General features: G+C 34.0%; 2 protein-coding genes across 6 annotated transcripts; one reads left to right on the top strand and one right to left on the bottom strand.

Moving 5' to 3' along the window:
• Positions 1-92947: 92947 nt before the first annotated feature.
• Positions 92948-160101, bottom strand: LOC118190048 (guanine nucleotide exchange factor C9orf72 homolog). Of its 5 annotated transcripts, XR_015038735.1 has the most exons (9): positions 159360-160101; positions 149535-149633; positions 146085-146210; positions 120560-120676; positions 117917-118047; positions 117743-117800; positions 111420-111529; positions 99880-100091; positions 93070-93208 (listed from the first exon to the last, which is right to left on the bottom strand). XR_015038735.1 is itself a non-coding variant. In XM_085808389.1 (8 exons), the coding sequence occupies exons 1-8, from the start codon at positions 159837-159839 to the stop codon at positions 93079-93081; spliced, it is 1251 nt and encodes a 416-aa protein (XP_085664515.1). In that variant the 5' UTR covers positions 159840-160098; the 3' UTR covers positions 92948-93078. The 5 variants fall into 5 exon arrangements, 4 of the variants coding, with proteins under 4 accessions (XP_085664515.1, XP_085664517.1, XP_035216629.2 ...); XM_085808389.1 differs by lacking the exon at positions 99880-100091 and having other exon boundaries at positions 92948-93208; positions 159360-160098; XM_085808391.1 differs by lacking the exons at positions 99880-100091; positions 159360-160101 and adding an exon at positions 157870-158448 and having other exon boundaries at positions 92948-93208.
• A 579-nt stretch (positions 160102-160680) lies between these two features.
• On the top strand, positions 160681-220825 carry LOC118186311 (myeloid differentiation primary response protein MyD88-like). Its single transcript, XM_085807004.1, has 7 exons — positions 160681-160868; positions 200035-200380; positions 200477-200545; positions 204327-204404; positions 207030-207204; positions 214553-214644; positions 218489-220825. Exons 2-7 carry the CDS (start codon positions 200068-200070, stop codon positions 219067-219069), a joined length of 1308 nt encoding a protein of 435 aa, XP_085663130.1. The 5' UTR covers positions 160681-160868; positions 200035-200067; the 3' UTR covers positions 219070-220825.
• The last annotated feature ends 25234 nt before the right edge of the window (positions 220826-246059 follow it).

Below are 246059 nucleotides of genomic sequence, written 5' to 3'. Positions count from 1 at the left end.
ACCTTGTCCTGGATCTTTCCAAGGGTGGGATTCGGCTTTCCCGAATTGCTAATGATGGCAGCGTCATCAGCATAACACGCAATCATGGTGTTGCGATTGTCTTTAAATTTTGTGAAGTCATTTTCATAAATCAAATAGAGGAATGGCCCAAGGATGGAGACTTGGGAGACACTAGCACAGATTGGATGTGGAAAAGAGATGCAATCTCCTTGTCTCACTGGGAAAGACCTGTTGTGAAGAAATGATGCGCTGATTAGAACCAATTTCCAAGGAATGCCCATTTGTACGAGGTTGTGAATAAGTCTTTTATGCCAGACGCGACAAAACACTTTTGCCACGTCTGGCATAAAGATAATTGCAATAGATTTATTGTGTACTGCTGTTCCAACGAATTCTGAAATCTGTACTAATTGATGAGCAGTTGAAAGGCATCGCCGGAAACCACGCTGTTCATTTTCGATTTGTGCAGACAAAATATGGCTGTATTAATGGTCAATAATATAAAAAAATAAGCTATTTTACATCGTGAAATGATGAAATTTGGGGAAAGTATGACTCTGTTAAGCTCAAATGTTTCTAGATAAAATCACGACAATCTAAAGTTAATCTAATGTATTTAATGTTAATCGACAATCCAATGTTAATGTTAATCTAATTTAATCTAATGCTTGCTGTGATGAGTTCAAGGATCTTTCCCAGCGACGGCAGTAGTTTAATCAGCCGATAACCTGAGAGATCTCCAGGCGATTGTTTCCATGCTTCCAAGGCTGCGGGAAGTATGATTCTGCGAGACATGCGTTAAAGATACTGGTCAATTTACGGATGACACAGTGTGAGAGATTTTTCATATGTATGTTCATAATGCAGTTCCTTTCGGAGGTGATGTGATTAATTATATCCCATCTTCCCTAGGAGTGCCGCTCTGTCGCAGGTAAGCTACCTTTTACAGGAAATTGAAAGAGTTGCGCAGTGGTGAGTTTGGCTTGTTTGACTTACAAGGGTTATCTGCCTAAGAGAATAGATACTTTCCCTGAGGACCTTCCTAGGGAAACTGGGTCGAATCTACCTTACACATGAGAACAATAATGAAAATATTCATGCAACCAACCCGTTTGCCGAAATTTGAACCAGTGTCGAACTTTTAGCATAAAATTAGTTTCAATATTTTCATTATATTTTCTGAATAAAGGCAACAGCATCCTGTATCTGCTTGCCAACATTTCTGCCTGTATGCGTCATACTTTCCGCATCTTGTAAAATATATCTAACTTACTTAATATTAAATCTACCACCAATAAAATTGCATCTTGACTGTTTATCAGATTTTTGTTATTATTCTTTCAGTTTCATTTTGTACTTTTTCCCTTTCGCAGATGTCAGTAGTGAAGGATGCTAGAGGTAGTATGAAATCGAGAGTTCTACTCCAGAAGCCGACGCTCGGGCAGAGTGTTGAGCCGGTTGACTGATAAGTGAATAGCACGAGCATAGAAAGACAGGTTGATAGGATGGCATCGCAATTTGATAACAGATTATGCGCTAGAAAAATCTTTTAATCATTTTTCGACAGTAATTCCCTTAATGATTTTATTAATGAATTTTTAGGACTTCTGACCTTTATAACTTATATTTTTCTTAGTTTTCCAAATATTTTATCTCGTAATTTTTAATTCCCATTCATATTTGCAGCAACCGTCTTATGTGCTCTGATTTCCAACTTTAATTGCTCATTCGCATGACATTTAATCATTTTCCTTAGTTGTAGTCGTTATTTGAAATTTCTTTCGTACATTTCAACTTCTGTAATTTTCAACATAGTCTGAATTTTAACTTATTTCGTGTATTTTCCTATCATAAATATTCACACACATGTTTTATTTACTATATTATTTAATTTTATGTATAATGTTTTAGTTTCATTCACACATTTATCCTTTGTAATTTTAAAATAATCTAAATTTTAACTTATCTCTAATACTTTTCGATCCCAATTGTTCACATAAATGAATTTTATTCATTATATTTTAAAATTTTAAACGTAATTTCAAACTTTTTTTGGACATTCTAAATCTTTTTAGCTTCCTAGACTCCTAATTTTAAACCATTTATTATATTTTCCTCTCATAATACTATATAATTCTGTAAGAATTTTTGCCTTCTTTTCTATGTTTCACACTTTACAACCTTTTAAAATTGTTCAGTGTTTTTAAATTAAATAAAACATTGATTAATTCAAGCATTTGACATCACTAACTATAAATTACAATTCTTCACGTCATTAATTTAATCATCCTTACTTAGTCCAAATTTTATTGTTCTATTTGAATTTCTTGCTGTGCAGTTTTTATTCTGAAATAGTTCATGTAATCCTGTTCTTATTGATTCTAGCATTTTACTTTATTTTAAGCACTATTACTAATTCCATTCGCATTTGCAACCTTTATTATTTTCTACGCATTCAGATATTTCCTTATAATTTTTAATTTACATGTTATGTTTTCCGATCGTGTATCTCGTAGTAGGACTGAGTTTGACTTAATTTTATGCGCAATTTTCCTCCTATAGGGGGTACGAAAGGTATTGGCAGTTGCCTATAATTGAGCATTCTTAGCTAACAAAGGAAATGCTTGACAATTTTAGCTAGACATAACGAACAGAGAAGGCAATAAACGCAGTAATTTAATGAAATTTTCCTTTTAATATGCCTTTCACACAAAATATACAACAAAAGCATGAATTTGCATGTCAAACAAATATTGGCAAGATCATACAGCAAGATGTGGAAACAAAGTTTAATACTTTGTAATCATACCTTTTTGCATTTATAACAGCTTATAATCTATTTCTCATAGAAAAAAACCAAAGTCCTGGTTGTACTATCGGTAATTTTATGCCATTCTTGCAGGAGTACACGCTTAAGTTCATCTTTACACGAAATTTTGTATTTCCTGACTTCTAGATCCAATTTGTGCCATAAAGTTTAATTTGGATTTATGTCAGGCGATTGAGGCGGTGTCTAACTGACGAGGAGCGTTATAAAGTAACTACTCCTGAATGAGGTTCGCTATATTCTTAGGGTTATTGTCCTGTTGAAACAGAAACGATGTTCCTAAGCCAAGTTTTTGGGCACTGAATTTCATGTTATGACGCAATATGTCAATGACATACGTGCTGCCATAATACCATCAATGAAGCATAGGTTAGCAATTCCGTTTGCTGCCATACAGCCCCAAACTACAAAGCTCCCTTCAACATATTTCACAGTCGGTATTAAATGTTGTTTTTCCAGTTCGATGTTTGGCTTTCTCCACACGTATTGTCGTCCATCACTCCCGAAAATATTAAACTTCGATTCGTCGAACAAAATAACTATATTCCAAAACTCGCCTGATAAATTAACATGAGTTTTTTGTATTAGCTGAGAAATACTTGGCGACAGAGGAGAATCTTGTCTAATAGCGCATGCGCCACCAGAATTTGGCGCTGAAATATATTCTGTGGGAAACTTGATTTTTGTTGTACATTCGAAGTTGCGATTCATTATGTTACGCTGTAAAAAAGAAACCTAGCGCCAGAGTGTCGCTATGCAAAATAAATGTATTGAAAGTTAGAGTGTGTTATTTTCTGTAATCTGTGTGGTGTTTTTTTTTTTATTATGATATATAGCTATCGACGGGAAATAGAACAAGTCAATTCAATGAGATTTTGCAAAAACTAATCTCTTTCTCCTGTTTACTTCTGAAATGGAAGGTTTCTTTCTAGCTTACCTTCCATAATGACTTCATCCATGTAAAATATTCCGTATAGTCTGTAGAGTAAAAATTTTATAAGAATTATTAGCAAAATCGTTGGCTAACTAGGGTGCACATATTTTAAGGATTTTCTTAACCTCTTTGATAATGCCGCGTTTTCCCTTCCAGAAAATATTCGAGACCGCCCACTTCTAATCTTATTTTCTGTCGATTAACGAGACAGTTGAACTTTTTTACAACTCTTCAAACAATAAGTAAACTTACGTTTAGTTATATTCCTCTACACCGTAAAAAAAAAAAAAAAAAAAAAAAAAAAAAAAAAAAAAAAAAAAACCGGCCGAGCGGTAATGTCGCTGAACACTGGTAGTTCGGTCCGAGGTTCGAATCCCGCGAACGGGCTGGCTGCATGGGTGTTTTCGTGGTTTTCCCCATGTGTAACGTGTATACGAGCCAGTTTCCCTTAGAAAGTCCTCCACGAAAGGCATCCCTCCTCTTAGGCAGATAGCCCTAGTGTGCTTTGCCATAATTAAATACACCACACACCACACCACCACTACACTGTAAAAAATTTGGTTCGAGGTTTCACCAAATTATGGTACCAAAAAAGTTGCAACCAAAAGATGATAAAATGTTGTTCCATAATTTGGTGCTTTGAGTGAACCATTGTTTGGTCATATGTTGAACCATGAATTGGCATCCATGATTAAAGAATGTTTAACCGTGAAGTAGGAATACGTTGAACAATAAATTGGAGACATATTGAACCATGATTTAGAAATACCGTAGACAGTTAATTGTACCCATTTTTATTATAAGGCACAGGAAATTATTTCAGAGCACAGGCATAAAATTTCACATTAGCCATTTTCTACTGATTCTTCTGGTATTTTTTTATTCCATTATTGCTATGGAAATGCTTGTTAATAATTATTGTTATAAGTTATTAATTATTATAATAATAGGTTAGTAATTGTATAATAGAATATATATATATATATATATATTCTATTATACAATTAATAACCTATAGCAATTGACTGTTACTTTTTCCTATATGACAAACAGCATGCAAATTAAACTTTCAACAAAAGTTTAGGAATTTTTGTATTAGATTCATGTTTTATTGTTTTTAATTTTGAAAATATAAACAAGTTTTCAGAAGCAAAATCGCAGATTGCAATTGAATAACGGTTCCATTTTATTTAACGCATCAACACAATTTTTTAATATTTGGCATAAAATTGTTTTAATTCTTAAATCACATAAAAAATGTTCAACTTGTTTTCCATGGTAAATTGATTTGACTAAAGCCTATTTCCAGTAGGTAAGAAGAGAGGAAAGTCAATAATGTTTGTTAAATGTAACAATGTTTATTTTAGGATGTTTCTCTAGAATGACTTTCCAAAACTTTGCAGATTATGCTTAAGATCTTTCTTCAATGGAATTAACTCTTACTGCAGCATAATATAACATATATCGCAAATCAGTGCTGACGTCATTGTGTTGTATATACAATACCTCTGTGAATATATACAGTTCTTTTCAATAACAGACAATATATCGCCCTATTTTGTATAAATCCTTTTTTACTATCTGATATAGTTTTATATCAATAAAAAATTATCAATTTTATTATTACATTTTTTGTAGTAAGATTTAAATATGCGGATCTACTGCTCGTGCATGTTCACCTATTGATATCGATTCTGTCAGGAACTCTTGATTTTGCAATATTTAAATCCAAAAGAGAGAGAGAGGCATTTTCCCAACACAAAAATTAAATTACATATTGTTTCTAGTGTATAATTAATAGATATTTAGTTGATTAAAATTAGATACAAAAAATAAATTATTCTATGCATAATTTGTACTTTTATTCACATTCCATGGCTTTTATAAGCCGATTAAACTGCTGGATATTCTGACAAATATTACTTGGAAAATTCTTTTAGTCCAGACCTTAAGAACTTCATTTATAGTACAGGTTAAAATGTAGGTATGTTAAAATGCATTTTCATACCTATGACACAAAGTAAATTTTACAAGGATTCAAATGATATTTTTTATTTAAAAGCAGGTTTTATTTTCTTAGAGATTAAACGTATTTCTCGATAATATAAATGTTAAAATATAAGAAAATGAAAAACAATACTAAAAACATCATTGCAAAGCATTAAGGAAGAACATATTGAAATAATCAGAGACTGAAATAATGCACAGCTGTTACACAAGAATATTAATAACTCAAATATTTTATATTGATTGCTGCATATATATATATATATACATATAAACAAATATAATTATATATTATATTGCATAACTTAAATTTAATTTACCTACATAAAGCCATTCTGCATATCAACTGCTGATACATATTTTAGTAATTAATTTTCCTAATTAAGTATCACAACTGTAGCATTTAATATATTTCAGTTTTTGTAATTCAAAATAAATATATTACTCTTATTGCACATATATTAAAATGGAGATGAAAAATGCATTATGAAATGAAAACTTGATAAAAGAAGCTTGAAATTAAAAGTTTTGAATTTTGCACAGGAAATCTGTAAAAACATGAAAACAAAATATTCTACTTTAATGCCATCTTATGATGAAGGTTCATAACTTTACAAGGTATTTTACCACTGATTAAAAGAAATAATGTTGTAAAATTTAGTACAAGATATTTCTTTTGGATAGCTTATATTCATACTGTAGTAATAACATAGCAGTAACGCAACAGCCGAAGTAAAATCTTTTGAGACACAAAGTTTCATTTTCTGCAACTACACAGAAGTAAGAGGAAGAAGCAGTACGTCCAACTGAAAAAAAATTAGGTAAAACTGACTGTAACGTTTTTTCAGCATCAGCAGGAGTAGCATGAAAATGGGCGTTCTGCGGCAGGAGGAGCTGAGGAGCTGAGGGCGTGGTCAATGACGTCACACAGAGGGCGGGGCCAAAGGCAACGTCATCACACTAGGAGGCGTGGTCACGAGTGGAGTTGAGGTGTTGGTAGATTGCTGGTTGAGTTGTAGACCTCCTGCTTTTCATTTAAAGTTAGTTTTTTATATTGGCAACGGGAAATATTTTCTGCATCTTAATTTTGATGATATAGCGATGCTGCCCTCTATTAATGAAAAAGTGAATTATGTGTTTTAGAAATATATTTTTTAAGTCTGGTGTTAAAATTATTCAATGCGCGACTCTGAAAACAATGTAAAAGAAACAAATATAAAAAAAGACTTTCCTTTAATGAAACTACAAGATAATTTTTTTTATTACTCAATTTTATTCTGATACTTTTATTCTTTCTAGTTTTCCATGAAACTTTAACTTATTTCTCAGGTTTTCTGTTCATAATAACATATTCATTTACTGTCATATTTTTTTAATACTTAACGTTTCTAATTTGTAATATTTTATTTAATTTCAACATACTATTTTTTTTTCATACCTTTCATACCATTTCACCATACCCTGATTTTTAACTTGTATGTTATATTTCACAAACGTTCCCGCACATGCTGTTTATTTGTTACATTACTTAATTTTAGATGCAATTTAACACTTTTTTTAACGTTATAATGTTCAATATATTCTGAATTTTAACTTCATTTACTTTTTTTAAACCACTCTAGTATTCTATACACACTTTAACTTAGTGGTATGAAATTGTATTTAAAAAGAAACGTTTATTTTTCGTGATCTTAGTTCTTTTACTAAATTTTCTACAGAATTTCTAATTTCTTTCACGTGTTGAACAATATCTTCCTTACATTACCGAATATTTTTTTTAAAAAACTTAAGTCTAAAACTGTTAATTGCTTTTCTTACGTTCATGATTTCCCTTCTGTGTTCATATTTCTTAATTCTAGCTTAACTTATTTATTATAATGTTTTTATTTCTGTCTCATCACTCGTAATTCCAACATTTTATCCCTTTTTATTCATTTTAAGGATATGGATTGTTTTCATTTACTCCATATTCAAATATTTCCTTACAATTTTTATAATACTTGTTTTATTCCTAGATCATAATAGATCATCTACAGGTTTTACTCAGAAATTTCCATTCACAACTTTACAGTTTAATACCATTTATATCTAAATGTATTTCTTTCTCATATAGTTTTATGGTCTTCAAAGTTTCTAACATCATGTTTAGTTTTAAATCCCGATTACCTTTAAGTGTGTTGATAATTTTCATTTCTAATTTTACAACCACGTTCAGTGTTTCATCCACACATACCAAAATATTTCTTACATTTTCTGGTATTTAGTCTATGTCATATTTCAGTACTTCAAATGAATTTAAACTGCTCACACTATTATTTTTTCATGTTTTAGAGACACTAACTATACTAATTTTACTATTTTTCCTGCACTAATTGCATCTATGTCAGCACTCATGATAAACTAGCAATTGTTTTGCATCACATGCATAAAGAAATTCTTAAAACCAACTTTTTCAATATCGTACTCAAATTACTGTTTTCCAGATGGGAATTACCAGTATTCTTTGGCTTTACTCTGTTACATCTTTTTAAATTTTAACATCTTACTTTTAATTCTAACATACATCTTTTAAACAGTTTTTCTTTTAATGATAGCCTTACCTTATTTGTTCAAATTAATTCTTTCATTCACCTTCTTTACTACCTTTCAGTACCTTCATAATTCACTATGCAAACGCAATGTCTTTCACTGATATTCTGTTTAATAATACCACAAGTTTCCTTAATTGACAAAAAGCGAATTATTTCTCAGTTCAAAATAGAACTACTATATTTTTGCACAAACATTACCTTTATCCATTCAAGCCACCCCTTAACCTGTAACTGACGTAGCGATAGGAAAGGAGACTCTTATCACATGATCTTTCGACATTTGAGGTTTCTAGAACTTCTTTGACAAGTATATCAGTACCATCAGAAAATATACTTAATACTTTTACCCAGTTTAAAGGCAACATACTGTTATAAGAATGGTTTTAGTTAAATTTATAGCACAAATAAACGCATTTTGTGCTAAATAGGCATAAACATTTAGATTCAGAATATTTCTTTTTAATCCGATGTAAGACTTGAATTTCATTCATGATACGGATTGTCTCTTGATTTTCTTTTTGTTTACCTTACACTAATAGAAAATTTTTATTTTACAAGTTCAGCTTTTAATGAAATAGAAATAAAAACTACGATACACCTGCTGTTTTTAAGAAAAGGAACTTTGATATATTTCTGGAAATGTAAATGCTTTTAGAGTTTTCTTTCAATAACGTTGATTTTCATTACTTTACTAACTTCAATAATTCTCTTATTAGCTAATATGAATGAAAGATTGTCAAAAATGTGACACAGTATAATTCTTACGAACATACGTACCTTTACCAGCATACAGATATTACCGATTGAAATGAAGAAAGATACAGATATTTTACTCCAATCTACATTAAATTAAATTTAAACTTTCATACATTCCAAAGAATAAACGAAAACTCAATAGATATTGTCATGTTTGTATATATGAGATAAAAGTTTTATGAATGGTATTTAAAGTAATGCTTAGAACTTCATAAAAGCGAACATTCACTATGTTAATACACATATCATCAGTTATTTACATTAATCAATGTAATATTAATCATTACATGTACTATATGCATATATATTTAAAGTTTAATTGTCTTACAATTGAATAATTAACTATTGAGAGAAAGAGGTTCATATCTTACACTATTTAATTCACATGGAACAAATTTTCCATCAACCACATTGAACCACGTTTATTAAATTCGCCAAAGCTCTTTTATTTCTGCATTTTCACACTCACGACACATTTTAAATGTAACTATTGATTACCATTTCAAACACCGATATCATAACTCAGTGTAAAACTACATCATAACTCATTTTTTCCCTACTAACTACAATTTTATATATTCAAGAAGTACATCTAAGACATGATCATTTTCTATGTTCTAGCAAATCGATTCAATTGCGAACATACTATTAAGACTTGCGATTTTAGAAGACTTGCATGTATTAACGATGTCAACGTTTCTTCGTTTTTGTAAGATTCGTATCAAACCATGTCGCATTCGAATGTGGTGTAAGAGATCACTTTTTCTTTTAAACACTTGTAAACAATGGATGCAATTTATAAGAAGAGAAGTATCATGCTGTTTCAAAACATCAAAATGTCCGAACATTCAATACGATGTAAAGATTCATATTGTTTTAAATTCTTATGCTCACTAAATATTTTTTTATCACGATTTACTCTTAAAAGTAACTTTATAAGTTTTCATATCCTTTTTACATGAAAAGAACTTGTGATTATTCACTACAAAATTCTAAGACGAGAAGCTTCGCGACTTTTCAAACTACAAACTTAAATTTCTTAGGACATACACTACATCTGATGTTTCTTTCATGAGATTTCAAATATCTCTTCAGATTACTCGTATTCAAGAAACCTTACAAATATATCACATGAGTTCAGCGAATAATCGCTTCATAAACTCTTAAATTTTCAACACGAGTGAATCACTTGAAGCATATACTGCACTGTAAACATACAATACTTAAAAAAATTGTTATAAAAAATAAAAATACATTCATTTCACCAAGAAGCTTTTCTATTTAAATACATTTATTTATTTCCAAAGAACAAGTTTCTGTATTATACATAAAATATACTTAGAATTTTCTTTCATTAGTTAATATCAAATTAACAACAATATCCATTTACTGATATTTGATATACATGTTTGCTTTAAAATTAAAACTAAAATTTCAATATATTTCTATTAAAAAAAAACATAAGGAAAAAAAATACTCATAACATCAACCAAAGACAGAAATTTAAATAGAATAGCTGTACGTATATTAGTGCATTTTTAAAATCTTCATAACATTTCGATTCAAAAAACCTATTACAAAATAAATGAAACATTTTTTTCTGCCTTAAAGAATCTCTTATATTTTTAAAATTAATACATAAAAATATATCTTCCCCAATATATTTAATTCTATCCTCAACACTTATTATAATGCAATCATGTCTTGTTTGTGAAGGATGATTTACAATACAACCTTCGCATTTAAATAGTTTTTTAATCACTGAATTTAATTCAGTTTTGATAGAGTTTATGAGTTCTTTAAAAAGTTCATCATCATCACTTACCATATCCGAACAATTGTTTTTACATTTGATTTGCAACGGTAAAATAATTTCAAAAATACTTTTATATAAAGTATTAGATACATCAGGAATAATTTCTTTCATTTTTTTTAAAATATCACAGTTTACTTTTAGGTATGTAGGTTTTAGTTTAAAAGAATTTTCATCTTGTTTAAAAACTTGTTGAAAAATACACTCACCTTCTTTGTTGTAAACTACCAACTCATTATTGCAAATGATGCTGGCAGTCGTATAGACAAGATTAAATTCATATATTTTTGAGGAAAATTCTTGCCATGTTGCAGGAGTTAATAACAACACCGCGTGTAGTAGGGTATAATATTTTATTTTGTTCCACACATTCACGTAGATGAATGTTCATTCTGTTTTCAAACTGATTTATGGGCACAAAATATCCCCAACCAAGAGTCCACTGTGCAATCAACTTCGAACTTTCTTTTTTCTGTTTTCGATTATTCGGCATGAAGATATTTTCAGGAACAGACTTCATATAGTGGGCAAACCAGTCATCCTCTGGAAGTTCATCCTCATTATCTTCCAAGCGTCGTTTTTTAATTTTCGAAATTTTTATGTTTCGGAATGTGATACTAATTCTAGGATCTTTAACGTCAGGTTGAGAGGGTATTCCGTGCATCCAAAATTGATTCGTTCTGGGTTTCATTACAAGGAGAGTTCCATGAGTTAAGTCCACGCTTCGAGATGTGAAATTTCGCCTGGTAAATACCATTTGACGTTTTGCACCTAAACTGATGATAGGTATATCACTTTCAGGTTCGAGACAAGTTTCATTGTCTTTATGCGTTGAAATTTTCGCCACTCCGTCAGGATAATAGTTCAATAAAGCAAAATTATATTTTTTGCCAGTTATCGTTTCAACATAATCTTTTACATTTAGAAGAGTTTGAGTCCATGGTTCTGCACAAATGCTTGTTCCAGAGAATTCGTAACTAAGTCCTTCATCACCAAAACCGAGTACTTTTCTTCGTGGAACATACTGAGTCCCATTAATTTCAAAACTAATATTTTTAAAATCATAATTTGATAGTTCATCTAGCAAAATATCAGCTTCATTTCGTGAATAAAATTCTTCGTATAATTCCAAATTTAACTCTGTATCACATATATTCCTCATATTCGCTTCTGAATCTAACGACAATTCTGAATGATATAGAAATACGTAGCATTCTTAAATAGCAAAAATTATCTAAAACATACATTAACGAAATGATTTCATCAACACTTATCGTAATACATTCTTGTCATGTCTTGTTTGTGAAGCCAGTCTTTCCGGCGTCATATGTGTAAAAATAATCATGATAGGATAGTGGGAAAGAGTTATAGTGTTCTAATGTGGTTATTCTGAACCTCGATATTACATATATGCATAAGGAGAATCTTAAAAGCATCATCCACTTATCATGATAGAGTAATGGAAAATTTCTAAAACTCTGATAATCATACGCGAAAGAATGTATTATCTTAAGGTTGTTGTTGCTATTCCAAGTTTGACAGTACATACAGAAGTGAAGGAAGACCCTTGATAAGTGCTGCACGTTAGTTATAGTTATAATTGCAAAACTATACATTATGTTATGAACAATTTACTTGTCATAAGAAAATATGAGAATCTTTTTTCAGTGCTTTACTCGGAGCGATTTCTTACATATTAGCTACGAAAAATAAACTACTATAAACATACGTAGCTATGAATAAATTAAAAATATGTGTACATAAATCAATGCATAGATGCGAATAAATTTTAAAAATACATACATAAATCAAAACATAGTAATGAATATTCCAAAAATATACATACCTTGTAATTTTCAATTCCACGTACATTAGACCTTCTTCTTCCTCTTCTTCTTGATGCTTGGCTTCCCTTTGGCGCTTTATGCTCCAACTCAAAATAAAGTTATTTACAAGTTAAGCCACAAGGACGCATTCCCTCCAATTCAGGGGGGAACGTCGGTCCGAAAATCAAACCCGTACGCTAAAAGTGCGTAAGAATTCTTTAAGATGTATTTGATGACAAATTTTCCTAAAAAATAATATCTCCAAGGTTTCTTATTACAATGATTTAAAAGATCAGCTAAGAGGTCAATATTGCTGATTTTCATTTTCTTGAGCATAATGTCTCTGGCGCTATCGTACTTTGTGCAGTGAATAACTGCATGTTCAGTACTGTCAATCGTATAACATGAGTCACAAAATGGCGAATTCGCTCTACGATACCTGTACAACAGTTGAGTCGTGTCCAACATTTGCAATCTTATTTTACTGATTACAACTTCCATTTTCCTATCGATGTTTAAACCGTTACTCCACTCACAGTGAACATTTCAGTAGCTGAATCTGCGGCCGGTGTAAGAAGTCCGCCAGCTGTCGACTTGCTCTTTCTTAATAGTATTCTCGATGAACCTACACGCATCCTCTGCTGAAATATCCCCCAAGTTATTCATATTTCTTCTTTTCGCAACTTTATCCGCTCTTTCATTGAACCCTATACCCTTATGGCCAGGAACCCAGATGACTGTGAGGTGATGGAAAGACTTAATCCGCTCGAAGAGCTTAAGAATGAGAGAGTTGGATCTCCTATGAACACAGCTCAACGCGCTGACTACAGATTTGCTATCTGTAAGGACAGCAATCTTATCGTGAAGATTCAGTATCTCAAGGAGCTTACAAATGGCCCAAGCCTCAGCTGAAAAGATGGAGTTTCTATTGTCAATGCGCTGACTGACAATTGCCGCGGTACGATCTACAGCCGCAATGCCAACTCCTGTATCGGACTTGGAAGCGTCTGTAGCGTAGATTTTAAACCCTTGATTCACGTAATCATTAATAATGGAAAGGAAAAATTGCTGTATCTCCACATCCGAAAGATTTTATTCTAGAACTCATACTCATTAGTTTTGAAACAACACTTAACTTCTTCAGAAAAATCTAGTTCATTGTTAAAAGTAATGCACTTCCTGAAATCTAGATCGAGATTGCTTAGCTTATCTTTAACACACTGGCTAATGAGCTTACGTATTTTGCTCCACTTGTACTTGCATCTTTGCAAGCAATTTTTCAGATTTTCCGCAATGGGAGAGGCTGCTGACAGAGCGATATTCTTTATTAGGAACTTCATTGCGATGATGCATCTTCTTGTATCTAAGGCAAAGACCCCTGCTTCAACATATAACAACGGGAGAGGAGTGCTGATAGGCGCCCCTATAGCCAGTCTTAAAGCGTGATTATAAACTATTTCGAGCTTTTTCTTATTTTGTTGAGAGGTAGACAAAAGGAGACAGCTGCCATATTCTATTCTTCCTCTTATTGTAGCATTTGCAATATTAACGAGATCCACTTTTCTGGCACCCCACCTGGGGCTCGCGATAAATTTAAAAGCATTCAGCATTCTTTCCAGTTTCGGTACTATTTTATGAACATGGACGTTCCAGCTCAATTTACTATCAAACCACATGCCCAGAATTTTAATGTGATCTTCCGTAGGGATGCTAACACCATCAAGCTTCAATAGATTCTCTTCACTACTCCTTGTCCCGCCGAAAATAATCGATTTACTTTTCTCTGGGGAAATGCATAAGTTCCACTCTTTAGCCCATCTATGCACTTTGAACAGCGCACGCTGCAAATTACCGACTACCTTGGAGGGCGAGACATCTGCACTGTAGAGGAATATGTCGTCCGCATACACGTAGCAGTCGACATCAGCCGGGATAATTTCATAGATATCGTGCATGAAAATTGTGAAGAAAATAGGAGACAAAATGCAGCTCTGAGGGACTCCGCGGATAATTTCATAGCTTCTTGAAAGAACCCCTCTCCACTTTACTCTAATAGTTCTCTGGTTTAAGAAATTGGCAATCCACAGGATACTATTCCCTTTAACTCCGAATTGCATGATTTTATAGAGCAGGCCATCATGCCAAACTGAATCAAATGCAGCTTTGAGATCAAGAGCCACCAGTTGAACAACTTTCCTTTGCTTCCGGTAGTGCGGGATACTACTGAACAATTTATTAAGCAAGACCAGGCAACTTCTATTTGGAATAAAGCCGTAATGCATGTTTGAGATTCTTTTACTTTGTAATTTATTTTTAAGTAATCAATTGAGAATCATCCTTTCCATTACTTTGGCAATAATTTGCGTTAAGGAAATTGGTCTGTAGCTAGAAACCAGCGCACTGTCGCCCCCAGGTTTCAAAAATGAGACAACAATAGCTTCTTTCCAATTCTTAGGGATTAGACCCAAATTCCATGACTTGTTGCAGGCCTCAAGGAGTGCTTGCTTGCAATCATCAGTTAACTGTGATAGCATATCTTGTAAGGTCGTCTTGTCCCGGAGCTGAGTTTTTGAGGCTCCTGATAGCTTTATCGAGCTCAAAACCTGAGAAGGAGTTATTAATACAGCTACTCTCTTCGTCACTAAAATCCAGGGGAATGAACTTTTGAATAGTGAATCTTGAATAATACTTAGCAAATACTACACTTTGCTCTTCAGGTGACCAGGCGTGACCATTCTGGTACTTTAAGAAATTGTTAGAGAACTGGACCTGACTTTTGTTATTTTTAATATTTTTAACTATCCTAAATAAATTGCCATCCTTTCTGGTATGACTACAATTTTTTTTTCCAAGGGACTTACATGAGTGGGCTTCCCTGTATTAAAATGCAAAGGTTGTTGTTGTTACACCACTCCAAAAGCACTCGACCCCCTGCTGACAGCCTGCTTGACCCCCAAGCCGGGTTGTGACAGTTGTAGTCTCCTAAGATAATAAACTTGCCGGGCAACGTAGCCAGAACTTTATCCCACTCTTTCACGCTGAACTGGCCATTGGGAAGGTAGACATTGATCACTGAAATATCGGAACTATTTGCTCGGAAATCTACTCTCATAATTTCCCCTCCAGCTAAATCATAACTGCTATCTTGTACAAATAAGCTTGCCCATTGTTTCTTGATGGCAATCATTAGACCCCAGCCTTGGTAGGAGCTTAATCTATCTTTGCGAAAAATAACTTTATCGGGTAAGCAAAAATCGTCTAAATTAGAAAGCCAGGTCTCCTGAATAATTAACACGTCGCAGAAGAATTCTTTCCTGCTAATGATAAAGTTTCTTTTGTTGGAGATACTTCTTGCATTCCATGAACAAAACGTAGGTCCCATCGAACTAGATGAGAAAAAAAAAGCAAAGAGAGAAGGAGAGAAAAAAAAACTTATTTTATGAATAAAATCCCGGTTTCTAACCTTGGCCAGACTTTTTTGGTTTGCTCATGTCAAACTTGCTTTGAATGCAGGCTTCCCTTGTTATAGGTCCTGATTTAGAATGGGGCTTCTTGCCCTTACTTCTTACTACTTCTACTTGCATAATATGCTCATCCAAGTCCAGGTCACTGTCAGACTCAATAGCTCTTTCCCCAATATGCTTATCTCTAGTGCATTCTGATATCTAGCTCAACTTTGTATCGAGCTTGTTGAACATGCTTTCATATTTTTGATCCAATCCTGCTAAGATTTTTTCGAAGTAGTCAGCCTGCTGTTTTAACGCACTTTCAAAAGATCCTTGCAGCGCAGCTATTATTGGAGTCATGACTTTCAGGAAATCTTCCTTTGCAGACACCTGAGTTCCCGCCACCTTCGCTCAAGAATTTTTGTTTGCTACAGCCTACCTTGCTTCTACTACGGAAACATGATGGTCAGCACTATATATGAGAATATTGCCCTCTTCGATGTATTTGGGACAGTTCTTCGAGGATGCTTCATGTGAGTTACTGCACAGTGCGCACTTGATCTGCTCACTTTGGCACTGTGTCCTGGTGTGATTTTCGCTACATTTGCTGCATCTGACTAATCCTCTGCAGCTTTTAATCCCGTGACCAAACCTCAGATATTGAGGACATTGCCTTGGATTATCGTAGAACCTTGTGATCCTATGTCTTGTCAGCCATATTTTTACATATTCTGGCAAGTGGTGTCCTGCAATCGTAACGAGTACTCTTTCTGAAGGTTTCTTATTACTGTCTGAACTTTTCGCTAAAAATCTTCTTAAATTTAATACTTCAATCTCGTTATTATGATTCAACTCGTTAGCTAGCTCTGAGAGCTCGACTTCTACTGGAATGGCTGATAGAAGAAATTTGCTTGTCACTTCAGACATGGCAAGCATCGAGGAGACCTTTACATTATGCAATTCAGATATGTTTAAAACTTGCCATGCACATTCAGCCACCGAGGTATTTATTAGGAGCCTTCCATCTCTTATAATTTTTATGAAGTCAATATTTTTAACTAAAGCCACTTTGCTAGATATTTCATCTTTCAAAATTTTAGGATTGTTTACGTTAATATTCTTCTCTATACCTTTAAGAAAAACAGTGTAATTTCTTATTCCGCTTTCATGACAAATTTTTAATAAACGCTCTGACGATATGGGCGGTTTGTACTAACAGTTCAGGTCAGAGCTCCATTCCATCTTTCTTAATCACACTTGCGTCTGAGCGCAAAAAGAAAATGAAAAGGAAAATTCTCCTACCTGAATCTTCACTGAAAAAAACCAAACCAGGAGAACAAGACACTCTGTTTTTAGCTTTACTTAAAGTACAAATTAAACACCACAATACGGGAAGAAAACCCGCACTTTAACACGTAGCACTTCGCCGAAGTAAACAAACGCGAGTCGAAGAATTCACCACGCAGCTTCGCGTTCGCCTTTTCACCAACTCAGTATCTACATTCGACCACCACAAGCGTTTTTAAAAATGGTGGTAAAAATAGGCTGACGCGCTTGCGCTGAAATGGTTTGCATTGATTCGCTGTAACACGTTGCCAGAAAATGGTGAAAACTTGAACCGTTCTTGCAGTTTCACCATTTATCGGTGCTGTTAAAAAAACAAGTGAACCATGTTTTGGTTCATCCTCGAATGTTTAACCATTAAATGGTGCAACATTGTACTGAAATTTTTTACAGTGTAGCACGATAAGCTAAATCCTTATTTCTGAGCTGAATAATCATGTTTTTAACATTAACATCCAACTCCTTCGACTTCATTGTATCACTATATAAGCAAAATAACGTTTTAAAAGTTTTGAAGTAGCACTGCAGACTTTATACTAACAAAGTTTCTTATCAGTCAAAACACATGACCTCAACATAACAAAATTTGCATAGCAGTTAGAACTTTGCCAATACTTTTTCTACATGCAAATTTACGTTTTTGTTGTATATTTTGTGGAAATGACAAATGACCTGTCAAATCTTCTTATGGTTCATTCATTCAACGTATTGTAGACTGTGGCTTTATCGTTCAGATATGTAATACTTCAATAACAAGGGTTTGACCGGAATTATCTTACCCGCTCCTGTCCCTGTACTTGTGAGACACTGTTTTCTGAGTTCTTTGGTCGTAGGCTTCAGAGAAGCAGAATTTCGTTATCTTAACACGCTAATCCCGGCGCCGGTTCCTGGGGACCGGCAGTGAATTTTCCATGGAGGTAAGAAACTTCCTACCTCCATGGAATTTTCCGTGTGGCTGGCGTCGGTCCTTGGGGATCGGTACTGGAATTATCGTTTGGCTGGCGTCAGTCCCCAGCCAAACGGCTGAACGGAAAGGACAGCAAATTCGGCGCCGGGTTCAACGTGTTAAGGTTAACAGAATCAATTTTCTAGAGGCATTTAAATGCAACTTCTGTATCATATTTTTTAAGGCTTCCACATTCAGAATCTTCTTTGGGGGATAGACAAATTATGTTCAAAGAGAATTATTAAAAATAAAAGTTCATAAAAGCTTTTAAGCTTCTAAGCATTAACAGTACAGTAACAGCCTTTGAATAAAAAGGAGTGGCTAACTCTAGACTGACGAAAAAGCAAGGAAAGCATTGGTCGTGTTTGTAATCATGAAGTGGCAGATCGAACTAAGCAGACAAACGGTAATCATTCTGCTGGCTAGAAACGCAAATTTTGAAATTTGAATAAACCATTGGAAAAAAGCAATTATTTAAGTATGCTGCGCACTTAACTTTCAACACGTCGAAATGCCATGCGAAAATTCAAGCCTGAACGAAAATGATAAATTGCTAATAGATTTTTAACATTCTTGATAACTGAAGCCAGAAAAAGGTACATTTAAATTGGGAATTTCTCAAACCCCATTATACAATTCATTTAAACAGGAATTCTAATTAATGAAAAACTATTAGAAAATGCAACTATCTCAAAGGAAGTGGAAAAAAAGGCGGAAAATGGAGTGACTTTGAAATTGCTTTTCCATAATATTTTCAAGCTTATAAAGCTAAAAACTGTTCTATTTCTAGAGCATTTTCACTAATTCGCTAAATGCTAGGAGCGAATTTTTTATCAAATGGCGCATGGCTCACAAGTTGGAAAAAGTGAAATCCAACTTTTTTTCAGCAGAAACTGCATGGTGAAAAGCAGATGATCATGCTGATGGAAAGCGTTTAAGTGCATATAGTTTGTATGTGTGTGCTAGTGTTTTAGTGAAAATTACAAGTATTTTTCTGTATCTGTGCAATTCCGCAAAGTTTCGGAAACGTGATCACCTAGTAGTCCGTACGCTGAACGGTAAGGCCGCCGCCGCGCACTACGTGGTGTCCAGGTTAGTTTTAGTTTTTCTCCAAGATTGTGCTAAGTCCAAGTGTGTTGTGTTTATGCAAAATCTTCAAAATCCAGAAAATGGTGTTAATTTTTTTCATATTTTGTATACATATCATCGGTTTGACATGGGACAAGAACAACCAAGGCAGGCTTTTAATTATCTATTCTTTTCTGTATCTTTTGCTGTGTTATTTTGATTTCTTCATGAAGTTAAGTTGTTAATTTTTTTTTTACGGAAGTTCGAACTTTGGTCCTCTATTACTGTTGTTAACAACAACGACGGCTGAACTTTGACATTTTGAACTAAATTTTCCTTTATCCTGTGTTTGCATTTTAATACAATATTAATAGTTTATGCTTTTTACATGTGTTTAAGTTAAAATTATGTATCTCTCGTTACTATCAACTTAGTTTTTGTGTTTATTTTAAACATAAATTGCTTCAATTTGCTTTAATTATAATACAATGTAGATCCGATTCAATGCTTTGCTAATCCTATGATTTTGTTTTATTTCAACAGTCTAAATCGATTTATTTACTGTGTGTTTTGTATACGTTTTATTACTATATTAATATTAATTGTCCAAAAGATAAGTTACTCTGAAATTTCAAGGTAATTTGTGTTATAATTAGTGGTTCTGAGCATAATAAGCTTGATTACTTATCAAGCGACCTTGCTATATCGTATTTTACTGTGACTTACGCCTGCTAAGATACATACTACCTCCGTCGAGACCGTACGAAATGCTCTAGTAATAGTAAGAAGCCAGGCTCTCTGCAATGAATCTAATTTTTGTCTTAAACGAACCAATTCCCCCGCCCTGGAGCCCCATGCACCAATTCCGTAGGGGATCTTTGGGGTAATAACATTTTTATAAATTTCCATTAAAATTTTATATTTCATAGACATAGTTTCGGAATTGAAAGATCTACGGTAAAAATTTAGAATTTTTTTCCACATCTCGTTGGGTTTCCTTAAAATGTTCAATAAATGTGAGTTTACGATCAATTCTTATACCCAAATATTCGATGTAATTTTCAAATTTAATTCTTTTGCTATCAAATTTGATCTGTGGAGAACGCGTCTGTCTTCCACCTCTTGGGAAGAACAGCGCCTTTGTTTTTTCTGAATTAAATTGTATGCTCTGTGTAGAACTCCAATCCCTTAAGAGTCTTTCAAGCTCAGTGAATGAATATTCAATTTTTTCCAAAGAATCCCCATAAATTAAAGCCATAATATCGTCCGCATAGCAAACAATTTCAACATTCGGTATCTCTTTTTCAAGTAATTGATTTGCAATGAGACTCCAGAACAGAGGAGCGCTGCATGACCCCTGGGGACAGCCCTTAGAGGTATTATAAGTTAAATTCTTTGTATTGGCCTTATTTTGAAAAATAATTTTACGATTCCTCAAATAATCTTTTATCAATTCAAACAATGTAACGGAAATGTTCAGATCCTTGAGAATATTTAATAAGGACGACCATTTTATTGAATCACAATGGCCTAAATGATTCAGAAGTGGAAGGTGAACGGTGATTGTCGGAATGTGCTCCGAATCTGCAAACCCACGAAACAGGTAAACAGAGACAGACGGGTGTTGTCCAGAGAAATTTGTAGGAACTGCATCCAACTGATGACCCACATACTCCAGGTATCCAGGAGTGTTGTTTCGATGAATACCATACGTTAGATAGCCCATATGCTTGATTTCATCGTTGTATTGCCACCCATAAGCCTTCGATCATAAAATCCAAACGTGCTGTTCGCTTAATGTGGTGCAGAGCACGTAGACAGTAAACATCAGATCAGTGAAAACGTGTTCTCTGAAGCAACGAATCTAGATTCACTGTCTACCATTCGCATGGCAGAGTCTGGCTCTGGCGTCTGCCTGGAGAACGTCTTGTGCTAGAATGCATTGTGCCTAGAGTAAAGTTCGGGGGGGGCAGAAGTGGAATTCTGGTCTGTGTGTGTTTCTCCTTGGTATGGATTGGGACCCTTAGTCCAAATTTATGGCAAGTTCAACGCCTACTGCACTATTTTGGATGACAGTATGCTTCTTACGTTGTGGCAGTTTTACGATTTGGACACTTGTTACATTCAGGACTACAATGCCAGCTGTCATGTTGTGGGATTCACCATGTATTGGTATCCTGATAATGGGGTTAACCCAGTGGACTGACCTGCCCAGATCTAAACTTCATCGAGAAGCTGTCGGACGAAATGGATCTCCGAATTAAGTGCTGTAATAACCATCCTACACCGGTAAAGGAATTTACATGTCATCTCCAAGCCGAGTGGAATAAAATACCAATAGCCGCCATACAAGTAACTTGTGGAAAGCATGCGCCAGAGAGTTCAGGCTGTAATTGTCACTCGTAGAGGCTCTACCAGCTACTGAATATGAATAAATTTTGTTTTTTTTTTTACTATCACAGTGTCCAAATACATATTGGTAGATAGTGCGTTTGCCTATACATTAGACTTAACAGATTCTTGAGAGCTTTAAAATTACTATAGTGGGGAGGGGATCTGAAGTCACTTTATTTAGCCTTATTAGTATACGTCAAAACGTCATTAATCATTCAACATTTTGTAATACTTGAAGTGTATTCGATCATCATTTTAGACACATTTAATACTGATTCAAGTAACAGTAATTAACTTTCAACTAGAGTTTTTAAACGTTAAATGCATATTACATTGGGGAACAGCTATTTAGTTGTCATAGACATGCCACTTGTTTTTGACTAACTTTCGGCATCTAAATCCAAAAATAACCTCAGATTTTGCCTATTCACCTTTTTAAACTATATTTTACCCTCTCTCTGCCTCAAAAGTCATACAAAACATGCATATAAAGAAAGATAAAGGGAAAACTTACCAAATATACTGTTTACAAAGAATAGTTTTAATCATACAAAGGCTATATACAGGTATAGCTACTGCAAGCTAAATTTTGTTCATGCAAATAGTAAAGTTATTGTACTAAACGGTAAACATACATTCACGCTTGATGTTCCAACAATAGTCAGCCGTCATATGTACATCCCATCTATCTTGGTTTCATACCTCTATGACTTTCAAATCTTGGTAAAATCGCTCAGAGTGCTTATCACTGACTCCACCAAGATCTTTCGGAAAGTTATCAAAATGGCTATGTAAAAAAATGGGTTTTGATTCTCATGTTGCAACCAAGAATTTTGAAGGCTATCCAAAAGCTGCTGTACGATTTCGCTGCAATTCTGTGCTTGTGTATTTCCAAGAAGATCTTTGACAATGTTTTCGAATGCCAACCAAGCATTCGCTTGAAGCTCTGTCATTGTTCGGATGAAATATTCATCTTTAAGAAGCTGCCGAATCTGTGGACCATCAAACATACCAGCCTTTATCTTTTCAAAAGACAGTAGAAATAGGCTAGGGAATGCCGGCATGAGATACTTCAAACAGTCTCCTTCAGTTGGCAAAGATTTAACAAAGTGCTTCATCAGACCCAGTTTTATACGCAACAATGGAAATATAATTTTCTGTCTTTCTTCTGTCTTCTGTTCCACATGCATAAGAAACAGGGATACTTGATATATCCGCTAGCCAAGGAGGAACAGACCATTTTAAGGTCAACACAGATTATCCATTTTGGTGCACGTAATATTGCAACAAATCAATGACCCTTTTTGTGTCTTCATATTCTTCACACAAACAAACTGAATGGCCTATTGGGACTGCACTAAATAAATTTCCATTGTGGAGGAGGACACACTTGAAGCTCCGCTTTGAGCTATTGAGGAATAGTCGCTATTGAGTTGCGTTATAGGCTGAAATTCCCAACTGTTCCATTAAACCATGTACATTATGGCAATACACAAATTCATCATCATTTCGAAAGTGCTGCAGAAACGCACTTTCTCTTGATCGAAAGTAGGATAACTCAGCTTCTTTTCAAACAAGTTTTTCTCGTGCAATCTTCATGCCAACAGCTCAGAAGCTTTTTTGGGTAGTCCCAAATCTCGGGCGAATCATTAAAATCATGCTAATCAAATCCTTTACGAATGGATTCATGGTTCTATTTCAAAATCGTCGTCGTTGGGGTCAATTTGATACTCACCAGAATCGTATTCCTGTATTTAAAAAGAGGGTAATTCTTTGAAAACTAGCAGTGGGAGTTTAGCTGAGTCAGACACTGGGCGTATAGCTGATATTTGAGGTAGTAAAAGGATCCTTTACATTATTTCCTTGTCCTTATGGTACATATAAGACATTGTGATAATTTATAGATTGTCTTTTAGAGTTTTGGATTTAGTTTATGTCCCTTAAGAAGACCAAACTTTATAAATGTAAAGATGAAATTGGTGAATGTCCTATAAATGATGCTTGATATAAGCGATGTTCCCTGATTATTAGGGTTACAATATTAGTCAGATGATTTTCAGAAATATTAGAAACAGTTGCAAAGAATATGCCTGTAGCTAAATGTAACGTGTGAAAATCTTCAAATAAACGTGCAAGCGCTTATCGCTGTGTCTAAGATTAAACAGAACTTAAGACGGGTGTAAAAGACCCTTTTATTTAAACCAAGTAAGCTGAACAGAAGGCACATGTGGTGCTCACAAATCAGCCAGCAATTATGGCGTGAACGCAAAAACATAATTTAAAATTTAAAAGTAAATCTTAATATTTATTAGCCAAAGACTACGCAGAGATATCAAAAAGCCGAAGTTGGCTCTCAAGCTTATACCGACGTGACAGCACTGTTGGAAAGAATAAAGCAATGTAAAGATAAGAAAACTTACGTTAGAAATAACAGCCAGTAACGCGGCTTTCAGCAGGCAGAATACGCTCTGACTAAACATTTTCAAACCCTCACTTAAATACACAAGAGCTAATTCGCATTCTAGCAGGAAAACGTAAAGAGAGAAGTGCTAGTAAAGATTCGGAAAATACAATAACTGGTTCATTAACATAGGTAAATCTTACACATTTCATAAATGAGCTTTTGCATAACTATTGCAAACAATCCAATAGTAAAGACATTTTTCCCCCTTTTAAAATGTTGTGAAAATATCTATAAGTTTCTTATTGTATTTGCATTAAATTATTAAACTGGTTAAATTCCATTGCTGTTTTGAAGGATATTTTTTTCTTATCATTTAATCAAAATAGCCGCGGTAAAATGAGATCGCATCAAGCGGCTCTTCCTGTAGTTCTTTCTTGATGAGTTCATTTTTATGATTCTCTGTTAATTCATGCATATCTTCGTTATTAACTTCCTGTAACATGGTTTTGCCTAGAGACACAACATCATAGATAACAAAAAAGTTCGAAGCGTTAATGCGCTCAAAATCTGTGCCTGCAAAACTACTGTGGCCACAATTTTCCTCCAAGTCAAAATCATGGTCCTGGAGGTCACTTGCTCCCAAGCTGTGCTAATGAGACTTAAGTGACGAAAAACTTTAAAACATTGTTTCCAAATGACCCTGAGTATTAATTATGTGGTACAGGCTGCATTTAAACACATCTGAAAATCATGACTTGAGAGTTGGTAACTCGAGACACCGTTCGTCATATGGGGATTTTTTTTTTTTTTTTTTGGTTCAGGTAATTTGTTCGTGAACCGAATAGTTTGTGAAGGGGCTGTTCGTACACCAAGGTTCCCCTTTATATACTTTTAAAATTTTTTATTTTAATAGACTGCGAAACTGAAACTCCAGTGAACTAAAGATAAAAAATTTACGATTTATTTTTCATTAGAATGGATTTATTCATTACGGTTAAACACACGAATATTATCTGCTAAAGAGAGAGATATCTTCGTGGAGGACTTTGTAAAGGAAACTGGTTCGTTTATATTTTATACAGATTAATATTCCACACAACCAGTCACTTCAATCGCTAGACCTTAAACTCTACAGAAATTTTGTAATTTTGCGTTTTTTTAAATTAAAAAAAAAATCTGAACGCTTTCAAATTTTACATTACGCCCAAACGGACTTTTTTTAACGTTTTGTGTGTTACCTTTATTTATTAAATATCGTGTTCTTAGCACTTAAACCACAAAATTCAATTCAACAGCAATATCGCAAAATAATTTTAAAATGAGCATATCTTTAGAATTTCATATACAGTCTCGCGCGCTGGAGATAATTTTTTTTTTTTTATCCGTGCAGTGTTGCCATTGCTCGCTTTGAAATCGTTAAGTTTGTTAATCAAAAATTCGTTAAAGTATTACTAAATGTGAAATCGATAATAAAACAAATTCCTCGTTCCACATTTGGGCTTCCAGATGCCCATATTCGGTGGAGGATTACGTCATTAAAAATTTGGTGGCTCTAAGTACCGTTGTTTTATCACAATGCGAGAAACATACATATATTTATGCAGATTCTTCATTATTTAATTTCGAAAAGTCATTAGTTCGAAAAGTTATTTTCATTATAATTCGAAAAGTGAATAGGACATTTAAAGTTTTCGACGCAAAATGCCAAATCGAAATTAATAGCCATTCAGTACTGACGCCCCTTGGGTTAATTCAAGAAAGAAAATATAGTAAACTCTCTTTAAGACCATCACCTAGGGTTTCTAGATGGATTAGGTCTTCTGTCGAGGGAGTCATTTTAAAGCCTGGGGTTCAGTACTATTGTTTACAGGTGTTTATGGATATATTGGCCACTTTCAGAGAAGGTTGCCAATAGATAATTCACTGTGTATTATGAAAGGTCAATAAATAATTCAATTTAAAGCAATTTTTTAAAATAAACATGCCCGAGAAATTAAATAGCATTTACTAAAGTAAAATAAAATTGCCTAAATGAATACAGTTTATAAAATACAGTTAACCCCTTCAAAAGCCCATGGTTCTAGATGATTTTAGTTTTCCGTGAAGTTTGTTGTCTTAGACAGATAAGATACTGTACCAATGCTAACATATGTTTGTAACTATGTTCAGCATTTTAGAGGTGATAGTCTTTGAATGGTAATTCTATGTGCATTATAAAGGGTCAAACAACATTCAAAAATATTCAAATAAAATATGACCGAAAAAATTAAATAATATTTTCAAATACCCAAATTCAAAACCTAAATATAATGAACCCACTTTAAGGCGATTACCCACGAGTCCATGTCTTATAAGGTATTTTCTCCCTCATTTCCCAAGATTACTTCTTACAGATGTGAAAATAAAAGATTTGAAAACTTAATAATTGATTAAAATATAATTAGCCTTTTACAATCACTCAGCTTCCTCATAATGCCTTTCCTAATATTTTTCTCATAAAAATTACTAATGTGTCTTTATAAAAGAGATTAATAAAATAATGACTTCGTCAGCTACAGAGTCTTTAAGTTCCATTTAGTAGTATGTACACATTATTTTCTACTTATTTTTAGATCTGTTATGCTTAATTATTCTTACTTTCTTGCTTTTTCAGTAAAAATTTGCTAGATAATTTAAAAATAAATATGACATATAGAAGTACAAAATATTCCTCTTTCATCTTGCGTTCCCAGATCACTACGCGAAAATTCATTTAAAACTTTTTTAGGAAGAAACCTGCAAAGTTATCATTATGCGATGATTTGCAGGTACTTTAATTTTTATCACGATACTTTGTACTACGTTATTTTTAAACTGCAAAGTTTGTACCGCTTTGTTTTCTTATCAACAATCTTTTCTCCTTGCTTTCTTTTTCTCTCCCGATGTTTTGTGTGACGACGTATATCCCATGCCGTGTGTTCTCCGCGATGTTTTTGGTGAATATCCTGCAAAGTAGGAAATCTTTGTAATGATGCCCTATTAACAAAGATACCTACACTTTGATGCAGATCGGCCATTTTACGAAAAGCTAGAAACCTTCGTAAGGCTACTGACACCTTTAGGCCAGGGCACCGCTATGCAAATTCGATTTTCAGTTGAATTATCGATTAATTAATTAAACAGGGATTGAAAAAAGTGCATGGCACATTTATAGAAAATCATTTAACTTATATAATTCTAATACAGTTGTCTCCAGCCGACTGCTTCTTGAGTCGCATCCGGCTTCCAAAGCAATTTTAGGCGGCCCGCGAATACATTTCAATTATGCATTTGCTGCATAATTGAAACGCATTCGGGGTTGCAGAGATTTCCCAATTTTAAGTTATTTGAATTCCGAGTTTACATTATTTTTATTACCATTAAAAAGGAACATGGATAACGCACCAGAAAACCTTATATATTGAACAAATTAATTTAACTTATATATAAGACAGTGCGATATAAATCTTGCTTATATTCTCAGAAATACTTTAGAGGTAGTCAGTTGAGGGATTTCGCCATAAAAGATTTTATTATATATTCAATAATGATATATATATTCAGTAATGATATATATATTCAATAATGATATATATATTCAATAATGATATATATATTCAGTAATGATATATATATTCAATAATGATATATATATTCAATAATGATATATATATTCAATAATGATATATATATTCAATAATGATATATACAATAACGTAAATTCAATAATGATTTATATATTATATATTCAATATGATAATAGTCTCACTGACTTTCTGATATTCATGACGCACTTAGATTACAGATTTCATTATGAAATATACTTACTTACTTCAGTAATAATTAAAACATTTTATGTAAAATTAAGAAACTGTAGCTCTTAAGAAATTAAGAGTTTTGAGTTAACTTCTTGAGTTCTCAGCCTGGCAAGTTTAGACACATTTATTTACAACTTTATGTTTGAAATCTAGTAGCCGAAAGAAAATCAGATGGGGTATTTACACTGTTAGATAGAAAGTGTAAGGAACTGATGAATGAACAGAGTATTAAAGATCTTGTATAAAGCATTGTATTAAATTTATGATCTACATTCATTCTAGGTCAAAAGGAGAAAATAAAGAAAACAATTACATAAAGTATCTCAACAGTCTTGTGTTCACCATTTTGTGATTTCAATTTGAAATAAGAATTTTTCTTGAGAAAAATTAAGTTTTATGCGCATTACCCCATTAAATGGTTATGAAATTGGTGAAATATAAGCGCCCTTTCCGAAAAGCACAACCTACAATATTATTCTGACTTACAGCAGTTATCCCAAAACCGTCGTAAATTTTACGCGAGTACGGCAATTCCTAGTTAGTTACCCCCACTTTTATGCATATTCACCATGATTCATGAAGATACCCCCCCCCCATCTTTGTGCAAGTGTTTGAATCCCCTACTTTGTTTTAAGGTTCTAGCTAAATTAACTTGCTTTGCAGGCTAGATCTTTACTTGAACTGTGAAGCGACTATTCGCTAAGTTCAAAATGTATCATTGACAAGGGGCGAGAAGGGGGAAAAGACCCTTTTATTCAACTCAAGAAGGAATTTACATACGGCACTTCTAGTGCTTACAGTCTTAACCAATACTTTTGGCTGCAACTCAGAATAGAAATATAAAATTAAAGCGAAGTTAAATAATAAGACGGAACTGCACAGAGATATTAAACGAGAGACAGCTCATAGCCCTTCCACCGACGCACACAAACCGGCAATTACTATGCACGGCCGTAACATAGCAAGCTTAAATTAACGAAACAGAGTGGCCGAACGGCAGAATATGCTCTCTGTACTCAGACACGAGCTTAAATAGTATCTTTCTACCCTGCTTTGCATGACACGTGAAACTGAAATATCATTCTGGCAGGAAATGGAAATGAGGGAGGATAGCAAACCTAAGTAACTAAACAAAAACTGATTAGTTTAAAACTAAATGTTCCTTTGTAACTTAAATAATTAGCAAAGCAAATGAAGATCAGATTTTAATAACGGTGTCCCAAAACAAAATTTAGAACATAAATGCTCACAATATCAGCCACAATACGTTTTAATGCAACTAAAGAGAGCAATCAAATTTAAGTTAAACTTGTAACAGTAGTGAAAGACTACACTATTTAAATAATACTCGAAACTGGCTTAGTACTTCTACTGCAGTGTCAAAATGAAATTGTCGGCAGAAAAATAACGCAAAGCCGAATAATTACAACTATCAGAGCTGGTAGGAACTAAACGAAGCATGTATAGTCCTTCCAGGAACGTACTTTGTCATAAAACTTCCAAAACTTCAATTTAAATACTAGCTACCTCATTTGCATTCTGGTAAGGAAAACGGAAAGAAGTTGAAGTAAAGATCCAAATCATAATAACGGGTTAATTTAAATAATAACCGCCGTCCTGACGGTATAGTGGTTAGGGGAGCCAACTTCGATACCAAAGGTCCCGGGTTGGGATCCCAGAGTAGGCATGGCTGTAACTGTCCGTCCCTTCATATATAGCATATAGCACCACTGAGCAGGCTTCCGAAATAAGATTATCTAAAAGATTACCAGAGGCAAAGGTGGCCCACCTATCAGGTGTCCCTGTAATAAAGTGACTACCACCTCTGGCCTTATTAGCGGCTAAGCCGAAGTCGGCTGAGGGCCCGCCATTGGTTTAAAAAAATTAAATAATAATCCTATACTCTTATGAGAATTCCATTTTTCAAATTAGAAATTTAAAATAAACAGGGTCTTTCCCTTATGAAAGCTTCTATATTTTAGAAAATCGTCATTTTGCATTAATGTATGGGCATCTTTGTAACGAAACACCATTATGAATGTGCCCCACGAAAAATAGCTGAAATTATTTATTATTGTTTTATTATGCTCCAGTCTCTGCCATTTTTTCATTCGACGTATGACTAGTGTTATGAAGCCGCTCTGTTCCTCACAGCTTGTTTCCGTCGACATTTTTAATGATATGATACAAGCCTTTCTATTGCATGTGCCATGCATTCTACTGCGACGTTGGTAAGTGTTTCATGTGCTTGACACAAGATCGAGCAGTTTTTGCCCATGCATCTAAATCCCACGATCAAGTTCAACTTAAGCTGTGATTACTTTTGGAAAGTAGTTGTAAATAATGTTTTTCTCGATTAATACCATTAACAATTATTTCTTTTATTCTAACAAATATATTTTATTATGCTCCGGTAAATTTTTGCACAAATCTTACAAAATATTATAAATAAATATGCTTCAGTATATTACATAAGTACTGATATTTCCCAGATTAATTTAAGAATGTATTATTTTATTAAATAAATACTCGACCCGAAGAGAAAGGACAATTTTTTTTTAATTTTCACTGCTATAGAGCGGACTTCAGGGATGTGACAAAAGACGTTCACTTTGAGAATACCATACGCATCTCGATACCTACACTATTTTCGTGATGAATAACCATAATAATAGCTCATTTTATCATAAAAAATAGCTCATTTAGTAATAGTCATTTTATCACAGTAAATAGCTCATTTTATCTTAAAATGAAATAAGTAATCATATACATGAACTACTGATAGCACGCCTGAAAAGCGTTTGATGAAACCGTGTTTAATCACATTCAGGGACCCGTACGACCCGATTATAAGCTTTCAACACAACAGGTGGTTTTTTGGCCGTTAACAAAATGACGCCGAAGTTGAATGAGAAGTTCCTTTTCTTTTTTTTTCTTTCCTTATATATATATCTTTAATAAATTCAACTGCTCCCAGTCTATACAAATCAAACTGTAAACATATAATAATTAAATATCCGTACATAAACATCTAATAATAATCCTATAACACAGTTCAATAAGTATTAAAACAGTTATAGGTCAGTTACATTCTAGGGACCATATTCTAATGACTACAATGCAAAAACGTGTTGCCGACGCAGGGCAACGAATAGATGTAAATTAATTACGAGAGGCGTAAAAGTTAACATCAGGTATATAACAAAGAAGAGGCAAAAAGGTTTTAAGAGTATTATTTGGCATTCTTAGATAGTCGTAGGAATTGTGTTATTACTAAGAGAGTAAGGGATATTTAGATTATGGCAAAACATTCGAGAAGTTGTTTACTAGTAAATGGCTAGCTAAGGCAAAGCACATGAGGTGTACCAACCTAAGGGTAGGAATCTTTAAATGAAACTGGCTTTTATTTTGCTTACACGTTAAGTAAACCATGAAAACCCCCATGCAGCCAACTCGATCTCGACAATTTGAACTCGAGTCAAAGTACCAGTATTCAGCGGTTTCATCCACTCGACTTGTAGTAAAGAGTCCACTTGGCTTATAGTTCAAAATAAGCAAACTTCCATATCTTTTTCTCCCCCCCCCACAAGTAATATGTTTACGTCAATATCACAAATCACATGACTAACCATATTTAATTTGAAACAAATGTATCAACAAGAAGAATTAAATGAGTAACTTTGCTTTGACCTAGAACTTTTTTTAGCAACTGGCATTGAATATCCTATCTGTTTTGCGAACGCATCTGTTATTAAATTATGAGTTTTGCGCAATATCTATGAGCGCAAGCTGGTTGAAATTTATTTAATTCAAAGCAGTTACAAAATAAGATCATTTTTACTTCTGTCAGAGAGATAAGATTACTTTATTTATTGTTCGGGAAACTTCATTTTGCTTTTATTTCTCAAGCTCATATACTACGTCATGGCATCACAGATAAGATAATAAGTCAAGTGATATTTGACTAAAACTGCACATGCTCGAATCTGTTATCGATTTATTTTATGTAAATAATGTTAAGTGTAGTTTAGAGTAGTTAGTTTCATTAAATCGTACTTATCTGATCTTTTTTAAGGTTCACCACGAGGGTAGGATTAAAGGTAACATGTTTATTGCGGCTTTTAAATAATTAGGATAGTCGATTTCAGATCCAATAATTTATTGGATTTTGTTTAATAGGGACATTGGCTAATAGAACAGTAATTTATTCGGGAAAATAGCTGATGTTTATTGCTTATTGAAGTGCAGCATGCTCTTTAAGTGGGGCCTCAGCCAGAGCAGGAATACATCACTCATCCAGCATTTGCGTCATTTTCAGCGTCTTAAGAAATAAAATGTGAAAGTCATTAACTACTAGTAACTGAATTTGTATACAAAGTAAAAATGATGTTTTCATGGTTTCTTTTACTAAAACCTTTTAATCCGTTCTTCTCTCTTCTTCAGGAAGGAAAAATTCTGAAACTCTCATTTCTAAAGGGTGGATGGTTTCGGGAAGAGTAGTCTAAGGGAAATTGGCTTGCGTTTGCCGTTTGCTTTACCCATGGCGAAAAACACAAAAGTTCCATACAGCCAACCTATGCCTCCACCAAGTATCGAGCTTCAATTAAAACTTTCATTGTGCTACAGGTTTAATAGCTCGGCCGCATGCGATTCATAAAAGATAAGCAGTTTTCTCTTTAACTTTTAAAATATTGTATTCTCTGCTTGAAACAGCTGTATTAGCAAAAATTAACATTATAATCAGTTCTTACTGCCCATATTCAATACTACATAGCTCGGTCTTAGATTTATCAGGAGTTTCAACACGAAAAGTCCTTTTTTATTCGTGACAAAAGTCTTCCAACTTTGAACTCTCAATTTTTATGAATATATGAATATATATTAAAAACTGAGTGTTTGTTTTTAAGATTATTTTAAAAGGTAAGATTGAATAATACTTTGATTTAATTGTTAAAAAATTACTTATACAATATATTTTTTCAACTTGAAGGAGAGTATTATCTTTTCCTAGTAACAAATTTTTTATTTTGTAAAGCTGAATAAGTTTTTCAATCTAAGCTGCTTAAGACATAGATATTTTATGTCCTAATTAATTATTATGTAATAGTTGTTTATGAATATATATATATATATATGTCATAATTTAATGCATAGTCGTGATGGCTGAGTGGAAAGACGGACAGATTACGCCAACACAAATGAATTTTGAAGAAGTCCCAATCTTTATTTTCACGCATATAAAGTCATCTTAGTAGACATTTATCCAATCCTAGTGAATTACAAGAATTCTTTATATACACAGGTTGATGGAGGCCACCTCATTTTACACGGACAAGCAAAACAGCGGGAATATCTTAGCAGTGACGAAGCTAGGAAAAGAATGTCGTGATTTCTTGAAAGCGGTATTTAGTATACCGAAGTAACAAATACCTATCGTATATTGTTATATCTTACATAATATGTGAGATATAACAAAATACCATGGCTGCTTTAAAAATAATTGGCTATCTCAAAATTAACTATTCTACATTTGCTGCTCTCCCCGTAAATTCCTCTATTCTCCCAAATTCGAGATCTTTCCATGTTATATAACACCGCTTGAAAAAGGTAAGTAAAACTAAAATTAACCAATCATAACTTGTCTCTACAATTGCATCTACTTCGGTATAAATACCGCTGGAGAGTTAATTACGTCATTCCTTTTCCTAGCTCCGCCACTGCTAACTTATCCCCGCTGCTAAGCCCACTTGCCTAAAACGTAGTATTCCCCTATCTGTGTATATAAGAATTATTATAATTCATTGTGATTGAATGAATGTCTACTAAGATGCTTCATATGAGCGAGAAAATAAAAATTGGGACTTCTTCAAAATTAATTTATGTCGGCGTCATCTATTCGTCTCTCCACTCAGCCGTCACGACCACGCATTAAATTATCACGCATATTTATATGTAGTATTTCAGTTGCGTAGTTAGAGAGACAGATGCAGAAACCAGTAACTTCCAGACGAGGCCGTAATTAAACACAACTTTATTCCATGATAATTCACATCAGCTCACTTTTGGTAGACAAGGCCTTTATCCAGTTATAGTTAAATACAATACTTTCTATTTAGACTGGTTTTAAAAGTAAGACGTAGGCATCTTAGACTGAGAAGCAAAGCAGCGCGGAGATGTTAGCACTGTAGAAGCTAGGGAAAGGAATGACGTGGTTCTTTTGCAAAGAGTATTTATACTAGGTATAATGCATAAATACCGCTAATCTGTGACTGATTAATTTTAGGTTGTTATGTAACAGGGAAAGATCTCGAATTTGGGAGAATAGATGAATTTAGGAGGAGAACATAAAATCTAGAATAGTTAATTTTGTAGAATAGTTAATAGTAACCGATCGTTTCTTAGCAGCCATCATACGTTGTTATATCTTACATACACATATACGAATTCTAGAAATACATATCAATGAAAAATTTAACTGCTAATATTCTAATAGATAAACAGTTGGTTAAAAAAGTAAAACTTGACGACAGATCACTATTTGATGACATTCTAATTTTTCAAAATGCAGTTTTTTAAAGTTTGGAAAGTTGCTAAGCTGATCTATTCACGCTACAAAAATATAAAATAATAAATGAAGGGATAAAGAGCAGAAGATTGGCTCTCAATATGTAATAATGTAAAATAAAAGGAGGATAAAAATTGACAGAAATTTTATTCTTTGAAAAATTAGGCCAGAATGCAAGAAATTCTAGACTTCATCTATCTTATTGTAGAAAGGTACGTTATAGTGCAGCCATTTTAGCGCAATATAGATAGCATACGCTTTACATTATAATAAATACGCCGATTACAGTTGGAAGGAATAGCACAGGATAAGGACAGAAAAAATTATGAAGGTAGCAATTTGTTTTACACCAGCAGCAATTAGAAAGCTAAATAGAATCACAAGTTTCAGAAATGAAATTCCACTAGCGGCCAAGCCCCTAAACACTAGAGGTGAAGTGAAAAAGGCATTTTTTTAAAAAATTTATTATTTCCTGACCAAAGAAATGGTTCTATTCGATAAAAAATACACAGTAAAAAATTGCAGGTCAATAGCTGGTGATCTTCAGGTTCCACATAAGGTAAATAAAAAAAATTAATGTTAATGCTAATGAAAACATCAAACTATTTTTTAACAATATTTTTTTCACAACAGTTTTGTTTCCTCTCGTCATCTTCAGGTTCCACAAGAGAACCGAAGAAATTCATCTTGGTGTCGAACTTCATAAATTCGTTCCGATACTTGATTCGACTGCATATGAATCCCTCCCTGGCTCCTGCACCACTGGCAATGATGCTTCTGTCACCAGTCTCGCATGCCCCTCTACAACTTGAGAATGCAAAGGAGTTTTACTATTTCAAAATGAGACCTGCTTCTAATCAATCTTACGTCTTCATCGCTGAGGTTTCAGGATAGCCGGTAGTTTCAAGGGTTTCTCCGAGAGAATCATCTCAAAATACTCCTCTGCTTTGAAATTCAGTTTGGGAAGCATACACTGGTGTGCAAAAATTAAGGACGAGACGGTTTTTTCAATATAACTTTGTACAAAAGCTTTCCAAATCAACACATTTAATACCGTAAGAACCCCAATACGTAAGGACATGAGTAATGTAAGCAACACTTAATAAAAGAGAAATCAGAGGGATAAAAAGAAGCTTTATTGAAAAAGTCGCAATGCGACTGAAGTCGCAATGCGAAAGTCGCAATGCGACTGAAAAGTCGCAATGCGACTGAAGGCCAAAACATCCCTCTGATGGGTGTCCAGCAAGAAACATCCGGTCTTTAATAGGGGATATGACCTCCCCTGACTGCTAGGCAGGTTTCACAGCGTCTGCCCATGCTGAGAATGAGGGTATCAATGAGTTGTTGAGGCATTGCTGCCCATTCGTCTTGCAGCGCCAATCGAAGCTCCGGAATCGTTACTGGTGGTAAGGTACGAGCTGCCAAGCGTCTGCCTAGAAAATCCCATACATGCTCGATGGGATTGAGATCCGGAGATCGTGCCGGCCAATCCATACGTTCAATATCCTCACTCTCTAAGAGCTGTTCGGCAGCTACTGTGCGATGACATGGTGCATTGTCGTCCATGAAAAGGAACAGCGGACCTATAGCGCCTCTAAAAAGACGCACATATGGAAGAAGAATCTCGTTACAATAACGGGTCCCGTTGACTGAACCTGCGTCGAAGATGTGAAGGTCTGTACGACTACCAAGCATGATGCCTTCCCAAACGTGAACACCGCCACCTCCATCCCTGTCCCTTTCAATGACGTTCGAGGGATGATTGCGGCTTCCCCGCTCTCTCCAGATGAGTATGCGATGAGAATCGCTACTCAGACTGAATCTGCTCTCATCTGTCAAGAGTATTCGTCCCCATTCATTGTCTCTCCAATTCTGGTGTTCCCGGCACTACAGAGAACGCCTTTCCGATGGGCAGGCGTTAGAGGTACACACCGTACAAGGCGTCGTGCAAACAGACCAATACCGTGCAGTCTTCTGGCCACGGTAAAACGCGACATCGGTCGTCCAGTCGCCTGTGTCGTGTGTCTAGCGATTTTTCCCGCTGTCTGCCGCCTGTTTCTTCTGGCCTGTAAGGCAATATACCGGTCATCTGCGGGTGTGGACGACCACTACTAAACCCCCCGGATAGCTGTTCCTGTAGTTTGAAATTGTCTCCAAAGTCGTGAAACGATGCTGTGAGCAATTCCGGACTCTGCAGCCACACTTGTCACACTGCGGCCTTCCTCCAACTTCCCAATGAGTCGACCTCGGGTAAAAGCATCCAGATGTCGTCTAACAGATTGATTATTCGCCATTTCTCACTGAGGCAGCAACTCGGTGTGATTTTAACTGCTATACGGCGTGCAATCTCTTTGCCAGAAATACTGATCTTACACCGACAACATGCTTTATACTACTCAGACACTCCCCCATTACGTCTACCTGCATATCTGCGCATGTGCTACCGTACATCACCTTACTTAATCTCCTGATTGGTCTTTCTGTTCGCTCCGCCTTTTCGTTCAGCTGATATGCTAATTTTTCGACTTCGTCCTTAATTTTTGCACACCAGTGTAGATTGTCGTACCTTACCCTTCCTTCAGCTTTTCTTTCTTTCAGTATTCTTCTCAGGGCAAGTTCATGAATTATATGCTCATTCATCTTCCAGCATCGCCAACAAGAAGCTTTCCGAGTGTGCAAAATAAGATTAGTTTCTCTGAATAATTTCGTGAACGATTACATTAAAATTTTCTGGCAAGAATGAACGTTTCTCGATAATTCCGTGAACATGACGTGTTCCATGTGTTGCTCTCGGGATTTTCTTTATTTTAAACCAGGATAGCAGATAAACTTTTATAATCTATTCTACTAGTAGTTTCAAGCCGTCTGTTGGTTCGGCGGTTGATACATAAAAGCAAAGAATTCTGTTGTCTGTAGTAGGCCGTCTTCCCAGGACTCCTGTTTGCTAGGTCTGAAGGGCACTTCCCCGAGGATACTGCCACAGAAATGTCAAGGAGTTATTTTTGACCGGTACCGAGTTTTTTTTTTTTTTTTTCAATTTCGAATAAATCACCTGGAATAGGAATATAACCTGTCACGAGAAGGGTTTCACGCGTTTTCAGGGATTTTCTTATTTTTCTGGAAAACTGTTATGGCCCAGATGTATTTCCATTAATGTTTTGAAAAAGGGTGATGAAGAGACAATTCATTGGTGTGCAACAAGCTTACAAACCAGTTTATGACCAACAAAGATCCCAAGACGTCTAATTACGCAATTTTTCTTACCAGTGTTGACGTCCGTTCCATCACACCCAACAGCAAACAGTTTGAAAAGTTCAGTCTGTTTCTGTGTAACAATGTCGGTGATAATGTCGGTGTGTAATATCTACACTGAACCCAGAATCCGGAGTTACATGTCTTATATAAACAGAACCAGGTTCTGACAAGAGAACAATATGCTCTTCCTCACCTGTAGTGCTGCAAAAGAAATTCCCGTTCTTCTCATACACTATAGTTTTGCCCTTCCTCTCATCAAAGTAGATGCAACACAAAGACAGTATTATTGGTGTAACGGTTGATTGAAGCTGAGACCGTACCTTACGACATTCTATCCACAGCTTACTCCTGTCAATAACTTAAGCTAGATTATCTTTAGATACACTTCCCAAAGCATCTTACCTGAGGTAACTTAACTGAGGTATGGAACTTTCCTTCCAAATCCTTTAAGTGTCACAGGAAACAATTTCGGTAATGTTTGACTGACGGGTTTTTCTTGTTCCCTTTCCACAATAAATCATTTCTGACCCAAAGGAAACGCTTCATTACATCAGCATACGTGGATAAAACTGTGTCTTTAAGTTGTACTGGAGTTTCAAAAACATTACTAAAAGATACTCTTCTATTTGACGTCATATTAGTCCAACATAAATAAACAATGACTGATAAGGCAGGATTGACAAAACACACCGATCAAACAAATAATTACCAATAAAAAGTCGTTGAACGATCATGGAAGCCACGTAATTGCTTACTCCAAGCTAGAAACCATCTAGACATCTAATAGTATATTTTGACATTAAATTTTATATGGGAAGCAATTTCTTGCGCTAATAATGACGTTTTTGACAAAGCAATTCATAAAAAATACATAAAATCGTTAAAAAAGTCAGCACATGTTCGCTTGAGGTGTGGAACCTCAATATGTCAATACTTTGGGATAAAATTTGAACACAATTTGTTTTAGCCTATTTGGAACCATATAATGATTCAGGCAATATGAATTTTTTTTTAAAAAAATTTTACTCTCCACCCTACTGAACACGTGGAGTTCAACGTGTATTCAATCCCGCTAATGGACTACATGGAAGTTCTCATGTTTTACAACGTGAGGAGTAGGTAGAAAAGACCGGTTCTAAGCCACTTAGGATTTTGAGGATCACAGTAGCTTCTGAGGGAGCGGGGTTGCGTGGTTACGATACAAGAGCGAGATGAAAGAGAAGATGGCAGGATGGTATCACAATTTGATAAGAGCTTAAGCGATAGAAAATCTCATTTTTCGACTGTAATTTCCTTGAATATCTTAAATAATTTTTAGGACTTTAACCTTCATATTTAACCTCATATTTTTCTTCATGTTTTGAATAGCTTGCCCAGAAATTGTTAATTCCTGTTCAGAATTGTACCTTATTTAGCCTATAAGGTATTTCTTCCGCCTTATTAGCATGCCTTCGTGGTGCAGTGACCAGCACGCTCGGCGCATATTCGAGAGATCCGTGGTTCGAGTCCCGGCGAGGGCATTGCTCATATTTCATCTCTCCTGCTTAAAAAAAAAAAAAAAAAAAAAAAAAAAAAAATCGCTTACGTGACTTTTTATTTTAGCATTTTACTTAACTTTAGGGGTAAGTTTTAATTTCAGTTTTTAACCTATGCAACTTTCTGTATACTCTTAATTGTAACTTACTTCTTCTATTTTCTAACCGAAATCTTTTTTTTTTTTCATATGCATGGCCTTTATGTTTCATATGAAATTTTAAATGTAAGTTTTAGTTTCATTCACGCATTTCATCTTCTAAAATTCCCTGCATATCCACGTTTGTTTCATATATTTTCCTATCTTTAATAACTAATTTAGTTCACATTACTACTTTTTTTTTTTTTTTTTTTAGTTTTACACGAAATTTTATGTTTGTGTTGAATGTTTAACTTTTTTAATTTCTTACATATTCAGATATTTTTACGTTAAGCAATTAATTTATGCCTTTAATTGTTGGCTACTATTTCTATTCTTTTCATTTAATCGTCATAGCTTACATTTTATGGTTCTATTTTAATTTACTTATTACATTATTTTGATTCTGCCATTTCATATAATCTTAGTAACTGCTGTTGCTAATTCTATTACTTTATCTTTTTTCAATTTCTTTTGCATTTTTAACCTTTCCAATTAATAAATTCACGCCATATTCTAGATTTTTCTTATAATTATTCAAGTTATCACTGATTTTGTGCACAATTCTTTATTTAGACGATTTTATTTTACCTAATTTCATGCGCACATTTTTTCACACTTTTAACGGTTCGCTTTAATGTACTTATTCCTTTCTTAAGTCGCTTATTTATTACTTTAATATTTTCTAGCATAAGGTTTAATTCTGAGCCTCCATAATCTTTAAAAGAACCATATATACACTGGTGTGCAAAACTTAAGCAACAGGTGTTCTTTTTGACATAACTCCACGAGATATCATCTGAGAGACATGAAATTCAGAAATAAGAGACAGCATTTTGTATTTAAACGATGACGAAAGCATAATTGCGCAAAAATGAATACAATGCATACAGTATGGAATCAAACAAAAACAGGCTTTATTGAAGTCATAGTATCGTTACGCATGATTGTCTGTATAAGAGGAAGAACAACAAGCATATGTTCCTTAGTATGGGATATGCCCTCTCCTTACTGCAATGGTTGCTTCTCACCGTCTCCCCATACTCAGCACCAGATTGTTCAACAGATCTTGAGGTGAGAGTGCCCATTCCTCAATCAGCATCTGTTTCAGTTGTTGAGTGTTCACCGGAGGTGCCTCAAGGCGTCTTCTCAAAGCATCCCACACATGTTTTATGGAATTTAAATCAGGGGAGTACATCGGCCACTCCATTCGAGTGATATCTTCACTTTTCAGTAGCTTCTGAACAGCAGGAGTCCGGTGTGGCCGTGCATTGTCATCCATAAAAACGAAGTCTGCTCCAATTGCACCTCGGAACAGACGCACATAGGGAAGGATCACCTCCTGACAATAGCGATCTCCGGTTACAGAACTTCTGTCGAAAACGTGGAGCTCTGTTCGCCCGTTCAGCATAATGCCTCCTCAGACGAAATCTCCAGGACACCATAATGGTATCTTTCCGTGATTTTACGAAATTAAACCGTGTCCCGACCTCTTTCTAAATCAGTTGGTGTTGATAATCGCTTGGGGCAATGAAACGGCTCTCATCTATAAGGAGGACACGACTCCTTTGATGAGATGCCTAGTTTTTGTGCTCCTTGAACCACTCTAAACGGGGGCCTTGATGGCCAACTTTCAAAGGGATGCAGCGTTCAGGACGGCGGGCGAATAGGCCATCTTTATGAAGGTGTCTGGACACAGTAAAACACAACAATTGTCGCCGGTTGCTGTACACAGTTGCTGAGCTGTGGAGCTTGCTGACTGGTTTTGGGCTCTTTTCGCCTGTAGGACGATATATCGGTTATCTGCTGCAGTTGTTGTCCTACAGCGGCCACCTCCAACCTTTCTAATAGCTGTACCTATAGCTTAGAAGGCTTTCCAAGCCCGCGAAACGACACTTTTGTTGACTTCGAAATCTTCAGCCCCACTGGTCACACTGCGCCCCTCCTCCAGCTTTCCGATCTTCCACTCCGTGAAGTCATCCAGATGATTTCTTCTAGCCATATTTCACGAAAGATTTCACTTGTACTTGCAGCGAAGGTCTTTAATTGCGTCTTCGTCCTTCCTTCTATGGTAGTCTCGAGTGGAGCGCACGCGTTTTGCGTATGATCACGTAGCCTGTGATGTTTTGTTCCGGCCATTTGCATATGCATGACCTTTCTACTGAATTGCGTGTTCATTGTACCGATAGCAGGAACCCCTTTTCTGCAACTGCATGGTTATCTGGTTAAAATTTGCATTGTTGCATAAGTTTTGCACACCAGTGTATTTTGAATCTGATATTTTAGAAAGTATTCGCAAATACCCTGCAGATACTAATTTATCGTACACAATATACATGCAATACACGCCGCCAAACGAGAAGGCATTTGCTATTTATACAGATGGCTCAAAGACGGAGAAAGGCACAGGCTGCGCCTACTGTATACACCAAGAAGGAGAAGTGGTTAAAACTTGGGAAAGACGACTGGCAGACAAAAATACCGTCTTTCAGGCAGAGCTTCTTGCATTAAAAGCAGCCATCAATTTGGCAAAATATCAATTAGGATTAAAGGTCAACATATATAGCGACTCTGTCTCAAGTTTGGAGTCCATCCGAGGGCACGAGACAAGGAGTCCTTTGGTGCAAGATATTCAGAAAATTCTTCTAAGTATCCCACCAGATGACAGACCTATCCTGATCTGGGTTCCAGCTCATGTGGGTATTACTGGCAACGAAGCGGCGGGCCTGCTTGCGAAATCTGCTGCCAATGACTCCAGTAGATTGGAAAACGCAGTAAGTGTTCCGCAGTCGTATTAAAAAAAAAAAAAAAAAAAAAAAAAAAAAAAAAAAAAAAACGCACTTTCAATAGCCTTTTACAAGAATGGCAGAAAAGATAGGAAAGGGAAAGCACAGGGAGGAGAACCTACAAGTTCTTTCCGAAAGTCACGTGCTCAGTTAATACATACAGCGGAACACAAACTCAATTCTACACTGGCCATGGTCCCTTCCCACATTGTCTTAAGAGATTCGGCATACGAGCATCAGAATTGTGTGAATGTGGTGCGGTAGGTGATACAAATCACTTCCTCTTCAACTGCCCACATACCGATAAACTGCATTTAAAAATGCCAAGCAGTGAATACTGGCCGCAATGGGCGGAGAATACCTGCGGCAACAAGCAGACGAAAACTAAAATGGAGGAGGTAATCAGGATATGCTCAGCAAGGTACTAAGACTTTCTCCCCCTTCCTTGAGAATTGTATCTTCGCAGCATAATTTTAATAGCAATTCAAAATACTACAACAACAATAGTGAATATCAACACTAGAAAAATAGCTCACCCTGTAGAATAATAACAGGACTGTAAGAGCAAAACTATTGTAATATAAGCATATTACTATCCAGTTTGTATGTACTTGATAAAAATAATATTGTAAAGCAGTTTAAATGATATTGAAAATCCAGTCAATGTGTAAATGAATTACAAGTTTAATTTGATTATCTCAGTAAAAGTATTGTAAATATGAATTCATATAATGTTTAAATGTACACATAGCTGTCATGATTTTATGTATCTATCATATGTAACTTGTACAAGACAATGATTGTAATCAACATATCTATGCTTATACACAGGTTTTGTGTGCCCATGTAATATTTATATGTATATTTTTACACGGAGGAAATTTTTCCTTCTGCCAGGATGACTATTAACACTGTAAGACTTTTACAACAAAGTCAGATCAGTGGTTATCTCAGGTGGCGCTCAGTATTCGCAAATTTCAAATGTAATATTACGATTATAATTACTGTTTTGGCAATCCACATTATAAATTTTAACGTTACTTCTAATACCTGGGGATTCTTAATTTAACATTTCAGTTTAATCTTTCATTTGTAATGCCATCTTTACCACTATGTTAATTTTCATTTACTATTATTTTCTATCGTTAATTAATTGCGGACATAAAATACAACTTCATATGCAATTTTCTGAGAGGAACAATTTACTAACGCAAGCAATTACTTAGTCACAGCTACGAAGAAATTTCTAAAGATAATTTTTAGCTGCAGAACCACACATAAATTATCAGTGTTAAATGGTTTTACTCAGTCGATTTCTTTAAATTTTAAATTAACACTATACATTTAAGTCTGATATATGTATTGTTACGTTTAAATCTTTATTGAGAAATAACTCTACCAAACTAATTCATTACAGGACTCCAATGTCTTTCACTTACATTCACTCATACTTTCATCAATAGTCACTCATACTTTTATCAATTAAAAGGGTAAATATTTAGTTATGTTTCGGAATAGGATTTGCTTACTTCCTCAAATATTACATACTATGTCGAAGCCACTATGCCTTAATGTCGAAGCCATTAAGGCATACGTGATTTATGAATAAGGAATTTGTCACTCCTTTACTCGCTTGTAAATACGTTTCAGTATAGACTAGAAGAGAAACACGCTAATGTGACAATCAAAATCGTAAAAACAACCTTGTATTTAGCGTAAGTATATTGAAACGCTCAATCGATTTCGAGGGCAGCTAAAGGTCCCTCCTCATCAGGAGAAAGAAATACCTAGAAAGAAGAAAAATAAAGGGGAAGGAGTCTCAGAAACACGTGGTCCTTATCAGCACTGCTCGTGGTTATAACCGGATTTTTAATCAGAGTTACACCGGCCGCCTACTTTTACTGAGCCAGGCTATCTGATCAAAAGTAGGCGGCCAGTGTAACTCTGATTAAAAACTGGTTATAACCACGTGCAGTGGTGTTACATGTTTGATCAGATAGCCTGGCTCAGTAAAAGTGGGCGGCCAGTGTAACTCTGATTAAAAATCCGGTTATAACCACGTGCAGTGCTGATAAGGACCACGTGTTTCTGAGACTCCTTGCCCTTTATTTTTCTTCTTTCTGGGTATTTCTTTCTCCTGATGAGGAGGGACCTTTAGCTGCCCTCGAAATCCATTGAGTGTTTCAATATACTTACGCTAAATACAAGGTTGTTTTTACGATTTTGATTGACTTTTCAGTATATTTGGATTTTATTGCTTTTTTTCACAAATATTTAGGTTTTTATGCGCGAAACAGCGTTCTGCGGTAATTATGTTTAATCACACATCTTCAGAATATTCTTTTATTACTACATACATTTATCTGCCGAACTAAAGAAACGAACAGTAAGGAATCTGCTATCCCAATCAACGTTGCATTTTCAAGTTTACTGCATCCCAAATACAAGACACAAGAACCGGACCCCCCCCCTCCTGGGATCCTCAAAGGGCCTGCCTTATCGGGGAAATTATGCAGAAATTTCTTCTTAAAATTCCCATCATAGTATAGAGTCATGAAGTTATTTTAAGTAGGAAACACGAAAAATAAGCAGTGTCCTCGTCGGGACTCGAAAATGAACTTCTTGAATACGCGCCGTGTGCTACCGTTACACCACGAAGGCACGCAGAAAGGAGGGAGAAAATACTTTATAATAGCTAAATACCCATTTTCTCTTAAAAAGCCCTCAACGAAGACATCCCTCCCGTTAGGCAAATAGCTCTCGAGTATTTGGCTATAATCAAACAGACCAAACCATTCAAAAAATATCTCTGGATGATACCCCTTTAACGAGGAAAAAAAAAAAAAAAAAAATAGCACAAAACTCCGCTCTTATAACGTTCTTCTACTTTTTATTATTATAAATTGTAAGTTTATATTGCCTTCTTCGCATTTTTCGAGGACTTTAATTTAATTAATGATGCTCATTATTTACTAATTTCAAAAGGAAACCGTAAAGGAATGTCTAATTCATTCAGATTTTTCTATATTACATGCTCAGAATATTCATCTTAAGCGAAGATCTTGAACTTTCAGTTTACTCAAAAACATAATGGGTCTACTCATCTTAGCAGAAAAATTAGCTGCTAATATTCTCTATAAAATTTCTTGAAATCTGCAAAACCATATGTAGTCAATTTGTGTATTTTTGAATTTTCATTCACATTAATTTAGCGATTAATTTTTTTATATATTATGCACTTCTAAATAAGAAAAAGTATTTTAAGTTCTTTCTTGTGTGTGTGGGGGGGGGAGAACTACTGTATTTCCAATAATTTCGATATTTTTATCCTAAACGATTAATCAGCTTTCTAATGAAACTGCACTATGCACTTACTTGAACTCTATGAACTATAATTTGATTTGGTTAAAACATGATAGTTGATTGTACATTCTCAAAAGAACGCTATAAAATTAACCGCAGAATTCCTATAGCTATAACGAAAACAAAGAAATAAATATTTTAATTACTAAAGGCAATTTTTTCTCAAGATTCGCTTTCAAGAGTTTTTCCGGTATATTGCTACTTTTTAAAGCAAAAATTTTCAATAATTTAAACATTAAATTTTAAGCATAATCTCATTATTGAAACCTATTTTCATTTGAACTGACAGATTCATTGCGCGTATTTAGTGACAAATTTTATTTTAGCTTTATGATTTTATGTTTTACTGATTTTCTAATTAATTCCTGGAAAAAATCCATCGTTTTACATGTAACATTTCATTCGGAATATATAAAAGTCACCCTTACACATTATTTCCAATTTAAATCAATTAATGCCATATACAGATCTAGTAGTTCTAGTAGTATTTTTGAAGCTGAATCTTCCAGACACGTAATAAAATTGTTAAATAACAAATAGAGTTATTTAGTAAAAGTGTTTCCTTAAAATTTCCTAAAAGGAGTTATAGAAAATAAATAGGAAAATATCTGAAAATTCGATGCAGGGGCAGCAGTATATAGAAAGAGGTAATACATTCGATATGTTAAAAATGTTATTGATAAGGAACTTCCCCAAAACGATTTTTGAAAACATGACGGCATCGCAAGTATTCACAAATAAACTCTGTCAAAAACTGAAATTTTTTGTAACCAATCCTTTAACATAAACTGTTGGACTAACTGTGACAACAAGGCTGCCCTCTGGTGAGTAGCCAGAGAAGTACTTCAGTAAAAGCCAAGGCTCCAACTTGATAGGTTGTGCCAGAGTCTTAAAGTTACATGTAATGTCCGTGTGTAACTTAAAACCTGTTAATAAATATTTGTTACACTATACCGGACTCTTCTATGACCCTATCTAAAACGACCCCTTTACAAAGTGATTTATATTCGAAAACTTACTTATGATGGAAGGAAAGAAACGTTAAAGGAATAAAAATGCGGATACTCACATAAACTTTTCGAAATTAAATGTATACTTTCTAACTTGTTTGTAATTTTGTTAAGTCATTGTAATGAACATATGAGATACGAAATGCAATCGAAAGCGAAAATTAACAAACATTTCACTGTTTGTCAATGAATCAAATTTCATTGAGAATGAAAGAGTTTGGAAATAACCGAAAACTCTAAATATATATATGGAATATCATGACTATAATTTCTGAATGTGTTTGTTTCTACTGGTTCCTTACGAAAAAAGTATACGTATTGTAAGTTAAACTTTAATATGTGCTTTCCTTAAGCTTAACAAAACCGATGAATAGGATATGCCAACCTATGACATGTGAGGGAAAAACGTAACACGAAGAAGATGGGAGATGGATGATTAACTGAATTAATGAATTAATGGGTGATTAACTTGACACTGGTATGTCATCGGGTACTCGGCACCAACAATTCCATACTATACCTCATATAAATGCTGCCTGGGACATTCGACTAGGTCTTTCCGACTAGATCCAGTCTTTCTTAGATTCCTATAAGAAGTGCATTTTAATTTTGCTACCGAACTGCGAATTCATAAAAATCAACGAAAATGTAATTTATTACGTTATCCTGCTTATGGTATATTCCATTACCGTTCAAAAGTTGTTTGCTTTTGAGTTGTAATATTTCTGAATCTGAAGCTTCAAAAACGGAATAAGTCAGAATTATCAACTTGTACCTAAATGTAGAATACAGTCATTAAAACGGAAGATTTTAGAAAAAATGTGCTGCAGACAACAAAACAAACAAACAAAAAATGGTTAAATATACTTCATTATTTTTCATGCAAAGTTTTATCAAACTAGTTAAGGTTCTTATCCTCGACTTACCTCATTCAGAGTTAAAACATAAAAATAATCATTTCCTTGTTCATGTTTTTCATATTCAGATAACCCCCCCTTTTTTTTTAATCTGACATTTTTCTTATTCCATTTTATATTTCTCTTTTGTTGCTTAGCTTGGTAAGAAGTTTCTTCATGGATATTGCATAGTTCTCCTATTCATCTGGAGCTGTTCTAACAATTTACATTACAAACTAACGTAGGCAAAATCCCTAGCTATACAAGAATTATTTTTAATTCTTACCTAAGCTGAAACAAAGGATGTGGCTCATGTGTAACGAGAATACGGCAAGTTTGTCTTAGAATGTCCTCTACGAATGTGTGTTTTCTTAGTCATTCACACGCTTTGCCTTAATTATTAATTTTCACTGAGTTCCTATCTTTTCTTTAATATGTAAAATATTCTTGTTTAAATACCTGTATTTGTTTTTTTTTAACTGATTTTCAAGCATATGTACATTTTGATCAATCCGTTGGAAACGAGGGAAAACTCGCACCGAAGTAGTTCCAAGAATTCAAACTGTATCTCTTCTTCATCCATTTTTTTTTTTTTTTTTCTTCTTAAGAATACAGCCGGTTAAAAGATAAAATGTTCATACTTTGTAAAATAGGCTTTATTTATTTATTATTTGTGATGGTCATGATAAATTAAATGTCAAAGTATATGTTCGAAGAAATGTTTGGCTCAAGGTTTTAATTAAAATAATGCTTCTTTGAAAATGTGGTCTTTCTTAGATTAAATCATGCTAAAATGTGTTAAAATTTAAAGTAACCTACTGTGTAAGATCACTACACGGAGTTCACGTCATATTACTTATTAAGTATGTGTGTGATTATGGCAAAGCCTCGAGGGCTATCTGCCTAGGGGGAGGGATGCCTTCGTGGAGGACTTTGGAAGGGAAACTGGCTCGTAAACACGTTACACATGAGGAAAACCATGAAAACGCCCATGCAGCCGGCCCGTCCGCTGGATTTGAACCTCGGACCGAACTACCAGTGTTCAGCGACTTTACCGCTCGGCCGCTGGTGGGCCTTATTAAGTATGATATTTATGGATAATTTTAATTGCTGAGTAGGGTATCCATGATAATTAAAATGTGAAATGTTCTCAGAGAACTACAAGAATTCAATGTTAAATAAAGTAATGTCAGTTTGAGATGGAGTGTTAAATTAAAATGAATATATTAAATCTTTTAACTACTATCTTCTGAAAAGTCTGTAAGAATCTGTGTTAAATAAAATAATGTTAATTTGCGTGTCTTCTAGTTTAATTAGAATTAACCTGTTAAAAAGCTTTGAAGAGACTCATAAATAATAATGATGAGAATCAACCTTGTTAAAAAGCTTTGAGACTTATAAAAAATAATGATGACACTCGTTGAGAAAAATATTCCAACTTGAGAAATTTTTATATTCCAAGCTGGGGAAAGAAGACAAGTTTTCATTCTCTGGCTGAATATAATTTATGTATGTATTATAGACTTCATATTTAATTATAGTAAGTTACATTGTGAATGCTTTCTATAGTTAAAAATAATTTGATTTCCATATTAGGAAAGTCAAGAGTGTAAAAAGTTTGAATATAGTAGTGTTTATGAGGCTTTGAGTTTATGAGACTATAATTAAAAAGCTAATTAAATGGGGGATAAGCCTGATCATTGGCACAATTTGATTACTTCTTATTCACAAAATAATGTTAAGACACATTTCCAGTTTTACAGTTATGTCACTTTTCTTCTAGAATAGTGACATATTGGTATTGAAAGGGAAAAGTGAAAATCTTTTTATCATTAAAAGCATTATTAACGTTTATATAATATGTAATTTCTTTTGATAAATAATTTGAAGATTTCAAAAATTTAGTTTGATGTTTTGCATTCTTTCAAATTTGATAATAAGATCTGTCGCCCAGTTAGGGCATAATGATATGAGCCCATCACCTTCCAGTTAACTAGAATGAACTGTATATACTAGTCCAAAATTTAATGTTTTCTTTATTACCTGTGTATTCCTTATCCATACTACAGATGACGTCCACTGGCTGATAGCTCTCTTCTTTGGTCCCTGTTTTTGGGATACTGAGATACTAGATACTGTATGAAAGATTAGCTTAAAAATTTGAATTGACTGGTTTGTAAAAGGCAAAATGCTTGCGCTTCAGCCTCTCTATTTTGTCTTACAGCTTGCTTTCCAAACTTAAAATGCACTGAAAATCTCTTCTAAATTATTTTTCTAGTCTTACGCGGCCATTGTCGACATCAATTTCTGAGCTAATTTCTAACTCTAACGTTATAATCTCCCATATTTTTTAACTTGCATAAATTTTGTTGTTTTTTGCAAATACATTACATTCAAGTTTCTCTTCTATAACTCTAGTGCTATTTTATCACAAATAATTATGGTGAGTTTATTTTGAAGAATCACTAGTTTGTGACATAAGAAGTACTTGAAGTTATTAGCATTAACGTTGCTTACATTTAAAGAAGTAGTAAAAATACATTCAAACAAGTTCAGAACTATGAACTTCAAAACATATTTGAAAAAAGAATGTATAACTATAAATACGAGTGTTAAAGTCAATAATTACTGAAAATTAAATCCGTAATTTCGTCACTTTGTTTGAGTGTAGGTTCTCATTCCAAATTTTTAATCATGGAACAAGATGTTCCAAAATTTAGTTTTCGTAATCTGTCCTTTTCAGACATTCATTAATGTTCAGATCTGACAGCTGCACTGTTATGAGTACATCTGCATAATCAGAAATTTTAAAAATAGGGGAAGGATTGTCATTTCCTTGGATGAGATAGCGGAACCGTTATCGTTAACATGAGTCTTAATTTTAATCCAGTTATCAAACGACATTGCATCACCCAGCATTAATATTGAAAACAGATACTTTATCAGAAACCACATCGGAATTCAGATAAGCATTATGCATGGCGTCTCATATATTTAAATTTCCTACGTCTTCATTGAAGTTAGAAAAATGTTAGGTAAAAGTATTTTAAGGAAAATATGCAAGTATGATTCGAATGTTTACTTTGTAGGATTCTCCGCTGTGTACTTCTAAGTTACAGTTAAACGTGAAGAATCTTAAGAACTAGTAAGCGAATAATCGCTTGAGTTCGTGAGATAGAAAACAACAAGTTTGAAAGGTGAAATAACCCTTTATTATTCCAACTAAAGTTTAACAAAACTCCGTCTTGGAGTTGTACAATAAAGCCGACACTCGGGCTTCAACTTAAGAGACTAAGAAATAAACTAAACTAATCTTAACTAAAAAAAAAAAAAAAAAAAAAAAAAAAAAAAAAGATATACCCGAAGCTATCAAAGTTCTAACAGAGTTGGCCCCTTAACGCTAATTGATTGCGAAGCTATCAAGGGCTTAAAGTACGGCCGAGCGTAATAATAGCTTACGACAGAGTAGCCTAAAAAGGCGAACGCGTGCTAGCCAGAATATCTGGTATTATTCTCACTAAGACAGTAGAACTTCGCGGTTAAATACCGCTCTTCCTCATTAGCATTCAGACGAGATTCTAAAACTACGTTCTGGCCGGAAGTGGTAAGTTGAAATTAAGAAGCGATAGGAAAGGAACTTTAATTCAAAATTTAACTGTTAAAAAAGGACATAATCCTTACAACTTGATAATGTAAATTGCACATCTATCACGAAAATATTTCAAAGTAAGAAACAGCATTAAACGCTCTTACTTTTATCTTAAAATGCTTTAAAATGGAAATTCAAAATTGCAGTAATAATATAACAAAGAACCACTTTCTGTGGTTTCTGAAGAACTTTATACAGAACCTCTTTATCCACAGGTAAACTATTGCTAGCTATGGGCTTGGTTTATTTGATTATGGCAAAGCATGCGAGGTCTACCTGCATAAGAGGAGAGATGCCTTTACTCTTAGGGAAACTGGCTCGTGTTCACGTTACACATGAGAAAAACCAAGAAAATCAAACATGCGGACAGATTGTTCGTCTGGAAGCGACCCAGGTTAGAATTATCAGTGTTCAGCTACTTTACAGCTCGGCCGCAGGTGGGCCTACTAGGGTATAAAAACGATACCAACCTTGCAATTTCTTTGCAGACTGATCCACCCAGACCGCGCTCTAAATTTATGTGTAACCTATAGATTAGCGTAACTACCTTCGCACGGATTGATGATTTTTACGAAAGAAAAGTAATGATAATTTATAATAGTAAAACGTTACTAGGTCCAAACATATTTTACGTTTCAGTTAGGTATGGATTCCAAAAACTTAATCAATAAACACACTTACAAGTGGGTTTTTGTGTCTTTTGATCTAGCAGAAATTTCATAGCTATCATATCGGTTTAAGAACACGTTCAGTGCAACTTTTACTGATTGCGCCTTAAAATGCTGAACTTTGGGAGAATTTTGGTCCCAATTTCTTCCACTGTAGGCAAATTCCAGAAGCCCAAATTTTAAAACTGAGTTTAAGCTTCTTCTCTCTCCAAAACGATCTGGAACCTTCGACAGAAAACGTTCGGAACTGGACTACAGCTAAAAGAATACATTCGAAAATAGCGACGTTGCTTATTAAAACTTGAAAAAGTGTTACGCACCTAGTTTGTTGAAAAATTATTATGCACATAGCCTTCTAAGTTTGGTCCATCCTAAAAATTTGGCGACGATAGTTGCGTAGTAATACGTAGTAAGTATTGATTATTTAACCATGAAGACTGAAGACAGCTATTAAGTTATGAATTCCTGTGTAGAACTATTATACCGATTGACCACTGTTGAGCCTCTGTAGTTGCTATAAATTTATTTAGTAAACTGCTATAAATTTACCATTTCCTTCCAACTTCCTTACATATTTGTCAGTCAGTGCAATTTTTTAAATAAAATTATAGGAATATAGTTTTCCATTTACCAAGGGTTAAATAAAGATGGACCCAAACAGTTAAAATAAAATGACTATAAATCCATATGATGAGTGCAATACTCCTTGAATTTCTTTAGAAGTTCATTAGTGAACCCGACTTTCCAACCCAGTGGCGGGCATTAGCCGTTTATAGGCGTTGTCACTACTAAGGCCAGATGCGGTGGTCACTTTATAATGTAGTCACCTAATAAGTTGGTCACCTTTGCCTCCTATGAAGAGAGAGAGAAAATTTACATCCATGTCTTCTCCGAACGCCATTTTCAACATAATATTGAGGGACAAGTTTTTGCAATATATACAGATCATTGTCCTTCTGTTTCAAAGGATTGTATTGTATGGATTCGTGCTTGCATCGACTGTCAGAAGTCTAAAGTTGTTCGCCATACTCATAGTCCACTGCAGTCCAGCGGACGGTGAGTCTTCCAGATATGTTTCTCATCTTAGATCAACATACAAAGAAGATCGGGATGGAACCTGCTCGGAGATGATCTACGGGACTACTATTCGCTTTCCCGCAGAGATTTTGCAACTCATCCAAGTTTCTAATTCTGCTATCCTGATTTCCTTTATACAGAAATTGTGCGAGGCAATGAGACAGATGTCTCCAGTACCCACAATCAGATCATGTTAACAATAAGTATTTCTTGCATACAGCTTTACAGTCATACCTTCATGTATTTGTGAGACAGGATGCACTGAAACCATCATTGAGCCGTGTGTATGATGGCCCATGTAAACTAATAAAACGGTTTAATAAAAATTGTACACTTCTCATTAAATGAAAGGAATCTGTGATTTGCATCGATCCCCTGAAACCAGCATTTTATTATTTATTTATTTATTTATTTTTTTTGTTTTGTTTTGTTTCAGACACTCAAGCATTAGTGTCCATTCCTGAGCAGACTCTTACAATGAATCTATCGAGCACCACGGTTGAAATACCTATGCGGCCAACTAAACACCGCTAGCGAATACTACTTGTTCTGGTAGAAGTGTCAAGTTTAACCAACACCCTCTTAAACACCTGTTTAAGAAGGTGTTGGTCAGAGATACCTCGTGGTAAACTTAAGAGGGTGTTGGTTTACCACGAGGTATCTCTGACCCCTTGTGCCTCCAGGACGTGGAGGGGGGAAGTACTATGGCGGAAACCTTCGTTGCAGTGAGTGGCAAAGTTCATCTTTACTGCGCAATATGCATATATGCTCGCCACAGCGCGAGGATAAAAACTTGAACTTTTTGCCGAGATTTACACAGGAAGCAGCGAGGGAAGCGCAGAGGAAAGTTTCCGTCTCCTGCTTTATACTGTGTAAGTATTATTTTGAGTACTTTTTCTCCTTGAATGGTCAACTGCGAGCCCCCAGATAGGGGCAAATTATGGGCTGACCGTACGACTGATTATGATGAAATGGACTCTGATTATTCGACCACATCTGTTAAAGGCGCACAAAATTTTCGAAGGCAGAATTCGCAAAAAGGAATTGATAGGAACTCGGACGGTAACCATAAAATGTAGAAAAAAATTAAGAAGACAGCTCCTCCCGCCGAAAAGCAATCAGAATTAGCTCCTCAGGTTTATGAAAAATTCAAAAGTATTTTCCCGCATCTCTTAGCTCGATATCCAAAAAACAGACTTGCCCTCGAAGAACGTATGGAACAATGAAACGTATGGAACGGAAGTTATCGAAAGTATCCTCGAGAAAGTCTAGCAGAAAATATAAATGAAATATAAAATAGGGTTAAACACAGGCAGCTAAAGAAGGCTCCTCCCACGATTAACTAGCCTTAGCATATTACCGGGTCATGCAAAAGTTCGAGAAAGAAAAAGAAGCTTACGAAAATTCAATGGTCAGAAATAGCGAAGAGGAAAAGAAATTGCCGAAGCAACATCAAAATTGGCAACCCCCCATATTAAAACGTGCAGATCAGTGTGTCTTCCCCGCAAGCAGAAATCCCGCAGGAAAATCGATTTTCGACCCTAAATTCAGAAATGGAAGTCGTAGAACAGGATAATGAATTACAGAAGAATATCCGGCCCATAGTCCTCACGGACAATCCTAACTGGATGTCAATTGATATTATGTTAAAAGAAATTCGGATACTATTCCGTTTTCAGGACCGTAAAAAAATTGCAGCGAAAATATATGCGCAAAAGCGCCAAATCTAGCAAACGCGCACATTTAACAGCGCACCAAATCTAGCGTACGCGCTGATTTCAGATTGGGTAAGTTTATATAGTTCTATATGTCTTAAGACGCCATTGAAATACTAGCTTAATTTTTAAATCCTTTTCGATTTTAAAATCCTTTTTTGATATCCTATGGATTTAACAATTTGTGAATTGCCCATGACGAAAAGTCTGCAATAGAATTTTGGGTAAAGTGGCAGAATCACCCACTGCTTGACGCGTTTTTAAGAATTGCACATAGTCGGTATCCATGTACACATCGACCTATTTTCACTTTAAAAAAAAATCCCAGAATTGCACAAAAATAGCACTGCGTACACCCTTGACTTTATCTATGTACACATCGACCTATTTTCACTTAAAAAGTAAAAGAAAATGGACCAAAAATCCAATTGTTTTTATGCTTGTAAAAAGCGGCAAACAAATAAGTGGGCGATTCTGCACTTTACCGTGAATTTTTTCAAAGAAAAGTCATCATTCATTATAGAAAATTATGTATCTTAGATAGTTATTTACTATTATACTTCCTTTCTTGCATTAGGGTTGCCGCAATTATTTTTGGCAGCACTGGCATCAACAATAGTTTGGCGATTTTTTACGGCCCTCAAAACCGAATAGTACCGAAATTTGCAAAGAACACTTCGAAGCTGAGATGAAACTAGAGCGATATATCTTCGCACAAACTCAATTACTGATTTTAATAATACGATAGCTAACCTAAAAAAAGCAAAGATTAATTTTCACACGTTTCAGATAAATTACTCTCCCACCGTTAAATTCATTATGAAAAATTTGCCCAGCACAGTAAAATAACAAGCCATATTTGACGACTTAGAACGCAGAAAACATCCGATTAGTAAAGTCAAGCAATTTTCTAAGATATTCAAAAAATAATGCTATATATTTTTTCTGGAACTACATAGGAACGCAAACGGAGAAGCAATCCATAATCTAAATAACGTTTTTGGCTTTAACGTGATCATTAAAAAATACTCTCCGCGTAAACGACCAATAGAATATTATAATTGTCAGGAGTTTGGACATTCACAGGCCAACTGCTTTAAACCTGCAAGCTGCGTAAAATGCACTAAGAACCATAGGAGAAATACATGCCAACTTTTCAACCAAATGAGAAACCCAAGTGTATATTTTTCTCAGAATCTCACGTAAGCTCTTACCGTGTATGTAAAATTTATCAGCAGAGATTTAAAAGAATTAGCCAACCAGAAAACAAACCATCGCCACCTAAAATGAAGACTTCCCTAAATTTTCTACAGCAGAAACTTCTGAAAGTGTGCCCACCAGCGGCCGAGCGGTAAAGTCACTGAACACTGGTAGTTCGGTCCGAGGTTCGAATCCCGCGAACGGGCTGGCTGCATGGGCGTTTTCGTGGTTTTCCCCATGTGTAATGTGTATGCGAGCCAGTTTTCCTTAGAAAGTCCTCCACGAAGGCATCCCTCCCCTTAGGCAGATAGCCCTCGTCTGCTTTGCCATAACTCAACACACCAGCACCAACTTCTGAAAGTGTTAAATCTTTAAAAAATCATTCAGTGAAGCATTAAAGCAAAATAAATCTAAAGAAGAACAGGTTTCTGAAATTGAACAGATTATGCAAGTTTTTCAAAATCCGAAAGTCTTCAATTTAATTAATAATATTTCCATTTTAGCTCCACAGATAAGATATGCCAAAGATACTACAGAGAAACTCCGCATGGCCTTCAAGACTATCGAACTTATGCTGAGTTTTGCTCAAAATGCCTAAATTGCTTACCTTATGTGTCGATTCCCAGCCGAGCGGGTAATTTCAAGACTTACGACTCCTGAGTTCACGAGTTCGGGCTTAGACCGGCTCACCGTCCGATATTTTTGGCCGAGGCCAAAACTGGACGCTACCTGCTCTGGCTTTAATGCCAGTTTTTTTAATCTTTTTACTTATGTTTTTCCTTTTCAGAACAAAAATAGAGTGGTAAAGACTCTCGGGTAAGAGTGGTAAGGACATCACCTTTTTAAAATAAGCGAAGACCTAAGACCGAGATTTACTACTTACTTCTCACCTTATTTTGCTTGTTCTTTTTTTTTTTTTTTTTTTTTTTATTTTATTTTATTTTTTAAAGGTTAAATAAAGTTGGTTTTAACTGTTAGCGGAAGCTTCGTGATACTTAAGCCTTTCTGATGTAGTTTAATGGCGATAAAACATCGGCATAATATGTTAACTAAGAGACAATGCCATAATGGATGTACTCAAGCACATAAAACAGATTCATCCTGAAATTTGCTGCACTGATGGTATGGTACGTTTAATTACCTCAAAGCACTCGAAGGCTACCTGTGTTAGAAGAGGGATGCCTTCATCGAGGACTTTCTATGGGAAATTAGCTCGTATGTACGTTACACATGCGGAAAGCCAGAAAAACGCCCATGCAGCCAGCCCGTTCACCGGAAATCAAACCCCAGACTGAACTACCAGTGCTCATCGACTTTACCGCTCGGCCGCTGGTGGGCTTTACTGCACTGAAAGCGATTTTGACCCTTAAAAGCGTTTCTCATAAATGTCTATTCGCACGGAAGTGGAAATTTCTGCTGTATAAATTTCTCTCGGGCCAACTAAACGGCTCTTCAGTATACATTCTAGCTTAATATTCCTTACTTTCACAGTTTCACTTCCTCCTTTCTAACATGTAACGTATTTTTTGTTGAAATGGAAACAATTACTAAAGATTCAAACTCGTTGTGTTAGGAAAAGCAGCGGGTAATGGTTTTGGTAATTTTTGAAAAATTACTGCAGTAAGACAGTGGGATAAATGGGTTCAAAGAACTGCAGTTAAATGGCGTCGAAAGTTTTGTTTATTACTTTTGACTGATACCAAATAAAATTTCGTGAATTATTATCAGTTTCCTTTAAGTACTTAAATAATTACGCTTCGCCTAAGGAAACAGATGTTCAACAGCCTTTGATCAATATGAAAAAGATAAAAAGGTGGTTGATCTTTACAATATGGTAACTGGTAGTTTGGCGACATTTTGGAGGCGATAAAGGTTACTACCTGGGGCTTTGGTAATAATGTGAGCAGTACTCAGTTCCGATTACGCATTATTTTGTGTAGGGAAAATGAGAGATCATGGGATATGTCATGTGATATTAATGGACGAATTACGGTTCTTTAATCGGAAAAGGGGGGAATTTGGACAAGTATCTGTGGATGTATATTATTTTGTATTAAGCTTCATTGTGTGTTGTGTGAAGTAGGGTTGAATAATTTTGGGATTGTATGGCGCTGTCTAAAGTGAATTGTAGATGTGATAAAGAGAATTCTTTTTTATGAAATTCTATCAAATTCGGAAAAAAATCGTTCAGTAATTTTATTGAATCCATAATAAAAGTGTATCCACCATGTAAGGAAGATTCGGAAGAAGATTAGGTTAGTTAGACTTTGTTAAGAATGTGAGTAGTATTCAGTTCTGATTACGCATTATTTTGTGTGAGGGAAACGAGAGATCATGGGATATGTTATGTGATATTAATGGACGAATTACTGTTCTTTAATCGGGAAAAAATCTGGCAATTTTGTATTTGGCTTTATTCTGTGTTGTGTGAAATAGTGTTTGTGAATTTTTGGATCCCATGGCCGTAACTAAAGTGAATTCGAAATGGGTATTTAGTGGTATTGAAAAGGATAGTAATAAATGTTTTTTAAGGTTGTGCGAGAGAGAAATAAAGATGTTTTATTATGTTATTTATTTTACCTGGTATCTTGCTTTGAAAGATAAGTATGATTTTAAAGATTTTGAAACAGAAGTAAGAAAAGTGTATCCGCCACGTAATCAAGATTCTGAAGAAGATTAGGTAAGTTAGTATTTTTAATTATTTGAGGATATTATTTTTATGCATTGTTGTAAATGTAAGGTGGAAAGGAATTTGGTATTATTGGGAAAATTGTTATTAGCAATGATTTAGTTTAAAGTAATTAGGATTGTAAGGTAATTTTTATTAATTTAATGTATGTGCTTATTTATATTTTAAATAGTGTTTTTGAATTTAATTATATTTTAATGAAATGATAGTTATTTTGTGAATTTTATGTTTGTAGGAATTTGGTATACGTTTAAGTTGAAATAAACGTGCATGGAAATAATTTAAATATTTGATATTAAGTATTTGTAATGCTTGAGGTATGAATTCGTTGGTGACGTGTATAATGTAATAGATGATTTAGAGGTAAAAGTTTTTGGATATTCTATTTATTTTATATGTGGAAATGTTTATATTTGTAAAGGGTAAATACTTTTTCGCGATCCTGTAATTTCATATATGTTCTTTTTACCGGGTTTAAAGATGGAGAAAATTGTCATGTATTTTCGTGAAATTTTTTTAATTTATGAGAAAAAAGCAGTGTACATGGATATAGTGAAGAGTGTGCGCAATGCCATTTTTGTGCAATTCTGGGATGTTTTTTTAAGTAAAAATAAGTCGACGTGTACATGGTTTAGTGATATTTTAATGAAATGATAGTTATTTTGTGAATTTTATGCTTGTAGGAATTTGGTACACGTTTAAGTTGAAATAAACGTGCATGGAAATAATTTAAATATTTGATACTAAGTATTTGTAATGCTTGCGGTATGAATTCGTTGGTGACGTGTATAATGTAATAGATGATTTAGAGGTAAAAGTTTTGGATATTTTATTTATTTTATATGTGGAAATGTTCATATTTGTAAAGGGTAAATACTTTTTCGCGATCAGGTAATTTCATATATGTTCATTTTACCGGGTTTAAAGATTGAGAAAATTGTCATGTATTTTCGTGAAATTTTTGTAATTTATGAGAAAAAAGCAGTGTACATGGATATAGTGAAGAGTGTGCGCAATGCCATTTTTGTGCAATTCTGGGATGTTTTTTTAAGTAAAAATAAGTCGGCGTGTACATGGTTTATGTGTATGTGTTATTTTGAAAAATGCGTAAGGAGAATGGTATTGTGCAGTTTTTCCTAATTTTGCAGTGAATATTTGTCATGATTAAGCAGTTTTGTTTGATAAAATTTCTAGCATAAGTGTAATTCGGCTAGTAGATTGTTGGAAGAAGTGTTCAGGAGATAAAAAGAAAAGAAACATGTCTTTACTTCGTGAAGACAAAATGGCGGCGGGGAAAAAAAAAATAGAGGGTTGCTGTAGGAGAGTTGGTCGCCAAATTTTCGCCAAAAAATCGCCAAGTTACCATAATGTAAAGATCAACCAAAAAGGTTAAATTAGAAATAAAATTAATAAAATAAAACTAGTTGGAAATCGTACAACTTAGTTTAATTACATAATTATGGCAAAGTAATCGACGTAACCATACAGAAGGATAAGTTTTTCTTAGATCAATATTTTTGTGTTAAAAGAGGTGTTTCAGTTATGATAACAAAATGAAACAAATGAAAGCTATAGGATATGTGAATACTGCTGCACAGACTTAAATACGGGTATTCAAAACCAATGAAACGAATGAACCAGTCGCATTGCTCGCACCGAAAATGCTACTTTCACTTTTTATTCCTAGCAGTAATTATCCGAAATTAAAATTATTTTAAACTATGATTTGTATTAGAGAACACTTTTGTTTACATATGATTTTATGTAAATACGCAAATTAAGAAATAAAGTACTCACTAAAAATGAATGTTACGTTTAGCAAAAGAAACTCAATTTTTATGTGTATTTACACAGGTGTGTGAAGTCAGAAAAATCTGGAGATCGTAGCAACATGTGATCAAACAATCTTCTAATTGAAAACATAGGATTAAATGGGAATTTCCTGTTGCAATAAAATATTGGTGTCCCATACGCGTTTGGCTAACAGTTTCCCAACCAAAAACAAAATGACAAAGTGTATTGTTAAGAGGCCCAGGTATTGAGATACTTCTACTCAGTCACACTTCTGTTAAACTCTGCTATGCTAATAGTACATGAATATTTTAGTCTATTGATGCTAAAGGACTAAATGATGCTCTAGCATTTTAGTGACATTCCAGCACAGCATGCGAATATACAGAAAAATATAATGAATCTATCTACTAATGTGTTTTCAGGCAATTACATGGCTTATAGGAATTCATTACAAAATGAATTAAATAACGTATATCAAGCGAAGGTTTACGCTTAGGTTTGAGAGGTTGTAAGATATTTTCGTTCTTTGTTCTAATAATAAAATATATTGTTCAATTATAATGCTTCCTGTTTTAGAAAATACAGGAAAATAATTTAAATGTTATGATTTAAAAGCAAAGACAATTTTAAAATCGAATATTTTATTTAAAAATGTGAAAAAAAACTTGCATATAAAATTGGTGTTTCAATAATTTCGGCTATAGTGCACAGTGCATTTATTCTATAACTTATGTTTTTATAATGTTTATAACTTAAATAATACATTTAACAAATAATTGCAACCATACCTTTTTTTTTTAGTCATCCGAATTATTAAAAAATTCGCATACCAGCAGCCGAGAAGATAAAACAGATGAACACTGGTAGAGCAACTCGGTTTCGAATTTTGGAGGGCGGATTGGTCGTTTTCGTGGCTTTTCTCTTTCGTATTTACGTACCTAATACAAATACGAGGTCAGTTTCTCTTAGAAAATCCTTCGCAAAGGCATCCCAGCCGTAGGCAGATATCTTTCAAACAACTAATGATTAAACAAACAAAATATCACACTCTCAAAATATATTGGATAGATGACCAAACATATCTTAAAATTTAAGCAAAAATGTTAAGCAAGCAAGATAATAATCATGCAAATAGCTTCGATTTTTAAAATATAGCAATCATTAAAAAATGAGTAAAGCAGTTTAGCGATTATTTCAAAGAGCTATGTGATATATAGAACACAAGTAGAAATTTAAAACAGGTTGATTGTTGGCATTCATTCTAGGTTTGAAAACTAACAGCTAAGATCAAACAATGATGGGGGCAATTTCAATTGCTGTGACACCAAAAATAGTATTTTATTCAATTCTGAAATTATTACAATGTACTGTGAAAAGGGAAAAAAAAGAGTGCAATGTTAAGTAATAAATAATTTTTTTTCCAAATATTTTAAAAATGTGTTGCCAGTATTGAATCCCAGTTTTTTAAGATATTATATCTAAAAAAAACTATAAAGTTTCTATAGTAAAATGTTTAAGCGATATTGTTTTACTGCTTTACTTAGTCCTAAACCTCAATGAATCATACTTTTCGAATTTAAAATTTTCTACACAGTTATCATTTCTAGAGTTTAGTTCTATGTACGTGCAGTCGAACTCTTTTATAACGAACTTCAAAGGACCACAAGTTTGGTTCGCTTGTAGGGTTTATATTTATTTTAACTAACATTTATTTTAAGTTTAAGCTATCTTTCCTGTCAAGCCTTTACTTTCCCCTGGAATTGCCAATGACAGAGTATGTAAATTTTAGTAGAACGCGCAGAGTATTCAAATTTTCAGCAGAAGTAATTTTGAGTTAAATAGAAGGGAAACGAGTTTGTAAGTGTGCTTCTTGATTCACGAGCGTGAAGGTTGCTAGGTAGAAATTTAAGAACCGCGCGTTTCGGTCTGTGTGCCTACTCCGGCAGTTAGTTGAAACTTTCAACTTCTCAATCCGAAAGTTTGCTGAATCTCAGCTGTATCTTAGAACGCGGTTAAGATAGTTGCAATTATAGAGCTTCGTAGATAGTGACTTCATTAGTTATGCATTCTGTTATTTATTTTTAGTTGTACTTTTCTCTTTTTATTTAACCGCCGGGTCGGCGTAGTTTGTGAGCGTCAAGTGAACGCATCTGTAACTTCTAAAGTGGAATAAAAAGGGAGTTAAACCCTTCTTAAGAGTTTGGTAATTTCCAGTTCATAGCAGTCACTACTCCTGTTGCGGCAAGTTGGGGCCACGCAACACCACATTGGCGCCCGAACACTTTTCGAACTGAAATGGCCGAAAACTGGATGGAAGCTCCTGTACAAGTCCAACAACAAGAAATGGTGAACCAATTAGAAGGATTTGGATACCTGGTCCAGACGATGAGAGAATCAATCAAGCCAAACGTCAATTTCGACGGAAAAAATTCGGTGACGATATTCTTAGAAGGCCTAGAAAATCATTTCCAGCTATACTCTGTGCCTGAAACACAAAAAATCGCCATTGCCACGTCTGCACTAAGAGGACAGGCCTCACTATGGTGGAAGAATATAGGCAAATTTTTATTAGGGGGATTCGGAGGCCAAACATATACCTTTGAAAATTTCAAAAGATCATTATTAAAGGCCTTCTCCATGGTGAAAGACCGAGCAAAGCTAGAAGCCGAACTGTATAGTTTTTATCAACGCAATATAGAAGAGTTGACGGACTTTATTCTGCGAAAAATTAAGCTGACGGATATGCTGTATGGGAAAAACCCGACGCGGAGATTATTGAAATAATCTTACCAAGATTGCTACCTGCTGTTCAAGATTACTTCAAAATTCGAAACCCAAGCACCTTGCAGGAACTCTTCGAGTTGGCGGTCAAGTTCCAAAATCGCAGAATAACGGAAAAAGCTAGAGGGGCATCGTATTCTCAAGGTCTCCGAAGGCAATCCTCAAATGAACAGACCAGAAACACAAATCGCTCTTATGGGGGAAAGAGCTATCAAGCTAACTCATCGAAGCTCGAAGGTCCAGGCCCAAAAAGGAAATTTGAAAACAACCGTTGGCGTACCCAGAAGGCAGAAGTTGAAAGAAAAGCTTTAAACGAGTAGAGGGGCCTGTAAAAGCGAAGGTCCAGACCCCGGAAGTTTCGAAAAAACCCTCAAGAAGATACCTAAATACGGTCGTGGTAAAGAACTCACAATTACCGATTATACAAGTCCTGGTTGGCGATGTACCAGTAGAAGCCCTCATCGATACAGGGGCAGAAGGTAACTTTATGAATGATACATTTCTAAGAAGAATTTTAATAGGTTACGATTATTTAAAAATAAAAACACAGAAATCAAAGCAGCGCAAGGACAAACTTGTCAATGTATTGGGAAATTATCATTACAAATACAGGAAAAAATGAAAGCCTTAAAGTTTTAATTTTTGTGGTAAAAAATGTGCCAAGTCCACTTATTTTAGGCATGGAGTTTTTAAACTAACTAACTAAATTTCTACCTGCCTCGCCAACTTAATAGCATTAAAGGCACTGAAAAATCAGTCAGAAGTCCACCCTGAAGGTGGTAAGAACACTCCTGCTGGGCCCGGGGTCCCACACCTCCGAGACACCAACAAATTTATGGAACCCTCTGATGATCGCTCAACGATCATCGAGCCCACCGCTAAACACGAACCAGTCAAGACCACCGTCCCGGCTGGGCCGAGACCACGGTGGGGTGGGCGATGACAACTTAGCGTCGATGACCGGCCGTTAATTTGGGCTACCTGTTAGCACTACACGGGATGCCCCTCTCCTTAGGCTTTACATGGAATTCCAAGGACAGCAGTGACCAGACTCTCAATGGTCCAGTTTGCTATTTGGCGACCAATACCCTGGTGGAAAGAACTCACACCTCCCGGCCCATGAAGAGCAAGTATAAACTTACCCCATGGACCATCGGGAACCGCCAAGTTCATAAATTTTATACCCCCGTGGCCGAGACTGCCTAGGTACAGATCCTAGCCAGTACTGCGCAGAGTACTCTACGTCGACCCCCGGGGGGGGGAATGGAGTTTTTAAAGGCCACGAAGGCCAAACTGAATTTTTAGGAAAATTCAATTATGCTGGAAATAGATCGGAGGGTGGTGGAGCCAGTGGAACAACCGCAAGTCGACCTTAGCCATTTGAATGACCATGAAAGCCAAGCCATCCAGCAAGTGGTGAGTACTGGGTTGTGTGGGGCCCCATCAACATTCCAGAGAGCTATGGACATTGTTCTAAAGCCTGTCCTAGAAAAATCGACTTTAATCTATCTAGATGATATAATTATAACGAGTAGTACGTTGGAACAACACATTAATGATCTAGAAGAAGTTTTTAAATTATTAAAAGAGGCCGGTCTTACAATTAACGCCTCAAAATGCAAGTTCGCAACTAAAGAACTTAAATATCTCGGTTATAAAATTTCGCAAAAGGGTATAGAAACTCAGGATTCAAAACTAAAAGCCATCAAGAATTTCCCATCTCCCAACACCGCCAAGAAACTTTCTTCTTTCCTTGGGTTATGTTCTTATTATCAGTTGTTCATAAAAGATTTTGCGAACATTGTTGAACCGTTGTTACTAATTAAAAGAAAGAAAAGTAAATTTACGTGGACAGCAGAGGCAAATACTGCATTTGAAAGGTTAAAAGAAGCACTCATCAATGCCCCTGTTTTGAAATTCCCGGAAGGGGACGAAAACCTGGAAATTGCAGCAGATGCATCGGACTATGCCGTAGGTGCGGTTCTCATGCAAAATGGCCATCCTTTGGCATTTTTTAGTAAAACTTTAAACCCTACGTAAAGGAATTATACAGCTACAGAGAGAGAAACATTAGCCGTATTAATGGCTGTACACAAATTTCGAGTTTATTTCGGCAAAGCACCAGTAACACTCTTTTCGGATCATGCGGCTGTTGTTAGACTTTACTCGGGGAAAAATCTAACGCCCAGGTTAATAAGATGGGCTTTGAAACTTCAAGAGTATAACCTAGTAATTAAATATAAACCGGGTAAGAAAAACAATGTTGCTGACGCACTATCTCGTATAAAACTGGACGATGGAGGCAATGAACTCAAATGCGCTGTGTTGACTTCAAAAATTTTAGGTTTTAGAGAAACAATTATTGCTGAATTGAAAGCTGATCCTGAATTTGGAAGTATCTATGCGTATTTGAAAGATCCCGAAAGCTTTGAACACACAGATATCGATTCAATAAGAAGTAGAGCAGAAAACTATGAAATAATAGATAATTTATTATTTTATACGAAAACAACAAACGAAAGTTTCGAATATAAACCAGTCATCCCAGCCTCGCTTCGATTAAGCATTTTGAAGGAATTACACGACGCGAAAACAGCGGGTCATTTAGGGGTCAGAAAGACTTTAAAAAGGGTACGCGAGGCGGTATATTTCTCGCAATTATACAAAATAGTAACTGCGTATGTCAGGTCCTGCAATCAATGTCAGTTAATAAATGATATTAATTACAGCCCGGCCGGGTACTTAAATAGCATTCGCGCTACATTTCCGAATGAAATTTTAGGCATAGATCTTCTTGGTCCCTTCCCCCAGAGCGAGTTAAATAAAAATCGTTTTCTTTTAGTAATTGTAGATCATTTTTCAAAATGGACATTAATTGTTCCACTTAAACGCGCGTCAGCCAAAACAGTCGCGGATGCATTCTTACACAGATACATTTTAAAATACGGTGCACCGATAAAAGTCATTAGCGATAACGGTAAACAATTCGTTAGCCAAATATTTGAACACATTTGCACTGGACTTGGTATACTCCATATCAAAATGGTTCCGTATATACCACAGGCAAACATCGCAGAAAGAGTTAATAAAAATATTGTAAATATAATTCGAAGTTATGTTAGCACATATCACAAGCGCTGGGATGGCTACATAAATGAGTTAACTTATGGTTTAAGAACAGCAAATCACGATACTACTGGAAAAATTCCAGCAGAATTATTTTTAGGACGGAAGTTAATTACGCCATTAGATAAATTATTCTTTGTGCAACAAAGAGAGAAAGAATTCAAACAAAAAGATGTACAGAAACTCATTGACCAGGCGGTTAAAAGTTCGGACACGGCAAGAAATAGCCAGAAACTGTACTGTGATCGAAAACGCCGTGAAATTGATTTTAAAGTTGGGGATAAATTGTTAAAGCGGAAATTTTCTTTATCAAGTCCCCCAGACAATTTTACTGCAAAGTTGGCTCCAAAATTTGAAAGCCCCTATGTAATTCAGGAAATCAAGGGAGTCGTATTGTACCTTAAGAACGAGAGAGGGAAAAAATGTAAAGCAAGTCCCGACCATGGAAAAAAATATTATAATCAAAATGATTTTGAAATCCTTAAAAGTTTCTTGCAGGACTCAAGCGCAAAAGAAGTGGAAGGCCCAGAAGTAACGCCTCCCGCTCCACCACCCAAGAAGCAGAGAACAGAAGAGGAACCTAGCCCTTCTACAAGTCATGCTACGGTCCCGAAAAGAAGAAAGGAAAACGTTCAGACTCCAGCATTCAAGAAATACAAGAAATCAACGCCGCCTCGTAAAGAATCTTTGGTAAATAGGAAAAGACCAGTTACAACGTCCCGCAGTAGAAATTCTGCGTCGAGGAAACCACTTCCAGGGCCAGATAGTCAGGGGCAAACAAGGCCGCCGTTCACGAGAACAAAAAGACAGAAGGAGGAACGAAAAGACCACCACCAACAGAAGAAATTCAAGCACGAGTCCAGACCGGAGGCCGCCAAGACCAGCCATCCAGGGGCAAAACGGAAAAGACAGGAACCCGAAGACTACCACTCCAAGAGGCCGGTGTACAGAGGGCGAAAAAGAAAAATCACCATGGACGAAACTCGAAGAACCCAAAGGCGACGACTGACCTCTATGAATTCTATAACGTGGGATCAGTTCTGTCAGAAGAGGATGTCGGAGTTCCAATCATCGAAAACTCAAAGATAAGTTAAAATCTTCTATAAATTTTTCTTTTGTTCCAAAATGTTATGCGTAAATACGAATTTCTATGTTTTGACGGAAGTCAATTTGTCTCGGTTGAGACTTAGTTTTGTTTTACTTTATTTAGCTAAGGCAAAAGTATTATTTTCTTTAAGTATAAAATCTAAGAGCAAGCAGTTCCTGTTGGTCGAAAGACTAATTCTGTTATGTTAAAGCCAAAATTTGGCCGAAAGTAAAATAACTTCGTATTCTTGTATTAATGAGAAATTTAGTTTCGGTGCCGCCAGCTTGGCGAAGAATGCGTGAAGTAAAACTTTATTTTTATCTTATACTTATCTTTATTTTTATCTTTATCTTATTTTATGGTAAAGTGTAAAAATCATATGTATTAGAATCTTGTAAATATACGTAAATACTTGAAAGTTATGTAAAAGTAGAATTTAGTCTAGAAGCATAAAATTTTAGATGCTAAAAGTAAATACTCGAAAGAAATAAATTCAAATTTAAGTATTAAACTGTAGATAAAATCATGCTCTAGAGCGAAAGCCTGCATGTCTAAAAATGAATGAGGGGGAATTAGAATGAATGTGTTTTGTAGGGTTCTCCACCTACACTTGAATTTTAAGAATGTTAAACATAGCTCATCGAGTTTCAGTATGTCGATTAAGGTGTGTCTATTTGGTTGTTGGAATCATTGTGGTTAGAAGTGTTGGTAATACTAAAACACAAATATTCCCGTTTGACACCACACATGGTGGAGAACCAAGGTAAAGTTGATTTCATGTTTGACTACTTGAATGAATGTGAACTAAGCAGTTAATTAAGGAAAATAAAACGATCGGAAACGACAACTTTATCCAGTGTTAAGAAAGTGTAAATCATAATGTATTTAGAAGATACTGATACTTATTCCTTACAGATGCTGGAAGGAAGAGAAAAGATTGATTGCTGAAGACCAGGAAAGGTTCCTGTAAGAAGAGATAGTAAAATTATGTACCTACAGAAATTTATTCTAATTTTTGAGAAAACAGTTGTTTTATGTAAACGACGCTCTTGAATTTTAGTTCAGAATATGGAAACTTTTTCAACAGGTCGTTTCTAGGACCTGCTTCCAAGTTTACCAAATTCTGGCAGCGGCAAATGTAGGTTTTATATTTATTTTAACTAACATTTATTTTAAGCTATCTTTCCTGTCAAGCCTTTACTTTCCCCTGGAATTGCCAATGACAGAGTATGTAAATTTTAGTAGAACGCGCAGAGTATTCAAATTTTCAGCAGAAGTAATTTTGAGTTAAATAGAAGGGAAACGAGTTTGTAAGTGTGCTTCTTGATTCACGAGCGTGAAGGTTGCTAGGTAAAAATTTAAGAACCGCGCGTTTCGGCCTGTGTGCCTACTCCGGCAGTTAGTTGAAACTTTCAACTTCTCAATCCGAAAGTTTGCTGAATCTCAGCTGTATCTTAGAACGCGGTTAAGATAGTTGCAATTATAGAGCCTCGTAGATAGTGACTTCATTAATTATGCATCCTGTTATTTATTTTTAGTTGTACTTTTCTCTTTTTATTTAACCGCCGGGTCGGCGTAGTTTGTGAGCGTCAAGTGAACGCATCTGTAACTTCTAAAGTGGAATAAAAAGGGAGTTAAACCCTTCTTAAGAGTTTGTGTAATTTCCAGTTCATAGCAGTCACTACTCCTGTTGCGGGCAAGTTGGCGCCACGCAACACCACACGCTATACTCGATCAGATAAGAAAAATTGGTTATTTCACAAAAAGATGTAAAAATTAAATTAAAAAAAATATTATAACTAATAAAAGACTTATAAAAATAAAAATGTTATAAATAAAGAGAAACTGACGAACATTGTCACACCTACAAAGAGAAATGACTAATAAATCTAATTAAAAAATCATATAAAGATATAATTGAAACTATTATTACACGAAGTTATTAAATTTTTTCAAATATCTGACAAATTCATTGGGCTCTGTCTGAAGCACTTGTCTAAATACTGACAGATTGCGGCTCCTACCAAATGGTAAACCATCTGAGCAATGCTATTTCAACATTCCTATGGTGCCCCTTTCTTGACTTTTTCCTCGCACCAAAGTTCTTTTTTTTTTTTTTTTTTACATGAGCAGATATTGTAGAGTTCGGTTTCCTTCATATGGTATCAACATTAGATTTGGGTAAACTGTATTTCTGGCAGTTGTCGATTTGGTTGTATCTGTTTCTTTCGAAAAATTTTCAAGTTTTCTTCAATGCCGAAGCTTTACGTTTACAGCTCGCAACGAGGATGAATTTTTGACACAGAAACAGAGTGCAGAGTTTTCGTTAATACTTGCATGAATTCTGTAAAAAATATGAAAAATACAAAAAAAATGTTTCAATCGCAGATATCCATAAAGTTTATTATATCAGAATTTCATACTCTTGGAGATTCCCTAAAATAGCGTTGTAAAGAATTACTTAGTTTTAAACTAACCAGTTTTATTCAGTTACTTTATAGTGTTGCGAGGCCCCAACTTGTCAGCAACAGCGGTAGTGACTGCTATGAACTGTAAATTACACACACTCGTAAGAAGGTTTTAAATCCCGTTTTATTCCACTTTAGAAATAACAGCTGCGTTCACTTGACGCTCACAAACTACGCCGGCCCGGCGGTTTAACAAAACAGAAATGTGAAACTAAAAATAAATGACAGGATGAATAAATAACGAGATCACTACCTACGAGGCTTAAAATCGTAACTAACTTAACCGCGTTCTAAGATACAGCTGAGATTCAGCAAGCTTACTGATTAAGCAGTTGAAGATTCAACGAACTGCCGAAATAGGCACACAGGCCGAAACGCGCGGTTCTTAAATTTCTACCTAGCAACCTTCACGCTCGCGATTCAAGAAGCACACATACAATCTCGTTTCCCTTCTATTTAAACTCAACTTACTTCTGCTAAAATTTGAATAGACTGCGCGTTCTACTACAATTTACATACTCTGGCAATGGCAATTCTAGGGGAAAGTAAAGGCTTGACAGGAAAGATAGCTTAAACTTAAAATAAATGTTAGTTAAAATAAATATAAACCCTACAACTTATATTTTCTACTTCCCTCATTTCCATGTCCTGTCCATTCCATGTCATATTTCAGTTTCACGTGTTATGCAGAGTAGGGTAGTGATGTGGTGTATTTAATTGCGGCAAAGCACACTAGGGCTATCTGCCTAAGGTGAGGGATGCCTTCGTGGAGGACTTTCTATGGGAAACTGGCTCGTATACACGTTACACATGGGGAAAACCACGAAAACACCTATGCGGCCAGCCCGTTTGCGGGATTCGAACCTCGGACCGAATTACCAGTGTTCAGCGACTTTACAGCTCGGCCGCTGGAGAGCGCAGAGTAGGGTAGAAAGATATTGTTTAAGCTGATGTCTGAGTTACTTCAGGCAGAGCGTTCGGCTACGTTGTTTTGCTGATTTAAGCTTGCTATTTTACAACCGGATATATTAATTGCTGGTTTGTGCACGTCGGTGGTAGAGCTAAGAGGCAACTCGCGTTAATTATCTCTGTACAGCTTCCGCTGATCATTTAACTTAGTTTTAATTTTATAATTCTATTTTGAGTTTTGAGTTGAGCATCAGGAGTGCCGTCTGTAAATCCCTTCTCGAGTTGAATAAGAGGGTCTTTCCATCCTTCTTACATCTTATCATTGATACAGTTTGAACTTATTTATTTGCGAAGCAACTATTCGCTATCTAGCCAGCAAAGTAAGGTTAATTTAGCTAGAAGCTTACATTTGGGGCTTGAAACATTTACAAACCATGTCAGAAAACAGTGGAAAATTTACTTTAGTTCCTCCGAGGCTTCAAGTTCCATCGGAGCCAGTTAACCAAATGGAGATTTTTGCCTTCATAGTCGAAACAGTGCGGGCCGCTATGAAACCCGTTGCCACTTTTAACGAAACGAGTTCCGTTATATCGTTCATTTGAAACAGTTGGATTTGTATTTCATATTATATCCTTTCTGAAACTGTAAAAAGTTATGACTGCTACTGAAAATCTAGAATGAGGTACAAAGGCATACACAAAGCTCCTATTTCGTGAGCCAAAAAGCGGTTACCTACACCTGGGAATCATTTAAAAGTGCCTTAATAGAAGAATTTCGAGTGGTAAAAGACCGAGCTAAGTTGGAAGCTGAACTTTTCAGCAAGTATCACAATAAGGTCGAGGAGTTGATTGAATTTGTTTTAAGAAAAATTCAAACATTCAATATACAGGGTAGTTATAATTAAAGCTTTACTTTGAAATGGTCATAACAGGAAAACTACTGGACCAAATGTTATCAAACTTGGTAATCGTGTAAGGGAGCTCATGAGAATTTATTGTACGCGAAAAAAAGTTCAAAAACTCACCACCAGTAACGAAATGGCGCTGTATGCAATATTGTTAAACGAAATAAGTGTCGGAATCTAACTTAACGTTTAGTTACACGGGTTTAACATGTCGTATATCCTTAAGAAACATTGACCTAAACAAAATTACCATTTAAAGGCGTTAAAGGCAATAAAAGGCTAGTGCGCAGTGTAACGGAGAAATTCGTCCGTAAAAACCACAGATTAGCGATTAGAAAATGTGACAAGGCAAATCACTCGCAAAAGCATGCGCACTCTGGAAATCGTTTTCTTAGATGGCAATTTTAAGATTTTTGAAGCCTTAATTCGGCCCTAAGAAATAAAGATATCGGTTTAAAACGTTTTTAATCGTTTCTAAACCGAAACTATTTGTGGGGTGGGTAGGTAGGTAGGTAGGTAGGTGACGGGAGACGGGGACGCCTGGTGGCTACCAGAGATAAACAGGCATGTGTCCCTCGCGTTCCACTATCTAATGACAACAACTCCCTGGGGCCTCGAGAGACCACACCGGGAGTTTTTTAGAACACATAAAGACGTTTACATGGCTAAACAGGGGAGACTTATTGTCATTGCTTGACTAATTACATGCATGAGACTTGTGGGACGGATTTACAGGTGAGGGGCTCAGAACTAAATACTAAATATAGAAAACGCAGAAAAACCTAGAAATATACAGAAAACACACACACACACAAAATATGCACTTGATTAACACTGAAGACTTAAGACACATAAAACACACTTAAAAACACATATACCACATGTCAGGTACATATTTGGCCTCATTGACCACATATTTGGTACATTGTGTTGGGGGTGTTTACAGACGAGGGGCCTGATATGGGATTAACATGTGATTGCTAGGCATTGAAATGGACACGGAATGTCCTGACGAATGTATATTTGTGAAGCACATAAGTTGCTGAGTGTGTGAACACGCCGAGCGCAGTGACATGTTAACAGCACAGGGGGATGAGCATGTTGACTTCTGTTAGTGGCGGACGTTGTGGGATTATGCAGCGTCGTATATATCCTATATAGCTGCGAGCTGATCCATGACCTTACAGATTTTATTGATTGCAGGTTTGTTTTTAATCATGAATCATTGAAAGGCATCTGTAAGAGAAGTGGGATGCTTAATGTCGTTGTATGCTGTGAGTGGGGGGGGGCAAGAGTAAATGTAGTGATCTAATGATCCAAGTTGGCTGCATACGCAGGCATCTGTAGTGGAGATGTTGTGCCTATAACAATATGCTGGATAGGGGCCATGTCCCATTATGAACAGGGTGAGTTGGGGTATTGTTATGAGGCATGATAGGATGTAGGTCCGCCGTTCGGTGTCACATGCGTTCCATTCCTCTTGCCATTTTTTTGAGTAGGTCTTCTTTGAGGAGCTTATTTAGATGCGATGGTGGTGCACGGATACGGATTTGCTGGACTACGGAACTGGTCGAAGATTCTTTGGCCAGGGTGTCTGCTGCCTCGTTTCCATCGAGGCCAGCATACGCTCGACCCAGGTTGCTGGTGGTTGACGGAGAGTATCTTTTGGATTTCGGCGATAATTGGGGATATGTGGCTTAAGTTTTGAATTGCCAGGAGTTTCTGTCTGTGCAGATTTGCTGTTTGTACAGATACATGCTTGATGGTAACTGTTATTTAGTATATCGCTGGTGGCGTTGAGGATTGCCAAGGCTTCTGCCTGGAATACATAATTGAAGTGCCGCAGTGCTGCCTTCCAGCTGGTATGTTCATCATTTTGACGGTAGCAAATGTAGGCGCTTCCAACTCCGATTTCAAGCTTGGATCCATCGGTGTAATAGACATATGTAGCGTTGAGAATACTAGAAGGGCTATTGTTTTCTATGGTGATGCGGAAGTTTCTACCTTGGATGCCTGGGTGTGGGCGTTGAGTGGGACGATGGTTTTCATATAAGGTGGGACTGTGGGTTGTATTGTGGAAGATGGCTTCTTTGCGTAGTTGCAGGACTCTGGTTATTGTAGCTTCTTGCTCGGCTCTAAGGTATAGTGGTTGTATGCCTACAAGGATGATGGCTGTTTGGGGGGTTATGCAAAATCGCACTGGCTTTAATTGGCTTACGGCAACACTGTTTGCGTTAATAACCTAACACATTTGGCGGAACTGAAAGATGCGATACACCGACATGTCCGTAACACTCCTCCTGATATGCTAAGAGCTGCTGTTCAGAATGCAGTAATACGATTTAAATTGCTTTCGGAAAATGGCGGAGGCCACATTGAACCTGCTATGTAACACGTTTCAGAAACTAAAACGATCTGTTCACGTCTTATTGCATTTAACAATATTGCGTAGGCCCACCAGCGGCCGAGCGGTAAAGTCGCTGAACACTGGTAGTTCAGTTCGAGTTTCGAATCCCGTGAACGGGCTGGCTGCATGGGCGTTTTCGTGGTTTTCCCCATGTGTAACGTAGAGGCCGAGCGGTAAAGTCGCTGAACACTGGTAGTTCGGTCCGATGTTCGAATCCCGCGAACGGGCTGGCTGCATGGGTGTTTTCGTGGTTTTCCCCATGTGTAACGTGTATACGAGCCGGTTTCCCTTAGAAAGTCCTCCACGAAGGCATCCCTCCCCTTAGGCAGATAGCCCTAGAATGCTTTGCCATAATTAAATAAACCAAACCAAACAACATTGCGTACAGCCCCATTTTCTCCCTAATGGTGTGTTTTTTTTTTAACTTTTTCCCCCGCGGAAAATAAATTCCCATGACCTCCTTTACAGGATTACCAAGTTTGATAGCACTGGGTCCAGTAGTTTTCCTTTTATGACCATTTCAGTGTATAACTTTAATTATAACCATGCTGTATTATACGGCAGGACAGACGCCAAGGTGATAGAATTGATTGTACCCAGGCTGCTTCCCGCAATTTAGGACTTCTTCGAGGGGAGAAATCTTACCACGCTCGAAAACTTATTTTCAGTTAGCAGTAAACTTCGAAAGCCGGCGAGAGACGGAAAGTTATACGTACGGCGGGATATGGTCAGAGGCCGGCTGGACAGTTTTTCAGATCTCCACCCCAGCAAAGTTCACAGGTTACCCAGAATGTGTCAATATCGTTACCATCAAACGCATGCGACCGCAAGGAAACGGTAATAGAAATAGTGGTCAGAAAAGGAAATGTTTTGGTGATCACCAGAGTAAGCCGCAAGAGAAAAAAGGACCAGGGTCGGGGAAACAGAGTTTAAACTAATTCGGGGAGACCGATGGCAAGAGGATATGATTACTCCCTGCAAGAAAAGCCCTCTACAATTAAATTAGTTACAGTGGTCGTCAAGAATTTGGCTCTGCCAGAAATGCAAATTTGTTAAATAACCTGCCAGCTACGGCTTTGTTAGACACTGGGGTTCAGTGCACCTTTTTGTCAGAAAATTTTAAGAGATATCATATGTTTAAGGTGATAGGACAGAAAATCATCGACGCTCAGAGCAACTAATGCATATGCCTCGGGAAAGTGGGTTTGCATGTCCAAATTTCAGACGAAGAATAATGAGTTACTTTCTTCGAAGTAAAAAATTTGCTAGTGCTAGTAATGTTGGGGATTTCTTTTTACAAGCGGCGAGCGCAAGATTAAATTTTCTGGATGCCACACTGCAGGTATAGATGGACAACATATGAGAGGAGGAAATCCAAGCGTCTGAAATTCAACTCAGCTATTTGCCGAAAGAAGAGAAGGCTATACTCGAAGCGCTGGTAAGAAACGTTTCACTGCTATTCGATTCTAAGTCCGGCTACACCCAATTAGTGAACTACGAAATAGATACAGGAAAAGCTCCCGCTGTAAGAGCTAAGCCCTATAGATACAATAAAATTAAGGAGAAAATAATCGAAAAACACATTAAAGAATATGATAGAAAATAAAATTATAACTCCAGTCTATACACGAGTCTCGTAGTGTCATGCCGTAAGAACAAGAATCTCCCACCGTCGCACAATAAATCACGAACATTTGCCGTCAATTATCGTAAACTCAATAGCATTACTAAATATCCAATATACCCGCTGCCAGTAACAGAAGAAATCTTACGAAAAATTAAACCCACGAAGTATATGAACACCCTAGACTTTTAACTACCGGCTGTTTTCAAATCGGCATAAAGCCCGAGATCATCCAGAAAACTGTTTTTATCACAAAGTCAGGGGTATATGCCTTTTTAAGGATGCCATTAGGACTATCCAAGGCTCCGGCAACATTCCAAACGGCTATGGACATACTTTCAAGGCACGTTCCAGGAAAGAGTATATTCATTTGCTTGGACGATATAATTATTAGTAGCGAAACAATTGATGAACACAATGAACATTTAAATGAAGTATTTTCGCTGTTAAGCGAAGCTGACATGAAAATAAACGCCTCAAAGTGTAAGTTCGTCACTAAAGAACTTTATTACCTAGGGTATAAAATTACCACAAAAGGTATTGAAACGAAGAGTTCAAAAATAGTAGCCATTAAAAATTATCCACCACCAAACACTGGAAAGAAATTGTTATCGTTTCTTAATATAGGCGTTTATTATATGTTGTTTATAAAGAACTTCGCAAAAATAGCTGACCCCTTACCAATTTTGAAAAGAAAAAAAAAGTGACATTTACGTGAACTGCAGAAGCCAGACAATTGAAACAACTTAAACAAGCACTAATTCAGGCTCCGATATTGAAATTCCCCGAAATGAACTCGTAGAAAAATTAATTAAAACCACGAGTAAAAAGCCAGTTATCCCAGCTAGTTTATGACAACGTATTATTTGGCAAGAACTGCATGATTCGCTTATTTCAGACAATGTTGGCATAAGAAAACTAGTACAAAGAGTTTGTGAAGCGGTATATTTTCAACAGTTGCAGAAATCTCTGAGTGCGTATGTCAGGTCATGGCGTACGCAACAGCTAGTTAATTATATTAATTATAGCCCAGCCGGGTACTTAAATAGCATAAAGACAACTCGGGGATCAGAATGTGGAAATCGCTGTAGATGTTTCCGAGTAGTGTATGAAAAACTTGAATTGACTATATGCTATTTCTAAATGACACAGGAGTTATACATCGGTGTTTTTACATTTAATCATAAGAAGATAAAAACGTAATATTAGGCAAAGTTACATAAATAGCACAAACTGTTTAGTATACTCAATCAAATATTGGATTACGTAAATACGGTAGAGATGATATTTTGGAGATCGTTGGATTGGAAAGTTTGTATTTTTATGTAAGTAGATAAACATATCGGATTTTATTTTGCTAATATATTGGGAATCTGATTCCAAAGTTCATAAATAAATTGCATGGTCTCAGCTCAGTAAGTTAAGTGTTTTGAAGCATTGTGGCAATAGACATTGCTCTTTCCGCATTTTCATTTTCTGTCCTAAGGTGAGACTTGGCATAGGTCTAGTCCTAGAGCACTGAGATTTTGGTGCACTTTCATGATTTTTGGATATAGGTGGCGTTGAGATATCACTAGTCTTTTAAAGTTAAAATTTAGATTGGTTTCCGAATGTGTAGGTTACTTGTAAGAGGACAGAAGAATAATTAGTGGTCTTCATCTCCTTTTACTCCACAGGCTAAATTGTTGCTTAGCGAGGTTCCTTTTGAGAAAATAATTTGGATATCGGTAATGACCGGTCAGGTTAATAAATTAGGAGGGGCTTGGAGCTTCTGATTTCTGTGCCGATTTGGGGGAAGAACTGGTGAGTGTGCCAGTCTAAGGTAGCATTATTTCACTCTTCTTGAAATTCGTGGCTTAGGTGTTTGTTTATGATTTGTCGTAGTTGCGATTTCGGAAGCTTCATGTCGAGGAACTCAGGTTCTTGGGAAAGAGCTCCTGTTTTTGCCAGATTGTTGGTGGTATTGTTTTCAACGTTGCCACTCTACCCTTTGATCAAAGTTATGGTTATTTCAGTAATGAAATTTGATTAATCAGTGTTGAGATTTGTATTGAGATTTGATTTTCAGTACTAAGATTTGATTATTTCAGTATTGAGATTTGATTTTAGAGATTTTATTAATTTCATGGTTCATGTGAGAACGGTTGTCTGGATTTCGGATGGAGAGTATGGTTGCTTTGCTGCATGAGTTAATGGATATTTTGGAGAAATTGTTTATTGACGCTATGTTGATGGCAGCTTTTATTCCTGAGAGTTCCACTTGATGTATGCTATTGGAGCTGTTTAAGTACACTTTCAATTTTATTTCAGAGTCCAAATGCTGCTGCATTGGAAAGAATGCTACACATCCGACTTTACCTTTGATTTTTGATCTATCAGTGCAAGCTTCAATTTCTTTGTTTCTTGGGTCGATGTTCTTTTAGATTTCTATTTTGGTATGGGGATCGGCTGGATGTCTTTTGTATGAAGGACAGCGTTGTTCGTAATCATCTGCAGAGTACTTTTTATAAGATCTGTAAAATTTTTCTAAGTATATGGGCCGGAGGACATTCATAAAAAGTTAGATTTCATAATTTTTCCAAAATTGACTTCTTTAAATGTAAAAATGCCAAAATGTGAATCTTTGCATCATTTAAAAATCTATTGGAAGCACGTGTCTAAGACCAACGGTTACGAAAATAAAGGCCTATTAAGCACTTATATGAACAAGGTATATTTTGTAAGCATACACGTGCACTGCAAACAATTGTATCTCTTTCACTTGGACCAGGTCTCAGGACCTTGGATATAAGAAACCCCGTACGGCAGGCCCCTAGGGGATCCCAGGAAGGGGGTCCAAGTTCTTGCTCTCTGAGCTCTGTATCTCTTTTACTTATAGATGTACGAGTATCTTTAGCTCAGAGATGGCTCTAAGTGGTCCCATTAATCATCAAGATTTACTTATGTACATTTTGAAACTTTCATTAAATTTTGATGAAAATTAAATGGTAGGCAATTGAGAGTATGCCTGCTTTTTCTCTTAGTAAATAATACTTTAAGGTTCAGTTAGCAACTGCCTGCGAAGTTTAAAAAAGATTTCAGCATGGAACTTAAAAGCATGAAACTTAAAAGTTATAAATTACATAATATTTCAACACTTATTAACACCATATTTACAAACAAAATAAGTTATATCTAAAATATATGCACAAAGAAAAATAAAAATCTTTCTCTGAAATGTAGGGGTCTTTCACAGTCATCTATTACTCATCATAATGCAAGTGTCGCCATCTATCGCTCGAAATGTTTAGCATTAAAAGATGAGCATGGATGAACTAATGATAATCATTGAGCATGGATGAACTAATGATAATCATAAGCAACGACTAAAAATGATATGAATTATTAAGAAGATACTACAGTCACGTTTAGCGAAATTTTACCTTCTAAATTTAATTTTGCTTGAATTGTTAATTGTGAAAAATATATTTAGTTTAGCAATTTAAAACATAATGTTATACTAGGAAAGAAAATCGACTCCATTCCTCTGAAAATTAAGGCTTCATTTAAATGTAATAATTTGAAGCTTAGCAATATCGTAATGCAATACTTTTTCAAACCTTAATATTTAGAGACACTAATATAATCGAGTTTATCTCGAAAATCTGTTATTATGGAGAAAAATTCGCCTAAATTCTTTGTTCAGAGATGTTAGCTCAGAGATGGCTCTAAGTGGTCCCATTAATCATCAAAGTAGCATATGTATCCCACTAACGGACATATTTAAATTTATATCTAAAAATTACTAAATTTATATCTGCATCTTTTGGTTCATTTTTAGGTTCAGGCAGAGAAGCTGACATCTCGCATTCATTAGTATCTTTATTAATTCTCAAACTATATGAAACTAGCTTTCTTTTTAAATTTTACTTCATTTTTTAAGATATTTAATAAATTGTTTTTGTTTTCTGTCTACATATATATACCACGAGGTTTAAATAATCCGTCTAAAACCAGCGTTTTATGATCTTTTTTTTTATTATTTATTTATTTTTTATTTATTTATTATTATTATTATTATTATTTTTAGTATAAAATCTTTTCTTTCTTTATCAAATTTCGAATTAAAAGAATCATATATGTTCTTAATTTTATTAGCTTTCTGGATTTTTTTAATAAATTCTTTCTTATTTTTATCTAAATAGTTTGTTACATCTAAACTTAATAAATCTACTAAAATATATTGAAATTTACATGTGTTTTTTATATACTTAGTTAATAATTTAATTAAATCATCTTTCTAATAACCCCTAGATTGTTTAATATTGAGTTGTTTTAAAAATTTTTCGAAGTTCATTGACAGTCTTTAGTCTCAGTGTGTCTTCCATTTATTAGGAAAAATTTTTTGAAAGAAAATGTTTTTGGTGTTTGATAGGATAATTACTCTTCAAATGCCTTTACTATGGGCATAAGAATATTTTTTTACCCGTTCACAATCATATTTTGTATTATTAATTTTTGATTTAAAAATTTTACAGACACTTTAATATTCCAATTTAATAAATTAATATAAATATATTAATAAATATATTAATAAATTAATATAAATATATTAATTTATTAAATTGGAGTATAAAATTCATTAATGGTTTTTCAACATTACAGCAACACATTTTTACGATATCCATTTACCATGATTTAACTTAAGGACAACTAACATTTACTATTTAACTAACATTTACTATGATTTCTGATGTAAGAAAATTATTCTATAATTTTTCGTATCTATTTTTAATTATATTTTCTTTTTTGGCTAAAGTTTATATTTATTTTGTTTGGAATATTATAATAACCACAAACTGATTTATAAAAGTAAATAATTATATATTCTTTCATAAAGGATTAAGTCTATAAATTTTTAAAACCATATCATCTTCTTCTCGAATTAAAATAATAACGATAAATATTCTACTATTGTATCTCTGTTTCAAAAACATGTTTATATTAAAAATATAATAATATTAATCTTCTAAACTATCATAAATGATTGCGTTGTTTTCCTAATTATTTTATTATTAAATATTTTAACATCATCAGCTTTGCTGTCACACAAAAGGTCCTCAGCTTTAGAGTTAGAAATACAATTTGAATCTTGTATATCTTCAACATCTTTTAAAAAAAAACTGAATTCATTTATTAAGGCCAAAAGGTGAACCGTGCGGTTTCATAACTAAATTTTCGTTAAGTGAGCTAGGAAATTGTATAAAAGATTTAAGCACTTTCTTATGTGAATTACCTTTATTTCTTTCGGAAATATATTTCATTCAATAAAAACCACACTTTACAGCAGCAAGATGTTGTAAAAAGCATGCTTATATGCAACATAATATTTTTATTTGATAATTTAAGATATTTCCAAATATTATCAGGAATAAACTTTTTTTTTTTTTTTTTTTTTTTTAAGTTTTATTTTACCTAATTTATATTCACCAAAAGTATCAAAATACTCTGTATATTCATATTTAGGCTCGTTATAACAACAAACTACTGCATTTAATAATAAAGGCTTTTAACAAATACCTGTATTTAACCACATTGTTTTGATTTAAAAGCGAGAGCTTTGCTCTTAGATATCTGAGTATTACTTATTGTAACTCTTTTTTGCATTGTTAATTTGATTAATTTATGTTTTTGTTAAATTTAAATAATAATTTGAAGTTTTAGATTTGTAAATCTGTAATGTTACTTCCTCTTTTTTTATTATAAGCAAATCTTAACTTATTAATCTGTCCATCATTCAAACAAACTTTCTTTTTTATATAATTACTCATTTATTAAGAGTAAAAATTTATCATAATAATTTTTCATTTCTTCATTTGATATAAAACCGTTTTTATACAGTTACATTTGATATAACTCCGTTTATTTATTTAATAATACAACAATTTAGTTACGTAATTTCTTAGATTTACTTATTTTACATATTTTGTCACTTAATTTTTTTTAAATATCTAACTGATAGTCCGCACCGTATTTTTCTTTCGTTCTAAGACTATGTTCTAATTCATCTGTGTAATGTTTAAATTAATCGAATATATGTTTACTTAATTTTGAATGTGATTCATCATGTGATTTTACTTCCTCATTTTGTGATCTATATTTCGCCGATTCTCAGGATCTTACACATATTGCAGCTTTTTTTTTTATTTCCTTTTCTTTTTCAATTAAATAATTCATTGTTTCGAAACTTTCTTCAGTTAGTTCTTAGGTATTTTAAAGTTATTACTATTAAAACGATGTTTATCTATTAAACATTTATTAACTATCTAACTATTAAAACGAGTTTTATCAAAATCAAATGAATGAACTTTTTTCTTAGTTTGGGTACCTGTTGTAGTCCTTTGTTGAAATAATTTTTGTATTAAACTGCAACCTGAAGACAAGAAGAAACTGGAAGACCTGGTAAGATAGTTTATTGGTTTATTTTCTAATAAACCGGGCGTAACCCAAATAATGCAACATAAAATTGAGTCGCAAAATAACGGGCCCCGTAGAGCAAAGCCTTATCGGTAAGATAAAGTTAAAGAAGATGTAATTGAGCAACATATTGAAGAAATGCTAAAAAATAAAATAATTATTTCTATTAGCAGCCCTTGTATGTTCGTTCCCATTAGCCGTCCGGTAGTGTTATCAGGACTGGTGTTTCTCCTTACTTGCTTTGGAAACATTAACTGTCCTGATTCGGAACAGGGAGCTTACTGAAGCTATGTTCAATAAATTGTGAAGTAGACAATACACACAGGAAGGGTATACGAAACCCTTTATTTTTCTCTCTTTACAATTATTTCCGGAACTTCGGAATACAGAGACCAACCACTTGTGGTCTGAACGTAAGAATATAAAAAATATTAACTAAAACTCTAACTAAACTAACTTTGGATTAATAAACAAGTGCCTAACTCCAAGATTGGCCGTATATTAACAAAAAGCCGTGTGTAGTACAGAGAACTGCTAACACTACGATACGTTTAAAATTATCACGAGGATTAAACCTCTAGCCTTGAAGGCAACCAGCAATCGAGTAAAACTACTATGGCAAGCGGCCTGCTTCTAATAACTCCTTCCTCTCTCTTGCTTGGCAAAAAGCCACAACTTAAGTACTTGGCGTTAGCAAGACAAATTTGCATAAGTAAGTTAAAAGCTTTTAATTCTGGCCGGAAGTAGAAAATAAGAAGTGATAGTAAAGATTTAAAATAAAATAAACGTTAGTAAAACTTAGGATCCTTACAGTGTTATGCCGTAAAAAGAATGATTTGCCTAACACAAGCTTTAAAGCTTGGCAATTTGCTATTGACTATAGGAAGCCAAATAGTTTAATAGAAATGCCACTTTTATCCATTGTCTATAATTGAAGAAATCATAAGGAAAATAAAATCAACTAAATACTTGACCAGTTAGATCTCACTTCCGGGTATTTTCAAATATCTATGAAACCCAAAGCATGCTCGCTCCGAAAACCGAATTCATAACAAAATCAGTCACTTAAAGCCTTTTTGGGTGATGCAAAGCACCAGCGAATTTTTAGAGAGCCACGAATATAATATAATAAGAATATAATATTGAATATAATACAATCAAAAGCCGTTAATTCGGACACCCATAATCCGGACCTCAAAGCTAAAAACTTTCTGCACATGCGCCGCTTTGACGCATGCGCATAGGCGTTTAAGCGTGCGCGTAAGACCTTTACGACTGCGCATTTGCGTGTGCACAAGAGCAGAATACGTTTTCGCTGCGCGTTTAATGTATAACGGACGGTATATGCTAAAATTATCTAATTGTCTATTTCAGTTAATGTTGATGATTGCGTTGTTCCTTAATCTTCGAATTGGATCCGGCTTATTATTTTTTGCAGACTGTAAGAGCAATTTTATAAAAGTAAGCTTGAACTTTCGATTATGTCAAATAGAATTTCCGATGCTGGAGCTCCCAAAGGATCTACGAAAACGAAAGTATGTTTCGATGTCCATCAAACAAAAAGTGGAATTGCTCCAAAAAATGGATAAAGGCATATCCTTTGTTTATCTAACCGTTCCGAAATCTGTTTATCAATTCCACGCTGCTCTGCGCGGGGGGGGGAGGGGGAATGTGGCGGCGCGCAATGAACTGGAAGTTGATCTGTCAACACTATCGTTATCTTCAGGGCAGATGTTTTTATTTTATTCGGCTTATAATTCCTTATTAAACGTAGTATTTCATCTCGATGTACTTCGTCTTTGATATGATTTAAATCACATTCCTCGTCATTATAAATATCACGAATACAAATCAAATGGTTTTCTGGTTGCAATTTTCTAATTTCGGCTATGCATAATGTATGCTTTACGCATGCGCGCGTTGAAAGAAATGTTTAATAAAGTAAACAAATAAATATTAAGCTTTTTTTTTGTAAATTTTGATACCCTTTAGATCATAATTGCTCATTATTTTATAACTTACGGTTTCATATTTTTTAATTTTATAATTTCTGCATGCCATCTTACCAGATTTAAACTGATGATCTATAATCCGGAATCACCGAAGTCCCGACGAGTCCGGATGAAAGACTTTTGACTGTATATCTGAATATAATAAGACCTGTCCTCGAAAAATCTATTTTTATTGATCTAGACGATGTAAAAGTTACTAGTGAAAATATCAACGAATATATTAAAGATTTATATGACGTTTTTGAATTATTAAGAGAAGCAGGTTTAAAGAGAATGCACCCAAATGTAAAGTCACGGTGAAAGAGCTTAGATATCTAGGCTATAAAATTTCTCAAAATGGCATACAAACTGAACATTCTAAGATAATTGCAACAAACAACTACCCACTGCCAAACACAGACAAGAAATTAGCCTCATTTTTTGCCATGTGTTCTTACTATCGAATATTTATAAAGGACTTTGCACATATAGCCGAAGCGCTGTTAAAGTTGAAAAGAGAGAAAAGCAAGGTTTTCTTGGTCAGCTGAGCCTAATACAGCGTTTGAGAAGTTAAAAATTGCGTTAATGAAAACGCCAGTATTAAAATTTCCTGAAGGGCACAAAAATTTTCAAATAGCAGCTGATGCTTTAGATTATGCTAGAGGCGTTGTTTTGATGTGCCAGTGGTCAGGTGATGCTTATTTTAGTAAAAATATCATTCAGACACATCCTTATTACACGGCCACAGAGAGGGAAACATTGTCTGTTCTTTTACCGGCGCAGAAATTTAGAGTATATTTTGGCAAGGGACCGGTCACAATATATTCGGTTCATGCTGCTGTGTGTCGATTATACTCCGGATAAAACTTATCCCCAAGATTAATTACCCTGGCCTTAAAACTAGAAGAAAACAATTTAATAATTAAACATACGCAAGGAAAAGGAAAAGTTGTGGTGGCTATGCTCTATCACGAATACAATTACACGAAGAAGGCAATGAGATAAAATGTTCTATGTTAACGTCGAAAATCTTGGACACTTGTGAAACTATTATTGCCGAATTACAAACAGATCCAGAATTTAGTCATGCCTGTGCATATTTAAAAGACCCGGTGAATTTTCAACATCAGTGGCCATTACACACAGCGCAGCAAATTATGAGGTAATTGATAATCTCTTGTTTTATTCTAAAACAACAAATGAGAATAACGAATTAAGACTGATCATCACAGTTATTTTAAGTATCAGTATTTTGAAAGAATTGCCTGATGCACCTGATGCGGACCATCTCGGCATCAGAAAAATCGCGTAAAGAGTTCGTGAGGCGGTTTATTTCTGCAACTTCAAAACTTTCTTAAGGAATATGTTAGGTCCTGCCATACTTGCCAGTTAGTTAACGACGTAAATTATAGCCGATCGGATACCTAAATAGTACAAAAGCTACTTTCCCAAATAAATTAATAGGAATACAGTTGCTAAATCCATACCCACTTAGCTAGATTAATAAATACAGATACTTGCTCCTTATTGTGGATCAATTTTCGAAGTGGGCAGGAGTTGTTCCCTTTAAAGGAGCTTTAGCTAAAATCGTATCCGATTCTTTTCTAAATAAATATATCTTAAAATATGGTGCCCCACTTAGGGTTATATCAGACAATGGTTGCGACTTTATTAGCCAAATATGCGATTATCTATGTGCAGGGCTTGGCATGCACCATTTAAAGATGGTTCTTTATTGGAAACAATCATATATTGCACAGCGCGTGAAAAGGAATATAGTCAAAATTATTCGTAGCGAAGCAGATATCAGCGTCAACGAATTGGCCTTTGCCCTAAAAACAGCCAAACATGACACTACCGGATAAGCGCCAGCAGAATTATTTTTGGGGAGGAATAAAGGGCTGCCAAGGAACCACTTGGATAAATTGTTCTTCGTACAAAAACGGGAGACATAATTTAAACTTCCAGATATCCATAAACTGATCAATGAGGCAGTGGCAATTTTAGACATGGCAAGAGCAAGACAAAAGCTGTATTATGATAAAAGAAGGAAAGATGTTGACTTTAAAGTCGGGGACAATTTGCTAAAGATTAAACATTCGTTATCTAGCTCCCCTCAAGATAAGACTGAAAATTCTACCCAAAATTTCAAGGGCCATTCTTTATGCAAAGGATTTTTGGAACTGTTTTTTACTTAAAAAGAGATAACGGAGGGGAATATTACTGCTAATGTGGATCAGTTTAAAAAATATTACGACTGCGCTGATATGCCAGTCTTCCAAAATATTTTCCAGAAACACCAGCTCCAAGGACAAGAGATGGGCTTCCGCCTTCAAGAATAATAGTTACAAAAAAGAAAATAAAGAAGACCAGAGAGGACGAAACAGAAGTTAAAAGATGCAGGCATGAGGTCTGGTTTCATTTATGTGATTACGGCAAAGCCTCGAGAGCTATTTTCCTACGGGGAGATATGCCTCCGTGGAGGACGTTCTAAAGAAACTGGCTCGTATACATTATTTTTAAGTACGGAAACGCCCGGAACCGGAATTCGAACCGATTTCAAGCGTCGAGGAAGGAGGTCAAGGCACTGTACGGCAGCGCAAATTCCTCGCCAGTAACCGGCGTTCGAAGAAGAACCTCTCCAGCGCAAGAGACTGCTGCTGAAACAGAGGATTTCTCCGACTGACCAGGCCACCATTCCCGGGGTAAAGTAAGGAGCTTCGAAGGCCAGGTCCAACAGATACACAACAGCTCCAGACGTTGGTCAAAGCTAGAAAATGCTTTCTAGGGTAAACGAAGCGGCGTACAAGCGGAAGACCCCCCATGGAAATGGACGTCAATTTAGCAGGCCGCGTTGACGGCTGAAGGTCCAGCAGATTGCCAAATTCTTCTCCTGGAATGAGTTCCTCCAAAAGAGGATGTCTGATTTCAAACAAAAGGAAGATAAGTGAAACTTAGTCTATTTAAGTGTTCAGTTTTACGTAGACCTAAGTACGAAAGTTTGGTGAATAATTTTTTTCAGTAGAGGACAATTTTATTTTTGAATTGTACTTAGCAAGACGCTCTTTAATTAATTTATTTTGTAATTATTAAACATTTTAAGTTTAAAATAACAATGACATGTTATTTTTAGTCTGAGAGACTGTTTGTAGGAAACTTTGGCCTTTTTTTTTTTTTTTTTTTAATTAAGTGAAGCAACTTTGTTACTTTCTAAACTACAGAATTTTTTTCTTTTTTGAATATGTATGATTTCAGGAAATTCAAGTGAAGTAACTGTAAATACATAAAAAATTTTGTGAGGTATGTGTTGAAACTAAAAGTATTTTTTTTTTTTTTTGCAAGCTTGTAAAAGGGAAATAAATTCATATGTACGAAAGAGTTTAAGTCAAGTTAGATGTAAAATTTTAGTTAAATTAAAAGCTAATTTGAGAATGCATAAAATTTAAAGTTAGGCTCTCCAGCCAATACTAAGTTAATTTTTCACGCGAATTACAAACTCAGGGCTGAGAATTGAATATAGGGTGTATTTCTGAGGTGTTATTTGTCAAAATTCTAACATGTAGGCTATCGGTTAGGCGGTAGCATTAACACTTTTTACATGGAACACACGCTCTCCTTTCAGTACACCTAGTTGAAAAGCAGGGGAGAGATTTAAAATCTGTAAAGAACGTCTTACCCCATGTGATTTCAAGTGAAAACAAATTTATTTCTGTAAAACCTTTGAAAGCTAAGTGAATATGTTAAATCATGAGCTTTCTTCTAAACTGCTTTCCTTCCAGATATTGGCAAGAGACAAGATGAAAACATCTAAGAATTATTTCCACTTTGTGGTACATTGTGGCACCCATCTCAAGATCTATGAGAGTTTCCTGCACTTTATTCAGTATTGTTTTGTATTTTCGGACAATTGCTACTAAGATTATTAGTTTCTCCGACACGACAAACAACTCCTGTACAAACGCTGCTCAGTGCAAGTTGAAACTCTAGCGTCTATAGGGTATATCTATTTCACCTTCATCATTAATATTTATAAGAGACCATGAGGATTACAAGCCATTTGGCTCATCGTACTACATTAACATTACTCTAAAACATTACTTGTTAAAAGTCTGTGGGATTTGATGCTAAGTAACCAGTTATTGTGTTTTGAACCTTTACTTTAACTAACTTCTTTCCATATTCCTCACCAGAATGTACATTAGTTGCTGTGTATTTAAGCGGAGGTTTTGAATTTTTTATACACAGAGCTTCTGAGAGACTCGCATTGCGGTTACGTACTATCGCCAGCTCTGTGAAAGCTTATTCCGGTTTTAGCCAACGTAAAATATCCGTTTTTAATTACTTGAGCCAGCTTAAGTTTACTCTTTTGCGTGTAGTCTCAGATTACGTTATCTGCATTGAAATTAACTTCTTCCTATGTTATGTTAGATACCCACAATTAGTGGAGGTGCGTCTGTAGCACTAGTACTTTTTACTGTTCATTTAAAGAGCTAGATAAAAAGGCTATTTTAACCTTCTTACAGTTCGGTCCTTTCCTTCAAATTAAAGCGATAACTCGTTCTACAGTCTGGTAAAACGATCTGCTACGCATTAATATAAGCAAGCTAGACATAGCAAAACCCGAGATGAACAGATGCTATCTTCCAAGAATGCGCCTTAATATATAACAATCTTGTAACCCACAAATATATTAAGTTTGCTAATGTATGGCTGCAAATACTACGGGTGTGTGCACAGCTTTATAGCCCCGGTTCTGGAGGTTGTGGATGATGGTGGAATTTCACATTTTTGCACTTGTTGTTTTATTCACACACATGATTACCCCTGAATGCTTCGTAGTAATTTTCGCCGGGAAGCCAGCTAACTTATTTGTGAGTTAAGAGAAGAAAAAGAAGAAAATAGAAACACGGGAAAAGCATGAAAAAGGAATTAAAAAAATGGAATGATGAAAAAAAAAAAAGAGAGAGAGAGAGAGATCAACGCATCTTTTTTCCTTCCCGTAACTTTCTCTCATTTTCTTTAACCTTCTCCAAGTGGAAGATGCGGAATAAAAACGGGAAAAGATGTGACGTCGGAGAGAGGCAACAGAAGCGGAGAAAAAAGGAAGTGGAGATGACAGAAATTAACTGAGAAAAAAGTCAACCAAAGTAGAAGATAGAAGATGAAGGATGAGGATCTAAAATACAGTGCGAATAATTCTGACTTCTCTTCCTTTCTTATTTCACATCCCTTCCCACATCTTCTTTCCATTAATACTCACCTCTCTCTCCGTATTATTTTCTTTCCTCTTTCCCTGTCTTCTGTTGCAAGAAACAAGAGGTGAAATGAGAAAAAAACAACGGAAAGGAAATGACAGATTACGAGAGCACAGAAGAGTGAATAGGAGAGAAAAGATGCTGATAGTAGAAGGCAGAAGTCAGAAAAGATGAGGCGGTAAAGATGTAGGGTTTTATTTATTTTTTCTAATAGTTATTTTAATTAGTGAACCTCTCCTATTTTCTCGTGTTCCTCTCGCCAGGATGGAAAGATGGAAATGTGTTAGGGTAAACAAGAGTATTTATACTATAGGAGCGAAAAGTTTCGTCAGAGCGGAATTTCGTTATCGTGAGCGCATGCTGCCATTTTCTTCAGGCTGTTAACCTTAATATCGCTATGTATTCTTGCTGCCGAGTTATTATTCTGCCGGGATACGTTTTGAGTCAAGCTGTTGGTTTAAATTAAATTAAACTGTGTAGTCTCGCATTACTCTTTAAGTTTAAACATAGTTCTCTAGAATTGGACATAGTTCTCACCGCAAGTGGTCGGTCTCTAAATTATATTGTGTTCAATAAAAGTGTCTTTTACGCCCTTTCCCTGTTTCACTTCATCTTCAAACCTGTGCGAAAATTCGCAAGGATCAACACTTAAGTAGATCTAGTTACATTTTATGACAGCAAAAACGCCTAGATCTTAGAAATACGTTCTTCACTTCGACTTTCTCCTTTCAGCATATTTGTTTTCTTTATATAGTAGAAAAAAGAACGACGTGAGAACGAAATTTCGCGAACCTTATCTTTTTACCTACTTCTAAATCTATCTAATTTCTTAAAGTCTCTTCTCTCTTCTGCTTTTCAAATCATCTTTTCTCCTCTCATATTTTTTGCGCATGCTTTTTTTGTCTTCTCTTTCTTTCTTCCCCAAGGCTAAAAGAAAAGGAAGTGGGGAAGAGAATAAAATAGGTAGAAAATATGCAAACAGGAAAAGAGGTAAGAGAAGGCAAGAGAAAAAAAAAAAGTTGGAGACAAAGTATGGAAGAAAACAGACATCTGGGGTAAAGAGAAGGAAGACGAAATGCGGTGAGAAATAATAAGAGGACAATCATCTTTTCGTCTCTCACCTTGTTCTCTGTATTCTGTTCTCTTCTCTCTAAAATTTCCTCACTCGCTTTTCTGTTATTTCCTATGCGTCAATTTTCTATTTCCTTATTTTCTTCTTTCAATTTTCCCCTCTTCTTCTCATATTTTCTCTCTTCTTTTGAAAGAAGAAAAGAGAAGAGGAAAATAAGGGGAAAAACTGCGGAGACGAGGTAAAAAAAAAAAAAGAGAAAATATCGATATTTTACGAACAAGATGAAGATTTAAGACAAGATGAAAAAACACTTCTACGAAGAAAAGAAAAGAAAAACTAAGGGATCAAGAAGGCAGAAAAGGAGGCAGGGGAAGACAGAAAATAAGTGATGGGAGGAAGATGTTGACTGAAGACAGTTGCAATTCCCTTCACTTTGCTCCCCTTTAGCAAATTTTCCCCCTTCTCTACACTTATCTATCTTTTATCCCATGTTTCTCCTGCCCCGATGCAATCAAGAGAATAGATCTGCAAATAGATACTTACATAGGCGAATGTGTGTTCTTCTCTCCGAATATTTTCTTCCATAATTTTAGCAGGATCTTTTCCACTTCTTAACTTTTCTGTTTTCTCCACCCCTCCACTTAAAACAACTGGAAAACTCATTTTAACTGAAATGAGTCAATTCCGTGGTTTTGCTTATGCGATTCTATGTACGAATTTCGGAGATGCGGAAATCGGCCACTTTCACAATTTTGTTAAAAACCTATTCTTCTAACAACCACTAGATGCTTACCTTGTATTTACCCTTCTCTAAATTACAAATGACATCAGTTTTCCAAGCATTATTGGCAGTTTCTTTTTATTATTATTGCAAAAAATGTGTCACTTTAATTTTGGACAGGAATATATATATTCTCTCTATGAAAGCTTCCATGTACGTTTTTACCCCGGCTTTATTTTCTCAACCGTTCGTAGCAGACATACATCCAGTTAAAAAATGTTTCAAATGACGCAAATATTCATGCTTGGGCATTCCGAAATTTATATAATCAATTTCGTAAAAATTCTGAAATCTAACTTTTTATATATTCTTCTGATCTCTATACAGATAGTTAGAAAAATTTTATAATCCTTACAGCAAATAAAAAACGTGCGACTTCAATTCGAAATTGTGAAATTTCTGAGCAATTTGTCAAAATGTTTGAATTACAAATTGTAACCAACAAAAATGTCTTGCAGGAACCAAACTTGAGATTTCAGACAAAAAATAAATAAATATTTGAATTGTTTCCCTTTAAGATATTATTATAATTGTTTATGTATGTCCTGATAGATATTCACCAAGTGAAATTTAAAATTCACTTATAATATTTAGTTTGTTAATGAAGTTTTTCATTCTGTTAAAAAAAAAAAAAAATTCTGGCCTATAACTGTTTTCAGCCCATTCGGTCCGCATGCAATTTGAGTTTCGGACCACTGTTCTAGAAAATACTGGTAAGCTTAAACACACGGCTAACTCGTGCTGTTAACTACATAATATAAAATTGAATAAAATTTCTGTTTTAGTGAATTTTTATATGATTATTATATTATGATTCTTATGTAAAAACACTGCATGAGAACATTAATAAGGTACTGATTCAGAAGTCAAACAACAAAAATCAGCGTTAATTCACAAAATTTTCACAGGACTAGTTTCGATGGTTTTACCGAACCATCATCTTCAGCTGCAAAACCGCAAAATTTATTCGGCGTGTTATTGTGTCTTAATTAATAAGGTATTTTTAACGTTTAAAAACTTATAAATAGTTGTGAGAAAATGCTTTTGGCATGCAAATTGCAATAAAATTATAACATAAAGAATGCTACGCACTAGGAAATCACAAAAGTTTATCATTAAATAGCATTTACAGGGAAAAAAAGAAATCTCGAATCATTCCAATTTATTTATTAATCGACCTCAAGCTAAGTTTGAAATGATGACAAAAATCGCAGATTTTGAAATTAAATATGTCGCTCAATTTTTGCCGTAAAGAAGTTAAACGTTTTATACTTTATTCTTTTAAAATAAGTACATTTTTCCTAAATATAAAGACTACGAGAACGAATAAGACGAATAACGAAGTTAGATTTCGAAATTTTTAAAAACTCGATATTTTTTTATTTATTATTTTTTTTTTTAAATTTAAAAAATGCCCTAACTTGAATATTTGCATCATTTAAAACATTTTTGCAACTGGAGTTAAATGTCTATGACTAACGACTGCGAAAATTAAGGCGGGGTAAGAAATTTTGTGGATACGGTGTATAAACATATCAATGACTAATGAAACAACTTATAAATAATCAAAATTTATTTAAATCCAACAGCAATTTACCGAAAATTTAAACGGCCAACAGGTATATAAGGCAATTTTTTTAACATGAAATTGATTTCAGCAGATATTTTCATTACGAAGTAACAGCATTATAAAAGATAGGAACTTATTCCAGGTTTTATCTTTTCAGCATAGCCAAGAAGTACATGAAGATCTTCAAATGTACGCAAACCACACATTGTCATCAAATCACTTTTACTCAAAAGTTTTCCACATTCCCTAAATGACAGGAAAAATAAATAATTATGTAACGAATTCTCCAGTTTTATTCATAAATAAATTTTTAAGCTGTAATATTTAACGAACTATTTACATTTATACACTGTAAAGTTATTTGTTTCTTTTCATCAACCAGTTATTTTATGTTACGCATCTTTACTGTCAGTTCTCCCTTTCCCTTTTCCTGCAAAAATGTAAGTTTTAGCTCGCGCGTGTTTAAATGAGGTAGAAATAGATAGTAATTAAAGTTTCGGATCGCTTAGACACAGCGTGTTCCGCCTGCTGAAGGCCACGTTACTAGTTCAAATTCTCCGATAACACTGCGATAGCGTTGCTTTATTCTTGCCAATAGTACTTGTCACGCCGGTATAGGTTTGAGCCAACTTGCGTGCTATTTATTTTTGTGCAGCCCTTGGCTAATTTGGGACTTAGATTTATTTTAAATTTGCAATTCCTTATTTTTTAGTTACGCCATAAATGCTGACAGGTTTTGTAAGCACAAAAAGTGTCTTTTTAAAAGCACAAAAAGTCAATTATTTGAGTTCTGAATAAAAGGATCTTTTACACCCTTCTTACGCTTCTGTGCGATGAACTAGACATAGCGATAATTCGCCTACGTCTTCACAAGAGTCTTGAATAAATGGATGCTACCAAGAGAGTGAGACTCTATAGTGGCTTCCCAGCTTCAGAACCCTATCTCAAGAAAATCGTACGTTTTTAATCTGCTCCCCCCAATGTCGCAAGCCCACCTGCACCAGTTAGTCCCATGGAGGTATTTGGAATTATTATGAATACTTTGCAGGCAGATTTGAAACCTGCAGTGATTTTCGACAGGAAAGTCTCAGCACCTAATTTCCTTGAACAATTAAATTCGCATTTTGTACTGTATCCAATGCCAGAAGTGCAGAAATTTTCAATAGCAACTGTCGCTTTAAGAGGACAGGCTTCTAGTTGCCATAAATGCATTAAAAAATTTGTTTTGGGGTGAGTCAGGGAGTGACACCTCTAAATTTGAAATATTTAAAAGTGCTATCATCAAAAGTGTTCCCCATTGCGAAAGATACGACTAAGCTCGAGGCAGAACTGTTCAGTAAGTATCAGTTTAAAGCTGAAGAACTAGCTAATTTTATTTTGTGGAAAATCCAAATTTTTAATTTGTTGTATGACAAAAGACCTGACGAGGAGATAATACAAATTATTTTACCTAAGATGTTACCTCAAATACAAGATTTCTTTGAATTAAGATCCCAATGACACTTGAGAATCTATCTGAGCTCGCAGTCAAATTCGAAAGCAGGCGTGCAAGGAAAAGGACATCGAGAGGCGAAATGGGCAAAATTTTAGGCCTGCACCACAGCAAAGGCCACAGTTTTGCCAAAATAAGCATTTTGGAAACAGGCAAAAAATTTCAACCTCGAGTGGCGGCCGCTAAAATGAAAGGCAAAAGAGAAAACAGGGGCAAAGTATAAGAAAAATTTTAACTAAGCACGTGTATAGAGGATAAGAGGTAACAGTTACGCCGGAGGCAAGAAAATCCCTCTAAATTTCATTTAAATGCCGTATTTGCTTAAAATTTAGCATTCCCAATAGTGCAGGTATTGCTAAATAATATCCGTGCTGATGCATTGCTAGGCACTGGGGCTCCGTGTAGTTTTCTATAGTCTAACAGCTATAGACTGTTCGATATTGCCGGAGCAAAAGGTATTGCCGCTCAAGGCAAGCAGTGCACGTTCATAGGTAAAAGTGCACCGCACGTTCAGATTAAAAATGAACAGCAAAAGGTCGTATTCTTTGTTGTGAAAAGTTCAATAGCAATATCACAAAATAATTAAAAGAGCATATTTTCAGAATTTCCAATACACAGTCTCGCACGCTGGAGATAAAAATGTCCCCCCCCCCGTACAGTGTTCCCATTGCTCGCTTTGAAATCGTTGAGTTTGTTAATCAAAAATTCGCTAAAGCGTTACAAACTATAAAATCGATAATAAAACAAATTCCAAATTAGGGCTTCCAGACGCCCATATCCAGTGGAGGATTACGTTATTTAAAATTTGATGGCTCTAGGTACCTTTGGTTTATTATAATACATATATTTATGCAGATTCTTCATTATTTAATTTCTTTAAATATAACACAGGGCGATAACATTTCAATTCAACAGCATTATCACAAAATATTTAAAATCAGCATACCCATAGAATTTTCGATGCACAGATTCGCGCGCTGGAGATTAAAATTTTTATTTTTCGTACAGTGTTGCCATTGCTCGCTTTGAAATCTTTAAATTTGTTAATCAAAAATTCGTTAAAGTTTTGCAAAATTTGAAATAGATAATAAAACAATTCGAAATGCAAAATTCCGGCTTCCAAGTGGCCATCTTCGGTTGGAAGACTACGTTATTAAAAATTTGCCATGCAGACAGATCGTTCGCCGCTTGATAAAGTCCATAAGCGGCTATTGACCTTGAACAAAGCTCAGATCGCATAAATTTAAGAGTGTTAGAGGAAAAACTCAATTAGGATGTTGGGGTTTTAATTTTTTAATTTAATCGTTAAAAATACTTTGTCTCTTTGCGTACCACCTATTTTTCTCTTGCGTACCTCCAGTGGTACACATACCACCGGTTGAGAACCCTGGCTGAGGCTATATTCTCAGTTAACACCGTAACGCTAGCCATAATAAAAGTTATGGTCACATTTCTCATGTTGTTCCACTGAGGATGAGGCTACCGCCCAGGAGACTGCACAAAGTAAGTCAGTCATAAGGAAGAGTACTGTTCATCGCGTATAATATATAGCGCACATTCTGCTTATTTTTCGGAAGTAATGAATTTGAAATTTCAGCCGAATCCTTAGATGATGATACAGCGATGTAAAAGTACTGCTCTTGCTCGGTATAATATCATGTACCATTTCAAAAAATGATAGAGCAATAAAAAAAATCATGCCTTCTATCAAAGCACTGCATAAGCAGAGAGATTTTGGTCAGATGTTACTTGCCTTATTTGAGCAATAATGCTATGGGAAAACAGCAATCAGCTAGTTTTGTTGTACATTTTCAAAAAATGACGGCCAGTTTCTATTTGGCGCCCTTTTCTAAGTTATATTCCCCCCTCCAACTCTTTTATCTTCTAAAAGCATTTTGAATCGTAATACACCACGTGTACTGAATTTGTAGATACGGAGGCAGAACTGTGCATTGGATGCCAGTTTACACGATTCAGTTCCTTGGATGAATAAATCGATCAAATTTAGGTCATGTAAAGTTCTTTGCTTATCTAGACATATGTAGATAAATTAGATGCTTGCTGATATAGGTAAATTAGAACCATTAATTGGTTCTTTAACTTGCACATCGAAAAATATTTAATTTCTTGGATAAGTAACGCAGGTTTTATGAAGCCGAACTTTTGGCTTATACCTTCTCATTTCAAAAGCCATATCATTTATGCTCTTAAATGCAGAAAAAAGACAAGTGTGCTTTTTTTGGCGGGGAGATACTCTAAATAACGTACGCTAGCTGATTCAAAAGTTTTAAGACTGATTTTTCTCTTTCACAGCATACTGAAACACACGCTACAACATTTCATTCCTTAATTAACTTGAACACTACTATGACTGGACAGGTGATTTATCATTCTTTCTGTGAAAGTAACTGTAAATTCAGAAGTTTAAACAACTCTTTTATTTAAACTTTAACTTAATAGCTTGTTCTTACAATTTAAATCTCCGCAGCTTATAGGATTTCAGATAACATATAATGTGCATTTAAAATTCAAAGTAAAATTAATGATTGGAGATTCACAGTGAAGAAGCCTAACAACCGTTGGTTAAATTTTAACTAATGCGCGAGTGATTCTGCTAGCAAAGAATTCGGATAACGTAAATCTTAGAGTTGGAAGAGAGAGCAGAACTACGGTCAGCGTCGCTGCCAAAGCTCTCTGTCTAACTTTCAAGAACTTTGTTCTTGTATACGCATATCTTACTTAGATCCTGGTGTGAGACAGCAAAAAGCAGATTTAGATCATACAGCTCAAATAAAAAGATAATGGTTTAATTAACATAATATTCTAAAAGTAGAGTCCTTCTTACTTATTACACTTTTCATAATGCTTTATAAGCAATCTAAAACATCGAATAGAGTGTTTTTGTGACACCTTCTTTTGCAGTGTCCATGGGCCTTTTCCATTTCCTTATTTGAACACAGCCACTTTCAGCTGCCATCTCAGTGTTCAAAATGCTTAGAAATCCACTGGAGCTAAGTCCAGTTTATATGCTATATATTATACTACTACTCATCAGTTTCTAATATTACCGAAAATGCTTAAACATGCGGCCGAGCGTTGTCCTGAAGTATAAATTACTTCCCAGCAAATCCGATCTTTCCGATCCTTCGCAAACGAGTTTCAAGTGTTTCACTAAAAGTTACTGTTCACTGTCTGACCATGTGTAGGTAATGTTGGCATCCATATCAACAGCGGATAACTTAAGAAAATAGACTTTATCCATCAGTTGTGGGTTACGTTTTGAACGGCCTCAACTACTGAAATACTGAAGGGCGACTATGCAAGCTATGACATTTCAAGTGTTTTGTTACCGTTCTTCCCAAGTTTAATACAAAATTTAATCAAACCACTGCTGTATAGTCATAGAGACGTCTACTTCATCAGGCATGACAAACACACTGCGTACTTCCACTTGCTGTGATAAAATACTGAAGGATGTGGCTGTTCAACTTCAGATTTCAAACACGCCATGCAACATAGGCGTATGGTGGCCAAACCTCTATCAATTAGCCAAACCTCTATCATTAGCCAAACCTCTATCAATCCGATGTTTTGCAACGTAAATCATGCTACTCATACGGCAAAAATACTTGTATTTTCTTTCTCCATAATTCACTTTTACGAAGTCCTGTTCAATAATGTTACAATTAATGATGACCTACGTAGCACAAACTGTTCTGCGGTACTTCCAATGCTAGTGAAAAGTGGCACATGTCACTTTAGTGGACCAATGCTTGCGGCTTGGATGCTGTACTTCCATCATACCTATATCAACGGCACCAACCTAATATACTTTATCAACACGGTGTAGGTCATTTTCTGGAGGCCAATACTGCAGGAAGTCTTCTTGAAAATGACTGATATAACTTTTGCTCAATCTTTAAATGGTTGGAAATGACATCGTCATGTGCAAGTGTGCACAAAACACGAGAATTGAAGATCAACACATACATGAAGAACATCAGTTTCTTTTACTTTTAAAAATGTAACAAATGCAATATTCAGAGAAATCATATAAAGTCTTCGAGGTTTCGGGCACAAGCTGCAACACAATCCAATCCTGAGATCGACGGCGTATGGAATCATGGCCGTTTTGAAATTTACTCTCGGAAGGCCGCGGTAGCTACATAGATGGATGCGACAAATTTCTCCTCGCTGTACACAGATGTTCTTTTCCGGGGATCGACTGTGAGCAATCCCGGCGTTCTGGCTCAGTCAATATCCAGACACACTCGACTTCTGTCGGAAAATGAACAGTCTTTACAATGAGTAGAATCATCGTTTATATAGTATAATATATAGTTTATATGCTATATATTATACTACTACTCCATCAGTTTCTAATACGACCGAAATGCTTAAACATGCGACCGAGCGTTGTCCTGAAGTATAAATCACTTCCCAGAAAATCCGATCTTTCCGATCCTTCGCAAACGAGTTTCAAGGAATGTGTTCAGGCTTGGCAGGGATCATATGCTACTGTCTTGTCTGCCCCTTGGTTTGAGGACGTTACATGACTAGATTTATAAGGGCAGGTGGATTTGCAAGGGATTTGTCCGGGGCAAATTGGCTCAATCTAGTCAACATTGGGGGACAGATCCTTTGACTTGAGTTCTCTTTGTTGACGATTGTGATAAAGCGCTGTGTTTACCCAGACTGTGATTTTTTTGTCCCCCTGGGTTGATCGGGGGGGCGAGTTAACCTCCTTGGATCGCCTCCAAGACTTGCGGCGTCCCTTAAAGGGACATTCACACTGGAGTTTGTGCTAACGAAATCATTTCCATGTGTCAAGTAGCTCCGCTTTACATGAAGTGCAGATTTTTCAACTCGTTTCACTATGAGGGAAAACTTGTTTCTTAGCTGCATTGGCTTTGCTAAATATCTCCGTTAACCTAGATAAACTCCAGTGTGAACGGCCCTTTACATGCCACAGTACGCATTATTGACACATATTTGGAAGCATGTCCGGCTAGAAATCAGTAGGATTGGAGTTGAAATCCCGGCGAAGGCATCGTTGATTTCTCATGGTTCCCGTTCCTAGTAAATATAATGCTCGCTCGAGCTAAAATGTAGGGAAAATGGGCGCTCGAGCTCGAGTAAAGTGGGCGCTCGAGCTAAAATGTAGTGAACGGTAATTCGTCATCACGCTTTGGCATTTGGGTCCCCAGTTTCCTTGCCAATTCTTAAGTAGGTTGTAAGATGTTTTCTTTCTTTTCACAGCGTACTTCGTGGCATTATTGGAAGCACGTCCGGCTAACAATCGAGAGTTCCGGAGTTCGAATACCGAAGCCAGAACTCATTTTTCACATTCCCTGCTCCAATAAAATTCAGAAAAATTTTACACAATTTATTTGCCAGATTTCGGGAGTAATTTGATAGCATTTACTTAGTGATTTGCATCTGCTCTGGTGCGAAAGGATAATCATTGTAAGTCGTGCAGCTCCGTCGAATATTCTAAGTCCTCCTCGTAGTTCTCGTCTGCGTCATCTGAAATCTTCATATAGTTGCCTTCTGTGACTCAAGATTCTTGTTATATAAACAACGGCTTCGTCCAACCATTCAAACATAAGCGTGGGAAAGGACTGACCCACTGACCCGCTAACATATGAGAAGAATAATTTAGAATAAAAACAAAAATGCATCTAAAGAAAGCATGAAACAATTAAACAATAATTTTAGAAAGAGAATAATTAATAATGATTACCAATTAAGACTGTTAACATCTAAATAAATGATATAGTTGGAAGGTACCTTTGAATCGAAGTTAGGGAAGGTATTTTTTGTTCGCAGGCAGACGATGCGATATCATCGAGATGCTGCCGCTAATAGTCTGCTCAGTAAATAAATAGTGCTCCAGGTCCATGAATAGCTCCAGTCATATTCAAAGCAGCTTGATAAGCTAACTCGAAAGTAGTGTAAAAAAAGTTGGATCGAGTTGATAGAAGTTTAGACTCAAACGGCAGGAATTTTTAAAGGCACAGACTAAGATGAAAACGTCACAAACCACATATAACTCATGATAAGTATCGTGGTTGGTAAGACCAAAGGCTTTCCAAATGGTCTTGGCATGAGTATAGTCCTTGTCGTTAATGGGCTCTTCTGTTAGATTGGAATAAAATGCAGAAAGGTGAGGGTAGCTCAGAATCATCAAAACAAGAGAAATCAATACATTCATATGGATAAACACCTTTAAAAAGAAAGAAAGCTATCTAAGCATTAACACAATAAAACCACACTTTAATAAGTTTTAATAACTCTGATGAGTATTCATATGAGAAAAATAACTGTTCAGAAAATTTACCTTTTCTAAGTAGAAAATCTGTTTTTTTCTCATATATGGGCCCGCACGAGACCGATTTGATCCTTTTCCAAATTCGCAACAAACTTTTCTATGCTGCGCTGAGAAACATTCAACACTGTATTGAGACTATCAATACAGTGTTGAATCTATAAATTTTTCAAAATTATTTAAATTGTAAAATTTATTAAAATTATTAATTTTTCAAAATTACCAATTGGTATACAGGTCAAGGTCTTTCCTTTGATCTCACCGAAACTTTCCATCATCTAGTGCACATCGTACGTCCAAAGATCATGAAACAGCATAGGAATGTAGTAGTCATGCTTGAAGTTCAAACTGCAACTGTTATGAGCATTTAATCTTAGACAAAAGTCCAGAATTACCACTGTCAGCTTCTTAAGTCATAGTTTCAAAATATGCATGATGAATGCAGTAAGAATGATCGATTCTAAAAGCGGCTACTTTACAATGTTTCGGCATTGCCAAGTTACTTAAGATGCAGTGGCAAAAAGTTTGTGTCTCTACTCCATGACACATACGTTAAAAAAAAAAAAAAAAAAAAAAAAAAAAAAAAAAGACTACATCTATACATCTATTAACTGCTACTTTTTGGATAAGTCTGTGTCACCCCTGCTACTTGAGTTCAGAGGAATTTTTTTGCATGCTAATAAGAAAAATTAGTTACAGTTATTATTGACTGTAGAAAATAATTCAAATATTTACTTTATAACTTTTCAGGGAGTGTGCATAAATATGAAGAGTGGCTGCTTCTTACATAGCTTGATCTTCCGCAGCAAAGATTATTACCTCATTTGTCTTAAACAGCTTGGTTATAGCTTCTTCGTGAATGAGAGTAGCTAAGAAATGGTCGACAGCATCTCTTCTCTGGTAGGTAAACCAGAGGTTTATATAATTAATCAGTGAGTTCAATAATAGAATAATATTAGGCAGATGGCATATGCTTGGCAAGAGAAGTAGTTGAGGCTTCATTAAATTGCTTTCTAACTCTGTGTAGATGGCATAAGGGGCAGGGGACTAAATCTGAGGCTTGTCAAATTTTAGCCACTTGTTTTTATGTATGTGTGCTTCATAATCTTTTATACCAGCACTCTTTTTCTTAAAGTGATGTAATAAGTTATCACAATAAAATCTTGCATTTTTGTTTTGGTAAGCCCAGCAAGAAGTCTTGATATGTTCTTAATAAGGCAATAATGCCTCTTCTTGACATCAAAGATTGATATAGAAGTCACCAAAAAAAGAAAATTCTCTTTAATCGACAGTGAGTATGAAATCCACAAACTTGAGGAAAAACATGTACGCAAAGCAATGGTTAAAAAAAATGTAAAATAAATTAACATTTTGACTTTTGGTGAACTGAAGAAGCAAAATCTTCCAACTGGAGATACTGATGAATAGGCCATTAATTTTCTCGAACTTGTCAAACTGGTGAATGGGGGTGAGGAAAGACCATTGACCAAATGGGGACCATTCAAAATAAATACTTACATCAAATAACAAGTCTTGATTTACACAGGGAATGGTGAAACCAAGAGTGAAGCAAACAATGCAATAGCACGAGCAAAAATGATGCAATGAATATATTATGTAATTGCTTAATGAAGCTCCAGCAGGCGCTTTAACAAGATATATAAGTTAAACTTCTGACAACACATGTCTTGAGTGAAATAGCAGGTGAAACGTCCTAGAAAAGACAAGACAGGAATGGAGATTGAGGTACTTTGCCATGAAATGACACTGAGCCATTCAAGTAGACTACACCACATGACTACTCACACTGAATCAGAGGGAATTAATTTAGCGAACAGAAAACAATTACATTTCCTCCACTTCGAGTTAACTGCAAGACAGAAAGTGCTAACTTCAGTTTTTGGATAAATCATTTTGTCATCCTGCATTTTTCAGCAATTTCCACAAGATTTTGAAGAAAATTGCTGAGATGTATTTTAGAATTTCTTTCTGGTTCATCAGTTGCTGCCGCATTGTAACTCTCTGCGTGTACATGGGGTGACTATTTTTCTAGGATTCTTTCCTACACCTAGGAGCAGTACTGGCAGTTTTGTTTTGTTACTCTTAATTGGGGGCCCATCAGCGGCCGACCTGTAAAATAGCTGAACACGGTAGTTCGGTCCGAGGTTCGAATCCTGTGAACGGGCTGGCTGCATGGGCGCTTTTGTGGTTTTCCCCATATGTAACGTCTATACGAGCCAGTTTCCTTTAGAAAATCCTCCACGAAGGCATCCTTCTCCTTAGGCAGATAGCCCTTGAGGCTTTGCTGTAATCACATACACCTAGTCTTGATTAGGAATGATGACTTTATAAAGTATTTTCTGTATGTTTTGGGGTGAAACATACTCTGAAGGAAGCAACATGCCTTAATTTGCACTTTATACATGTTAGCTCTTATCTTTTGGGAGCTGCCAAGTACATATCAAGTGCCCTTATCCACACTTGCGATATCTGGGGTAGTTATTGCAACATCTGTAGCACATCACAGGTTTACCAGGTCGATTGTTAGTCGGTACCAGTCACATTTATCCAAAAGAGTCTTGATAAAATAGATGTTTCTCTCTGTATCCATTCTCTTGATGGAATGAAAACAACATTAAGTTTCTCTTCAGATTTTTTATTTGTCCCAGTAAATGAGAAATGAGCACGGGATGGCCATTGTTTCAAAGCTCAGTCAGTATTTCTTCTTCATTCCTGTCGACAAGTTTGGTACAATGCGAAAAACAAATGCTAAGACAGTTCAATAAAGACAGTCATGAATTGCAATCTGTATTAAAATAAGTATCAGTATTCAGAGCATATAAAGTTGCAAACTCACTTTTCAATCCTCAAATTTGCTGTGCTGTAACATTCAAACTGTGATCTTAGCTTTTGATTGCATGCGAAATATTCTTACCTCCCTCCTTCGCTACCTGTGCACTTCTTTTTTGAATCACAGTCAAGTACATCAATCAGTTATGTTAGAACATTGCTCTAAAATAGCAATCAGTGAAGTAATTATAATAAAACTAATTTATTAATCCCAAACTGTTATCTTTATTTTCATGTAGCATACACAGAAAACATGAAATATTTATTTATATCAAACAGGAAGTTTATTTGCTGAATTAGATTTTCCCCCCTCAGTGAGACTTCAGGGCCACTAAAATACACTTAATATCTGCATCATTTTTACTGGAGGAATAAACTTTGCTGAATGACAAGGAAACCATTTGATAGGATTAGAGCTGAAATTTAAAAGCTTAGATTTCAAGGACCTATTTAATATGACAGATTCTGTAAGACACCTAGCCATTAATCTGCATGGTTTTTGTTAGATTTTTTATAAAGAATTTTAAAATACCAAATTTTACTTTTAAAAATCATTTGCATACCCTTGATTACCACCAACCCACAGGTCCTTAGAACATAGTTTATGAATTTCTGGTTTATAGTGCTTTCCTTCTTTTTTCTTGCATATATATAATATTCTTTACCTACTTCAGTAGAATATTACAATGTACAATACAGATTTTATTTCTTCGATTTTCAAGGAAAGTTCATTTGATTTCATGAGTATTCCCCTCTGTTACAAAATTAAGCACTGCTCTAACTTAGATGTGAACTTAATTCTATTAAAGGACATACCAGAAAAAACAGCATACACTTAGAACAACGAATAAAAGCAAAGAAAAATGTTGCTGTATATTCCAACAGTAACAAGTTTTAAAATCTCACATTTAGTGGTATGATTTTTCAAAGGAGGATTCAAATTTGAATTTTGAGAAACAGCAATATTAACAATTAGCAAGTTATTAATGTTTGTCTTAGTTTACTAGCAAAATCATAAATTGTAAGCACAGATATAAATGTCCTATACACATATTTTTTAGTCTTACTATAAAATATCATTTTGAGATTTAATAAAATTACGACATGTAATCTTAGACAAAAGTCCAGAATGACCCCAATCGCCTTCCGTAATCATAGTTTCAAAATCATGTTGCATGCGTACGGGTTCATTATGAACTGAATGCAGAAGTCCGATGAAAAGTGAATAAAATATATTATTATCACAACAAATAAAACAAAATACTTAAAGTTCCTCAGATATTCGTACAATATCCCAAAATCTCATAGTAATTATCTTTTAAACTACTAAAAACTTTCAACAGAACTTAATTTAAAACAGAGCAAGGTCTTCTTGACAGGGCGTCGGCGTTTCCGTGTGAGGATAATTTCCGATGACGGATAGTGATGTCATGTTCCTGGAGTCTCTGTATCCACCTGGCTATTTGACCCTGAGGATTCTTGAAATTTAAAAGCCAGGCCAATGATGTGCGGAGCAGGAATTTTCTGCCGTATAGATAATGATGGAAATTTTCTATGGTTTTGACTATGGCGAGCAACTTTTTTTCTGGTGACACAGTAACTCCTCTTCGGTTTAGGACAGGCACTTGCTCCAATAAGCCACTACACGTTCTTGGCCGTCTATTTCTTGGGACAAAAACAGCACCGACACTTTCATTGCTCGCATCACGTGTCAAGAATAAATGGTCTGTCGAGTTGAGGATACGACAGGATTGAAGCAGATGTTAAAGCTTCCTTTAAGTTGCTAAATGCATCCTCGCTTCTTTTGTCCACAAGAATTTTTGCTTGCTCTCTGTTAGCTTTTTAAGGGTCTTGCGATGGAAGAAGTCTTCCATGAATCTCCTATAGTACGTGCAAAGCCCTAGGAAGCTTCTCAGCTGATGGACATTTTTGGGACGTTTCCAGGATTTAACAGCTGACACCTTTTCAGGATCCGTGCATACACCTTCTGCAGAGATGATATAAGTAAGTCACTTCCTGTCGGAATAATTTGCATTTAGCGGGACTCAACTTTAAATTAACTTCTCTTAGTTTCTGAAGCAACTTTCTAAGATTTTCTAGATGTTCTTCAAAAGTCTTTCTGACGATGATAATATCATCCAAGTATATCAGACAGGGCTCGTAGGAAAGACCTTTCAAAACAGCCTCCATTAGGCGTTCGAATGTAGCTGGCGCACTGCAGAGTCCAAACGGCATCACATAGAACTGCCGAAGTCCTTGTCCCGTAGTAAATGCCATCTTTTCTTGGTCATCAGGATGTATTTCTATCTGCCAATACCCACTCTTTAAATCATGTGTTGAGAACAACTTGCTTCCAGAAAGATTGTCCAGAATGCCTTCAGTTCTAGGAAGAGGGTAACTGTCTTTCTTCGTAAGCTCATTCAACCGGCGATAGTCAATGCAAAATCTTGTTGAGCCGTCTTTCTTTCTGACGAGCACGATGGGAGATGCCTATGGACTTGCTGAAGGCTCGATGACATCGCCTTCTTCTATATCCTTTAAACGTGTTCGTACCTCTTCCTGTTTAGCAATCGGTAGATGTCTTGGGTGTTGCTTGATTGGTGGATGATCGCCGGTATCGATTCTATGTTGCGTCAAACTGGTTCGACCCACGTCAGAAGGTGAGCGGGAGAAAACATGTTAAAGATCTTTAATGACATGATCGGCAGCATTCCTATCTCCATCGTTTAATTGCGTATTCTGCAATAATTCCGATCTAATGCTCTCTGAAGACACGGATTCTGGGATGTTATTCTTTCTTTCAACTGTTACGGAGAAAAAATAAATATTATTAAAATTACTTTAAAACTTTTAACTTCTTTACTTCTCCTTCTAGTGTCGCGACATAAAAGAAAATCAAAACAAACAAACTACTACTCTGATAATAATAAAACTTTTCCTACTCTTTAAATCAAAAGGAAAATATCCTCCTTGGTGTTTTGGTAGAATCAAAGATTATTTATCAAAGCCAAAATGTTCAATGTACTTCCGCAAGACAATCATTAACACGCTATCTCTCTCTAAGATAAAACGATATCAGCTCTCCAACCTGAAAACACATAAATTTCAATGCAACTCTAGAGATAGCCCTAAAACACTTTACATTTAAATTACAACACAGAACTCTTCAAAACACCAGAGAAAGATAAGTCTCACTCTAAAGAAGTCTAATCACCAGTTAAAATTAATTAACTAAGTCGATCGCATAAAATTAGTTTTTGTACTACCACACATAAAACACATAAAATTAATTTTTCTACTACCACAATAAGATTTACCCAGTTTCGAAAATAACTAAATCAACAAACACATTTATTAAATATTCCAAACATAATTTTAGATAGCTGGCCAGACTACCCCTATAAAAGATAATCTACAAATTTTCTCATAATTTCTCATTTGATCGCTTATCTCTAATTACGAGTATGAATACTACAAATCAATAATTAATAATTTAGAATATGGAACAATTTATCCTCTGACATTTAGTAATCAATTAAATTACTTGATATAATAGTGAAATTGCAATAACTTAATTGAAAAATTTCTTTTCAGAAATATTTATTTTAAGGCATATTGAAATTAAATAAACATGAACATTAAACATTAAAAAAAAAAAAAAATCACTCCCTCTATATGGACAAAACACTAGTAGAAAAAACATCTAAATGAGAGGAAACAAAAATTCACTCATGGAATCCGCGTACACAAGTCTCACGGACCCGGGGAGATGCCCGGATCTAGTCACAAATCATCGAAACAATGTACAAAATTTCATCGTTGTCAGGAAAACCGATACTGAAGTCTGTTCAAGGTACAACGAGAATTTTTTCATTAGTTCCAGCGCTATACTCTGTCTAGTAGCATTTTAACTCTAAAATCAGCCTTCCCTTTCATTTCGAAGTTTCTCTGAAGATAACCGCAGGAGATGGACAACAGACCACGGCAGAATTTAGGAGACGACGACAACGGCAAACATAAGGGAATAACGACTACTCTCTTTCCATATTTTCCAAAGTAATCTGGAACTTTAGCGCGAGCAATTCGAACTCAATTCTTCCCTAAGGGGGGAAAAATGCCAGCGACAAATTTTTCAAACAAAATCTGCCGGTCAGGTATAACACTAGACCTATTACCCAGATCTTCCATCATAATCGCCCACGTCTGTCAAGAAGGGAGTCCGCCATGCGTTCGGACGGGTGTCCGTAGCCCAAAACCATGGGGAAGCCTTAACTTTAACCGCGAACGGCGGCTGCCCCCTCCGCTTCCCTTCAGAAGAGTAGGTAAGGACTCGCTCAAAAAAAAAATCTCACAAAATCTGCTCCTGCCTCTCGTGCAACAGCTTAAGAAGCCTTGGTTGACGCTCAAAATGTAATGCCTCTAATTCCCTATCGGCTCAAACATCACTAAAATTAAAAATTAGCCAATTTTAAACAAAACTGGAATCCTCTGTAGCCAACTAGAACAAGAGCAATAAACCAATAAACATTCTAAGAAAATCAGTCCTCTCTTTTAAAATGACAAACCCTCGTTGCCGCGCAACCACAGGAATATTTTCAATCGTAATTCAGTTAAACTTGCGACACCAGTAAGTAATAACCATATCACACAGTTCTCTTCTTCAGAAAGGTCAAAAATACTTTCTCGCCTCCTAACCCAAAACACGTGGTCACCCCCCCCGAAAGAAAAGCAGGGGAAATTGCAGCTGACCGCAAAGTTACCGCTTTGTGAGAACGGAAGTAAAAAAAAAAAGTCCCACTCTTTAGCTGCATAGCCTTTAGCTCTTCAGCTAAACTTAAAAGAGCTTTGCCGTAAGCGAACGAAAAAGTTTACTATATATTAAACGTTAACTCTTAAATAAGAACATTACAAATACCTTATTCACTAAGAATCCCTCTTCACAGTAAAATAATACATAACAATTTCATAACACAACGCTGGTTACTGGAGTACATGCTGCAATCACTTCACCTTTCTTAATAACTCTCGCCTTCCCAGTTACACTGGCAATTCTCACCGGGATAACGATTCTCGAGAAGTCGACGAATGCTGAGGCTACTAGTACTCCTTTCGGGCTATTACAGTTGTTGGAATATTCTATGATGCCGTAGAGAAAATTTCTGTTTTTGGCTATGGATCCAGGAAGTAAAATTTTTGTTCTTGTCGGTATTGTGATATTTATTGTCTTGTGCTATGATTTTATGGAGAGATTTAACTCCTTAATCATTAATTCCAAATAACTCTATGTCCTCAGAGGCAAAATGCAATTCGTTATTTTTAAAGTCCAAGGAAAAATTGTATTTTCTTCCGAGTATGCAAGGATCAGTAATATCTGCCGCATATGCTATGTGATGGAAAGCGGCACTTCCAAACGTGATGTTAACGTCCGTCGAACTTCTCACCGGGCACAGTCTGGAGGGTGACGCAGGGCGGCGTCCTGATAAGTTTGCTTCCCAATTGTGTTGAGCTAAATTTTTCGGATGATGATAGCGTTGACTCCTGTATCTATCGCCATATGGTCATAATGCAAGGAACTCCATTAATATGTCCTATTATAAAAAGTCCATTACTGCCGCCTCTCACTGCAGAAATCTGATACGCTTTACACTGGGGCTTTTCATTATTTGGAAACCTCCGCCCCGAGAGATGGTCACTAATTAGTTTCCTGCTGCTTCCTAGGAGCGATCTTAACATCCGTAACCTGGAGTATTCTGCAGTTCCGCCATATGTGTCCTTCAGCTCCACAGTTCCAACACTTTAAAGTCGGTTTCTTGTCACTAATATTCCGTTTCAAGGCACTGAGTTGTCGGATTAAATGATCTAGACGGGCAGCCATTTAGTCCCCTGGCTTTTGAACTTGAGCAGCTTTGACTAGTGGCGGTCTTTATGAGTTGCTTGCTGTGCAGCCTCGAATTTCATGGCGTACACTAGAGCGCTTTTCAAATCTTTAACATCCGCCATTCATAGAGCTTTCTGTATTTCAGGATCCCGGATGCGTTCGATCAAGTATTGCAGGGACAGGATTTCCCTTGTTTCTGTCGGGCAATCCAAAAGGCGAGATGAGACAGCCTTTGAACATCTGTGGCGAGTTTCTGGAGTGTTTCCGTGGGCTTTTGTTGGCGGGATTTTAATTAAAGCCTACTGCAGTCTTTCAAACATTTCTCTCCAAACCGCAGCTCCAATGCGCCGCTTCGAAATCTAGCCTTTCGTTTTCGGGAAGAGCCTGAAGGATATCTGCTGCGTCTGCTCTCAAAAAAGCGGCGAGATGACAGGCCTTAGCTTGGGAATCCCATCCATTCGCATCCGCCACTACAGAAAATTGTGTCTTATACACTTTCCAGGAAGTCTTTCCATCATACGTGGATAACTTCAGGGAGGGACGACGAGCTGGCATGGAAATAATTTAAATCCATCAGAATTGCTTCCTCCTGTCACTATGCACTTCTTTAAAGTGTGAACTTCTTTAGCGACGGCAGCAGAAACCCTATCATCAGATTATTGTTCCACGCCAGAAACTCTCTCTTCTATTTGTTCTTTCACAGAAGAAACTATGTAATCGATTTGTTGTTCTACGGCAGAAACTCTCTCTCTTCTATTTGTTCCTTGACAGAAGAAACTTTCTCTTCAATTTGTCCAAATTTATTTTCAACCGCGTCTATTCTGCCTTCCATAGCCTCAAATTTATTTTCTATTATGCAGGTAATTTCTCTTTTCATCTCTTGTTGCCCAGCTTTTATCTTTGCCTGATAAGCTTTCATCTTACTTTAACAGAACTTTCATCTCTTCTTTAAATGCAGCAAAGGCTGCCATAAATTGCCTTAATTGTTCTTCCATCGCTCTTGTAATTGGCATTCAAAACCCCAATCCTGACACCAGAAATTGTTACGCGCGTATGGGTTCGTTTAAATTGAATGCAGAAATCCGATGAAAAGAGAATAAAATTTATTATTATCACAACAAATAAAACAAAATGCTTAAAGTTCCTCAGATAGTCGTACAATATCCCAAAATCTCACAGTAGTTATCTTTTAAACTACTAAAAACGTTCAACAGAACTTAATTTAAAACAAAGAAACGTAGAGAAAGCTAATCCGATTTCACCGCGAATTCGCTATAGTAAACAACAGCAGTTTTCTAAACAAACTCATACAATAACTCCTGAATTGAGAGGTTTTCCTCCTTTTATAAGCTTTTTAAATCACGCACTAGCATATTCTGGTATTTTCTCGATTTTTCCCGAAAAGCAAAAGCGTACAACTAGGAGATATCTATTTATTAAATGTGCGTGCTCCTCTATTTTTAATTTTTCTAGAATAGCTTTCTCTTCATGATGAACACAGTAAGAATGGTCGATTCTAAAAGCGACTACTTCACAATGTTTTGACATTGCCAAGTTACCGAAGATGCAATTGCAAAACGTTTGTGTCTCTACTCCATGACACAGACATAAAAAACTGACTACATCTATTAACTGAAACTTTCTGGATAAGTCTGTGGCACTACTGCCACATCACAAGCTACTTGAGTTCATAATAATTTTGCATGCTAATATTTCTTATATCTGGAATGTAGAATCCAGCTAAAGGAAATATCAGCATACCAATAATTTTATATAACAAGGTGGTTATTTGAGTGACTGACTTCACATTATCATTAACAACGAAAACAGACTTCATTATTATACAACTCCATTTAGAATATGGTCACAGTCTCTATGTAATATTTTAGCAACTAGCATATATAATTACCTGAAATGATAAACAATTTTCACCAAGGAAGTAGCCTTCATCATTAAACTTCTAGTAAAACCCTGTATTAGGCTTGTACAATCTCCTTGATATTTTTCAAATGACAGTATCTGCGCACAAACACACAAAAAGAGGGAAAAAATTACATTAACTATACATTGTAGACTATTTAAAATAATTTAAATATACATCAGTTTAGTTATAAATGTAATATATATATAACTGAAAATTTTAATAGGACAGAAAATATCCACAGTTAAGGCCCGTCCACACGACTACGCTGGAAACGTAGCTGACGAACGCCCTTTTACGTTACCAGCGAAAAAGCGTCCAAACGAGTACGCTTGCGAAGAGTGCATTTAACCAATCACATTATTTTGTGCAAAAATCACGTGGCGCTTTAATATAGCATCAACGGAGCTGTATCTTGTTACTTCGCTGTGCTTATATACGTTTGCGGCAAGTTTCCCGAATCAAATGATTTTTTGATAGCTGAAACTTTACTTCATTAAGCAGAGGCAAAACCGCGAAAAAATGACTAGAATGGTTCCGAAAGATTTATTTAGAGCCACCTGTTTCAAGAGATTTTTTTTTTTTCTTTACTGCCTCGTTTGCGAAATGAATATCTAGAATTATTAAATTCCTACTATTAGCTCACACTCTCCGTATATTTTGTTCAAATTTTCAGTCGTTAATAAAATACTTTTTTTTCATCCACTGAAGTTCAATTACAATTTTTTAAACTTGTAGTAGATGACACTTGATATTAATACAACTTTTTCACGTATTAAAATTTTTAATTTAAAAAAATTCTGTTTGTATTTTTAATTTTTTTTGTATTTTTTTAATTTTTGTTTGTGGACCTAAGTAGGAATTGACTTTTTTTTATATTACTTGTTTTTTAATTACTTCACGATTAATATCGACCAGTTTGACAGACTTGCAGATTCTATATTGTATGAAAATTAGGATTTATAAAATTGGTTTGGAATACAGTATATAAAAGAGAATTAAATTACTTAATTCTCTTTATATACACCATCCAACATATAATAAAACCAGCTTCATATTTTTTAAACTCCCCCTCCCTTAGTCTTTTGTTTTTCTTTTTATTTATTCTTGAATTTAGAATGAGGTTCAAACTTTGGATAGTTTATGAGAAATTATGTGCATGATAAAATATGCAATAAAGTAAAAATAAAGAGATAATTTATAGATGATATATGATAAAGAGATGCAGATATATTATTACATAAGGGTTTCTATTTGCAATGCACATTTTTAAACTAAAAACAATAATAATAATGAATAAAATAAGAAATGAAAACAATAATAATAATAATAGTAAAATAAGAATATAATGATTCATGATTAAATATAAGAAACACGTTTCAAAATGAGAAAAGCTAACTGAATTATATATTGCCCACGGGTGAGGTTCGAACTCGCCACCTTTCCATTTGCAAAGGAGCGCGTTGAACACTCAGCTATCTGTGATAGCAGTGCTTGTGAAAAATAGTGTAACAAGTAGAAGTCACTGCAAAGGTAATTTAATTAAACTTCAATAAATGATTCCTGTATGACACAAGTTGTAACTTTCCTCCAAAACTTCGTAATTGTATTTTATTAAATACTCTTTCACAGTCAACTACTTTATTTTACAAGTTGTTATATTGCTGAAGTTAGGTTTGGTGTATTTAATATTGGGATATTTATAGAGCATTTTATTTCACATGATATACCAATATTTATAATAATTAAGGAGAATTTTGTAAGGCAGAAACTTTGATTTCGTAGAAACTGTAATTTATTTAGGTTCCTATTACTTAAAGTGTTATAAACAGGTGAAGCATATGATTATACTGATCGGATCATTGCTTTATAAATATACAGTTTTCCCCTTTAATAAGAATTTGAAATTTATACCAATATATATGGTTTGAGAAATCTGAAGATGGCGTGAACAATGCTGATTATTTTATAGCTGTATACAGTTATGATATTTCTAAGCAAAAACTCATCTCTGTGTGGTTCTGACGTCATATTGAAAGGAGTAAGCAAAAAGGTTTTCTGATTATGACACGTGATAAGAACTCGGTTGGCTACTGGCTGTTCGTTCACCTTACGGACATAAAAGCTGAACAGGAGCGAACTCAGTTTTACGTCTTCTGCGGCACGCGAATTTACGCCGACGTCAAAACAGTTGCGTCAACTACATCACGAGCGTACCCGTGTGGACGGGCCTTTGAGTGTAATGTAGCATAATCAATGAGGTAAAAATATCAGATTAGCTTGCAAAGCATTTCTTTAAAACTAGCAAATTCCAGCCAATGCACTGACACATTGCACATTAATGTTAAGGGCAGAAAACGTTTAATTAACTTCTTTATGAGGAAATTTACTGCAAGATAATTGATAAAAAAATACTGATATCTGATTCAAAGCAGCATGTTCTGTTCATTTTCACCATCAGAAACAAACACTCCACTGACAGTGAAAAAGCATTCATCTGTTATTACATACTCCACAGAGAAAATATTCCAATATAGTTATATATTTACGTTTCAGAAACAATAAAATTTAAACTCTAGCCATAAGCTAAACTGAAACTCTTCATTAAAATACGTAACCTGGAAGCGAGGGGGGGATCTGAAAGGTTTCAGATTTTAAATTACATCCAAAGGGTTTTTTTTAAACGTTTTCTGTGTTATCTTTATTTATTAAATATCATGTTCTTTGCACTTAAACCATAAAATTCAGTTCAAAAGCAATGTTCGCAAAATAATTTTAAAATTAGCATATCTTTAGAATTTATGATACACAGTTCCGCGAGCTGGAGATAAAAAGTTCCCACCCCTCCCGCAGAGTGTTGCCATTGCTTGCTTTTAAATCGTTGAGTTTGTTAATCAAAAATTCGTTAAAGTTTTACAAAATATGAAATCGATAATAAAAAAAATTCCAAATTTCAAAACTGGGCTTTCAGATGTCAATATTCGCAGTAGGATTACATCATTCACAATTGGACGGCTGTAGGTAGCGTTGTTTTATCACAATGCAAGAAACATACATACATTTATGCAGATTCTTCATTATTTAATTTCTTCAAATATAATACAGGGCGATAGTATTTGGTAGCAACGATTTGAAAAGTGATACGCTGTTTATAGGGTTCCGACGCAAAAATCGCAAAATGAAAACAATAGTCCTTCAGGGACAAAGCCCCTGTGGACTAAAAAAAAAAATTACGTACGAAATTAAATTCGCTAACTAAATCAATGTTTCAATATATTCTAAGATTGTAATAGACCATTTATATGGATTTTATTTTAGTAAAAAACATAGTAATGTTATCAACAAATGATGAAAGTAACGCAGGCAAAAGATGATCAGATGTTTTCAATTCAAATGAGAGACAGTAACAGTTAAAGGAAAGGGAGAGATGAGAATATTTAACAATTAAAAACAGTACATACAATAGAAACAATTAAAAACAACATATACAATTATGTAGGGTACATAAAACAGGACCCAAAAATTACATTTTTTTTTTTTTTTTTGTAATAACACAAAATAATGAAAAAACACTACTTGACAAAAATCAACAAATTACATTCACCTTCCCAACAGATATCATTATCTGCATTTCAACAGCAACAACATGATTAAACTGACCATATTGACACAATATGCATATATTTAAGTCAGATAAATATATGCAGTAAAATAAGTACTTATTTATTAAATGCAAATTGAGTTTTAAAGATATCTTAATTTTACATTTTATTTTTAGGGTTGCTTTGAGAAATGGAAGATTTGAGGGATTAAAATTTAAATGAAAGCAGAATGAATACAGGATAATTAGTTCAGATGTGGGGCAATCCCTGCCTGGTGGGAAATGCCAGGTCACTGTACACTACCATATATTTCCATATATAAGGTAAGCATTTTTGGAACAATTTCTAAACTAAGTTACCGAGGTTGACTTATATACGGATCTACTAATCTGAGCAAAAAACATAGCTACTTTTCTGTTATGCACGTGCAAGTGATAAATCACCAGGTATAGCACTATGTTTATTCTATTAGTTTATATTTCTTAAATTTATGAAAATAACTAATATTAATTGTCTAAGCAGAATGACTGGCTTTATCCGGTCATAATTTTTTTGTCACTTTATATATATATTAGCTTTTAATTCAGGACATTTAGCTTTCTTAAATAATGAAAATGTCGTCTTAATGAATGTAAGTTTATGAAAACAGATACTAAAGTAAGTAATTACTGAAATTTAGTTAATGAATACTGTTTAAATGCAGGTTTTCATGACATAAAAAAACCCGTGGGTTAAATAAAACCAGAGGCTTAAATAAAATGAGTTGCTGATTTTATGAAAATGAGCTGCTTTATTTTTGAAACTGTTCATATTCCTGATTTCCTGTATCACTGCCAAAGCAAAAAAAAAAAAAAAAAAAAAAAAAAAAAAAAAAAACTTGTAGAGTTGCGCGCCTCCAACCTGCACGCAACCAAGAGGTGACTGTTGAAACTGGAATTTAAACAGAGTCTTGCTAAGGGTTTAAGTCCCTTTTTATTCACCTTAAGAAATTACAATTGCGTGCTCTTGACGCTCACAAACTACGCCGACCCGGCGGTAAAATAAAATAAGAACCTGAAAAGAAATAATAATAAGACTCTAACGACGAGGCTCTCTAAACGTAACTAACCTCACCGCGTTTAACAATACCGCTGCTAATTCAGCAAACTTTGAATATCACGTTGAACGATTAACAATTCTCCTAGGCAAGCACACAGGCCGAAACGCGGGGTTCTTCAATTTCTGGCTAACTACCTCCGCGCTCGTGAAGTAAGAACAGCACACCTTGAACTAGTTTCCATTCTATTTAACTCAGAATACTTCCGCTGATAATTTGAATCCTTGTGCGTTCTACTAAAATTTACATACTCTGGCATTGGCAGTTCCAGGGGAAAGTAAGGCTTGACAGGAGAGATAGTTTAAACTTAAAATAAATGTTAGTTAAAATAAATATAAACCCTACAACCTGATGTTGGTTTAATTTGCACCTGCTAACGGAAAAATGCAAAAACTTAACAAGAAATAATAACAGAATATCATAAATGAATTAGCAAATAAAAATTAGAATCGAAAAAGAAAATCACTTTAATCAGCAACTTGATTCAGATAGCTAATAATACAATAAAACCGTTCATTCACGATTTTTGAATGCATGAGGCGAATTTTTCCTCCAAGGTATGAAATATAAGCTGACGACCACGTACTTCTTTTCATGACTTAGTTATTTCTACTAAATGACTTTTTTTCTATAATCTCGAACTTGTTTTTCATTTACAGAGAAATGTGAGCAGCCATACTGTTAAAATTTTCAGCAAATCCAAACACCTTTAGCTTGAAATTTGCCATATACGAATTTCTCTCCTTACTCCTCTTTCAGACAAAAAATAAAATGGCACAGAAAATAAGACTAACAAAGATACCACAGATAGTATACAACACAAAACTAATGAATGAGGAAATTGTACTTGCTTCAGATAGGGTTACCAGAGTTAAAACTCTCAACACTGGTGTCTGATGTTTTACTTCGCATTAATTTGTTTGGATATATAAATATTTTTGCCTTCATGGCGACATGTCTGAACGTACATGTGTTTCTTTATACTGGCTCATATACAGGTTTTGAATTATGGGTAAATGTTTGAAGAAAAAACATACTTTTGGCAACAGAAAAAACATGAATTGGTTTATATTCGAAAATATATGGTAATTTTTAACAAATAACATGAAGCAAAACTAAAGAATACATTGAGTCATTTGACATCAGTATCCATACAGATAGTTAACGCTATAAAAGAAATTAACACATTCAAGCATTTCCTTTGTCAGCTTATATCATTCTCACATTTTATTACCCCAATCCCTCAAAAAAAAAAAAAAAAAAAAAAAAAAAAATTCTTACAAAAAAAACTGTTCCTATAAAGTGTCATCTGAAAAGTTTACCTAAAAACATTGTGCATAATAAAGAAAATACAAGAATTTTTTTCACAGGTTCGTACGCACCAAGATATGTACAACTTAAAAAAAAAAAAAAAAAAAAAAAAAAAAAAAAGAATAGAGGTTTCTTATCACTTTAAACAAATATAAGAAACAAGAAAAACACAGAAAATATTTCAGACCATACTTTAAAAATATAAATCCACAAAATTTTAAAGCATAATTAAAGATTTGATTTTCTACACCTACAAAAATAAACGAGAAATTAAGTGATAAATAAGTTGAAGTAAATCATACATCATTTATGAGATCAGGCACTAAACATCCAGTTTCAGTCACAACAGAAGGGGGATTCCTAAAATTTTACATAAATATTTTAGACATTTGCTACTACATCAAATACAAATATACAACATCAAATATAAATATACAAAGACTGTTAGTCCAATACATGAAACATCTAAAAATTACTTTTCTTTTTCAGCATTTTCCGACACTGTTATCGTCTGCCATACTTTGAATAAATCTGCATCAATAACAGTTAATGGTGAGGATTCCTCATATGCTTTATCTAATAGGCACTGGACTCCTTTTTCTACATCCTGGAAGAGATAATTAACATTTGCATTTATTGAAAATAAGAATGATGTATCTTGAATACCTGTAGTATAAGTAAAACGTTGCTGCGAATGTGGCAATGTGTGATGGAATATTAGGAGGCTCGTTTGTCGGTCTGCGAGGAGTCCGTGTCAGGTAACTGCCGGAACGTTTAACCGACACCAGTTAGCCTGCAAGACATTTAGCCGTAGACGACAGGACACAAGCGTCTAGACCCCAGGAACCTCTTATTAGAGCCCGGTTTCGGAAGGAGAAGTTAAAAAACGGATTTTTTTCTTCCAAGAACTTACCTTCCAAAAACCTCTTTGATAACCGTGAATAACCTCGCTTTTTTTAAATTAAGTACGCACAAATAATTTAAGAGATTCTGTAAAATGCTTCGCTGATAGTCATCACAGACATAAGATTTTTTATTGAGATTTATTACATGATTATGGCCTAATCTACATTAAATATTATGTAATCATATTTAATGTAGATTAGGCCATAATCATGTCTACACTAAATATTATGTAATCATCTATTAATCTCACAAATTAATCAGTTTGTCTCCAGCATCCTGGATTACCAAAGAAAACACATGAATCCAATACTTAGACAGTAGATAAATCTCTCAGAAGAAGCAAGGAGGGCATGTAATGCTCACCAGAGGTATTATCATGGCTTTTTAATGAAAAGTTTAAAAACTGAAGTGCAATAACTTATATGATGGATTGTGTAAAGCAGTTCGTATTGTATCCAAATAAAAGCATGTTATAATCCATTACGTGTTAGGTCTTCATTTGAAGGTAGTAAATGCTTCAATGATCCAATTCAGTGAACACCGAAATCTTGTTTTTCTGGTCCTCCATTAGAAGTTTAGGGACCCAATGGAAGCACAGTTTCTTAAACCTTATCTTTTCAGAAACAATCTAGTACAGCACTGACTTAGACACTTCAGGAAATTTGTTCGAAAGAGTGCTTATGGTGAAGCGTCTGTTCTCAACAATTTTCGCTTCAACTGAAGCCACTAAATGTCTGCAGCAGACAGGTTTCTTGCCAACAAAAAACGTATACTGACAGTACCTCGCACGAGACGGGCAATTCGATAATCTAGAATATTTTAAAGACGCAGCACATACCGTACAGGTTACCTACACAGCTGCAACTGCACACAGTAGTTTCTAAGGAATGCCGAGACACGACACCACCTATTAGTGTATACACCAAACCGGCTCTTACTTAAAAAAAACGCTACATATTCATGCAAAGTGGATAAATGGCGGTGAAACCAGCAGTAGACGCCAAGGTGTTGGACGTCCACGCGTCATCAGAAAAAAGGGCATCGGAGACTGTCTCGCTTGGTACAGCAAAATCAGCGTCATACAGTGCCTCGGCTGACAGCCCAATACAATGTGGGTCCAAGTGTATTTCGGAACACACAGTTCAGCGGACACTGTTGGATATGGGACTGCGCAGCAGAGGTCACACTCGTGTGCTTCTTTTGACCAAGCGTCATTGTCAATTACGCCTACAGTGGGCCCAGAATCATCAAAACTAGACCATGGATAAGTAGAAGACAGTTGCCTGGTGCGATAAATCACGATTTCGCATTCATCACGCCAATGGTCATGTCAAAATACGTTGTCTTCCAAGCAAACATTTTCTGCCCCCCCCATACAATAGGTCATATACAAATAGGTGGCGGCAGTATTATACTTTGGGGGACGTTCTCAAGAGCGGCTCTTGGACCCTTAGTTGTGGTAGAACAGACCATGAAAGCTGCGGACTATCTGAACATAACTGCGGATCATTTGCACTCTTACATGACGTCTGTCTTTCGAACTGGAAATGGAATCTTCCAGCAGAATAGCGCCCCATGCCACAGAGCTTGCATTGTGTTGAAGTGGTTCAAGAAGCATAAGGATGAATTCCAATTAATGTCCTGGCCACCTAACTCGCCGGATCTTAACCTCATAGAGCACATTTAGGAAATCACAAAGTGCCAGCTCAAAGCTCAAACACCACGTCGGAATATCTCGACTTGGCGTGACTGCTGCTAAGACATTTGGCACAGCCTGTCTCCAGCAAACTGCCAAGAACTTGTGGCATAAATGCCAAGGCGAGTTGCAGCTGTTTTGTAGGCCAAATATCGTGCAATGCGTTATTGAGTAGGTGATCATAATGTTTTGGCTCTTCGTTGCAGTTCTTACTCGGCCGCCGAGATATTTCTAGTACTTCACGAAATTACTCGAAGGCATATGAGGGCCGAAAGCACTTATCGCTACATATGAAATCAATACAGTTATTTTTCATGTAACATTACACAAAGAAGTACACCAATTTCACATATAACTGCACTGAAATCATGTATCTATGTAAAAAATTCGTAACACTGTTAACACTCTGCATAACTTAGTTTCCAGCTCAACAGAAAAGCAGTGCCAAAGCTTTTAATATATACATATCTATGAAAAAAGACAATTTATATTTCATAAAAAAAGAATTTAAACTTACTTTGATTGCACCTTGAATATAAAGTCCTCGAATATATGATTGAGATGATAATTGGGTAATAGAAAGGGAAGATGAGGATTCTCTTTTGGAACTTACAAGAGAAAGGATACGTAGAACCTAAAAATACACAAAATTTCCTGACAAAATTTTGGGATAAGACTATAAAGGTAGAAAATGTAAATAATGACTAATACGACTAGTGCATCTAATATTCTTCAATTAATTTATATTAACTAATATTCTGTTTTGAATGTACAACTAATAGTCTGTAGTTATTTATTCACTCAAAAGAAACCCCATTTCTTACAGTTTTTAGTATTTAGTAGATAGAAAACGACAGTTCACCTGCACGCGCTGTGGGCATGGCCAGTGATGTTAGCGGAAGGGAGGCTACGTCATGCAGGGTATCACATGGAGGTAAGAAAGGAAGGAGTGACCAAACCGGCATTAGAAGTGAAGCACTGCTCCGAAGCTTCGGTCACCAGATGGGGTGTTTTTTGTTCACATTCAGAAGCTCGCTTGACAGCGCTCTGATAGTATTTCGACACACGACAGTTCCATACAAATCGAAAAGCGGGACACTTCCGCATAAAAGAAACATTCATAGTGTGATGGATAATAGCAATTTGTATAGTTTAGTGGCATTTAAGCAAAAAATCACATCTTGGTTATTTTTCAATAACTAAGCACAGCGATTTTGATTATGAATTTGTTTTATAAAATTCTAAGCTGTTGAACTACAAAAATATAGATTTTAGCAAAAAAGTTACGCTTAAAGAATGAAAAATACCTCACCATACCTTTAAAATTGCATACATCTTTCTATACCCTTGATAGAGTATTCGCTACTTTTATTTTATGTTCCAAACGCCAAAATGTTTTAAATAAAATAATTTTTTTTCACATCCACATATTATTGTAACATGTACTTTTTAAAATTAGTGTAGATTACTTTATTTGAAAAACATAGTGAATGCACAGAAATTAAAGATTTCTACATGCCGGAAATGAAAAATATGAAATGTGTATGGGTATTTATGCATGTGCTTGCAAAAAGCATGCATCTGCCTTTAACAAAATACGTAAATATTTATTAAATTATTTATAAATGTATTTGAAATGAAGGATTTATTCATTCATAAACAACTGTGAAAGCTACTATGAAGAAATCTAATTATTAAATATATCTAAATTTATAACCATTATAAATATTATCTAAATAACCTTAACATTGAATTGTAACCATAAATTGACATCCTGTTGACAAATACGTTATGAAGCTATTTAAGCAAGGATTGTTCGTACTAGAAAGCAATCTGTAAAAGGTATTGTAAAGCAATTTCTATGAGATGCGTACTTAAAGTAATAAAGAAGAGTTTTGGAATATGTACTGTTGAAAGTAAGGGTAAAAAAATCCAACTATAATTAAAAGAATTATTCCCCTTACATTTTATAATAACTCACTTATAAGTTTTAAATAATATTTTTAAAAAATTCCTTATTTTATTCCCTTTCAGAAATATTCAGATAAAGTTAAATACTATTTAAAGTATTTCACTATTAAAATAAAAGGTGCTCTAATTTGAAATGGACCGAATAGAGCATTACTTTTAAATTGATTTATATTTTTCGATTTAAAAGATGCCTCAGAAGCTAAAAATCATGTTATATTTGAGAAAGTATTTTAGGAAGAAGCTCTATAAGAAAAGAAATAATGCATAATTTTAATATTAATAATACAATAAACTTTGATCTTAATTTTTGTAATCCTTAACCGAACAAAATCGAATTACCTTAAAATTTCTTTCTAATGTAATTAACGAAAACTTGTGAAAATATTTCATTCAAATTAAACCATCCTGAGCAAACTGTACTGTGAAAAGTATAGCATTTAATTCCGTTCAGAATGAAATGTTGTTTAAAAATGTATTCTTTTCATATACTTAGGACTCTGAAGTATTGTACAAAAAGAAAATATATACATTTATATGCATATTTACGATGTAATTACAAAATATTTACATCCGATCGTGTCCAAACCCATTGAACTCAATGGTAAATTACCCAATGTTTTGGTCACCAAAGAAGGGATCCCCAGTGCTTCAAAGCAGGGTATGAGGAAACCAATTTAGGGCCACTCCATCTAACTTCCTACCTCCATGGGGTATCACATGAAGGGGTAGAGTGGAGGCGCAGCAGATAAGAGTGTTTGGAGATTCTTTATTTAACTGATAAAATGAGGACACACTTTGATAAGAGATTAGCTTTGATTGAATTTTCCCATGGTTTTTGTTAATCAATGTTTAGCCTTTATATTTTTTCTTTGTATCCCAACTATTTTACTAGGTATACAATGCTTATTTCCTACGTGTCCTGAACGGCTTTTATTTTCGAATTTAATGATTGATTCAAAAGGCATTAATTTTAGATGTAATATTTTTTTTAATGTTTTCATATATTTTAAGCCTTATAATTTCCTATACACTCAGAATTTTAACTTATTTCTTAAATCTTCTGTTCATAATACCACATTTACTTGTCATAATCTTAACTACATGACTCATTTTATTATTTATTTCATCTTACATAGAATTTTTCATGCCTTTTAACCCAGTACTTTCAACTCATTTGTTACATTTTACGAGTGTAATTCCTAAATCACGCGTTTCTATTTATTATATTATTCAATGTTAGATGTAATTTTTAACTATTTTTCGAGCGTTTTAACATTACTGATTTTCAACCTATTCTGTATTTTAACTTATTTCTCACATTTTTTGATCATATACACGACCATTATTTAAGTTTAGATGTAACATTTTCAGCTTGTTTTGTATATTTTAACCTTCATAACATTTAATATACTTTATATTTTCACACTATATACATGACTTTTATTTAATTTCCTTCACACGATTTAACCTTCATAATTTCTAATATAGTTTTAATTTTAAAGTAATTCCTATATTTTCAGATCAAATATCTGAATTTTATTTCATTTTAGATGTAAATTTCAACTTCTTTCCTACTTTTTAACGTTTATTTAGTTTTCAACATACTCTGAATTTTAACAATTTACTTTATTTTCACACTATGTACATGACTTTCAGTTAATTTGTAGCTACTTTCATACGTTTTAACCTTCATAATTTCTAATACAGTCTTAAATTTAACATAATTCCTATATTTTCAGATCATATACCTGAATTTTATTTAATTTTAGATGTAAATTTCAACTTCTTTCCTACTACTTTTTAACGTTTTTTTAGTTTTTAACATACTCTGAATTTTAACAATTTACTTTATTTTCACACTATGTACATGACTTTCAGTTAATTTGTAGCTACTTTCATACGTTTTAACCTTCATAATTTCTAATACAGTCTTAATTTTAACATAATTCCTATATTTTCAGATCATATACCTGACTTTTATTTAATTTTAGATGTAAAATTTAATTTCTTTTCTATTTTTTAACGTTTTTAGTTTCCAACGTACTCTAAATTTTAACTAATTTGCTATATTTTCACACTATGTACATGATTTTCAGTTAATTTGTAGCTACTTTTATACGTTTTAATCTTCGTAATTTCAAACATATCCTTAATGTTAGTTTAATTTATTTATTTTCTGACCTTATATGAGCTGTATTGAATTTTAGATGCTATTTTTAACATGTTTCGTACATTTCAAACCTTCATAATTTTTAAAGTACTCTAATTTTGAACTTGTTTATTACATTTTCCTACAATATTCATGAACTTTAATTAATTTTAGATGTAATTTTAATACTTTTTAGATTTTTTTCATTTCTAGTTTCCAACATACTCTAAATTTTAACTCTTTTTTATGATTTTCGATTGTAATCACGCATTTCATTTTACTATTTCAGCTAAATTTACATGTTTAAATGTCTTAAACATAGAGATAGTTTTCAATTAAGCATTTTATTTTACAACCGATAACTATTATTTATATCCAATGCGTTGAATAGGCCTTACTTAGTCTTTATAGTACTATTTTAATTTCCCAATTCTACAGATTATCATTCTGTAGCACTCTTACCATGACTGTTCTATTTTACCTCATTATTAACTTCATTCGCATTTTCAAACTTTAACATTTCCTGCATATTCTGATATTTCCTTAAAGATTTTACATCATTTTTATCTGAATGCATGCTTTTAAGCTCTTCAGTGTTACCGATGTTCGGTTTTGAATCTCGATTCTCATAAAGCTAACTTGATAGATTCCCAATTTTTAGAATGAATTCACTACATTCATGCATAATTTTAGAACCATATTCACAGTTTCATGAACACATCCAGAAGACTTATTATTTTGAAAGCTTAATAGCTTTCAATTCAGTATTTTTTTATAATTGACTACATTGCATACTATTATTTTTAAACTTTAGTATCGACTATGCAAATTTTCACATTATTGTCTCTTTCCTGCACTAAGTACGGATATTTCTGCCTTCATCGACAACTTTCATGCGAAATTAACGATTATTTAAATTACACATACAAAAGAAATTCCTACGATAAACATTATCAGTATCGAAAGAGAGGTGAATAACCATCGACTTTACCCATTGGTTATTATTTCAGCTCTTGAAATTTTGTTTAATCGATATAATTTTATTTCTAGTGCATAATGTTAACACATTTCTTCGAACCTAGTTCAGTTCCAAATAAATTTCCCTAGATAATTGCATATATAGTCTATTTTTTAATTTCTTATACTAGGATTTTCTTTCGTGATTGTCAGTTTTCATTAATTTATTTACCAATTTATTCTTTATGAACGAAATCTTGTGAAACACTACCATACCTTTACACAGCAAATATCATTACCAATATACCTATAGTTACAGAAGGAATCAAAGAAAGAAGCAGTAAGAGACACTTTACCCAAATCTCAGCTATATTTTCGAATATTTTAACGTTCATACATCTCGAATACAGAAATTTATTCACAAAAACTCATTACATCAGTTAAATATTCCTTACTAATACCCATTTAATGAGGATTTTATGTTCTAACATTCTTCTTTTCTTCCTCTCAAGCCCGTTCACATGCACCGCTCCTTCGCACAGCTGCCGTTAGCAAGAGGAGAAAGAGAAGACATGAAAGAGTTTCGTCTTTAGGACCCGTTCAGAAGACCACCGTCTTCCTTCCCTTTACACTTAAGCCTCTGTGAACAACCACGTTTCCGAATTGGCCGATTTCTAATACTGTTTACACATTTTTAACGTTGTTTACTGTTGTTAACTTTGTAATCTGTACTTTTACAACTGGCACCTGAACTTTCGTAATGGTTCCTGAAAAATATATGTTTTTTAATTATTATTATTATTATTATTTTATAAGCTGTTATTTAGTTCACTCTTGGTGCTTGTCGCTATGGTTAAAAGATGGTCATGGATTTTGAAACTGCTTCCCGATAAGATATAGAACTGAAACTTTGTACATACACTGCTTGTGGATGTTGTGTGACGCGTTTGATTTTTAGAGGATTAGATTTTTTTCAAATTTAAAGTTGAAACGATTTTTTGCAAATATTAACAAATAAACTGAGAATCTCAGAATATTATAGTTTGCAACATAACACACTGTGGAGGGAAAAAAATTAAATGAAATTTTTAGCGTAATTTTTTTTAAAAATATTTTGGGAGAATTTTTGAAAATCGTTCATATTTTTAGACTTTTTGACGCGCATTAATTTTAAAATTTCATATCTAAAAATATATCGGTTACAAACTTCCGACATTTTCACAGCTTATAAAACAAACTTTTCGCATTAAAAAATGATAAAAGAAATTAATTGGATGATTTTTTTACTTTTTTAAAAGATATGCAATGAAGCAGAATGGGAAATATTGGTTTTTCTTGGGCATCAATTCGAAACACCGGCTTCAAAGTAATAATCTTATTATACTACACTATTTTTATGACATGTTATTGTTGCCAGTTGTTAGTTCAGCGTGAGATTGGAAATATTTCTGAGTTAACTTTCTCTTACGATGCTTTTTTTATTCCGTTGTGTTTAACGTTCTTATTAGATTGAAGCATAACTACTGATTATACATAGTGATATTCTAAACACTAGTACGAGTATTTCTGTGGAAAATTCCAGAACTTTTAAGTGTTTCTGTTGATAAAATAAATTTAATTAAGCTATGATCGGATTTGAGTGCAATTACAATCATTTACGAACTATTATCAATCTATTACAAACCCGTACGCACGCAACAATATTATAATTAATTAATGTATTAAAATTGTTTTAAACGTGTTTTACAAAACAAAAACAGGTAAAGAAAAATTTTGCTTGCATTTTATGATTTTTTGCAATTTTTCTGGCCACATAAGGTTTTTTAAAAAAAGGTTCGTAATTTATGTTTATATTTACCAATTGAATAAATAACACTCGCATTTTTTTCAATAAATCCTATTACTTAAAAGTCCTAAAACATATACAGGTATGGACTAAATTATTTATTATTTTTACTGCTTATTTAAAATTATAGACGTTATAGAAACAAGGATAGATTTTGCAAAGTACTGAAAAGAAAAATTATTTGAAATGAAAATGTGACTGAGATCATATTTGTTTTAAAGATTTTAGATAAAAGTGTATTTTTATTTTTTTCTCAGAAATTAATTCATTAATTGCAAAATCATTCCTTGAAGTTATTAAGAAAACTCTAATAAATACAATTAAAAAAACTGGGGGGAATTGAAAATTATAAAATTTTTCTTCAAAAATTTAAATTAAAAAAATTACTAGCAAAATTTTTTTTTTCAGCTTAAAATTATTTTGTCTCACAAAACCATTTAATAATATTTATAAAAAAGTAGACGAAAATGTTTAATTTTTTTTAAAAAAATCATTCAAAAGGTACCGAGTCCGTTGTCGCGTTGAAGCCGTTATGTACTTGTCTTAACTTTAGTTTTAATTTGAACGATATTTCTGGAATACTCTAGCATCAGATAGCCTAGTCTGTATTTGTCTATAATTTCCGTATCTTCTACAGTTCTATCTAATTTTTGGGGGGATGTTATCACATCCCCAGACATCTATCAGCGCGATTGTTTCGCTGACAGTCCAGCGAGCAGTAACTAAAATTAAGTGAACCGCGCAATCGCGCAGTATAGTACCGGAAATATCCCCTTTACCCTGCTCCCGAGAGGTAAGGAACATTCAACCAAGTTCTACGTCCAATTCGGCGAGGCAGTTAATGCTTGTTCCCATGTGAATGGGACACGTTGGAAGAACCGGTTTTCGCTACCGGTCGAATCTGCACTTGTGAACGAGGCTTCAGAGTGGAATGCGACCCTATTTTCTATGGTAAATATTGCTCATCTGGATGAGTACTGTCACCCCTATTAATTTGTAAAAACAATTTAGAATATATAAATCTAATATATATCCTAAGTCGCGCTTTCGAGACATGAAAAACGCAAGGTGAATTTCGTCAATCGGTTCAGTGAAACAGAAGATATAGAACTGTACCATTTTTTCTCCCCGCAGTGTACTTCCCCATCGCGTTGCTTGATCAATAATTGCTCCTTTTTCTTCTCGCTTGCTAAGAATGGCATCAATTTAGGGAGTTCTTGCTGCTATTACTGCTTACCACTGAGATTTGTAACTAATGAATCAGTTTAATCAATAATAGCAAATATCACATCCATCTTCCTCCCTTATATTTATTAATATGTCAATAAAAGCCGCCCAGACAGTATAGTGGTTAGGGGAGCCAGACTACGATACCGAAGGGCCTGGCTTCGAATCCCGGAGAAGGCACGGGTGTAAAAATTGCCTGTCCCTTCATAGGAGGCAAAGGTAGCACATCTATTATGTGCCTCTATAATAAAGAGACCACCACATCTGGCCTTAGGAGAGGCCGATGCTGGCATAGGCAAGTGCCCGCCATTGGAAAAAAAAATATGTCAATAAAATGGAAAATAACTATCTCTTAATGTATTTAGTTCATAAATAAAAATAATAACTCAGTTTGTTATTAATTTTTTTTTTCAATTCACGTTAATTTCATTTCATATTCAAAGTGCCCAACAAAAACTGGAGTCGGAGTCGACGTGTTCTCAGCGACTCCAGCTCCGACTCCCTTTACCCAAAAATATGCCTAATTCCGATTCTGACTCCACAGCCCTGGTGACAACACAGAGAAGAAAAGCAGTGTGGGAAAACTCTTTCATTCAGTTGTTCGATCTTGCTAACAAAATGACACTCACAAGGAAACAACGATGTGAACTGATAAAGCTGTTTTATCTGAACGCTGAAAATGCTGTCGATGCAGTGCGAGTTTATGGGCGAAATTATAAGAGGAGGCTCAAGTTCCGCAAAAACTATACGTCACAGTTAAAAAAAAAAAAAAGAAGAAACTGATATACATGTGATAGACCGCGATCCAGATGACCATATATATGTTCCTGTTGTAGTTGTTGCGGAAGTGCTTAATACGATTACTGCAGGTCCATTGCATATTGCAAGAAGTGTTGCTAGCAGGTTTGGATGTAGCGAAACCCACACTCCTCAAACTTCTGCGCTCTCTTCTGAAGATGTTTCCTTATTAACTGCAGTGCGTTCTGGTGCTGCAACAGCATGTCGACTTTATGAATTCTTTCCTCATCAGATATGATGAAGATAGAGTGACTGAATGGTGCGGCATCCCAAGCACATTCGTTCTAGATCCGTACATCTTCGAAGAGGTCACTTCCACAGGTATGAAAATATGCTCCATTACAAGTTCCCGGTATAGAACAATGTTGCAGAATTACGTAATTCCAGAACTGTAGCAGTGAAATGTCGTTAATGAGATTGTACGACTGCATAATGATGCTCCTCCACACATTGCCACATACGTTCGGCAAGCGCTGCACAGCACTTTCGAGATAAGAGTAATTCCCCGTAACTTTGCAATTTCCTAGCCACCGCGATCACCCAACCTCATGCCAATGGATTTCTGGTTCTGAGGCTATCTGAAATCTAAGGTGTACACATCAAATCCGGAAGATTTTCCAGAACTGAAACATGCCATAAAATGTAAAGCTAAACAGATTTCTAATGCGATGTTACGTTCATCATTGTTGTCAACAATCTCCCTCATGCAATGCGTTACCGTCTACGAAGATGGCCACGTTGAAAACTTGTAATTCCATCAAAAGTTTTTTCCCTTTTCTCTCTTTTACAATGTTTTTCTTTTCATATGTTTTACACTGACAGTTTTCGCCATACATATACCGTTCCAACCCCATTTGTGTTTTTCAATGTGCTGATCAATTTGCACAGGAAAAAAGTGGATGCTGACATTCGAAAATTTCGAAGTTTATTCACTATCACCGTAATCGTGACAGCTCTGTTTTAAATATGAAGGTTAGAATAAATTCACTTCTAACTTCTCAGTTTAACTCACCACAATCTCGACTGCATACTTTTAAATAACAATAGGTGAAATTTCACTTCGATTGGTACAGCGAATAAGCCGCAAGGGGTTCATATATCGAAGACGTTTGTGGGGTCCCACCCTTTTATCTAACAATTAAATGTGGAGGAACGTAGTGAACTGCTAATTAAATAATCGCTTAAGTTCAGTAACAGAAATGTAAACTCGAGAAGGGTTAATTACCCTTTACTGCTCAAAATAAGAGTTAACAGATGGCACCTTTCTAAGGGCGTACAGCAAAGCCTCCACTTGGGTTTGAACTCAAAATAATAAGTAATAAGATTTAACTAATCTTAACTTAACTTAAGAGATACAGCCGAAGCAATCAAAATTCTAAGTAGTTGGTCCCTAAATATCGAATAAGCTAGCGAAGCCTGTAATGCGGCCGAGCGTAGTAACAGCTTAGAGAGACTTAGCTAAAAGGCAGACGCGCGATAGTCAGAAACTCTGAGGCTCTCTCTCGAAATGGACTAGACCCATAGTGTGATTTAGTTCACGAGGCGGGGAAGCCAAGAACCTTCGACCTCAATACTACTCTTACTCATTTGCATTAAACGCGATTCTAAAAACACATTCTGGTAGGAAATTGTAAGCTGAAATTAGGATGGACAGGAGAGAAGCTTTAGCTAAAAATAACTGTCAAAAACTTAGGATAAACCTTACATATTTTTTGACTACCCTGTATATAAATTCGGTGAAATTTAATTGATAAATTTGACATACTAAGACAGTATCAATTTTAATAAATAATAATAGATTGTGCTGTACACTGTATCACCTCATATACTGTTAACCAGAAAACAGGGGCTCCATTACCTAGCTGACATGATGTCTGCCTTACACGGATTAAAGCCCCTGCCTCCAGAAGCTATTTATTATAACTAAGCAGAATAAGTTTACAGTGGCATACAAGGCCTTCAAGAACACAAGGACATAAGTAACATAGTCATTAATAGACCCTAAAGAAAGCATTTTACAAGTAGTACCTATAGCATTCAAACAATAAACCGAGTATACTTTCATAATTTGTACTGAAAATACGAAATACTTTCAAAACTGAGTCCAACTAATTTAAATAAAAACTATGGTACAAACAAACAAACAAAATATAATACATCCATTACTGTATTATACACAATTAATTTCAATTAGATTCACAATATCAAGAAGAACCATTCAATTTAGAAAAAATGCATAAAGATAAAGACAATAATAAACTGCCAAATAAAATTTCTTCACATGAATTCAGAATTAAGAATCAATATCACCTCATATACTGTACTGTTAATACAATAATTCTAAATTTACTCTGCATTACAGTAGTCTTTCCCTTGGATGTACATAGTTTAATCAGTGGTCGAGTGATTAAGTTCCCAAAATGCTGGGAGTTCGACTAAGGTTTGATCCCATGCAAATGGGCTGGCTGCGTGGATGGCTCTCATGGTTTTTCCCATATGTAATGTGAATGAGGCAGGTTTTCCTAGAAAATCGTTCACGGAGGCATTACTCCTCTTAAGTACAGTTTTCTGTGATGCTGATTATGCAGGTGATAACCGAAAAATTTGAAGTTTTCTGTGATGCTGATTATGCAGGTGATAAAAGAAAAATGGAAAAGCATTACTGGATATGTGATTCTATATGAAGAAAATCGTATGAGTTGCAGTGTGACAAAATAATCAGTAGTTGCTTTATTGACTACAAAGCCGAGTACATAGTGGCAGTAGACAAGCATTAAAAACTTTTTAATGCTTTTATATTTAAAAACTTTTCTGGACAAAAAAAACAATAAGACTGTTTTAACTAATTTAAATAGCAATATTTAAAGCATAATTAAATTGATTAAAAATGGAAATTTTAATAGGAAAATAACACATAGATAGTAAGGTATTAACTTTTGTTAAAAAAGAGTTAAAGGAGATAATATTAATTTATTTTTTGTAACTTCGGACAACAATATAACTGACATGTTTACGAAAGGCAAAGTTAAGTTTAATAAATTTAAGAATTATTTTGTGTATTAAAAACATTTAAAATGTTATTAAATTAACTAGGAAATATTTTAGCTAAGAAGGTTATAACTAAAACATAGATTTTGTTGATATATGCATTTTTTTAGAATTTCCCTCTTTTAAACCATATTTTAAGTTTTTAGAGCATTTCTGGGGCATTTTTAGAACTTTTTTAAAGTTCTGAAGCATATTTCCAGTAATAAAACTGAAAAATAAAATTACCCTTGAAATAACATTATTTCAACTTCTATTAACACGTTTTTACTAAGCAGACATGTCTGCTCAACAAAAAACTTATTATGTAATCTATTAGTCCTACCTATCACAACATGCATTTTCCTCCAAATATCAGTATCACTTCTCAAAATTTTCCATGCTGGCATTTCTTTACTGCTTAAGATATCTTATGCATGTTCAGTTCCATATGATTACATGCAGATGAAGAAAGCTATTCCACTGACACATTCTGGGATTTACACACTCACAGCTGTCACATTATTATTATTAATTTGCTAGGGATTTTAAGAATACGTTTGGAGTTTCAAGGTTGCTGGGAATTACTGGAATTCCAACAAGGCAGAGATTCTTTGAGATGTGCTTCTGAAACTAGAGTTTTGCCGAGTTCTGTCGCTGTTACTCAGCCGACGTGATGTTTGAAAAAGCAATAAAGAGATTCGGTCAAGATTATGACTCTGGAGTTTCTTAAGTTCAAGTGAGATAATCGCAACTCATCTTTCAGTCCCCTATTCATGAAGAACGGAACACACAAAGTCGATAAGATCTCCTTTATCCTCAGCTGACAAAATTTGTCGGTGTTAACTTGACTAATGAACTTGCATCTTTTCATTTATAGAAACGGACTAGAAATAGGTTAGAAATGCCACGAACAGAAAAGATGTTTGCCAACCATACTTATCGCCAAATGATTCTTTTGTTTCAAAAGTAGCAGTGAAACAGGCAGTGTATTTTTAAAAACTTAGAAACTTTACTGTATATATTTTGTTTAAGTCGTTTTGCAAAGGACTGAGACAAAAAATGTCCCTTCACATATCAGGTTTAAAATAGAGGTGTCTATTTTTAAATTAAAGCTTCCTAATGTCTCACAATTGTTTATACAAACAGAGCTTTTTTAACTATACACGGTTTTGCTAATTCAGCATAGAATATGCATTCTTGAAATAAAAAAAAAGAATGCTTTTTACATTTAATCTTTGAACTCACCTATTTTAGACATGTGTGCACACACACATATATAGTTAGCTTTACAATTTCTTTTTCAATTATATATATATATATATATATATACAGAATGTAACGGGATGATTTGAGAATGACCATAATGGGTTTGCAATGATTTGTTGCATTGCAATAATCTGGAGATTCTTTACTGCATAGAGAAGGCTGTAGATTTAACCACACAATTTTTATTTCTTGTTCAAGCAATTTTTTAGATGCAATATTTGATTCACACATTATTATGAGTGCAATATGCATACCACAGTTTTACGTAGTAGTCATTAGACGATGGATGGAACAGAATAATGAGAGGCACATGTTGGCAGTAGAAAGGTGCAAAGATTAGAAAGTAAGTGCACATTCAGAAAAACAGTTAAAAGGTTGTTTAATTTGATTTACGAAAAAATATCCCCAGTGGTAAGCTTACATAAGATGGCATGATGCAGATTAATTTGGAAAAACGCAATCCAGAAAAATTAATCAAAATAATTTCTACTTTTAGAACAGAAAGGAGAAATATACAAATTATAGTCAAGAATTGTGGGGCTACTGATAATTTAACGAGGCAGATAAATATAATTTTGGAAAAAAAATTTTAAATTTTGACCTAAATAATTTTTTAAATAACAAAATTTTGAATATAAAATTTTTAACAATAAATGCAAATTTTAGAGTTTTACTAACATTTTCAGTCTAATTTTAAAAGAATTTTTCTCTGAAAATATAATAAAGGCTGTCCTAACTTTTTCAAGAAATGATTGTAAAAGTTCACAGTTCCAGGAATCCTTGCTTGAATATCATTAATGTAATTTTTATAGTCTTTCTCTAGGAAGTCTCTGCAAAACTGTTGTATTTAGTATAAAAATAATTTTTTTTCTTTTTTATAATCCATGAAATTCTATTTTAAAACTAGTTATTTACTCATTATAAAACAACCTACATCTTTTTATTGTAAAGCAATGTAAAACAGACTTTAGAAATTAATAAACCAAAAAAAGTAACAAAATAAACTTGAATAACAATGGGCAGGTCCTCACCAGCGAATCAGCATAACTACTTGCTAATGGCTGTGAGAGCCTAAATACTACAGCGGATAAAAAATCTCTGTTCATTATAGAAGGTAACTAGCTTTCAACATTGTATAAATATATCAAAGTCATTAATTATGATTTATGGCCATAAATATTCTTCAGTATTACAAAAAATCTCTGTTCATTATAGAAGGTAACAAGCTTTCAACATTGTATAAATATATCAAAATCATTAATTATGATTTATGGCCATAAATATTCTTCAGTATTACATAATTCAAATATAAATATGCAAAAATTCAAATTAAGACTAATAACTCCTTTACTTGTTAGATCTTACAAATTTGGTGAATCATATTTTAGATTACCTAACAATAATGATGTAAAATATTTAAATTTGTATAGTGTGTGTGTGTGCATGGTAGACTTTGTACTAAAACTATGGTTAAAGGAATGTGAGTGGTGAAGCATTGAGCCAGTTCATAGCTTTATATTTATATTTACCTCTTTCTCGAAAGACTTCCAAAACTCTTAAAAAATAATTCAAAGATTTTAATCAATAATCCAAATTTCTAATTATTACTACCATAATTTTAATAACCTTCCTTAAATAAAATAATATTAAAATCTTAAAATTCTTCACTTACTTTGTGAAATCAAATTACAAAAATTCAAATTTCTAATACCATAAAATTTTGATCTGATATCTTCAAACAACAATCCAACACATTTAAAACTTCATATAATAACAAAAACAACATTACATATGTAAATTTCAAAGTAATTTATATCATTCACATTTTTTATTCAATGATTATAAAAACATTTTAATTGCATTAATTAATGAAAAAATTAAATGATAAAATAATAATTGCAGAGTTTTGAAGCAGAAACACTGCAAGTAAAAATTTAAAAATCACTGCACATATCTGAATTTTGTTTCACTGAGCAAGCACTTTGTTTCAATGCATGCACACATGAATTTTGTTCACTTTCGACAGGTACACATATGGCACTCATGATTGATGATGTCAGCTAACTTTCAATATCAACACTTCCTGCAAACATAAACTTATGACTGTAAAGCTAAAGCTTTTAAACACTTTGAATATTATTTTAAAGAATTCAAGTAAGTTTTTAAGCACTGTTGTTTAGTGACATCTTGCACTCTAACATTTTCAGCTATTTTCTGATGACCACCCCAAAAATTCTCAGAAAAGGTCATTTCCAAACAACCACTTAGAAATTCTCGGGAAAGCTGAACGTTACCTGTAATCACATACCATTTTGAAGTCTTTGTTCAATTCATGGTGATACAAGGGAGAAACATTGTTTCATTCCCAAGAATAAGTGGAGCCTGGTAGTCCTTCATCTAAATTCCTACACATCTGTTTATAGCTGTTAGCATTGACTGCCTGTCACCAACCACCTCGATTTGAGCGTCAAGTCACAGCCTGAGAGTTCTCACAGAAATTTTCCCAGGCCTGTCAGCTTTATACCCGTAAAAAATAAGGGCTTTCGGCAATTGAGAGACACTATGAAAATTTTGGAGCAAATGAGAATTCAGAAAGTCATCCCAACATGCCCAGAAAATCTTGAACAAAAACAGGGAATGCAGCTCCAAAGAGAGAGTTAGTTAATGAATTAGTTTTGAGTGGAAAGAGAGAACTTTTTTCTCATGTGTTTCAACTCTGTCAAGAGCTTTTTTTTTTTTTTTTTTTTTTTTTTTTTTTTTTTGTTGTTGTTCAGTTTGCAACAGCATTCTATCTCTCTGTGGATTTTCGCTACTTAACTTGGGAGCAACGTTCGGAATGGCCAGCTGTGGCCAGGAGAGGCAACAACAAGGTGATATGCCTTACACAAGAACTTACCCTGCATCAAAAGGAGAACTTTAATGTCCAAGTAATGGACAGGAACTTTAACAGACTTTATGCATCATCTGCTTCTTTGTTTGATTCTTTTTTCTTCTTTTTTTCGATGAGAACATTATCTTATCAATTATTTGCATATAGCATAAAATTAGGAGTTAAATAAATTAAATATGCTACTCCTTTGCTTGTGTAGTGTTAACTCACTACGACTTATTAAATTACCAGAAAAGTGCAATTTTATTCCCAAAATGAGAAAAATGCTTCACTGAACATGCAGAAAATAAAACTGATAGACATGGCACAGATTCAGTCCTATCAACTCATTAATTAACTCACTGGGATAATTTGGGAATAACTTGGGTTGATGATGGTCTGCTGCACTATAATAAACTGGAGATTCTTTATTGTGCAAATAAACAGATGACACTGTAGATTTACCACATAATTTTTTTATTTCTTGATAGAGCAGTTCTTTAGATACAAAATTTCATTTACACATTATTATGAGTGCAATATGTATCCCACAATCTTACATAGCTTATTACATCTTTATACAATGGACGAAGCTCACCGATAAGAGGCCCATGTTGGCAGCAGCAAGGCGAAGTGGGAAAAGGGTACAAAGTAAGTGCACATCCAGAAAAATGATTAAACGGTTCTTTAATCTGATTTGTAAAGAAATATCTACAATGCTAAGCTTACATAAGATTACATGATGCAGATTAATTCGGAAAGCCACAGTGCAGAAAAATTCATATAAATAATTACTATCTTTAAAACGGAAAGGGGAGTCAAGAAAATTAAATGAAGAGTTATGAGGTTATTGCTAATTTAAGTTATAACTTTCAGTCACACATTTTACATCTTACACATATATACTATAAAATATTAACATGATTACCTGAGTACGAGAAACAGTCTAAATCTGAATTTTTGATAAAATTATTGGTGCTATTATTTTTATTATTAATAATATCATAAATCATATTTTAGCATCTTTCACCTATTTAGACTTAAAAAACAATAATAATGAAAGTTGAAGAAAAAATAATTTTTCTGCCATATTTAAGGGAATATGATCTTGAATTTATTATTTGCAATAGATTGTATGTATGTCTATAAAAAGGAACTGCTTGCTCTGATAGAAAAATCTATTTCAAATATTAAGCAATAGCATCAGAAATTAATTTACAACTGAAATTTACAGTGTACTTTTCTACTGATACAGAATTATTGTGAAAACTGCTGCTATACAATTGGTTTTCTTTTTATCATATCATTAACTTTTTTAAATGCCATTTATTATTACAAAATGTATGGCGATTTAAAATTATCTGTGATTTGTTGTAGATAGTCACTGTAAAATAATGTGTAATCATTATCAGCTATGTCAGTTTCCCATATTATAATTTCACAAAATTAGTGTAAAACATTTGGAAAGCTTTCAGTTGAATTTTGTTACATTAATTTTCTCAGATGCAGAAATAAGAAACTACTTTTCCTTTCTTTTTTTTTTTTTTTTTTTTTTTTTTACCTTTTAAAATTCACAATTTGAAGCATTACAAATGTTATATCTAATAATGACCATGTTAAGTCTTTTAATAGGGCTTGTATGTTTATGCTTGTAATGTATTTTCTCCCTTCTCATGGTGTACCTTCATGGTGTAATAAGAAAATACATCCCGCTAGCAGTCGGAAAGTCCAGAGTTCCAAGCCCTGGTGAAGTCATAGCAGATTTCTTGGGTTCCTTGCCTTCAAAATATTTTAAATGGCTTTCCAATCTTATTAACCAACGTTTTTATAATCTCATTTTTTGATTTTGAAACAATAATTGTGGTATTATTTCTTTAGAGTATTATTCTCTTTGTGAATGATGATCGTAGGAAGACTTGTTTTTTTAAATATGCTTCTTCTGAAGCATATTACTTCCCTGAAGCAATTAAGAATAATTATTTAGAAAACTTAAATTTTGCTTTAAAAATGTTTGGGCCACCAAATTTTTTTTATAACTTTTTAATATTATAACAGTACACAGGCTTTAAGTATTATCTGTATCATCAATTTCAAAATAATTGATCCAGTCTTTATCATATATTCAATGGCATTGAAACATAGTACAATGTCAGTCTATCCTCACCCAATATTTAAATCTGAAGCCCTTCCATGAATACAAGCTATGTTTGGCAGCTTGCTTCAAAATGGAGTTGTTTTATCACAACTGCAAAATTGTATAGAACCATAATTCCTCTTTGATAATTTCTTTAACTCGATTTGAAAAGTGCAGCTGCTTCTTCATAAACCAATGCAGCTTCTTTAGCAATTCTGACATTTTCAGGTTAAACCTATGCAACCATAATTTGCTTGCTGCTGTAAAAGCTTAGTTTTCTCTTCCAAGCTATATTTATTCTTTTTATTTGGAGGGCGGAGTCTTTTTGTGTAAGCTTAAGGCATTTTGCTGTAATCCCTGCCACCAATAGGTACTTCTTTATTATTTATAATTTCCAACCAAAAATTTAAGCCTTTACCCTTTTTTATGTGCACCTTATCCAACAACATGGTAGAATGTTTTCAACATATAGTCTAGCAGGAAAGCTAGCAATTTTCCCCTTATTATTTAACATATATAAATTCATTCTTACCATAAAACTTGACAATTTCCATGTATCCTTTGTTTTTTAAATCTATTTCTATCATATCAAAAATTTTTATTTCCTTACTAATGAATAAGACATCATGGTTTCTCTTAAGTTCAGCAGCACTGGTGCCATCACTGTTACACTTGGAAGCTATTGTAATATAAAGAATTTTGGATAATGAGAGCTTTGTGAGAAATTTTTAATAAGAACGAGGAGCTTGTTAAAATCAGAGCTGAGAGGAATTTTGTGAAAAAAAATCTGTGCACCTGTAAAAGGGGGAAGAGTCATATGTTTTGAGTACTACCCTGCCAGCACTACACTGCTAGCAATTTTATAACTAACTGGATGAAATATCAATTAAATAAAATGCAATACAGAGGAGTGACTTAAAATCTGAGAAGATTCTAAAGATGGTGATTTTTCAATCCCCTCCTATTTAGTTACATCTGATTTTAGAAAAGATGACTTTTTATACTGCCAGTCCATTGGTAATTGTTGCCCGATTGTTGTTCTAGTACGCGCAGAAATATTTTTTCTTTTCATAAATCTGCTACACCTCCTTTGAAATCATTTATGTTCATTCGTTTTGCTATAAATTTTGCTTGTAAGCGAATTTTTACAGTCGAAATTGCCATTCCCTTTCCTCGTTGCTCCTTTATCCAGTTTGCAAGGTCATCCTCTAGTAAAGTAAGTGTAAGCACATGCATATAATCATGCTTACTGAAAGAATATAGTGCTTAGCTTTCTTTCGGTGAAGTTTCACATTTTGCTACAAGCAATTCATAACTTGGTGTACGTTTCGAAACTTTACATGACTCCTTTGTTCATTGTGAGCTACAGATAACTGAAACAATGGATACCGAATCTGTGGAAAAGGGGGTATGACTATATCATTATTCAGGCAGAAATTATTTTGGCCTAAAATATTAAACTAAATAATAATAATAATAATAATAACATAAAAAATTATTAAAATCACAAATACCATTTAAAAATTATAAAAATCACATATTATATTATTACATATAGAAAGGAATAACCAAACAAAAAGAGGCTCTCTTCCATGAATTGTGCATACAAATCGTGCATACAAAACAAATATTAAATTAAAATTGGTATGCACACAAGTAAAAATAAATTTCTTTTACACTCATATTACAGTTTTATAAACCCTAAATATATATATTTGTAATTAATTATAAGTAAACAATTATACATATATATATATATATCAGTTCGGATATACATAAAACTGATAGCTTAAAGATATACAAAAAACTGATTTCTTAAAGATATACAAAAAACTGATTTTATATATAAATCAAGCTATCAAATATCAGATCTGTAGTGCACCTTAAATTAGTTTAGATAAATATTGACAAATCTTCTTAGATAGTATAGAATGATTTTAACTTTCAAATTTTCCATTTTAGGTAAATAGTTCTAATGTAATTTTAAAAATTCTCTTTACTAAATCTAAAAATTAGGTTTGTTAAGTGGCTCTAAATTTACGCCAACATTTTTGTAATACATGCCTTATTACCGTAATTTCCGGAAAAAACACCGCGGCGTTTACGTGTTTAAAACTTAAATTTTCAGCAGGTGCGGCGTTTAGGTGTGCTAAAATTAAAATATTTCCTATGATGGTCATTCTACATAGTTTGGATGGCCTTGTCATTGTGCATAGACTGGTGCTGTTCCCACACAAAAGACCACTCAGTTGCTTTTTGCGAACGTTATTTTGTTTACATTCTTTCCCTTGAACGGACCTACATGCCTTATTCACCCTAAATGAGATCTCAGAACAATAACATTCATCTTCCAGGACCCATCCTCTCCCCCCCTGCCTTTTCTGCAATTTTTTTCAAAGGCGGACACGACTCCACCTGCCTCGCAATAACGAACTCTGACGTATTTCCCCTTCAGCATAAATAGATTTTTCTTGGCATTCTGCCAGATACAGAACCCATCAGTTTGGGTACAAGTACTTGTTGGATAGTTTTTAAGTAAGAAGGGAGCGGAAGATTTTTGAAAATGTCCCTAAACGGCACAGAAGCTATACTGCTGGTTTTAAGCTTAATGTAATTTCACGTGCTGAACAAATTGGAAATCGAGCGGCAGCTCAAGAGTTTGAAGTGGACGACAGATGTATTCAATGTTGGAGAACTGAAAAAGAACTTCTTAAAAATATGCCACAACAGAAACGAGCCAAAAGAAGTGGTACTGTAAGGTGGCCGAATGTAGAGGATGACCTTGCAAACTGGATAAAGGAGCAACGAGGAAAGGGAATGGCAATTTCGACTGTAAAAATTCGCTTACAAGCAAAATTTATAGCAAAACGAATGAACATAAATGATTTCAAAGGAGGTGTAGCAGATTTATGAAAAGAAAAAATATTTCTGTGCGTAATAGAACAACAGTCGGGCAACAATTACCAATGGACTGGCAGTATAAAAAGTCATCTTTTCTAAAATATGTGACAGCTATTATTGAGAAAAAAAAAAAAAAAAAAATTCTTCGGTCGCAGATAATAAATATGGATGAAACGCCATTAGCTTTCGACTCTCCTGCAAACAGAACTGTTGATGAAACTGGTGCAAAAACTGTATCTATGTTTACAACGGGGCATGAAAGTACGTCATTTACTTGTGTGTTAGCTTGTGCCGCAAACGGTGACAAGCTAAAGCCGATGATCATTTTTAAACGAAAAACTATTCCGAAGGGAGATGGTATGTCATATATCAGGACTTAGGTTGAGTTTTTGCATCTATACGGCCCACGACGATGTCACGCACAATTTAATCTATTGCGACGTTTCTGTGTAATTTTAATTTTTTTCCCGCCATTTTTCTCGAGTGCGGCGTTTACGCTGATGTGGCCTTTCTTCCGGAAATTACGGTAATCTTTCCATTTTTGATCACTCAAGTTATTTTGTTGTGTTATGTATTGTGACTTATCTTACTTGTCTGACAGTAACATCAGAACAAGCCTACGAAATTCATCGTGGCAAGGAAAGCAAGATTCTGCCTGTTTTTGGCAAGAGTCTTGAGCACCAGACAGATGACAGTACAACTTTGCTCAGTTCCGATCCCAGTTTTGATGGATAGCACCCCAGGGGGACTGGTCCAAGGGTCTCTCACCCCCTCTTTCCCTACCACCAACTTCTCAAGATGACTTTCAGCTTCCCATATATTTAGAGTGCCCCCATGCCGCAGAGACACTGTAAATTTACAACCATCCATGCCTTCTCCAGGATTCGAACCTGGCCCCTTTGGTATTGCAATAAGCTCCCCTAACCACTATGCCATCTGGATGGCAGAAATTATTTTAAAGCTATTTAACTTTCTTACAATTTCCGTATTTTAATATTAGAAATGTATAAATATTTCTTCTGTTTTCCAATATATCCAATATATATATATTTTCCTAACTGATATACTTTAACATACATTTAATTTTTAATACACATTTAATTAATAATAATTGATAATTATAAGCGTCTGCGTGATTTTCATAATTAATAGAAAAAATTCGAACACCCTTATATTCATATCTTGGAATTTTTAATTTCCGCTCCATCTATTTCTTTTTTATATATTGTTATACTGTATTCATGTTTCATGTAAGTAGAATTTGTGTTCTGTTGTATCTATTTATGCCAATTTAAATTTGCATGATAATTTTCATAAACCCGAGCATCATAACTTTAGTTAACAGAAGATGTTTCTAACACCTTGGTATAGATTAATCTTCAATATGCAGCCAATTTTCCGATCTAGCTTCAGGCTTAATTATTTGTAAAATTAATTACTGGAAATTATTTCTAATGAAAAGAAAGACGGTTGGTAAAATCACACTAATATAACTTTTTAATTGCTGTAATTTATAATACAATAAGTTCATGTCATTTATAATAATTTTTATAAAATTTTTCAGTAGTATTGGAATTAAAACAGACTCCTAGTGCTATACAATTAGATTACAATGATTTAGATTGCCATTTTCTTCTTCACTGATAATTTTATGTTATATTCCTAATATTTCATAATAACATACAAATAAGTTAAATTAATTTACCAAATATGTAATCTATAATTCAGTACACATTTTGTGTTTACTAGTATCATATCTTCTATTTTCTTTAATATTGTTACGAAATGTCCAGGTGTGGTAAGAAAGCTTCCCCGCAAAGCAGGTTTAGAGCTGCCACAAAATTCCAAGGGAAGGCAGGGTTGCCACATTTGGCGACGAAATTGGCGATATGCTATAGATGGATGGAAAACCTTCTTGAACGAATTCTTACTGGTTTAGCCCAGAATTTTCTCGAACACAAGCCATATAATCCTTGCTGGCATGCAGAGAGTCAGTCCGTGCAGAGTTAGTATCCAGTTGATAGTCAGTCAGTAAGTGCTTAGTGTAGTGCCAAGTTGGTCATCGAGTGCATCGAGAGAGTCCCTTAGTGTATCACGAGCGAGTGCATCGTCGAGTTTTATCTTAGAGTGTGTTGAGCTCCGGGAACAATTGAACCGAGTCGGAAGCTGTACTCTAGTGTATCGTCGAGTGCATCAATGGAGAGTCTCGAGAGTACATAGAGTTCCGAGAATGACCGAGTAGAGTTGAGAGCTGTACTCTGGTGCTTTGCCATTAAGCTGTATTCCCCATTATAACCTGATAGCAGAGAATCTTGAGAGTACGTGAAGTTCCAAGAATGACTGAACCGTGTCAGGAACTGCACTCTGGTGCTTTGCCATGAAGCTGTCTTCACCGTTATAGCCTGATAGTGTGAAGGCTGTGTTGCTGATTATTTCAGTGTGTTTACGGTAGCTCTTTGATGACTGTACACATGATTTTGGAACTGTCTTGAATAATACTGGGCAATAAAGTGTATTTTAATTTCATCAAGTTTCTTTGTTACTCACTGCAAATCCACAAACCCTCGTACATACGTAAAGAAGAAAAATACACAAGAATGTATTTTTCAACACACAGCATCTCATCAGCCTAATTTCATGAGGTCTTATGACCAAGCAGTAAAGTCACTAAACAACAGTAGTTCAATACGAGTTTCAAATCCTAGAGATACCCCAGCACTTTCTTTCTCTATACACATTTCATTTGTAAAAATGCATTGTAAAAACTTCTGTTTATGAAGTAAAAATGTTTTTAAAATTTATTCTTTAATAATACAGTACAAAGTCTTTAATCCAGACTCGCCGGGACTTCGATTCCAGATTAGGGGTTTTTCCGGATTATAGATCATCAATTTAAATCTGGTAAGATGGCATGCAGAAATTATACAATTAAAAATATGAAACCGTAATTTATAAAATAAAGAGCAATTATGATCTAAAGGGTATCAAAATTTACAAAAAAAAAAAAAAAAAAAAAAAAAAAAAAAAAAAAAAAATGCTTAATATTTATTTCTTTACTTTATTAAACATTTCTTTCAATGCGTGCATGCATAAAGCATACATTAGGCATAGTCAAAATTAGAAAATTGCAACCAGAAAACTATTTTATGTGTATTCGTTATATTTATAACGACGAGGAAATTGATTTAAATCATATCGGAGTACATCGAGATGATACACTATATTTAGTAAGGAATTATAAGCCGAATAAAATAAAAACATCTGCCCTGAAGATGAGGATAGTGCTAACAGATCAACTTCCAGTTCATTGTGCACCCCCCCCCCCCGCAGAGCAGCATGAAATTGATAAACAGATTTCGGAATGGTTAGAGAAACAAATCACCTCTCTGTCACTTCCTTCATGCCTTTATTCATTTTTTGCAGCAATTCCACTTTTTGTTTAATGAACATAGAAACATGCTTTCGCTTTGTAGATCCTTTGGCAGCTCCAGAATTGGAAACTCTTTTTGACATAATCGAAAGTTCAAGCTTACTTTTGATAAAATTGCTCTAACAGTCTGCCAAAAATAAAAAGCCGAATCCAATTAGAAGATTAAGGAACAGTGCAATCTGCAACATTAACTGAAATAGATAATTAGATAATTTTAGCCTAGCTTATTTCATCCGTTATACATTAAACGCCCATGCATAAACATATTATGTGCATGCGCAGAAAGTTTGTAGCTTTGAGGTCCAGATTATGGATGTCGAGATTAAAGACTTTATACTGTATTGCAAAGTTTTATTCATTGGTAATTTTCATCTTTACCTTAGTGTATCTCTTTGCAAATCGCTATAACAGAAAAATATTTTGCTTTCTATGATTGATACTTAGGTGAAAGTTTTTCCAAAAACATAGACTTTATACATATATCAATAATATGTGGATGATTTCTCCACCTAATTTGCTTAATATGTTTATTAAGGAATCTTCCTGAAAATACTAAGTACTATCCTTTAATATGTTTAATCGCAAACTATATTTCAGTACCAAATAATGGTTTGCATGCCAGTTAACTATATTAAATTTTCCAGTCTAGTTCAGACACCATGACTATTATTATTGAGGAAAGATATTAAATCAATAATAGCATTAATAGATATAATGCATATGTTTTATAATTATTTAAGCTATAACACTATTACAACACTATTTGCTTTAGTATTGTAGTGAATGAAAGATGTTTCTAATGTTAATAACTGTGTTCAGTAATAACTTTTATTTTCTCTGCTAGGTCTTGCATTACTGTTATTCAAGTAATTAGCCTGCTTATTAGATATTCTTTACTTGTTCTAGCGATACATAATTCTATTTTTCTATATTTTTCTTTTCCCGTTGGCTACTATTGTCTTTGAAAAAGGTAAATTTAAACCGTAACCCTCAACGTTTTTCAAGGAAGAGTTCTTTGGAGAGTTTGAAGACTCTATGTATTGTTCTAAGGGAAGAGGAAAACTTCTATTGCTTTATAAGGTATTTATATTCCCCGACAAGGCAAAGGGGGAGATCTTGATTTGCGCAGGTGGGTCATACCAAATAAAAGCATAATGTAAACAAAAAGCAAAATGTAAACTTTTATTGCAAACAGATATAACAATTTTAATAGGTTTTTGACATTATGCAAAGGTTAAAAAAATATATTCCCTTGCTTTGTCCTTAAAAACATCAAGAGGTATTAATCACACACAACTGATTTAATAACAAGAACAAATTTTCACTCTGTTAAAAAGAAATAATGTAGCAAGCACACTGAGTGGCACTGCTAACAAGTATAACATAAACTAAATACAGTATATCAAAAATCCATATTTGATTTACAGTATCTCAAACATAAGACATTGCATACAGAACATAAAATACCTGATTTATAATGAATTCTGAGCCTCCAATAACCACAGAATAGCATGATGTTTGTAAATGAGATACAACAGCTTTAGATATAATATCAGAAGGCAGAGCATTTCCCAATGACGCATGCATTTGAAACTAAAAAAAAATAAAATAAGTTACAAAATACTGCTTAACAGAAGTAGTATATCTACAAAAAATCTAAATCCATTTAATAAATGTGCAAATCATAAACTGTCCATTGAAATTTTTCTCTTCCGAATATAATATTTCATATATTTAACAAAAAATGCGTATCATATAATGGGGCAAAAATAACAGCATAAGCTAATTATGTTATATAATTAATTACATACATATTATTATACACTCAAAAAATATAAATGCAACTTTTGAGTTGATAAAAAAATTAATCTTTTAAGTAGTAGAGAAATTCTGATCCATTCATGTATTTCTAAATTATTTTTTAGTAAAATGTGTATACAGTACAAAGTGTTTAATCCGGACGTCCATAATCCGGAATGATCTATAATCCGTACCTCAAAGCTACAAACTTTCTGCACATGCATAAATGCATTATGCGTTTACGCATGCGTGCTTAATGGATAACGGACGGTATAAGCTAGGCTCAAATTATCTAATTATCTATTTCAGTTAATGTTGCAGATTGCATTGTTCCTTAATCTTCTAATTAGATCCGGCTTATTATTTTTTGCACACTGTTAGAGCAATTTTATAAAAAGTAAGCTTGAACTTTTGATTATGTCAAAAAGAGTTTCCAATTCTGGAGCTGCCAAAGGATTTACAAAGCGAAAGCATGTTTCTATGTCCATCAAACAAAAAGTGGAATTCTGCAAAAAATGGATAAAGGCATATCCCTTGATTCTCTAATCATTCCGAAATATGTTTATCAATTTCACGCTGCTCTGCAGGGGGAGGGGGGACGACGGGGCACGAAATGAAGTGGAAGTTGATCTGTCAGCACTATCCTTATCTTCAGGGCAGATGTTTTTATTTTATTCATCTTATAATTCCTTACTAAATGTAGTATTTCATCTTGATGTATTCCATCTTTGATATGATTTAAATCAAATTCCTCATTATTATAAATATCACGAATGCACATCAAATAGTTTTCTGGTTGCAATTTTCTAATTTCGACTATGCGTAATGTACGCTTTACGCATGCGCAAGTTGAAAGAAATGTTTAATAAAGTAAATAAATAAATATAAAGCTTTTTTTTTTTTTTGTAAATTTTGATACCCTTTAGATCATAATTGCTCTTTATTTCATAAATTACGGTTTCATATTTTTAATTTTATAATTTCTGCATGCCATCTTACCAGATTTAAACTGATGATCTATACTAATTCAGAAGTCAAACAACAAAAATCAGCGTTAATTTACAAAATTTTGTAAATTAACGCTGATTTTTGTTGTTTGACTTCTGAATTAGTATTTATTCGGCGTGTTATTGTGTCTTAATGATGATCTATAATTCAGAAAAACTGATAATCCGGAATCGCTGAAGTCCCGACGAGTCCGGATTAAAGACTTTTGATAGTATATATCTTCTGGAGAACACATACTGCAGAAAATTTAAAATGCACACTCGCACAAAATATACATCTTGAAAAATGAATTATACAGTAATGCATAACAGAAGTGAGAGACTACATACAAATAAGTTCAAAATAAGCAACTGAAATATGTATAAGTTAAAAACATAAAATATACGTGAAAACTATACAAGAATTCATACAAAAAGCTGCAGACTCAGAACTATATATACAAAATAACAAATTCTATCCATGTGACTACTGAAGCTTCGGGATCATGTAGTGGAAGAAGAGGAACCAGATAGTGCAAACAAAAAGATAATGGCGCCAGATGCATAGCTTCAAGGAAAGAACATATTTCTTAAAAATACTTATTTCTAAAATTCATAAATATCAACACTACAACACAAAAACTACACAAAGATCTATTAAAACTGAGCTGCATCTACAGTGTTTACAGTACTAGTTATTTCTATAGAGTTGCAATCAATATTAAGAAATTCAGGTGTAAAAAATGGAACTGATGTCTATGAGTTAGCAAAATATAGTGTGATAAGTATATCTGCACACACATTTACTTTCAACTGTGGAGAGGCCTATATTTGACTATTTTGGACAAATTTAAAATATTTCATGTTTTAGGCATAACTGTGCATAAGGTATATTTAAAAAAAGAAAGCTTAAAAAATATATATTTAAAGATGAGAAAATTTTATGTTAATATTATTCCTTTTATCTAAAAAACAATGGCAAATTTTGTAGGTTTAAGAAGCTGATGCTTCATGTAACATATTCTTTTTATATCTCAAAACTGGAGCATATTTTAAAATATTCAGTCTCATACGACAATCAATCTCATGTACACGATAATAATTTTGTAGAACTATTATAAATCTATTATAGCTGCTCTAAACTTTAAACTATTTATAATTATTTTATAAATTATTGTTAGGTGAGGTTAGATTATTTTAATATAACAAAAGGCGGTACTTATCCGTTTTGCCGGCGCAGGCGATAAAGTCGCCAATAATGGTACAACTCATGCCAAACGTAATATCCTCGGTGGTAACCTTTCACGCCTTATTTTCAAAACAAGTCCCAGCTATTTCTTATCAGATTGATTGTTTCTTTCAATGCTAGCATACAATTATATAGAATTTGTACCAGATAGTTCAGTTTATGCCCTAACGCCATTCGCGGTAATTAAGTTGATTAGGATGCAATCACACCCCTTACCCGAAGGCGAAAATATAGAAAAGGGCAAAGCCAAGGGTCATCAATTCTAATGAGAATGCACTAGCGAAGTAAAGCACTGCGGTTTTACATAATTTCTGAGTAAGCTATTCGTACGAATTGAAATAATTCTTGCATTTAAACTTGTATTCCAAATTAAGATTTAAACTTGAAATTAATGTAGATAATTACTGAGAGAATTAGATTTTTGTGCGTAGTTTACGTGAGATGAGATCGCTTGGGGTCACGTGATATGAACCGACGAATCAGGATGTTGTACGATGAAAGCGTCGTAAATTCTTAAATTAATGTGTTTTTACCAATTTATTGGCTTTTTTTTTTACAAAATTTTAAACTATATTAAAATATTTATACCTACAAAATAAAAAATTCTTAAAACTAACGTTTGTCAACACTTTTTATGTGTATACTCTGTGTTTTCACCAATAAAGTCTACTTGGCAAGGTTTGCGCCGGCGAAACGGAAAAGTACCCAAAAGGCTATCTGCCTAAAGGAAGAGACGCCTTAATGGAAAGCTTTCTAAGGAAACTGGTTTGCATTCATGTTACACATGGGGGAAAATCATGAAAATCAACCATGCAGGTAGCCCATTCGCCTGGGTTATTAAACTATGAATTAATCAAATTCTAAAAATTGTTCACTATTTACCTGTAAACATCTCAAATTAGATTCATGTAACATATTAATTAATGCTACAAGCTCTTCCACAAGTACTGATAGATGATTTACAGGAAAAGCCTCAGGATCCTATAAAAGAGAAAAACAGTGAAATTAAAAGGAAAACATTTTTAAATGTTTCATAAACAAAAATATATATCTATTACAATAATGAAGGAAAAGTACAGTACATTTTATTCATAAAAGTACACATACATATATAACATAACAACAACAAAATAAGCTCATTAAAATAGAAATGGTTAATACTAATGTTGCGAATAGGGTTAGATTATTATTTTAATTATGATAAAGCGTATGAATGCTATCAACTGTGGGGATGGACAGCATTGTGGAGAGGACTCAGAAACTGACTCATAAATTCAGACTTACCATGGAGAAAACATGCTCCTGCAGCCCAATTCATTTGTTAGGCCCAAACCCAAGTCGAACTATCAATTTTCAATGATTTACCTTTCAGCCACTGATGGGCTAATGTTGTAAATATTCTGAGACAATAGCAGTTCTTATATTGGGTTGACAGACATCTGGGACTGACTTGCACAAGGCTGGATTGGTAAGTACTGTTGGGACTATATGCCTTAGACTGAAAAAAGCATGGGATTTTTTAAATGGAGATTATGACAAATGAAGCAGAAGAAATTATGGATTTATTTTAGAAAAGACTGAGATGTCCACAAAAGCATAGTAATGTTTTAACTATGAAGATATTTTCAGATAAAATCATATAGATATAGGATTTTGATAGGTTATTCAGTCAACATCTTTACAACAAATTGTTACAGAATACACATAATCTACTTTTCAAGATTCTGAATATTTCATTGATTACTTTCCTTGTTTTATAATTTTTTTCTAAAATTCATTCACAGAGGGTATGTTTGTAATACAAAAGATATATTTCTAAGTCATAGGCCTTCTTAACACTGAAATATACTTTTTTAATCATCCTGAAACATCTTCCCTAAAATATGGTAACCCAATGCCTATATGGGCTATTCAAATTTATAGTCATGCTATTTTATGCCCACCTTGCCTTGTTTTAAGAAGTCTTAGCTCCTGTTGAAATTCTTTCATTATGAGTGTTAAATTTATGCTAAATGAATTTTTGAGCTTGTTATTAACTGTGACAATACGACTATTAAATACAGTCAAAAGTCTTTAATCCGGACTCATCGGGACTTCGGCGATTCTGGATTATCGGTTTTTCCGGATTATAGATCATCAGTTTAAATCTGGTAAGATGGCATGCAGAAATTATAAAATTAAAAATATGAAACCGTAATTTATGAAATAAAGAGCAATTATGATCTACAGGGTATCAAAATTTACAAAAAAAAAGCTTTATATTTTACTTTATTAAACATTTCTTTCTTTCAACTTGCACATGCGTAAAGCATACATTATGCATAGTCGAAATTAGAAAATTGCAACCAGAAAACTATTTGATGTGTATTCGTGATATTTATAATGATGAGGAATTTGATTTAAATCATATCAAAGACGGAGTACATCGAGATGAAATACTACATTTAGTAAGGAATTACAAGATGAATAAAATAAAAACATCTGCCCCGAAGATAAGGATAGTGCTGGCAGATCAACTTCCACTTCATTTCGCGCCCCGTCGTCCCCCCCTCCATCTGCAGAGCAGCGTGAAATTGATAAACATATTTCGGAATGATTAGAGAATCAAGGGATATGCCTTTATCCATTTTTTGCAGAATTCCACTTTTTGTTTGATGGACATAGAAACATGCTTTCGCTTTGTAGATCCTTTGGCAGCTCCAGAATTGGAAACTCTTTTTGACATAATCAAAAGTTCAAGCTTACTTTTTATAAAATTGCTCTAACAGTGTGCAAAAAATAATAAGCCGGATCTAATTAGAAGATTAAGGAACAATGCAATCTGCAACATTAACCGAAATAGATAATTAGATAATTTTAGCTTAGCTTATACCATCCGTTATACATTAAACGCGCATGCGTAAACGTATTATGCGCATGCGTTAACGCATTATGCGTTGATGCATGAGCAGAAAGTTTGTAGCTTTGAGGTCCGGATTATAGATCATTCCGAATTATGGACGTCTGGATTAAAGACTTTTGAAAGTACTAGTACTTTATTCCAGGTTTCTACCTTCCAAATAACTGAGTAGATTGACAAAATGAGGATTTTGCGGCTTTTCTTGTGTGAAATGTATATGCAGATCAGTTTTCCTTAAAAAGACCCCATGAAATTATCCCTCTTGAAGTAGATAGCTCTTCCGTACTTTGCTACAGTTAATTAATGCAGGCATTGTAACTCAAATAGGTTCTGTCATAACTTGATTCTAAGATGTCATAATCAAATTCTTTATTCTGTTCTTAATAATGAGAACACTGTCGTAATTAACTTAACTAATCAACTTAAACATTTTATTTCAAACTCCAAAATGCTGTCAAATTTTTTATTTTTAGTACAAAGTCCGTAATCCGGACTCGTCGGGACTTCAGATATTCCACATTAGGGGTTTTTCCGGATTATAGATCATCAATTTAAATCTGGTAAGATGGCATGCAGAAATTATACAATTAAAAATATGAAATCATAATTTATGAAATAAAAAACAATTATGATCTAAAGGGTTTCAAAATTTACAAAAAAAGCTTGATACTTATTTGTTTACTTTATTAAACATTTCTTTCAATCCAAGTTGTTTAAGATGCTTCCACAAAAAATTCAAAAAGTTCCTTTTTCTTGTTGTTTCGTATATAGTGGACTTTCCAATGCCATACTTCTTGCATAATTTTGAGATGGATAGGCCTTTATCCATTTTTTGCAGCAATTCCCCTTTTTGTTTAATGGACATTGAAACATGCTTTCGCTTTGTAGATCCTTTGGCAGCTCCAGAATTGGAAACTCTTTTTGACATAATCGAAAGTTCAAGCTTAATTTTTATAAAATTGTTCTAACAGTCTGCAAAAAATAATAAGCCGGATCCAATTAGAAGATTAAGAAACAGTGCAATCTGCAACATTAACTGAAATGCCTTAGATAATTTTAGCCTAGCTTATACCGTCCATTATACATTAAATGCGTATGCATAAATGCATTATGCGTTTACACATGTACAATCTAACAATGTATTGATTGATGTTGGCCAGGATCACTTTCAGCCCTTGAATGGTTATGTATGGTGGCAGAGCCAATGCTATGCACTTTGCTGACCAGAACAATCTCTGTGGGTTCTATATTCTGTTGGACATCTCCTTAAATTCTAAAGAAACTCACTGCCCAATGCCTTTCCTAAATTTAAAAGTTTTACCATCCCTGATTTTTTGCTGCTCAATGCTCCTTTAAATTCTAAAATTTTTGCCACAACACCAGCCCTTTTGGAGGTTATCTTTCTTCTATATGATCTAAACAATAAGTGAAGCCTCAATGTTGCCCTGTCAACATATCATTTTGCTAGATTTAAATGATGAACTAAATCGCTAAAATTTAATAATTATGGATCGCTAAAATTTAATAATTATGGATCCTGGATTTCGGTCAACATTATTCACATATTTGATTTTGACAACATTACCATCAATTGCATGTAAATTATTAAATATTATTTTATCTAAATCAATTTCTTTTTAAATAAAAAGTTAATATGAAAAAGTGTGTAAAATATATTCACAGTAACAATGGTTTACTGCATGCTGAAGATGTCCAAAGTGAAAAACAAATGAAATTCATCATTTATTTTTAAGTTCTACTAAAGGACTCTGGCAGCAATTGAATGGAACTTATTAGGCTATGAAAACAGAGCTTATAAACAATTTAATTGAAGGAAATGAAGAAATTCTCTGCTTAATTAACTGCAAAAATATATCAGGTGGTAATGAAATACAGCATATGATTCTCCTGTCAGTTGTTTTACAAGTAAAACCTTATAAAAATTCTATAACATCACTCTTCAGCCCCTTTACAATTCACTAAATGGGTTAACAGTTAGCTGGCAAGCACGATACAATATTTTCAGAGTTATATAGGTTAAATGAAAAAAAATTACCAAAGTTTAATCAAGAATTAATAAAAGATGTAACTAATAAAGATAAACTATTAAACTAACAAATTTTCCCAATTTTTAAGTATCTTGCCTTTCTATTAGTCAGCCCACAAGTGGGCGAGTTATAAATTTGCTGAACACTGGTAGTTCGATCTGGGTTCAAATCCCAGTAAACATGCTGGCTGCATGTTTGGCTTTTGTGGTTTTCCCCTATGTGTAACATGGATATGAGCCAGTTTTTCTTAAAAAGGTCCTCCACAAAGGCATCCCTCCCTATAGGCAGATAGCTCTCAAGTTGCTTTGCCTTAATCAATTATCCAAACCTTTTATTTATGTTTAATTTATATTTAATATTTCCTTCAAGTTTATTAACCTTACATTTTCATGTGGTTTTTCTAATTTCCCCAATTTGGAAATTTTTCACCAATTTTAGTAAAAAAAAATTTTAACATAAATTTCCTTTTAATAATTTGATTTCCCTAAAATTTTGACTCGAAATATTTTACTTTTAGTTTAACATATTTCTTTTCATTTACAAAATTTTTTATCAATTTTGTTCATGCTTGGCTTAGAAATTCAATTACCACATCTCTTTTAAGAAATTCATTTACCACATCCCACTGTTTTTTCTGTCCTTTTAATGCTGATTTTTAATTTAATGTTTATTTTTTAAATATTTATTTCAAGATCACATCATAGCAAATTATAGCATGATGATTACTAACATTAAAAAAAATTTTTACTTTGTTGCACTTTTAATTATTTTAATTAAATAATCTCATTTGGCACTAGAATACAAACTGAAGGTAAACTAGAGTACAAAGTCCGAGATCCGGAATGATCTAAAATTCGGACCTTAAAGCCACCGATAAATTTTGTTTAGGAATTTGTTTTTAATGCTTTAGGCATGTGCATTTGATTTTTCCACCGTAAGAAAGCATGTGGAGAATCCCAATTCTTAATTTCACTTCGGTACTGAATAAAATACCTCATTATTGATGAAACAATCATTTTAGCATAAATTTGTGTGATCAATAATTTGGCTCCGTAGCTGTATATCTGCTTTTCCAATTAATGGATTTTATAAAGAAATGTGGAGAAGCGGTGAGAAGAGAAGATGATACAGTCAAAAGTCGTTAATCCAGACTCGTCGGGACTTCGGCGATTCCGGATTATAGATCATCAGTTTAAATCTCATAAGATGGCATGCAGAAATTCTAAAATTAAAAATATGAAACCATAATTTATGAAATAAAGAACAATTATGATCTAAACGGTATCAAAATTTACAAAAAAAAAAAACTTAATATTTATTTGTTTACTTTATTAACCCATTAGCCGCTGGTGTTGCGTTGACGCAACGGTCAAAATAAATGCGTATATAAATATAACTACCTAAGATATTTTATACCAGCAGATGATTTTGTGTAGGGAATATTATGAAGATTATTTCTGTAAAAATATATTTGCCTTCAACAATCATTTTGTTTATAATAATTAACCTCATACTTTAAGCAAAATTTTCGACCGGGTATTTTTCCTAAAAATATTTAACGAAAGATTCGCCGTCTTTATGAGTGATCTATTTTTAGTTAAGGTCACCATTTACCAGAACATTACATCAGTCAGATATTTATATTCGTGTTGGAAAGGGAGAAAAACCAGGTGTTGCATTGACGCAACGTCAGCAGGAAAAGGGTAGAAAATCTCCTTTTTCACTCATTCCTTTCGATGTTCTGTTTCATGTTCTGGTTGTTTAAAAATGTCTAGAACGAGGTATCTTACATTAGAAGAAGCCCTTCAAAGATTTTTTGATGAAGAAACAGATGATGATAATGTTAATAATGACCAGAATGAAACATATTGTTGTTGCTCCCCCAGAAATTGCAGAGGCTAGTGACGAAGAAGAAAGGAATGGCAATGTTTTAAATAATGATAATGATATTTTACCAAATGATACTGCTGAGGAAGTTGAAATTCACGTAAGAAGTAATTTTCAGCCTTCTAAAAGCAGTTATATTCATACTAAAAGGTTTAAAAAGCAGAAGACTGAAATCTTGAAGTGGATAAAAAAGGAACTGTTAGTTATGTCTCAGGAAGAACATGAAGAAAGGGATAGAAGAGAAATTATAAAAGACAAAACACAAGGTAAAACTAGTGCACAGATTTTCGATTTTCTTTTTGGTTTAGACATTTACTCTCTTCTCGTTGAAGAGACAAATCTATACGCTCAACAACAACAACAACAACAAAAAGGCCCAGAATTTATTGCATCTGAAGCCTATATAAAAAGATTTATTGCAATATTATTGCTTACGGGATATCATTCTTTACCTCAAGAAAAAAAGTATTGGCCTTTTGATAATGACATTTCTGTTCCTGTTATACGAGAATTGATATCACGTTTGCAGTACAGGAATATGAAGCAGAATTTGCATTTGACAATAGTCAAATTGACGATACTGATAAATTATATGAGGTGAAACCGTATCTAAACTTACGAAATATCACCACTTTTTACTACTGGAAATATAAAGTCTCTTTCAGATTTCAGACGGGAGAATGCATTATTCCTTTTGCAAACTCCTATTGAGAGTGTAGAATTAGCCAGAAATAGATCAGCAACAGGAAGACCTAGTAAATTCAGCATTCAAAAACCATTGCATGGAGATGGTAGACATTTTATCGCAAAGTCTGTTGATAACAAAAGACTTTGTTGTAAAGAGTACCATAGCCCGACGTTTTATAGACGCAAAGTATGTAATGTAGCTTTACATCATGATTGTAATCAAGCTTTTCATGCTTGAATCTTTCAAATGAAATAATCCGTATTTATAAAAGAAATACAATGTATATTTTAATATTAAATTAATTACAAGTAAACTGATTTGTAAATAAACTTTATACAGCTAAAAAGGAATTCTGCGCTCCACTCAAAAGAAACATCACACGAGTACAACCCTACTCACATCCGTAGTCTTATTCCGCTGACGTTGCGCGAATGCAACACTCGCTTTTTCCACAGGTAAGAGCATTTTTTTAATTTTCAATGTAAATTTATGCTATTAATGCTTAATTTAATATTTTTTATTATTTTCATGAGAAAAGAAACATTCCTTGTAGTTTTGGCGGTTAATGGGTTAAACATTTCTTTCAAGGTAAGTTGTTTAAGTTGCTTCGTTTTATGTGATAATACTTTCTCTTTAATTCTATAAACAGACATAATTTCTTGTTCAGTTGCAAAGTTCCGCTGTTCAAGTCCCGTTAATTGCTGTGCCGAGAATACCGACTAACTTGTCAATCGAAATTTTTTCGATTTCACTAACCTCTCTGTCACCTTCTTCATGTCTTTACCCATTTTTTGCAGCAATTCCACTTTTTGTTTGATGGACATCGAAACATACTTTCGTTTTGTAGATCCTTTGGGAGCTCCAGCATCGGAAATTCTATTTGACATAATCGAAAGTTAAAGTTTACTTCACATTTATAAAATATTTTATAAAATTGCCCTTACAGTCTGCAAAAAATAATAAGACGGATACAATTCGAAGATTAAGGAACAACACAATCATCAACATTAAATGAAACAGATAATTAGATAATTTTAGCTTATACCGTCCGTTATACATAAAACGCGCACGTGAAAAAGTATTCTGCTCTTGCGCACACACATATGCACAGTCGTAAAGGTCTTACGCGCATGCGTAAACGCCTATGCGCATGTGTCAACGCGGCGCATGCGCAGAAAGTTTTTAGCTTTGAGGTCCGGATTACAGATCATTCCAGATTATGGGTGTCCGAATTAACGACTTTTGACTGTATAACAGAAGTTTTTCATTGCAATGGCAGTGTTCCAATCATCAATCAATTAACGGACGCTAAAATCTGTAGTATGATTCTAGATCCAGAAAATACTGTTACCGATAGTGAAGAGAGGTTATAGCAAACGAAAACACTATTGACAACTTAGTCAGAATTCTCGACACAGCAACTACAGGACTTGAACAGTGGAACTTTGTAACTGAACAAGAAATTATATCTGTCTACAGAATTGAAGAGTACAGATATAAATGTGAGTACTTTTACAGGTAAATATAAATTCTAATTATAATGGAAAGGACTTCATCAGCTTCCAGAATACAGGCAGCCTATTATAACTACTAGGATCAACTTAATAAAGACAAAAAATTTCGATCTTTAGAAATTAAATACCTTTTTTACAATTTTGAGGAAAACTAAAACATCTCTTGATACAAATCCTTTACCTGAACAGTCAACATAGAGATGGATCTGTGACAGGATGAGGCTGTATAAAAGCAAGGCAGATCAGAAAATTTATGCTCATGGTATATTTCATAGTCCGCAATGCATATTTATACATTATTATGACTCCTTTATGAAAGAAGTTTTGAACAGTGTAAAAATATGGCTACTGTATCTCTAGATTTAATCCTAGCATACAGTACACATGGGATTTGGCGACTTTCATTTCATCTTTCATTTCTTTTGCTGTTCCGCAATAAAACCAAAAATCCACACGAAAAATGACTGCTATTAAGATTTTGTTTTCAGTTATATAAAATCTGGAAGACCATTCATTACACGGCTTAAGCGCATCAACTTCTCCAAGAAGTAGCTGACCACACATAGCGGAATATGTTTTCATGTCACAATGACTGGGGGGGGGGATTAAGTGAATCAGTAACATTCTTTCAGTGCTTAGAAATATTAAAATCTTTCAAAATGTTAACTGGCACATGAAAGGTTCGAATATTAGTTTCATTTTCTGCTAACCATAACATCTCGATTTGAGGTCCCATTATATAATCCCATGATAATAATATAATTCCTTCCATAATGTAAATCTGATGTATAGTTCAGCATAATAAACAGACAATTGCACCCAGACAGATTAATGACACATATTCATCACGTTTTTATTATCTTGGTGCTGATACCCTATTCTAATGCTAAGAATTTATATGACAGCTAAATGCCAAAACAGTAGCGATGAATTTCAAGACACGGCTCGCAAATACATCAATATGGTGAGCAGTAAACGTGACATTTATGATGAGCCATAAATGAGTCATTTTGGTGCTGGCGATATATTTCAAAATAGTGCCAAGGCCATACTGTATACTAGGATTTTACCTACACCTATAAGCAACAAGCACATACCTCAGCCCAACATTCAGACATCAATAACATTGAAATTTGTGATCTAACTGCATTGGGGAAAGAAGCAGAGAAGGGCATTTGAAATATGTTTTGCTATAAGTGTATAAAATTCTACATGTAACTTGAAACGACAGTCAGTGGCATGATGCTCAGAAGGTATTAAAAGAGTTAGAAGTCTTGCAACTAAACACTATCTTTTATAGGCTAAAATCATAAAACAGACTCTTGTATTCTTAATTTATTGCATCAAACTTTGCTTTTCCCTTAACGTTTCATTTATTTTTAATCTCCCAAGTCTTAAAAGATGGAATTGTTTATTAAATCTATAAAATAAAAAAAGCCTGCCCAAAGAACTAACTACTTGCACTGAAAGCTGCATTTATCTATGCAAATTTTGCTGTATTCTCAATTTTGATGTCACTGTATAATGAAACAGACAACTGTATTTCAAATATACAGATTCCTGTTATAAATGATAAAAATTTTATAAAAAAAGTAATTTAAAAAAATGAGAAATACCAATATTCTGCTCGTATTTCGTAAAGAATTAGTAATATATCTGTTCAAAACATACCATAGACTTGAGTAAAATGTCAACAGCTTTCCTAAGTTGCATATCAATAACACACCGGTGATCAAGTGCAAAACAAATTGCTTCACGTTTAAAGATGACACCTAAACACAGGCTTACATCTTTCATTTCTTTTGCTGTTCCGCAATAAAACCAAGAATCCACACGAAAAATGACTGCTATTAAGATTTTGTTTTCAGATATATAAAATCTGGAAGACCATTCATTACACGGCTTAAGTGCATCAACTTCTCCAAGAAGTAGTTGACCACACATAGTGGAATATGTTTTCATGTCACAATGACTGGGGGGGGAATTAAATGAATCAGTAACATTCTTGCAGTGCTTAGAAATATTAAAATCTTTCAAAATGTTAACTGGCACATGAAAGGTTCGAATATTAGTTTCATTTTCTGCTAACCATAACATCTCGATTTGAGGTCCCATTATATAATCCCATGATGATAATATAATACCTTCCATAATGTAAATCTGATGTATAGTTCAGCATAATAAACAGACAATTATACCCAGACAGATTAATGACACATATTCATCACATGTTTTTATTATCTTGGTGCTGATACCCTATTCTAATGCTAAGAATTTATATGACAGCTAAATGCCAAAACAGTAGCGACGAATTTCAAGACACAGCTCGCAAATACATCAATAGACACAGTTTTCAGATCACTGCTCAGTGTTTGGATAAATGAAAGAAAAATATTGCCATTAGTGCACTGTTTTACGTCTTTTTGCATTGAGATACAAATTGTAAACTTTAATATACATGAAATGTGGAGTTATGTAGCGGATAATTTTGATATGCGTGTACCTTTGTGCATAGCTAAATACATATAACTCTAGAAGATAGAACACAATAGTTTAGGGTGTAGATTGCATGGGTCAATATATTTTCTTATCAATGGACGAACGTTATACAAGAATACAGGGTATATTAGCCCTTGCAAGAAATTTCTTTTTCCAAAATTGTAAAGTGTGTTTAAAATATAGGCGTATAATTAAGACACAATAACACGCCGAATAAATACTAATTCAGAAGTCAAACAACAAAAATCAGCGTTAATTTACAAAATTTTGTAAATTAACGCTGATTTTTGTTGTTTGACTTCTGAATTAATATAGGCGTATGTTCGCAACTTTATTGATATTCTGTTTATTTATAAGTTTTGTGATACACTGCTTATGTTTTAAGTAAAATTTTCTAAATAAAGCCGTGCATAAAATAATTCGGCAACACTATCGGTCAGGGAACGTCACTTCCGGAACGAAATTTACTTGCAAAAGTTGGATCACGTGACGTCAGATGTTACTTTCTCTCTGCTGTACCAAAGAAAACTTTACTTTCTACTACAAATCGAAACCTCTCCTGTACTTAGCTGAAAAGCTTCTGGCAACTGTGTTCGATAGAAACGATTAGTTGGTGTATGAAATATGTGTTTGTTTTCATTCGATTTGTTTGTCTGGAATTTTTGACTGAAACAGTGCAATGTAAGTTTGTTTTTAATGTAAAGGAATACTTGAGTTGTTATATTAGCTTCATATTTATGTGCTGTTGTTGACTAAAATAAATCAAGTTTATTTGCTTAACGCTAGTGCTAAGGATAAATATTAAAAGTAGCAATTCGCTTATATTTATAATATGGCAGTTTTCATGATATTTTCAGCCTTAAGTCGTGCCATGTATGTTGCTTTTTTTTTTTTTTTTTTTTTTTTTTTTAATCAACAGATTGTACTTAGGATAAACAGTTTCTCTAAGGCCTTAGAGAAAATATAAATGACACAAGGAAAGGCTGACTGTCAGGCGTATCTTAAATTGTTCTATTTATCATGACCTATGTTTCGCACTCAGTGCTTTAAAATTAAACCCTTATTTTTAAATTTAGTTAAACCTGTTCGAATAAAGGCTTTCTGAGTACTAGTTAGCTTTATATCTGTAAGTGTCGGTAACTGTCTTTGAAACGGTATTTTTTTTTTTTTTTTTAATCTTTAACTGATTTTCGTTAAGGAAGTGTGGTGGCTGAATTTATCTCTATCTTCATATTTCTTGTAATAAGCGATAATTTTTTTTTCCAATTTGCATAATAGGAAGACTTTTATAAAAATTACTTTTGCATATATAATTGCTTATTGCCTTCGGAATATTTATGCATGTAGTTTTTGCATCTGTTAATGTTATTTAATAGTTAGTTAGAATTTGAAGTGAAACAATTTAATGTTATTTAATAGAATTTGAAGTGAAACAGTTTAATTTTACTTTAAAGTTTATAATATTTTGTAATATACTTTAGAAAAATGCTGTTATTGATTTTTCGATTTTACTAGAACTTTTAAATTTTAAGTTTTGGAATTAAAATATTTTTTAATAATTTTTTCTCTATATTATAGAACTAGATGACATGTAGGCTTCTTTTTCATCGCCTTTATCATAGTGTTCTGTATACCATGTCCATTAATTTACTTGGCTTTTGTAATATTTAAAGCAATAAAATAATAATGTGGCAAAAAAATTTAAATATATGAATTATAAAATGGAGAATAAGTTTGCAGTGAGAAGTAAAATTGTATTTCCACGCTAGTATAAATCTTGTAGCTTTAGGAACAAAATATATTTGTTTCTAATGCTACATGATGTATTTGTTGGAAAGAATTGAGATAATGATATACTGTAAGTATGAAATATTGGGGTATTTCATCATATCAACTGAAGGTATAATTTTCGATATTTTTTTTTGTCCTGTAACTGAGCAGTATATTCTGGTCGTGGACTATTTTAGATTGGTGCTAAACATAATGGTTGGCTTTCTGAATGTTTGACTGATTTGTATGTTTGGGTTGATCTTTACATTATGGTAACTTGGCGTTTTTTGTTGGCAAAAATTTGGCGACCAACTCTCCTACAGCAACCCTCTATTTTTTTTTCCCGCCGCCATTTTGTCTTCACAAAGTAAAGATATGTTTCTTTTCTTTTTATCTACTGAACACTTCTTCCAACAATCTACTAGCCGAATTACACTTATGCTAGAAATTTTATCTAACAAAACTGCTTTATCATGACAAACATTCACTGCAAAATTGGGAAAAAGTGCACAATACCATACTCCTTACGCGTTTTTCAAAATAACACATACACATAAACCATGTACACGCCGACTTATTTTTACTTAAAAAAACATCCCAGAATTGCACAAAAATGGCATTGCGCACACTCTTCACTATATCCATGTACACTGCTTTTTTCTCATAAATTAGAAAAATTTCACGAATATACGTGACAATTATCTCAATCTTTAAACCCGGTAAAAAGAACATATATGAAATTACCTGATCGCGAAAAAGTATTTACCCTTTCCAAATATGAACATTTCCATATATAAAATAAATAAAATATCCAAAAACTTTTACCTCTAAATCATCTATTACATTATACACGTCACCAATGAATTCATACCGCAAGCATTACAAATACTTAGTATCAAATATTTAAATTATTTCCATGCACGTTTACTTCAACTTAAACGTGTACCAAATTCCTACAAACATAAAATTCACAAAATAACTATCATTTAATTAAAATATAATTAAATTCAAAAACACTACTTAAAATATAAATGAGCACATACATTAAATTAATAAAAATTACCTTACAATCCTAATTACTTTAAACTAAATCATTGCTAATAACAATTTTCCCAATAATACCAAATTCCTTTACTTCCACCTTACATTTAGAACAATGCATAAAAATAATATCCTCAAATAATTAAAAATACTAACTTACCTCATCTTCTTCAAAATCTTGATTACGTGTCCGATAAACTTTTCTTTAGTTACGGCCATGGGATCCAAAAATTCACGAAGTCCCAGGTAACCTTTATCGCCTCCAAAATGTCGCCAAACTACCAGTTACCATATTGTAAAGATCAACCGGCTCATTTCGGATACCCGGCTCTTGGCTGAATTTGGAGAGTTTTTGGCCGCCATCTTGGATTTCAGAAATGCGCCAAAAAGCGCATTTTGAAATCCAAGATGGCGGCCAAATATTGTTTTCCCTATCCGAGGGAAGTGGACAGGGAAAACAATTCTGAACTGCCAAAAGGAAAAATTGAACTTTACCTTGTTCATGTTGACATGATGACGCCTGACATTCCCTATTTCTTCAATGTTGTACAACATAGTTAATGTTATATTACTAAGCATGATATGATAACTTACTAATTGTAATTCAGTCTAAAGTAATAGAACAAGAAATTTTAATTAATGTGTACTTTAACGAGTGAAATGTTTTGCATGAAACGCTATAGGGCGAAGAAGTACGTACGCTCAAACTGTAAACAATCGATTTAAAAGAAAGCTTCCAACCTAAAAATTTGACTTGCATGTAATTTCGGCATTATATTATTTGGCATTTAAATTAATAATGAATTTATATTTAAATTAATTATGTTATGCAGGTAAGTGTATGATAGTTAAACGTGATATATATGGATGAGAAATGAAAAATTAGAACATTTATTAAGGTATTTGTAATATATGGTAAGTTCTTTTTAAGAAACTTATTTTTCAGTATATAGCACTCATTTTTTTTTTATTAATTAATCAATTTGAACATATATTTTCTATTTTTCCCTGTGTTAGAATTTCAACTTTTTTTTAATTAATCAATTTAAACATACATTTCTTAACTTATTTTTCAATATGCAAGAATTTCAACTCTTTTAATTAATCAATTTAAACATATATTTCTTAACTTTTGTTTCAATATGTAAGAATTTCACCTTTTTTAATTAATAAATTTAAACAAATATTTCTTAACTTATGTTTCAATATGCTAGAATTTCATATTTTTTAATTTATCAATGTAAACATATATTGCAAAATGAAGGTACTTACCCCTAGATGACATTGCTTGTACAATCTTTGTCTTCTTAAATCATGTTATTTATATTTATATAAAAATTTCACTTTTTCACAAGAAAATTTTTATCCAGGTTCTCACAGTTTCACCTTTTCACAAGAATATTTTTATCCAGGTTCTCACAGTTTCATCTTTTCACAAGAAAATTTTTATCTAGTTTCTCACAGTTTTGCAAGAAAATATGTATCCAGGTTCTCACAGTCAACAAGTTCACAAGAAACTGTGTATATGATAACCAGGGCTAGAAAGGGGGCATATGTCCGTGGGCACATCATCCAAGGGAAGCCAAAATGATGTTACGAATTTTTAGAGTTGAATGTTTTCCATTTTTGGCCAGTAGTCGGGAGGGGCACAAAATCTTCAGTTTTCCCTGGGCGCTGAAAACAGTAACTATGACTCTGCTGATAACTTATAAAATTTCATTTTTTCACAAGAAAAACTGTTATAGATTCCTTCCTTGTTAAAATCCAATACTTCGTTTCACTGAACTCCACTCTTATAGATCGAGGCCTGTTCATCAGATCTGAAAAAGAACAATTTTTACAAGCATTTTGCATTTTGAAATTAGAAATGATTCCATTTCCACATCACCTTAAGACTTACACGTACTTAAAAAAAGAAAAATCTTTTCTTCTGCTTTTTGACTATTCATTTTAATTGAAGCATTACCAAATTTTGTAAATTAGTTTTTATAATTATATTTAAATCAATTATTTATAAAAAATATTTATGCGGGTATTATCATATAATTTCATTTAAAAAATAGGCACTATTTTCACATTACATGACGTTACATGCAGGTTAAAGTGATTTTTAATTAAATCTAAATTTGATAAAAAAAATAGAAACAGTAAGAAATGTGATTAATGATATTAGTGAAACAAAATAGTTACAAATAATCCCAATTTTTAAGCTAGTACGTCTAAGACTGGGAGGTAGGAATCCTGATGCGTTTTTTTTTACAAGGTTTCGCCAGGAGCCATAATCCTCTAATTTTAATGTGTACACATATATTTTATATTACTTACCATTCAGCACCACATTTTGCAGTTTTCAGCAGTATTACTTGGCAGTTCACTATTTGGAGTTTTTTGTAGAGAAAATATCCATGTTATATATGCAGAATACAAGATAAATAAACAAGATTTTAAATTTCATGATCGTCGAGATTTCCTGTGGTGGCAGCAGTTGCTCAGTTCCTTCGCTTTCAGGTGTGGCCCGCATCAGTCGTTTCAACTCGGATGTGTTTCTTGAAAGAAAAACCTGGCTATACCCCCAGGTACTGGGTTTGTCATCCGAGTTGATTTCTCCATCTGCTTCTTCCCTCGTCTAAGTGGCAGCAAAATGTTATTTTTGAAGTCCCTAAACAAAATATCCATATTATGCATATTCAAAATACAAGATAAGTAAACAAGATTTTAAATTTCACGATCGTCGAGATTTCCTGTGGTGGCAGCAGTTGCTCAGTTCCTTCGCTTTCAGGTGTGGCCCGCTTCAGTCGTTTCAACTCGGATGTGTTTCTTGAAAGAAAAACCTGGCTATACCCCCAGGTACTGGGTTTGTCATCCGAGTTGATTTCTCCATCTGCTTCTTCCCTCGTCTAAGTGGCAGCAAAATGTTATTTTTGAAGTCCCTAAACAAAATATCCATATTATGCATATTCAAAATACAAGATAAGTAAACAAGATTTTAAATTTCATGATCGTCGAGATTTCCTGTGGTGGCAGCAGTTGCTCAGTTCCTTCGCTTTCAGGTGTGGCCCGCATCAGTCGTTTCAACTCGGATGTGTTTCTTGAAAGAAAAACCTGGCTATACCCCCAGGTACTGGGTTTGTCATCCGAGTTGATTTCTCCATCTGCTTCTTCCCGCGTCTAAGTGGCAGCAAAATGTTATTTTTGAAGTCCCTAAACGAAATATCCATATTATGCATATTCAAAATACAAGATAAGTAAACAAGATTTTAAATTTCACGATCGTCGAGATTTCCTGTGGTGGCAGCAGTTGCTCAGTTCCTTCGCTTTCAGGTGTGGCCCGCATCAGTCGTTTCAACTCGGATGTGTTTCTTGAAAGAAAAACCTGGCTGTACCCCCAGGTACTGGGTTTGTCATCCGAGTTGATTTCTCCATCTGCTTCTTCCCTCGTCTAAGTGGCAGCAAAATGTTATTTTTGAAGTCCCTAAACAAAATATCCATATTATGCATATTCAAAATACAAGATAAGTAAACAAGATTTTAAATTTCATGATCGTCGAGATTTCCTGCGGTGGCAGCAGTTGCTCAGTTCCTTCGCTTTCAGGTGTGGCCCGCATCAGTCGTTTCAACTCGGATGTGTTTCTTGAAAGAAAAACCTGGCTATACCGCCAGGTACTGGGTTTGTCATCCGAGTTGATTTCTCCATCTGCTTCTTCCCTCGTCTAAGTGGCAGCAAAATGTTATTTTTGAAGTCCCTAAACGAAATATCCATATTATGCATATTCAAAATACAAGATAAGTAAACAAGATTTTAAATTTCACGATCGTCGAGATTTCCTGTGGTGGCAGCAGTTGCTCAGTTCCTTCGCTTTCAGGTGTGGCCCGCATCAGTCGTTTCAACTCGGATGTGTTTCTTGAAAGAAAAACCTGGCTATACCCCCAGGTACTGGGTTTGTTATCCGAGTTGATTTCTCCATCTGCTTCTTCCCTCGTCTAAGTGGCAGCAAAATGTTATTTTTGAAGTCCCTAAACAAAATATCCATATTATGCATATTCAAAATACAAGATAAGTAAACAAGATTTTAAATTTCATGATCGTCGAGATTTCCTGCGGTGGCAGCAGTTGCTCAGTTCCTTCGCTTTCAGGTGTGGCCCGCATCAGTCGTTTCAACTCGGATGTGTTTCTTGAAAGAAAAACCTGGCTATACCCCCAGGTACTGGGTTTGTCATCCGAGTTGATTTCTCCATCTGCTTCTTCCCTCGTCTAAGTGGCAGCAAAATGTTATTTTTGAAGTCCCTAAACGAAATATCCATATTATGCATATTCAAAATACAAGATAAGTAAACAAGATTTTAAATTTCACGATCGTCGAAATTTCCTGTGGTGGCAGCAGTTGCTCAGTTCCTTCGCTTTCAGGTGTGGCCCGCATCAGTCGTTTCAACTCGGATGTGTTTCTTGAAAGAAAAACCTGGCTATACCCCCAGGTACTGGGTTTGTCATCCGAGTTGATTTCTCCATCTGCTTCTTCCCTCGTCTAAGTGGCAGCAAAATGTTATTTTTGAAGTCCCTAAACAAAATATCCATATTATGCATATTCAAAATACAAGATAAGTAAACAAGATTTTAAATTTCATGATCGTCGAGATTTCCTGCGGTGGCAGCAGTTGCTCAGTTCCTTCGCTTTCAGGTGTGGCCCGCATCAGTCGTTTCAACTCGGATGTGTTTCTTGAAAGAAAAACCTGGCTATACCCCCAGGTACTGGGTTTGTCATCCGAGTTGATTTCTCCATCTGCTTCTTCCCTCGTCTAAGTGGCAGCAAAATGTTATTTTTGAAGTCCCTAAACAAAATATCCATATTATGCATATTCATAATACAAGATAACTAAACAAGGTTACGATAATGAAAACATAAGTTAGCGTATATATAAACACTTTTATTAAATGTTTTAATATTTTTTCTAAAAGTGTTCTTTCTGTTGTTTAGTTTTAATCTTTTGTTAACTACATACTCTTTTTAACTAGAAAATAATAATTGAACATAGTACAAAAATACACAATTACCACAAAAGGGTGGCAAGTTTAAGAAGTTAATAATGTAAGATTGAATCCTTATATTTAAAATAATAAATAAACGGTAAAATTAAAATACTAAACGTAGTATGAAAATACATAATTAAAATAAACAGGCTGGAAACATTAAAAGTAATGAATTCACCTGTATATTTTCTGACTGAAGATTCATTTCTTTCCATGATTCATTTCTCATTTCTGCAATATTCTTTACCTGAAAGGGGTGATAAATTATCCTTAACAATAAAATGTTTTCTGGTAAGAAGTAGGCTGGAAACCTTTAAATTAATCAACTCACCTCTATGTTTGTCAATTTATCTGTCAAAATTAGTTTTCTTCTTTCTTTTATTTATTTTTTTTGGATTACCTAATTTGCAATAAAGTTTTTTTTACTGAAAAATAAGTAGGTAAACTTATACTAATAATAACTAAATAAATTTTACAGTTGCTTTTACTGAAGGAGTAGTATTAAAATAAAGTGAAGCACTAATTTGAAACATAAGCTGTGAATGGTTAAAATTTTGTCTTACCTCTGTCATAGTATTTCATGACATTTTGGATCTGCAGCTGTGAAAGAAAGTTTATTTTAATGAAGGAATAACAAAATATATAAAGAATAGCTCTCACGTCAAAATAAAAGTTGAGAATAACTGAAATACACATTTACCTCTTTCTGTAAAAGATATGCTACATTTTCGCAACATTTCCATCCTTTTGTTTTCTGGGCTCTGTTTTTTGGTTGAATTCTAAAAGGAAATAAAAAATAACAATTTCATGTAGTGAAAAACAAAAAGGTATTAAATCAAAATTTGTGGACCATCTGAACATTTACACAAATTATAGTAAACAATTTACTTGTATGCTTTTCTTATCATTTATTCCAGTTTTAAAACTTGGTCTGTGTTCCCTTACTCTGAAAAATAAGCACATAGATTATAATGGTATGTAATTTAATATTTAAATGCAATTTTTGTATGTATATATATGTAAATAAATAAATTATGTCAAAAATAAAGTTATATTTGTTGCTTTTACCCCATTTATCATCATTTTCCTGAATGAATGGTATATCATCATCTTGTCGGGCTGATTTCTTTGGAGGCATCAGGTCCTCAATTCCTTCGCTTTCTGATGTTGGTTCGTCCAACATTTTAAGTTCAAGGCCGACTTTTCCATGGCCTGGATACACAGCTTTAATGTCCTGTAGAAACTGAGCAAGTCTTTCTCCATCATAAGTAAAGGGCTTCAAGCGGAACCGCCTGTAATAATGTACCGCCATGTACTGCGTGCAAATATCATCTGTTCTCTTGCTCTTTATAGACCTCTTAAAAAAGTTTGTTTTCACCCTCAAGATCATTTATAGTGTTCTGTTTATCATCGGGATCTACGAATACGCCTGTAAATAAAGGATTAATGAATGTTAAGGATGGAAAAAAAAATGTCACTCATTAAAAAAAAAGACACATATTTACCTTTCTTGTGATTGGTAGTTTTATGTGTTGCTGCCGGAAATAAATTTTCTATCCTTTTATATCGTGGAGCAGAGTCAGTGTATATGAAGGTGGTTTCTGGGTGAACATGACGTTTAATGTAAGGCCACAAATGCCTTTTGCTTTTTCCTTTAACCTTGAAAAATAATCCTTCTTTGTCTTCTCGACAGTAGATGCCTAAAACTACGATGGTCATATTTTTGGTTACCCTGCCGCGGTTGTACTTGCGGCGGGTCAAAAATGTTTCATCAATTAATATAGATTTTCCTTTACCACCTAACATTCTGCTATGATGAGAGGCAAAAATTTCACATACATCACGACAATATGATAAAAAGTCAACAATAGTCTCATTTGCAATTACTGGTAATTTTTGCTTTTCCCTCCATAGCTTTAGCTGCTGATTTATGTAACTGAAACTGTGATCTAGATCAAAGTACACAGTTATGACTAAAGCTTCCCTTATTGGGATTTTTGTACCCTCAAAAAATGTATTTTCAATGGGGTTAATCATGCCAGAGCAGTTGTTGCGATTTCTCAGGCTGCAGACCCAACGCCATCCGAGCTTTGATTCCTTTCTCTTGTTGCTTCTCATCGGTGCCTGGCACTTGGGGCAAGGTGGTGCCTCATCCTCTCTGGGAAGAAGTCCAGCATCGGTGGCAAACTCGAGTGCAGCTGCCTCTGTATTAATTAAATGCATGTCAGTAATTAAACAGAAATATTTCAGTTTTTCATGCAAAGAAGCCATATTCAAAAAAGTCAGTACAGTGACAGAAATAGTTTAATGAAATTTATTGTTAGAAAATTTCAGAAACTTGGTAATTATGCAAAAGTCAAAACTATCAGAAATAAAAAAGTTTAATAAAGATGAAAAGTAATTATAAATTTAATTAAACAATATTAGTTCATTATAGGAAGATAGAGAAGTGAAAAGTTCAAACTAGAAAGTACTGTTACAAAAAAAAAAAAAAAGGAAAATAAAAATAATAGTAATGATATGTATCTATGAAAACAAAGTATTAAAACAAATTTTAAGTGAAAAATAATATTAAAAAATGTAATGGATGAAAATAGATTAAAAGTAAACTTAGCTTTGGCAAAGTCCAAACCACGTTTTCACGTAAGTACCGAGGTACTGATTTTTTTCAGTACCTGACAGACAGACAGACAGCTGCACGGGCTTAACCGCGGCAAAATATGATCGCGAAAAATCTTCTTTTTTAAATTTATTTAAAATATTTTCGAAAAAAAAATATTTTACTTTACAAATAAATGTTTTTCGGTACATATGTTTTTTTAAAACATTTTTAAACAGAGATGCAGAAGAATAATAGGTATTGTTATTTTTGTGTGCAGATATGCGTGCGTGATGAACTAAAAAATGATTTTGAAGGTTTCGTGGCATATTTATCCTCTCAAAAATATGCAACTTGCTCAACTTTTCGATTTTATTAAATTAAATAAGGCCTATCTTTTTTTTTTTTTTTTTTTTTTTTTTTTAAGCACTGACAATGAAAGCTGTTATGTTCTATTTTTGCGTTTTTATCCCAAAGCGCGTTAGCCCAGAAGGGCTATTAATTTCGTTTTCGCATTTTGCGTTGAACTGTTTCTACCGAATATTATCGCTGTGTGTTATATTTAAAGATATTTAATAATAAAGAATCAGCATAAATATACGTATGTTTAACGTACATAACATTTATGCAGATACTGTGATAAAACAACGGTACCTACAGCTATGAAATTTTGAATATGTACGTCACCACCCGAATATGGGCATCTGAAAGCTCAAATTTGTAATTTGTTTTATTAACTATTTAACATTTTGTAAAGCATTTATGTGTTTTTGATTAAGAAACTCGATGATTTCTAAGCGAGCAATGGCAACACTGTTCGGCGCAAGACTGTCTATCGGAAATTCTAAAGATATGCTCTTCTTTTAAATGTTTTGTCATATTGCTGCTTAAGAGAGAAGACAGTTCGGATGTACAAAATTTAAAGACCGCATGTCTGTTGATTTTGAAAATTCATTTCCATTGAATTTAACAATTGTTTTCAGTTGGCGAGAGGTATACATCTCTGTTGTACACTATTATTGGTAACCTTTAATTGTTGGTTATTTGTTACATTTTTTTGTCTTTCATATTGCCCTGGCTGCATTGGAAATTTCGTGGTTTTCCTCGTGTGTATACGAGCCAGTACAATTACACTAATGAATCATATCACTTAAATAATGTGAATAATTATAGAATTATTATATAAGTGTAGAATAATTGGGTTGGTTGTTATGTTCACGAGTTGTGTGTAAATGCGTGGCTTTGTGTGATTATGTAATTAATTAATGAAGATTTCAGCAGCGGCCTGGCGGTAAAGTGTGTGAGCACTGGTAGTTCTGTCCGAAGTTCGAATCCCGCTAATGCGCCGGTTGCTTGTTATGTTCACGAGTTGTGTGTAAATGCGTGGCTTTGTGTGATTATGTAATTAATTAATGAAGATTTCAGCAGCGGCCTGGCGGTAAAGTGTGTGAGCACTGGTAGTTCTGTCCGAAGTTCGAATCCCGCTAATGCGCTGGTTGCTTGTTATGTTCAGGAGTTGTGTGTAAATGCGTGGCTTTGTGTGATTATGTCATTAATTAATGAAGGGTTCAGCAGCGGCCTGGCGGTAAAGTATGTAAGCACTGGTAGTTCATCTCATTACACATATACTAGCTACGCATATATACATTATAGACAGTGGTGTAACTAGAATTCTTGGTCCCGTATGCAAAATAATTTCCTGGGTCCCTAAACCAATAAATTTAATGTGCTTAAAAATAAAAATTAAACTAAAGAAAAAAACGTGAAAAGTAAAAAAAAAAAAAAAAAAATCAAGGATTCCTGGAGCCAATGTTTTCATGATTTTTATCACATCTGGATTAATTGTTAAAAAATAAAAGCACGTTCTCAGGGAACCATTTGAAAGTTATGTAATATGAAGAAAGAATAAAAAGGAAAATATTTCCCCTTTGCTAACTGGTGAAATGCAAATTTGCTTTAGTCTGGGTATTTGACGTCAGATGATTTTAATTCTGTAATTTAAGACTTTTTGTGTGCGTGCGTGTGAGTGATAGATAATTGATATTGACAGACAAGATAATTGATAAACGTACAGAAAAAATATTACATCAATAGATAGTACTCTGTGATTTTACTCAACTTACGAACATAATTTATGCAATAATATACAAGTACATTTGTTAAATATAAAACATATTTATCATAAACTTCATAAAGAAAACTATTTGAATATACAATTTTAGTAGAAAATATGTAATATTTTTGCTGTCCTTTTAAAAATCCTTTTGGTACACTAAACTACTTGAATACATCATTTTTATAAAAAAACATGAATGCTAAAGATTTTTCCTGTTTCTTTTTAATTTTCCCTCAGCCCGTACTGCTGTTCTTCTCTAATTCCCCCCCCTCAATAAGTGTAATTATAACACTGGTGACCGAAATTCATCATAAAGACAAAAATCTTTTTTATTAAAATTTGCGTCTCCTAACCTTCATTTCCGCAAAATTATTTATCAATACCTGGACGACCATTTTCACAGCCAAGTCAACTTCAACGCTCAATAGTGATAGGTTTAACAACCGATCTTGTATCATAGTGTTTCTTAAATATGTTTTTATTATTGAAAATAACCTCTCGCTCGTGGCTTTGGTTACAGATAATGAATGATAAATACAATATAAGTTAATTGCACTCCCGATTAACTGCTTGTCATGTCATAGTATTTTACCATTGCTAATTTAGCTAGATCCTTAACGGATTTCAAATTTTGGATATCTGTTCTGAAAGTATTTATAAATAATAAAAGTTGTACTTCCAGTACATTAGCAAAGTCTTCTTTATATTTTTTTCTGTATTTTTGAAACATTATTAATAATTTCCGTATTTGTTAACAATGACAAATATTCGTGATTTTCCGCATGTGTAACGTTTATGAAGTATGTTGTGGATGCATATGTGAAGACCGCTGAACACTGGTAATTCGGTCCAACGTTCAAATCCCGGCTAACGGGCTGGCTGAATGCGTGTTTTCTTGATTTTCCGCATGTGTATGATGTTTGCAGTATCTTCTGGATGCATACGTGAATAAAGCAGGTGCAGCTCGCGCAAAACCGTTTAACGCTGGTAGTTCGGTCCAACTTTCGAATCCCGGAAAACAGGCTGGGTCCATGGGTGTTTGGGTGATTTTACGTATGTGTACCGTGTATGCAGTATCTTCTGGATGCATAGGTGAATAAAGCGGATGAATCCCGCGAAAAACCGTTGAACGCTGGTTATTCGGTCCAACTTACGAATACCGGCTAGCGGGTTGGCTGCATGGGTGTTTTCGTGATTTTACGCATGTGTATTGTGTGCGGAGTATCTTCTGGATGAATACGTGAATAAAGCAGGCGTAACCTGGTCAAAACCGTTAAACGCTGGTAGTTCGGTCCAACTTTTGAATCCCGGCCAACAGGCTGACTCTATATGTGTTTCAGTGATTTTCCCGCATGTGTATTGGGAATGCAGTATCTTCTGGATGCACAAGTGAATAAAGCGGGCGCAGACCGCGCAAATCCGCTGAACACAGGTAGTTCGGTCCAAAGTTCGAATCCCGGCGAGCGGGCTGCCTGCTTAGGTGTTTTCGTGATTTTACGCATGTGTGACGTGTATGCAGTATCTTCTGGATGCGCACGGGAATAAAGCAGGGGGAACCCGCGCAAAACCGCTGAACCCTGGTAGTTCGGTCCAACTATGGCATAACGGTGATATTTAACATAGGAACTCTTATACACGTCAACAATTAAAAGCGGGCTTCAGCCCGCTAGTTATTAATAATTTCCGTATTTGTTAACAATGACAAATACGGAAATTTAAGTTCCAAAAATGAAAACATCATTGCGATTTTTGTTATTCCAGTCATTCTGTATTTTAACTGAGTATTTAAAATGTCGAGAGCAGCATAAAAAACTGTTACTTTAAAAGACATTTCGGAATTTTCAAGGCCTGTTATCCTCACATAACTCATCAATATTTTCTTGTTTTTATTTTCTTCTATTTTTCAAATTTAGTTTCTATGTCCCATTTATTTTATATACAAAAATTTGTATATAAAATTTGTATATAAATTTGTATATTTGTATTTTTGTGAATATACAAGAATTGTATATTCAAAACTCTGCTTCTTTCATAATGTCTTCAAACTTCTTTCTCATATCTTGCATATTAATAGAAACGCTTTTTACATGTTGGTGAGCTCCATTCAAGTCGATTGATTTTCGATTGTCGAGTCGATTGATTGATTGATAGATCCTGCAGATACAGCGCAGGACGTGTTTAAAAAATTTTGTTTTTAATTTTTGGCATTTGCCAGAAATGTTTAATAATTTGTAGTTAAGCTCATCGACACAACGTATATTTCAAGATGAGAACTCACACTCTGTCACATGGATTTTAAAAGTAGTACACATAAATACTTGTTTTATACTTCCCTAAACAAGTATAACGTTTAGTTAAAATAAAGTTGTATGAAACAAGTTTTGCGTACTTTGCAGAGAAATGCGCAAAACTTCATTTAATGAAAATAGGTTTGTGGTGGATCAAAAAGCAAAAATCAATTAGGTTATGCGGATATATTTTAGGAGCATTAATATTTATGATTATTGTTATCTGCTTTATTTGCATCTTGAAAAACTATTAATGTCTCGGAAATTAATGACCTTAGATTTCCAGTTTTTACGCTGCTTATAAATTAAGCAGTATCAATTTTTTTTATCTATCTATCATTAATTTATTAAAGACAAAAATATAAAAAAATAAATATAATGTATGGGAACATATATTAACGGAAGCTATTTATGTCTTAGAAAAGTTATGCAGTGGTTCTGAAATGAAAGATAGTAATGTACAAAGGGATTATATGAGTGAAAATCGCTTCATTTATTATTAAAACGTATTAAATAAATTTTTTAATTTGCGAAAATTATTGAAATATTGTAATAACGGGGGAGAATTCTTTTCTGAAATATTCCATTCGTTTGTGTGGTGAAAATAGCAATGTAATTCGCGTTCTTTCAAATGTTGAACCAACGCTGCCATTGATATGCTTAATATTTTCAGTAATTAATTTATCGAAATTTACGAAGTAGTATATACTTTTAGTTGTGTGATACCATTTTTATTATCATTATTATATTATTATTGACGGTTTCATGTACTATATTGACGGTGCTGTAGAAAGTAAATTAAAAGCAAAAGTAAAGTAAATTGTAAAATTTAATTTCAAATAACAATTAGAAAGGCGTTCTTGCCCTCCCGCTTATCAGTGTAAATAACAGAGAAAAAATCTATCTGCCTTTAACTTTGCCATTTGGTAATGTCAATCGTACTTCTAAATCCAAACTTTTTCTGTCCCTAACCATGCCTCTTCGTGCGACTGCACAGGTTGCAAGTACTGTCGTTTATTACATTGTGAGAACTATACATTTAAACCTGCAATTTCTTCCTTATTTAATGATAGTAAGAGATTCAAGATATGAAAAAAATTAAACGCTACGGAATGACTTGCAAAGTTCATTCCAAATTAAGTATCAGAATCCTGCCTAGTTACTTCTCTGATTTATAATTTTCGAGTTGTGATTGCAAAAAGAGGAACATTTCCTTAAAGGGTGGGTCGCCTTTTTATTTGCGTACGCTCCGATCAAGTAGGAGACACCGAATTTACATACATTAATTTATTATTTACATTAATAATTTATCATTTATTTAATTATCCGTTTTAATTCTAAAAATAAAAATGAAAAGCAAAAGGGAATTAAAATTTTTTTTTTTGAAACTCCAGTTACGAACAATATATGTAAAAAATGAAAAGCAAAAGGGAAAAACATAAAAATAATAATTAATCTTCTTATTATATTTAATTATCCGTATATATGTAAGAAATGAAAAGCAAAAGGGAAAAAAACATATAAAAATAATAATTAATTACATTATTATTTATTTATAATTATCGGTTTTAATTCCCATTTAACATTATTATTTATTTATAATTATCGGTTTTAATTCGCATTTACCATTATTATTTATTTATAATTATCGGTTTTAATTCGCATTTACCATTATTATTTATTTATAATTATCGGTTTTAATTCGCATTTAACACTATTATTTATTTACCTACGCTCCGATCAAGTAGGAGACAAACTTCTCAACTTCTAACCACGCAGCAGAAGCGAAGAAAAATGGTCACGTGACCTTCAATATGAGCACACAGAAGTTTTCCCTAAATCCCTCCCGATACTCCGGATTCTACAGTAACCTAAACGTCAGCAGAAAGTTGTCGGGGTGGGTAGCCGGGTTTGGCGGAAATCGCCACCACCGGCCGCCGTAGCGAGGTCGCCAAGAGCCGGTTATCCGAAAACTGCCGAAAACTAAATGCATCTGAAATAAATTTCATTTATTTATCCTTAACATAAATTATCACAAAGACTTGCCGAATTTTAGAGGTATTGAATGCAGTAAGCCTAAAGAAATTTCATTTCACTAAAGTAGTACTGAAGAATGCAAATAATCTGCTTCATTTGATTTGTCTTCATTTCACTCTATCAGAAAGGTACTGAAGCAGACAAATGATTCGTATTATAACTCTGTAATATAAGTATTAGGATGAATTTTATTTTTATGCATCATTTGTTCGTTTTCAAAGAAAGTACGAAATGCTGATACATGTCCGCAATGATGTTACCATTAACATTATTACGGACATGTATCAATGTAAGTACTAAAGATGGCAAACTTCAGTATCTTTTTCTATTTCTGTGATTTTAAAATGGACATCAGTGTATATGAATAATAATTTATTTTACTGTAAAGCAGCATAGTGTTTGCAGATATTTCCCTGAAAACATATTTTAAAAGCGGTGGCGTAGCTAGGGTGGGGCAAGGGGGGACATCTGTCCCCAGGCGCAGTATCCAAGGGGCGCCAAGCTGATGCTACGAAATTTTTTAATGAAATGTTTTCCATTCTTGGCACACAGAAAGGGGCGCTGGAAACTCTAGCTACGCCCCTGTTTAAAAGAATATTAGAAAGGAATATTTGTTTTTTGGAATATTAAAAAAAATACACTGCTTGACATTGAAAATGCAACGCCAAGAAGGAGTGGTCAGAAAATGATGAAATTTGGAAAAAAGAGACAACAAGCAGCAATAAGTGATCTTTATTTCAAAATGATAGTCAGACTATAGAGCAAGAACGGCGTCGGTTCAGTAGGATGTAGGACCACCGCAGACAGCGATGCACGAAGAAACACGTCTAGGCATAGAGTCGATAAGAGTGCGGACGGTGTCCTGAAGGATGGCTCTCCATTCCCTTTCAACCATTTGCCACAGTTTGTCTTCTGAACGAGGCAGGGGCAGAGTCTGCAAACGGCGTCCAATCGCATCCCACACATATTTGATTGGTGACAGGTCAGGAGAGTACGGTGGCCAGGGAAGCATCTGTATACCTTGCAGAGCATGTTGGCAGATGCGAGCACTGTGTGGTCGGGCATTATCCTGCTGAAAAGTTGCATTAGGCAGCCCCTGAAGATAGGGGACTGCCACCGGCCACAGTACATTATCCAAGTATCGTTAGGCTGTCATAGCGCCCTGAATACGAACTAGAGGTGACCTGCAATCGTAGGTAATGGTGCTCCCAAACCATTATGCCACGTTGTCGTGCAATGGGGCATTTCACAGTTACTGCCGGATTAGATCTGTCTCCATGTCGATGCCACACATGTATGCGACGACTGTCACTGGATAAACAGAAGCGTGACTCATCTGAGAACACGACGTTTCACCATTGTGTCATCCACATCGCTCCAGTCTGGCACCATTCTAAATGCTGGCATCTATGCTGTGGGGTCAATGGCAGTCTTCCTAACGGATGCCATGAGTGCGGGCCGCGTTCAACCAATCGACGGGAAATGGTTCTGGTTGACACGGAAATATCCAGGTTATCTTGTACATGCTGCAAAATCGCGGTACAAGTGACTTGCGGGATCGCCACAGCTTGTCGGCGGATGTGTTGATCCATGCATGCTGACGTCACTCTAGCTGCATCTGCACTCCTCCTTCTTCCCACATTTCCTTGTTCCAACAATGTTCGTTATAGCCGGTGCAAGACAAAACTGTCTGCAGCTGTTCTCTTTGTCTGTCAAATTCCATCAAATATGTATCAAATGTAGTATCCAAGTCTTAAAGCCATTTGGATTTTATTTATACCATAGTATTTTCCTCATAAACTTCCCTGGTAGTATCAGAGTAAAAGCATGGCTGATAAGGGCATCAGCAGACTGAAGTTTTTAAAATAATCTAATATTGTGTGTGGGGTCTTCTACACACTAAGACAAAATAACAAGTCAAAGCATTACACAAACTCTGTATCCATATATACACACTGACCTATTTTTAGTTTAAAAAAAAAAAAAAAAATCAGAGAATTGCACAAACATGCCATTGCAAACTCCTTTGACTTTATCTGTGTACACATCGACCTATTTGCACTTTAAAAAAAAAGTGTCGGAGAATGGCACAAACTTGGCATTGCACACTTCCTTGACTTTGTCCATGTACATATCGATCTATTTTCACTTGAGTCAAAGGAGCAAGAGCCAAACAAAAAATATACAATCTCAATAAACTACATTTTAAATCAAACAATAAAATACCATAAAAAAGGAAATTCATCTTATGCATCTAAGCACTGCACAAAGAAAATATCCACTTACTTTAATTAGAAATTTCTGAATCCTTCAAACTGTGGTGCACAAAAATTCCTTAACAGCATTTAAAAACTTACTAAAATTATCTGAACTAGAATCCATATATCGGTGCGCCACAAAAATAAGAGTAAAAAATATCCTTCGACGTTCAACTATACGCATTTCCTTCCTGCAAACAGGACTTTTATAATGGTTACTAAGTAAACCTTCATTTACGCACAAGTCAATTAATACACTTTTCCCCTTTCGTTCCAAATCATATAGAAATTCAAATTAATGTTACAATATTAAGCCATTCTACCGTCTAAACCACAAAACAAGCAATGTACTTCCTAACCAACACACACCACAAGCCCTTACAAATCTTTTTCCTGTCATTCAAAATTTATGCAATTGATTACATCATACTAGGATTCCCATAACATTCAACTGCTCACATTACCATAAATGAAACAACTACTGGCGAAAATGAAACGGCAACTTCGTGATAATACACCGATACACGCGATACAAGAGGCACCCTTCAATCTACTCTAACCCCTACTTCTGAGGTCTGAAACTCAAATTGCCTGCAGTTGCATGTATGATCTGAAAATAGCTGATAAGCCAGAATTTTCTACCAGAAACGGCAACTTCGCGATAATACACCGATACACATGATACAAGAGGCACCCTTCAATCTACTCTAACCCCTACTTCTGAGGTCTGAAACTCAAATTGCCTGCAGTTGCATGTATGATCTGAAAATAGCTGATAAGCCAGAATTTTTTAGCAGAATTTAAAAAATATATTAATAAAGAATATTTTTAATAAATTTTAATTTTGGATTATTAATTATTTCTCAAAATGTACATAAACAGTAATATCACAAAAGAAAAAAAAAATAACTTTTATTTATTTTCTATTTGAAAGCTAAAATTTGGTACCTTTTTTTTTTTTTTTTTTTTTTGTTACAGTTTGTAATTCAAATATACTCACAGCTAAAAATTAAATTTTCAGTCTGACCTTTTTTTATTTAAAATAGTTAACATGTTTAATTAATCATTAAATAACTTGGTGTAATATACACTGAAAGGAATTAGGAAAACTTTCTTAACTTTTCCAAGTAGGACAAAACTTGAGAATAAATAATGACAGCTTAGTCTCCTTCTCTTATTTATTAAGTTTTTCTTCTATGCATAAATAAAAATGCATATGTTTATATGTAAATAATTATAAAATTCTTTTATTTCATATTACAGCTGGATTGGTTATTTCAACCTTTATAAAATTTGTAGCCTTGGAAAGAAATTATGGTTGTCACGGATTGTAGATGTTCATCAGTCAGTGGGGTTCTTTTTTCTTATTAATTTTCAACTATGAAAAAAAGCTGCCAACACATAAATGCAAAGAGAGTAGAGATTCATAACTAATTTATTTTTTGACAAGTATAATTAAAAGGCAATAAAATCTGTGTCTTTAAATCTTTGAATAAGATTTATATCACAACTCCATTTATAGATTTTCTGACGCATTATTCATGTTAGTTTTCATTGGTAATGAAAATTATGTAAACTCGGACTTCAAATAATTAGAATTTGGAAATCTTTCTAACGATGTGTCTCTAACAAATTCATGATTGAAATGTCTTCACAGACTGCCAGTGTGAGACCACTGCCCTACTTATAAATTCTGTATTAGATTTTTATTTGACTATAAAGGTAAACCATTTGACACTACTTCAATTAATTGTGCTTCAGCTATTTATGGGGCCAAAATGAAGCCTTGATGTGAATCACTGGAGCTGTTGGTTCAGTTGCTGCACTGGAGTTCAAACAGATATATCGTTAATTCGGAATGATCTATAATCCGGACCTCAAAGCTAAAAACTTTCTGCGCATGCGCCGCGTTGACACATGTGCATAGGCATTTACGCGTGCGCGTAAGACTCTTACAACTGCGCATAAGCGCAGAATAAGTTTTCACGTGCGCATTTTATGTATAACGGACGGTGTAAGCTAAAATTATCTAATTATCTATTTCAGTTAATGTTGATGATTGCGTTGTTCCTTAATTTTCGAATTAGATCCGGCTTATTATTTTTTGCAGACTGTAAGAGCAATACTATAAAAGTAAACTTGAACTTTTGATTATGTCAAATAGAATTTTTGATTCTGGAGCTCCCAAAGGATCGTACAAAACGAAAGTATGTTTCGATGTCCATCAAACAAAAAGTGGAATTGCTGCAAAAAATGGATAAAGACATGAAGAATGTGACAGAGAGGTTAGTGAAAACGAAAAAATTTTGATTGACTAGTTAGTCGGTATTCTCGGCACAGCAATTAACGGGACTTGAACAGCGGAACTTTGTAAGTGAACAAAAAATTATGTCTGTTTATAGAATTAAAGAGAAAGTATTATCACATAAAACGAAGCAACTTAAACAACTTACATTGAAAGAAATGTTTAATAAAGTAAACAAATAAATATTAAGCTTTTTTTTTTTTTTAATTTTGATACCCTTTAGATCATAATTGTTCTTTATTTCATAAATTACGGTTTCATATTTTTTAATTTTAGAATTTCTGCATGCCGTCTTACGCAATTTAAACTGATGATCTATAATCCGGAATCGCCGAAGTCCCGACGAGTCCGGATTAACGACTTTTGACTGTATTGTCTTTGAAGACTGGAACACAATAACAACTTCTTAAATTCTGAAAAATATAAGACTACAACAGTGCATGTAAAGAAATATACCCTTCATCCTAAGGTAAAAAATGCATAAGATTTTTTTTTTTTTTTTTTTATCTAAGGCTGAGAAACAGTGATATTCAGTGGCAAACTGGATCTAGAAATATAGGTTGCTGGAAGACGAAAAAGGTTCACTCTCAACTAATAGATTATCATTTAATTTTTGTTAGAAATCAATAAATTTTTCAAAATACAAATAAGGTACAATTATTTTTTTAATATAATAAACACTGTGCACTTATATTTAAAGGATTATTATATAAATACAGGTTGCTGTAATTAAATTTTCAAATCATTTTGCAGATTTGGAATAAATGGCTGATGTTAAAGAATCAGCTTAATATGCATAAATTTGCAAGCTATAAATTCAAAGGTTAAATAGAACCTCCATCTTCAGCTGCAGATATGAAAATTACTGCATGGAAACATACCTACATAATAATGAACTAAACATTCGAGAATTTTTTCAACTAGAGTATAGCAAAACAAAGCTATGAGTGTTGTCTATTGACAGAACCCCCATCCCCCCCAAAAAAAAGCAACTGAGAAATATTTTTGTGAAAAACTAAGGTTAAAGGATTATAATTTGGACATTAACCAGAACCGAAAGATTTTTGTGAATGTGAATTGTTTCCAGGTGATCTAATTTGCCAACAGATGTTTTTTGAATAATTTTATCTACAGAGAAACAGAAAATGTGACTTTTTGCCCCAGCATTGTAGGGCAGTGGAGGATTTAAGAGTTTCTTTTTTCTCAACATAGTTCTCATGTTCTTTAATGTGAAATTTTAACACTCTATGTGTTTAACTAATCATATAAGCTTCATCAGTTTGCCTTCTACCACATTTCAAACCTTATCATTCTACTAAGCAAAAGTCAGCTTCACTTTACTCTTCTGTTTTCTGTGTGCTTCGGGTCAGCTGTTGATCAAGAACTTGGCTATTTAAGAGCAGTTGCAATTAATAGAGCTTTGTTACCTCGAGTTATTTAGATAAAAAAATTTTAATTTTTCCAAAATTATATTTATCTTCACTCACTAGTGCTCCAATGCTTTCTTCTGAAAAGGACTTTCTATCGCCAAGTCTTTTTCTCTTTGAAGGAGAGGACTATGTTAAGATAAAAAAAAAAAATAATAATAAAATAAAATAAAAAAAGGTAAACTAAAAGTATAACTTAAATTAGCAATAACTGCATAATTCCTTTCTGTTCCAAATTGTTTATAATAATTTGTCTAAATTTTCCAAATTAATCTGTTGCATGCTTTCTTATGTAATTCTGTAATGTGACAGCTCTTATCCAGTAAGATTAAAGAACCTTCTAATTATTTTTCTGTCTACTTTGTTTTACTGCTGCCAAAGCACATCATTTGTTGCTTCGCTTCATCAGTTGTCTAAATATGTGAAAAGCTGTAAAAAATTATGGGGTGTTGATATCACTCCAAATTATGCGTGATAGAAAATATGTATTTGTATGTAAGTTTTTCTTCTCTCTTATGCATCTATGATACTACCAGACATTGCCAAGTTAGTTCAAGAAATCATCATTCCATATACACAATAAAGAATCTTAAGTTATTTATGGAATTTATTATAAATATATAATAACAAATTGATCTGAGGAGAAAATTTAGTTGACCTATTTGCTAATATTCATGGCTAGAGGTTGTTGTGTTGTAATCAACAAGTAATAAAGATATGTTTGAATTATCAATCGAGTTGTGATTTTTCAAATGTGTCATCTGCTAAGGTGCCACCAGTATATCTACCATGCTGCAACCTCCGGCCATGTGTGTTGACGAATGGTTTTTTCTAAATTCTCTCCTCAGACCAATTTTTTATTATGTAGTTATATGTAATTATTGATATGATGAGGAAAGTCAGTGGAGAAGATACCAATTATTTTCCAGTCATGGCCAAAGTGGGGAAGGATGTAGCTCTTACACGATAAGTTACTTAAATTTGCTGAGTACTAAATGGCTGGAGGGGAAATAACAACTAGACTAATGGTTAAAACATTTTTATTTCTGGAGGTTTAATTTCATAGTACACATTTTCGTGATGGTACAAAAGCCCCCCTCACAGTTTTCTGTATGCAATTACATTTTAAACAATGGAGAATATAGCTGAGCAGAGAGATGTTATTTTAGCAGGCTGGTGTAGGCCAGGACTTAAAAGATAAGGGCTGCTCATAGAGCTTTTCCCCCTAAAACAGGCAGTGGGGAGTGATGACGTAGAGACAATGTTGCTGCAATATGCATTTTACACTTGTAGGGTTTATATTTATTTTAACTAACATTTATTTTAAGTTTAAACTATCTTTCCTGTCAAGTCTTACTTTCCCCTGGAATTGCCAATGCCAGAGTATGTAAATTTTAGTAGAATGCGCGAAGTATTCAAATTGTCAGCGGAAGTAATCTGAGTTAAATAGAAGGGAAACGAGTTCGAAAGTGTGCTTTCTTGCTTCACGAGCGTGGAGGTGGCTAGGTAGAAATTGAAGAACCGCGCGTTTCGGCTTGTGTGCTTGCCTCGGCAGATGGTTAAATCTTTCAACGTAATATTCAGAAGTTTGCTGAATTATCAGCGGTATCTTAGAACGCGGTTAGGTTAGTTACATTTAGAGAGCCTCGTAGGTAGTCACTTGTTATTATTCATTTTTAGTTTCTTATTTTTATTTTACCGCTGGGTCGGCGTAGTTTGTGAGCGTCAAGAGCACGCATCTGTAATTTCTAAAGTTGAATAAAAAGGGATTTAAACCCTTCTCAAGACTTTGTGTACTTTCCAGTTCATAGCAGTCACCACTATTGTTGCGTGCAGGTTGGGGCCGCGCAACATTACACACTGAACATTAAAAAATTTAATAGTACTTACTCAATTTTAAAATAACAAATAAAATGCGCATAAAGTTTAGCATAAAGTTTTTTTTTTTTTTTTTTTTTTTTTTTTTTTTTAATTTGCAGGGATTTTTTTTCCTTTAAATGCCTGTTTAATTCTAATCATTTTTCTATCTGCATGTTAACTAAGAGAACTCTACTACTGGTTCTAAGATAACTATAATAACAGCTATTTAAAATTAATCAAAAAACAACCTTAAATTGGCATAGTTTTCAAAATTTCTGCTAATCTAAGTTTGAGTTTCAGCTTAATTGTAAATTTTACATTGGCATATTTTTCTCCCGATTCAGTATAATAACATATATTTTTTTAATAATTTTGTAACTTAGGCTTACATCAATATTACATTTAAATAAATGCATTAAGATTGTTATCTTAATTTAGACAAAACAATATTACTCACAGTACCTAAAATTATTTAATTTTTCAAAAGTGGGGATTAAGGAGGCAGGTTTTCTTATGTCAGTTACTTTAATGTTATACTATTATATTTTATCTAGAATGCTAAGCTAGCACAAAATCGAATCAATAATAACACAGGATACAATAAAAATAACTTTAACAGTAACTTAACAAAATTAGTTCTCATTTGAAATATGCTTTATGCTATTAACTTCTAAAATGTCATATAGAAATATTTGAAATCAAAACATATTATATATGCTTACTTGTACAGTCACAATGCAACTACAAGTTGTTGAAATATTATTTATTGGCTGCCACATTCGAAGCAATCTATTTTTTTGCCTTTTGGGTTGCTTTTCTTTGGGAAAAAAACATATGCGTTTCTATTTAAGAAACGTATTCTACAGAGCTCTTATGACAATGCAATGTGAAATATCGTCACTAGTCCACCTGATTTTTTCCTTCTTTTCTAGCAATGCGTTAATCTGCGTCTTTGCAAAAATTTGCTTTAGACGTTTTTCCAAATTCTCCGACCTGTGCTGTTTTCCCCCTAAACTTGGTTGTTTGCGATTTTAATTTCTGAATTTCCGATACAAATTTCTTTCTAGATGTCGTCCACCTTCTTTGTCGCTGAGCAGACATTCTATAATTTTTCTTTTCTCTATTTTTCAATATTTTATTACAATTTTCTAAGGATATTATTTTGTTCTTCAAATTATCAATACATTCTTGTTTATCTTTACACTTAGGTCATTCAGGGATATTGTCACTTAAGGCATTGTCACTTGTGAGTTTTATTTCAAAATCATTCACATTTGATTTATTATTGTCAGCTTCAATTTCGTTCTCGGCCTCAAAATAAATTTTCTTAGGGCTTAATTCGTGTAGTCTTTCAAAAGCACTCTGCATTAGTTTTCTTTTCAAATGTCACTGATTTCTTGGTGTTATTTCTTTTACTGCACACGATAAATTTACTTCCGGCACAGTATTGCATTTCAACAGTTTCTTTTGCGGCAATCCAAGTAAGGGATTTCTCATGTCATCTTCATAATCGCTGCACAGAAAATGTTTGCCGCAAATTCTTGCATTTTTCACATTAATAGAATCCTGTCTTCGACATTTATGTATCCATTCTTTCGACAAAAGCAAACTGTCCTTTTGGGAAAGCATGAAATACAATATCTCTTCCTTTTTCGTATTTCTATAAGTGTCACGGCACGTTCCTGCAGCACAAGAAGCCATATAACATAAAGGATACTTTAAATATAGAATTTAAGAGGAAAACTGACTAAAACTATATATATACATGAATCATTAAATATTTGCATTATTAGAAAACAAATATGTATGATTAAAATTAATTTGGATATGCGACCTCCAGAAACTTGTCTCGCAACTGAATGAAACTACAGTTTTAAACGCGCAAAATCCGAGCAGATGCAACACAGACACGTCAGATTACTTCCAGTAAACCACGTCCATGAGGCTTGTGTTGGCGAGGAGTCGAACAAAGTAATGACTTAGCCCTTCTATTTATCCTTGGGTGTAGGCTGCAAAAAAAAAAAAAAAAAAAAAATGCATAGTTGGTTGCAGTAGTATTTATAAGCTTGGCTGCTTTGTTTTAATCCTGCACAGCGATTGGGCAAGAGTTAGTAGCATTACAGAGAAAAATGATAAAAAACAGATCCTTGAAAGGGGATGTACTTGAATTAAAATTAAGAATTTAAATAACTATTTCAAATTAAGTTACTACAGTATAAAGTCCGTAATCCGGACTCGTCAGGACTTCGGCTATTCTGGATTAGGGTTTTTTCCAGATTATAGATCATCAATTTAAATCTGGTAAGATGGCATGCAGAAATTATACAATTCAAAATATGAAACCGTAATTTATGAAATAAAGAGCAATTATGATCTACAGGGTATCAAATTTTACAAAAAAAAAAAAAAAAGCTTAATATTTATTTGTGTACTTTATTAAACATTTCTTTCAGTGCGCGCATATGTAATGTGTTCGAGAATAAACATACTCATGAAACACAAACACCAAGATTTAATGGACTGTAGCTTTATTTCTTTTAACTTCTGTTTGGATGGACACTCTTGCCATCGCATAGGTGCACCTCCCAGCACGCAATCAAACACAATAATAATGGCCGCTAGCTAACCACGTTGTCGTTTTCTCTCATCGTGGTTGCCAGATCACTTCTGCCTTAACATACCGCCCGGGTTGGGCATTTGTTACATAGTTAACAATGACCAAAATTAAACAGTTTTAAATCACCATATAATCCAAATCATATATCAGAAAATTTAAATTGATACACATGAACAAAAGCAATAAACATAATTAACCACAGAACATGAAATGCACAACATCTGAATTAAAATACAATGCATATATATAACAAGATTTTGAACTCAGGTAATATACATGAAATTATGTCACATCTACTGGTAGTACAGCTAATTTAGTTATTGGTCTTTTTAAAAAGCCTGACTTGGTTTTTACAATACAAACTCTAACCTTTTTATCCTTACCATAAATTACCTCTTCTATTTTACCCAATAACCAAGTCGAAGTGGGCATGTTGTCTTCCTTTACTAAAATTATAGTGTCCTTTTTAACGTTATCCTTAGAGAAATACCACTTAAATCGTTGCTGTAAATGACTGATGTAATCATTTTGCCATCTTTTCCACAAATATTGCATTACTTTAGTAGTGCGCTGCCAGCGCTTTAAAGAACTATCAGAAAAATCAGCTAAATCAGGCTCTGTTATTGATGTTAAAGGTCGCCCGACTAGAAAGTGTGCGGGTGTAAGAGCTTCTAAATCATTGGTGTCATTTGACAAAGAGGATATTGGACGTGAATTTAAAATTCCTTCAATCTGGTTCAAAATTGTAAGAAACTCCTCAAATGTAAAAATCAATCTCCCAACTGCACGCTTAAGATAAAACTTAAACGACTTAACACCTGCCTCCCAGATACCTCCAACGTGAGGAGCCCTGGGAGAGATAAACTTCCAATGAATTTTTTCAGATGTCGGATATTTGGTTAAGAATTCATCAGGGTATTTCAACAAATTGTAGAGTCGCTTCAATTCATTGCTAGCCCCAGCAAAATTTTGAGCGTTATCGCTAAATAAGGTTGTGCATTTACCCCTTCTAGAAATAAATCGCCTCAAAACAGCAATAAATGATTCTGTAGACAAATTTGAAATGATCTCGAGGTGGACTGCACGAGTCAAGAGGCAAACAAAAATTGTAACATAAATCTTGTGCACTACGCTCTTCTTTTGAGTTGTATACTTTATACCAAAAGGACCACAAAAGTCAACACCAGTATGGTTAAAGGGAAAGGATGGGTTTAGTCTCTCTAACGGTAAATTTCCCATCTTTTGATCCAGCAATACTGGTTTTACTTTGGCACACGTAACACATTCTCTTACTATCTTTCTAGCAAGATTACGCCCACTTATCGGCCAAAATTTTTGTCTAACACCATGCAAGAGCGCTTGTGCTCCAGTATGAAAGTTTCGAATATGGTAGTGTAACATAATTAAATGAGTCAGTTTATGATTTTTTGGCAGGAGAGCAGGGTGCTTTGTGTTAAAGGGTAAGTTAGCTTCCTGCAGTCTACCACCTACTCTAATAACTTGAGATTCATCTAAAAAGGGACATAAAAATTTTAACTGACTATTTTTACATACTTCCCTTCTCTTACTTAAGTTCTTGAATTCTTCAGGAAAGTTTTGACATTGGACTAAGGAAAGTAATTTATTTTCGTTTAACGAAACCTCATCTACTGTCAGATGACCTACTTGTTTTTCCTTGGATCTACAATTTCTTATAAATCTTAAAACATAAGCAAAAACATTAATTAATTTAGCATAACAATTAGTAATACTAAAAACATAATCCAAAAGAGAATTTTTAACAGTTACTGTCAAATTTACATTAGAAATAAGTTTCAGTTCACGCACGTAGTTCTCATTTGAATTTTCAAAGTTATTATTAACACTATAATTAATGACCTGTTGATGCAGAAAATTTGGTCCTTGAAACCACAAAGAGTTGTCAGCAATAATTTCCGGTCTCAGACCGCGAAAAATTAGGTCAGCGGGATTGTCTGCTGTTCTGACATGTTGCCAGCAGAAATCCTTAGTTAGCTATTGGATACGAGCTACTCTATTTGACACAAACACTTTTAGAAGATAACGAGATGTAGCAATCCAGGCTAACACAATTGTTGAATCTGTGTACAGAATAACTTTGTCAACATATAAACTCAAAGATGTTATTACCTTACACACAAGTTTGGAAAGGAGCTCTGCTGCACACAACTCCAGACGAGGAATGGCTATTACTTTGATAGGCGATACTCGAGATTTGCTGCAAAGTAAAGTCACTTTAACTTCGCCAATTTTAGAGACACAGCGCAAGTAAATTACTCCACCATATCCAAACTTTGAAGCATCAGCAAAACAGTGGAGCTCAATTTCTTTAATTGATTCTATTAGAGTGCAATGAGGGACTTTGATTTGTTTCAACTCTGGTAGGGCCTTTTGAAATGTCTCCCATTCTTGTCGCTCTTTGAAAGGAAGTGGATCATCCCACTCTAGATGTAACCTTTGCAGGAATATCTTAGCACCCATGATTACAGGCCCTAGGAAACCTAAAGGATCAAACAGTTTAGCAATATCTGCCAAAACCGTGCGTTTTGTACAGATTTTTGACGAACTAGACACAGTAAAACTAAGAGTCTTCTTCTGGATTCCATCTTAAACCCAGAGTCTTTACGGTGCTTTGTGAAGATTCTCCAAAACGATACTCTTGTTTTTCGAATGGAACTTGTTCTAAAAAAATTTTTCATTTGAGCACCACTTGTGCAATTCCATTTTCGCATTGTAGCATGTCTATTAACTGCCGCTGCAATTCTACAGCAGAGGTAACATCTTCTGCACCAGACAAAATGTCATCAACATAAAAATCGTTGAGTGTCGTTTTAGAAGCCAATGGATACTTATCCTTTTCATCTAAGGCTAACTGCTTCAACACTCTTGTTGCTAAAAAAGGCACTGATTTTGTTCCATATGTTACCGTAAGTAATAGATAAAGTTTAGATACATCATTCAACGTATGTTTTCCAAAGGATGCATTGAAGTTTGCATTGCTCAGGATCTATACGAATCTACCGATACATTTTGCATATATCAGCAGTGAAAGCCACCTTGTGTTTTCTAAATCGTAGCAAGATAGCAAACAGGTCATCTTGAACTACACCTCCATTCATCAAACAGTCGTTTAATGAAACACCAGACGATGAAGGAGCCGATGCGTCGAATACCACTTGTAACTTAGTTGTACTGCTGTCTGCCTTATAAACACCATGATGAGGCATTATGTATTTAGGAATTTCCGTCACACTCTGCATTTTTTGCATATGCCCTAATGCTTCATATTCACTCATGAACTCACAATACATCCTAGACATGTCAGGGGTTTTGTCTAGTCTCTTCCACAAATTATTTAACCGTTGGGTGGCTAATTGCGAAGAATCACCCAAATGAACATCTTGCCTTAATAGTAGCATCACTACATATCTACCCTCAATATCCCTCTGATGAGTTTTTCTAAAATGCTCCTCACATTCTACTTCTTCTTTATTTTTTATTTTGAGAGATTCTGTAACAGCCTCAATTTCCCAAAAGGACTTGATTAGTGAATTTAAGTCTTCTTCGACTTTCATAAATCTGCACTGAATCGTATTGCCTGAATTTGAACCAACATTTACACCGGTAGCAATGTATCCAAATACGGAATTTTGAAGAGTTAAATTAGAATTTCGTGGATGAATTTGATCAGCCTTCAGTAATTCATAAAAGCATTCTGCACCTAAAAAGGCATCTATTTTCTGGGGCTTGTTAAAATGAGGATCCGTTAGTTTGATCTTTTGCGGAAGCTGTGAAAATGAAAATTTAAAATAATTCACTGGTACTAAATCAGTATATTCAGTAAATTCACTGTAATTTTAGGTACAACAAAGAATTCAAGAGCTCTGTGGTAATCACGCTTGTTTGATATCACAGCAGTAAGCTTGGATTTTACCGATAGAGCTTTTCCCTTTAAACATGAAATTGATATGTTAATTTTACTCCCTTTTACTCCAAGCCTATTAGCGAAATCATAGGTGAAACACGAACACTGACTTCCGCAGTCAAGTAAAGCTCGACAAGCAATAAAATTCCCGCAAGAATCTTTAACATAAATAATAGCAGTAGATAGTAATACCTCCTTCGAAATCACTTGGGAAGCAGTTACAGGCGAACCAATAAATTCTGAATTGTTTATTTGGTTGCAATTAGATAACATTTCAAAACATCTGGCGTCAGGGTTTAGATTCGAGTTGTCTACTAAAGGAGGGTCAGAATTATTAACCGGTGCTTCCTCCTTCCCCACACAACTCGCTATAGTAGCAGGTGAATGCGAAATGTCTTGATTGGGAAAATGCAGTAAACTATGGTGTTTTTTCATGCATTTTGAACAGCTGAATTCTGAACAACAGTTCTTTGCAGTATGAGTCGGATTAAAACCCAAGCAATTAAAGCATAATTTATGTTTCTTAACAAATTAAAGACGTTCACTTACAGTCATTTTCAAGAAAGAATTACATTTATACAACTTGTGAAAATTGATACTTTTACAACAAATACATTTAAAATCTTGACCTTTAACATTTGACACTAAGGCAGTCACCTTTTGAATAGGTTGACCCTTTTTTGCATTAAACACATTAGATGACTTTGATGACTGCAAAGTTCTAGCATGATTTTTTAGAAATGTAATAAGCTCAGATAATTTAGGTAACTCACTTGTTTTTGAATCTCTTTCCCACCAAAGACGAGTGGATCCAATTTTTGCAGCAAAATATATGCAAGAAATGTTTCTGCGAATCCCTCTATTTTTTGGTCTAATATTTCCAGAGACCTTACACTTTCATTTACTGTGTCTACTAATTTCAAAATAGAAGACGGGCTTTCATTTTGTATGGGAGAAATTGACGTGAAACGCTTTATCTGAGCGAAAACCTGATCACGTTTATTGGAGTATCTCTCTTTTAAAAAATCCCAAGCAATTTTATAGTTATTGTCCCAAATTGTGACTGATTGAATAATCCTAGCTGCTTCGCCATGAAGCGATAACTTCAAATACGAGAGCTTTTGGGAATCCGATAATACATTATTATTATGAATGTTTGAAATGAAAAGATCCCAAAAGCTTAACCAATCTTGAATATTTCCACTAAAAGATGGCAAGTTTAATTTAGGTAATTTCATACCTTGTGCACTGGTATTTTCAATCTTTACATTGCTTGCATCTTTAGCACTAAATTTTGACATTTGTCGTTTAACCTTAACCCAAAAAGTATCAATGCTGTCTTGAACAGTTTGTTGTTCAGTTACATATTTGTCAAACTCTTTTTCATCTACTACTACAAATAATTTGTCAAAAATATCTGAACATTCATTATTAAATTTTGCACATTTATTTTTCAAAAAGTTGTAACTGAAATTCATCACAAGTATATTTTTCGAAATCTGATGCCGCTTTCGTTATATTTGACTTTAAAATTCTTTTCTTAATTAAAAATGCTTCCATAATTAACGTTAATTAATAATACCGAACATATATGAGCATATTCACTTACCCCCGTTTGAGGTAATCCAAATGAAACCAAAATTTGTAAATCCAAACACACACTAATTTTTAATTATCTTTTTGAATGCGAAGTAACATATCACACTTTTTTATCAATTTAACACTTCACCTTTAAGCTTTTTAACCAGCACTTTATACATAGGCACTAATCTTCCTACCGGCTTGCACGGACCACAATATATGTTCTAGAATAAACATACTCATGAAACACAAACACCAAGATTTAATGGACTGTAGCTTTATTTCTTTTAACTTCTGCTTGGATGGACACTCTTGCCATCGCATAGGTGCACCTCCCAGCACGCAATCAAACACAATAATAATGGCCGCTAGCTAACCACGTTGTCGTTTTTTCTCATCGTGGTTGCCAGATCACTTCTGCCTTAACATAATATGCGCATTCTTTACGTGCATGCATAAAGCATACAGAAAAAAAAAAAAAGTTTGTGACCTTGAGGTCAGCATTATAGATCATTCCGGATAATGGACGTCCCGATTACAGACTTTGTACTGTAATTTATTCCAATTTAATTTGTTAATAATTTTCTTCATATTTTTCTTTTACACAATATATTTAGAATATATAAATGAGCAAATCTGTACTGTTGTAAAAATTAATAATTGGAATTTATGAATAGTTAAACAGGGATTGCTAATTAAAATGCAGAACTAAAGAATAAAACAAAAGAATTATTGATGATTCCATACACAGATCCTGATTTATGAAGGCAAAATGGAACCTTTTCATACAGCCAACAACAATCCATGAGGAGTGTGTTTCATCATTTTGCATTTCTGAACAAATCCCAATTCCAGTTTTAAGTTTTCATTCAGTTTTATGAAATCAAATTTTAATCTTTAAGATGTTCAGAAATAATTCCTTGATACACAGATAGATAATTGATTACAATTTTAAAAACATAGTAGTCATACAGAATAATACTTAAAACTAAGAAAAAATATATCAAAAAATGAAGTAAAAAGCATGCAAATGGAAACAAAGAAATATACAAAAATCGGAGGAAAAAAATCCGAAAGCTTTCAGATCTTATATTATGCCCAAAGGGGCATTTTTTAACGTTTTGTGTGCTATCTTTATTTATTAAATATGTTTTTTGCACTTGAACCATAAAATGCAATTCAAGAGCAATATCACAAAATATTTAAAGGAGATCTTTAGAATTTCCGATACACAGTCACGTGCCCTGGAGATGAAATCCCTGCCCTGTACAGTGTTGCTATTTCTCGCTTTGAAATCATCGAGTTTTTAAATCAGAAACTCATAACTGCTTTACAAAATATGAAATAGATAATAAAACAAATTCAGGCTTCCAGATGCCCGTATTCGGGTGGAGGCGTACGTTATTCAAAATTTGATGTCTCTTGGTAACATTGTTTTATCACAGAATGAGGAAGATAGATATGTTTACGCAGATTCTTCATTATTTAATTTCTTTAAATATAATACAGGGCTCTAATATTTGTTGGCAACAATTTAAAAAGTGATTCTCTGTTTATAGTGAACCAATGCAAAATGCCAAAATGAAATTAATACTCCTTCCATGCTTAACGCATTTTGGAGGTAATTTTTACAAGCTAATAGGCCAAAATTAATTTAAAACATATATTGTATTTTAAAATGGCACTGTCACAGCAATTTATACTAGGGGATCTATGCATAGTTTGCATGCAATATTATAAGGATTTGAGCTAATTAAAACCAAACCCAGTACCTTATTATCTACAGCCCAAGAAACTATTGCTAGGTCATCAAAAAAGCCATTTCAGTGCATGTATAAGATTATTTTATACTTATGTATTAGCATAACAATGCAAGTAATACTTTTTTTACTCAAGAAAAATGATGATTTAGAGCTGCAAGAGACTTTCCAACAACCCTATAGCATTTCAGAAAATGCACATATTACAAACAAGAGTTACTAATTGTAAAAGCAAGCTTTTACATTGCAACTTACACTATGACTTCAATATAAGAATGTCACCACAACATAAATGTAATCTGAGTAGCAGTCACCTTAAATTTTATAAACATGGGTGTTTTCCCGCTTTTACATTGCAACTTACACTATGACTTCAATATAAGAATGTCACCACAACATAAATGTAATCTGAATAGCAGTCACCTTAAATTTTATAAACATGGGTGTTTTTCCATCAGTAGATAATAATCACCTCCCTCTCAGAAGTTTTAAAGTTCCTTTTTATTTAACTATTGCTTCATATTTGCATAAGCATTGCATACTTTCTCTGATTCTGCATATTATAAAACATGTTCAAAGTGGCACATTAAAATGAATGATAGTTTGAAGAAAAGAGCAAGTTCCAAAAACTGAAAAAGGAGTTTCCATTTTTCTTCTGTATATCAGTTGACAGACAAGCACAAAAATCAATATTTTTAACTTTTAAGCTGAACATACTCTGTCAGTTTGATAAAGGGAAACTAAATGTTTATTTAAATTTTTCCCTCTTTTTTGAACTCTGTTTTTGAATAGGTATTGCAGTGGTTCATTGCTGTACCAGCAAAAGATATGAATTCCTGTTAGTAATATTTACTTATGCTAATGAAAAAGTTCTTGTCTTGTTTATATTATTTTGATGTAACTGATACATTAAATAACCTAAATAATGAATATACTCCATTCTTACAATTTTTTCAGCTGCCTAACTGGTATAGTGGTTAGTGTCGCTGACTGCCGTGCCAAAGGACCTGGGTTCAAATCCTGGAGAACACATGGATGTTTGTAAATGTGTAGTGGCATGTGGGGCATTCTAAATACACGGCGAGGCAAAAGTCTTCTCGAGAGGTTGGTGATATGGGAAAAGAGGTGGAAGATTCTCGAACCCGTGCCCCACAGTGCTCTCCATCAAAATTGGGAGCAGAACTGAACTAAATCGCACGCTCACATTTAAGGTGCTCAAGGCCATTGCCAACGGCAGGCATGAACTTGTGTTCCTTGCCACGAGTAATTTCGTGGGCTCGGGCTGACTATAGGGCAGAGAAGTGATCATTAGTAGCAACAATTTTTTCATAATATGATCATCTCTAGCTTTGTAACCAGTGTTAGAGATTGTAAACCTCATCACCAGACTGAAAAAGGATAGTGTGGGAATCCAGAGAATTACCAATATGTACTGCCAACAAATATAAAAAAGGATTGAGTAGCTGACCTTGTAAAACATAGCTTTCATTACAAAAAGACAGAAGACAAGCTCTGCTTCCTTCACAAAAGAAAAAATGGTACTTTTCCGTTTTGCCGGCGCAAGCGATAAAGTCGCCAATAACGGTACAACTGATGCCAAATGGAATATTCTCGCTGGTAACCTTTTACGCATCATTTTCAAAACAAGTCGCAGCTTTTTCTTATCAGACTGGTTGTTTCTTACAATACTGGCATATAGAATACATAGAATTTTTATCAGATAGTTCAGTTTATGTCTAAGGCCATTTTCGGTAATTAAGTCAATTGGGATGCAATCACAGCGCTTATCCGAAGCCGAAAATATAGAAAAGGTAAAGTCAAGGGTTAAATTCATCCATTCTAATGAGAATGCATTAGCGAAGTAAAGCACTGCAGTTTTACATAATTTCTGAGTAAGCTATTCGTACGAATTGAAATATTTCTTGCATTTAAACTTGTGTTCCAAATTAAGATTTAACTTGAAATGAATGTAGATAATTACTGAGAGCATTAGATTTTTGTAGAGTAGTTTACGTGAGATGAGATCGCTTGAGGTCACATGATATGAACCGGCGAATCAGGATGTTGAACCATGAAAGCATAGTAAATTCTTAAATTAATGTCTTTTTACAAATTTATTTTCTTTATTTATTGGCTTTTTATAAAATTTTAAACGATATTAAAATGTTTACGCCTTCTTTTTTTAAAAGAATTCTTAGAACTAATATTTTTTTAATATTTTTTATGTGTATACTGTATGTTGTCGCCAATAAAGTCTGCTTGGCGAGATTTGCGCCGGCGAAACGGAAAAGTACCGAAAAAATAATTCAATTAAGTAAGGAAATGCTGTACTTTTTATGATTTACAGCATCATGAAATGTTGGCCATTTCATTGGCCACTGTGTAAATTAATTAAAAATTTCTGTCTAATCTTTGCCTATAAATAAAGCAAAGATCTGTTGTAAATGTGAATATAGCTCTCTCCAAAGCAATTTCCAACCTTTCATTCTAACGTTTTGTTTACAGTTTTTGATGGTGCATTTCCACAGATTTCAGTCATTTAGAAAGTACAGTTTCATAGAATACGAAATTTTCCATTCTCTATTTTTGAAAAGAATCCCGTATTTAAAGAAATTTGTCAGTTTCTCATCAGCCAGCAAAGTCCAGTGTGGTTAATTAGGGGTGAGAAAAAGGCATTTGAGGATATAAATATTGATGTGAAATGTGTTTAATGTGTACTGAATGTGTATGGTATGCAGATGTGTGGGTTAGCTGTGTTTGCTTATTTGAAAGTATGCCAAAAACTGGGCACTTTACCAGACACTGAAATTATGTTTGCAGATAATCAGTAAGTGCAGATCCTGACTGAGGCAGGGGCATACGGGGCAACTGCCCTGCGCCCCCACGTTAGAGAGGGTCCTCAAATCGAATAGAAAATTTATTTTACGTTTACTTCTTTAATGAACTTTTTTTAAATATCAGTACAGCGTAAAATTCATCAGTTTTATGTTATTGTCTTCATTAATCTATCATATGAACACAAAAAAAATGTATATTTCGTAAATCCATGGCTTTCTAGGGCGAAATTCAGCTAAATTGTCACAATTATGATGGACTAATTTGGCCAATCAAAGCATGTATTTTCACATGTTGAAAAATACGATATGTGTACAAAAATATTGGCTTTTGATTAGCCTAATTGAGCCATCATAATTCTGAAAATTTAGCTGAATTCCATCCTAATGTCAACAAGGATCTGAATTTTTTGCAGCTAGATGACAAAGCTAACAGTCGGAAAACTGCATTTCAGAAACTTGTGAAAAGTTTGCAAACTGCAGTGATACGAGTGTTAACTAGCTCATCTTAATCGCAACCGCAAAAAATTCAGTTGCATCATGTTCAGTGGATTCTGTTGGATTTTTACAACACTGAGAAATCACAATAATCAGTTATAAGTTGTATTTTCTTAAAATTCTCACAAAATGTCAGATATTCTTTTGATTAATTAATTTCATCTGCAAGACTGAAAATTTACCTGGATCCCTTCCGAAATATCAAATGATAGTACGTAGTGATGACTGCAACCGGTATCTTAACTGTTTGTCTATGGTATTTTTTGTTAATTATTCAAATTGTTAAAAATGTCTTTACATTTTCTAATTATAAATATAAATAGCATTTTTGTCAAATTTTGACTCTTCAGATGTGCTATATCCTTTTAATGATAGACGTAGAATTGTCAGAAAATCAATAAAATGGACAAAACGATATTTTAGGTTCTAGTAAATTTTCTTGTTATAAATCTATAATGACGGGTGAAAAATTTTAATACCTTCATAAAGTTCAATTCTTCATTATTGAAGCAGAGGGGGGGGCCCAAAGAAGTTTTTGCTCCGGGTCCCAATTAGGCTAAACCGGGCCCTGAGTAAGTGCCAAAAATACTAGGTATGCAGGAAAGTTTGATGAACATGAAATGATTTGTACTGATGAACACAAATCATTTGATGTTCGTCAGCACTTCCTTAACAAATTATTTTGTCAAGAGGTTCTGATTTGGCCAAGTGCTTCGTCTGCTTATTTTATCAAGTACGAGGGCTATCCAGAAAGTAGATTACGTTTTGGAATAAAAAAATAAACAAAGTATAGGAAACAAATTTTATTATATACAGATGAAAGCCACACTCAAATACTACTTTTCTACATAGTCACCACACAAATTAAGGCATTTATCGTAGCGATGTACGAGCTTGGAAATTCCTTCGTCGAAAAATTCGGCCGCCTGCGCCTTCAACCACTTCGTTACCTCTTCTTGCAGCTGTGCGTCGTCATCAAAACTTTTCGCTGATGATTTCGTGCAACAAACTTCGCGAAATTTGTGGAAAACTCAAAGAAAGTTCCGTTATTGTGAAATTTCGATTTTCACGGACTTTAGCATCGACTTTTTCGAGAAGTTCGGCGGTCACTATGCTGGGTCTCCCACTTCGATCTTCGTCGTGAACATTGGTTCGGCCATTTTGAAATCTTATGACCCACTGACGCACTCCACCTTCAGTGATAATGTTGTCCCCATACACTTCACGAAGCTGCCGATAGATTTCTATCGGTTTACAGTTTTTTGCAGTCAGAAACCTTATTACTGAGCGCACCTCGCAGCTCGCGGGATTTTCAATTAACGCAGACATTTCAAACCGTCACAGTATTTGAACGGAGCACAGCACGAACCTCTCACTAGCACGGCTAGATGCAGACTGAGCTGCGCAACGCTCTGACCCCAAGATGGCCGCGCTAGCCCCGTCCCTAGCGGACACAGACGGAAACGTAATCTACTTCCTGGATGGCCCTCGTATTAAGAAGATAAACTTATTAGGTCATGTCAAATTTCAATTTTTGCTCATATGACTATATTTGGAGCTTTCAGAAAATCTTTGCTTTGTGATTACATTATCATTTTAAATTGTGTTTAACATTTGTATTATGGCTTTAGTATAAAAAAAAAAAGAACAAATTTGTCATAATTTTGATAATGAATTATTACTGAACATAAAAATTGCAGCAAGATGAGGAATCTTGGGAGAGTTATGTTCTAGACATTTTGAGGGAAGGATTTGAATAAAAACTATAAGGCATTATTTTATTCTATCATTCTTGCTTTTGTTGATCTTATTGCTTATCTAAATGGTTTAAAATAGGAACTTTTATAATTATTCTGATAAAATATTGTTGTGCATTATTTTCCTTAGAGGGGAAAGCCTTTTTGATTGTCATTCGGAGAAATGGAGGAAATCGATTTTGACAGAGTTTCTGCAAAAGCACTAAACATATCCAGTCGGCTTCGCCTAGCATGGTTTTTAAATCCCGAACAAGCATTGCCATCTGAAAATGGCTTTGCACGTGACTATAGAGGTCTTGCTGAACAAATGGATTTTCAGTACAACGACATCAAGAATTTTCAACGAAATGAGGATCCTACTATGAAAATTTTGGAAGCTTGGGATGCAAGGCCAAATACAACAATTTCTCAGTTAATTCAATTTTTGGAAAATATGGGACGACATGATGTTGTCCAAGACCTTCGACCTCAGTTTGGTTAGCAAGAAGCTTTTTTAATCTCTTATAGTTCATTTTGATTTAAAATTATACTCCCCCCTTCTTATGGAAAATAAATAGTCTTGTCTTTTCTAGAAAATGATGCTAATGTCTATTTAAGAAATATGAAACGGTCAACTGAAATTCCATTACAAGTGCCTGAAGGTAAATATATTCTTATTTACATCAGAAAATTGTGATTAAATGTTTAATAAATTTTAATTAAATTTCTTCATTGTTGGTACGTAGAGTAATTTTGCATTATTTAATTAATTTTAAATCTGATCCTGCCTTTTCTAAGTTTATTTAACATTGTCCTAAAAAATTTGTTAAAGTTATTAGAATGGTGTATTTAAACCTATTTACGATATTCCAAAGCTATTTTTTGTTAAAAGATAGAAATCTCATCTTGAATTTTTTGCATGTAACCACATTGCAACATAAATGTTTGCTGTAGTCCCAAAATCCGGACAAAATAAAATAAACTTCTATGATTTTAATCTGCATCCTTAATAATAAAATATAAGCTGCCCTTAACGTTTTATGGTCTGAGCATTTTGCAGTGTACTTCTCTCACTGAAAGAGTTTTGATCGATTTCATCTATTTCCATTAAAAATAATTAGCAATTTGCCTTTATCTAAAAGTTAAGTTCTTTCTGTTTTCTCTCTGTTATGCAAATAATTTAAATAAGAGCAGTATTTAAATTTTAAAATTTTATGACAAATATCATTTTGCCCCTTTGTTCTAAAATTTGGTTAGGCTCATATAATTGGGTATTTTGTTAAATGAAACTTTAGAATTAGGAGAGGAAATTTAATTATTGTAATGTAATGAATAATTGCACTCTTTAAATGTGAAATAAACCATACAAGTAATTACCATTATATAGAGAGAGTTCAACTGTTCAAAAATATTCAACTTAAAAACTCAAAATGCTGTAAAATTAATGTGTATTTCTTCACTTATCCATTATTGCATAGCACTGTTTGTTGCTGCACCCTTCATGAGAAGACCTCTCTGAATGTATATCGACCAAAGAATAGTCTCTAGTATGTGAATTGCATTATTTTTCTTCCATATACAGTTGCATGAGCCCTTTTTAAATCTGCCAGTTCACAGTTGCTGTGTCACTGCAGGGTGCATGACCCATGCACATTCACACCAAATTGATTTCATTTGTATGCTAATATGAATCATGGTCATTTGCTGAATTTCGTGGTCAGGGTACTATTTTTTCAATGTATGCTACATTATCTATAAATGTATTTTTCATTTGGAAAGTGCTTACACCGCATAAATAATATGTAGGGAAAATTTGTACTTTTGGAAATATACATGTATACTTTATACATATATACACAAGGAAAATTTATGTTATGTGAAAAATAGCATGTTGCATTATACTGTATTAATCAGTTCAAATTAGACCAGCATGCATATGCTTAGAAAATTTTTCTCAAACTGTTAATCAAACATAAATAATCAAAACATGTAATATTTCTATTACATATCTCTGTTACATAACTACATAAACTGCAATCACTCTCATGTCCATTAAATGTAAAATATCGATGAGGTAATAAAATTTCAGTCTCTGCGTGAGTACTGTCACTGTAGGAAAATGCATCACTGAAGTACAGCTCAAATAAAAGGCAGTGTTTTCAGAATACATTATTTTCAGCTGTGTATACTTTTGTTAACATTGGAATTTATCGCTTTGAAGTTAAATTTTTGATCAAACTCTCTGAGTGAATTGATATTTTTTAAACATTTTTATATTTGTAATGTGAATAATAGTGTCCATTTTCAAGACATTCCTTTCTTAAGTCCCCCCTCCAGCTTCAATTGCAAACATTAATATATTAAAACTTAATAGAATTTATGTACATAAATTTACATATGTAAAAATTCATTTTGATATAAGCAATAAGAATTAATAAGAAAACAAGAATTTCATATTTAAAAAATATTTCAGTTTTCAGAAGGTCCCTGCTACTAGAAACTGTTCCTATTATACATTTTTACATTAAAATGTAGAACTTTCTCACCATAATGTAATATTTCTATTTAACCCCATGGTGATTTACGTTAATATGAGAACTGGATTAAATACGTAATTAATTTTTGAACTCATTAATATGAAGAATATTTGTAAAATGTGGTTTTATGTGTAATTTTTATAAATAAAAATTGTTTAATGTATTAAATAACGTATTTTTAAATCAATTTTTGTTATTGAAATAGTTAATATTTAAAGTGTTACTCTTGATAATCAGTCCACATACAGAGGCCGTTTTTCGACATAGATCCAATTATGAATGTACGCCTTTTACAAATATACTTCTAGCTCTCAAGACCAATAAAACTTAGATTTTTTTTAACTATCCGATTTGATGGGTTATCAAATTTTCTTTTGAAGTTCCTGAAATGTGGCCTACTAAGCTAACCTTCTTATATAAAAGTTCATCTTCTGTTGTTGCTATATTTGTTTGCAAGTTCTGCCAGCTCTCTTACTATAATTACGCCTGTAATAGTGATGCATGCAGCGTCATTGAATTGAAATATTGAAGAAATTCATATAAACCATTTATGTGCTCTGTCCATGCTGTGTCTTTGCAAACTATCTGATGAACTATCTATATATTTGAATTTACCTTTATTATATAATTTCTGGTATATGTTTAATTAGAGTTTACATACTTTATTAAATTTGTTTTGAACCCAAAAGTAATGCATTTATGGCGAGTGTGTTTTTGTAAATAGCTAAATTTATATTATTTAACCTATGAAACTGTGTACAGAAATGATCCATAGTGTTCTTTTAGTTTTATCATTATTAGCAAAACCTTGTTTACATGTTTTTAGTTTGAACTAAAATGTTTTGTGGACCAGATTTTTTTTTTGGGCCGGAAGGGAGACAATACTTGTAAAAAAAAGTATAAGTGCTTATGATCTCACAATTCTCCAAGAATTTGTTCAAATATGGTAATAATGGCCATAATTCATTTTGAAACTGAGTAAAACTTTTGTAAGATATTTCTTTTGCACAGCATTTTTCCCCTTTAAAGTTGTCTTTATTGTTCTTATCAGTTCCATTATATATTGTCACTTTGATAGACTGAACATTTTGTTGCTTTTCAGTTTAGGTGCCATCAAAGTTTACTAAAGAGCGATGCGTCATAATCATATGAAAATTCATTAAAAAAAGTACTGGTCAAAGACTTTAAATTGCACATGATCTTCATTCCTGCTTGTGATGACATGCATACTGCAAATGTATGGTTTCAAAAGGGGTACTTGCTACATATTTCACAAGCCAGTAATCTTGTTTTGTGAAAATTTGAATGATTGCAGGTTGCTGTGTAGAGTAGCAGTAACTAGGAATGGCCTGCAATGTAATGTGACCTCTCATTTTGCAACTGCTTTTCATGGAGTTATACCAAGTCAGATGTTTACATGAACAAACCACAAACAGTTCCCAAATTAAAAAGAGAAATCTAATGGGTCAGTGGCAAAATCAGCGAAAATGTCTGTGAAAGGGTCATTGTGAATTTTGCTAGTAGAGTAGCTGCCTGCTAAGAAATGATGGTGGACATATGCGAGATATCATTTTCTTATGTTTAACTGGAGTGTATATAAAATAAAAATTTTTGTTTTTTGACTGATTTGTTGCATTTGTTTTTAATCTGCACAATTTAGGAAATGCCTTGTCTGTATAACAACTGTTTTTTACTAAAAATCATCAAGAATTCCACAGTTATGGGAACATAATGTTAATAATTTTGAAGTGAAGCATTCGAAACTTGGTAATTTTAATGGAGCTTTGTCTTCCTTTTATTAATTATATACTTGCAAAGAGAAACTCAAATTATGAATATATTAAATATTTAGTGTATCTTTTTTACACCTGTCTGCAAAATAAATATTTTGATTTCCTCTTTCTAGTGACCTCTTGCCATATACAAAAATCGCAGTTTGTTGAAGATTTCAGTATTCTGACCACAGGTGACATTATAACTGGTGGTAAGTATATTTGCTTATGTCCATGTGATGACAAAGCTATGTAATATTTGAATAAAATTATGTAAGCCAAGAATTTGTTTTGGAAGTATGGTTTCTAGGAGCCTTTCTTTCACCAATTAAATCTAAACTGGCATATCCCCCCCAAGTCCTGCTGTGCTGCCTCAACATGGCAAGGAGGGGTCACTGGGCAGAACAGGAGAAGTACGTCAGGAGCATAGCTCCTGGTAGGGCCACCCTAGGCGTGAAGGCCGTTCCAACATGCCCAGCTAAAGCATAGCAGGTGAAGATCCTTCAGGGGAGTACCGTCTTGGTGGTCAGGTGTCACAATCCTGGAGCCCCAGTGATCTCTTCTCCTTTCTGCCTCCTCTCCTCTTAACTGCAACTTTTCGGTTTCCTCTTCTGAGGTTCGGGCTCATCATAAGAAACTGGAACAGCCTTGTCCCTAATTTTCGAGTTTTTCGAAAACCGTCCACATGGTTTGCCATGCATTGAGACCCATGTGACTGGAAAGGAGGGTCCTGGTAGTTGAGGGGCGAGGTACTGTCCCCAGCACACTGCTTTGACCTCTGCTTCAGTTAAATAGGAGGCACCTTGTCGTCCTCACGGGTGTCAGTCGGCTGGTCATTAGTCCTTGTGTCAGTAGCTTGGGGACAAACTTTCGCTTTTGGGAAAGCCGACTATGGGACTTCAGTTTGCGTATAGGTCCGGCTAGCCCTGGCGTAGGAATCTGCGTCCCCTTGTTGGACTCCATGGTGGGTGGGCCTGTCGGACATAAATTTCTTTCCATTTAAATATGAATGCTTTGATATGTATGCACTATTTATTTACCCCCACATGAGCATGTAGATCACCAAGAGCTGGACAGAATAATAAAACAGCTCCCAGAACCTTTTCTGCTTTTAGGTGACTTCAATGCACTTAGTACCTTATGGGGAAGTAGGGACATTAATTCAGGGGGCTGGCAGATCGAACAATTAATGGAAGATCATTCTATTTGTCTCCTTAATAATGAAGAATACACCTACTTTCAAAAGCCGACTAGAACATTTCATGCTATTGATCTGATTCTTTGTTCTCCATCTTTACTACATTTTTGCTCTTTCAGTGTAGGGGAGAATCTCTACGATAGTGACCATTCCCCAGTGATTGTAAATATTACAGGAAAGTCAGTGATCTCAAGGTAATCACGCTTACTTTATGATAAAGCTGATTGGGATCTTTTTGCGTCTTGTGCTGTGCTAGCTGAAGAAATGGTTAACGATATGGAAATTAATGCAGGAGTAAAAATGATCTCTGATACTACAGTCAAAAGTCATTAATCCAGACTCGTCGGGACTTTGGCGATTCCGGATTATCGATTTTTCTGGATTATAGGTCATCAGTTTAAATCTGGTAGGATGGCATGCAGAAATTATAAAATTAAAAATATGAAACCATAATTTATGAAATAAAGAACAATTATGATCTAAAGGGTATCAAAATTTACAAAAAAAAGAAGGCTTAATATTTATTTGTTTACTTTATTAAACATTTCTTTCAATGTAAGTTGTTTAAGTTGCTTCGTTTTATGTGATAATACTTTCTCATTAATTCTATAAACAGACATAATTTCTTGTTCAGTTACAAAGTCCCGCTGTTCAAGTCCTATAATTGTGTTGAGAATGCCGACTAATGCCGAGCAGCATGAAATTGATAAACAGATTTCGGATTTCAAAACATACTTTCGCTTTAGATCCTTTACATATTAACAAATATATATCGGAAATTCTATTTGATATAATCGAAAGTTTAAGCTTACTTTTATAAAATTGCTCTTACAGTCTGCAAAAAATAATAAGCCGGATCCAATTCGAAAATTAAGGAACAACGCAATCATCAACATTAACTGAAATAGATAATTAGATAATTTTAGCTTATACGTCCATTATACATAAAACGCGCACGCGAAAACGTATTCTGCACTTGCGCACACTCATATGCACAGTCGTAAAAGGTCTTACGCGCACGCGTAAACGCCTATGCGCATGTGTCAACGCGGCGCATGCGCAGAAAGTTTTTAGTTTTGAGGTCCGGATTATAGATCATTCCGAATTATGGGTGTCCGAATTAACGACTTTTGACTGTAATTGAAATTTTCACAGTTTAATAAAAAGGTTGCTTGAAAGGTTTGGTTTATGTGATTACAACAAAGCCTTGAGGGCTATCTGAATAAAAGGAGTGATGCCTTCATGGAGGCTCATTTATATATATTACACATGAGGTTGCTGGAAAGACAAAGTTATGAAAAGTGGTTTTCGTGGTGGATTTAATATTATGGCTCTGAAATCTAGTAAATAATAAATTAGATAGAAATTCATTTTTACAGAACTTTTATTACATTTCTAATGAGTTAAAAATTAATATTTAAAATGTTAAATCATGTTGCATCTTTTTACATAGCTTAAATGTGTATTTTTCCAGTCGGGTAAAAAACTAAATAATAATAGGTTATATCTAGTATAAAACTGAGCTTTTGTTTATTCATTTACTAAACTTTCGTTTAGTTAGTGTTAAACTAAGCTACTTGAAAATGATGGTATTTTCAATATAATTCTGTTTTATGTATGTTATCAAATATATTTTCAGAGCCCACATACTATGATGCATATGTTTGTTATGCTGATGAAGATATACGTTTTGTCCATGATCTTGCAAAATATCTTGAATCACCTGCTGTTGGCTTTAAATTATTTATTCGAGGAAGAGATTTACTAGCTGGACATTCAGAATATGAAACAAATATACAGTTGATCAAAGAGAGGTAAAATTCTTGCTTGTCTAAATTTTTATTTTTATGAAGTGAAAAAGTTTTTAGTTTATTAATAGCAGTCCTTTTTCAATTGAACATGTAAAGTGATGTAATCTGAATCCATAATGTTGTAAAGTTAACCATTTCATGGTGTATCATATAGGTACTGACAATAGATGTTTATCTCAAGGTTGGGTGTATCACATGAATCACCGTTTAAATTCATTGTGTGGCCATGTGACTTTTTAGATAGAGCATTTAATTCATATTTTTTGTTGCCCCTAGATGTAACTGTATGTCTTATACTGAAAGCGAAGTGCATTGACTTTCATTCCTTTGCAATTTTTTTTTTCCTTTGTTAATAGGAAAGAGGATTGTTTCAAATAAAAAATTATCAGAAAAATATTGTGAGCAACTTACTTGTATTTTCAAGCAGGTTAATCTAGTGAATAAATTCATTTAGTTATGTAAATTAGTATTCAAAGTTCTTTCTTGCTGAGTGAACTTGCATACCCTGTATCTATTTCTTTCAGTCCTATGTTCATCTGCTGCTTGTTTTTGCTTGTATTGCATATACATATTTTGATTAAAGTTATCGTGAAGTAGAGGATTAATGGCTGTACACTAGATTTATTTTTATGTTTGATGAACTTGCTTTTAAATGTTTGGTTTGGAAATTCTGGATTACATACAGCTGAATTTTGTACCTTTAGTTAAAAACTATGTTAAAATACAAAGACTTGCTGTTACTGCTTTATTACCGTGCATTCTTTTCTTTACTTTTTTGTATTTTCCGCATCCTTATTTGTTTTACACAAATACTTGGTGGCAGTAATTTCCCCATAATTCTGCAATGAATTAACCAGTAATATTTTTAGAGCAGGTCAAGTTAATTGACAGCTCATTTGATTAGGAATTGACTGTATAAAGGATCTTTGAAATCTGCATTTTACATTAAAAAATTTGGTGAACTCAAATTTTTATTACTTTCTGATAGCATTACATTTTAAGAACTTCAAGTTTTGTGAATTATTTTTGTGGGTCATTCATAAAATGGCTGCCTAGCTGGTATAGTGGTTAGTGATCCTAACTGCCACAGCAATGGTACCGGGTTCAAATCCCAGAGAAGAGATGGTTGTAACTGTCCATCCCTTCCTAGGAGGCAATGATGGCCACTTATTAGGTGCTTCCGTAATGAAATGGCATCACTTCTGCCCTTGTAATGGCTGTTAAATAAAGAGCCTGGCTATTTAAAAAAAAGTTCATAAAATTGAGAGTTTGTTGTATAATATCCACTGTTTTCCATAGTGCTGCAGTATAATGTAGTGAGTGTAAAATTATGTGTAATGAATGTGATAAAAAAACACTTTCCATTATCTAGTAATCACACTGATCTGTGTGATGGTGTGAAATGTGTGTATGGTGAGTGAACTGTGAAGCTACATAAGGCAAATGAACTGTATCAGAATTTTTTTTAAATGTAAGCTTAAGTTAAAGCGTAAGTCATGTATTACACAAAAGTTTAAATTTTTAAGTATTTTGGGAGCCTTAAAAATTAGATTTTTAAATGACGGAATCTACTTGTACTACTATTAATATGTCCTGAAATAGTACCTCGTATGCAGAAAGACAAACATGAAATTTCATAGCAGCAGAGATTTTATTGATTTTGCAACTTACTTCATGACATCCAATTTTATTAACTGCATTGACTATGAAGCAAAAAAAAAAAAAAAAGTTATTTCCTTATCTTAGCAAGTATACTTTTCTTATGAATTTTGTATATACAGAAAATAACCTTAGTGAAATTATACTTGAAACTAGTATCTTTTGTATAATATGACATGACATTCTTGAAAGCCAAAGCTCTGCTGGAGAAATAAGGTAAGAGGGGCAAGTGTATTTAGCATTAAAGTAAATGGCTACCTCGCTAAATTGACGAGATATCACCAAGCTGACGAGTTTTGGTGACTAAATTTTGTACTCAGACTTGTCGACATTTTTTGTCCGTTTCCTGTATAGTTGTAATCGGTAGTGTAGTTGAATGTCTATAATTGTGCCCTGTGACTGTAACCATATCTGCCTTCCACTAATTTCAAGAAATGGAAGGTACTATAAATTTCTCAGCAGCAGGTGGAAAACTATCAGTTTTTAGTTTTTAATTCAGAGCTGACTTTGGAGTATTGACAGATCCTGCAAAATTCACTCGCACTTTGCGTTATATTGTATTTAATATTATTAATAGAAATGTAAGCTACTGATTGTACTCTGTTATATATAGAAGTGTAGGAGTACTTCTGTGAAAAGTTCCTGAACTGTAAAATGTTTCTTTTGGGAAAATAAATTTTATCAAGCTATCCTCTGTTCTGTGTGCATTCACGAACCCATAAGCACACAACATTATTATTTGATTGTTGCCAAAGAAGCTAGCAATGTTTACTGCACAAATCACGCAAGTCTACATTTTCTTTTATAGTAACATTTGGCACCAGTGCAAGTGTTTGGAACTACTCTGGTTGTTTCATCCAAAACTCAGTTACTAATGAAATGGGTTAGCTGTTTAAGATTTTTTTTTTAATCCCTGCCTTTTCACATGTAAAGTTCTGCTGTGGAATGCCATAATGATGCCTGCTTTTAATACATTTCCTCACTGCATTGTCATTATCAAATACTTACCTCAATGTGGCAATTTTTAGAATCCCGTCTGATTCAGCATGCTATATGTATGCAGTGAGGCTAAGGCCTCAAGTTAAATGCAGTTATAATGTTAATCAGATGTCTGACACAAAAATTATATTTTAAAGTTTTTTGGTCTTGCCTTAACATTTTAAATATGCAAGTGAACAAAATCAGTTTTGATAAAACAACAAGGTATTTTTAATGCAATATATATAATTTTTAGCCATTAAATTTTTAGTTTGATAGCTAAGATTTCTTAGTTTTGTTGTTTTATTGTTAAATTGCATGGTTTTAAAATAACAGAAATTTACTTGTGAAATCCTGCCTTATTCACTCTTTAGACTCTAGAGCATTTTTTTTTATTATTATTACTTTATGTGTTGGATGTGCTATGTCTGTCAAAAGTTCTGCAGTTTTTCAAATCAAATAGTTTTTTTTTTTTTTTTTTTTTTTTTTTTTTTTTTTTCTTTCAATTATTCTGTTACTTCGGTATGAACTGACTTTGATTAAATATAGTCATTCCTCTTCACATTGAATAATTCTTGCTTGCATTGTGGCATAAATTTTGTTTCAATGCAGTTCCAAGAAGGGAAAATCCAAAAGTATAGTTTTGTCACAGTATGCTATTTTATTTTAAGAAAGGGAAAATGGGCTTGTAAGTTTTGTGCTGTTTATGGAAAAAGTGCTGCGTCTAATGACAGTTTGAGGCTGGTGTGGAAATTTCAGCCTCAAAATTAATGCCCACTTTGGATGACCATTCTCTGTAAACACTGACCTATTAGAAGAATCTGTTGCTGTAAATCTTAAAGTTATAGCGTTCAGAACTGTCAGTCAAACAAAATACTCCCAACAGTACAGTATTTGATCATTTGAAGAGGATTACTATGTATACATACTCTATATTATAACTGAGCACAATATGCTTACTCTAGTTTATGCATGTGATTCTTTGCTAGGAAAAAAGTAAAGAAATGACTTATTACTGAAAATGAGAAGTGGATCTTGTACAGTTGTGTTACAAGAAAAAGATCATAGAGTAAACCAAAAGAGTCTTCTGTAGTAAAATTGAAAAGGGGCTACACCCCCCCCCAAAAAAAAGTAATGATTTGTGTATGGTGGCACTTGCAAAGGAATTATGTACTATGAATTGTTGCCACCAAATCAGATAATAAAATCATATTTCCAAATGGCGTTTTTAGAGCAGAAATCGAAGCATAGTGCCCAGAACTCGCCAGTCTTCAAAGTATCTTTCATCACATTATTCGGCCCCATGTCTGATGAAAAATTATTGAATATGGGTGAGATGTATTTTTCAACTCTTGTCTCCCTAGACCATGCCTTCTCAAATTTTAATTTCTGTAGGTCACTTCAGAATTTTCTGAATGGCTTGAAGTTCACTTGTCAAACAGCACTCAATAACTTCTTTACAAATAAGCCTAATGTCTTTTTTAAAAAGAATATTTTCCAGCTGCCTGAAAGATGGCAAAATACTATAGAATAAAGTAATACTAATGTGATTCAATGAAAGTTTCTGCTTCATTTGTATTTATCATGAAATAACGGCAGAACCTCTCAGATATGGCATTGATATAAGTTTTAAATGTTTATGTTGTTTAAGAGTTTGAGGTGGAAGAATCCATTATTTCATATAGGCCTATTTGATTAGATGGCTTGTCTAAAGAGTAATATTGTGACTAAGCAAACATAATGAAACAAATATGGGACTGATTTTGGTTTAAAATAAAAACTTATATTTGAAATTTTTGTAATATTTGAAGAAGTCAAAAGAATGCAGTTGAAAAATCTGCCTGAATTTCTTGGTATAGGTGTAAGTAATAAACTAGAAATAAAACATGATCGAATCTATGAATAGACACCACTCGATATTGGAAATGCGCAGCTCTCCGACGCACGTGAAGTAAGATATAAGGGAAGGAACGTGCAGAATGGGCAATATTCGTGTTGTTATTTTTGCCAGACGAATTATCGAAGAAAGTTGGTTTTTGTCCCATAGGATACGTGTAATAGGAGAGAATGGCCAGGCCGCCATCAACGAAGGCACTTCCAGCAGATAAGCGATTTTACGAGGGATATGGTGATCTCCAGAGGCAAAAATTTATAGTTCTTGGAAAAGTATGCAATAAGGTATCCAGTAGTAGAACTAAGTATTTTAACATGCATTTAAAATGTCCTATCCTGTTAAACTATGTGTGTGTGGTTGCCAAACGTTGGGTTCTGTCTATAAAAATTACTGATGCGGAGGGTGTTCGTTAACTCCACTTAAGAAATTTCTAAAAGGTGCTGCCCTCTGTAAAATCTTAAAATGCGAAAACAGAACTGGCTCAAAGTTGAGGAAAAGGGAAAAATAGGTTATAAAAGATAAGTCTTGACTATCCAGAAAACATAGAAAATGTCAGATACATGGTAACAATTCCAGATAGTTGAATACATCAAAATTTAATTCATGTTAGAAAAGACAAATAAATGGAAGAAGTTTTTAGTCTAAAATTATATTAACTGTAATCTTTTTGTTACCAATTTGAATATCAAAAGCTTACATTTCAAATTATGTAAGTTTTTTAATGCATTTCGGAGTATAAAAGCCAACATCTTTTGTAACCCTTAAACATGAAAGTTAAACATTTTAACCAATTGTGGGATTTGGTGGAGCTGTTGCCAAACTTGCGCCAATCATTCCAGTAAAAGTTTAATTGAACAGATCATTATTCATATGGTTAGATAATAAAAAGATACAAATCATACATGCAGCATATAAAAAAACTTAAAATATTTATAATGTTGCATTGCTATTGTTTATCTGTTTTCAAATAAGTTTGCACATCATGCCTTTTTTATGCCATGATCATTCAACTTAGACAGTACTCCACCATGTACTGTTTCATAGAAAGGAGACCCAAAATATGAATCATCTTTTCAAAATGCAAGGAAAAAATATGACTTATATCCTTCTCAAAACTTGAACCAGCTTACTGGAAATTAATCAGGCTTAAATAAAATCAAGATTACATTTTTATGATTGTGATACAATGCCATGCTTATCCATTTTGGGGATTAAATCACACTATTTGTCAATAATGCATGTGGGCAAATATATTCGGATTAGTTAAATGCCAAATGGTCAGGCTTTAACTGTAATATTTCAAGAATTTTATGAATTCCAAAATTTATTTTTTTGAAGGTGTCATATGTTCCTAAGATTGGTTTCTGCATTCTCATCAAGTATGTAATTTTTATGACAGTTTTGAGTTTCTTGACAGTGTGTAATTTCTTATACTAATTTTGAGAGTGTAAAGAATGGACACTGTAATTGAGAGTGTTATCGAGTAAATGAAACATCAAAAACTGATTAACTACCTGTTTAAACAATTTGGGAGTATTGTTTTCAAATTTATACAGTCAAAAGTCGTTAATTCGGACACCCATAATCCGGAATGATCTATAATCCGGACCTCAAAGCTACAAACTTTCTGCGCATGCGTCGCGTTGACCGTAAGACAGTAGACCTTTATGGCTGCGAATATGCGTGTGTGCATGCGCAAAAGACGTTTACGAATGCGCGTTTAATGTATAACAGACAGTATAAGCTAAGCTAAAATTATCTAATTCAGTTAATGTTGCAGATTGCGTTGTTCCTTAATCTTCGAATTGGATCCGTCTTATTATTTTTTGCAGACTGTTAGAGCAATTTTATAGAAGTAAGCTTGAACCTTCGATTATGTCAAATAGAATTTCTGATATATATGTACTAATATGTAAAGGGTCTACAAAGCGAAAGTATGTTTCGAAGTCCATTAAACAAAAAGTGGAATTGCTGCAAAATATGGATAAAGGTATAATCCTTTGTTTATCTAACCATTCCGAAATCTGTTTATCAATTTCACGCAGCTCTGCGGCTGGGGGGAGGGGTGGTCGCGACAGCACACAATGAACTGGAAGTTGATCTGTCAGCACTATCCTTATCTTCAGGGCAGATGTTTCATTTTATTTGGCTTATAATTCCTTACTAAATGTAGTATTTCATCTCGATATATTCCATCTTTGATATGATTTAAATCAAATTCCTCGTCATTATAATTTGCTTCCGATAGCGAAGAAAGTGACACAGAGGTTATTGAAAACGAAAAAATTTCGATTGACAAATTAGTCGGTATTCTCGACACAGCAATTATAGGACTTGAACAGCCGAACTTTGTAACTGAACAAGAAATTATGTCTGTTTATAGAATTAAAGAGAAAGTATTATCGCATAAAAAACAAAGCAACTTAAACAACTTAAATTGAAAGAAATGTTTAATAAAGTAAACAAATAAATATTAAGCTTTCCTTTTTTGTAAATTTTGATACCCTTTATATCATAATTATTCTTTATTTCATAAATTACCGTTTCATATTTTTAATTTTATAATTTCTGCATGCCATCTTACCAGATTAAAACTGATGATCTATAATCCGGAAAAATCGATAATCCGAAATCGCCGAAGTCCCGACGAGTATGGATTAACAACTTTTGACTGTAGCTGTTTTAATCCTGATGTATTTTATTGTAACATAGTTTAAACTTCATTCATTTGTTCAGTGGTAAAATAATTTAATGACAGGATAATGTGTGTAACCTGTCATATATTTTTGTTTCTTTCACATGCTTTGTATTTTCATACAGATGCAGACGTATGTTGATAATCTTATCTCCAGATTTCCTGAAAAGTCCAGCTTGTGAATTTCAGGCTAGCTTTGCTGCCGGCTTAGCTATTGGTGAGTATGTTTAAAAGATTGATATGAAAGAGATTGCACATATTAACCATAAAATTGCTCTCTGAATTTAGCTTTTGAAGAGTGATTTTGTTTAGAATGCTTTAGTGCCATTATGAAGTTATAACTTGATATGTAAAAACTACTTTATGAATGCAGATATTTGCTTTGTGAAACTTAATGATTTTTTTAAGTCGTTCCAACATACAGACTTCGGCATTAAATATAGAAATATGTAGATCATTATTTTTTCATTAATTTTAAATTTAGATGTAATTATTTGAAAAATGGATATAAAAGGAGTGTTATATTTCTTTATTCTAATTGAAATATTTCCTCTTCAGTAGATTAAAAAAAATTAAGCAAAATAATAAAATAAAAAGCAAATTGTTTTTCTCGTTCAAAGTGTCAAAAGTAAATGGATACAAGTTTTTCCCCTTCTTACTCTTAAAAAAATTAAAGTTTTTATGCTTGTCTGAACTATGGACTTTAATATGTAATTTGACTAAACTTCGTGTGGCAGTTTGTGTCTTCTAAATGAAAGGTTAATTTAATGATGTTATGAGAAGATTGTTACTAGTGTGCATGTTCTGCTGAGTGTTAAAAATTTATTCCTTAGTGGCAAAGATTTCTTTTTATTATGTTTGACAATTTTTTTCATTTATTAAGAAAAATATTTCCGTATAAATAATTTAAATGTTCATATAGAATGTAATTCTTATGAATAAGGTTACGTTGTTGTTCCTTAGATTCATGTGCCAAAATAATCTGCAAATCAGATATCGAGAAGTCATTTTCATTAGGCATCAATTTCTTGCATTCCTAGGTATTTATAGAGCAACTTTTTATGGATTCCATTTCAAAATCATATCCTTCACTAAAGCAGTTCTTTTTTAAATAATGAGTTTGTTTCAAAATGAAAACAGTACCGTATTTAGGTTATTTTTTGCCATATTCATTACTGCATTTTTTTCTATCCTAATAAGATCGTTTCTGGTCATTCAGATAGTCTTGAATCTGCAACATGTTTTAAAGTAGTATTTAATATTTGGACTCTTCAGCTAGTGCAGAATAAATGTATTTTGGTTTTGCATAAAAAATATCCACATTCTTTTGACAAGTTTGATTTTCTTGATGATTTCAGTTACTTTAAGAACTTACTTCACACTCCCTGGAAAGGAAACCAAAATTAAAAATATCTATATGTATCTAGATTACTATTTTTGTGAATGCTGGTGTAACTGCAAAATTGTGCATTTGTTTTGTTGTTCACAGTTTTCACCGAAAGTGTCATTCGCTGTTAAGCTAGGCTAAAAGTATACTTTACTAATTCCAAAGAATTTAAGTTAATATAGGACATTGCGTTGTTCCTTAGCTTTCTGAGTTGATCCCACTTATTATTTTTTGCAGGCTGTTATAATTAAAACATTTTTATGAAAACTAAAGTTTGAACTTTCGATATGTAAAAAAGAGTTTCTAATTAATGAGCTGCAACAGGATCTACAAACCGAAAGCATGTTTCAATGTCCATTAAACAGAAAGTGGAATTGCTACAAAAAAATTGATATAAGTATATCCATCTCAAAATTATTGAGGAATATGGCATTGGAAAGTCAACTGTATGTGACATAACAGAAAAAAAGAACTTGATCTTTTTGAAGAATCTTTTGTGGATTCCGGCACCCCATTTGCGATGAATAACAGAAAAATTATTCGCTATGCTAAAAGTGACGATCATGACAAAGTGATGATTGAATGGTCAAACAGAGACGCAGCAAGGTTATGACATTGACGGGTCCAGTGCTCAAGCCAAAATATTTCATGAAAAAATGAACTTAAAACCTGAATGCACATATTCAACAGATTGGTTAGTCAAATTTTAAAATTGCTGTGGTATAATGCAATTAAAAATTTCAGGTGAAAAAGCTTCAGCTGATACTGGAGCTGCTGAACTATTCGCAGATGAATTCATCGAACTCATTAATAATGAAATGTTATCTCCGGGACAAATTTACAATGCTGATGATGCTGGTCTTTTCTGGCATTATGTACCGTGAAATACCTTGACAACCTCTACAGAAAAGCCTCCAACTGGAGTCAAAGATTTGAGAGGTAGACCAACAGTTTTAGCATGAGCAAATGCTGCAGGAATGCACAGGTGTAAACTTTTCGTAATCAGAAAAAATACGCGACCTCGAGCATTTAAAGGAGTAAAGATTTCTCCATTATATATCATGCAAATAAAAAAGCTTTGATGATGCAAGCGTCAATGTATGATTAGTTTGAAAATCATTTCATACCAGAGGCTGAGCAAAATTTGAATTTGGTTTTTTTACCTGATGGTGCAAAAATTGTCCTGAAAGTTTTAATGAAAGATAATGTATCCATGTTATTCATCCCTCCAAACTGTACGTCCATCATTCAGCCTATGGATATCGGAATAGTGTGCATGCTCAAATGCAAATATAAAGTAGCATTTTTAAATTCCATTGTTAAATTTCTTAAATAATGGCAAGATTATTTTTGAAAATTAGAATTTATTAGAATTTTTTTAATATTTTAGCATAATGTCTGCTTGAACATCGCAAGATCATGGGAGGACGGGCCTTCAGATACTTAAAAAATGCTTTTCATAATTTATGGCCAGCTACCATATGTCATCGTAAGGATGATGAGGATGATAGCTGTGAATTTGAAGGCTTTTGGATATTGCAAACCACAGGTGAAATTTTCCAGTTAATGTATTTTGTAAAGAAATGTGGAGAATCAGTAATAAATGAAGATGATATAACAGAAGTTTTTCATTTCAATGACAGTGCTCCAATCATCAGTCAATTAATGGACATCAAAATATGTAATATGGTTCTAGATCCAGAATATACTGCTACCAATACTGAAGATAGAGAGGATATTGAAAACGAAAAAATTTCGATTGACAAGTTGGTAGGAATTCTCGACACAGGAGCTACAGGACTTGAATGGTGGAACTTTGTAACTGAACAAGACATTATGCCTGTCTATAGAATTGAACGGAAAGTATTAGTGCAAAAAATGAAGCAACTTAGACTATTTATATTCAAAGAGATGTCTAATAAGGTAAACAAATATTAAACTTTTTTTTTTTTTTTTTTTTTTTTTGTAAATTTTGTTGTTACCTTTTACTTCATAAATCATGATTTGTAATTTTATAGTATTTAGATGTCATCTTACTAGGTATTTAACTGATGATCTAATATCTGGAAAAATCCCAAATCCAGAATTGTGGATGTCCCGACAAGTCCAAATCTCTTTGTACTGTATTCCATATAGAGATGGAAGATTTTTTGCACAGGAAGAAGTACATCACTAAGCTGAAGTGAAAGAAATTTCATCATAGTCTAATAGCACTCAAATACTGATTATTTTAAATAATTACAAACTCCTCTCATCTAGCTAGAACTAAGTAGTATTAGATAGCTTATGGTGAAAATGATGGATGGGGTTCCTTGATTAATTTCAAGTCAACTGATTTTAAATAATCATGTACTGCATCGTCACTTTCAAAAGGTCATTGCATAACTAAAGCAATTTTTCTACTTGGATTCTATTTCTACGTTTATTACCTTGACATAGTTATTACTGTACTGGGGTTTAATATGCCTAAGTTTATATGTTCAGTAATTTTTTTTAGTTTTCTCACCATTTTCCATTACATTTTTAATGAATTTGTCTTTTTTGTCAAAACAAGATATTGCTCTGTGTTCCTAACACTCCATTTATTCTCTTTTAATCTTTTTATAAGTTTTATATACTAAAATTTGTATGTCGGTTAAAGGAAACTTACATGTTTATTTTTTTCCTTTTCCAGAACAAAGACAAAGAATACTTATTCCAATAGTTTTGGCTCCCTGTGAAATACCTTTAGTTTTAAGGTATGTTTCTAAAATTGATTTTACCAAAGCAGATATTCAAGATTGGGTTTGGGATAGACTTATCTCATCTCTTCAAGATGTTTGTACTTCCATGTTTATTTCTTCTGATAGAAATATGGCATCAAAAGCTAATTCAGTTCCCCAGCTTGAATCATCTGATACATCTACACCTGCAATTACGTATCCCCCAACTGTAACTCAAGCAGCAGTTACATCTGGTAATTATTCACTCAGTATTTCTACAGCAAGTACTTGTGCTTCTTCGGTTCTTTCTTTTCCTGAAATATCAGTTAATTTGCCTTTAGTGCCTGCTAAAACATCACCCCAACCTAAGCAGAAACGACGCTTCTGGTGGAGCCCTTCATTAAAAGGACGTTTTTCTGCATATAATTATGCCTCTTCCAGTGCATCAATTTCTTCATCAAATGCAACAAGTGGATTTCATAGTCAAGGTGACAATATGTTTGATAGTTCAGATGTTTCCACTGAAGTGTGCTCTCAAGATACATCTGTGTAATATTTTGCTGCAAATAGTATAACTGCAGTGAGATTAACTATTTGAGATATTTAATGAAGATAATAAAGTGAGGTTTTTAATTGGGGAATCATTGACTCTAGGATAAAAAATAACTGTACTGAATGTAAAATATTCAATTTAAATGTGTTGTCTTAATTTTGAATATTTATTGCTCAGCATACGAGACTTAAAATATTTAGCAAGTTTTTTGTGCAAATTAAATGTGACTTACATGTGCATTGTATTATGGCTAATCATATATATGATGAGAGACATAGTAAAAAATCATTTAATCCATTTGTTATGTTTATTATAATTTTAATTTAGGAAGCAAAGAATTGATTTCTGCTACCATTAATGTACTTAAATATTAGCTAAGTAGCGTATTGTGCATCTTTGAAAATAATCTATGAAGAAAGCTGATTTTTTTAAGGATAAATTCATTTAATTTTTAGAGCTGCTAGTAACTGGTAGTTACTGCATGTTTAATAGAAATTCATACAGTAAATTATCTGCTTGGGAACTTATGATTTGATGATGCATATTGAGCAGTAATACTACTTATATTAAAGCATTTCTGAAATGAATATTTGTGGTTTATTCTTCAAGTTAGAAAAATTTGACTGTGTTTAATTTTTTTAATTATATATAAAGTTTTTTTTAAGACAAGCACTGTTACGTTATACATATTTTCATTAAGAGATTCATAAATTTTTCTACTGTTCTTGGAACTTAAAATGGATAATTTTTTGGGGGGGAGGGAGGAGCAAAAAGGTCCATGTGTATTATTAAAAAAGCATTTAATTTGAAGTTGCATTTATTTATATATAAATACTTACTTTGTATGAAGAATTACCATCTATGTCAATGACTTAATTTTTGCGTGTGAAACACACCAAAAAAAAAAAAAAAAAAAGCGTGATAGAAAATTACATTAAATCTTAGTGCCTTGCCTAATGTTCTGTAAATCTTAGAGCATTTGACATCAGTTTGTTGGTGTGGTTTTTCTCATTTCTGTGGTATATATTCTTTGCTTTAAGGTGTTAACTGGAATACAGTGCCTTAGCATCCTTGTAAAAGCCAGAAAATGATATAGACCATAAAAAATTTGCAGAGTGTCCCATGATGCTCTTTGGAAATCAATTGCAGAAACAAACCATATCATCTGGTTTTATAAACATAAATTTCCCTTTTAGAATGATAGAAACACTTATTCTTGTAGGCCAAACAGGAGATGCATGTAAATGAAATACTTATGACTGAGCATATCTTCAGCTCATCTGATTATTGAAAATTTCTTATTTACTGTTTGTTAAACAAATTGTGGCTGTCTGTATATGGAACTCCCTGTGTAAAAATGTTTTGCATTCTTAAACAGTAGTAGTTAATGATATATATAATTATTTTAGTGTCTTGAGTAGAAAAAGATTTAGAAATATTATTTTATAATTTAGCTGTAGTATTTCTGTATATGTATATAAAAATAAATTATACTCTCAATAATTCCATTACACATTTGTAGTCTTTTCAGTTATTAATATATATGTATGAGAAAAGTTTTTGTTTAGTCCTGCATGAAAATTTAAATGTTAGAAAATCTGTTTTATTATAATGCTCTTTGTGGAAATAGTAAGAAAGACAAATTTTGCATTTAATTATTGTGAACATTTCGTCTTTTAATATTAACAATGTTGAAAAAAAAAGATGTATGTTTTTGTATTGGAAATATTTTTTATAAATTTGTTCATAAAGTTGTTTTATGAAATAAATATATTTTTGAAAACATTGTATTTGCTTACATTTGTTTGTACAAAGTAATATTAAATCATAAATTTTGAATTTACTCTTTCAGACGTGGTAAATAACAGTAAGGTTAAATCCAAAATATTTAAGTTAAAGCTTTAGTTTTGTAAGCTACTAGAATTCCGAACTGAAAATTGCCAAAGTATATATGTACAGTAGAATATCATATATATATATATATATATATATATATGATATTCTACTGAATTTATCTGAATGTGGATTAAATGTGTGTAACCATCAGAAAGGCTATAAATAGAATTCATGTTACACACAGGAATTTGTGTAGGGGTTTATAGCAATGATTCTATCTAGTTCTTTAATCTGCAGACATTCTACCACCAAAGTGATCAAATATCGACAGTGGAAGGGGTAAATTCACAGATGCTTGAAGCCAGTACCCTGACTTCTTTCTGTTTCCTTCAAATATAGATTGAAATGTGTCTGTGTATCAGAATGCATCATGCTTTCCAAGAACTAATCCCTGTGAAAGGCATACAGTTCTAGAAAAACAAAATCATTCACATTAATAAGTACTAAAAAATTATAGCAATGATTCTATCTAGTTCTTTAATCTGCAGACATTCTACCACCAAAGTGATCAAATATCGACAGTGGAAGGGGTAAATTCACAGATGCTTGAAGCCAGTACCCTGACTTCTTTCTGTTTCCTTCAAATATAGATTGAAATGTGTCTGTATCAGAATGCATCATGCTTTCCAAGAACTAATCCCTGTGAAAGGCATACAGTTCTAGAAAAACAAAATCATTCACATTAATAAGTATTAAAAAATTATGCATTGCTGAATTACTAAAATCAGCTGCAAGTAACTGAAGTATTTTGGAGATTTTAAAAATTTACTTAAAATTACATAAAACATAAATGGCATTCTGCTGTCATGTATCTAGAATGATTAGTTCTGATTATGCTAATATTTGAGTATTGAAAAATAAGGAAATTTGTTTGAATAGTTTGGTAAAATACAAAAGTGTGCCAGACAGATTTTGGGGAAAAGAATACTGCAATGGAAAGTTTTAATTTTTAGGCTCTTAGTTCGCTATCACTGACATGCCTTTGTCTTTAACCCATCAAATTGCAGGAGAAATTGGAGTGGCCAGCTAGGCATTAGGTGAAGAAGAGCACAAAAACAGGTTTCTAACATCAAATCTATGTACATGCTGAAATTGAAGTCAAATGAAGGAATTGTAACCTGACTGATGTGAAATGAAGAGATTTTGTTCTGTGTTTCGCTGTATCATCCACATAGGTTGTTTTTAATTTGTGTTTAGTTAACTAGTTTTATTATTTGACTTTAATAATTTTATTTTTATAGTATTTAAAAGTGCTTTGATTAGAAAAAAAGGCATTTTTCCCATACTCAGGATTTTGTCAGCATACAAGTTTTAGAAAGTGAAATAAAATTTCGAATATATAATGAAATGTTAACGTTTTACATCAGAATACTAATAGGGGGACTGGAAAGTAATGTCGTTTCTGCACATGTTGACAACAACATGCTAGGGGCAGAAGTGGAAGCAAATCCATATCAAACACTCTTAACCAACCTTGGTCGACCATCCAAGAACATTTAAAGCAGAATGGAAAAATAAGCAAAGCAGGTGTTTGAGTCCCCTATAATCTGTCCGAAAAGAACAAAGCCAACCTATCCATCACATGCAACGTATTGCTTCAACGTCACCATACAGAACCGTTTTTTGATCATTTGATTAGTGGAGATAAAAAAATAAGTCCTATATGATAATCCAAAACTCAAAAGGCAGTTTTAATAGGGCTTACAAAGGATTTACTAACCGAAAAGGTGCTTCTGGGTGTTTGATGGATTATTCGCGGAATTCTTCATTTTGAATTGCTGAAACCTGGAAAAACTGTTAATGCAGACCTTTATTGTGAACAGTTGGTTGGAGTGAACCAATCTTTAATCGAAAAATATGAATTGTCAACAGAAAAGGCGTCATTCTGCAAGACCGCACCGTGCAAGACGAACACTGGAAAAAATTAATGAATTGGGGTGAGAGGTACTGCCATACTCAGCCGATATCGCAGCATTGGATTTCCATTTATTCAGATCCCTACAGCATTTTCTTAGTGGCAAAAAATTTGAAAATTTGGATGATGTCCAAAATGTCTTCTCGAGATATCTTACTCAAAAACCAATTGATTTTTATCAGTCAGGGATTGAAAATCTGCACATTAGATGGCAAAAGGTTGTTGATAACAAAGGTGATTCTATTATTGATTAAAAATAAAAACTTGTTAAAAATGTATTCGTTTGAATTTAATGTAAGAAAGTGACGTTACATTCCAGTCTGCCTATCATTATAAATAGTTTAGTAATGGAAATTTAAATCATTTCGGTATTCTATGGAAATAGGATTCGTCCGCATGTGCTATGTTTTAAATTTGCATTTATTTAACTAGTTTTTATTACATGGCTTTAGTAATTTTATTTTTATAATATTTAACCCTTAGCGCTCCGCTATGGAGCCGTCCGTCATTTGTTGCGTAACTCTGTAGGCTCTGCTACAGAGCCGTCAGTCATTTGTTCCGTAACACCATAGGATCTGCTGCAGAGCCCAATGTTTTTAGCATGATTAGGATAAGATGTTATGGAATCGTCGGCGTTGGCAATTGTTATCAGTAGTTAAAACATGCTCAGTCTCGCTACTGTTACGATTGAAACATTATTTGACCCGTTTTATGCTTAGCAACATGGAGAAAAATAATTATTGTGATGAGAATATAGAGTTGAGTGATAGTGGAGATGTGTTTGATTTTTCATTGCTAGAAGATATTGTGGAAGACAATGTTGATTATAATTCTGACACTTCAAATAGTGGTTCCGAAATTATACTACCAAAGAGACGACGGATGGTAGTTATTGAAAGTGAAAGCGAAGAGTCGCCGGAAGACAGGTGAATGGCGCGATGTCACAGAAGAATTAGGTATTCCAGATAGAAACCATTTTAGTGTATTGCCAAAGGTCATTGGACCACAAATTCCTACAAATATTGTACAGCCGACACAATATTTCAAATTATTTTCACAAACTGGTAAATGAAATTATAAAAGAAACCAACAATTATGCAGAAAATGTTCTAAAGAATAAAGAAATATCTAGTAATTCTATTTGGAAAACATGGCATGCGGTGGAAGAGGATGAGTTTTGGGCTTTTATTGGAGTAATTATCAATATGGGTACAATACCCCTGGCGAATATGCAGGATTATTGGTCAGTTAAGGAGAATAGTTAGATCTTTTTCTTTGCTAAAAATTTACAAGAAAGAGATTTATGCAGCTATTCTGGATGCTGCATTCCTCTGCAAAAATGTGTCGAGTTGCTGGTAGGCAGGAGTACAAAAACATGTGCAGCGCTAAGGGATAAAAGTGCTTTGATTAGCAAAAAAAGGCATTTTCCCCATACTCATGGTTTTTGTCAGCATAAAAGTTTAATAAAATTGCAAAATGAAATAAAATTTCCAATATATAGCGAAATGTTTATATATTTTACATGACAGCTCCATTATAAATAGTTCAGTAATGCAGATTTATATAATTTCAATATTCTCTGGAAATCGCATCCCTGTGCATTGTGAAAAACCTGCTGGTGTTTCAGATTTCAAGGTTGGCAGCTGTGTGTTCTGTTGGAGTAACTGTCCAAGTTGGTGAAAACAAATAATTATTTTCCGTTTATAGAACTGGATTGTTACCAAAAATAGTAATGTTAGCTGTTATTTAGTAGGTTTTGTTTGTGGTAGAGAGCTTATAAAAGATCTGTTGAATCCAAAAGGGATTCATTTGAATTGTGCTTTAAAACTAATGAATTGTTTGTTTTTATTTTCAGAGTAGGTAAATTGTATTTTCAAAAAGACGTTTAATCACTCTGAGCATGTATAAATAATATGGCGATATTGACGTATTTAATTTTAGATATGTAAAGGAGCTAAAAATAAGAGTTTGAGCTCAAAAGGTAAGTTCTATGATGAAATAATTTCCTTAATATTGGGTAATGCTGCTCAGTGTTTGTGTCTCATGGAGTAGAGTAGTGTGTTCTTATTTATTTATGTGATATTTTGATTGATATGATATTGTATGTGATATTTTATTTAGGATGATATTTTGAGTGATATGATATTGTATTTTTTTTAAAGGATGTGATTGGGCCTGTGGCATTCATTATGCATCAGGATACTTTCTACTTTCTTACATCTTTTTTTATATTGTTCAATTTCTTCCTTTTTAGAATCTTAGGCCGAAAATTATATTCCTACTTGATGTTTGCATTGGTCCGTGTATGAATCATAGCAATGTTCTTGCATATAATAATTTTGAAAAAAAAAAAAAAGATCAAATTTTATTTTATTTATTTTTTTTATTTTTATTTTTTTTTTTTTTTTTCACCTTTAAAAATCATAATAAATTTGTTGTAAAGTTGAAAACCCCCGGGGAGAAAGCGATTGGAAATGCGATTTATATGTGAATGATATGCGATTAAAATCGTGATCTTTGCGATTCGAATTCAGCTTTATTTTGATAATAGTTTCTTGTACTTTCCCAGGAGCTCGGGTACCTTGGCGTGGTCGGTGGGCTCCTTCGCAAAAGAGGGTCGAAATCCTGAACTTTAAGAGCCTTGTACCTTGTATATAATTTGTGTATAATTTTTTTATCAATCTATAACTATGGATTCAAAAGACATTGTTAAGGAAGGTCAGGCCCATGTAGCTAACCTCGAAACGATTCTCAAAAACAAGGCCAGAGGACTCGATAGAAATGTGGCCGCAGATATCGGACATCAGTTTCAACTGATGTTTAACTTACTAACGGAGCAATGTGTTGAGATGGCCCATTTAGAAGGCCAAATTTAAGGTTTAAGAAATAAAGAAAAAGACTCCTATGCGGACGTGCTAAAACGTCCTGCTAGAGACCGATCCAAAACGAGGAAAAAACCAGAAAAACAGTTCGTTACTATACTCTATCCCACAAAGGAAAGGGACAAATCTGACTCTTTAAAGAAGAAAGTTCTTAAATCCATCGATCCTTCAAAGCTCCACATTCGAATCAAACAAGTTTCCAAAGGAGGACTATTAATTGAAACAAATAAAGAAAATGACTTCGAAATTTTAGAGAAAGAAATTAGTTCCATTGCTGACCTAAAGGAGAAACTTCAAATTGTGAGACCACTAAAACGTTCCCCAAAAATAATTATTTATGATATTCCAAAGGATATCACTAAAGAACTTTTGGAAGCATTAAAAGCTCAAAATGACGGACTTGATGGCGATGGACTAGTTGTAAAATTCCCGATCAAACAAAAACATAAGAATCACTGGGTGTGCGAGACCACACCCGAAGTATTTAAGCAATTAAGTAAAGTCAAAAAAGTTTGTCTCAATTGGGAAAGATTCAATTTAAAAGAAAATCTCAGACCGACTCAGTGCTTCAAATGTTGTCAATTCAGGCATATTTCGAAGCAATGTCAAACGGAAGAGGCCTGTGGCCACTGAAGTCGGCCACTCACATAAGGACTGCCATAGCTCGACTCTTAAGTGCATAAATTGTGCAGAAAGAAATGCAAACAACGAACAACAATATGATGAAGGACATTCTAGCTTTGACAAAAATTGTCCATGTCGAATACTGGAAATAGAAGAGCTCAAAAAACGTATTAATTATGGCTAATTCGAATCAATCACAACTTCATAAGAGCACTACAAATTAATTTAGCAAGATCTCATGTTGCTACGGCACAATTGAAAACTCATATTTTCGAATACGATCTGGTATTCGTAAAAGAACCTTACTGTATTAATAATAAACCAGAAGGTTTCCCAATACAAACTAAAGTTATTTTTACATCAGAGGGACTCCTGAAGACGGCCATAGTGGTCGTGAATCCCCATCTAACGGTGCTGAATGCAGTCTCTACTCCTACCCTGAATATTAAAAATCTGAAAATTGAGCAAAGACCACTATTGATCTTCATCTGCTACAGCCCACCAGTCACTGATCTCACAGACTTCTCTACTAGACTTGGTTGAGAAAAACTTATCAGAGCAACTGGACAATATTGTTTTAGGAGACCTCAATGCTAAAAGTGAATTATGGGGCTCTCCATTTGAGGACCCCAGAGGACGAACGGTCCGAGAATTTTTAATCTCCAGACAATTTATAGTAGAAAACGACCCAAATGGTCCTACTACTTATAATTGCTCTCGAGGCAAAAGCTGGATTGATATCACAGCATGCCGTGGAAATGTGATGCGCAACTGGAGGTTTCTAGATGACTTATCACTGAGTGATCACTGTTATGTCTACTTTGAAATATCTTATAACAATTCGACTGATTCTTCTATAAGTTGGAAAAAAATGGACTGGCTTTCTCTAAAAGAAAATCTCGGCAATTATTTCTCAAATATAAATTTGCAATATATTAAAGATACGGTTAATTTAAACGAACTAATAAAAACATGGACTCAAAAAATACAAGAAATATGTGAAACAGCAATTAAAGACAAAGGAAAAATTCTCAGCATAAAGGTGTTTCATGGTGGACACAAAAATTATCTATAATGCGGAAAAGAATTTTGGCTGAAAGGAAGAGATATCAGCGATCCACTCAAGATGAAGAATTACGAGCTCAATTCAAACAAATATATAAAAAGAACCTAGCAAAATATAAACAAGAATTACTAAGAACTAAAAGAACTTCCTGGAAAACTCATCTAGAAAATATCGATCCTAAATCACCTTTTGGTATACACTATGACTTTTCGAAAGGGAATCTTACCTTACCATTCCAGATTAAAGCGTTGCAAAAACCGGACAATACTAAAACTCAAACAATTGATGATACAATAAAACTTCTCCTGGAGCATCACTTCCCAGCAGATAATAGTGGTAATGACTCTCCGGAGCACATGTTAATCAGGACTCAACTGAAAAGATGCTATGGAGCCAAACAAGACCTCCCGTTTACTAGACAGGAAGTAGAATATGCTATTAAATCCTTAAATTCTGGTAAAGCCCCAGGACTGGATAATCATCCAAAGGAAATAATATTAGAAGTATTTTATGCTAATCCAACATCGCATACTGAACTTTATAATGAACTCTTACGACGAGGTATCTTTCCACAACGCTGAAAAAACGGCAAAACTTGTTCTCTTCACCTAAGAAGGAAAGAACTCTGAACTCCCTGAAGCATACAGACCAATTTGTCTATTAAATACGTGTGGAGTAAAGTTTTTGATAAGCTGATTTTCTAATAGATTAAATTACTATGTATTCTCTAATGGCAAACTTAGCCAAAAACAATATAGATTTACTGCGGGTGTATGCTCTACGGATGCAATCAAAGATATTATAAATAGAGTCGAAGCAAATAGAAGGAATAACTGCTACACGAATATTATATTTCTCGATATAAAAAGTACATTCAATAATATTTGGCGGCCTTTTCTATTGAATGAATTAAGATCTCTTTCATGTCCTATCAATCTTTATAAAGTTATTGAATCTATGCTGGATAATCGCCAAATTGTATACGAAATTAATAATGAGCAATTCTTTCATGTTCAAGAAAAGGGATGTGTTCAGGGTTTAAACTCTGGACCCCTCTTTTGGAATATCGTGATGAATACAGCTTTGAGAATAGATTATGAAGAGGTGTTCAAATTCAAGCGTACGCTAATGATGTACTGATCATTGTAACGGGATCAGCACATCAACAAATTCAAAGTGGAGCACATCATGCCCTGATTAAAATAACAGAATGGGCAAATACTAGCAAACTTAGTTTTTCACCGGAGAAGTCTAGTTCAATGTTCATTACAATTAATAAGAGGGGCTCTGCCTATTCAGCCCCAACTATAAAATTGAACGGTATAACTATCAAACGTCAAAAACAAATAAAATACTTGGGAGTCATCATAGATGAGTGCCTAACCTGGCTTCCCCATCTAGATTACATAAAAATTAAGGTTTGCAAAATCATTAACAGTCTAATGAAATTTCCTGGTTTGTACAAAGCGGTGATGAAAGAATTCTATAAAAGAGCAATCGAAAGGACTGCAGTTTATGCTTGTGCAGCTTGGTGGCATCCACCAACGGTAAAAATGCGAAACAAAGCCAATACTATTCAAAGAGTGGCTCTACTAGCCATGACTAAGAGTTATAAAAGAGTCCCAACATCGGGCCTGCAAATTTTGGCAGGCCTAATTCCATTGGACATCAAATTAGATCAGGAAAGTGCAATTCAAAGAACTAAAAGAGGATGGTCAGACTCTTTTGGAGATATTAACTTTTCCAAAGAAGATCTCGACTTTTATGGAAATTTCCTGTTATGTTTTACCACCAATCCTCGAATTCCATATCACAGATTATGTTCTTACTGCATTAATATAAATATTAACAAGACATAGTGCACAATAAAAATTAAACTTTATTTAGGAACATCGCGCATACTCCCCGACAGCCTGCCTGTTTCGCTCTGCTCGCTACTCGTAAGAAAAACTTCTCCTCTAGGGTTGCCACACTTATCGGAGGGCGCAAGGCGCGCTCCTTATCGCCATCACCACAGAGTTTCCCCCCAGTTCCTTTAATGGCTATTCAAAGGAACGACATAGGTTATGAAATTATCTCAGAGTATCCGTACTGTCGGGTATTTTTACATGATTACAAAATTAAAATATAAAATTAGAAAAGATCAAAATGAAATTCAATATATAACAAGGTATTGACACATATAATAAACATGAAATAACAAGAAATATGTTAAGATATGAATTTAAAAAAAGTGTTTTAAATTGTTATGTAAGAAGCAAGTTTCTTAGGGAAGTGAACATGTCTTCCCGATCTGGTGACAGTTTGTGTCTTAGAGAGTTCCTTTGCAGATTTATTCTGCTGAACTGTCTTTAAGTCTTTATTTGTTTTCAGTTCAGGCAAATTAGAGTCCGAAAGCAAATAGGCTGGTTTCACACGGTCTATAGACACAGTAGATTTCAGACCGTTAACATCAATTGTGAAAGTTTGTTCGTTCTAGAAAGGACTTTATGCGGACCTGTGTATGGTTGGCACAGAGGTGGCTTTACTCGATCGACACGTAAGTATACATGCGTACACGACTTTAAGGTAGCACTTACGTAACATTTTTCTTGGCAATGTGCAGATGTTGCTATTGGATTCAATTGTTGCATTCTATACCTAAGATTCGTGATAAATTGTGTGTCATACGGAGATATCTTAGATGACGTTATCATATCACTAGAAAGCTTGAGAGTTGTGCCGTACACCAGTTCAGCACAAGATGACTGTAGATCTTCCTTTACGGCTGTCCGAATACCAAGCATAACAACTGGTAGTGTTTCAGTCCAGTTATTGGTCTCGTGAGCCTTGAGAGAAGATTTTAAATGTCGATGAAATCGTTCAACAATGCCGTTTGACATTGGATGATAGGCTGTTGTTGTGATTCTGTTCGTACCCAAAATGCGCGTGAATTCTGCAAAAAGTGCGGATCTCATTTGAGAACCTTGGTCTGTTGTTATGATCGATGGGCAGCCAAAACGAGATATCCAACAGTTGAAGATGGCTCTGCAAATGGTTTCCGTTTTCATATCCGGGATGGGAATGGCTTCAGGCCATCTGGAGAATCTATCTATTAGAGTCAAAAGGTACACGTTGCCTTCTGATGGAGGTAACGGTCCAACGATATCCATATGGATTTCTGAAAAACGTGCATCAGGAAGAGAGAATGTGCCCAGTGGTGCTTTAGTATGCCTAGTAATTTTCGATTTTTGGCAAGATTCACAGGATTTCACCCAATTTTTGATATGGCGTTTCATATCGGGCCATACATAACGAGAACAAATAAGCTTCGTAGTAGCTGCAATTCCTGGATGTGACAGATTATGCAGATGATTAAAGATGAGTCTGCGAAAGGAATTTGGAACAAATGGACGATGAATGTCCGTTGATATGTCACAAAGAATATTACCATCAGAATATTGGCACGGTTTAAATTCCAGTTTCAAAGATGATGTGTTGTTTTTGAGAAGGTCTTGTACCTCCGGATCATGCCGTTGAGCTTCCGAAAATTTTTTAAAATCCAAAAATGGAGATTTTGTTATGGAATCAATTTCGATTCTTGAAAGAGCGTCAGCAACGACGTTTTTTGAACCTTGCACATGCCTAATATCAGTAGAGTACTGAGAAATAAAATCTAAATGGCGCAATTGTCGAGGTGAACATTTATGAGGGTTCTGTTTAAAAGCGTATATTAACGGTTTTTGATCCGTATAAATTATAAAATTTCTGCCCTCTAACATGTGTCGGAATTTCTTAATTGCAGAATAAATAGAAAATAATTCCCTATCGTACGCGGACCATTTCTGTTGACTTTTACTGAGTTTCATAGAGAAAAATGCTATAGGTTCCCATGTTTGTTGAGACAACTGCATAAGTGTGCCGCCGATTGCGACGTCTGAGGCATCTACCCAGATGCTTAGCTGGGCTCCGGGAATAGGGTGTCTCAAAAGGGTAGCCTGAGCAATGGCATTTTTGGCAGCAATAAAGGCTTGTTCAGCATTCTCGTTCCAATTTAATTGTGGGGATGAATCCTGAACACGAGAACGAGATTTCTTTTTATTAATATAGCCTTCTAACAATTTTATTAAAGGAGAAAGAATATGTGCTGCTTTAGGTATGAAACATCTATAAAAGTTAAACATGCCTAAAAATCGGCGAAGCTGAGTGAGAGTGGTAGGTTGAGGAAAATCTAAAATACATTTGACTTTGTCAGGAAGAGGTTCAATTCCGTTTTCACCTAAAAACCTAAGAAACCTAAGAACCTAAGAAGACCTGAAAACCTAAGAAATCAATAGATGTTTGACCAAAGGTGCATTTTGAAATATTTATGCAAAGTCCATATTCCTGAAGTTTGGAAAATAAAGCTTTCAAATGCCTGCAATGTTCCTCAGAATCTATAGAGGCTATGAGCAAGTCATCGACAAAAGCGTAAACGCCTTCTAAATCCCGCGTGACTTCATCTATAAAACGTTGAAAAGTCGCGGATGCATTGCATAAGCCGAATTGCATACGGGTACTTTCGAATAAACCGAATGGTGTGCATATGGCGGTTTTGTGGATGTCGGCTGGGTTAATTGGTATTTGATGGTATGCCTTAATCAGGTCAACATGACTAAAAATTTTAGTACCGTGCAATGCAGCAGTAAAATCGGCTAAGCATGGAATAGGGTATTTGTCTTTTATCGTTTGAGCGTTCAATGCTCGATAATCTCCTACAGGTCTCCATTCCAGACTTCCCTTTTTTGGAACCATGTGAAGTGGGGATGCATAATTGCTGCTCGAAGGTCTCAAATGCCCCAATTGCATCATTGTTTGAAATTCTTGTTTTGCTATTTTTAAGCGATCTGGAGCTAACCGACGAGGTTTTGCAACCACAGGTGGACCTTTAGTTATGATATAATGAACGGTGTTGTGTTTAACAGGTTGGTTAGGATCTGGTAATCTAGTAACTGAAGGAAATTCTTTTAAAATTTTGTGATATGGTGTATCACTAAATACAGTTTTCACGCAACCGACGGTTTTAAAATGCGTTTTTAAATCTTTGAGACATTTGTTTCTGAGATCAGGCACCAATTCAAAGAAATGGAGAAAATCTGCTCCAAGAATAGGTGTACTAACATTTGCTATAAGAAAAGTCCATGTAAACTGTCGTCTTAATTTGAAATCCAAAGAAAGTGTTTTTTGACCATAAACATGAATAGTAGAAGAATTAGCAGCGAAAAGTGTTTGTTGGGACGAATTCCGTTTTTGAGAATTATTTGCTGGAAGTAAGGACACGTCAGAGCCGGTATCGACCAAGAATGAAAGGTTTGTTCTACGGTCACGAACGAACAGGCGACGTGAAACTTGAGGCAAAGAATAAGTCGCCTCTATTCTTTGCTGGTTTCGTTTCCCTGCCATGAACAAGGTTTTGTACATTTGTCATCTCTACACTTTTTTCCAAAACGTCTATGATACCAGCAAACAGAATAATCTCTCCTTTTGGAATTGCTTCTTTCTCTATTGCGATCTCCGCGGTTTGGCGAGCGACCACGAGAAAGAGAAATGCGATCAATACGTTTGTTTAATTTTTCTATTTGTTTAAATAATTTATCCTCAAGAGACTGATCGACTGTGCGAGAAACGGCACAAGTCCCTGGGGTTGGATTTACTTCTAAAATTCTGTCGGCAATTTCTGCAGCTTTATCTACAGTTAAATTGGAAACCGCTGCCAAAATAGACTGAACAGTCGAAGGCAAACGTTGAAGGAATAATTCTAACATTAAGTTATCAGGAACATTTAAAGATTCTGCTCGACGTTTCATATTTCTAAGCAAATCGGAAGGTTTTCGAGAACCTAATTCTTCTCCAGATAATAATTGGCGAATTTCTTGCTGAGAAGATTCTCCTGCACGATTTATTAACTCAGTTTTAAGCTTTGCATATGGATCAATAGGGTCTGGTTTCATAAGTAAATCCCGTACTAGTGATGCGATATCTGGAGGAAGATGAGAAACTACATAATTATATTTAGTAATGGATTCTGTGATAGGTTTGGGGGTGGCAAGAGCAAAAGTACTTTCACACATAATAAACCATAAAGATGGGTCTGATCGGTTATAAACCGGAATTTGGACGGCATGAACATCAGACATTGTGCAAGGTTTTTAAGCCAAAATAAAAGGAAAAATTTAACTAAAGAAAATTAAATTAAATGATAAGTAGAAAACGTAATTATAAAATGATCTATAATTACTACTCATCTGTGATCCGGAGGATGAAAACCGATGTAATCCATTACTTCTGGTTTCGAGATCTTGAGTGATGGCTTGTAGTCAAAACCGAAAGTGCTTGAGAACTGTTCATACGATTTAACACAGTCCGGGTTACCATTATGGTGATTTCCGGTTATGTTTTACCACCAATCCTCGAATTCCATATCACAGATTATGTTCTTACTGCATTAATATAAATATTAACAAGACATAGTGCACAATAAAAATTAAACTTTATTTAGGAACATCGCGCATACTCCCCGACAGCCTGCCTGTTTCGCTCTGCTCGCTACTCGTAAGAAAAACTTCTCCTCTAGGGTTGCCACACTTATCGGAGGGCGCAAGGCGCGCTCCTTATCGCCATCACCACACTTTCAGCTGCATAAATGGTATACTAATCCAGCACGGATAAAGACATATGAATGGAACAACCATCTCCCTATCAATAAACAACTTGAATTATTCACCGATGTATCGTATTCCTATAAATTAGATAAAAACTGTTCCGTATATCAAGCGGATACACAAGCGTTGAAATCAGCTCTACTACTCAGAAATCATAAGCACAAAGCCCAACTATACACGGACAGCCAAGCAATCTTAAAATCTTTGTCAAAGTTTGATATTCTAAACTCAAAAATCATAGAAATTAAAAAGCTCCTCTTCATTACTAAAGCAAAACTACACTGGATACGAGGCCATTGCGGTTATCAAGGTAACGAGAAAACAGATGAACTTGCTAAGAAAGGAATATCATCTACTACTTATATCAATTGCAAAATCCCATTCAGCACTATAGTGCGCAAAGCCAAAGAGCAAGCTCTCATTCTGTGGCAACGCCGATGGCAAGAAGAAGAAACTGGTAGATCTACTTTCAAGATTCTACCAAAAGTATCAGAAAGAAGCCACTTCAATGACTTCTTTATCAATCAGATCTTATCAAATCATGGAGCTTTTCCCTGTTACTTAAACAGATTCAAGATTAAAGACTCACCAAGTCGCTGTTCTTGCGCCTTAGACTCTGCGGACGCACCTCATATGATATTAGACTGTCCAAGCTTGGACAGTAAACGTAGAGAACTCTTCCCACAAAACTTGAACTTCGACCTACTTTGTAAACTTTTGTTCCTAGAAAAGGGCCGATCTCAATTGTCAAAATTTATGGAATTTCTGTATAATAATGAAAATTCAACTTATGTTTAAATATTATAATATTTAATGGTTTAAAATATTTATGTGTGATTTTTATTTTTCGTATAAGATTCAAAGCGTTATGATATGTAATCTTTTGAATATTGTAATCATTTTTGAATCATTCATAATAATACTATCATATTTTTGATTATAACTAAAATCTACTTGATATATAGATATGATCATTGTCACTTTTGTAATTATGTATTAATAAAGATGTTGATGAGGCCAACACATCTTTTAGTCAGAGGACTTCAAAATTTTATTGTTAGGATTAAATTTCTCTAAATTTTGCTTTTACCGCTTTAGCCAATGCTGGATTATTAGAAACTATTTGGCCTATGGCTCCGGTGATACCTCAGCACTGAGGTGAGGACTGGATATTCCATTTTCATGTTGTAAAGTTGAAAAACTTTAAATGAATTTTTTACTCAATTCAGTTTAGAAAAATTTCAGTATCACACTTTTTGTAAAATATGTAAATCCAAAATTAATAAAATAAAATATGACTGTGAATATGGTAAAAAATATTCTTATGCCCATAAAAAAGACATTTAAAGAGTAATTATCATAACAAGGGCCAAAAACATTTTCCTGCCGAAAATGTTTCTCAATAAATGGAAGACACACTGAGACCAAAGACTGTCAATGAACTTAGGAAAACTTTTGAAATAACTCAATATTAAATAATTTAAGGGTTATAAGAAAGGTGATTTAATTAAATTATTCGCTAAATATATAAGAAAAACAGGTAAATATAAATATGTTTTAATAGATTTATTAAATTTAGATGCAACAAATTACGAGTATTAAATAAAAATAAAGAATTTATTAAAAATCTAGAAAAGCATGATAAAATTAAAAAGATATTTTATCCTTATATATGATAAAGAAAGAAAGGATTTTATGCCTAAAAAGATCTTAAAATGCTTGATTTAAATGGATTATTTAACCCTCAAGGTATGCATATGTAGATAGAAAACAAAAAAAATTATTAAGTACCCTAAAAAAGTAAAATTTAAAAAATACTAGATTCATATAATTTGAGTTTGAATCAAGATGCTAATGAGTTCGAGGCAACAGCTTCGCTGTCTGAACCTAAGAAGAACCAAAAGATGAGGATATAAATTTAGCAAAAGTTTTTGGACCAGATTGTACAATTTTATCAAGAATGTATAAGAAAATATAACACTTATAAGGAGTTATATAGTAATAGTATATAAAGATTTAAAACCTGTTCAATATTACAATATTTTAAGAGATTTTATTTAGAAAAGCTATTGAAAATATAAATAGCTATTGGAAATATAAATGGTAAATGGTGTGTATCATGATACATAATCTTAGATTAAATGATCCATTTCATCCTCCAATGATGTCTGCTAAAGATGCTTTCGAAACGTATATAAATGTTTTAAACCAGGGGTGTGCATTAAGTCGATTGCGATCGACCAGTGGACCACCAAAACATTTTAGGGTGACCCTCTTTTTTCTAAAACCTAAGACGCGCATACTAAAAGAACATATTTATAAAACACCGATGCCAGCTAGACTGGAGAATCTGCTTTTCACAATCGATGCGCCTGTGTTTACACAGCACATGGTTAGACGAATATGCACACGACGCATGTACCTTCATTGGAAGCACACGATGACTAGCAAGTACGTATGTCAGTTACAGATTCATCGTTTCACGTATGTTCGCTGTTCGCTGCATTGAGTACATCGCTTTAGCAGTCGCTAAAGTTCTTCAAACATTCAACTTGATAAATTTGTGCTGCGTGTTTCTAGTAAAAATAGTAATCTATCATATTTTTAAAAAGGAGTACAATGTCAAAAACTAGTTTTCAAAAGAAAAACATACAATTATAATACAGTGTGGGAAGAACTGTTTTTTTACAATGGTGAATGAAAAATGTGTGTGCTATGTCATGAGCGGGGCACTTCCAAAAAAAAGAAATGTTGGAAGGCATTTCAAAAGCAGGCATGGAAGGTTTGACACAGATTTTCCACTAAAAAGTGAATTGCATAAACAAAAGTTAAAAGAATTTAAATCTTAAGTAATCAGTTAACAATTTTATTTTATTAAACCCATTACTGTATCTAAGGCTACAAGAGTTGCATCTTTTCGTGAGTCATGTGTTAGCAAAATATAAGAAACCTTTCTCAGATGGAGAAATGATAAAAACAGTATTTCTGGAAGCCTGCGATTCATTATTTGATTCATTCAAGAACAAAAATCAAATTATTGTTGCAATTAAAGACGTACAACGTTCTCTTAGAACTATCACGCGTTGTATAGAAATGATAAATTCTGATCAGCTGATCGAAGATATTATTAAAGGCCGGTTTACACTTCTCCAAGTGACTTTCGGCGAGCCTCTCGTCCGAGCGTCTCGAACCGAGTGAACGGACCTGTACTCTGATAGACTGTTTACAACGGCCAATGCTATTCGCACCAGCGGTGCGATTAGCCGCTTGAGCTATTCGAACCAACATTAACCACGAATGCGCATTGAATTGTCGGATCCGTCATTTGAACCCAATCGAAAACACCGGATTCTACGTACGCGAATTGCCTAAGCGTTGTAGCGAATGTTTTTTTCTTAAAAGGCGGGTTATTACCTTGGCGTTGTTTATAATTTTTAAGCGTTGGCGACTTTCAAAGGTTTTGAAAGGAAAATGGATTCCTTTTCTTATATATATTAAAAGAAGGAACACATTTCCTTTTATTAAAGTATATACCAAGAGAGGCAGATTTTTATGTTCACAATGTTTATCGTTTTCCTGAACGGTTGGAATAGTTTAAATGACTGATTTGGGGGGGGGGGGCAAAATCTTGTTTACATTTTTTGTACTTCTTAGAATACATTTAGCTTCAAAGATGTGTTTTGCACAATCAAGACTTTAATCTCTTTGAAAATTGTCTGAGAAAAGATAATAAAAATTAGACAGAGGATATCTTCATTTTCAGAACACAAAAAGTAATTCCAAAAGACTTTGAAATAATAGTACAAACACATTAAATACTAGTACTTTAAATGTTAATGTTAAATTTCATGCATGCTTTTGTTAAATTTTCTGGTACATTTTGAAGAGAGTCAGTTTGTTCATAAATGACATAGTTCATAAATTTCTCATGGTCTGCTAAATCAAATTTACTTTTGTGTAACCTTACATCTGAGGCATCGATCGTAAATTTGTTTTGGCATTTTGAGAATTTTGAATAAAAAATTTATTGCTACTGTAAAAGAATGTTCACCTGATGTTTACCTTGCTAATCAATGTCTTATAGTATTGTAATGACTTGCAAGATTTTTCATAATGTGATGTTGCATATGTTTTACCCTTCTTTGTTATCAAATAAATAGAAAGAGCATATTCTTAATCACATATTTCTTCTTTTAAAGAAGAATTTCTTTACATATTTCTTCTCTTTTTCTTTTTTCTTTTACTTTTTCTTTTTCTTTTTTTTTTTTTTTTTTTTTTGTAAGAGTTTTATGTATCATGATGGGATATTTGGGATTTGTTTTTAGAGTACATAACAGTACTTTTTTGATGTGTTAATAGAACCAGTGTATTTTGTTTATTTACTTATTGCTTTAAAACAAACTTTAATTTGAGGCCTTTTCCCCCCCTCCTTTCCATATGTACATAAAACTTACTTAAGCTATGTTTTTAACATATTAATGAGATATATGTAAATGAAATAAGTCTCTCATATTAGCTACTTTACTAGAAAAAGAACTAAACTAAAATGATATACCTTAAAAACTTTTTGAGTTATTTTTTTAAGTATTTAAAAAACATACTTTATCTTCTAACACTTATTAATTAACACTAATTTTTTATTTCTTCAGTATTTAATATTTTCTTGTTTCCTCAGTACATTTTCATTTAACATCTTCTTTTTCACATTTGAAAATTCCAATAACATATTACTTGAACATCTGTTTCTTGATTTGTCCAAACACATGAATCATTCTGTTGAACACAAATAGATTCAGAGTCTCTAGCAATCAAGCAAACAACCCACAACAGAGTTATTAAGGTTGCGTTACATGTAAAACTTGCATTTCAATTTAGGAATTCATAATTAAATGATATATTTTTAGCCTCAATTTTTTTAGTCATTCAGATTATACATAAATTATTGGAATATATCTTCAGATTGTGCTGCAAGATATTGCTGTTAATGAAAACTATAAATAATCGAATTTCTATTCCGAGATCTGTTTAAAAATATGTAGATATTTTTAAGTAACCAAAAAGTGTATAAACCTGATCTAAATTCACTGAGCTAAACTAAAAAAAATAATAATAATAAACAAATTTTGTACATCTTAGATTAAAAAACTTAAAACTGCATAAAGGACTTCAAATGAATAAGATTACAAAAAATTTAGTTCTTTAATGATTCTAAATTTCTTGAAAGAAATGTCATGGTGAAAATGAATAACAGCAATCTAAATAATAATACATAAAATATGCATGTGTGTGATGTGTATAAAATAGTATCTTTAATAGTGCTTTTCCATGAAAGACACAAATGTCTCTAACTGACGAGAAGTTATCCGGGATGACGGCTTATTCTAAATAGAGATGGAAAAAGATACGTTGTTTACAAATATGTTTACCAAAAAAAATTTAAAGTTACGATTATTTTTCAACAAGTCTTCTCATTGGTTGTTCTACTATCGTTTGACATCAAAATGTGGGCGGTGCGAAGGAGGAGCTAATACCTCTTTCAATCGGCGAAAGCCTTAACGTTTCGCACGGTAGAGGCGCTTGAGGATACTAGTTTTCTCTCAATCGTTAGTAGCAGTCGAACGAGAAGGAATCGCTTGCTACGTCACTCTCGTATCGAGATCTCGTTGCACGGTAGGAGGATACGGCCCTTTATTAGCACCAATTAAGTGCCTACCACTTCCATGACATGAATTTTAGGGAGTCCTAAATAGCAGTATGGTCACTGTGTTCTAGAGCTCCCTAGTCTTACTGCTATTAGAACTCACATCAAGTGAGCAAAGCTATTCGTTTCAATAGACTGTTTTTTATACCAACCTGTGATGGCGTAAAGAATTAACCACGTCCATCTGCAACACGTTAAAGGGGTAAATTCCGTTTCTTGTAATGGGGGTGCGGCGATCACCGAGGCAAGCGGCTGCATGTTCGTAGCGCTCCGTAAAAAAGTGAAAAAAAAATTCCTTTCCCCTTGGTGATTATCAATTAAATTACTTTGAAATAGTGTTTTTTATACTATACCTATATCATTCCAAAGAATTTCGGTTCCCATGTTGACGAGAATAAAACAGCGGACAATGTAAGGATATGGCCGATGATATTCGCACCACCGGTGCGATTAGCCGCTTAAGCTATTCGCACCAACATTAACCACGCATGCGCATTGAGTTGTCAAAGGCGGGTTTCTACCTTGGCGTAGTTTATCATTTTTTAAGCGTTGGAGACTTTCAAAAGTTTAGAAAGGAAAATGGGTTCCTTTTCTTATAAAAAGAAAGAACACATTTACTTTCATTAAAGTATGTATAAAAAAGGGCAGATTTTTATGTTTATCCTTTCCCTGAACGGTTTGAATGGTTTAAATGACTGATTTGAAGGGGAGGGGGAATCGTGTTGACATTTTTGTACGTCTTAGAATACATTTAGCTTTAAAGATGTGTTTTGCTCAATCAAGCCTTTAATTCATTCCTCTTTGAAAAATTTCGTCCGATAAAAGATACTAAAATTTAGACAGCGGATTTCTGTGTAGAAAATTTAGACATGAAATAAGTTAAAAGCGATTATATTATAACGTTGCGCGCCTCTAACTAGCACGCAACCAAGAGGTGACTGTGAAAGCTTGTATAAACCACAGAGTCTTATAAAGGGTTTAAGTCCCTTTTTATTCAACGTACTAATTTACAATTGCGTCTTCTTGACGCTTACAAACTTTGCCAACTAGGCAGTCAAAATAAAATAATAACCTGAAAAGAAAATAAAGACAAGATTCTAACTACGAGGCTCTCTAAAATAACTAACTCACCGCGTTTTACAAATACCGCAGCTAATTCAGCAGACTTGAAGCTCACTGGAACAATTGCAACTACTTCCCGCCAAGCACATAGGCCGCAACGCGGGGTTCTTTAATTTTCGATTTCTACCTCCGCGCTCGCGAAGTAAGAATAACTCTCTCACCGAACTCGTTTCCTTCTATTTAAATCATACTACTTCCGCTGATAATTTGAATGCTTGCGCGTTCTACTCAAATTTACATATTCTGGCATTGGCAGTTCCAGGGGAAAGTAAGGCTTGACAGGAAAGATAGTTTAAACTTAAAATAAATGTTAGTTAAAATAAATATAAACCCTACATTTGCCGCTGCCAGAATTTGGAAAACTTGGAAGCAGGTCCTACAAACGACCTGTTGTAAGTTTATCTAATTCTGAACTAACTGGCGAAAGCCTCGTTTACACAAAAAAAATCTTATGTAACAATTAAAATTCTGTTAGTCGTTACAAAGCTTTCTTCTTACAGCAACTTTTCCTGGACTTCATCAATCAATCTTGGTCTTTCCTTCCAGCATCTGGAAGGAATAAGTATCAGTATCTTTCTACATACATTATAATTTACACTTTCTTGACACAATAAATTTTTGTTTTTAACGTTTCGTTTTTCTTAGTTATTGCTTACTTCACATTCATTCAATTTTTCAAGCATTAATTTAACTTTACCCTGGCTCTCCACCATGTGTGGTGTCAAACGGGAATATTCGTGTTTTAGTCTTACAACACTTCCCCTAACCACCATGATTTGTTAGAAATCAACGACCAAATAGACACACCTTACTCGACATTCTACAACTCAATGAGCTACTTTAATATTCTTAAAAATTCAAATGTACAGTCGCTCACAAAAGTATTCGAACACCGGTACCCTATCAGAAAATGACAACATGGCGTTTTTTTTTCTCTTTCTCTCTGTGTGTCGTGTTATTCCATCCTAGGTTTTCTTCTCCCCCCCCATCTTGGAAAAAACTGGAAAAAATTGGTTACGATCTCTTTTTGAATGGGGAGATGCCATTTTGAGAAAAAGCTGACGACCCTATCTTGGAGAATGAACATGACCGCTCTACACACCCTTTTACTCTCTCTCTCTCTTTGAATTGGGAAGCCATTTTGGGAAAAAGCAGACGACCCTATCTTGGAGAATGGAAATGAACGCCTCTCCCTCTCTCTTTGAAATGGGAAGCCATTTTGGGACCCTCTATTCTTGGGGAGGGAGGAAAACTGAAGTCTGCATTTCGCTGTCTCTGAATGCGGAAAGCCCTTTTGGGAAAAGCGGACCCTCTTCTTCTGATCTTGGAGAACTGGAAATGAACGCTCTACACGATCTTTCTTTGAATTCAGAAGGTATTTTGGGACCTTCTAATGTTGGAAAACTGAAATGAAGGCTCTACACCTTCTCTCTCTCTCTCTCTCTCTCTTTCTCTGAAATGGGTAGCCATTTGAAAACTCCCTAACTTTGGAAAAAAACAGAAATGAACGCTCTACACCATCTCTCTTTGAAAATGGGGGGTGTCATTTTGAGACCTCCCTCCCCTAAACTTGAAAAAAAAAACTGAAATGAACGCTCTACACTTTCTCTCTTTGGACATGGGTAGCCCTTTGGGGACCCTCTCCTCTTGGTAGAAAAAAAAAGAACTGAAGTGAAGGCTCTACACAATCTCTCTTGGAATGGGATCCATATTTCGGGAAACGTGGATCACCTCATGGTGGAAAACTGAAGTGAACCACCAAGATTGGACTCTATATAATATTTTTTTTAAAAAAATTGACATCATGACCCTCCTCCAATTTGTTATTAAAAAAATTGTTTTTTTTGTTTTGGTTTTTATCCCATTTCCGATGTGATTTCAGAAATGCAATTCCATAACAGTTCAATTTCATTCGAGGTTAAATGATCTAAACAGTCTTTGACCCACCCATCCGTATGATTATTTTCTTCTCCTTCCTGTTGCACCAAATTTTGTAAGTCCATATAATCATTCCATACGGGAAGGGCTGGATCCTCACAAGGATGTCTTGAAACACTTGGAGTCTCTTTGGGATGAGTGGAGGGATCTAGGATGTCTGGACCCGGCTGCGATTCTACCTCCATGATTTCTGGACCCGTTGGAACTTGTTTACCCGGCTGAAATTCTACCTCCATGATTTCTGGACCCGTTGGAACTTGTTTACCCGGCTGTGATTCTGCCTCTACGATGTCGGGACTTTTTGAAGCTTGTGGACCCGTCTGACATTCTACCTCTACGATGTCGGGACAGGTTGGAGGAGGAGGAGAAGAAGAAGAGGATACTAGAAGAAGTTCTGTCTGTGAGGAGTCCGAAAGAGGTTGCCTGTTTGAACAAGTCGGGGAAGAAGAAGAAGAAGAAGAAGCTTCTGGATTCTGAAGCGGATCTTGCACGCCAGGTAGGTTCCGGTAAGTCGACCGTTTTTTAAGAGGTAATTTTTTTTCTTCCTCCTCATCTTCAATTGTGATGACTTCAATTTCATTCCGTTGCCGGGTCGATTTTGTTTCGGGCCATGACGACGGTTTGGTCCAGCTCCTCTTATCATCTAAGGAAGGGATGGGTAAAGGTGGCGGAGGGTTTTCTTCTTCTTTTTCTTGAAACATCATCGGCGATTGGAAAGAAATCTCCTCTTTCAATTGTTTCCAAAGCGAGTACGAGCACCGATCGACGAGAAAGAGACTCTTCTGGGTTGTGACGATGAGATATTGCGTTTTCGGGGGAACGACATAGTTTTGAAAAGGTCTTAGAATATATTTCTTATATTTCATCCTGTCGCTGACTTTAAAACTTCTTTCCTTCAGATTGGGGGACGATGATTCGTAATAGGCGAGAGGAGCGGCTGTGGTTTGAACAATATGAACTTCGTCCTCAGCCGTCGTTCTCACTCCAAACGTAAAATATCGTTTCGTGAGAAAAATATTCTTCCACCGAAAACTCGTGCGCGGATCTGTATATCGCCGGTCTGTTTGAATGGGCCGTCTCAAAGCTCGATCCATCCGATTCCAAGAGAAGGGAGATTCCTCTTTCGTTTGTTGCGATTCGAATAAATTTCTGTATATATTCTGAACGAGCAGGTTGGAGGATTCGACATCTTGGTTGAAAGAAACGATCGCTTAATGAGGTGGTAAATGCGGAATAAATGTCGCACAATGACACGCCAAAAAAATTTTCAAGTTGGAGATTTGCTTTAGCGTCTTCAAATCCTCCCCTTTCGAAATCCGTTGAGTTGGAAAAACGTCCAATAGCGACATGGCTCCCAATGGAAAAGAAATGATCTCGCCCAGTACTCTCGTCTTTTTATATATCTATATAGACACACACAGACACACATAGAGGCTCTATGACGTCCGTTTTATTTGTTTTTTTTTGTTTCTCTCTCTCTCTTCTTTCCAAGAAATCTTATCTCCATGACCTCTTTTTCTTTTCTTAAAAAGATGAATGTGTGTGGGAATGAGGAAGTGAAAGTAATAATTTAATAAACAAAAAATTATCCAACCATGACCTTCTTTTTTTTTTCAAAGTCACCCTTTCCAATCCAAGGACCTCCAGAGATAGAGGAAGCAGGGAGAGAGGAGGAGGAGGGAAGGGAAGGTCACACTCTCTTTCTCTCTATAAATAAAAGGGGAGAGCCCCAAAGTAGTATTTTTGTCCAAGTGGATCATGAGGAGGCATCCCCGGCTCACTACGTGTATTCCTTTCAAATATAAATATGTTGATCTTTCCTTTTATATCATCCAAGGAGTCGTTTACCTGAAAGCCTCCGATTTTTCAAAATGTGCGGGTTATTATACCGTGGGGAGTTATCAAAAGATGCGGGACGAATTTTTGTCCGACGAAAACGTGTTGATGGCTCGTGACATTCCACCTTTGGATGCACAAATTTTGTTAATGAAACGAGCCAAATATTTTTACACGTCTTACTTTCTAACCGTCTCGCAAATGAATAGGATTATGGATCGTCTTGAGAAGACAAAAGGGATTCTCGTTCATTTTAGTGAATGGTTGCATAAATGTTTGCACGAACCTCTCTCGATCGAGATGACTGGGAAGAATACCTATTATATTCTTCTCGAGGACTCTCCTCCTTCGTCTCATCATAGCTAGACTAGAGAAGCTACGACTTTTGAAAAAATCCTCGAGCAAGAAAAAATAGAATGGTGGAACAACTACCCCATCCCTCTCCCCGAGCATCAAGAGGAGCCTGTTCAGAAGAAAAAGAAAAAACCTTTCCAAAAGCTATTCGTAAATATAAATGGTAAAGTCTTGAGTCGGCTGGAAAAAAATTTTCAGAGCTGAGAAAAATTCTCAACTCAAAAAAACTCAAAACTCTGCAACTCAAAAAAAAAAAAAAAAAAAAAAAAAAAAAAAAAAAAAAAAACTTTTTGTTAATTTTTATCATGTCTTAGACATGATAAAAATTAACGACCCCCCTTCCCTTTTCGTCTGGGATTGTTGTCTCACTCTTTTGAAAAACAAATCGTGATTCATTCATGGAATGATTGCCATTAGAGAAAGGATGAGTCATGGTCTATTTTTAGAAAGGGTGAGACATCCTTCCCAGACAAAAAGGGAGGGTCATTAATTTTTATCATGTCTAAAGACATGATAAAAATTAACCAAAAGATTTTTTTTTTTTTTTCATTAGAGAATTTTATTTCAGCTCTGAGAAATTTTTTTTTCTCCCAGCCGATTCGAGACTTTACCCATTTGTTTTTAAGAATGATTTGTCCCTGATCTATTATTTCAAATTTCCAAGTTTCGCTTCAGAACCATCTGTGCTGTTGAAGAAGTAACATGATATATGTATTTTTTTTAATGAGTTCTGTCAAGATTGAATTGTGCAGGATCGACCTTGCGAATTTCTTCTCTGTGTCTTTAAATAATAATGATACCGAACTGCTTTTTGTAGAGCGCAATGGAAAAAACCTTTTGTATGGTTAGGACAATTCATGTGTTCGATCCCATTGTATTTGAGAATCTCTTGCGTCGATCCCGAAATGCAATAAATGGATCTTTGCAACCATTTCTCTAAAAACCGCCGTTTCATTTCTCCTCGCACCCAAATCAT

This window comes from Stegodyphus dumicola, chromosome X1 (assembly GCF_044657685.1).
Source record: "Stegodyphus dumicola isolate Sdum_Otavi_A_Nest chromosome X1, ASM4465768v1".
Classification (NCBI taxonomy): Eukaryota; Metazoa; Arthropoda; class Arachnida; order Araneae; family Eresidae; genus Stegodyphus; species Stegodyphus dumicola.
The sequence above is the reverse complement of the archived record's forward strand: the minus strand, read 5'-3'. Positions and strand labels throughout refer to the sequence as shown.

Excerpts from the sequence above, each read along its gene's own strand:
- LOC118190048 (XM_085808389.1), bottom strand. The coding sequence starts at position 159,839 with ATGGAAGGTATTATATTATCATCATGGGATTATATAATGGGACCTCAA. Across the intron at positions 120,677-146,084 it reads CAGAATTCATTATAAATCAG|GTTCTACGTATCCTTTCTCT; the intron begins GTATTTTATGTT and ends GTGTATTTTTAG. Across the intron at positions 111,530-117,742 it reads TGCCTGATCTCATAAATGAT|ATACTGTCATTTGAAAAATA; the intron begins GTATGATTTACT and ends GTTTGTGCGCAG.
- LOC118186311 (XM_085807004.1), top strand. The coding sequence starts at position 200,068 with ATGGAGGAAATCGATTTTGACAGAGTTTCTGCAAAAGCACTAAACATA. Across the intron at positions 200,546-204,326 it reads TCCATTACAAGTGCCTGAAG|TGACCTCTTGCCATATACAA; the intron begins GTAAATATATTC and ends TCCTCTTTCTAG. Across the intron at positions 207,205-214,552 it reads ATACAGTTGATCAAAGAGAG|ATGCAGACGTATGTTGATAA; the intron begins GTAAAATTCTTG and ends ATTTTCATACAG.